Here is a 237,662-nt window from a genome sequence, read left to right on the forward strand (position 1 = left end):
TTTGAAAAAATTAAATTGTTTATTATATTTTATATTGAGATTTGAAAAAGTTGTAATGATGAGTTGGGATGAGTTGAATTGAGTTTGGTAATCAAACGTGTTTAAAATATTATGTTTTAATATTAGTATTGTTTTAGGATTTGAAAAAAATGAATTGAGATTTGAAAAAGTTGAATTGTTTATTATATTTTGTATAGGGATTTGAAAAATGTGTAATGATGAGATGAGATGAAAATTTTGTATCTCATCTCACTCTCATAACCTGCCCTAAATATAGAAATGATAGAATTATGTAATAAAAGAATATTATTTTAAATTTTATTTTGACTTTTACTTTTAATATGAAGGGTTTAAACACAATAAAAATATAAGTCGTGCTACTCATAAGCTTCGCACTCCCTGCACACTCACTTAAAAATATATCATTTTATTCTTTTATCCTATTTTACCTATAAACATGTCTGGAATCATTTTTATTATGTGGGTAAAAAAGTAAAATGACATGTTTTTAAATGATTATGTAGAGTATGAGGTTTATATTTAAAATTTTTCTAAAAATATTATTATATTTAAAGTTGTATATAAATTGTGAATAGGTTATCATTACTCATAAAAATGGATATGTATTGAAAAAAATAATAAAAATTAAAAAAAGTGTGGTGTGTGGAAGTTGTGTGAATAATATGAGGTTGTGTAGATTTTTTGATTAATAAAATAAATAATTCATAAAACTGCCTTACAAATTTGATCGAATTCATACTGAAGTTTATTCTTTTTCTTTTATGCAATTTTCATAATTTTTTCGCTTTTTCATTTTGTATAACGAAATTTTTATTCATATAAAAAAAAAAATTGGATATGTATTAGGTGCATATCCAAAGTTGTATTAGGTGCGGGCTTCATATGGGAAAGCTTCTGATCAGTTGGTAAATCAGCCAAAAACATTCCCATTTTTTAGTTCAAACATGGATGCAACAGATAAGGCTCAGAGATTCTACAAGTAGCTAGCTCAGTAGCATAAGGAAGCTATGAAAAGTACTTAGATTTGCTTGCTATTGTAGGTAAATCAAAGTATAAAACTTTTAGATGCATCAAAGAGAGAATCTGGCAGAAACTGAAGAATTGGAAGAATATGTTCTTATCTCAAGCTGGGAATGAGGTTCTTATCAAGGTCGTTCTACAAGCAGTCCTTACCTATTCAATGAGTGTTTTCAAGATGCCAAAAAATCTCTGCAAGGAAATCACCCAAATAATGCAAAGATTTTGGTGGTGCCATAAACAGAATGATAGAAAGATGTGATCATGTTGGAGAAGAATGGGGAAATCAAAAGAGGAGGGTGGAATGAGATTTAGAGACATGGAAGTTTTTAACAACTCACTGTTAGCAAAACAGTGTTGGAGGCTAATGATGAACCAAAACTCCCTAGCTGCAAAAATCATGAAGCAAAAATACTATAGAGATGGGGATTTTTTAAGGTCGAAACTTGGCCAATCACCCTCACTAGTGTGGAAAAAGTATTCACGATTCTCTTATTTTGTTTAAAGCAGGACTGAAATGGAGGGTGGGAAATGGAAAGAAGATAAAAATGTGGGGTGAAAAATGGCTGCCAAGCCTATCATTTGTATGCTCCCAACCCCAAACAACAACTCTAGTTCCAGATTCATTAGTTGCAGATTTAATTGATGAGGCTGAAAAGGGTTGGAAAGAAGATCTAATAGTCGAGAATTTCTCAACTGAGGAAGCTGTTGAGATTTGTAATATCCCTATCAGTAAATTTGGAGCTGCAGATAGATTGATATGTGAGTTTTCAAAGAATGAAATATTTAATGTCAAAAGTGTCTATCACGCAGAAATGAATAGGATAAAAGCTGCAAAGGGGGAAACATCTTCTTGCTAACATGAGAGAGAGAGAGAGAGAGAGAGAGAGAGAGAGAGAGAGTATGGACATCAATATGGGCCTTAAAATGCTCCAGGTGTGGTAAAGATTTTTCTTTGGAAGGCATGTAATAATATACTTTCAACAAGAAAAAACCTATATCAGAAAAAGGCCATTGAAGATCCAATGTGTCCTATTTGCAAAATAGAATGAGGAATCCATATTACATGTGCTTTAGGACTGCCCAACTGCTAGTGATGTATGAGGAGGGGAGATCAATCCTATTCAGAGAATCAGAAGTGGAAGCCATATGAGGCTGATTTAATGGATCTATGGGAAAGATGTGTGAGCTGCCTAAAGCAAGAGGAAGTGGAATGGGTAGCAATGACAATGAGAAAGCTATGGCCACGGAGAAATGGGTTGATCTTTGAAGATAAATTCATAGGGCCGAAAGAGTTAGGTAGAGCAGTAAAAGCAAAGTTAGAAGAGTTCTATGAAGCCCAACAGCTAGTCAAGAAATTCCTAAACCAAAATATAACAGCTGAAGGAAGTGAAACTAGATGGAGAAAGCGAACTGGAAATTATGTTAAAGTGAATTGGGATGCAGCTATGGATATGAATGCCATGAGAACAGGTCTTGGGGTGGTGATAAGAGACTCTAAAGGTGATCTGTTACTATTTCTTAGTGCAAATAAGAGATTCTCTACAAATCCACTAATTGCAGAAAGTATGGCTTTATGGAGGGCAATGGAAGTTTGCCAAGACATGGGTTTCTCAGCAGCTATATTTGAAGGTGATGCACAGACAAAAGTAAGGGATGTTTATAATTACTCAGAAAATTGGACTAGCTATGGGAAATTTCAAAAGGAATTAAGAGACATGCTGAAAAAATGGCCTTTATGAAAAATACAGTTTATTCATAGGGATGGAAACATAGTTGCTCATCAACTTAGCAGGATTGGACTTCAAGTGGATAATGAACAAATCTGGATAGAGGAGGGTCTTGTTTCGATATTGAATTATGTATTAAAGGAGAAATTCTGTAACGATGATTGTCAATGAATGAAATTTATATTTGTTTTCAAAAAAACAAAACTAATCGAACAACGAGTTCGAACAAGTTAAGCATTCTATTCATTTTACATTTCTTGACTAATAAAACTAAAATACACCATATTTTATAAAATATTCAAATAGTAGTGCTAAGAAATTGATGATGCACCTACACAATTTTTTTAAGACTAATTTTACAACCAAACCATACAATTTTGTCATTGTATTATAACTTGGAATTTGCATAGCTACCATCTATTTGAAATATAATTGTAAGAGAATTTATCAATTTTCGTGATAAAAAATAGTAATGTTAGATATAGTTTTAAGATATGCAAATCCTGTTAAATTTCTTTGAAAATAAATTGGGCCCACTACAAAATATTGAGATTTCTCATGTGGATCCTAGGTGCGCTTTACCTTTTTCTAAAAAGAATTATGCAGAACTTGCATGATCTAGAATTGTACAAATCATTTTATTATAATACCATCTTTGTAGCATATGTTTTTTTTTTAAATAAAGATTGTTTTATTAATCAAATCCTTCTCAATAAGGATTGAATACAAGGAGGGTCAACCTCCATATCCACAATTACATCAGAAATATTCAAAGTGTTTCTTGCCAAAACATGGGTTATCTCATTAGCCTATCTTCTTACATGATTGGCTAACCAATGAGCAAAACTAAGAAGTTGACATTTGATATCACTCACTAACATTCAAGTACTAGTCCAAGATTCTCCAGAATCTGTTATGGCTTTAAAAACTTGAAGAGAGTCTCCCTCAAGTATAATATTTGTTAGCCCCAAATATGCTTCGAAAATGGTTGCTTAAAAAGGAACAGACTTCTGTTCATTCTCATAGTAGCTATGACTCTTTCTTTCCAATCTCGAGCTATCACCCCAATTCCAACCTTATATAGAGGTTTGTCAATAACAGCATCCCAACTGATCTTTATAGCATTCTTTGGAGGAGGTTTCCAGCACTGAGTTAGATTGCTACTTACTTTTGAGGAGCTTTTCCTTTGTGTCGAATTCATTTTCAACTCTTGCAAAGTTTGCTTAGAGTGCATCACCACAGAGTTAGGATGGGTTAAACCATCATTAAACACAAGCTCATTTCATCTCTGCCAAATTCATTTTGCTATTACTGCAAACTCCTCTAGTTTATCTTTCTAAAAACATCACACATGGCCTCTATCGGCTCCATAAAACCCTTGTTAGGAAAGTAGCTTTTCCGTAATTTCATGGAACAATGACTTCAAACATCTCAAACTACAATACATCCTTACAAGGCATGTGCCACTGACTCTTCCTCCTTAAGGCATATCGGGCAATTGGGGCTCTCCACTACTTTCTTTTTTAATAGATTCAAATTTGTTGGTAAAGCCTTTAGACATGCTCTCCACAAAAAGACTTTTTCTGCAATAGGAACATTCAGCTTCCACACTAATGGTCATATTTTCCTCTTTATGTTACCACTTGAAGCCTCCCTACAAATCTCTCTTGTATTTCTTTTTCCAGGTGATAAGCACTCCTCATAGAGAATTGGTCATTTGTAGTGCATCTCCATATTAATTTGTCTTAATTGTTACAGAAGCTTAGAAGGATTTTCTTTATGGTTTTAGCTTCTGTTTTTGAAAAATCTAATCAATCGAAGTTTGTTTCCAGTGATGAGTGTGTTTCAATCAGATCTTTCACTTTGGAATTTTCATCTAATCTCCTGACAGCACTATGGAATTTGAATGACATTGGGTGGGGAATCAATCTTTCCTTCCAAATATGAACATGCTCACCATTGCCAATTCTCCACATAGTTCTTTCTTGTATTAGATGTCTTGCTGAAATGATGTTTCTCCATATGAAAGAAGGTTTGCCTCCAAGTTTGGCCTAAAAGAAGGAATGCTCAACATAATATTTGGACTTCATAACTTTAGAAGCTAAGGAATTAGGGTTCTGGATAAGCCTCCACCCTTGCTTTGCAAGCATTGCAAGGTTAAAATTTTTCAAATCTGTAAGTCCTAGTCCTCCTATAGATTTTGCCTTTCTCATCATATTCCAAGAGACCCAATATATCTTCTTTTCATTCTCTTGTTGTTCTCACCAGTATTGTTGCATAACTCGATTTATACTGCTGAGTATGGATTTGGGAAGTTTAAAAACCCATATATAGGTGGGCAGTGCTTGAATCATTAACTTGAGAATAACTTATTTTCCTACATATGAAAGAAACTGCATTTTTTAATTGTTGATTATTTGTCTAACCCTGTCTAGAATGCTTCTAAATGAATTGGATCGTGATCTTCCAATGAGTGCTGGCAGCCCCAGATACTTTTCATATAACAGAGTTGATATAATGTCTGCTATATTGAGAATTATATCTTGAGATTCTTTGGAAGTATTCCTACTGAAATAAATGGAGGTCTTATCTTTGATTAACATTTGGCCAGATGCCCTCTCATACATCTTCAGAATGTGTATTAACTTGCTCCACTTTAAAGAGTTAGCTTTACAAAATAGGAGGCTATCATCTGCAAAGAACATGTGGTTGATGTGGATCCCTCCCTCGAGCTATGGAATGCCTGAGATAGCACTAGTGTGTTCTGCACAACTTAGAAGGTTGCTCAAAGCTTCAGCACATAAAATGAATAGAAAATGTGATTGTGGGTCACCTTGTTTAATTCCTCTTATTGGTTTGAAAGAGCCTTTAGGTGTACCATTGATGAGTATTGAGTAGGAAACAACTTCAATGTACCTCATCACCAAGTTAGTCCATCTTTTTGCAAATCCCAACTTCATCAATACTACTCTCAGAAATACTCATCCTATTTGATCGTATGCCTTGTTCATATCTTGCTTTAAAGCCATATAGCCTGATTTTCTTACTAGCCTGTTATTCATTGTGTGCATTACCTCATATGCCACAATAATATTATTTGAAATTAACCTTCCTGGCACAAAAGTAGACTGAGGGGGGGAGATAATATCATTTAGGATAGATTTCAACCTGTTAGCCACAACCTTTAGAACAATTATATAAATTACACTTCAAAGGCTAATTGGTATAAAAATCATAGACTTTATTAGGAGACTTTAATTTTTTAATAAGAGCAATGTAAGTCTCATTTATTTCATCAACCAAACCATTCAGATTTAGCACATGAAGGACAACAGCACATACCTCTTTCCAACTGGGGTCCAGTGATTTTGGTAGAAGGCTGCTGGGAAGCCATCTGAACTTGGGGAGCTAAGAGCATTCATTTGAAAAATAACCTCCTCAACTTCTTAGACAATAAACTCTTAAAGGATGGAAGAATTAATTTCTACATTTACTTTTGAAGCCATGGACAACAAGCAGTCTTCAATTTCTTGTAGATTGGAGGATGTGTAAAGCTTCTGAAAGAACTTTTGGAATTGGTGACTAATCTCCTCATGTGTTGTAACCATTCTTCCTTCCTTATGTGAGATTCTGTGAATTGAATTGGTCTTCGTTCTCTAATTTGCACACATGTGATGGAACTTAGTATTTCTATTTCCTCCATTCAACCATCTATGTTTAGCTCTTTGCTTCCATTTGAGATTGTCTTATTCTAGAATTAAGTCTACTTCCTTATATAACTATTTGATGCTACTTTTTAAATCACCCTGGTTTGATTGTTGAAGCTTCTGTATCTGAATGAGCTTAAAAGAGATGATGCCCTTTTGATTTCCAAATGTCCTTTTACTCCAGCTAGTTAGCTTATCTTTGTACCTTTGCAACCTAGCAGTAGTGACCCTCAGCTTATTAGTGGACATTGTTGGTTTATTCCACTCTTTCTTTATTAACAAATGACAATCCTCCTTTTGTGCCTAGCTTGTTTCATATCAGAAAATCTTTTTATTTGTATTACCTGCATTCCAACTATTATGAAAAGTGATCAGTAAAGGATAATGATTAGAACTTTGTGCATTCAAGGCCCCTCACTGATGTTTCTTTGAACATCTCATGCCAAGCAATGTTTTCAAAAGCTTTGTCAAGTCTTTCTTTGGTAAAAAATTGGCCTTCTAAGGCTTCAAGTGTACTTATCACCAATGTAACCTAGGTCACACAGACGCAATCATCAGCTGCTTCTCTAAATGCTTCCAGTTGTCCATTAGGTCTAACAACTGCTCCATATTTTTTCAGTGTGGTGAAGAATCTCATTAAAATCACTTATACAAAGTCATGCCACACAACTGCTAGGTTCTAATGCCCGAATTAGATTCCAACTATTCATCCTTTCAGCAGTCAAAGGATTTCCATAAAAACCTGTTAAGAGAAATTGCTTCCAACTTCCTGGTTATGTAACTCTTAGGGAGATATAGCTAAGTATAAAAGTCTAAAGTAACATTCATCTGACCTTTCCACAAGAAAGCAATTCCTCCACTTAGACCCTTACTGTCAACTACAAAGTTGTGCTCAAAACCTAATCAATTCCTCACTTTCTCCACTTTCATTCTATTGCATTTTGTTTCAATAAGAAAGACAAAATTTAAGAACTAATTCTCCACCATTTGATGAAGGTCTCTAACTATCCAGGGGTTTCCAAGCCTCCGACAATTCCAACTTAAGCAAATCAAAGCTATTGGTGGAGCTGTTTAACAGTATTCACGATTTCTTCCTAGTTTAAGCTCATTTCAGGAAAGAGCATTTGTTTACACTTTTTAATAGACATACTGCCCAATTCATCTTCAGCATTATTATCACCATCCCTTTTCTTAGAACCATAATTACCATACTGATCAATAATATCTTGAGAAGCAGTTTGAGTTATAAAAGAATTATCTCTTTCTCTTCTTTTCTTGCTGACTTCTTTTTTTGTTTTAGCTAGAATTTGAATTTGATCAAAAATAAATTGATCCAGAGAACTTACTTAATTAGACAGTGATTCCTCTAATTGTGGGATTTGATCAATTTGCTCAGCTTCTTTTATTCATGCAACCTTCATATCTTCCATTAATGCCTCCTGCATTGGATTCCTACCTATGAGTATGGGAGGAGATTCTTCTTCTACCCCATTTCCATATTTAGAAGATCCTGCAGAAATTTTCAAAGGTGGAGACAAATCTTCTTTCCCACCACTCTTTTGATTTAAATGATTCTCCAAAATCACAGGGTCAGTTGATCGAGTAAACTGCTCTTGCTTTTCAGGAATCTCATCAATGGTCCCATCTTGTTGTGCCTGAGATCTGGGTCTTACCATTTTCAGTGTCCTAGTTGAGCCCCTCGCCATAAATCATTTGTTCTTGGTCAGGTTGTGCCTGTGCTAGCAGGTCACCATCAATCTTTTTGGATTCACTGTTATGAGTTTTTGGTGTTGCCCTTAACCATGATTCCATACTGTCATTGAACCTCAGCAGTCGTGTACTCTCTCTAATTGGCCTTAGGACAATTCTTCTTCATATGTTTAATCACACCACATTGAAAGCAGAAAATTAGGAGTCGTTCATACTTGAATAGAATCCACATTTGTTTTTCATCAATTTTCAAAAATCTTACTCTAACTAAAAGTTTTGTGATATCAATCTCCACTCAAACTCTTAAGAGCTTTTCCCACCCAAAGTCTTTTCCATCGGCTTTAACTCTCATCACTTTTCCCAAAACAAATCCAATTTGAGAGCCAATCTCCTCTGTCATACTTGCCAGAGGCATATTATGAAGCCGAACCCATAAATGTTCTTTGGAAAAGAGATTTCTTTTGGAGGGGTGTTACCTTCAAACTCTTGGAGGCAGACAAGCAGCTTATCAAAATACCATGGCCTCCCCCACATTACCTTCTACCTTCTCTTTATCACATTCATATTGGAACTCCAGTAGAAATTTATTTTCTCCTACTTCTCTTAATTGTATCCCTCCATCTGGTCTCCATACATTTATCATGGTTGTTTGGAATGCTTCTTTGTTAATTCTTTTGTCAATCATGATCAATGCAAGAAGACAATATTTTCCTTTTGACAACGACTCGTTCAATGCTGAAGTTGGTAGTATCAATTCCTATCTCTCTTGATCAGTGAGATTGAAACCTTTCCATAGTTCTTCTAAGTTCTAACTCTTCCTTCATACTAAGACTCTTTAGAATTGTGTCTAAGAGATAGACCTTTGCCTAGGCAAAGCGAGAAATCTCACCCTTCAAGAAGGAGAGGATCATCTGTAGCATATGTTGTTATTGCATGAAATTGAATAGAACCGTCTAAACTTTGTTTTGCGATATCCTCCTAAATTTGGATAAAAATGGTTTTTATTATTTTGTCTATTATCAACTACATTGTTAATCAATTAATATAACACTAGATAGGACTGTTCTCCGACCCGAAAACAACCATTTCCTACCCGACCCAATAGTGAACTGTTCCATTCAGTTGATACCCGATTGGCCGACCCGAAAATAGTTTTAGAAGAAACGGATATTTCGACCTGACTTTTTTATTTTTATTTTTATTTTTTTTTTCTTCTTCTTCTTTTGGAAATAATTTATATATATACTACAAAAACTCTGGGACCAAATAGATAAGTGGATTTCATTTCCAATACCTATCTGGAACTCTACAGTACCCAACAACCTGAAGAAACCCAATTTAGGATTACATCATATCATATATTCATTTGATTTTACAAGTACATACTAGTGTTATGTGATTGGTAGGGACTAGAGTGAATAAAAATCTCAAATCCAATTATTTTGCATGCAAAACATCCTTTATTTATTTATTTATTTATTAAGAATTAAGAACGAGACGTGCGAGTGAAATAGTATTATACAATTGGTATGTTGACTCCGTTTCATTTGAGAGCTCTGCTTATCGGAATCCCTCTCTTAAAGCATTTCCATTGGGTTTTCTATTACCTTTTTTTTCTTATAATTTGAGAAAAAATTTAAGGATTGCTCTCAAAACCTCTCTCTATCCGAATCCCTATTTTAGGAAAAAGATTTAGGAAATGAATATTCATTTTCTAAATTACGTTTATCAATATTTTATTTTTTTCAATTAAATTAATTTTTCTTCTAATTATCTATACTTTCTCTCATATTCATATTTATTATAGTTTTAAATAATAGTTATAAAAATAATTTAAATAACTACGAAAATATAAAAAAATAATAATTTTAAAAATATTAAAAATAATTTAAATTTTTATTTAAAATATTCACTAGAGTAATAGTTCAAAACATAAGAAAAAAATATTAAGTAGTTAAATTTGTAAATGAAAGTGAAAGAAAAAAGTAATAGAAAAAGAATAGAAAAATATTATTTTAATAGAATAGAGAATGAATAGGGAATGAGATATAAAAAATTTTTAAAAAATGAGTAAAATTTAAAAAAAAATTAAAAATTATACTTTTTAATTAAATTATAAAAAATTTTATAAAGAATCTAACGTGAATGCTCTTACTTGCATGTGTCATCCCATCCTAAATAGTTTTGTATTTTTTCAAAAACTAAAAAAAAGGGCTGGCTGTACTAATTATGAACCGCATGGTACAAAGATGGATGTCCAATACCGCCAGTGTCGGCCAGTAAGAGTCGTCGACCCAAAGCAAAGCTCTAGCATTTGAGTTCCGCCCAGCCCGCACCACCAAATTTCCCTCTGCCAGTGGAGTTCCACCTGCAGCTCCGTCCACCGGCACCAAGTTACTAATCTCATCCACCAACGTTGGCCAGTAAGCTTTCATTCGAAGCAGACTGCATTTGAGTGCTCTCAAAATATATCTGTATCAGCCCCAGAGCAAAGCTTTGCTGCCGCACCACCATCACGACGCCACCACCAATCAGGTAAGAGCATTGGCAATGGTGACCATTGCCAAGTCTAAAATTTGGCTAGAATCTTAATTTTTAGCTATAATATCAATTTTTGACTAGATGAGTCTACATTGGACTAGCCATTATAAAGTTAAAATAATAATATTATATTATATATATATATTTTTTTACAAATACAATTTATATATTTTTTAGATCTTCATACTTTATAGAAATAATGTGTCTACTCTATCAATCAATAGAAATAATGTGCATGTCATGCATGTTTTACCATTCAAAGAAAGAGGGAAGTGATTAAATAATTAAATATTACTTTTCATTGTGAATAGTAGCTAGTCATATTTAGAGAGGATTTAAGATTTACTATTCATCAAGTCTTAAGTTTTGGACCATTGGCTAGTCCAATGTGGAGGCTTTTTCTCACATCTAGTTAAAGTTTGGACTTACATTGACATTTGGCTAGTTCATTGCCAATGCTCTAAGGAACCGTTGCTCTGCTCTCACGTTAGTGGAGAGTGTGCCCTTTCGATGTTGTTTCGGGTAAAAACAGGTATCGGTTATAATCGGTTCCTTTTTACACCTAAAACGGGTCGTGTTTTCGGTCAAGTTGGCTGTGCAGTTTTTTTGAACAGTCTTAAAGCTATATATAGTTTTTGAATATACAAATCTCATACATTCGTTTTGAAAATAAAATTTCTATACAGTTGTCGTTGCCCATCAATCTTTAAATTTTTTTTAAAAAAAAAAAATAAATAATCATCTAAGGATAATAAAAGTATCATATTATACATAGTAGAATGAGAATGTGGTGTATAAAGTTTTTTAAAAAAAATAGAATTTACTATTAAAAAATAATTTTTTCATATATATTTCACATTTAATCAAATTTTTTTAAAACAATGTACGAGATTTATATATTTAAAAATTACAAATATCATTTCTGAATGGATAGTAATCACTCAGCGGCATTGTCAATCAGTTGACTAAGATGTAATTCTATGTCATCTTATTTTGGCTTGTCGGGGTTATTAGTTTAAGCCGAATAACTGTTTGGCATTCCATTTATACGTTAGTTTCAACATTTGTTATATAAAGGATAGTTTAGATTCTAAGGAATTATCACGTATTCTTAAATATTTTTAAATATTTTCTTTCTAAATATCATTTAAATATAAAATATTTTTCAATTTAAAATCTTTAATCTTTTTATCTAATAATTACCTAATCATTGTCTAAATACAAAACCTAATATAACTTTCTAAAATTTTCAAATAAAATATAAAAGAATATAACTTTTTTAAATTTTAAAATAAAAATAAATTTTAAATAATTTTATAATTTTTTTATTCAATTTTTTTCTTAATTTTTAAAATTTAATAAAATATTTTAATTCAAATTATTTTACTATAATTTGTAAATGTTATCGGTGTCCAAACGATCATAGGTTTGTTTTTTCACTTGCTTCGTAAGGCCCCAGCCCAAGGACCAATCATAAGGCCTGAGCCACGCTCTGAAATTAGGCTTTAATGCAATGATTAGCTATCATTGCAAACAGAAAGCAGCCCAGCTAAAAACAAGCTCTTTCTGATTCCCAAAAGAGATGACTTGCCATGGTAGTGTGCTGAACCTGACAACCACAAACAGAAAGTTTATGCAGGTTACTCTGAAATTGCAAGTTGCAGTATCTTCAAGTAATATATATCCTGGAGTCTGGACCTGTCTCCAAAGAAATGGTGTCAGTAGCTTAAATCCAAGCTTACGGCTTGATATTGAAGAAAACCTGAGAACAGGCTCTATTTTCAGGAGACAGGTTCCTTTTTTCTTTGAAGAAGAAGAACAAGAAAAGAATGAAACAGTAAAAAGAGCTTGTTGCAGGCCCTATAGATTAGTGATAATCAAACAGCTCACAGTTGCTATCTCACAAAAGCAAGCAGAAAAGGTAAAGAAGATGGTGTTTGATATGTGGCTCATATTGAGTGAAACACGTATATAGAAAAAGCAGGTTGATACTGATAGTGAAACAGAGCGGAATGAGGGAAGCGGAGCGGAACGATATGAATATAACTTTAATTTGATACTTAATAAAAATTCAACCTCCACTCTTGTGGATGTAGATATATTGTCGAACCACGTTAAATTTATGTATTTTTGTTAATTTCTCTTTTTCGTATTCTTAATCATAATTGCCGCACGTAGCATAACAGAAGGACTGCTTGAAGAAAGGAGGACAAATTGGTTCCAAAACTAACTTTTAGAAGGGAAAAAAAAAACATCAAATCTATAATCTGCATATTTGTAAGACATACTGTGAATCTGCTAATAATACATGAACCATGTCCAAGTTTTCCAGAATGTAAGAGCGTATTCATGCCATATATTACAGTTGATGCACCTCGTGAATATTCAATAGAATTGATTTCTATTTCCCCCTTGAACATAGGCAGATTCAAGCAGACACAAGGGGCAAAAACAGAGGAATGGGATCGGGATCTTTACTGTAATAGAATCGATTCAAAGAAAAGGAATTTGAGCTGCCCACAAAATGATTTTTCTGCACTAATGCATGATAAACAATTTAATGTTTTCAAATTTCAAAATCAACAATAATATTAAAAAATAATATTCTAACGATATTTTATTCAACTTTCATATAAAATCATCTCATCTCATCTCACTATCTAAACGAGACTTTAATCTTCTTAGACCTGCTTATGTATTCTCATAGTTGTAGCACAGAGAGTGGGAGAGGGAGAGAGACCTCGGGCATGAAACAGAGAGGCAATTATTGAAGGTTTGTAATGCATTTGACTAGCTTCTTTCAGTAAGTTTCCATTTGATTTGTGGCCACTCAATACGCAGATAAAGATTGAATCCTTTTACTTTTACCAACAAGCTCACTAAATAAAATGATGAGGGATTGAATCTTGCAAAGCCATTCCTTTGAGTACGGGAGGTTGCTCATAACTTTGCAGTTGCCTTCAGAAACTCTCACTTTCCAACCCCACTTGCACTTCCATGTGAAAGAAGAATCAATGCACGCATTAAGTAAAAGCAAGAACTTTCCAGCGACAGCAACCTCCTTAGTCCAAAAGCATGATATTTAGATAATTTTTAAAATATCACACTATTATTTATTATTTTATTATTTTTTTTATAAATTTTTTACTATAATTTATTATTATTTAATATTCTAACATTATTTTTTTATTATTATTTATAAAATAATTAAAAATATCTCACTATCCAAACATAACTTACGAAGCATTAATAGGTAATTCTGAATTGATTTAGAAGACAACTTTTATTTTTCAGTGAAACCAAGTAGTGCCACCAGTAAGGATCCACCCCAGTTGGAAAAAGCTTTCAAGTTTCGAGGGATTCTGATAGATTCAGATGAGCAGACGCACACAACACATAACATTAATGTATGCATATAGCAGCATTCCCGAGGAGTGTGCACATGCTCATATCTATCTTTAAAGCCCAAGAGAAGCCTATCAAAAACAAAAAGAAAACAAAAAAAAGTGGTCATAACTCTTTTAAGGGAAGCTTTCTGCACTAACTTTAGTCAGATTTGCTTTTTCATCTTTCTTTTTCCTAATCAGTAACATGTTGAATTCTTTAATCCACTTTTATCTTTAGAATCTAATTGTTAAGCACAATTAGACCCTTTGATATGATGCATCTTAGATGGCAGAAGGGGAGTAATCCAATTATGTTTAGTGCCAATGAAAATGCTTGGGATTTGAAATACTGGCTCTAAAGATAACATTCAAAAAGACATTTGAATCTTAAACTACTTCTCAGCTTGATAATGAGATAATGATGGAAACAAAACCACATTATCCACCGTACACAAAGTTTCGTATATTGAGAAATACTTTTGTCACAAAACAATGAGTAATATTAGAAAAAAGTTATTATAGTAATGCATACTTTACGCTCACTACGTGACTACTTCTAATTGATTGTTTCTAACACTCACTTAAGAAAATATGTAATCTACAAGATGCCACATCATATGTACAAAATAGATATTTTTAATAATATCTTCTATCTATATTTATTCTTTATATATTTAGTTGTCCATCTCGATTTCCTCTCTGGAAGCCACGTGAAGGCACCCCACATAGCACAGCAACCAATGACGATAGCGCCAATCATGCAGGGGAAGGTGGTGCGGAATTACGTGGTGTTTGGGGGCAATAAGTTCAGAAAAGAAAACCGAATCTTCCCACACACACTCCTTTTCCTCTTTTCATATTTGGTTGGTTCTTTTTGCTTTTGTGCTTTCCAACCGCGCGCGTCATCCTCTCACCGCTCGGTCAAAAGGAACGTTCAAATTGCTTTAGATTGCACTAGAATGACTACTGTGGCTGGGAAAACATCAAAGGATATTAAAGAATTTATCATCCTTGAATTATATTGGTTGATGTCACTTTCCAAACTCCTTTATATATGAGTGATTGACTACAAAATCAATACGCCCAAAAAATATTACATCAGCTTTCGTAGTAATATTTTTAGAATAATGATTTTGGAACTTTTATCGAAGGTTTCGTGAATCAGTAGGATGCTATGTGGAGCAAAAGAAAGGAAAGGGCCGAAAAGTACAATTCTTCGGCAAGAGAAAAGCATATGAAATGGACGAGTCCAAGTGGGAAACAAAGGTTTGAGAATTCAGAAGTTGGCACCGTGTTCAACAACAGACCAAGTACTAGAAAGTGCCTGTCTTTATCAGAGAGTGATATATTGAAGATCCCGCATCCAGATTTTAGGTAGAATTTTGAATATCAAACCCATGAGTCATGACTACGGAAAGGTCAGCCGCCACTGAAACAACCCGTCCAAGGGGGAACAGAATGGTCAAGGTTGGTAGCTTAATACACAAAATTCATATTCCTCTTGGGAAGAATTTGTTTAGTGGTGGATACAACCTTGAACCTTCTGATTGGTGGACAACAATCCAAAATTAGAGTCAAAACCCGTTTGGATACAGTTCACATCATCTAATTTCAACTAATAATCTCACTACTATTCACAAACTATCTCAACTCAACTCATCTCATCTCATCTCATCTTATCTCACTATCCAAAGAGAAATAAAGCAGAGAAATAAAGTAAGAAAAGAAGATCTTAATAAGCAAAGCAGAGAAAAATTATGTACATGTTAGATCTGAGAGTTCCATGGCATTATACAATTTAGTTGGACTTTCCTTTCTTTGATTTCAAGAATCCAATGTCACTTTGGATTCGTAGCAACAAATACAAAGGTTAAAGCAGGACACATGGGTGGAATTTACAAGGAATTTGACTCTCACTATGGCTTTCCTGGACTCTTTTCAGAATATATATACATGTTTCTAATTTAAGTCACACCTCCTTTAAAATGGTTTTAGATTTGTAGTGGAGTATGCAGCCGAGGGTTTTTAATGTACACGGGGGAGGGGAGTGAGTTTCTCATGAATAGGACCTAACCAAACCAAAGTTAACAAAGGATCTAGACTTGAAGAGACCACCAAAGAGGAACTTAGTTGCAGACCCCTGAGGAACAGGTTTTAAGTCTTCAGGGTTGCCTTTCACTTTAAGTATAGCCTGGCCGATTTCTTGCCGGATGGAATCTATAGTCTTAGAATCAATAGGATACCCAGATGCATCACGAACATAAAACGTATTAACAGCTTGACCCGCTTTAGTTGTAACTTCGGCTCTGGTGACAGTGAGGCTATTTTCACGAAAGATGCGAGTGACATCAGATAGCAGCCCAACCCTGTCGGTAGTGCAGAGTTCTAGCTTCAAGCCCTGAATGAGGAAGAAACATAGTTAAGCGTATAAATGATGAAGAGATCCTATAAAAGGAACAAAGCAACAACAGAATTCAAGGCAATGAAAGACAAGCATGTACATACACAATAAAGATAAAATTTATTGGCAGAGAGTGCTTTTAATTTGAAAATCAATCATTCATAAGGTTACAACTTCCTGTTAGTTATAGGCCCCATAAATATCAAAACACCCAAACTTGTAAATAACTAGCACATAGTAATCTAAGTACAAACAGTGGCATTTTGCAGACCAACACTATGACCTCATATAACTTCTCCAAGATATTAGAGACAGACTGCCTTCGTCTAATTTCATATAGACGCCACAAAAGCTAAGTAAAAATCAGGGGCTCGGGGTTTCTGGAGAAAAACCCAAGATTAAAAACATGAATATGTTCTACAGCAGAATGACCCTAAGTTGTAATTATCCATGCGTCAACTGCATAATTATTGGCAAACCATTGGCAATTTCCTCAACAAAAATCAAGATGAAAATTTTTATTTATTAAGCAAAAATCAAGATGAAAGTTACAGCTTCCCAGTCATATTGTAGATAACTCACCTCAGACACTCTCCTCTCAATAGCTGCTTCAAGACATTGTATCACTCTTTCTCTCTCCGCATCTGATTTCACAGGGCAACCATCTACATGCCTAATATAGTATTCCTGCAAATACATTCACAAAACAAATAAGTCAGAATGCTACAACCAAAGCAAAAGCAATAAAAGTACCCCACCAACAACGTGGCAAGGGCACATAAGCAGACGAGAGAAATGGCATGCCTGATAAGCTTCTGGACCCTCAGCGTCAATATTTGCATGAAAAACCACATATTGCATGTCTGTCAATGTGCAAACTGTATCAAAGAGAAGCTTGGGCCGATCTTTACTCCGGATTGTAACCACAGAGTAGTCTTTATCATACCAATTGACAACATTCACCTTAGGTCTTTGCTTCTCATCTGAGGCATCATCAGCTCGTTCATAATCCCTATCAGCAAACATCATCTGGTGAAGCCTTCTCTCGGTGTGTGTAATCCCATGAGAGACCACAGTCTTAGCTGCACTGGATTTGTTGCTGCCCTTAAGTAAATTACAGAGAAGTTCCTTAATCCTAGATAGCCTCTCTGGATTAGTAACTGCACACCCTGTTTCCTCATCAGTCACATGCATGACAGCTGCAGCCCGGGCGTTGTGTGTCCAGACCTCTGCGCTCACTACATTGCATTTAAGATGCGTGAGGACAGCACACACTTCAGAAAGAAGTCCTGGTCGGTCACTTCCAGTTAGCTCAATTGCAGTGTGGTCCAATGATGGTATAACCCCAACAGATCTCATACAGGATGAGAAGCATGCGTCTGGTCCAAGAGACTGAAGATGAACATAAGAAATCAGATGGATATGTACAGAAAATCAGAGAAACATAGATAAATACCAGCAGGACTCACCTTTTGAATATAGTCCAAAATTCCTTCATCTGTAACCTTATTTCCATTTTGATCGGTGACATTAAAAACTGATGGAAGGAGAAAAAAAAAAGTTCACACAATCAGATTTGAATTCCAAAGACGTACAAGACATACCATAGAACAAGTTCCAAAAATCCTTAAAAAAACCTTACCATCCATAAACCATCCACCATCAGAAGATATGTAAGCTTTAGTTATGATAAGGTTAAGGTCGGTAAGGACTTGTACTACTTCAAGAAGTATTCCGTGCTTGTTTGCACTGTCAGCCTGCATCATCCAATGGAATAAGTCCCAAAAGAGAAAAAAAGAATCCAATAAAGTCCAACAAAAAAATATGGAAATCAGCATACCCGTATCACTGTTGCATTCTTGCAGGCCTCATTATCAATCACAACCCTGAAAAAAAAAAGTGGGCACGAAGGTGTAAATCTCAGCCTGGTCTGGGTCAAATATAAAGGCCACTTTCAGAGACATTAAAGAAGATAGAAATTTAGATACCTGGGTGGATTCAATCTCCGAAAAAGTTTCTCATATTCATCATCCATGTCATGTGAAAAGCGCGCGTTGGCCTCCGAAATGTAAGCTGTGGAAACAAGAATTAACAAGTCAGAGAAGAAAGGACATGAATAGAGAACCACATGCAATCAAAACAAGACACTGTTATTCATTAAGTTTTCCGAAAGAAAAATCCATCAACCGATCCTTTCAAGGAGTACTTAAGAACCTCATTTAAGAAAAGGGGAGACAGGAGAGAAAGTGGTTTGGATTTTAAGACCAAACTGACCAATCGCGAAGAGTTAAACAAATGATAGAATTACCCAGAATACAGAGAAAGCCAACTAAGCCAAGGCACCGCCACCTAAATTTTGTCCGGGCGTCTGTTAGTAAGCTCAGAGACTAATGTGTGGGGAAAAAAATCTGTAACCCACCAAGCCAATGAATCACAAAAGCTTAATCAACACGAGAGAGAGAGAGAGAGATTCCACCCGCCTGGAGCTCAATTAAGATTGAAGAGAACACATAACTAAGAAAATCCAGACCCGCCCGGGGAAAAGAAGCAAAACACAAATTATGAGAGAGAGAGAGAGAGAGAGAAGAAAAAAGAAGAATAAAGCAGAGAAGCAGAACAAATCTCCCAAAACAACAGATTAACTTCAGTGAACACCCAAGTTTTAACGAATATTTTCTGAAACTAAAACGTAAAGACAAACATAACTCATTGATCTCCACGAAACCTCCCGAAACGATAAAACAAAACCCACACAAAACGCACTCATATGCCTGTGTTTCCTACTTGGGAACAAGTACAAATCCAAAAGCAAATCAGAATTAACAACCACAGAGAAACACAAGATGATGAGAATACCCAGAATAGTAGACACAAATACAAGAAGAGGACACGAGAAACAGAGGAAGCAAGGGGGTGGGAGCACCTACCCATTACAAATCGTGAGTATTGGTGATCCGCTACACCGTACTTTTCTTGGTTCTGTGAGCAAGGAGGCTTGTGTGTCTGCGTACAACGAAGCACAGTACGTACATATATATAATATACACACTCGGAGATCTTAACCTATCTCTGCACCCTCTTATCTCTTGTCAAAGAAACGAACTATCTTTATGCAAGCCTCTACCTTCAAAGAAAAATAAAATCCTCTCAAAAGATCACCCCTCCCCGACACGATGCTCCAAAACCCTCAAGACCAAAAAAGTAAGGCATAACACACGCCCCTAAATACACCCCTTCACAGTCCTTTCCTCCCTGACTCTCTCTCTCTCTCTCTCTCTCTCTAGCATGCTCCGTTTCCAATTTCAGGTTCTTTCGCAGTACTTCACTAAGAAAGTTCCCAAAACAAAAAAAAAAAACAGAGCATCGAATGTGAAACACCCCTAGTGCATTTTAGAAGCAAGACGAGATTTGCACTATATTGCGCTGGAAGATTGATTTTCCCTTATAAATATTTAGAAAAAAGGAAAAAAAAAACACGTGCTAACAAATAGTGTGAATGAATAATAGCTCCAAGGTTCGTGGACCCATGCTTATATTACTTGTTTCCTTCTATTAAAAGCAAAAATCGGTATAATGTGAAGTGTTGCTGTCAATCGCTATATCATATATGTAAAAAGAAATAAAAAGTGAAATACTTTAGTTATAAAATAGGAAAAGTAGTGTTGCAAGAGAGATCGCGCACACTAATATTGATATGGAAGATATTTGTTTAATAAAATGGTACGAATTAAAGATAAAAATAATTTTTATAAGATGAAAAATCTTCTTCTTTTTTTTAATTTTTTTTTTTAGTTTCTTTTTAATAAAAAACCTATATAAGCATTGGTATACGGTTTGGTGTGCAAAATCGTTTGTACCTAACAAGGCTCTAAAAAATATTTATAAAAATAAATTTATAAATGATATAATTTTACGTAATATGTCAGATTATAAAATTATTTTTATTATAAAATATATATAATGTACTATGTTAAGTCATATCAATTTTTATTAAAATATATAATTTTACATAATATGTCAGATTATAAAATTATTTTTATTATAAAATATATATAATGTACTATGTTAAGTCATATCAATTTATAAATTTATTTTTATACAATCTCTTTGTGGCTGTAGTATTACGAAAACAAACATATATTGTGACTTTTTTTTAGTTACATATATCAATTTATAAATTTGTTTTTATAAAATATTTATATAAATTAAGCATTTATATTTTAATTATATTAAATTCGTAAATATTAAATCCTAAAAATTCGTTATTTCAGGAGTAAAAAGTCGTAAATCTAGTAAAAAAAAAAATATTACAATATATAATATGACGTTACAATGACATTATGGACAAATTCAAAAAAGGAAAAGAAAAGTAAGTTTTTTTGCACACATTTGTTCCATATGAGGAGGGCCTGCTTTTATTTCCGAATCCACACGTGATGTATGCAGGATTTGGAGCACTTGATATACGACCATCACTATCTGAGTGGGAACACATGATTCTCCGTAATATTCCTTCAAAATTATAGTTTTATAAGGAAATTCTTCCCTCATGTTTGGACTATAGTTTTTACCCAAACCTCTTCTCAACTTTGAGAGTTTTGTGGACAAGAGAGATAAACAAGTTAAATGAATTTTTAGGTAAGAAATTAAAAAAATCTTCACCCAATTTGAAAAGATATTTTTTAAAAATAAATTTATAAATTGACGTGAATTCATATCATTATATATATTTTACAATAAAAAATTATTTTACAACCTGACGTATCATATTAAATCATATTAGTTTATAAGTTACATTTGTATAATTTTTTTATAGTTAAAATATTTTTCTTATAAATAAAATTATCATTTATTCCGAAGTTTCCAAGTCACTTGTTTTGAAAATCTTAGAAAATATTTTTTCTGGTTTGTGTACATAATCGGTTGACCATTTCGTGCATGATTAATTTCTTCTTATAAAATTAAAAAAAAAAAATTAAAAAAAATAGAAATGAATGATGTCATGGTCATGTCGTGATGGCTTTCTTGTAATCAAGCCCAAAAAACCAAAACTTTGGGTTTTGCCTTTTGACTTTTGTCTGTCTACTATCTAGGGGTCAATTTGCAGTTTCACATTATAATTATATGGAAAATTCCATAAGGTTCAGTAGAATTTGAATTGGTAATTACAATGACATGTACTTGCCAAATAAGTCATAATACAATTTATAGCAATTTTTTTTTTAATTTCATAGTTTATTTAATTTTTTACAAATAGATGTGTTACAGTCACAAAAATATTTTATAAAAATAAATTCATAAATTAACATAATTTTATATGATACGTTAGATCTACTTTATAATCTAATATACCATATTAAATCATGTTAATTTAGAGATTTATTTTTATAAAAAAAAAATTTGACTAAAATATTTCTCTTTTATAAACATTTATCTTTGATATCATTGATCTTGTTTTTCTATTATGTTAATTCCTTGTTTAAGTTCTTTGAAAAAAGGCTGGAAATTGAGTGCAGTTTTCCTCCCCCTCTCCATGGTTTTTTATCAAAACAGATTGCAAAAATCTTCCTGCAAAAGATAAGTAAGGTTAATTTCGCAGGATTAATTGGGTTTTTTAACAGAAATGAATTTTCATGCATCCAGATCGATTACTTTTCGTTTGTTTTTCGGTTTCGTTTGTTTTATAAATAAGATGAGATGAATATTTAAAATTAAAATTAAAAATTAAATAAAATATTATTAGAATATATTTTTTTTAATATTATTTTTATTTTAAAATTTGAAAATTTTGAATTTTGAATTTTATTTTATATAAAAATTAAAAAAATGAAATGAAATGATATAAAAAATTATAAAAACAAATTAAATTTAATAATAAATAAATAAATAATTTATATATATATATATATGTGCTGACTTTTATGGTGAGGTGATTTCCTGGTCAGATTTAGGCCTCCAGCTACCTCCACCAACTCCAACATATAGATATATAGAGAAATAATAATCAAAGAAAGGCATCTATCACATCCCAATAATATTTTCCTTTTATTCACAAATATGCACGCAATATGTCTTTTATAACTCGATTATAAATCTCAAACTCCCATAATTTGTCAAGAATGATCTAAATCATCAACTGTAATTCGCTGATGAGGCATGGCTTTCAAAGATTAATTACATACTCAACAATTAATCAAGCCTTAAATAGAAAATTTTTGAACAAAATTTTTTATAAAAAAGTTAATCTCATTTTAGAAAAGCGTAAAAAAAAATTATTTTTTATTAGTGAGATTTATTTTTTTACAAAATACTTGTATGAAACATTTGACATGAGAAAGTATATTCCGAAGACTGACCAAGGCCAAGGCCACAATACAAACAACAACTATATTCATCATATTTTTTCCATCATCATTTCATCATCTCATGACGTGGTATTAGATGATTGATTTATAAATAAAATATAATAAATAGTTTTTAATAATCTAATATTACATTATAGAATGATAAGAGAATGATAAAAATTAAGATGATGAATAGATTACTCCAATGCAAATAGTTTTTTTATTTTATATAGGAAATAGATTTCATTTCATCTATAAATAAAGTTACATATGTGACTAGTCAATACAAAGAAAACTCTAAATATAAGTCAAACTACACATTTATTGTACGCCTCTCCACACACAAATTACTTTACGACGGATATTATCTAAACTTCTAAAAATTCTCGTAAAAGAATATCATTCTCTGTATAAAACTAAAAAGGTTTTTTTTTTTTTTCCTATTTTTTTCCAATCTAATAGGATAAAATTAATAATATTGGTGGATGCAGAGTAGTACTGACTCCTGAGCCCACGTGATGGTTTTGGTGCGCGCACACACGCATGTCTTGCGGTCGCATGCCGGCCTAATGTTGCTCTCGCGTGGCCCCCCATCTGCTGCCTCTTCCTGCACTACAATGCCTCTCTTCCTACGCATTTTAATTTAATTTCAACTCCATCGACACATAGATATGTATAATATGGTCCCTAGTACTACTGCATGCAGTCTCTACTGCAAGTTGCAGCATGTACTATTTGCATAATAAAATAAAATAAAATAAAAAATCAGCATTAGTTCTATATATATTAGCAGTCAGCACGGCCTCTTCCATGCATTACCCTATAATATTAATGCACTACTCTTTGCTTGCTGGGTCATGCAAGAAAGTAGTTTCTCGAAGAAAATGCCAATATCTGCTTTCCAAATCACCGCAAGTTGTTGGCGGAGTACTGTAGGGATGAAATGGGGCTAGCTGGTGTTTTTCCATTACAGAGAGAATTTTGCTGATCTGGGTCGTTCATGTAGTGATCCAGAATCTGTGCTAGCTAGCTAGCTAGCTTCCAAATCTTCCACCGACAACAGAAATGGGTGCGAAGTTGGTGTTTTCCACAAGAGGAGTGGTCATTAAAAGTGGCTAGATTTAAGTGTAAACATGCAATTGTAGACTGAGTGTGCTGCATTAGTGGTGGTGGTGGCGGTGGATGCGACGGCCACTCGAACTTTTGATCACACCATGAGGTCCTAAAGGGGAGCCAGCTAGTACTGTTTGTTGACATATTCATGGAATTGTCCCATCTAACTGGCATTTCCTAGGAGGGAGAAAGATCAAGGCCAGTTGCGGTTCTAATAATCCAAAGTCATGTCCCAAAAGTAGTAGTAGCTACTTCAGTAGTCCCGTTGAAACTTGATAGCTAGCTATATATATCTAGTCTTAATTATCTCCGCCATATTGCAACGACCAGCTTATTATAATGATCTATCTTCTACAAGTAATTGGTATTGCAAGTGTATGAATGCTTGCACATTTTTCTGCACCAAGTTGGTTTACTTTTGGCACCGATCGTTCAAACCGTGCCTTTTTAGTTTTCGTCTCTCTTTGGTCTCAATTCCGTATATCTTCAACAAATGAGGTACTCGATCGTAGAGTACTTGGGTAGTGCTTTCCTTGATCGTCAGTACTCCTTGAGTGTGAAAAACGGCAAGATCATGATTATCTTGAACCGATGAATGGTTCAGGTACTTCAGTACCTCTTCGGCAGAAAAGGCAACCAAATCATATGGTTGTCGATCGACAGTTCAACAAAAACAAAATTTCCAATCAGATGGTGGTGGTGAATTTGCCATCACCCAACTCAAAAATCATTTTCAACAATAAGCTAAGGTATCCTCCATGCATCAATTTTCTTGTCCCTACACACCTAAACATAATGGTTATGTGGAGCAATAACATCGCACCATTCGTGAATTAGGCATAGCTATGCTTTTTCATAGTGGTGTCCCCACATGCTTCTAGGTTGAAGCTTTTTCCACAACGGCCTTTTTAATAAACCGCCTTCCTTCCACATCCCTAGAATTTAGTTAAGTACTCTCATTTTTCACTACTTTATGGTCCCTATCTTGACTATGCCTCATTTTGAGTCTTTGACTCTAAATGTTTGTTTCCCTTACATTTGGGATACCAAGCTAATAAATTTGACCCCAAAAATGTCCCTTGCATTTTTATGGGCTATAGTACTATCAGTACTCTCCCGCTCGTCGAACGTGTATTTCTCGTCATGATGTATTTGATGAATGTACCTAGCTGTCAAGGACTCTAAACATGGACGTCATTGGATGCAAATAGGTTTTTAAGACCAAACTTAATGCTAATAAAGGGACTCTTGATCGTCTCAAGGCTCACCTAGTTGTCAAGGATTTTTACCAAATTGATGGCGTCATCAACTATAATAAGACATTTTCTCTCATCATCAAACTTGGCACCATTCGCATTGTCCTCAGTCTTGCCCTTCACAATCATTGTGACATTCGGCAACTCGACGTCATGAATACATTTTTTCATGGTGATCTACAAGAACCGATATTCATGGAACAACTTCCAAGTTTTATCTACTCCTCTCTATCCTCCCATGTTTGTAAATTAAATAAAACGTTATATGATTTAAAACAAACTCTTTGTGCATGATTTGATAAATTTAGCAACTTTATCATCTCTTATGGTTTCATTTGCAATATTGTTGATCCATCTCTTTTTATTTTTAACTCTTCCCATAGCATGCTTGTTTAATTGTTATATGTTGATGATATCCTTTTAATTGGTCCCACTCCCTCCTACCTTAGTGGGTTCATTCATACCCTTGGAACACTATTTCTTAGGGATACAAGTTCGCCACACTACTGATGGCCTTATTTTATCCCAATTCAAATATGCACTTGACATTTTAGACCATGCCCAAATGCAAGACTCTTAAGCATATGGGTACCCCCATGATGTCCAAAACAAGAGGCCTTACCAATGATGTTTCTTTTCCCAATCTGCACATTATTGTTGATGCACTTCAGTATCTTACCCTCACCCATCCCAATCTATCCTATAGTGTCAATTTTGTCTCTCAATCTATGCATTTCCCAACCATGGATCATTACAAAATGGTAAAACCTATTCTTCGTTATTTACATGGTACTGTTGACCTTGATATTCATTTTAGCTCTCAATCTACACTTAATTTTTATGCTTTTTTAGATGCCAACTAGGCTGGATGTCTTCAAACAAGGCATTCCATCACTAGATTATGTATTTTTTTGGGAAGCAACTGCATTTTTTGGTCGGCTAAGAAACAACATACTGTCTCTCGCTCTAGCTCTGAAGCTGAGTATCGTACCATGGCTCAAACCGTTGCTAAATTGACCTGGATTTCCTTTCTCTTACGTGATCTTGGTGTTCATCTTCCATCTCCACCAATTATTTTCTGCGGCAATCTTAGCGCACTATATATGACTATAAACCTAACTTTTCATGCTAGTAACAAACATATTAAGATTGATTATCACTATGTTCGTGAACGCATCACTCTTGGCCTATTACCTCGGCAAAATTTGTGGGTGGAGTATTGACGATACCTTTATGACAGAAAAGGCAACCAAATCACATTAAACCACCAAATCACACCCAACAATTACGTAAGTATCTATGGAAACTACCGACCTAGCCTCGGCTCCTTTCCGTTTTTACTTGTATTGAATCCCAAATCACATCCCATATATATCTCTCCTTTGTAACGGTACACACCGCTGTAAATATCAATCATGATACTGTAAACCACAAGTATGTATATAAATGTACAATAGACTCTTTTTCACAAACACCCCATGTGCGTTTGTCTTTAGCATGGCGATAACGTCGGGTTTGAATTAATGTTAATCGAAATATTGACCATTGGATTTATTATTATTATTATGACATATATATATATATATATATATAAAAGTTTCTTTCAATGAAGCAGGCAATAATTTATTACTTTATCAACAGGAGCAAAGTGGGCTACGACGCTAGTGGCTAGCTAGCTTTAGACATATGCTGCTTATGTCATCATGTACACGACGATCTCAAGCAAAAGAACCCCCAAAAAAAACATTTCTTTTAAGATGAACCTGGATTTATATTTATTGGATTTCAATTATTTTTTTTAAAAATACGATTTACTAGAAGTAAAAATACGATTTAATATATATATATATATATGTATGTATATATATAGTGGAATTTCATATTGCACTTCAAGTATTAGCCTACTTATCACGTATCCGTATTATTAAAAAATTTACAAATTGGTACGATTTCATATGATACGTTAAATTTAATTTATAATAAAAATAATTTTATAATTTAATATATTATATTAAGTTATGTCAATTTATAAATTTATTTTTATGTGATCTCTTTATGACTAATACGCAATCTCGTAAGGGTAGTATATTGTATTTTTTACATCGTCGCATTTTTTTTACATTAAGTTAGAAAATGGTCTTTTGCAGCGATTTTTTCACTTTTTACGACAGAGAAATTCGCCACAAATACTAAATTGGTCTTTTGCAGCGACTTGAGACTTTTTGCGCCGCACAATTCGCCGGAAAAAGTAACTAATTTTTTGCGACAGTTAGTTAATCGCTATGATTGTGGAAGTGGTCATTTGCAGCGATTTTTTATGCTTAAAAATAGCCAAAATAGATTATTTCCAGCGTTTTTTAAAATTGCTGCAAAAAATACTAGAAATACTACTTATTTGCGCCGAATTTAAAATTCGCCGCAGAATTCAGCATTAAAACTGAATCTGCCGAATGCACTATAAGTGTATTTTCGGTGATTTTTTGTCGCTGCAAATGAGTATTTAGAGCAATATTATTTTTGTTGCTAATGACTTTTTTATTTGCGGCGAGGATTTCGACATTTGGGCGAGATTAAGACGCCGAAAAAAGTTAGTTAAATTAAACTGCCCGCCTCTTCTCCATTCATTTCCCTCCAGCCCTTCCCCCCTCCCTCCCCTTCTCTCTCCCACGGTCTTCCTTCTCGAGCACAACCCATGCCGGCCACACCACCGCCACCACGCCACCTCACCTCGACGGCCACCCCCTCCTTCTCCCCCACCCCCCTGATCTTTTTCCTCCTCGAATCTGGCCTCAGCTCTCTCTCTCTCGGATTTCTCTATATCGCCGCCACTAGGGGCGCCGTTCGCCAGCACCCACATGTCGACGCCGTCGCCAGTTCTCTGTCGGAGCTCCCTTCTCCTCCACGCCCAGCCCAAGGCCCTCCCTCTCTCCCCAGCTCTGTTCGCAACCCACGGTCACCAGCTCTCCCCAGCGCCATCGTGCTCCTCCCGAGCCACCACTCCACGCCAAGCAACCACCACGACCACCCTTCTCGGTATGCTACTTTTTAAACCTTTTAGAAATGCATCTTATTTTGTCATATTTCCTAATTTTTCTGAGTGATGTGTGGAGGACCAAGAAAAAGAGACCCTGGGAAATGGTTTTGTGCATCTATTGTTGTTGTTGTTCTTTTTTCTTTTGGTATTGAGTTTCTGTACGGATTGTAGTACTGTGCTGTTTACAGTTTGCAATTTTTATGCTGCTATGAAGCATCCAACGTTGGTGCTGCAGTTTCCCTTTACATTGTTTATCACTTGAATCTGCTTAGGGACAGATTCTGTAATTTCTTGTTTCAATTTTATGTTCATCTAAAGGTACAACATCTATGTCCTTTTCTTCTTAATTCAAATTTTTATTTGTTTTTTTTACCATATGTTTGAATTACAACTCGAGAACACTTTGTAAAAAGAATTTAGATTTTTTTGGGTGTGTTTTGAGGGTTTTTTCTTGGGGGGTGGGGTTGTCATATATATTTAGATTTTTCAATTATGGAATTCCCGATTACCCATTTGGTTTTGCAGGCTGAAGCTCACACAGATGAGGTGTTTGCTCAAATTACTTTGATTCCAGAGGCAGAGGTTAGCTAATAAGTGCTGACATATTTTATCTGCCTGACACTTCATTTGTGCATAAATGAATGGTGTCTTATCTTATTCTACTTGGGGAGCATTTAAAGTCAATGGAACCTGAGATTAATAGATGTTTAAAGCCATTCAAATTGTGAACTCAGGAGTTCCGTTATCTTTACAGGATTTGTAGTGAATTTAGTATGTTCGTGCTCATGTGCATGCAAGGAGTCTTTGGTTTTCATTGAGTGTCTGGAAAAGAGAAAACTAATATTTTTCCTTTCTTCAATGTTCCTTCCACAGGATCTTTGTGATTTAGATTATGAAATTGAGATGCTAACTAAATTTTACTTATGATATAAAGGTTGTAAAGGAAGTTCTCAGAATTAACGTTAATTGTGGTAATTTTGTAGTACTTAAAAAAATCTCTTTTCTCCTAGGCCATTCATAAGTTTGATCTTGATCATTACATCTTCAAGTAGTTCCATCTTCTACTATTACTTCTTTGGGTTGCAAAATGTTTTTATTGCTCTGGCTTCTCCCAGCAAGACAAGCCAAGTTTGGAGGATGAAAATGATGTGTCTTTGCCTCAAAGAACCAGTCTATGCTCCTATGTCAAGAAACTCACTGCCTCTGACACGAGCACGCATGGTGGATTCTCTGTTCCCAAGCGACAAGCTCAAGAGTGCTTCCCCCCTCTGGTTAGTATCTCCTTTACCACATCAATTTCACTGAGTCACTGACCACAAATTGCTGGGATTATAGTTTATTTAGGTTAAAACGTTGTATTTTCTGAAGCCCTTAGAATAGTTGATTTTGGCTTCTCTGGACTAGGTAGCTTGCAACAGGATTAACTATTAAGTACTAGAATGTGGCCAATCCCATTCTTTCTTCTTCCTACTCAGCGTATTTGCAAGTAATAAAATTAGCATATTATGTGAGTCCTTTGATTATGCCACTGTTTATACCTGTGGAATTGCTTTTCACATTCTATTCCCTGTGGAATTGCAAGTAATGTTTTTATTGCTCTAGCATTATCAGTGCTACGATTAATCACATTCTGAGCATTGATATTTGGGATGTTCCTTAAACTTGGGTTCAAACTATGATTTATATATCATTTAAACTTGCACATCAGAAGCATTGCTGTGATTACTACGTGCATAGAAGTAGGGTTGTTTTTTGAAAAGTTAAGTTCATGATAAAGTTAAAATGACTGCATGTGTGGCAACATCAAATCTTGGAAATCAACCAATCCAGAGTGATGTTTGATTAATGATACTTTAGTACCATAACTAGACACAACCATCTTGTACACAGCCAGTGTGTAAATTAAGGCAGTTAATATGCTATGGGAAATATTATGTGGTCAAGCTGGTAACTACCCTTCCGCAGACTGGTTTTGTAACTTTCCAGGCAGGGCTGGAATGAAGTCTCTCTATCCCTAGATATTATGGACGTGCCAATTTTTACTTGTTTCACTGTTTTGGATGGTCTGGCATGAGTTGGGTTCTATCGGTTCATTTTCTTGCTAAAATCTCGAGGGGTTGAGGTTCTGGAGGTTAAATTCTATGATTGTGCATATGATATTGATGCTACAAGAGAAACTGACAGATTGATGTTGGCTGGAATGGCAGAAGCCTCTTCTCACTTGGATGCATCTTGAGGATGATAGAATTCTAGTAACTCTATATTATCAGATGAGGTTCAAGGTTTAAACTTTAACCTGATACTAGTTTACACAAGCTAAAAGTTAATGCTCTAGGACTGCAGGTCTAGTAGCATGAACTATCTTGTACTTACACTCTGTAGGCTTGAGTCCTCGTCCCAAGTGTTCAATGGTTTGTGCATAGAAAAAGGAAGAAATGGTTATATGGTTGTGGAACTTACAGCTCAATTTCTAAGCTGAAGTATCACTTGTCGGGTTCCGTTCCGCAAATGTTTAATTATTTAATCGGGTAGAACTTTGATTGCATAATCTGCATCTCCATGTTTTAAGATGCCCCTGTTTATTTGAGACACTCAATTTTTACCCTGTTTCTATGTTGATTGTGGATTGGAAATAAGCGGTTATCGGTGGCTGTTTCTTATCTATCAATTAAGGCCATTGCATGTTGTATGACTGGTTTTGTAACTTTATGTCAAGCATATTATAGTGCTGTACATTGTTTGTCTTTTCTGTATATATATATATATATATATATTTAGTAAGCGGTTGTCTTCACCTATCTTATAAATATATATATATATATATATATATATATTTAGTGTTCCATACTTGCTGAACAACCATAAGCATGAAGTTGTTGGACTAATTAAACTTAATGATTAGGACTGGATCCCACTCAATTGACTTTGTTGCTCGAAAAATGTTGTTGGTTCACGGGTGTATTGTTTTAATGGCAATTATCACTTGACATTTAGTGACTTTTCTTTCTTTCTTGAGCAGACCAACTGCAACGAATTTATTTTGTGACTTCTTTATCAATTTATTTATCTATTTTTTACTTCCACATTTTATTTTGGAGTTGGCTATTGTTTGTAGGCATAAGAATAGAGGAAAAACTTCAGGATCAGGTTTCTATTATAGAGTAAATGAATTGACACTTGGGTATGGAGTAAAAGAAATGATTGTTCTTCTTGAAAGAATATCATCTCCATTTACTATTGAGAAATTAATGGTTTATTGTTTATTGGTTAATATTTCAGTTATTGAGTTAGGCTAGGATCATATTGTGGAATGGTGAGTTTCATTCTCAAGCATGGTTTATTTACTACTTTTTGGTTTTAGTTTTTTTATTCTTAAGCATATATTATAATCCTTTCATTTGAGTTAAGGAGATCATAATATGGTCATATTAGGGGCAGGGATCTTTCCAGAGAATGTCAAAAGAATTTTACCTTACAGATCTGTAAGGTAAAATTATGCTGGCGTGGATTTTTTTTTTTAATTTTCGGAAACACTATTTACGGTGAGTAAATTTCGCCGCAAATAATTATTTGTCAAAGGACATTATTTGCGGCGACTAAATATCGCCACAAAATATCCTTTTACAGCAACTATTACTCTACGCAAAAGAGACAATCTTTTTTGCAGCGATTTTAACCGCTGCAAAAAATAGTATACAAGGCGATTTTTTAGCACGTTGCAAATAATATCAAGGTATTTCCAGCGATTTTTTGTGTACTAGCGACGATATAAAACGCTGCAAATACTTTTTCGCAACGAAATGAGACTGAAATCCCAACGTTATTTGCGGCGAAATTAATAATATTAGCAGCGAAAAAAATCGCTGTAAATAAAAATTTTTGTCGACGAATTTTGTATTTCGCTGGCGAATCTTTTAAAAGACTCTACAATTGCGACGAAAGTCTGGCGTAGCATAAATCGCTGTAAAAAAATTTTTTGCAGCGATTTATGGTGTTATTTGCGGCGAATTTAAACGCTGGAAAAGACCCTGTTTCTTGTAGTGGTACATCATTAAAAACTTTACCGCATGCTTCATGAATCAATATTTTAATAATAATAATAATAACTTCCAACTACCATTCTAACTGTCTCTCAAAGTAGTGCTACGTCTAATAATAGTTAACTTGTCGATCATCATGGTCAAATGGGTTGATTCTAACCTAAGCTAGACACGACAGTCCACTTTTTATTTTTATTTTTTTGGAGTACTGCTAGAGTTGTACACTCCATCCTAATATTCATCGCTTTCATTAATTAATTAATTTCCTTTGAAAACCTTTAATTTATACCTTTTAATGATATAATATACTAATTAAATGCCTTTTGGAGTATCCAAGGGACGTCCTGATACGTTGCCAAAATGGTTTTCAGATCATCGTACCCCTAATATTTTGTCATGATATTGTGAGACTCATCTCTCAATTCAAACCGACTCTAATCTAAATCGACCTCTTATAAAAATAAATAGATTCAAAATTTATGAATATAAGTGAAAATATGAAATTTGGTGTTGAAATCACTTCACAAAATAGAGAAAGCAATAACACTAACCACAAGATCAGGAGGAGAATATGATTAGATCCGTACGTCACAATGGCCTATATATCAACCAACCCATCTGTGGAATATTGGTGATCCATGCAGCATGCATTTGGTGTCACCTAACTAATTAAGTAACTATCAGACAGCTAACTACCAACTTTTATAAACTCATGTTTTGTGGTCCTAAATGTTTGCTTGGAACTCACGGCGGGAGCTGCCAATATTGCCGACACGAAAATCGTGCTTAATTAAAAATCCAACCCACCCCCCTCTTTTTCAAGTTGATCAGAGAGTTTCCTTAGCTCATGTACTTGTAATTATTGTTCTTCAAAAAAAAAAATCTGACCAACAACTGTGGCAGGCATCCATCAACACCAACATGTGACATGTCGATCATCGATCCTTTTGTATGTAATGTTTCTTTTTGAAGCAGCATGTTTTCATGACCCATCTCATTTGCCAATATATTTCTTTCTTTCATGCAGCATGTGATGATCAGCCAATTGTATGTCATTGATTAGGATTTCGTACCACAGTGCTGCGCATTAATCTAAAGCAATTTAGATTGGGCCCAGAAATAGTTGCTTTGCTTCTTAATAACATCAAAAACTGCTGTCATTTTCTGTCAATCTTTATGCATGTAAGCTCTCATGTAAAGGGGTTGACGCGGACCTCAGACCACCAAAGATATTGAAAGGTCGGTCGACGGACGGACATGTTTTACACGTTTGCATGCATATCCTCATCTTCCCCAATATCCATTCATCCCGGCCAGGTTTGATTGTCGTGACAGATTTTGCCGAATTAATTGATCTCGTGATCCTGTGCCAAATTAAAGGAACAATAATGCTAGCTTCTCACGTCATGCATGGCTGAAAGAAAGACTCTATATTAAGGCTCTTATCGTATTGAATGAAAGAATTCACTTTTGTACGTAAGTGTCTTTACTTCGCGTTGGCTTTATTGATTGTATTAAAGTACTCATTTTTATTGGATGTGTTGAGAAACACTGAAAGTGAAGACTCATGATATATAGAAATCAATCAAGAAAAGCACTACGTACAGACAATGGCTATAGCAAGGAGACAAACAGGTAATGGTTGTGTTGAATCATGAGAGAAACTACTCGAGACTTACACAATGCTTTCCTTGGAAAAACAGGGAAAAAAAAAAAAAAAAGAGGGTGTGTGTATTGTGAAAGCAAGCAAAAACCCTACAGATATGTTGACGTTTGGATAGTGAGAAGTGTTGAAAAGTGTTGAAAATGTTTGTGAATAGTTATGAGTAGAGATTGGAGTGAGTTTGTGGATCCCATTGAATGTGTGAAGTATGTTGAGTTGTTGACTTTTGAGTAGGTAGTTGAAAAATGTGTGGGTCCTATAAATATTATAGTGATTTTATTCTTAGTAATAAATATTATAATAATTTTATTATAGTGATTTTTTAATATTAATAAATATTGTAGTGATTTTATTTTACTTTTATATATAATAATGATAAATATTATAATGATTTTATTTTTAATTTATATATAATAGTGATAAATATTATAATGATTTTATTTATATATATATAATAGTGATAAATATTATAGTAATGTTATTTTTTATTTATATATTATAGTGATTTTATTTTTAATTTATATATAATAGTGATAAATTTTTTTATTTATATATAATAGTGATTTAATTTTTTATTTATATATTTTAGTGATTTAATTTTTTATTTATATATAATAGAGATAAATATTATAGTGCTTTTATTTTTTATTTATATATAATAGTGATAAATATCTTTTATTTATATATTATAGTGATTTTATTTTTTATTCATATATTATATTGATTTTATTTTTTATTTATATATTATAGCGATTTTATTTTTTATTTATATATTATAGCGATTTTATTTTTTATTTATATATAATAGTGATAAATATTTTTTATTTATATATTATAGTGATTTTATTTTTTATTTATATATTATAATGATTTTATTTTTTATTTATATATTATAGTGATTTTATTTTTTATTTATATATAATAGTGATAAATATTTTTTATTTATATATTATAGTGATTTTATTTTTTATTTATATATTATAGCGATTTTATTTTTTATTTATATATTATAGCGATTTTATTTTTTATTTATATATAATAGTTATAAATATTTCTTATTTATATATTATATCGATTTTATTTTTTATTTATATATTATAACGATTTTATTTTTTATTTATATATTATAGTGATTTTATTTTTTATTTATATATTATAGTGATTTTATTTTTTATTTATATATTATAGCGATTTTATTTTTTAATATTATATATAATAGTGATAAATATTTTTTATTTATATATTATAGTGATTTTATTTTTTATTTATATATTATAGCGATTTTATTTTTTATTTATATATTATAGCGATTTTATTTTTTATTTATATATTATAGCAATTTTATATTTTAATATTATATATAATAGTGATAAATATTTTTTATTTATATATTATAGTGATTTTATTTTTTATTTATATATAATAGTGATAAGTATTATAGAATATTTGTGAATAGTTATAAGTAGAGATTGAAGTGAGTTTGTGGGTCCCATTGAGAGTATTTTAAGTTGTTTGGCATGTGAAGTATTTTCAAAAGTACGAGAATACTTGAAAAGTGTTGAGAATAGTTTGGTACCCAAACATACCCTAAGGGTCTTGCACTTGAGTAACTGAAGTTGTGCTAACTTCAGTTGATCTTTTAGCATGATGATGTGTGCTATGAGCTACCGGGATAGAAACTTTAGTTTTGGAGGTAGGTGGTTGATACTTGTGATTGTGGCAATCTTCAAGTAGGAGAATTATTAACTCTATGTGTAGAGCCTAATTATGTTCGTGGCGGTCGGTTTGATGATCCAAACCCAACAATGATCCGTTGTGACTTTTTGGTAGATTTTCAACGAGGCTTTTTACCCATTTTGACTCTTAAACCCCCTATGCAATCATGACACTGTATCTAGGGTTAATAAACGGTCCAATCGGACCGACTTTTTGGTCCGGACCGGACCGGACCGAGACTTAGACCGGTCCGGTCCGATCCACATTTTAGAGGACCAAAAGTTTCAATCCGGTCCACAGTCTAGGGTTTTTTCGAACCGGATCGAATGAAAAATAAAATATATTTTATATATAATAATTGTACAATTAACAATATAAAATTTTAAATATATTATTCATACTTGTTAATATTCTATAAATTAACAATATTTTATATATATCTTCATTTAACCTATCTCTATTAACAATATAAAATTTTAAATATGTTATTAACACTTGTAATATTCTATGAATTAACTAATATATAATATCAATTAGTTAATTATATAGTAATTATATAAATTAATAATATAATTTTCATCAAATTTATTATCATTGACCATATAAAATATTTTTATTGAATTTGTTACATAATCTACATTAATAAGTGACTTAATTTAATTTAATATTTTAAATAAATTTTTTTATTAATTATTTAAAAAAATAAAAAATTAAGTCGAACCGAACTGGACCGATAGCTATCGGTCCAATCCAATCCCTTTGGGTGTTCGGTCCGGTCCGGTCCGGAAAAATGATGGACCGAAACATCACCGGACCGGACCATTTGCAACCCTAACTATATCTTTGATTATCATCTTAATAAAATCTTTTACAGCTCTATAGACATAAACACATTGTCAAACCACATCAATGTTGTGTGTGATTGATGTCACGTTTTGCTTTACTTTTTATTTTATCGTTCCTAACATAAAGTTATATGTCTCTCAAGCTCTGTTGAAGATAATAAGTTATATGTCGTGTGTGGTGGACTCAAATTCGCATACACCATCAAATAGATTCCCTGGTAATCAAAGGTCCTTCCTACATATTCATCTATGGAATTACAAAGGAAATCTGCAACTGTGACGTGTGATAATATTTTTCAAAGTTGGGCCTTCACTCATGGGTCGGTTTCTGATGGCAAGAAACAGTTTGGATCAATTAGGCCACCTTCTACTTTCTTGGTTTTTTCTTTGATTGTATGGCTTCTGAGCAAAATTGGTCATTACAGATGCAGATGTTATCATGAAGAGACCGCACAATAGAGACAGAGCTTATCCAAAGAATAGAGGCCCCAGCCACTGCCGGCCATGCAGATGAGCTTGGTGATCAGTGAGTCTCTACTAATTAAATCGTCCTGTCATGGGAATAATAAGACATGTTGCAATGAGATTTACATTGGGGAAAGCTCACTCTTTTCAGAAAGAGAGAAAAAAAAAAAAAAAAATCAAAAAATCTTTTAAGCACGAGAGAAGGGGAAGATGTAAGAGTGTAAATAACATGGGGTTGGGCATTGTTCATTAGTAGTGCATAAGCACTTCTACTAGACTATAAACTGGACAGATGAAGGCATCAAGACTTCAGAACAAAAACTTAAGAACACACCACGAATTGGCAAAATCCTCAATCACTAGAAAGGAGGATATCAACAATCTCATCTGGGCCTCATGTCAAGAAGTTTCAAGAACTCGTTTAGAAGCGTTAGTCATATGAGCTGAACAAGTACTTTCGATCGCAGTTCACATTAATAGCACAACATATTCTTTGAACCTCAGATGCTCACCAAAGAAACCGTACATAAACTTTTCCCACCCCAAAATGTCGCCTAGTCTTTGCAAGGTTGTCTAAACATGAGCACCTTTTCCAAAACAATTGCCAAAAATAAACCAGAAGAAGATGAAGTATCGACCTCCAAACCTTTCAGCAGGCAGATCCACATGTAGTCATAGATTCCATGAAGCATTCCAAAAAAATTTCTGGTTGAAAAAATAATTGAATTTTCCTATGAGACAGGAAAGAAGTACAGTAAAAAGAAATATTAACTGAAAATATCATATACCAAAAGTGTGGTACGCAAAGAGACTAGGAGTAGCAGAAATTACTTCATGGTTCATTATCAGGCATGTCCAACAAGAATGAACTTGAGTCGGTGGATCCAGTGAGTGGAATGTATTCCGATCCTCTCACATGAACACTAAAGCAAGCTACAAAAACAACGCAGATTAAATGAGAAAATCAGTAAATTGTGAATTTTATTCATCAGAGAAAGTGTGATCAATTAATTACACATGCAAAACTTTTTTTTTTTTTTATTGGCACCGGGTGTCCGGGAACAACATCCCGACTAATCCCGGGGGTGCACAGGCCCTTGGCAAAGAGTTTCCCGCAAGTGCACAATTACACATACAAAACTTTAAAGCTGACATGATAATTTTTATGAACAAAATAGTGCATCAAAACTTCTGAAATGTTGTTAAGCATTCGCAATATTCCCACAATGCAAGTTCAAAGATAGACTATTAAAATTAATAAGGAAAAAAAGGAATTGAGACAAAGGAACATAATCGACTTCAGTCATTTCTTGTCAACGGTCTAAAGTCACAGGTTCAGTCTTCTTGTTCACCCATAAAAAAGAATCATGCTAATCTTTTCTAATTTAGATGAGATGAAGACAACTGCCTTAACACCCAAAATACAAGATTACCAAAGCTTTCATTTAGCCCTCTAATGCGAAACATAAGTTGCAATTTTCCTTGTAGTTAACAGTTAACCATTAGATGGATGAAAAATAGGTTATGTAGCCAGATCTTAAAGGAGGAGACAAATTGTAAAATGAGTAGAGGTTTGAAGGGTAAAGTGACAACTTTGATAGTTTTATGATCATATTACAAAATAGTGGAAGCTAGAGTAGCTTAAGTGTAAGTTTTCCAAATTTCTTAATGAGTAAAAGGATCAATATGGTCAGTTTTCCAAACTAAACAGTTTATGCATGTATATTATTATCATCTAGGTCTGGCTCACCAGTACTACTCTAGAAAATGAACTAACATGATTTCGTTTGTATGACAGAAACTTGGTCATGACTCATGCTCATAACTTTGAACAGGAAGTTTGTCAGCCAATACCATTCTCTATTTTCATTACGCTTTGGAGCATCGTATCCATCTTTGTCTTCATATCAGAACTATCATCCATATGTGGAACAAGAAGAGTCAGCTCCCTGTAGATATCACGTGCAAACCTGCATATCTTCTCAGCAAACTCAAGTTCACCTTCTGATATCCTACCAATAGCCAACCGCATCAGCTCTCCAGTCAAGTCTGCAAGCTGTACAAGAACATTAAGCACCACTTTTGCAAAAAGAAAAACAAAAAGGACGAATAAAGAAAAACTATGAGTGCAATTTTTTTTATTGTTAACCATGTTAGTTTACTTATTCAGAAATCAAATAAATAAATCAACTTGACCCCATAATTTATCTCAAGAGACTGATTACATCTACAAAGAATACATGATACTTTATCTCTACATATGTCCCATTGTGCCAGAGATGTCTCATTCAGAGACAGGACTCTTTTCTTTATTATTAATACTGCAATAAGCATAGCCCAAGTACACAGGAAGCATACAAGAGAAAATTTTGGCTGGCATCAGCCTCTGATTTACAAAACAAAATAATAGTTAAAATAGCACAAAATAAATGGCATTACCCCCAAGAGATAGTCGAGGACATTAATCTGCAACGGCTCAAAAGATGGATCACTAAGTGGCAATAAAGTTGCATTTATCTCATCAAGATTCAAAAGAGTCCCAGTCTTGCAGAATTTACAAAATGTTGCAGCTTCAACATACTCTTGTACCTGTAACCAGCCATGCATAAAGGAGTCAAATGGCTGTATATTTTGGGCCTTCAAAGGTTAGGAGATGAAAGGCTACCCCAGGTGAGTACGCTCGTCTTAGCTTCCAAAAATCAGTCCCTTGTAGTTCTCTCACTAGTCGAGACATATATTGCTCTGTCACGGTCACCAAATCCTTTTCTGCCTTCTCCAAAACTTCTTCTCTGTTGTGCTTACCAACCCTGTTCAATATGAAAGTTGGTGTGAGCATTCAACCAAGCATAGAGATTGTTAAACACAGTGGATTTTAATTCTATCCCCACCCTTAACACAATTTTCAAAGGATTTGGCCTTACATTCTTGCAAAATATATCACACCACGGGGACTAACGGCCAGATTTTCTTTATTGGTGAATGGCACTCCGGTTGGTTTTTTTAATAGCTCCCATGGACTAAGGCAAGGAGATCCTCTATCTCCTTACCTATTTGTAATAGTTATAGATGCTTTGAGTCGTATGATTGAAGCGGCTGTGGAAGGGAGTTTTTTGTCGGGATTTATGGTGGGAGATGGCTCATGGGGCAGCATTACAGTTTCACACTTACTATTCGCAGATGACACTTTAATCCTTAGTGATTCAAATCAGGATCGTATCCGAGCTTTGAGAGCCTTATTGTTATGTTTTGAAGCTGTTTCAGAACTTATCTAAGTCTGAAATTGTTCCAGCGGGTACGGTCAGGAATATTTTTTATTTGGCTAATATTTTGGGTTGTACGGTAGCTTCTTTACCTTTGAGATATCTTGGTCTCCCTTTGGGTGCTCCTCACAAATCTATTTCTATTTGGGATGGGGTTATTGAGAAGATTGGGAGGAGGTTAGCTGGTTGGAAAAAGCTTTATTTGTCAAAAGGGGGAAGAGTTACCTTGATAAAAAAAGTACATTGTCTAATCTCCCTACATATTTCCTTTCTCTTTTTCCTTTACCTAAGGGGGTGGCAAAAAGATTAGAGAGGATCTTTTGGAATTTCTTGTGGGATGGTAATGGGGAGGAAAGAAAATTTCATTTGGTGAGCTGGAATAAAGTTTGTCAACCGGTTTCATGCGGAAGTTTGGGTGTGAGAAATTTAAAGCTTTTCAACAAAGCTTAACTTGGGAAATGGCTTTGGACATACCATAACAAGAGTAACGCATTATGGAGACAAATTGTGGATGTTAAATATGGGAGGATGTGGGGGAGTTGGTGTACAAATGAAGTAGAAGGGGTGCATGGGGTGGGTTTGTGGAAGTCCATTTGGTTAGAATGGGGGGATTTTGTCAAAAGCATAAAATTCAAAGTGGGGATGGGACAAAAATTTATTTTTGGCAAGATACTTGGTGCGGGGATTCAGCTCTTAAGTATGTATATCCTAATCTTCTTAGGATTGATAGAGATAAAGGGGGCTGCAGTGGCTGATTCTTATCAGTTTTCTAATAACATGTTACATTGGATTCTGGAATTCAACAGAGATGTGCAGGACTGGGAAGTGGGTGACGTATCTGATTTTTTTGGAAGATTATATGATATGAAGATTGATCAGAATAGGGAGGATAGTCTGCTGTGGGTGCAAGCTAATAACTCCAGATTTTCAGTGAAATCTTTTTACAAGGTGTTAATTAGTCAGGGAGCTAAAGACTATCCTTGGAAATGTATTTGGAGGGCCAAGGTGACTAGCAAGGTTGCTTTCTTTAGTTGGCTGGTGTCCCTTGGGCAAATGTTAATCACGGATAATTTGAGGAAGAGAGGTTTACTGCTGGTTGATTGGTGTTATATTGTAAGGATGGTGAATCATTCTAGCTTCCATTACTTGGACCTAGATAGATCTTATCTCTTGTATATCATCTTGTGTACTTGGATTTTGCCTATCTCTATTAATAAAATTATCGATTACTTATTTAAAAAAAAAAAAAAAAAAATGATGGTGAATCTGTTAACTAGGGGTGTGCATGTGACCCAAACACCTGCTGGATCCGATTAGGATGACCCGAGCCGACCCAAATTTTATCGGGTTATTATTTGAGTGGGTCTCCAGACCAACTAATAACGGGTTTGTATAATTTGTGCCAACTGTCCGAGAGTATAAAAGCATACTCAGTCCTCAAACCCTAGCTAGTAGCTACCCACTTAGCCTTCTTCGCTCACTCAGCCTCCGACTAGCTCCACGTCCTTCTGGCCAACATGGACTCCGACGATAACGACACCGTCGAGTTCAACAAACTCGTCCAGGCCGTCTTGCCCAATATGAGCACTAAATTCCCTATTTTGCTAATTGCTGGCGCGCGACGTTAGCAAGCTTGAACAAAAAGAAGAAATTCACAAAAAGGAAAACGCAACGAAATAGAAAATAGTCTAACAAAAAGTTTTGGGTTTTCTTTTTCAATGTGAGTAATTCACCATGAAGGACTGAATTGAGGCGTAGACTAGACTTCTTACGATAACAGAGTGACAAAAAACACTCGGAGAGAGAGGGAAATAGAGGGAAGAAGGAAGGCGGAAAAAGTTGTGTTGGTAGCGCAAGATCAGAGCCAGATCTGAGCCCCCGAGCCGAGAGAGAAGCAAAAAATGATGAGCTTTTTTGAGTTTGCTATGCACATAAGAGAAGAGAAGAGGCTATTTTCCAGTCAAGAGGCTTATAGATCTGTTAGCTCAACTCACCACACACTCTGCCTTTAGCGTAGCATTGCTCTAGCTATCAATAGGAGTCTCTTGATCCGGTTCCAATGCTCTCGTTTGCGCTTGCGGGGCAACAACAAGTGTCAATCGTGACGACGTAAGCTGTGAGGAGCCATGACACCTTGCCATCGGAGAAACTTGCAATGGTGGGTCTGGCCTTGGCCGCAGGGCAACGATCCGGTTAACACCAAGAAAAGGGTGTCTTTCTGGCAGCACTTTGTAGAGGCATGCGGTTTCTTCTATGTTGCCTTCTTCTCGAGGAAGACTCCTCTTTAAACAGGTCATACGGGTTCGACCCGATTTTATTTTGTCCAGGTTAGGTTGGGTTGGTTCAATTTGGCACCTTAAATGATGCCATCCGGGTCGGGTCAAGCACAAACCCGACTGTGCCAGACCAGGTTGCAGGCCTACTAGTAACCATCTCTTTCTTCATTGCGAGGTGGTGACGAAGTTGTGGAATGAGATTTTTGCAAGGGTAGGCATTGCTTGGGTGATGCCTATGCATGTGGTGGATTTCTCGGCTAGTTGGCAAGATATTGTGGGGAGTAGAGGCAGTGCAGCAGTGTGGAGGATGATCCCCTTGTGTTTATTTTGGTGCCTATGGTTGGAGAGGAATGGGAGATGTTGTGAAGATTGTGAACGTTCTATGGGGGAACTTAGGGAGTTTTTCTTTAGCACTTTTAAGTTTTTGGGTGAAGAATCTTGTAAGGGATGGGAACATTTGTAATGTTTTGTTCTAGTTGTGTTTTGTTTTAGTTTGTATTTAGGTGTATTCACTTGCATACATCCTGTGTACTTGGGCTATGCCTATTTACTTGGAATAAAATTCTCTTATTAACTATAAAAAAAAATATATATATCACATCACATTTAAAAAGGGGCCATCCTCGACACCTCACCATGACCACCACAAGGTAGTTGCCAGCATGCCAACAACTCCACCACATGTTGGGGGGCATAACCCATTCAAACCCAAATGAGTTAGATGTCGCTGTCCATAAGCTCCTAGCCAACTCACAATGCAGCATAAGATGATATGCGTTTTCCCTATTTTGCCTTTTGCTTGCACATTAAACACTACTCTAACACAAAAGATGTTTCTTTCTCAAGTTATCTATCGTTCAAATCTTCCCTAATGAAGCAGTCTAAAAAAAGTAGCCTAGAAGGCGCTTTGTTTCACCAAATACACTTCCATGAAAATGAGGAGCCAGCTGGAGTGGTGAGCACAATGAAATAGGAGTTGACCTTGAAGAGCCATCTCTTGGATGGCATCCAACATTTTTGTTTATCTGTAAACGAGTACAGTTTCATGGATGGTGTCCAGCATTTTTATTCTTCTCTGCCACTTCTCAATCCAACATGTTGCTTGAATGTTATCGTGTAAGAGTTGTTTTTTGTACTCGTAGAACTCTCTCATTGTTATATCCTATGTTCTGGTTCTACGCTAAGTAAATACATACTCATAAGTTGGAACAAACTGTAAGTAAGTACAAGCCACATCCATAAAAAGTAAGAAGTAAAACAACAGATCCCTTTATTTCCCAGGCTAAGCAATACAATCTATTGTAGTGTCAATTCCAAAGAAAAGAAAGCATGCAAGTAATCAATCAGATTAGGTATTGCAAAGAAATTAGGATTTAAAGCATGTAACATGAAGGAAAAGTAATTAGGATTAAAACACCCTCCCCCCCTCCCGAAAAAAGAACAATAAATAAAAGAATAAATAGAAAGAAGGGAAGAAAGGCATTAAGTCATTACCTATGCACTTGAAATATGACCTTTTTGCTGTTAATGGTGACATCACGACTTGCTTTCACCACTCTTTCACGTTTGTCATTCTACAAACAGAATTTGGTTTCATTGGATAACACAGACGGGCAGTACCAATAAATGAATAAAAATATTTAGCAAACCACATGATCTTAATAATTTCTATCACGCAGGACTCTAGAATGTATAAACATTTTGCAAAATGTATCCATGATGACATGTTGTATAAATAGTTTTCATCAAACACCCAATTAAAGCAAAAATCCAATCCTTTTTTCAAATTATAGAAAGTACATTGGAAACCAAAATCTGCCATGAGTAGACAACAGGTGAACTGACAGACTTTCTTGTTCAAAGCACTAAACCAAGATCTTTGCAAAATCTCGGCAACCAAGGATGAAAGAACAAACTCAATCATTGTAAGGATAAATGGGGAAATAAAAAAGACTGGCAAGAGGGCAATGCAATATAAAACGGCCTGCTAACTCGTAGCATGTTATGTACACCCATCCTCTATTAATCAAGTATCTTCTTTTCCATTGCAAGCTTATCTAAAAGTACAATATACTCTTTAAAAAAATCTAAAAATTTAAACCAAGCAGTAACCCAACATCCCCCTCCCTTCCTCAATCAAAGGCAGTGCCCCGGGCCCTTTGGCAACTTGAACACAATAATGAGATACAAGTTCAACCACGGCCACCACTAAACCTTGCAATCAAACCCAACGTCATAAAAGTTTTAGCCAATAGACCAATTCAGGTAGAACAAATGAACCCATATTTCTGTAACCGAGAATTTGTTCCTTTCAAGCAACAACCCTGCATTTCAGAGCATGCTGCACTAACAACGACAGTGAGAGCTTCCAACTCCCAGCTTCCGACTACTTTTAACGGGAAAAATTCTTCCGGAAAGAATTTAAAAAAAATAATGGGGACCACTTTCGCTAGGTCAAGTTTGATGTTTAACGCACTCATGAGCAACATCAGAAACCGGAAAAGAGCTATGAGACTGTAAGTATTAGTAGTAATTGAAAGATTCTAGATGACTGAAATCGAGGTAGGGAAAGGAGGGGAACGAGATAAAAGCGGAATTACCAGGTTATTGAGGTATTCAGCGTATCTTCCGAAAGCATCTTTCATGGAGGATTCAGTGGTCATTGTCCTCGCTCTTTTTGCCGAGTTTTGCAATGAACAAGTCCCTGAAACTGTAGCCAAGAAAGTGAAGAGTAACTATATTGCACTGTCAATTAAAATACGGAACAGAGGATATCTGCAACGGGTTTCTGTAAGCCGAGTTCCAAAAAACCCCAGGCAGATTTATAGGGGAGCGAGAGATACATGAATGTAGGCAGTGGGGTTTGGTGGCCATGAGAGAAATCCGGTGGAGTACGGACGAAAAGAACATATGTCGCTCCGGGACACAGCTGAACTGAACTGAGCGCCTTCTCCGTTCTCGGTTAGTATCTTATGGTTTACCACTGCGGGCCACCAATGCTTGAAAGGGTAAATTTTAACTTCGATTTTTTTTTTTAATTATTCGGAGTTACTTTATCTTGAAATCAAACACAATATCAATATCATTTAAATAATAAAATTTAACTTTTTAAATTTAATTATATCATTTAAACTTTATTAATTTAAATTTTTAAATTTAATTTTTAAACTAAATCATATCATTTAAACTTTATTAAAAGCCAATTTGAGATTACGTTAAAGCACTGATATTAGACTAATCAAATGCCAATGAAATTTAAAATATAGATCATTTTTGTCAAAATGACTTCCATTGGACTCATAAAAAATATTTAATTTAAATTTTGAGTTACAATAATTTTAAAGTCTTCTCTAAATTTGGAGAGGCACTGTATATCCATCAATCCATATTTTATTTCAAAATAATCAATAAAAATTAAGAATTATGTATATACTATGTGTATCTACTGTATTGTGAATTTGTAAGGAATTATGTTGCCTTTTTGTATTGTAAAATATAATAAACATTAGGGAATAAAAAATTTATTAAAAAATTTATTATTAAAATATATAATATTATATTATTATTTTGACTTTAGATTAGCTAGTCTAATGTAGACTAGTTTCTTCAATGGCTTTGGCTTTATCCAAAACCTTAATTTTTAGCCTAATTTTATACTTAACTTTGGCTAGACCAATGCCAATACTCAAGAAGGGTTCTTAAATAGTCTTAAAGAGCAATGCTACACAACCTTTCTAACCTCCACACACCATCTTTTTTTTAAATCTTTATATTTTTTAATATTTTTTTTTGAGTTTATTCTTTTTAAAATAATTTTATTTTTCTATTCATTATTCATATATTAAAAATTTGATGAAAGAAAAAAATAATAAAATTTAAAAAATATGTAGTGTGTGGAGGATGTGAGGTTGTGTAGATTTTTTCTAGTTGTATTGTTATTTCACTTATACACTATTGAAGGAATTTTTTTTATCATACTCGCTGAAAATTCTATTAGATTACTTTCGTTATCTTTTTATTATAAAATTTGATTTTTATCAAGGATATAGTCATGATTTTTAAAAACTCAAATGACCTTTTATGTCATTTCTATCTCAAAAATTATTTTTTAAATTTGTTTGTAAGCAAATATAACTTGTTTAAAAATACTTAAGACATATATTTCCAAATAATAAATGACTTTTTAAGCTCTATAATTATAAACCTTACGCTAAAAATTAAGGATTAATTACACTTTGTCCCCTCAACTTTTATTAAATTTATAATGTACCTTCAAAATTAATAATTGCATTAAAGTAGACCCGCATACTTTCAAAACTTATCAATCCTCTCATTCCGTCTACTAGCAGCGTTAAGGAGTAGTTTGGATTCAGAGATGAGTTGAGATGTGTTGAGATGGTTTGTGAATAGTAGAATAAAAGTTGAATTATTTATTATATTTTGTGTAGAAATTTGAGAAAATTGTTTTGAAATTTGAAAAAGTTGAATTGTTTATTATATTTTATGTGAGAATTTGAAAAAGTTGTAATGATGAGATGAGATGAGTTGAAGTGAGTTGAGATAAGTTAAGAATACAAACGAGCCTAAATGTAACAAAAATTTAATGTAAAAATATAATTTTTATCTAATTTATTATCATTAACCATATAAAATATAAAATAATATATACTATCAATTAATAATAAATCATAAATCATTAACCATATATAATTTCCTGAAATTATATACGTTGAATAAAACACTCATGGCCTGGGAGCACATGCTGAACTATGGGCCTTAGCGATGGGCTCTTGGATGCGGAAAGGCCACCGACTATGGGCCTTAGCGATGGGCTCTTAGAAGCGTAAAAGTCAGGCTCACAAGTTCTTCACACTCCCTGCCGGTGCCTAAAACCTCTTTCATTAAGAGATTCTATCTAGCTGCACATTCATTTTTTTAAAAATAAATAAATATAAAATTCATATAAAAAATTAAATTTTTTAAAAGTAGATCCAATTATTTTTTCAAAAGAATTGCGCTAAGCGACAGCACTTATATAACTTATGACTGTATTTAGCATTACTATTAATATTATGCTCGTCTCTTTTGATATTAAACTATCCAATTCGATCAAACAATTAAAAAGGATCTAAATTGAAATACTTGTAATGTATAAACTCCAAGATTAATTTATTAGGAACACATTCTTTTATCAATGATCTTAGAATTTGACTATAAAAAATTCTATGTGCAGCGTACTCATTTGCGCATTCCATTAATATAATTGGCTGCATCATTTTTTTTTAATATAAAATAACTAATTTGACCAATCACATCAGTAGAATACGTAAGGAGTATATAAAAGGGACTGTATGTAACAGAACTCTTTGACAATATTTACCCCGCTCTTTGACAATAGATGTCAAGCCTAAAATATACAAAAGGAATGCACTGCATGCTCTATCATAAACCCAATTAAAGCTCATTTTTCTTGCACAATCTCCCAACTTTCCTAGAGTTAATTAAGATGTCAACACCAATGCGGTGGGGGAGGAGGCTGATATCCATCGTATTCATTGAAAATGTCCCTTGAATATGCATATGGCCAAATGAAGTTGATAATTTTAATGCTGCATGTTGGGCTTTGACAGCAACTTTTTCATGGGATGGGCATTGAGGGGGCAAAAAGAACTAAAAATTAAACGATCCCACATCTGCATTGGCCGACCACATTCAAGAATTTGAGAGAGACCCCCCAAGAAATAAAATAATGGCAGCAGTCAGGAGTGGAGCGTGCAAGAGGTGGCAAAGCTTGTCACCAAGCTGGGAACGTGTGTTTGGCTGCTTATGATGCTCTGTTATATGTTGACATCATGGTAGCTGGATCATTAAAACTAGTCATTTTGTACAATGAATTATCTAACTTTTATTATTTCTTTATTCATTTTGTTAGTTTGTTGGTCGGTATATGATGCCAAATGCTTTTCTTGTCTTGGTCTCACAACTTATCCTCATCTTCTTTTTTCTTTGACACCAAATATTTAAGAAGAGTTTTATTATAAATCAGCAACTATTCACATCACACATTTCATATTTATAATTTTTTATAAAATGTGGAGGCAATTTTCATATAATATATGTGTGTTTTTTATATAGTACGGGGTGTGAGATAGTAAATAGTGACTGGTGAGAATAATTTTTTATTCAAGAATAAAGTCTAGATTAATCTTAGATAATTTAAAGGAAATTCTCTTAGGGCTCGTTTCGGATTTAGAAATCATCTCACCTCATCTCGTCTTATCTCATCATTATAATTTTTTCAAATTTTCACATAAAATATAGGAAACAATTCTACTTTTTAAAATTTTAAAATAATAATAATATAAAAAATATTATTCTAATAATATTTTTTCAACTCATCTAAAATTATCTTATCTCATTTCACTATTCAAACGAGCCTTGACGATTTGAAGAGTGTAAATACAAAATTTTGAACTAAAGATGTATGTTATACGACTCACTCCAAGATCTCTATGTCATCCCTTGAGATTGTCCGACTCCAATGTTCACCTAGAATTAGTTGGTGGCTTTTTGAAAATATAAACTGTGGAAGGTTTAGATAGTGTGTTGAGATGAGATGAGTTGAGTTTAGAGGCTTCTTGTATTCAAACAACCCCGAAACAAAGCAATTCATTGATCTTTTGTTTGTTGGTTTTTGGTCAAATTATGTGTATTATAACATAAAAATATGAAAAGAAATGAAACAATTTCATAAAATACTCGACTTTGTTTCTCCTCACCCATATATTATTATTTAAGAAGGATAATCCCCATGCAGATTAATTTACCTTTGTCCCCCTTGAGAATCCAATTAAACGAACTGCACTAATTAAAACGACCCATCAGTTTCATTTATTTCAATACCAACCAATCCAAGTGTTGGTATAACTGTTTATACATTCTCATAATAAATGCTAAATATCGCATATAATTTGCAAATGTTATATATTATGAGAATAACGACACATAGTAAATCTTGAAGAGAAATGTTTTCGCCACGAAAAAATCACATAAAAATAAATTCATAAACTAACGTGATTTGATTTAATACGTTAGATTGTAATATTAATTTTATTATAAACTAGATCTAACATATTATATGAAATCACGTCAATTTATAAATTTATTTTTATAAAATTTTTTTATGGTTATAACAATTCTTTTTTAAATAATTTTGTAAATCAATTGTTTAAATACTTTCATTTTTAACTTGTCATTGCTTTATTTGCTTGTTGCCAATTTTTGAAATCAAGTAAAGATTTATAATTTGGAAAAATCAATATGGCTTCCTTTTTATCAACATCATTATTCATTTATGTTCTTGTCAAGTCATGTCATCTCCATGTTCATGAGAAATACTACCTCCGCCTCAACCGCTTCTAAGATTGGGATTTTTTAGAGTATTAGTATTGATTTCATCAAAATTAAAAATATAATTGATCTGTTTCAATTCAATTTTAAATATATTTTAAAATCAAAATGATATATATCTATTTAAATATATACCGATTCGATTCTAAAATATAAAAAAATAGCACATAGAGCCACATAAAATCTCCTTAAAACCGAACTAGTTTCATGTGGAACAAAGCTGGCTGGCAGTTTGAGCACCGACGTTTCCCTGTTTTTTGTTTTTTTGTTTTTTATCTTTTTTTAATGTAAATTGATGATGTTTGTACTTTGTACTCAACAAAATATGGACCATGTGAACGACAACAACAACATCATCATCATCATCACGAGTGTGTCGATCATTAATTTTGTCTTTTTCTTGCTTTTGGGAGTTGAACAATTTTCTTGTCATAAAACCAGTCGTGCAAGGTTAGCCTCAGTTCTATGGGAATTTCAGTTCAGTTCAGGCTCCTTCCTTGCCCTTTGCCTTGCTTGCACTTGCAGAGCGATGGCCCAACACAACTCAAGCAATAAGCTAACACGGAAATGCAAAAAAGTATTTCGTGACTTACACCTTACTTCTGCGGTGGCATGCGCGTTGACATTGTATCGTGCCTCTGCCGGTGGACGTGTTTTCATTTTGGCTGGCGTGCGGCGTGCTTATGAACAGAACAAGAAAGAAAAACAAGTTAATTCACACTCCTTTTTATTTTTCTTTAAAAAATATTTATTAGACGGGATCCGAGGAGAGGACTACTAACTTAAGATATTATTCACTATGTATGAAATTTTTATGATTATAACATCGTATGATAGGATGAAATATCTGTATTTTGATACTTCTAAATAAATAGTCTGTAATTGTATTCTTATTTCTTATATTTATCTTATCAATTAGGTCTTTTTTATTATACAAATCATCTCATCTATTCATTATAATTTTTTTAAATTTTTATATAAAATATAATAAATAATTTAATTTTTTTTAAATCTTAAAATAAAAATTATATTCTAATAATATTTTATTCAACTTTTAACTTTAATTTTATCTTATCTTATCTGCATAATCAAATGAAAGCCTTAAAGTCTATATGGATGAATATTTATAGATATTTGATATGTTTAACTCAATATTTGTAAGAGCTCAAGAAATGCAAGATATACGTAAGAGTAATACTAAATATAATTTTAAAGTGTACAAAATTTATGTATTATTTTTAAAAAAAAGTAGAGTCCGTGGTTTAAAAAATACTTTTGCATTGATATTCAAATTAATTCATTTTTTAAAAAAGAATATACTAGACTTAGCCGCCATATAATTGTAAATATCGTTTTTCTATACACAAAGTCTCCTAAATTGAGATTAGTACGTACTTGGGTAAGTGGATAGGTCGAGATCATGCGATTGGTATAATTGTTTTGTGACTTTTACACGTTGAAATACACAAGTCCAATTTCTCGCCTGACAATTTAATTAAAATAGTCTTTATAAAATTATAAGCTTTCAGAAGGTGCCCCATTTTGATTCGATCACATTTTGCACGAAAAAGTAACAATGTTGGATTTTTGAAAAGAGACATATTTGGATTTATTTCCTTTATGCAACCTTCTGTGTCTCGTGTTAACATCTTATTTTACATGTATTTAGATTAAATTTCAACAAAGTTGGTTTTTTGAAAAGAGACATCTTTGGACTTATTTCCTTTGTGCAACCCTTACGTGCCCCGTATTAACGTCGTATTTTGTACACTTTTAAGTCAGGTTCTAGTAATTCAGGTCTTCCAAACTAAGGATAAAGTTATAATAACTTGCTTATATTTCAATCAGAAATTAAATACACAATAACAACAGGCAGGAGCGGGCCTAATCCCAAACTGCCAGACAACCTACCTCCCCGCAGAACAAGAGGACGGGTCGAGCCATAGGCCATTTTGTTTCCCCGAGGCGGAGAGCAGAATCAACCCCACAGCTACCCAAATAACCTACCCCGGTCCCCATTGCATCAAATAGCAACCCGGATTATTTTATTCGATTCCACGGCCACGGTGCTACTCAGAGGGACATAGAGGCGGGTTAGCAAAACGCTTCATAGTCTCTCCCTACCCCGAGGAGGTAACCAGAATTTTACTGATGTGGCTTAACTCTTAAGGGGGATAGATATCCCCCCAAGCCGTCGGCACGAGGGCTGACATGTGATGATGATCTTTTTTTTTTTTCAGTTACATATCAAAATAAAGCACGACAACACAAAATGGAAGAACTAAAAAAGGGTAAAGCGTATCCGAGAGATTAAAAAAAAAAGGCTCAAACAAAATGTGGAGAGACATCGACCTCGCCAACGACATTGCTAAAGGCACCAAGAAGATAACTGACTAACGAAGCCAAATAAAGATAGTATAAGCAGGGAGTCGTCGGTTGGTAGGGTCGCCAAGGATGGGTTTGGTACTGGCGGGGTGAACCGTAAAACTCTGGATGGCGGCAATCCCCCCGCCCGATGCAGACCCATAATTCCTTGAGTCAAAACCCCCAGGGTGGCCATAAAAAATATGAGAGAGAGAGAGAGAGAGAGAGAGAGAGAGGAGACCCCGAAAGCGAACGGACACAAAAGATAAACAGGAAGCAGAAAGGATAATGTTATTGACAACATGAAGCCGCAAGCTTATAATCAACAAGTTACAACATCAACAAGTTACAACATGAAGCCACAAGTTTACAATGAATAAATTACAATGTGGAGCAGCAAGTTACAAGCTTACAATGATATACAACATAAGTCAACTAGATACAACAGAAAGTTATGGAGGCACAAGCAAAATGAAGCCTAATCAGATCATATTCTAGTAAAAGTGACAGACAGGGATCTCTATCATTGCGATGTGCCAATAATGCCAAAGGTTACTTTGAGGAAAATCAACAAGGGATATAAGGAGGCAACTAATTGGGCCGTGTGGTGACAGCAACTGCCAAGATGCTGCTAAGAGTGGCCCACCTGCTATGGAGAGGTGCGACAAACTATTAGAGGGGGTGGAGACAGGAGGGCAAGATGCAATAGGAGGGTAATTTCAAAACTTAAGACGAAGCGTCGCGTGCTGGAGTGTGCGAAGATGAAGGCTGAAAGTGAGGTTGAGCTTTGGAAGAGGAGGTTTGGAACTGGGACTTCGAACAACAGAGAATAGCAAGACCCATTAGAAGAGCCGATCAAATTGCAGCCGAGGAGAATCAACCATCAGCAAGCAGGATTTAGTCTGGCAGAATCACCCCTAAGGGCGCTTAGAATTAGATCCCTATCGAGGAGAGCAGCCTATTCCATGAAAACTTCGCCTAGGGGAAGCTCCCGCACACTCAGAGCCTTAAGATTGCATCAGTGATTCCGGAAGATATGAGTCTTCATCCTTTCCAAGCCACCAGTGTAACTGAAGTGCCAGGCATCATTGCGGACACCTCGGGCATATGACATCTCCTCCTGCAGACCCCGGATGGTAGCGTCACAGGCCTCCAAAGGGCACCTAGCTTCGGCCTAATCGGTCTCTAGGTCCTTCTTTAGTTTCCTTTCATTTTCCAGGGCTTTTCTCTTGTCCATCAAAGACTGGGAAACCTTCTCGTACTCCCCTGACAACCACTTGTACGACCGATCGTTAGAGCCTTGCTGCTTGAGCAGCTCCAAGTTTTCAGCGTACAACCGCTCATGCTCCTGCTAACAATTGTCAAGTGACCTTTGTAGCCCATCCTTCACCTCGGAGGCAAGCGCCACCTCAAGACGAAGAAGGCCAGCCTCATCCCAGGACTTCGACAAGTTAATGAGGGCCTCCTCAATCTCTACCTTCTTCTTCTGCTCCTCCACTGCATAGCCTAAAGCAAGCTGGACGAGCGAGTGAAGTGCTCTATTCTCCCTCGTCACCACTTCTCGGCCGTCCACGATGAACGCTGCCAAACACTCCAAGCCCTGCTATAAAAGTTTGGGTCAAAATCAAAGAAGGAAACGAATAAGAGACACATAGAGCTTACAAGAAAAGATCTTACCCCAATGAAGAGCCTTGTGCTTGCTATCTGCCTTGCAGATACGGTCGACAAGACTCTCTGCAGCCACAGACCGAAAGTTTGTCGGGACCTCATCAATAGCCTCCTCATCCGCGCCAAGGATCGCAGACGTCGTAGCTACCTCGGCAAGAGGAACGCCCGCCACGGCGCCACCATCTCCTCGGCCTAAACAATGGCCTCTGCCACTTCATATCCAGCTAAGGCAACCTCGACCTCAAGAGAGTGTAGTAGAGGGGACTATAGGATGGAAACTCGCTCAGGGGACTCCCCATCCTCGACAAAATGCTCTGCGAGCAAGGGTGAAGGAACATGCTCAAAGGCAGTGTCGAGGGGAGATGAGACTACTGAAGACCTTCTCACAACCAAAAGGTTCGGTGGGGTCGTAGGGACAGACGATTTTAGCAGCAGACCCAAGAACTAGCGGCACAGGTTGAACACCTGCAACTACTCCTTGAGCCAGTAGCACAGCATGAGGAAGGTTCGCGATCGACATTGCTTTTCTCTGTGATGAAGACTCTGGCCGCATAACGAGCACCTCTATAGAAGAACCTCCGGGAGGAATGGGAAGGTTGTTAAAGTCAACTCTGGTGGAAGAAATCCTCCAGGGCTTTTTCCCTTTCCCCTCCACCGGCAGGCTTGGAGAGCGGCTGCAGACTTGGGATGTGACCTCCCTTAGCGGGAAGGCTACATCAGAGCATAAATTGGCCAGAGGGGTCAGATGCCGACGAAGGCTGTCCTCAGCTAGCAGAGCCTCTAAAAGAACTTCGTAAGGATGGGTCTTCGCCCAAGCACAAACGACCTCGATCCTGAGTGCCTCGATCGGGGTTGCAGTAGGCCGACGACCCTTGTCATCGCCCACACCCCCCATATGGTGCAAACAGGGAATGCGCGCTGATTAGCCTAGCCAACAGGGAACTCCCACCCCTTGCCAGATAGAAAGAAGAATATACAACTCCACCCCCTCGTTGTGGTATACTGCAACTCCAACCAAACCAATGCCTGAACCGGTTTGAAGCCGTAAGTATTACGACCTCGCCTAAAAAAGGTTGTGGGTAAAGAACAACTCAGGTGTCGTGAGGTCTGGGTAGTCAGCCCTGGCCTCCTCCAACTTGTGGCACCAAATGATGCAGCAAGGCACAAGGATCCTTAACGCGCTAAGAGGGAGCTATGCAAGCGCCAACTCAAAATAAGCCAAAATTCTCGCACTGAACGACAAAAAGGCAATATGTGGCCGCTAGATAATATGGCAGGGGACACCGCCACTTTGGTGGCAAAATCTTCGAAATCTACTAGCCCTTCGATATGGGGAGGCACCTCGAGTTCCACAATTCGAGGAATCTTGTAGGTATCCCTCAACGACTCCAACTCGAGGGGAGTCACCTCTGAACTCCACAAGAAGTTAGCAAACTTCTCTAGAACAATGTCGCCCTACCCGTCTGCGGCATGGGCAGCATCAGAAGATCTAGCTAGCCTGAAAGGGCGCAAGAATTTCTTGGGAGCCATTAGCAACCAGGGAGAAAGAAGAAGAATCAGAAAGAACAATGCAAGGAGAAGGCCTTGAAAGAGGAAGGGGAACACAGGATATTTGGCAGAAGAAAGAATAGACAAAGTAACCCATTACTGAGAAAGAAGGGAACCTTATTTGGGCAAGCTCGACAGTTGACATCCAGAGGCAGCAGGATCCCACGATCGCCGCAATTCCAGCAAAGCGTATCCAATTATGTGACGTAGGAAATAAGTAACCACCTGACTCGAGTAATGACAAAGGGACTAAAGGGGCGCCATTTAATGTGGAACAGAACCGTTGAAGTACAGCCATGCAACCGCCCTGCCCGTCTGCGGCATGGGCAGCATCAGAAGATCTAGCTAGCCTGAAAGGGCGCAAGAATTTCTTGGGAGCCATTAGCAACCAGGGAGAAAGAAGAAGAATCAGAAAGAACAATGCAAGGAGAAGGCCTTGAAAGAGGAAGGGGAACACAGGATATTTGGCAGAAGAAAGAATAGACAAAGTAACCCATTACTGAGAAAGAAGGGGACCTTATTTGGGCAAGATCGACAGTTGACATCCAGAGGCAACAGGATCCCACGATCGCCGCAATTCCAGCAAAGCGTATCCAATTATGTGACGTGGGAAATAAGTAACCACCCGACCCGAGTAATGACAAAGGGACTAAAGGGGCGCCATTTAATGTGGAACAGAACCGTTGAAGTACAGCCATGCAAGCTGAAGGCGAACCATTGCCAGATATTGTGTAAAGACGAAAAGGTCACTAGGATATATCTGGAAGTATAAGTGCAACACATGAGCACCAAGAAATCCACAACCCCCTGTCTTGGGAAAGAAAAGGTCATATAGCCACAATTGTAAAAGTTGATTTGTCAAGGAAGGAAAGGCAAAATTCCCATAGGACCTGTACGATAGGAATTAGGGGTGCTACTCGGCCCCTACAGGGCGGGGGGTGGGGGTGGGGTGCGGGGCGGATTCCCAATCCGCCCTGCCTCCATCGACTTAAAAAAATACTACATTTTACTTGGTTTAAAAATTATTCCGAAGTGCAAAAGTAATTAAAAATGCATTTTTAGACCCAAATTATAAATTTAAATTTTGTAAATATGACTATAATTTAAAAATTATGTACTTTTTAAATTTGCTAGTGTATATTTTGTGTAAATTGTAGTGTATTAATTTTTAAACTATGTAGTTTTTAAATTTGTCAATGTATATTTTGTGAACAAGTCTAACAAATTGTAATATATATTTATATATACACAATTTGTAAAATATAAATATATATTTATGTTTATATATATATAAATGTAGGCGGGGGTGGGGTTGGGCCCTCCCCGCCACTCGCCCCCGCATGGGCGGAGCGGGGTTGCATGCCCCGCCATGCGGAGTCGGGGCGAACGGGGGTGGGGCCCTACTGCCCACCCCTAATAGGAATTGGTGGGGTAACTATAAGAGGATTTTCCCTTCACTTCATATGCCCACTAGGCGCTCGACTGAGAGTAATAGGTTTTGCTCCGATACTCTGCTTTAGGGCCCAAACTTACCCTAGAAGTAAGTCGTTTGCAAGGAAAATTAAACAATGATGGTTGATGGGATGGACAAGCCTGACACCACTCAACCACACCTCGCTCATGGGGAATCGTACAGGGCAGAACAAGAAAGACTGAGAACATTTGATCTTCTGACATGGGAACATCGACAGACCGCCAAAGGCACCAGCAGAGTAAAGCAAATCGGGAAACCACGCTGCATTAATGACACCACTACCCGAGTTACACTCCACATTAATGATGCCGTTGCAAAGGCATGTCACATTAAAAGACTCTGACAAAATTAATAGTAAAAAGGACATGGACTCCAAGGAGGCATGTGCACAATTTGTCTCCTCCAGACTCCCGATATAAATAACAATTTCCAAATACAAAAAAACTTTCTGGTTTCTAGACTCTTTCATTATTGACAAACTTTCAAAATACTCTACTAACTTTGGCATCAGAGACTCCCCGGCCCCAAAACTGCCCTCTTCTAGTTTTTTTTCTCCTTCGTTTTTGCAAGCCCGGTTTGGAAGGCCTGAGTTGCTGGAATTTGACTTAAAGGCATACAAAACACGATATTAACACCCCGTTTGGATATAAGAAGTGTTTCATCTCATGATTACAACTTTTTTAAATTCTCACACAAATTATAATAAATAAATTTTTTCAATTCTTAAAAAAATAATAATATTAAAAAATAATATTCTAACATTATTTTATTCAACTTTCAATTTTTATTTTAACTCATCTCATTTTAACTCACTTTCCAAACCACACATCCTATTTGAATCTAAATACTTTTTTTTTTATATTAATTAATATGACTGCTATCCATACTAATAATGTATTAGGTATGTTAATAAATAAATTTGTGAATATTTTTTTTCTTTATTTTAAAGTAGGAAAGATTTACAATTTGTTCTAAAACATGGACATCAAGAAAAAAAAGTCAAGGAATTAATTTGTCTAATCCGTGCATGTATATTTTTCTATATTAAATTATTACTTATCTCAAAAATTTAAATTGATAAAAAAAATTATTTAATTAAACTATTATCCTAACAATTCTCACGAGATTGTCATTGTCATCGGCCCAATGAACAAGACGGGCGCGACGTACATGATGTGCATGTAAATACACACAACACTTGTGCAAACCAGCTTTTACGAGAAACTGTCATCATTTATTTATCAAAGAAACGTATATCCATTACCCGATACATTCTATAATGTCCTCATATCAAACATGATATCATAAACCAAAATAATGCATTTGGAGCTCCACCAGTACACTATTTCCTTTTTTGACTGGTCTGGTCTTCATTATTGCTGATACTATCTACAAACAAATGTCTAAGAAACAATATTTTCTGCCTAAACAAAAATTCAACCTCACCCTTCATAGAAAGAGATGACTCAATTTCTACAGACAAACATCCAAGAGATGAACTATTTTCTTATTTTAATTAACAATAAATAAACCAAAAGGAAAGCAGTATGATATATGCAAAGAATGACAGATTACAATTTTGACCAACTCCAATAGACTTTGGAATTTGTGACGGCACGTGAAGGCAACACACTTATCTCTTTTCAGCCACAAAGATTAGATTTGAAAGGTCTAGTGGTGGCGAGTTCAATGATCTAACAAGTGTGTTGAGAGGAGCTGCTGGAAGGGTGACACAAACCATTGTTTCGTGTTGTTGGTACATAATAAAGGATTTAAACATTAACGTCACTTGGAAAATAAAGTGGTAGTAGAATCGAAAGCAAGAACTCGATATTAAATTGTACGTCCCATGACATTATCATTGGTTCCATTAAATGTATTATTTATTTTTCAAACTCATAAAAAATAGATATACGTGCGGTCCATATATAAAGGCAAACCAACATTATTAGAGTCAAGGTCATGACCTTCGTTTAATTGGAAAGTAGTGATATTTGAAAGCGTTTATACTACACATCATCTATATAGCATAATTTGATTTGTAAGATTTAAATTTTAAAATTTATCTTTTAAATTAAATTATGTCACGCAATTAGTGTGTGGTGTAAAAGATTTCAAATAAAATTTCATCTAGTTCATTATGGTGGGGATGAAATATCACAATATCAAAGTGGCTTTCCAAACCCAGTTCAAGGTTAGAGGACTTATGAGGAGGGACGAAAGAGATAGAGAAGGAGAAGATAAAAGGCTAAGAAGTAAAAAGGTGTCAAGAGGAAAAAATGGGAGGAGACATAAATGAGAGGTGATGTGACACAAATGAAGGATGGCCATAGGATAAAAGAAAATTTCCAAACTACTTCAAGAGGGCTTTCGATTTTGGGACTTATTCCAAATTGCGACTTCGACTTCTCCTTTAGCTTCTTCAAACTCGTGACCATAGCACCAACAACACGATCTCATTCAGAAAATAGATCTCTAATCCTCATTGTGCATCGAGGATTAGAGACCATTAGAGGCTGTAAAACCATTATATTATAGTGGATTCTCCATTCTCTAAAGCCTTGTGGACGTAGCCTATATGCATTATGCCGAATTACGTAAATTTAGATATCTCAGTCTCTTTTATTTTTCCTTAATTTATTTTTTGTTCACTGTTATGGATGTACGCATGGATACCGGACAGCCACACAGGATCACTGCCGGGGGCTCCACATTATACTAATCGAGACCCAAATTGCCATTACGAGTCGAGAATGACTTTTTTATCTCATTCTGACCTGTTATCTATTTTTAAACATTAACACATACATAACTCAAATTAGAGATAAAAATATCCAAATTAAATCCATCAAAGTCAATCAAGGTCCAATGTCCATGTCATGAGCTATTCCATTTCCACTTGAAAAAAAATTATTATATATTCTAAAAACAATTATGTGATTTATGGTTATCATTAATTTATCAGTAAAAATTAATGTGACCATTGTGCCAAAAAAAATTTATAATTTATTTTAAAAAAATATATATTTACAATTATAGAATTTGTAAATCTCGTATTTCTTTTAAAAAATAAATAAATATAAAATCTAAGTAAGTATTTTTAATAATATATTCCACTTTTTTTCTATCATTACTTTTGTAAAAATGGACTAAAGGTTAGGCCATTTAAAAATGAAACAGAATTGAAAATAATAATATTTTTCATTTGAGATTTTGCCATTTCATTCGTATCTTTTACTAAAATATATTTCAAATAGCATTATATGTCTACCATTTAAGAAAAAATGTGATAAAATTTAAAGATGAATTGTAATATTTTTTAAAATAAATAAATCAATTAAGATTTTTGTACAACTAATTCCTATTAAACTATCCAAGAGATAAAGTTTATTGACTAATCATTAGTTAGTCTTTAAAGTTTAAATATATGATATTTCGTATTTATATCACTTTTTTTTTTGTCATTTTTAATTTGATGAAAAAGTAAATTATATAAGATGTAGAGTAAATGAGATATATAAAACAGGTATTACAGCATTTTTATAGCATTCGGATAATTATAAATATTCAACAAATATTATAAAATTTGTTTTATATATTCTATTTTTTTTTAATCCGAATAAATAAAATCGTTTATCTTTTAACTTCTAGGCAGTAGGCAGGTCAAAAGTCAGATATCGTTAATGAGCTGCTCTGGGATCCTCAGAATCTGACACAGCAGCCTTATAAAACAAGGAGGCTCTACATTTCTCTCTGTTTCGCAGTCCTGTTTTCCCGGCCAACCGTGTCGCAGCAAGCAAACAAACAAGCAGGCAGTCCCTCCCTCCGAGTCCGACGATTACACTTGAGGTTTGACTTCTGGGAGACAGAGCTCAGGTTCTCCGACATCAATGTCAGACTCACTTCGAAAAATATTTTAAGGGTCAAAGCCTCTCCTCAGAAGGGATTTTTACAGCGCGGAAGTTGAGTTAGTCTGGAAGATCTTGTACGGATTATATAAGTTGAAGAACTATTGGAGTGGGGGAGAGAGAATGATTCTTTTTTCTTTCTTAGAATGATTTTCCGGGAAACAGGACGGAAAAGAAAAAGTGGGTGCGCAGTGGTAAATGATAAATTTTGTAAAGAGCGGTGGAAGCGGGAGCGAGTAATATGTGTGCGAAATTAAATGCCATAGCTAACAATATTAATTAGGGGACCATTGTTGCACATCTCTCTGTTCTATCAGATAGTATTAATTGCAGAGAGGGCATCTCCCCTCCCCTTGCCTTGCCTTCTCTTATCTTCTCCTCTCCTCCTCTCCCAGTTGTGAGTTGACCATTTATCAGGCTTTCCTAGATAAAAATAAATAAATATACGCTTCTTTATAACTAAAATCTTTCTCTCGAAGCTGGCTACATGCGTGCATACTCTTCTTCTCCTTCCTCTCGCCGGCTTGGGCTTTGATTGATTTCCAGTTCAATTAAAAGCATGGGATGTCTTTCTCTCGGCTTCTCATCCACCTCAGGTTCTCTCTCTCTCTCTCTCTTTCTGTTTACGATCTGAGAGAGTGATTATTTGTTCAGTTTCTATTTTTTTAATTTGTTGCTATTTTTTTTATCATTTTGTTTTTCATTCTCGTGGGTCTGTGAGTTGGGTGGCACCGATTCAAATCTTTGATATTCTGCCATTTGATTTTTATTGATTTTTGGCATGAGAAGAAGTGAAACCCATCTGGGATTTTCTCTGTTAGTTTTTGGATTTCGCGTCTTCTTTTTTTTATCCTATTATGGCTTGTGTCCAATCAGCGATTCAGAGGTATCAGACAAAACGAAGGTGGGAATTTGAACTTTGAAGTTCATACTAATATTTAATTTTTTTGGAGGGTTATGATATCGCTGTTGAAAATTCACGGAAGTTCAACTTTTTCCGTCTTTATGTACATTGAGAACCGGCTCTAGATTCCACATAATCGACCTAGAGTTTCCCTCTCCGACTATAGGAAAATTAAAAAATAAAAATAAAAATCCATGGAGTCATTTCCTTGGATTCTATTGCTGTACACTGTTCCTGTTGCATTAAACAGAGACATGCTTTTTTAAAAAACTAAAATCAGAAGTTTCATTGAGGCTTGGTTTGCTTTTAAATTCAGTATTGTTTAATGTTATTTCTGCTGGAAACTCAGCAAGTTGCATATGTCTTCTTGTCTTTACTTACAATCATGACTGTTTAATTGAAAATTGGATATTCTAGATAAAAGTTTTTAAATTTAGCAACAACCAGTGATAGAAAGCTATGATTTCTCCTTTTTCTTTAAGTTAAAGTGTTAATTGGTGGCATTTTGTTATATATAATGGATTTGGATTGGTGGTTACATCCAGGATCGTGTAACTTTTTAATGATAATGTGAGCGTAGCTTTAATCTTTCCATTGCTGTGCGTTTCCGACCCATGTTTTACATTCTTGGTTTTACCTGTTCTGTTGCATCGCTAGATTCACGCAGTTTTTCCAGTTTCTGAGACTTTTGATGAGACCTTTTTCATCAGTTGATGTAGAATATATGAAACCAGGATTTGGTTATGGTTTGTTATAGTGCAGTGAACCAGTGAGATCTTGTTGTTCTTTCTTTAAACTTGAACATCATTATGTCAATTATTTCTTTCTTTATGGATTTTTAATTGAAGAAGGTTATCTTACTTAATTTGGCTTGCATTTTGATGGGCAGGGTCGCTTAGTTGCTTACACTTATCAGAGCTATTGTAAGCTTGAAGTCTCACACACAGTTGCTTCAGGAATTTATTCCATCTTTCCCTTCCCTGTAGGCATGAAACTTGGTAATAACATAGTTTTCCCTCTCATTGGAGTCTATTTTTTGTATGTAAGTCCTGGATCTGGCACATACTTTTTCTTTCTCCACATTACAATTAGCAGCCCTATGTTGTACAAGAGTGGGGGAGAGTATCTTGTCTCAGCATTGGTAGCGTAAGCAAGTTTGATATAGGTCATCTATATGCTTAAATTCTCTCCCTTGATGAATGGAGTATTCACTTGAGAATCCGACTTCTTCGAGGTGGGTTTATTTCGTGCACTGTTAGATGAATTTTGGTGAACTAATGATGCTAACATGGCTGTAAAACTAATTCTGTTAAACCATGCACTGTATATGCCCCTGTTCGTTTTCCTTTGCCATTACTAATCGTCTCAGAATGAGCTAGTATAACTTTCTGTTAGGCCAAGGCACTTTTGGTCTTAATTTTCCATGAAGTACATTTCAAACTCCAAAAGTCACCGGATTCATTTTTGTGAGTCCTTAACATGATACAGAACCTGAATGATATATCTTCCTGGTTTCATTTGCATTGGCATTCCAACATTTAATTTATTTGCAGATAGTGAGCCAGTGCTTTCCCAGTCAACTCTTGGCCATAAGACTGATTCAAAATCTTTTGAATACGATAACAATGTCTTGGCTTCTGCTATGAAGTCTCAAAATCTGATCATAACTGAAAATCAGGAGAGGCTTTCAAAGGGCACTGAGAGAAATGCAGTGCAATTACCATATGCCATAAATGACAGAGATGGTTGGACAGCTATAAAATTTGATTGTTCCATGATCATGGATGATTTGAAAAATGAAAGTGAAGATGAGGTCAGAGATTTTGTTGCATCACATACCCATTCTTCAAGAAAAACAGGATTTTTTGACAAGGACTCGGATTTTGTCATGGACAAAGGTGTTATGGAATGTGAATTGCCAGAGTTGACAGTTTGCTACAAAGAGAATGGTTATCATGTTGTCAAAGACATCTGCATTGACGAGGGAGTGCCTTCCCAGGAGAAGATCTTGTTTGGGAGTGGCAGAGATACGAAGACTGTGCTCATTGTTCATCCTCCAGAGAAGGATCAAAACAAAGTATTGTTGAAAGAAAAAGAAGACACTGAGATTTACAGTCCAGATGAATTAATGTTTTCGTCAGAAAATGATTCGAAGAAGAATTCAGCTAATCAATTCGATTCCAAGGATTTGATACAGACAGAGGAAGATGCCACTGAGAGTATTCTGAATGATGCCACTGAAGAAAGGCTTTTACCTGGAAATAAGCTTCCAATGCTGGAGAGGGACAAGTGTGCTTTCCACTTAAATTGTTTGAACATTGACAGCAAAGACGTGGAACAACATCCCTCTCAGGTATGCATCTCAGAGTTGAAACTATTGTGTGATATACCATAACAACTAATGATAAATTCATTTCCACCTTTGTATGAGATCAACTATTTTGGCACTGTTTTTCATGTTTTCATGTTAGTAAATAAGTTCCCTTTCATTGGAGGCTTTTTTCTTCCCCAACTGGGAACCATACTACTTTCATGAAACTATTACTGGGGGATATGAGGTTCCCCTAATTGCCATACATCCGAAGAGGAGAAAAAACCGGTTAAAAAAATAAAAAAACACTTCATTTGAATGATCAGAAGTTGATTAGTTGGAGTTGTGATCATCGAGTCTCCAAACAATAACAGTACAAATTGTTCATGTCTGAAATTCAGTTTGATGTTGAGTGAAATCCTGCTTATGCTTGGGAGAGTTGTGTTTGAGGATGCATTGTAGATTCTAATGGTTTAAATGCAGGTGATCTCTGGTGAAAATGTAATCTTGGCTAGCCCTGCTTTGGTGTCTGGAGTCGAAGAATCAAACAATAGTGGCAGGATTTCAATGTTGGCAAGCTCAACTTCGGTTTATGCAGCGAAAGAATCTAACAATAGTGCTGTGGATTCTATGTTGGCAGGCCCTGCTCTGGTTTCTTCAGCTGAAGAAACAAACCACAGTACTGGGGCTCAAATCTTGGCAACCCCTAATCTGGTTTCTGCAGCTGAAGAATCAAACAATAGCAGTCCTGTCAATGAGTTCTTTTACAATAGCAAGGAGGAAAGAGGAGGCATCACTTTCGATTCTGACTCTTTAGCACCTGCAGCTAGTGCCAGACAGGAGGGTCCTGAAACTCAAAATACGTCCAAGTTTGAAAATTTAATTTCTGATGCTCATGATACAGATTCGAGGCAACTTCATCATTCTCAGGGAGAGACAAGTTTTTCTGCGGCAGGTCAGGGAGAGGAGGTTTTTCCCGTGGTGGGTACCTTTTCAAGTCTTATAAATTACTCTGGTCCAATAGCTTACTCTGGCAATGTCTCTCTTCGCTCAGATAGCAGCGCCACCAGCACGCGTTCCTTTGCCTTTCCCATGTAATTTATTGTACACTTCTTGTTTCTCCTTGTGTATGCTTTCCATATAATCAGATTTACCAACACATTGAAATTGGTTGATCATGTCTACAGATTACAGTCTGAATGGAATAGCAGTCCAGTGAGAATGGCAAAAGCTGACCGGAGACATTTGCGGAAGCATAAATGTTGGAGGAAGGGCTTTCTTTGCTGTAGATTCTGAATGCTTTGTTTCCATCCATAGGTTGAGAATCTGATTTTATTTGTACATCACCAACAAAAGTTTTGTTTATTGAATATATATATGATAAATTTATACATCCTTTTCTCCAGTTTAGTAATTCATTCAAAAGCATTAGAAGTGTACATGTTTGAGAAATACTTTATAAATCTTCTGCAGAAATCCTCGTACATTAACCATTTTGTGAAGTTTGCTGGACTGAATGGGGTCTATGCAGACACAAATCATCATTAGTCTTTTCATCAATGACCAACATGCATCTACTAATTCCTATCTGTGGAATTGCATGCATTCCTCTCATTTCTTTATATTGACTTGAAAAATTAAAGATCTCTTTGAAGTTTGAAGACTATAGTTTGTTTTTACAACTTCTTTCAACTCATCTTATCTCATCTCATCTAATCATTATAATTTTTTCAAAGTTTTACATAAAATAAAATAAACAATTCAACGTTTTCAAATCTCAAAACAAAAAGAATATTAAAAAAATATCTTTTAATAATATTTTATTCAATTTTTAATTTTAATTTCAACTCATCTTATCTTATCTGCGAAAACAAATTTTTAGTTCCATTTCATTAAGTAAAAAGGGAAAAAAAGTGGATAAGTTACACATTTAAAACCTTAAATATCCCCCCTAAATTAGCATACTTGTTTGCAATCTATTCACTATAGGCCCTCAAAATCTTCATTTTACCACCTCAAAATTATTATATATCCATTAAGATCATGTTGCAAAATCGCTTATTTTTCGTCTAAATTAATGACCCTGGAGTAGTGAATGTCAACTTGTAATTTGAAATTGGGGGTAAGTGATTGAAGAGGTGGAGTACTGGATCGAATTTCCCATTAAAACACCAAATTAAAGAAGAAAAACAAAAAACAAAGAAAACTTGTTGCCGCGCGAGCACAAATTTTCATGGCGTTGCGTCATTGCCCCTTGGAAGCGTGAAGGAGACTTTAAACACTTCAACACCCTAACGAAGCTAGAAGGATATAACAGCCTATTTTAAGGAGATATTTGGATTTAAAAATGATTTGAGATGAATTGAGATGATTTGAAATGGATTGTAAATAGTAATGAGATGAGTTGTGAATAGTAGTAAGATTTGTGAGTTAAAGTTGTTGAATAGTAATGAATAATAATGAAATGAGTTGAGATGAGTTGAGATGAATTGCGAATCTAAACGTCTCCTAAATGTTTCAATATATGGTACGTGAACTGGCCTGCATCCCTTGAGTTGTGGAAAAGTAGAGGGGGACCATGATAATTATTTTGAGGCACGTCACCCATGAAATTAGGAGTAGTTTGGATTTAGAAATGAGTTAAAATGAATTAAAAAAATTTATAAATAATAGAATAAAAATTAAATTATTTATTATATTTTATGAAAAAATTTAAAAAAATTATTTTAAAATTTAAAAAAATTAAATTATTTATTATATTTTATATAAAAATTTAAAAAAATTATAATAATAAAATGAAATGAATTAAAGTGAATTGAGATGATTACTAATAAAAAGCCTTATCAAATATTCTCATTCACCGTTGATCTGTTCCTCGTCCTTTTCAAGATCAATTAGGATGAGAGAAACTGAGGCCGGTCCCACTGTATTAGGTTAGGTGATAAAACCAACGACCCCAAGGGCGTGAAGCTCCTTAACAGGGACGAGATTTCCACGGATCACTTGTACTTGTTTTGGAACTCTGTATTTTGTGCTTTGTGTACTCTCTCTCTCTCTCTCTCTCTCGTGGGGGGTTTCCTCCCTTGGTGATTATAAATCAAACCCATTTCCTCCTTTTGCTGATATAGAATCAATTCCACACCCTTAAGGCAAGTCTTACATGCAAGCGCGAGCGGCCTCCTAGCTAGCTAATATAGTAATGGAGCTGATAGTTTTGACTACGCTGTGTGTTCTCCTCTTGGCTTTGCTTACACCATCTGCTTCTCTGCAAATTCGGGCGCAATCATCAGATGACAACGGTAAACTCTCTCTCTCTCTCTCTCTCTCTCTTCAAATGTTTACGATCTCATTACTTTGTATTACGAGCAGCCAATGAAGTTCAGCATGATTCTCTCCCTGCACTGCCAAGGAAGATCAGACTCTTTGAGGTAAACATATATAGGAATCGGCCATTTGAGATAATATAAGAATCTTGTCAGGTAAAAAACTTTTCTAAACATCTCTGCACTGCCATTAACTTCATTCTTCTTTATTTCCTGAACATCAGGATAAAGTATATCGAAGTCAAGATCATTTCCAAACATACAATGGACAAAAGGAATATGTTGCAGGTGATTAACTATATATAATTTCTTGTAGTTCTCTTTCGTTAGATTCGCCAACCACATTCTCAGCAGAATACTCTCGGGTGTCGTGCGTGACCATGACATGAACATCATTCTTCCCATATTTCTACTTAGGTCAATTTATAGCATATCTTGGCTTTATATATGCGTTATGAACAGTATAAAACATGTCCTTATACTGATGATCTGGTGTGCCTTTTTCAGGGCTCCAGGACACACAAACGAAACTAACATTTCCTCACTTGCATGCACAATTTTACCTTTCTTTTCTTTTATAGATTTGAGTACTTTTTCCTTTTTTTTTTTCTTTTTTTATCCCTATAATCATCAAATTTGAAGCAGCAGTACGTGTGTGTATTTCAGATAATTAACAGTAATTTATTTCGTAGCTCATAGCTAGCTAGAGAAAAGGCGATCCTCTTTATAAATGCTGCTCAACACATGAGTACGTACGTAGTATCATTAGTAATATTATAATGACAGAAGTAGTACTTGATCATTGCGAAAAATCTCTGAACATCCCCAATATATATATGTAATGTTGTCTTAAACTTGCTTCGGGACAGATGCGTATTACAGATCAAAAAGTAGGTTTTAGTTATGTTTAATTATGACTCATTTTTTTTATTAAATGTGACATGATGCACAGGCAAGTCGTACGACAAAGATGAGCAAGTGATGGTGCATGGGCATGGGAGGCAAGGGACACGGCAGGAATGGGTGGATCAGGGGGCAGAAACTTCCCCATTTTACACAATGGATTATACCCATGTCAGAAGACGACGCCACATTCATAACAAGTCCATGCCAGTTGCTCCATGAAACATGGGAGAAGATGTCGGATTTCCTTCCCGGAGCAGATCAGAACACACACTTCTAGCTTGTTTGGATACAGTTTTGCAAAACTAAACATCATCATCGTGTTTATTATAATTAGGGAAATGAGGAATGTTTTGTCTTCTTCTATATATTCTTGAGGTTTGTGGCCGACATGAAGGAGCAAAACCCTAGGAGTTGTTAGAAACAAGAGGTTCTTTGTCTGATCTCCTACTTTTTCTTGCTAGCTGGTCAAATGTGGGGTTAGAAACCCAAGTATATCAGGACGCTGTCACGACTCACGATCGATCGCGTTGCATGCAAATTACGATCATCTTTGAACTAGATGGAGGGAAACCGAAATTCAAAGGGAGCTTGATTTAGTAAACAAGTTTTGTTTATGTTGTGAAAGTGGGTATGACACGCCATGCAACCGGCCTTTCGATGGCGCGAAATAAATAAATAAATAAATATAGAAATCGCATAAAAAAATTAAATTTTTAACGGTGAACATAACTATTTTTAAAAAAAAGTGCGGGACGTTTGTATAATTCATAACTGTATCTAGTATTACTCTTTGAGCATTAGTTTTAAAGTTACTATATATATATATATATTCTTAAATCGATATGTAAATCATATCATTCACGTTACCTAACTTGTAATATTTAATTTGTAAGATTCAGATTAATTTTAAATTTATCTTTCACATCAATTATGACATGTAAACATTTTATTAAATAAATGCTCTATGATTTGATAATAAATTTTTTCTTAATTCTATAATACACGTGTATGTATGAGTTCTTCTATTTATAATGTGGTACTTGACACACTATGAATCTACGGTGTTTGGAGTTGATCACATGTAAGAAAAGCTTAAAAACTTTGATTATAATTATTTTTAATTCAATTTGTGATGTAAGCAATACTATAGATCGAGCGGGACATACATGCATAAGATTATAATAGTATATATTTAAGAAACTCGAGAGAGAGAACTCCAAAATTCAATATGGTTGCGGACTTTGCTCGTTCAGAAGCGTTGTTTCTATTTCTACGTCTATTTCTTCGTGATTTTCTCCCGTTTTCTTTCGTTTTGCAGTGACAAAGAACAATATAAAGGACTAGATGATCTAACTCCTGATAATTACACGATATAAAATAAATAATAAAATTTATATCTTTTCGTTAACTTAAACTTTTAAAAAAATTAGTGATTTCAAGTGATATCAAAACATAATTCTTTAATTCAAATTCTGACTTTACATTCCATTCAATTTAATTAAATATTCTATTTATTGGATGACTTATTGAGAAAGATAATTAGTCTAATTCACACGTAAGGAAGAGTGTTAAGGTATAAAATGAATAATAAAATTTATAAATTCTCATCAACTTAAATTTTTAGGATAAATAATGATTTCACATACTTACGACCTACCAAGCGGATTTTGACAATGTAAAAGAATAAGAAGAAGATTGTTAAAGGCAAATGTTACCCCTAAATATTTTTCAAGCAATGAGTAAACCAATATTTTTGAAGGGTTTAACCCTTTTTCTTTTTTTTCTTTTTTTTCAAAAAACAAGGATCAGTATATTATCAGCAAGATAATGTTAAGAAGTCATGATATATTGTACCATTTTATTATTTATTAAGAAGTCATGCATGTTAAGTTCATGCACAAATTTTACACAATAAAACCTACGTACTAACGTGGAGGATTAATATAATAGTAATACTTTATAATAAAAAGAAATTTATAATATTATGAATCACATTTAAACCAAGTTAATGTATAAGATTTGTGTGTGACAACAAATATTTCTATTTATTCTTATCTTATTATATTACATGATATTATTTAGCAATTGTTAAGTTTATTATTTTTAAAAACTAATAATTAATAGAATCCTTGTGATATGATAAGGTTTTACGTATATTGTATAGATAAGTGTTAAAATCACATAAATTTTATAAAAGTAAATTTATAAGTTGACGTGATTTTATATAAAATATAAAATATATTTAATAATAAAAGTAATTTATATGATATATCAATTCAAATAATTATTTTGTGAGTTTATTTTTACTGAGTTGTATAATATAAGTATTTTTAATCTCTTTAGAAAAAAAAAAAAAGTATTTTTTAAGTTATTATCATTGCTGTAAATCATGGATATTCAGAGGAACGCGGAGGGCCATGGAAGACATGGAAGAGGGCAAAGAGCTTCGCAGAAGAAGCAGCGAAGAGATCCCAGACCCTTACGAACTCCGTCACCATATCCGACCTTGTCTCCGAGACCGCCAAGAAATCCAAGGAGCTATCCGCCGAGGCCTCCAAGAGGGCCGTTCAGATTAAGACCGCCGCGCTCAAGCAGGCCGATGAGATCCAGTTCAAATCCCTTTCCCTCCCCGACATCATCCCCTCTCAGCTCTCCTCACTCTCCGTCTCCGCTTCCTCGGTTTCCGCCGTGTACTCCCAGTCGGAGCTCCGGAAGTTCGGGGTCACTGACGATGTGCACGAGTTCGTCAAGGGACTCACTTCTACTACATTCCAGAATTTTCCAATCCAAGGTAATCTGTGAATGCCATTTTGATTATTTTTGTTTCTTTCCTCCCGCTTGGATTTTTGTAATTGATGAGTTGGTGGTTGAAAATCCAGAGGAAGCAGAGGCGTCTGATGTGGCTACGACGGCGTCGAACGTGAGGAAAGATCTGACGGAGTGGCAGGAGAAGCATGCTACTATGGTTCTCAGTACTGTTAAGGTGAATTTTATTGCCGAGATTTGGTTAGTTATTTGTTCTTGGTTTTCAAGATTGGTGATTTGGCTTTTGGGTTTGGAGTACTTCTAATTTGTGTTGATGAGGAGATGCTATGTTTGGTACAAGCAAGATTGTAAATATGCGTTAAAAATTTTCTTTTTACAGGAAATTTCAAGATTAAGGTATGAATTATGCCCGCGAGTTATGAAAGAGAGAAGATTCTGGAGAATATATTTCACACTTGTGAGCAGCCATGTGGCTCCGTAAGTAGCAGCTTATTTGAGTGAAGCACTTTTGCTTTTGTTGATGGATTCTCGCAAGATTTTACATGTTGCATTGAGCTCTATCGAGATTCCAAATTTGTTATAAATATGTTAATATTGCTGTGGGTGGTGAGATATCAATTTAACCTGTGAAAGAATTTCATTTGATAAAAATAATTTTACACGACATAAGATATTCTTTTTCTGAGTCGACAATTTTATACCTATGGACAAGTGCAAGAAGTACGATGGAATATTACTTCGAGTTTGGGAGCTTCTGCCAAGATTCAGCTCTGCCCATTTAACAGTTACTCTGGAAAATAATAAAAATTCGTTAGGTAACTTACTAGATACTTACATCCTGCTCGATGTATCGTATTTATTTATTTTATTTATAAGTGTTTGTATCTTATTATCTTTGAAGGATTTGACTTCTTACATAAATAGCAAATTATTTTGGAAATTACACTCGAACACCCTCAACGTAGGGGTGAGTTGTACCGAGATGTAATTTGATGGTTGTCTGAGATTGGAATGGTAGTTTAGGATCGTAATGTGTCTTTCAGCTTTCGGAAATTGGTAGAAGAGTGATCTGCAACTGATATTTAACATATGCAATCTCATCTGGTACCATTGTTTAGTGTGCTGCGCATGAAGTATTATCCATTTTATATAAATCTGTAAAATTTTATTAGAACATAATAAAATATCCAAATATACTTTTTAATTATTTTCATTTTTTTTTTGAAAAGTACTTCTTTTGGTGATTGTTCTTATTTTGCACATCATTTTATTCTATCATGACTGAGCTGGTTTGGTTTTAATGTGAAGATACTTGAACTGTTCTTAACTAACATATATTCTCTCAATGCTTACAAACCTACTGTCAGGTTTGAGAAGCAATACATAGAGGAGGCTCAGCTCAAAGCAGCAGAGGACATAAAAGATGATAAAATGAATAAAAATTCTGTAGAAAATGTGAAAGCTGAAGGGATGGAGAAGAACTCAAAGGGTAAAGCTACCAATTCATCATCAGCTGAGCAGGACTTGGACACGTTTCTCTTGGGTGATCTTGATGACAATGATGGGGGTCCAGGCATGTTTGCTTCATCTGTTTATCATATGGCTCACAATATCCAATCTTCAAAATGCCTGGTCCAAGGAGCATCAAACTAACTGCATTCTAGTCACAGCATAATTTTGCATGTGTTCTGTATGTGCATGATATCAAATTTTGCATATCACTGTATATGGCTTGTCACTTGGCATTCTGCAGGACTTGCTTATTTAAAGTTTTACGGTCTTCCACTTGATCAATCATTCTTTTGGTGACAAAAGTGATCTTCTGTAAAAAAGAACGGGAATGCCAAAATAGAATGTTTTCCCGTCCCACTTCCATTGTTGTTGTTGTCATCGTCGTTGTAGTAGTTGTTGTTGTTGTTAATATATAAAGAAACAATGTGGCGGCATAATAGCAAGACGGTACCATAATAATCACAATGGTGTTTGATCGGGTGAGTTCATTTGTTGAAATCCTATGGTGTTTAATTTTTTAAATGCTTGGTAAAATAGTTGGTGGAGAATGGAGATATTTAGTATTGTCACATAGAATATGTTATATATAGAAATTTTATTTTATGAAAGGGAGTCTCAAGTGCATGGGAACCCCTAACTTCTTCTGGTTATTTCTGATGCCCCCATGAACTAGACTGGCAGATAATCTGTGCATGCTTAATTGTTTCTTTTGGTGTCCTTCTGTTTGTTGATTATCTTATATGGTCTTTCAGACGAGGAGGGTGAGGGGAACTTGGATGATGATTTTGACAAGATTGACAATTCAGTAAGTTTTACTTATCACATGAGTCACCTTTCCTTGTTACATTCTCAAATTTATTGCCTTAATGCTTCACCCCTGATTTCACTTCTTTCATATATTGAGGGGAAAAAAAATCTTTGTACTTGATTTGACAACTGATAAAAAAAGAACTTATTTGTCGGATAAGCGTTGAATATCAGCTACACCAAATGATTGTTACCTTGGGTTCGTTGGAAAGTTCATTTGAAATGGGCAATTGCAGGACATTGAAGATGAGAAGCAGGTGAAGAAAAATGTAGATGTGAAAGTTTAGAACACTGCCAATTCCGAGGGCAATATGGAGTAAATGCCAAGAGTTGCTTTTGTAACTAAAAGTAATGCCTCGTAGCCTGCCACGTATGAAATTTAATATTGTGATCTCATGGGGATGCAGTTTCTATATCATATTCGGGATGGCAAATTTGAATTAGAAGTTAGTTAGTATATTGGTTAGCTATGATGCCTATTTGGCCATTGGAAAACAACTGAGGGAGTTGCCTTGTACAGATGACTTGATTCCGCTCATTCGCATAAGAGGTAAAGGTTTTTAGCCGTGATCTCCATAAGGTTACTCTGAACGTCTCATTTCAATAAATAAAGAAATATTCAGAGTATTTTAATACGATCTGTGTGGGTGTTATCTATCTGATACGTTTGTGCATGGTGTATGTGAAACACACTTCGTAATCTCAAATTATAAGGATTCGTTATATCTACCTATCATAGTTTATGGGAATGATTTATCTGCAAAGTGCAAACCATACTCAGAGGTCTCGGCTACGATCTGCTCCTCTCTTTTGTTTTTGTAATGTCTCAATGGAATGTCCAAATCACATGGTCTATACTCCAAAAAGAATAGTCAATGATACAATTGGAGCCTCATTGGAACCTTATAAAGAGCAAAAACTTCTCATTTCCAAGCAATGTGGGATCCTATATACTACCTACCATTATCCATATCATATGGGGTATCACAATCTACCTCCCTTAAATTCCTGACGTCCTCTTCGAGCCTGTCCATTGTAGGTGGCATAGCTCAAGTCCAATATTTCTGGTTGGGATAGTCTCTGATACCATTTGTAACGCCCCAATGGAATGTTCAAACCAAATGGCCTATACTCCAAAAGGACTAGTCAATGATACAATTGGAGCCTCGTTGGAACCTTATAAAGAGCAAGAACTTCTCATTCCTAAACAATATGAGATCTCATACATTACCTACCCTTATCCATATCATATGGGGTATCACAGTTTTCTTGGCATTAGGATATATGAAGCCTCGAGTGTGCTTAAGACAGGACGATGTGCCTCATCAATGCAAAACTTTGTCGGTTTTGAAATCAAATTTTGATTTGGCTTCTTTTAAGTAGGACTGTTATTTGACCCGACCCGAAAGAAACCATTTATGATCCGATCTGACCCGAAAGTGAAGCATTCCGCTTGGACGATTACCCGACCTGAAAATAGTTTTGGAAGAAATAGGTATTCAGACCTGACCCTTTTTTTTTATTTGTGGGAAATAATCTATATATATACTAGAAATTTTTTTTATCATTCTATACAAGAAATTTGAAATGGTCCATTCCAATGCTCTTGTGATTTTATACAGGAGGTTGTAATTGGCACTAATTTGCTTGCTGATTGGTAGGACCAAAATGAGTTTTATTTTTACTTTGGGAAGCACCAAATAACAAAGGTCATTACTTATAAAAAAAAAAAAAAAGGTAACAAAGGTTATCAAAATTCTCCAGTTTGTTCTTTATCCTCCCTCAGATAAGGTGGTATTGGTACCTCAAGGTCCATTGCTTGATGGCAAAACAACACTTGAAAGATAACACCCACTCTATGCACTTTGAATAGTTGCAGACAAAAATAGTCTGTTTGTTTTTGCATGAGTAATACTTTTTTGCATTCTAGATTTTTTCATCCTCTATCATGCCTACTATGTAGCACATTTTTAGTGATTTTCATTTAAGTAATACATAAAGGCAGCCACTTGAAATGTATCATGTTAACATATGTGAGTGATGATGATCAAATGTAAGATGGAGTAGTATTCCTCTTTTTGCATAGACCTTTAACAATTGGTTAGGACTGGGCAATTTGGTTGTCATTTCACCTCAAATGCAAGAGGTTTATGCACAAAACCTTCCTTGAAATGGGTCCTCTTTTGCATTGAAAGCTGCTCCCGAGCATAAGAGCATAGGTTCATAGTCCATTATAAATAATATACCTCGTGAAATAAAAAAAGAAAACTAATGGTCCAATAAAATATGATCTCTTATTCAAAAGAAAAAGTATGAATGACGAAAGAAATTATTTTAACTTTGGATAAGTAAAGGATTCTCCAATCCCATTATTGTGGACTACTACAAAGTAGCTATCCACGTAGCAAATGCAAAAAAAGATGGAACAAATTAATTTAAACAGTTAATTTGTACCAAGTTGGAAACTTCATGCATGCATGAGAACATCCACTTTCTATAAGTTATGTTATATAAACACTTGTGAAGCTAACTTGTGTCAACAATTCTCTTGATCCACACAGCTTACTCAAGCAAGAATGTTGTAGAAATCGTTAGAGTAAAAAGCTTCCAGCAGATCATAGGATCTGATTGTATCTCATTTTAGTCGGCATCTAATTATCAAATGTTTTGAGAAAACAGAAAGAAAGGTTCAAAAAATGAAAATAAAGAGGGAACGCGTTGCAAGCAACTTACCGAGTGAAATGTAGCTCCAAGAGATGTTCTCAGAGATTCGAGAATATGGCAAGAGTGGACGTGCTACTCGAGATACATAATGAAGATCCCAAATTAGGGTTCTCTAAAGAGGGACTTGGGGACTGGGAAAGAGTGAGAGCTGTGAGGAATCAAGAGAGTGTGCCTCTTTCAATGCCGTTTTCGGCTAAAAAGGGGAATCGGCTATTCCCCATTTAAAAGGCAAACGGGTATCAGTTATAACCAGTTCCGTTTTTACACCTAAAACGGGTCAGATTTACGTGTCGGGTTGGAAATTAGTCCTACTTTTAAGGGTATATTTTGAACTTGAATCCAATCCTTTCAGCTTTATTAGGAGAGAGTCCAGGAGGGATTCACTTATAACTGTCTGTGTCAACAGAAGACTTAATAACGGAAAACGAAGCTGTTGATGAAAGTTAGATGGGGGCTAAATATACCAGCTGAGTTGTGGCCAATGACAGTAGGCTAGGTAAATGCAACATTTGCACCAAAGAAATGCACAAGACAGGAATAACCAACCTATGTACCAGAAAATTGGCCTGCGTATGCCTCCATTCCGACACATTTGAGATTAAATATGATAACAGAGTACAGGCAATGGCATCACTCGGACTGATTCATATAAGGAACACCAGAACAAATTTATAACTCATGGAGCAATTCTGGATAGAGACCACGAAATAGTGTTAAAAGTTTAAAATCCGCATGCACAATAACCAGGAGATGAAACAGTAGAAAGTAAGCAAGTAAAATCTTGGATAAATCAGAGATCCAAGGAATACACATATTAGTTTTATGTTTTTAGCCGCTTTTGATCTTGATCCGAGTCCTCTCTGCGGCCTGCATCTTTTAGATGTGCCATTGCTTGATGGCTAGAGGGGGGAATCTCGTGATCCTGGAAAATGAAAGCATGGTACCATTATCTATATTTACTTATACAACAAACTGTGACTTCTTGAAGTCCAGAACTTGGCTGAAAAAAATGAGAAAAGAAAACAATCTACTTTCAGCAGAGAGGAAAATAAGAGGGAAGGAAAGGCCAGCAGGAAGAAGGGCTTTGTTTCTGCAGGTGTTAGAAAAATGGATTTTACTAGCAACTCCGGTTCCTTGAGAAAAAGACAAAGAACCATTAAAATATTCGAGCTTGTCTAATTTGTATTTTCAATTTTCTTATACCGTCTTTGTGGCAACAAGGAGTAGGGGTGTAAATCGGTTGGTCCGGTCCGGGAGGTGATAGACCGAAATTTTTGGTCCGTCATTTTCCCCGAACTGGATCAGACCGAAAATCCATAGGGATTGGACTAGACTAGTAGCTATTGGTCCTTTTGGTCCGGCCCAATTATTTTTTTTTCCAGATAAATTAATAAAAATTGTTTTATTTAACTTACTAAATTAAAATTAAGTGAACATCAATGTGGATTAATTAATTACATTAATATTAATTTGTAATTATAATTTACATATTTAAAATTTTATATTGTAAATGGTGATAGGTTAGATAAAAATTACATAATTAATTATACAATTATTATATAAATAATATATATTTTAATTTTACTATTCGGTCGGTCTGGGGTGGAAAAACCCTACCCCGGGACCGGACCGAAAACTTTTGGTCTTCTATTTCATGGACTGGTCTTGGTCTCGGTTCGGTCCAGTCCGGTCTGGTCGGTTTCTCCAGTCCGGACCGACCAACTTTCAGCCCTAACCAGGAGAGGAAGGGATAAGACTGAAATGTTCCAACAATAGGAAGACAAAGTTGACAGACCTAAAGCCAGCTTAGCCAACTCTCCAGGAAAAACCAATTGTCTGATTTATACCTTTGGGGTGGATGTTCCTGAAGTCATCCCTCTATTTCGTCTCTTCCCAAGATCAATCTGCACTGAGACGCTGGCCTGTGACAGATTCACCCCTGCACTCTGCAATGCTTGTGCCAAAGCATTCAAAAGCCTGGCCAGCACCAAAACCAATCCATCAACAGCTAATACATTAGCACCTGAACCTATTAGGCTTTGTAAAAAATGATGTAAGTACATGCCATTAGCAAAATATGGTGTGCATTTCAGTTAGCAACAAAATATTTTAAATAGGGCAACTTGCTCTTTAAGAAAAAAAAAAACTTGCTGGCGCAGCCGGATCATTACTCTAACCTGTCAGCAATGCCTGGCCAAATTCCATAGTGGGCCAAATAATTTGAGCAGTCTATGAATCGCTTACAGGATGGTAACAGAGTTGTGATGGTTTCACAAATATCAAGAAAGAAAGCCATGGAATATGAGAACATAAAAAAAGTTCTAAATTTTGTATGCATTTAGTCCAATATTACTGCATATAAAGGAGCTGATTCAACAAGAATGGGGGGACACGAAAAAATCCTCCGCCTGCCAACAATTTGCTTGTCGAGGCAGTTTGTCTAATTCAAATAATCACAACCAATAATCTAAATAAGCTAGCAAAGGAAATGCATGATTTATATGCCTCAATTAAACTGTAACATAGCTTCCTTAGAACAATGAGTCCAAAGCAGATTGTCAAGGAACAGGCAGTCATGCATCATAACTGAGACAAGAATAAGGGGACAAGAACTCACTAGATGAAAGCAAAGATAATAGGACTCCATATTTAATGGTATTAAACCATAACATGCCAAATATTTTTAAATCTTAAAAAGCCTCATAGCTATAGGGAAAAACAGAACAAGAAATACAATAATTTTTATAATTACCCACCCATCAGAGTAAACGCTTGAGATGCTAATTGTTCCCCCTTCAACTATCAACTCCTCCTGTTGGTTCAGTGTTTCACTGGTCATTGGACACTCAGTTGATTGTGCATCAGAATACGGCCCCTGAAGGTGATGGGCTTGTACACCATCACTTCTGACAGAAGCAAGCACGTTGGCTTGTTGAGGTATGGGCACAGTTGATCCTTTGTTCACTAACTCAGGTTGCAGATCAATCGGTTTGCAGGCGATATCCCTGCTAGGATCAGATTCTACACGTCTCTGTGTGCTTGTAAGCATGGTTGGGGTTATAGAGACATTATTCTCATCAAACTTCCCAGGAAACGTCGACCCCATACCAGAACTATTTTCTATGGCTTGAGGGTGGCCAACGAAATTCTGAGCACGCCAGTGACTATTTCTCTGTTTCATGCAAGCAGGTGAACAAGCTAACAGTGACAAGAATTCCAAAAGGCAGACAAGCTTCCTATTCTAAAGAACTCCTTGATCCCTTGATCCCTCTTCACCACCCTTTAAAATTCAATTAAAAAAACTGCTCATTTGCTAGGACAAACTCATCACTTAAATCATTCAGTAAATGAGTATGTTGTTCAATATTACAGCAACAAAGAAACAAGGTCTCCATTTGAACTGTTGAGACTCAAGCTTTGGCATTACACTTATGATCAACTTTGACAAGGCCTAGTCAAGGCTCAAGAAAATATATGAATGCCAGATAAATTCAAGATATCTTGCGTATAAACAATGATTATAATGATATAAGATATAGATCGACCACGATAATTACTATGCTACACATGCAAACAAAAAACAGAGCAAATTGAAAAATTTCGTGCAAATAAGATTTTTCAAAACTTTTTTTGATTAGTAATTAAGATTTTATTGATCATAGAGATAGTGACACAAGAAATTCATGTAAGTTCATACCACTAAAAAATCAATTATAAACGTCCAATGGAATTGAAAATCTCATGCAAATAAGGTTTTTTTAATTACACTAATTTTAAAGTTTAACTACCTTTTTAGAGGATTATGAAGCTTTGCAAAATAAATTAATTTGGATTATGAGTTTCTAGCCACAAAATTACAGATATTTTATGAGTCAATACGTTCAAAAAATGAAAAGCATATGTCTAACTACAGTGAGAAGTTCACTCAAGCATAACATCATCCTTCATTAAAGGGTCCACGTGATTAAATGCCCTTATACCTCAGCCCCAGTACCAAAAGCTTATTTGAACTTGATTAATTCATTGATCAATTCCATTTCAAAAGTAGCAAAGACTGTATCTCAAGTATGTCTACTCAACGTTACATGTGAGAACTCAGTTAAATACAAGCATTCAGGTTGACCTTAAACATAAACATTGCACGAAGCCAAGTAGAAGAAATTTACCCATGGCATCAACTTTGTAGGCTCGGAACTCCATCCCTGGTAAGAACCCTCATTTTTTTGTACTTTTTCTTGTAAATATTGAACATACTCAATCACCTGCAATGAAACATTGATCTCCGTCAATTAATCACAATAAGTAACAACTAATTTTAAAAAGTGAGTGATAGGTCATTCACTAATGATCTACCTCCAGTAGGAATGATGCTGTATCTCTCTTTTGATCACTATGGGGTATGAGATCTCTCAATATCTGGAATCTGAAAGAAAAATACAAAATGTCAACAAGCTCTATTGACTTCAGAAGATGTAATATAGAAGTAAACTAAACATTCAAACATCTGAAAATCAATCAAAGAGCATGCAATAATGAAGCTAATGGCATCAAGAAAAAAAAATCATATTGCACCATAAAGCCTTGTGGAGAGAAAATGTTTGTGTATTTTATTGAGTCTGCATCACACACTCCACTATCAGTCCTAGACTACCTGTGGTGAAAAAATTCTAGTGGTGCGCTCATTAAATATTAGATATTCATGATGGTATTCATGTATGGACACACAGAAACACTTCATAAGAGGGTAAGGCAGATAATTCCATTAATGAAAAAATCTACTAACATTCAAAAAATATATTTATAGTAACTGTTATCAAAACTGTTAGCTCTTAAATCCATTGTTATCAAACCATTATGGAACAAACGTCGTTGAGAGATTGAGGCTATACTGCAATGATATCAGTTAATGCTACCAAAGTTGAACGGTAGCATTCAAACATACCTCTCGTTAATTTTGCTCCTCCTTCGCTGCTCTGTGACTGAGTGTTTTGACCGTATCGCACTTGCCTTATCATTGTTCTTAGGATCTAGTTTCATAATCAACATCCCAATGTAAGGACTCCAAATATCAAAGGAAAAAATAAATCAATAAATAAAATGCAGTCATTACTCCTTAGTCAAATCCAAAATTTCCAAAAATCAAAATATACGCCTAATTGATAATGATGCATAACCAAAAGAAAACGAAAAGGTTTAACTTCACCCTTTTCCGAAAGAATCAAGAGCAAATATCGTCTGGACCACTCAAATATAAAATCCAAATTTTGAGACAGAGAGAGAGTGAGAAACGCCTAGAAATACACAAAAGCTCAAAAAAGAGTTCATTGTGGTTGGCTTCAAAACAAAGTTACAAAGCAAATATTAAAACGAAAGCATCGATTTATTACATAGCCTCGTATACTGGGGAAAAGGGGTCTTCCAGAATTGGATCTAGCATAACACATACCATGTCAAGGCCCAAAAATGTGAAAAAACAGAAGGATTTGTCTGAATATGAAAGAAACCTTTGCTGCTGGCGTTGTTGTTGTTAGCAGTGGAAGAAGTGCCGTATTTCTTGGTGCTGAACTCTTCTTCCTCGTACCCTTCGTCTTCGTGATTACCCTTCCCAGTTCTCATCTCTCTTTATCACGAGGGAAAAAGATAAAAAAAAAAAAAAAAAAACTAATTCTTTTCTGCTCGAATTTTCTCTCTGAATCCGCAAAATACCCACAACGAAAAAGGAAAATATAAAACCGTAAGATGCGTTGCGAACGATGAGGAAAAGGAAGAAGAAAGAGAAATTGGAGAAACAGTTTATGAACTGAAAAGAGCTTAAGTAAGAGTGACTGAACGGCAGATATTTTGAGAAATTGATGAGAGTGGGCCGTTTACTTTTAGTTTAGGCTTTTCTCCGGCCGCCGGCGGTAGTGGTTAAACGAAACCTCCGGCTCGCTCAATGCCTGCCTAATTGCTCGCTGCGACGCCGATGCCTTCCAGTTGGAGAGGAGTGGATGACAGCAAGAGTCAGCTCACGTGCTTCTCATGAGCTCACTTAATTAGTCCTTCCCTCATTTTTGAACGAGAACTGATAATTGTAGTGGTGACGTAAGAATTGTATAATTATTTAAAAAAATAAATAAATATAAAATTTATATAAAATAATAATAATTTATTAATAATAGATTCTACTATTTTTTCAAGTGACTGTACAATACTTACACACTCTATAACTGTATGTAGTATTATTATTTTTTAATTAGTATTTCTCATGAGCTCACTTAATTATCAATGTTGAAAAAAGTTGAAAAAGGAGAAAAATAAATTGTTGATAGAGGAAAACTATCAATGTTAAAGTTTAAAGTATAATATTTCGATTTGTGGCTATAAGCAATAGAAGACGAGATTAGGATACTTTTGATAAATGGGACTAGATGATAAATTTTTTAAAAATGACTCAAATATAAAATATTATTTTTTAATTTTAAATATTTATCTTTTTAATCTAATTATTACATAATCATTACAATTTTTATAAATCTCAAAACAAAACATACAAAAATTAATATAACTTTTTCAAACTTCAAAATAAAAATTATAATAAAAAATTATATTCAATCAATTTTTTAATTTTATAATATTTTTATTTAATTTTTTTCTCACATTTCTCAAAATTCAATAAATATATATATGAGGAATTAAAGAAATAAAAAAATTAACGAGAATATTAATACAAAAGACATAAATCATAATTATAAATGGTTTTTAAAATTAAATATATTTTCAATAAAGTTATGTTGAAGTTTATAGAGTAATAATAATCTAATCAATGGATATCTTCTTTTACCTCAAAAAATAAAAGATGGGTAACTTCTTTGCCCATAAAATAAAAGGGGAAAAATAAATAAAAACAAAGTGTCCAATGTTTGTATAGAAGGACAGGATTGACAGGCTGGGAACATCCAAATTCAGACAAAATAGTTGGTTCACATGTTACATATATATTGGAGGAATATAAGAATTAATGACTTAGGTTGGTATGTGGGGGAAACAATGAACAAAGGCAAAGGATGTTCCTCTATTATTTGTGGGGTCGTTGGTGGCAATGTCTTGTTCCTTCTTACTCAGTACTCTTACCTTTTTCTTAGGCCACCTCATTCTCTCTTTTGTTTCTTTGTCATAACCTCATGATCTTAGCATCTATCTCATTAAGCACTCGTGACTAAGATTATCACTTATCCATTCTGTTGATGTCGTGTTTCATATCCTGGACAACGGGATGCTCCGCTAGAATGCACCTACAATATTCAAAGGGGATATATATACCCGATTGGGTGGTCCCTAACGTCTGTCAGTAGTTTGCGTGTAGGTGTATTAAACATTGTCCTGACGGCATGCGTTCTCTTGCCTTATTGGTTATGGCCTTGCCATTTTGTACAAGGGTTGTACTAGTGTCCTCTTTGTTCCTTTTGTCAGTTGGCAAACAGATTGCGCCTGGTTGAGATTATCTGAGTGGGTTGGGGACCATCCCTGTTGTTGCATGTTGGCCTTGTCGGCCATTAAATGCGACGTGTCTATGATCTATCATGACCTTCCATGTCCTTCCCGCCATTGGCTACTTGGGAGAGGTGACATCTATCTCTGATGTTGCGTGCGAGGCTTGTCGGACATTCCTCTCCTTGTGGAGCTTCCCACGTTCTGATAGGGAACGTGCATGTCGTCTTGCCCCCTCTTCTTGGACCCTCATGGGCTAGCCCATTCCTCTTCCTAGTCGTTCCATAGTCAGGCCATGTCTTGGGCCTGTCTCAGTTTTAAGGGCGGTGAGGGGCCGTGATGGGTCCGTTGGGGAACATGACTTGCCCAGCCTGCTAGGGAGGTAACCTCCCCTAGTCACACACACTATATGAATTATTCATATTTCAATATGAATCAACGTGTTTGTAATCTCTTTTAAGAGAAAAATGCAAGAGAAACATCTAAAATGAGATGAACAATAAATAGCCTACTTCACTATATTATATGATGCAAAATTCATGGAATTGTAAGGAATTTTGAGGGTCGAAAACTTTGTGATTTTCATCAATGATAGAATGCATGCATGCATGCATGCAGCTCGATCTCAATGGCCACTAATTGATAATTGGCCGGTCTCAATGGCTTGAATGATCAGTACTGTTTGAGCATCATTCTGAGGCCAGTCCCAAATCAGACTTGCAAAAAAGAATCAGATCAAATTCAAAACGTACGTACGTACCACCTTCTATATCAAGACCAAATTTGCACTCCAGTTTAAGATGTGGAATGTTTGGAATTAAGATGAACCGGATATATATGAACAGTTTTCATGAATAATTTATTAATCCTGCATGCATCTACTTGATTGTGACATGCAGGAACAAGGGTACGTAGCTCTTAATTAGTCAGCTGGGATCGATATTATTGCTATATATTCAACATTGATCGATGTAATTGCAGTTTAATTAAGAACAGATGTTCCATATACAATATTAACGATTCCACGAGTAGTATTGATCAATATTACAAAGTTGGTCTTGTTTCGCCTTCTCATGACAAAAGAAATTTATAAATTAGACTTTATAAAATACATTAAATTAAGATTCAACCTTTGAAACAAAAGTATATATATTAATAAAGAATAGAATTACATGATCATGATGATAAAGCTGCTAATTAATTGAGTTTGACCAACATATATATATATATAGAGAGAGAGAAAAATTAGCTAAAACTACTATATATTATATTATATTATATCAAGCGGACTTTATGAGCAGTAGAGAAATGCTTAGCCGCAGCGACCATGGTCGCCTCTGGTCCAGTAGTACTGCTACTGGCCGGCGTCGACATAGCTGTTGTTATTGTAGAGGAGGACTTCATGATGTTTTCGTGGCCTTCACCGGAGCCCGCACATGATGATGATGATGAGAAGCAGGAAGCCAATGATCTTAAGACCGACGAGCACCGGCCATCTCGAATCCTCTTGATGATCTTATCCTTCATGCTCATCATGATCTTGCAATACTACCACTAGTCTTCGTTCAGATTATATAATAATTACAATCATGATCTAGAAAGTACTAACTAATGTTGAAGTCCATGCCCTGAGCAGTCATTGTTGACTGCTCAGCGCTTAACCCTCAACCCCCAACGCCCAACCACCTAATGAATGCAATAATAAATGCGTTCATACGTGAAGTAATGCGTGTAACGCCCCAAACTCGGGTGGCTTGGAGAATTACTACTTGTCACTCATAATCATGTCTCCCAACACATTCGAAGAATAATCTTCAAAAAAACTTCATAAATGAAATTAATCTCAAATCTTCTCAATAATCTCATTATAAACTCCACAAAATCTTTAATGCAATAATAATAAATCAAAGGGGTCCATAACCTCCCGGTAGTCATAACAACCCAACCAATAATTTCATAAATCTCGCTGAAACCCAAGATATTACTAAAACTCAAAGAGATTAAAACTAGGAACACCAGAAGTCCTTCTTCTACCAACATCTCCTCAGCTTAAACACAAACAGCAATCTAATCCAGGTCCTCATTTGGACTCTCCACATCATCTGAAAAATATTATAATGATAGGGGATGAGTTATCAACAACTCAGTAAGCAGAAATCATATGCTAGTGTGCAAACATGAGCATTTACAAAGTATAGCATGCAGAACAAAATATTTTTCAGAATTATCATGTAGAACATAACATATTTTCAAAAGTAACAGAGCGATGGTTTTAAGACACGTACAACCCATAATACTTTGGCATAACATAAACTGAGTATCATCATCAGATCAAAACATAGCATCAAACAGAGCAGAGACCATGTTTCACCCCCGTGGTAGGGTTATGCTAACCCCGGTGGCCAAACCAGGCAGAGACAGAGGTGAAATATTTCCTTTATTCTTCTCGGAGCCCCGAGTGTGCACACAGGAAAAACCACAATAAAACCACTATGTTTCCAAAGTGGGTGCACTCAGAGACAGAGAAGTTGGTACCAACCCAAACAGAGCAGAGCATAACAGAGCAGAGCAAAGCAGAGACAGAGTCAGATACGAAAACCAGTACACCATGCCAAAGGTTTTCAAATGTTATATAAAAAAAAACATAGTACCAAAACAGAATCAGACAGTTTACACACGCTGGACACAAAAGTCAGAACATCTTTCTAAATAAATGCACAATTTTTCATATTCTCAATATCGCTCTTTTTCCAGATTTCAGAAACCACATGACAAAATTTAGCTCATGTCTACACAATGCATGTCAGAACATATTTTTCTCTTTTTCGTACAGATTTCATGAGTATGCAAATAAACGACCGAGGTTGGTTTTGTTTTTCCCAAGTTCTCATTTCACTACAAAAATATGCAAAGTTTTTAGAAAATCAACCTCAATCTCAAATAATTCGTGTAAGGCCTAGCATAGGAACCCCGCTTACCTGACTCCTGCAGCGCATTAACTATGACTTGAATACGGTCTCTATCCGTCTCGTCACCTATTCATAAAAATAATATAAACTAAATATTAAAGTCCAACACAAAATTGGTCTTAGACAACTTAAGACCCAATTTCTAGACCATAATTCAGCAAGTTTAATCCAACTCAAATAACCAAATAACAATCTGGACAGCCCACACTTCGACCCAAAATATTCTATACCAATCTCAGTATTGTCCAATACAAGCATCAGGACCAATGCCAATTTAAATTTCAATAACTCACACTTATTCCAACAGTTCGCAGTCCCAAACAATTACTAACAATTTAACCAACAATACTACACAAAGCACACTTCTTCCCATTCACAACTCCATAACAGAAAATATAAACTAATACCTCCAAAAATTAAACTGTACCAGACAAAGAAAATTAAATTCCCTTCTAAAATAATTTCTCAACCACCAATCCAAACGACCCCTTCTTACCCCTCGGACTCGGTCCGACACAATCAACAAAAACACAGTAAATAAGAATTAGAGTAGAAATACATTTAAATCTCAAAAGTACTTTGGAAAAATACTTACAATGCTATAATATAATTTTTGAAGATCGCGGAGGTGCTAGAAGCGGCACCGCAGCAACAAAACAGTGCCAAATGCACTGGGCCGTGGGTCTCAAAAATCTACTTTTGAACGGGTGCAAACGAAGACCCGAGATTGATAGGGTATGGCTTAGGGATGTCAGTGAAGCTAATGGTGGTGGTGGTTGGCCGTGGGTGGCGGCGCAATAGGCGGTTGAAGTGCAAAAACACCCAAAACGGAAATGTTGATGGTGGGGCTTCACCGGTGACAGATCGGAGGTGGGGTTGGGTCCATTGGGTTGCTAGAAGGTCGATGATGATGTGGTGAGAAGATGGTGGCCGGAGGTGGCGCGATGGCGGCGCAGCGGCGCAAGGAATACCGCGGCTTCGTGTGGTGCGTGGAGGCTAACGGCGGCGCGGCTGGGGCTGGAAATCGGAGGGGGAGGTCGCCGGTGGGTGGGGGTGCTGGGAAGCCGGGCGGTGTCGACCACCGCCGGCGCACGGCGGCGGGTCGAGGGCAAACGGCGGACGCACGGGAGAGAGAGAAAGAGAGAGAGGCGCGGGAGGGAGAAGAAAGAAAGAAGAAAAAAAAAAGAAAAAGAAAAAAGAAGGAAAAGAAGAAAAGAAAAAGAAAAGGAAAAGAAAAATAGAGAAAAAAGAAATGAGGTACAATCCTCATAACTTGGGTCACGAAAATGATCCAACTGAAACGATTTTAAAACAACTAGTGAAATAAAATATTTCAAACACAGTGATTAACATGAAAATAATTAATTAAACCCAACAACAAGTTAATTTAATTTGAGAAGAAATTTAAACGCATAAAATAATTAATTTAGAGAAAGCACTTCAAAAATAATTTTTACAAAAATAAAATCATAAAAATAACACAACTAAAAATCCAACAATTTTAAAATAAGAAAATAAATTTTAAATTAATAACAAATAATCTTTCAGTTAAAAAAAAAAAATACACTAAAAATACGGGGTGTTACAATGCGCCTATAAATTGAAGCTTCAGACGAGAGCATCAAACACACCCAAAGAGAAAAGAAAAGAGAGAGAACCGAGAGAGCTCTGAGAGAAAAGAAGAGAGTTGAGTTGAGTGGAGTGTGATCCTCCTCCTCTGTAATATTTTCTTGTGTGCCACTATTTATTAGTGAAGCTCTTTTCTGTGGATGTAGGCAGTTGCCGAACCACGTTAAATTCTTGGTGTCACTGAGTGCGTGAGTGTACTCTTTTATTACCGCTTTTATCCCTTCCGCTGTGTTGATTTTCCCCAACAAGTGGTATCAAAGCGTTTGTTGGAAGGAGTTTTTATTTCAGAAAACTCGGTTTTAGTGTGTTGCTCAGTATCCAGATTTGAGCATACCATTGTGTTCGTCTCATCGAGACAAGAAAAGCGGTGAAAACCAGACGCCAAACGGAGGCAGCACGCGCTCCCACGCGCCGTCTGAAGATCGGAGAGTGAGACCCACTCTCGACACGCGTCCCACGCGCCACGTAGAGTATCTAGCGCGTGAGTCCCACGCTCATACACGCGCCACACGCGCTCCAGGGAAGACTTGCGCCTGAAGTTCACGCGCCCTGACGTGTTCCTGACTCCATAAAGCGCGTGAGGGACACACGCCTACGCGTTTTGTTCGTGCCACGCACTGCACGCGCGACAGAGTTCCTGTTTTGATTCTTTTGCTCATTCCTTGTGCTATCTGAGTCCGATTTTGACGAAACAAGACTCGTTTCCAACAAAATCAGACGTTCCGGACACAACGGTGCTGTCCATTTTTTGATATTCCACCTCGAAGATCCTGTACTTACATTTTGTATTTAGAACAGTCTAAATCCATGGAGGATTCAGCATCAGGCGCCATGATAAAGCTGACTGCCTCAAACTACAGTCTTTGGAGACCTCGAATGGAGGATCTCTTGAACTGTAAAGATCTGTTTGACCCTTTGGAAGATGAAGGGAAGAAGCCAGATGAAGTTACGGATCAAGTATGGAGAAAGATGCACAAGAAGACTATTGGTCAGATCAGGCAATGGATTGACCATAGTGTTTTTCACCACGTGGCCCAGGAGACGGATGCATATAACCTCTGAAAAAAGTTAGAGGATATGTATCAGGCTAAAACTGCTCGAAACAAGGCCCTCTTGATGAGACGGCTTGTTAACTTGAAGTTGAAAAGCGATACCTCTGTTGCCGAGCATGCTAGCGAGTTTCAAAACCTAGTTAACCAGCTCGGGTCCGTCAACCTGAATCTTGGCGATGAAGAACAAGCCCTGCTACTTCTCAGTTCATTACCAGACAGTTGGGAGACGCTGGTGGTCTCCCTAAGTAACTCTACTCCAGATGGCAAACTTACCATGACGATGGTTAAGGATGCCCTATTTAATGAGGAGGCCAGACGAAAAGAGACAAGCATGAATCAAACTCATGCCCTTGTCACCGAGAGTAGAGAAAGGCCTCAAGGTAATGATAGAGGGAGAAGTGGAGGCAGAAACAGAGGGAAGCCTCAACCACGTGGAAGGTCCAGCAGCAACAGGAACCAGCAGACGGGTAACATAAAATGTTACCATTGTGGCAAAGAAGGCCACATGAGGAAACACTGCCGCAAGTTTTTAAGGGAGCAAGGTCAAAGCAGTAAGCTGAAGAAAGAAGATGGTGAAACCCTTGTCACTCTTTCGGGAGATGTGGCAATACTCTCCACCAGTGACGAGACGTGTCTGCACGTTGCAAGCCATGTTGAGTGGGTGGTAGACACAGCAGCATCATACCACGCCACTTCCCACAGTGAATTTTTCACTACGTACAAAGCAAGAGACTTTGGTACGGTAAGGATGGGGAACGCTAGTTCCTCGAAGATCGTGGGAGTTGGCGAAGTGCAGATAAAAACCAACGTTGGTTGCACCATGGTGTTGAAAGATGTTCGACACATTTCTGACCTTCGGCTCAACCTGATTTCCGGGACAGCCCTTGATCGACAGGGCTATGACAGCTACTTCAGCAAAGGCACTTGGAAGCTGTCACAAGGTGCCATGGTTGTCGCCAGAGGACATATTTGCGGTACGTTGTACAAGACCCATGTGAAGATCGGTTCTGATAGCCTCAATGCAGTGGAAGACGAGGCATCACCGAATCTGTGGCACAAGAGACTCGGACACATGGGTGAGAAAGGGTTGGATACGCTTGCGAAGAAGGCACTCATCAAAGTTGCCAAAGGAACAGCGTTAAACCCTTGTGAGTACTGTTTGTTTGGCAAACAATGCAGAGTCTCATTTAAATCCTCTACGAAGAGAAGATCAGAGTTGTTGAGTCTGGTACACTCTGATGTATGTGGTCCCATGGAAGAAGAGTCATTGGGAGGTAACAGATATTTCGTGACATTCATTGATGATGCTTCACGAAAGGTCTGGGTATATGTTTTGAAGTCAAAGGATCAGGTCTTCGAGCACTTCACGAATTTCCACACTCTAGTGGAAAGAGAGACGGGAAAGAAGTTGAAATGCCTGCGAACGGACAATGGAGGAGAATATGTCTCCAAAAGGTTCGCTGCATACTGCGCTGATTGCGGTATTCGACATGAGAAGACGGTCCCATATACCCCTCAGCACAATGGTGTAGCCGAAAGAATGAACCGGACCATCATTGAAAGAACAAGATGCATGCTCAGTATGGCCAAGTTACCAAAGCCATTCTGGGGTGAAGCTGTTCTAGCTGCCTGTTACCTGATCAACAGATCACCTTCTGCACCACTGGAATTTGAAATTCCTGAGAAGGTTTGGTCTGGAAAAGATGTCTCTTACTCTCACCTGAGAGTGTTTGGGTGCAAAGCCTTTGCACACGTATCCAAGGAGCTGAGACAGAAGCTCGATGTCAAGTCAACTCCATGTATCTTTGTTGGATATGGAGATGAAGAATTCGGATACAAGTTATGGGATCCAGTGACAAAGAAAATTGTCAGAAGTAGGGACGTTGTGTTCCATGAAAACCAGAACATAGGAACTGAAGCTTCATCAAGAGAGCTTAGTTCCGATACTCCAAATCCTGCACCATTACAGTCCGCCACAGATAATGAGGATATGCAGGATCGAGATCCAGAAGCAGAAGAAGAAGCTCAGGGTGTCGAGCAGGGGGAGCAAGAATCCTCTCCACCAGCAGCTGGTGTACCACCACAAGGGTTAGATGGTGACGAACCTCCTTTGGTTGATGAACCAAGAAGATCGGCAAGAGGCCGCCTACTGATTCCGTCGAGGAGATATCCAGAATCAGACTATATTCTGCTTACTGATGAGGGGGAGCCTGAGAGCTTCCAGGAAGTTTAAACTCATGCTGATAGAAGCCTATGGGTGCAGGCAATGCAAGAAGAGATGAGTTCTTTGCAGAAAAATCAGACCTATGAGTTGGTAAAACTTCCTGAAGGAAAGAAAGCCCTAAAGAACAAATGGGTGTTCAAGCTGAAGAAAGATGGCCAAGGAAAGCTGATGAAGCACAAGGCCAGATTGGTTGTCAAAGGATTCCAGCAGAAGAAGGGAATCGATTTTGACGAGATATTTTCTCCAGTGGTGAAAATGATGTCAATTCGAGTCATACTCGGATTGATAGCCAGCTTGAATTTGGAACTCGAACAGATGGATGTGAAGACAGCCTTTCTCCATGGAGATTTGGAGGAGGAGATATATATGGAGCAACCAGAAGGGTTTGCAGCTCCAGGGAAAGATCACTTAGTCTGCAGGCTAAAGAAGAGTCTCTATGGCCTCAAGCAAGCGCCGAGGCAATGGTACAAGAAGTTCGACTCATTCATGATGAGTCATGGTTACAAGAGACTTGTTGCAGATCAGTGTGTCTATGTTCGAAGGTTCCAGAATGACAAGTTTGTCATACTCATTCTTTACGTTGATGATATGTTAATCGTTGGTGAGGATAGGTCCATGATTAACAAACTAAAGAAGGAACTATCCAAGTCCTTTGACATGAAGGACTTAGGCCCAGCACAGCAAATTTTGGGCATGAAGATTGTTCGTGATAGGAAAGTCAAAAGGGTGTGGCTATCACAACAAAAATATGTTGAACAGGTCATTAGACGTTTCAACATGGGAGATGCTAAGCCAGTCAAAACTCCACTTGCAAACCACTTCAAATTGAGCAAGAGCTCGTGTCCTTCTTCAAAGAAAGAGATTGAAGAAATGGAAGCAATCCCCTACTCTTCAGCAGTAGGAAGCATGATGTATGCAATGGTTTGTACCAGACCAGATATTGCTCATGCTGTAGGCATGGTGAGCAGATTCCTTTCAAATCCAGGAAATGATCATTGGGAAGCAGTCAAGTGGATTCTCAGGTACCTGAAAGGTACATCGAATATGTGCTTGTGTTTTGGGGGAGCTAAACCAGTTTTGGAAGGCTATACAGATTCAGATATGGCAGGAGATCTGGATAGCAGGAAATCTACTTCGGGATTTCTCTTCACCTTTGCAGGAGGAGCTGTCTCTTGGCAGTCCAAGTTGCAAAAGTGTGTTGCTTTATCCACAACAGAGGCAGAGTACATTGCCGCAGCGGAAGCTGGGAAAGAGATGCTGTGGATGAAGCGTTTTCTCCAAGAACTAGGAGTTAGTCAAGAGGACTACAAGGTACATTGTGATAGTCAAAGTGCTCTAGACTTGAGCAAGAATTCAATGTACCACTCCCGCACCAAGCATATTGACATCCGCTATCATTGGATACGCGAAGCGATGGAACAACAGCTGTTGAAGCTTGTGAAGATCCATACGAAAGAGAATCCAGCAGACATGCTGACGAAGGTGGTTACAAGTGAGAAGTTTGAGCTATGCAGAGACATAGCTGGGATGGAGAACATATAGGTAAATGGGCATAGAGGGGGAGAATTGTTGAAGTCCATGCCCTGAGCAGTCATTGTTGACTGCTCAGCTCTTAACCCTCAACCCCCAGCGCCCAACCACCTAATGAATGCAACAATAAATGCGTTCATACGTGAAGTAATGCGCCTATAAATTGAAGCTTCAGACGAGAGCATCAAACACACCCAAAGAGAAAAGAAAAGAGAGAGCCGGGAGAGCTCTGAGAGAAAAGAAGAGAGTTGAGTTGAGTGGAGTGTGATCCTCCTCCTCTGTAATATTTTCTTGTGTGCCACTATTTATTAGTGAAGCTCTTTTCTGTGGATGTAGGCAGTTGCCGAACCACGTTAAATTCTTGGTGTCACTGAGTGCGTGAGTGTACTCTTTTATTACCGCTTTTATCCCTTCCGCTGTGTTGATTTTCCCCAACAACTAATGGAGACAATTGAATTAATAAAAACCCTAAAGAAAGAAGCTGCTAATTGCAGGGCGAGCTCTCTATATATTCAATCAATAATCGATGAGATTTGCTTGTATACGTTCGTAATTATGATCTGTGAATTCCATGAATCATGTGCCATTTTATAAGGCAGCCTGCATGCAGGTTCCTTGGTGATTAAGCTAAGGAGGGAAACATCCCAGCAATAATTAATTTCTACCTTTCAATTCATGACCGCGTTTGATGATGATCTCTGAGCCCAACTAATTAACTTGACCCTGTCTAATTCGATCCTTCGCAGTGGTATGAATGATTGTGATTCATGAATTATATATATATCTACCTATATATATAAAGTGTGTGTGAGACGGAATTTCTTGTTTTAACGATTATTATTATTTTTTCGTTAAAGTTAACGGCAATATATATAACTCTATTAATGGCTTGTTGTGCATTAATATATATTGTGCGTGCGTGTGCATAATATTAATGGCTCTCCAACTTCTTGTGCGTGCGTGTGCATAATGGCTTTGTAGGGAAAGCATAAAAAATAAAAATATATATATATATAAATCTATTAAAAAAAATCATAATCCCAAAGTGCAGAATGTATTTCTTTAGACATTTAAAATGAAATACTATTAATTAAAACTTTTAAACATTTTAATATATATTTATATCTTTTCAAATTTTTTAATACCATTTTGAAGATCGTTTGGTTAAAGCACTGCAATAAAATAAAATGAGATAAAATTATTGGAATATCTGACTATCTAAATCATAAATTTCACAATTTAGTAATCATAAGTGCCAAAATTTTATAAACAGAACCACAACAGTGAAATATCCTCAACGAGGTTATATAGTTATTCAGCAAAATATTATACAAAGCCAAAATATATAGGAAAAAAGAGAAATAAATCTCATTTGACCCAAAACATGCCATTAAATACCATCATCTTGATGATGCAAACTCAATCGTCTTGTTAAAGTCTGATTGTAGTAGTTAATTTGTTTGTTAAAGTTCATTTGTAATATTCTATTAATTATATTACTTGTATAAAAGTTGAAACAATGTCTTTTAAGCTATATATGTCATCAACTATTTTTACAAATTTTATAAAAAAAATATATTATTTTTATAAAATAAATGTTTAATCTAATTAGATAAACGTGTTTTGCACGTTATTTTGACCTAGTATATATATATATATAAATATATGAAAGAAAATGATTTTTATATAATATTTTTCACAACACATTTCACAACAATATGTTAAATGAGGGATAATTTTATAAAAGTAACAGTACTTTACAAAAATACTCTTACAATATTATTGTGAAATGTGTTGTATATATCAATACTCATATATAATGAGATTTACGTTGTGTTTGGTTGTTAGACAGCTGGACAGCTGAAGACACCTTTTAAGTTGTGTTTGATTGTTGGAGTAAGTTGAACTCATTCCAAACTAATCATTGATGAGATTTACTATTTTTTCAATTTTTCATAAAAAAAGTTAAACTCATACTAACCTATTTTATACATTCAAACACATATTTCAATCTATTTATATTTAAATACGTCTTAATGGAACCAATAAAATATTATTATTAATAAATCAATTTAAATCATCTAAAATTACTTCAACATCCAGACGCAGCCTAAACGCCACGTGCATGATTCATATTGTTTGATTATTCAACTTATCACATAATTCTCAGCGCACTGTACATGTTTATTGTATATAATATTGACACAACCGATCAAAAAATTAAATCCTTCATACAAACAGTACTACTATACAATATTGGTAAATTGGATTATGCACGTTTATTTGACAGCTGATCATATAAATTATGTCTATTGCTTTGCCTTGAAGCTAAAGCTACCCGCCGTCCAATTGACTGCATGGTATGAGCAAGTCATCTTGGTTGAGGACTGGTTTGATTATACAAAATCATCTCATATAATCAATACAACTTTTTCAAACTCCTATACAAAATATAATAAACAATTCAATTTTTTCAAATCTCAAAATAAAAATAATATTAAAAATTTATATTATAATAATATTTTATTCAACTTTCAACAAAATATGTTATCTCATCTTATATGAACTATATAATCAAATAAGGTCTTATGCTTTGTTCGGCAACAAAGATCATGATTTGATCTTCTCGTCTCAAAATTTTCTTACATTTTTTTTTTCAAAACATTACTTACACACAATATTTTTCAATTTTAAATATTCAATTTTTTCATCTAATTATTAATTAATCATTACAATTTTTTTAAACTTTCAAAATAAAACACAAAAAATAATACAATTTTTTCAAATTTCAAAACATTCGCTCCCTTGTCCCCCTAAGGATCAAATCTAGATGGCAAGTGCATGTAGATCCTCTTCATGTAAGTTCCCATAAAGAAAAACGTTCTTAACATCTAACTGATAGAGAGGTCAATGGCCAATAGCAACAATCAAGAGGACTCGTAAGGAGTTGGTTTTGGCAACTGGAACAAATGTCTCAAAATAATCCAACAAGACGAGTCTATGTCTCATATGTTTCTCTCAATTCTTTGATTCATATGAGAGGGAGGCCGGCTGACAAGCAATCATCCCCACACACATCCCAAAACAGTCAAGTAATCATAGCTACTTTTAGGTGAGACGAGAAAGAGGAAACACTCTCGACCGTAAGTAGAGGGGACTGAAGTATAATATTAAAAAATTATATTATAATAATATTTTAACTTTATAGTATTTTTATTCAACTTTTTCTCTCATTTCCTAACATTTATTAATAAAATATTTTAATACAAATAATTTTACTACTATTCATATCATTTTCATCTCAATTTATTATCTAAACATGCCCTTACTTATTTAGGTTAGAAAAGTAGAAATTTAATTTATATATTTATTAATTTTTATTCTTTCATTATCTATATTAAATGATTGAAAAATTATTTATAAGTTTATAATTATTTTTTTGTCAGGTGCACGACGTTTCAATAACATCAGTCGGTTAAGGGCTGGAAATCCAAAACTGAAAGTGGGGTGGAATTGAAAAGCCCAGCCGACTGGGCTATAATTAAAAGCACGTGGTTTAATTACAAAGATGGACTTGGGGCTGTTCTAAATTGCTATAAAGCCCATGTTGATGTTGTAGTGAAGTCGTTGGTGTCTGGTCGACCATGATCAAGGTGCGTGCGCATGTACACTCGAACCGCATACTATATATATATATATGATTCCTTCCGACCGCCATATATAGCAGAAAGAAAGAGAGAGCGCAGGATGCAGGCGCACCTGATCTCCGACTGGGTCTGTCTCAGTGACCCATTCCGATTCCATGAATAAAGAGTAGAATCCTATGTGCGGGACACCGGACAATTTAGCTTTGAAAGAGTTAAAAAGGGGCCATGAAGAACCCATAAAAGAGACGACGAATTGATAAGGATGTGTTTTTTGGTTCCATTCTCCAGGCTTCAGCTTCGAAACTTCCTGCCTGCATAAAATGATATGATTATAGCGGGTGGTGAGGACCCATGCATCATCATTTGATCTGGGAGTCCCAATATTCCTTTGCCTTTTTATCCAAAAAGAGGAAGGAGCGAATTACCCAGAGAGTACGGATCAGTAACAGTCACCAACCCAGGTTGTCTTTTTTTTTTTTAATAATAATTATTATTATAAAAAAGTAAAATTGTGACAATAACACGTGTCCGGATAATACCGACATGTCAGATTTTTAATTAAGATATATGTTTTTTCATTTAAAGAATTTTGATTTTCATCATCTCTATATATATTATTTTTTTTTATTAATTTATTTTTTAAATTAATTAAATTATTTTACTTATTATCTATATATCACATATTTAACAAAAAAAAATATTATGTAATGTGTGATTTGTAAAATCATTACTTATCATAAAAGTTTAAATTAATAAAAAAATATAAATTTTATTATTTATTTTATATTTTAATATTATTTTTCACATGTGAGTCAATTCTATTTTAATAGGTGATCTAACACGTGAAATATTTTTTTTTTTTATATTACGTGAAATTATTATTTATTTAAAAAATTTAAATTAATAAAAATTATTATTATTTATTTTATATATGAATATAATTTTTCTTATTTAAATCATGGTCCACGAGTCACATGCAGTATCGTACAGAACTTTAAAAGTTTATTTATTTGACTGCATATTTTACTGGGGATCTTGACCGATCATAGCCGTCCAATCAATTCAAAATCGGATAGAGATGTAAGAATCTTGCAGATCTGAAGGAGGATTTGAATTTTTTAGTTAATCCGGCCGTTAATGGACGGCCCTCCACGTCCTATGCCGGCTTGCACGATCTCACTTCTGTAATCGTCTAAACTCTAGCTGAATCTAAGACTAAGACCACCAATATTATATTAAGAGTAACATTAAATATAATTAAATATCGTGTATTTTCTTTTAAAAAAGAGTATAATTTATTATTAAAAAAATAAATTTTTTTATTTAAATTTTAAATATTTATATTTTTTAAAATAAATATACGACGCTTGTACATTTTATAATTATAAATATTATTATTTTTATATTAATGACAATTACATCAATCAAGCATTTCGTCTTAATAAGATTGTACGATCTTCTTAATTAGAAAAATGATATTTATCATGGATTCATGATTGAGGAGTTATTTAATTTTTTTAGTATTTTTTTTCTAATAACTTGATGTTACATTAGGGAAAATAAAGAAATAATAATTAATTATGTAAAATGATGATGAATATATTTTTTTTCTCTTTTACCAAATGAAAGAGAGGAAATATATAGGTACATTAGGTCACAGCTGGAAATAAGCCAAAAAAAGTTGGACAATTGGTTTACAATTAGTTTGGATAATGAGTGTGATTTCCATTGAGTGCAAATTAAATGTAATTAGCTCAAAATTAGGATGTTTTATTTCATTAATCGTGGATAGAATTGCATGCATGCATGCATGCATTTGATGTCCCATTTATTGTGGGTAGCTGTAGTTAGTGTGCACCCACAAGTAAGTAGCTGGTTAATGCATTTTCAACTTGTCATGTTTAGTGTAATATTAAGCTGATTATTTTAGGACACGTTTGAATAGCGAGATAAGATGAAATGAAATAAAATGAGATAGATTTAGATGAGTTGAATAAAATATTATTAGAATATTATTTTTTAATATTATTATTATTTTGAGACTTGAAAAATTAAATTATTTATTATATTTTATATGAAAAATTGATAAAATTGTAATGATGAGATGAGATAGATTGAGAATATTTCTGTATCTAAACGGAATCTTAATGTCTTTTTAAGAAACATAATCAATTATTTGTGGGGGTATTGTTCTATCCCTAATTGAAAATTGCTTACATTGGATATTATATATGGAAAATAATCAACTCACACTTCTTTTACCACTGTTTTATAACTTTATATTATAGAGTCTTTCTATAAAATTGATCGAACTTATTTTAATGAAATAATATGATTTTCATGTTAGTTCCTCCCATTATTTGAACTCATTATCAGGTAATAAAAATGTATCATCAATTTCTTTATTTTTTAGGGATTACAAGTAATGCTAGATATAAGTTTAGAAAAATTATATTTATAAGCTAGTGTAAATAATATATCTAATAAAATGTTTACAGGATATAATTTAATTTTAAAAATGTTATTTAAGTTATGTGAATTATATATTTTATTTTATACATGACTTGAGAATAGAAGAAAAAAAAAGATTTTTATTCATCCTCATGTTAATAGCATTTTTCATTCAAATTGAAGTTTTTGTTAATCAATTAAATTCTACATGAGTTGGAATTATAATGTGTTTGAGATGAGATGAATTAAGATGAAAATTAAATAAAATATTATTAGAATATTATTATTATTATTATTATTTTAAAATTTAAAATAAATAAATAATTATTATATTTTATATAAAAATTTAGAAAAATTGTAATTATAGAAAATAATAAAAACGGGGCTAAAGCTTGGGTATTTGAAACGTGAGGTAAGGGGTAAAAGAGGAATATAAATACAGTTTACTAGTTTAGGTCCTTAGGACAATCGGTTCGGTACAGAAATTCAAACAATTTGCTAAGACTACCAGTTTGACGGTGACATCGCCACGTCATTATCCAATCCCTTATCTCCACGTCACCACTCAATCTCTGCCTCTCTCCTGTCCCCACACAGTCTCCCCCCCTTCATCCGACGTTCCAGATCAAGCGGTTTCGATTACGTGTTCTTGAGCCTATGAATCTCGCCCTAGTCCCTGGGGTAGGACCGTATGGGAGTTACAGGGAGAGAGAGAGAGAGAGAGAGAGAGAGACTAGAGTGGTCAGCTTTTTAACCAGGGTTGGGTTAGTTTTTAACCAGGTTTTACGCGCTGAGTTAAAGAACATTCGGACTCCCGAGACTGAACGAGTTGCAGAGAGCGCGAGCGAGAGAGAGCTTGAGAAGGAAGAAGGGAAGAACAAGCTCTTGGCTTGGAGGACTGAACTGTACAGAATTCTTCCGATTTAACCAATTCTTCTGTTTCCTCTGGCTCGGTGTGTTTAGCCTTTTTCTTGGTTTGAGACTCCCGCCGCTTCTTCTAGATCTTGCATTTCGGTGCGTCTCTTCCTCCATTTTCTTAAGCCTAGCTTCCATTTCTCTAATCCTCTGTCTCTTCAGATATTATCTTTGAGATATCCTCAAACGGTGTCTGCAAAATTGATCAATGATGTGATGGTATTGGGATAATGTGATCAATAGTTGTATTTAGGGTCCCTTGAGAATTCCTGTTTTCCGTGCTTCGCTTCTGAATCTCATTCCCCATTTCTTTACATTTTTCTCTGTTACCAAATGTATCTTTCACGCTTTTTACGGAAACATTCGCAGTCGCCCATGCTTTATTATTATTATTATTATTTTTAATTTTTGCAGTTTCTTGAAGTTTATTCGAGTTATGGCGAATTTAATCCATCTTTTTCTTTCCCAGAAATTTCTAACCGAAAAAATGCTCCAAGTTTTTTCCGAGAGAGGTCATTTATCTTGCGGTTCCGAGTTCCGATGCTAGTCAATACTCAAGAGTCTTGTTATGAGGTGGTCATTTATGTACTATTTGATGCAGTTTGTATGTATTTTTAATTCAGTTATGGTCCCTTGTGCAGAATCTCTCATCATCTGGGCACGATGGCTCGCTCGGTGTAGCATTGGGCTACATCTCATTCCTCCGTCTTGTTGCTGTTATATGTCGCTCGTTTCTTTGTGAATCTTTTGTGGGATTTGAAGTTGTTTTTTATTGATTGATGATTTTTGGGGGGGGGGGACATACTTTGATCTCAAACAATCGCTGTTGGCTTTGGAGTTTGGTGTTTCCTTGGGAGGGAATAAACTCTCTTCCACCACCGCCTCTGTTGCCGGCTGCAAAAATAATCAGTTGTTCTATCTATTTAATGTCTCTTGAATTGGACGGCCCTATTCAGACTCAGATGGCAGTGGCAATCTTTAAGAGCCCACTTAGCGGGGAATACCATGGAAGCCGGAGAATGGAAGGGAACCAGCCTGCAGGGAGGAGACGGGTATTTGTGCAAACTGAAACTGGATGTGTTTTGGGGATGGAATTAGATCGAGGTGATAATGTCCATACCGTGAAGAGGAGGCTGCAGCTTGCTCTAAATTTCCCTACCGAGGAGAGCTCACTCACTTTTGGGGATATAGTGTTGGAGAATGATCTTAGTGCTGTTCGAAACGATTCCCCTCTTCTTCTTACACGGAACCTTATGCATAGGAGCTCCTCAACCCCGTGTCTGTCACCCACTGGGAGGGATATCCAGCAGAGAGATCGGAGCGGTCCTATTGAGATATTAGGGCAGTCGACTCACTTTGCTAAAATGAAACAGGTGGTCAAGGAAATTGTGAAGGCGATTAAGATCGGGGTTGATCCGGTTACTGTTCATGGTGGACTTGGTGGTGCGTACTATTTTAGGAATAGCAGAGGTGAGAATGTTGCGATTGTGAAGCCTACAGATGAAGAACCCTTTGCGCCAAACAACCCAAAAGGCTTTGTTGGCAAAGCTCTTGGGCAACCGGGTTTGAAACGTTCAGTGAGGGTGGGGGAGACGGGGTTCAGAGAAGTTGCAGCTTACCTTCTCGACTATGATCACTTTGCAAATGTGCCTCCCACTGCTCTTGTGAAGATCACTCACTCAATCTTCAATGTAAATGATGGGGTGAACGGTTATAAGCCTCACAAAAGAAAGCTGGTCAGCAAGATTGCATCTTTCCAACAGTTCATCTCGCATGATTTTGATGCCAGTGATCATGGGACCTCTAGTTTCCCAGTTGCAGCTGTGCATCGAATAGGAATTTTAGACATTAGGATTTTTAACACAGATAGGCATGCAGGAAACCTTTTAGTCAGAAAACTTGATGGTGTTGGGAGTTTTGGTCAGGTGGAGCTTATTCCTATTGATCATGGCCTTTGCTTGCCAGAAACGTTGGAGGACCCATACTTCGAGTGGATTCATTGGCCTCAAGCATCAATTTCATTTTCAGAGGATGAGCTTGACTATATAGAAAATCTTGACCCAGTTCAGGACTGTGAGATGCTGCGGAGGGAGCTTCCCATGATTCGAGATGGTTGTCTGAGGGTTTTGGTTCTCTGCACCATTTTCCTCAAGGAGGCTGCTGCTTTCGGTCTCTGCCTTGCTGAAATTGGCGAGATGATGAGTAGGGAATTCCGTAGCGGTGAGGAGGAACCCAGTGAACTTGAGGTTGTTTGCATAGAGGCAAGGAGGATGCTAGCAGAGGAGGTGTTATCCCCCAAAGATGAATCTATAGATGAGAACTTCCAATTTGATATAGACTGTGAGGAACTAGAGTTGGACGTGATCCCAAATATGGTAGTAGAAGATGGTATGGCCAGAGCATCATTCCAATCTGGAATGGGTGGCAGTTCTTTTCGCTGTCCACTTTCTAAACTGGAGGAAAGCATCGAGGAGGAGGATGAGGAAAGTCGAGGAGAAGAAGAGCAAAAGGGAATTGCAACTCTGCCAGCTCCTGAAAGGATCTCAGCTATTTCAAAGCTTTCCATGTCGTTGAAGAATACTGTTTTATGGGAGAAGAATCGAAAACACCAGAAACATACTGGAACAAAACTTGAGAATGTCTATTCAGCAAATACGTCCTCAGTGCATAGGAGTGCAAACGAGCAGCTTCCGGTAAGCATGAGCTTTGTGAAGCTGGTAGACATGAGGGAGGATGAATGGACTATGTTTCTGGAGAAGTTTCAAGAGTTGCTGTACCCAGCATTTGCCAAACGGAAGTCTGTGACCCTAGGTCAGAAGCAGAGACAGAGACTTGGTACTTCGTGCCAGTTTTGAGTCTGAGATACCTATAGTTTCTTGACAGAGAGAAGACTAAAGAAGAACAATAAAGCTCGTAGGCTTGTGAGGATAGATAGGTTCGGTTTATGGGTTTTCTTCCTCGCAAGAGTTGTAACTAGTTGGGAGCAACGGTAGTAGGGACTGCTGTAAATATTCTTGGCATCAGCTAAAGTGGTGCGCTGAGTAGGAATTGGTTGTATTCCTTTGCTAGGTTTCTTTCTTTTTTCTTTCACTCCTTGTGGACGGACATGTTTGATAAATAACCTGTAGACTTAAAATCCAAAAGAGAAAATTATGCATATGTAGTACTTTGTTTCTCCAACTCGATATGATTTATTTTGCCTGTCATAAGGGGAATGCTTTATTGGTGTTGGTAGTGGTACCGATCAAGGCATTGGTTGGCACTTCTATGTTCATTGTTTGGGTAAACTTGGTGAGCGTGGTCGGACTTTTGCAGGTTAGATCAAGCAATTTTTTTATTCAGTAAATAAGAATTTTATCGTTGAGAATTAGGTATAGCACAAGTACACGGGATATACAAGAACAACACCTAAGCATGATTGATTAGGGATACAAGAAAATCATGAAAAATAAACCATTGAAGTCTAATACAATCGACCAATGCAACAACGCTTTAAAAAAAGAAGAATAAAAGATAAAATAAAAGAGAGTTTGTAAAATTATAAACATTAATTTTTATAAGATGATATATCTTACTTGTGAGTGAGAGAGTAGTGCGTATCCATGTTTGAGATTTACCTAAGAACTGTTGAACCACGAAGAAAGGCACGAGAATAAAGACAGCCATTAATTTGTGGCTGGTGGTGAATGAAATGAAGGTGTCGTGACAAGTGGGGTTGTAGATTTGATGGATGGTGGGGAAGATCGTGGAAGTTTGTGTAGGCGTGTGTAGATAATCAATCAAAATGTATAACATGAATTCATGAACTTTGAATGAAGATTATAGTGCTTGCTTCTGTTTCCAGCTGCACTTTCTTATCAACAAGACCTGACATGATTTCTACATAGACTGCTAAATTCATGCTCTTTGTATCCGTGCGGGGTAAATAAAAGGAGAATGACACGACTGCCATGTAAAATCACAGAACAGGGGACTCTGCGGCTGCTGTAGATACAGTTCAAACAACAAAATGATTTTATTGTTCCAGAAGACCTGTGGGCTGTCTTCCATTTTCTGCGGCTTCTCTCCAACGTTTTCCATCACTTTCCCATCGTCTGTAAAATCAGGTTTTATAACTCGTAATGTCATTGCGAAAAAAGGACGGACGGGGGTCTTGTTTATCTCATGGTGGTTCAAAGGACTGACGTTGAAGGCAAGAAAGCCAAAAAAGGAACGTCCCTCAAACAACTTGAAGGAAATAATTCCAGGGATTGGCCCTTCAACCTGTTGGTGAGTATATATGTACATATACATATACTTTGTAAGGATTTCCAGTACTTTATGCTTTAAACATCTCAAAATATTAGGTGATCTACACAATTGCATCCATAAAATTATAGGCTGAAAGTCATCCACTATATATGGTCTTGCTTTTCATAAACCATGAATTTTTTCTATTTTGGTGAGGTCTCTAAAGTTGCTGGTAAAATATGAGCTAGTACTGCTGCTTGAGCACAGCCAATAAATTTAGAAAGGTTAATTTCTACTCATGCAGAGGAGTAATATCCAAGTGTTCTGCAGAAAGAAGTGAAAATTGAGTGAGTGTGTTTCAGAAGCTTGCTTGGAGATAGGTGGTAAGGGTTGCTTTCAGTGGTGGGATTTTAATATCTGTCTCTGTAACAAACAACTTCTTATTCAGAGTACCAACCTAACATATCCACGTTCAGGATAGACTCAGATCGGGAGTTGCTATATATTTAGGTAAGAAGGAGAGTCCCTAGCTATATTATATTTAGGTAAACAAGCAGTTGCTTAAACTTGACTAGAGCTGACGTGAAAGAATTAGAAAAGTTGATAAGATTCTGTTTGGTATTGGCAGAGAAAATTAGCCTGCACAGTGACTGAGGTGAAAGTGGCTGCCTTGCCTTATCTTTGATTTGATCTATTTTGTTTCATATTCATTGCAACTTGGTCGTTGGGTATGCTTTCAAGATTTGTAATGCAAGATAAGTTGATGCCAACACAGGCTTAGCAGAATAGAAATGATCCCCACAGAGAAGCAAAGACAGACATAGGTGGGGACTTAGAAGAGGATGGTACACAATATTTTATTAGAAACTTTCACTTGTGACTGGAGAATGCAGCAGTAACAATCTCAATCACCATGGGGCCGGGTTTATAGATAATGTTAGGAAAATCCAAAACCGATCAGGTGCAAAAATATCACTTGGGTCAAATTGCTTTACATTATCCATTAACCTTTTGGTATCACCAGCCCAACCCACATGATTGGTAAATACATCAAATGGATATGATCAGAAATAAGTAAGATAAAGTCAAAAAGAAGAGTACTGTTGTATTGATCAGAATAAATAGGCATACAACGTAACAAATGAGAGTAAAACAATTAGAATAATAAGGAGCTAAACAAGTAGTAAAGTGTTTTAAAGAAAATGGTTATCAAATCCATATGAAATAATTATGTTATTGAGTATTGGAATTGATTAAATTAATTACTATTTGAAAAATCGAAACTTGAAGAATGATTTATCTAAATTAAACTGAAGAAAAGAATATTAAAATTAAGATTTTAAAAATAATAAAAATAGATCTAGAGTATTTGACTTCATCTAGTAAATCCCACACAAATTATTCTTCCTTGTTATAGAATTCCAATTATCTTAAGTTGATAAAAATCTCTTAACTATTCAATATTTTCTCTCGAATAATACAAAAATATATATCCTCAAACTAATAACTCCATATCTCTATATGAATTTAACGAATTGGAGACTCATTAAATTCTTTAAATTTTTCTTACAAATCATACTAGTCGCGGTAAAGCATCTCTGCTTTCGCTCAACTAATAGTATTTAATTCTAGAGCTTTAATCACAAATCATCTCTCGGTCTCATTGCAATCTAAAAGATGGAACAATGACTTGGGATATAACCTGTGCGTTCAATGCTAGGCTACATCAAAGTTCTAGAAAATAAAATTAGTTCATAATGAAATTAAAAAGAAAAAGAAATAAAGCTGGTGTTCTTTGTTGGAGTCGGTTGATAAAATATACGGCTCTTGCCTCTACTCTCCCAGATCTGCCTCCTTGAAAAAAACTCAAATAATAATCTCTGAACTATCGAAACTTAAACTCAGACTCTATAAAACTCAAAACTAAAACTAAGATTAAGAACCAAGACTCCCTATTTATCCCACAAGACGAGATTAAATAGATGTCAAAACTCAAACCCGGAAACAAAATAAATGCTGCTACAATCTAGCCTAAAAATCTAGAAAATAGTTTCTAAATATAGATGTTAACATAATATGAAATTATGCCAAGAATATCAGAATTATCTAAAATTGAAGATTCAGTGATATGCAGCTTGAATTGTGGAGTTCGGGAGGATTTGGTAGTCAGTAAATTACTTACGGAACTCGGTAAAATCTCATCGAGTAGATGCTGTGTGCGTTGAATATAACTGGCGGACGTGGAGGTTACAAATGAACGGGCGTGGAGGTCACAAAGACCACACGACCCTCGTCTTGCCTACCTAGTGGAAAGACTCCTCTTGCCAATCTACCGAGCGATAAAGCTGCTTGCCTTTGCTGGTTGTCACCCACGATGTTGGTCTTTGATCGGTTAGACTGGTCGCCAAGTCTTCGTGCCTATTTTGATCACCATTGAGTCTCCTCGCTTACCGAGAGGAACGATTATTCTCTTTGCTTCCCGCAGTACAAGGCTCATCGCCTACGAGAGGTAAGTCTTCTCGCTTTTGGCCAAAGAAATTTCTTTGCTGCACATAGGACAAGGTTCCTCCCCCAAATCTCATCAGCTCTCTTTGGATCTCGCTGCCTCTCATCGGTCTGGATCCGGAGTCTCTTATTTTGTACCAAAATGCTTTCCTTTTACACTACATCTTCTCATTTCTTCAAATCCAAGAAAATAAGTAAAAATATATAGAAATAAAATAAAATCAATAGTATTGATGAGAAAATGATATTTTTTATAAGAGAAATGCTAGGTACAGTCCCTATTTGGGGACTACAATGCAAGCCTAGGCTATTTTGACTTTAAATTTTTTTAAAATTACAAAATTATCCATCCTAAAATGATGTTTTCTCTCATTTAATAATGTGCTTGCACATACAGTCCCCACTTAAGGACTGCACATAGAATTTCTCTTTTCATAAATAAAACAGTGATAAAAATCACATAAAAATAATACTTATCAACTATCGTTCTTTTGTTACGTGTTGATGATATTCTCTTAATCGGCTTCGATCCTATTCGTCTCAACACTTTCATCACTACTCTTGGCCAACAATTTACCATGAAAGACCTTAGTTCGTTTTATTAATTTTTAGGGATTCAAGTCACTCGCACCTCTGGTGGGTTCATCTTGTCTCAGGCCAAATATGCTTAAGATATTTTAGAACGTGCCCAAATGCAATACTGCAAACCCATGCGTACCCCAATGATGCCCAAAACAAAGGGTCTCACTAATGACATTCCCTACCCTGACCCTGGTTATTATTGTAGCATTGTTGGTGCCCTTTAATATTTTACTCTCACTCGCCCTGACTTAACCTTCTGTGTCAACTTTGTCTCACAATTTATGCACTCACCCACCATTGCTCATTACAAAATGGTGAAACACATTCTTCGGTATTTACATAGTACAGTTGATCTTGGTATGCATTTTACTTCACAATCTATACTTGATCTTTATGCCTTTTCTAATGCAGAATAAGTTGGCTGTTCTTAAACTCGTTGCTCTACAACCGGCTATTGTGTGTTCTTGAGCTGCATTTGCATCTCTTGGTCCAATAGGAAACAACACACTGTCTCTCGCTCCAGCTCCAAAGCCAAGTATCGTGCTAGGGCCCACACCACTGCAAAAATTACATGGGTTTCCTTTTTGCTCTGTGATCTGTGTGTTTAACTCTCGTCACCACCTGTCCTCTTCTGTGATAATTTAAGTTCTCTTCATATGACTGTCAATCCTGTTTTTCATGCTCGTAGCAAATATATTGAGATTGACTACCACTATGTACTAGAATGCGTTGCTCTTAGTCTTCTTCAAACAAGGCAAGTCCTAGTCTCTCTTTAACTTGCGGATATTTTTACCAAGAGCAATGCTAGGGAGCCCGTTTTGGGCTCCCTTTTTTTTTCCCGATTGTATTTTTTATTTTTTTTGACTTAGTGATTGAGAAAATATTGTTTAATAATATTGTAAATTTTTATATCAAACAAAAAAAATAATATTGTAAATTTTATTCTTTTTTTAAAAAATATTTAAAAGTATTAAAACAATGATGTGAAAAAAAAAACAAAAAATCTTTAAACATTTTTTTAACATCATTTTTTAAACACTTTTAGATATTTTGAAAAAAGGAAAAAAATTCACAATATTATCAAACAATATTTTCTTAATCACTAAGTTAAAAAAACAAATGCAATCGGGAAAAAAAGCCCGTTAGCATTTTTCTTTTACCAAACCTCTTGGATGTCTTGCTCTTTATTTACTATGTTCTAAATTTGGCCTTCTACCTCGACACAGTTTGCAGGAGTGTATTGAAGATAATCCCACAGATCAGAAAGACCTAATGGCTACAAGTCCCTCTATGGAAACTTAGACTTAAATCACCCCAGTAGCTACAATTTCCTCTATGGATACTAAGACCCATTTCACCCCAACAGCTCCAACTCTCCCTATGGAAACCAAGACCCACATCCACAAAATAACTGTTGCAAATCCCTCTATGGAAACCGAGACTCAAGTCAACCAGATTCACTGTGAACCTCTTACCATGTCAAGAGAGCTTGAGTTTTCTTCTTTGTAACTTGGGTCAAATTGCTTTGTATTATCCATTTCCTTTTGGTATCACTAGCCCGACCCACGTGATTGGTAAATACATCAAATGGATATGATAAAAAATATAAACTGAAAAAAGAAAGCAAAAGGACAGAAAGCTAAGGAAAAGCCATATATCTAAATTTACACCAAGCATATTGGGGAAGATGAAGATTATTAAAAAAGAACATTAGCACATAATTATGGTAAAGATGCTCTTAACCACGAAAGTGGGTTGTGGCAGATTTGGTGAACCAAACAAAAGATGGTTGGAATGTGGAACTTCTGATCCAACTCTTGGGAAATGAGATTAGCAGACATATCCTAGAAAAACAACCCCCAATGAGAATGGGACCAAACCTCCCTATATGGAAACTAGAGACTAAAGGGATATTCTCAACTAAATCGGCCTGGCGGCTAATTAGAAATAGAGGTCAGCAGACTTGGTGGGGCAAATGGATTTGGCATAAGCTGTTACCGTGAGAAATGACGATTTTTGTGTGAGCTTCCATAAAGGTCTCCCTTTAGACTCTAACATTAAAAAAATGCAGATTGCAATGGCCTTTAAATGTGATTGTTGCTCTTCTCCTTCTGTAGAGAGTCTGGACCATGTCTTGCTTAAGGGTGAAGTGGCTAGATATATGTGGAGTTTCTTTGAGAAGGCTGTGGGGATGCATAGGGGCCGTACCAGAAGTGGACATAGAATATTGCATGGTGGTTTCGAAAGGCTAAGTTGACATCTCAAATTACCTTGCTCATTGGCCTCTTGTTATTAGTTGGTTTCTTTGGATCAGAAGATGTAGTGCACACATAGAGGGTGTAAGGGGATTGTCCCCTCACTTATAAGCCCACTAGGCACTCGGCCGAGAGTAATGGGTTTTGTCCCAATACCCGGCCCTAGGGTCCAAATTTTCCCACGATGCCGCTATACCGCATCTCGCTCATGGGGACTTGTATAGAGCAGAACGGAAAAGACAGAGAACCTTTGATCTTCTGACAAGGGAACATTGACGGACGACTAACAGGGCCTGCAGAATAAGGCAAATTGGAAAACCACGGCGTATTAATGGCAACACTACTCGACCAACATGCCACATTAATGGTGTCGTCAGAGAGACACGTAGCATTTAAAGGACTGTAACAAAAGGAACAATAAAAAGGAGATGGGCTCCACGAGGGCAGGCACGATATGCCACCCTTAAACTCCCGGTATAAATATTGATCCCTATGTATGAGAAAAGCTCTCTAGACTCTCTGATTATTTACAAACTTTCAAAATACTCTATTGACTTAAGCATCGGAGACTCCCTGGCCCCAAGGTCACCCTTTCCCAACTTCTTTCTTCTTCATTTTCGCAGGCCCAACTTTGAAGACCCGAATTGCTGGAACCTAGCCCAAAAACTTACGAAACACGACGTTAACAGAGGGTAAAGCGGATTCCAGTAAGGTTGTTTGCATTAAAATTAAGTATTTCTTGGCAGAGAGGCTGATGGATGAACCGAATTTGAAGTTTCTAAAACTTTTTGACACATTGATCTTAAACAAACTGGGTATTGCACACAGCCCAATCAAGAGACCAAGGTGTCAAGTGCTGAGATGGTGCCCCCCCCAAGAGAGAGCTATGTGAAGCTGAATATCGATGGGAGCAACTTAGGTAATCCAGGTGAAAGTAGAAGGGGAGGGGTCCTTAGAAACCTAGAAGGAAAATTTGTGGCTGCCTTTCACAAGTACTATGACAAGGGTTCGAATGCCATGGCAGAGGCTTTGGCTCTTGTAGACGGGCTTAAGCTGTGCACCAAAATGCAAATAACTCATGTGGAAGTGGAATCCGACTCAAGGATGATTTGTGGGTGGTGGCAACATGGAAATGAGGTAAGTTGGATGGTTAAGGAAGCATGGGAACAAGCAAGGGAGATAGCGTTGAGGATGGAAGTACAAGTTCTGCACATCTACAATGAAGTGAATCAAGCCGCGGACTACCTGGCTAAGATAAGGGCTTGGGGATTTAGAATGGAGATACTACAAAAGCAAGACTTGACACATGAGGTGAGAGGAGCATTTAGGCTAGACAAGGCAGGATTGCCTTGTTTACGTTGTAAATGATTTTTGACAACATAGTCTAGTGTGTGTATATGCACATTTTCCTTTTCAAGATTTTTCTTTCACTGTAACCACGATTTTCCTATGCAAAAGTGGGGTTTTTAATACATACTTTCTTTAAAAATAATAAATGGGTTGTGTACTTTGGAAATATACATCAAACAAAGAATAACCACTTGGGAATGTAATGAATGAAGATGAAGCAAGTTTAGTTTTTCTATTTATGTGTGAAATCACCACTTATCCCAATAGTTTAAATATATAGAAAAAATGTAGATTTAATCTTTTATATTTTATTTTAAAGAAGTACTGTAACCACAAAAATATCACACAAAAGTAAATCTACAAACTGACATGATTTCATATGATGCGTTAGATCTATTTTACAATAAAATTATAATATTTAATTAAATGGAATGGGCTGTAGAGTTATGGTTTGAACTCAAGACCTTTGTTCTGATATCATGTGAAATCACCACTTATTCCAAAAACTTAAACTTATAGGAAGAAATGGATTTAATCTTTTATATTTTATCTTAACATTATGTTCATCTACTATGTGGAACTCTCTTCAGACTCAAAACTGCATAACCATTTATTTGAGGAAAAAAACTATTAATTTGAGAAGATTAATGCTACGCACCATCCCTTTTAAATCACAATTCCATTATCCCATTAATATTAAATGAATGGAAACTATTTGTTATGTCCAACTTGTAGGTCCATTATCTGATATCACATTATGAAATGTTGAGAGGATGATGCTAAAATAGATGATAATTAAAAGGTTTGATTTGAGAATTATGTGAACATCTTAATAAAAAATATTAAATGAACAAAAATTGATGGATTAATTATTAGAGTAATTCTACATACAACTATGTAGTGCGTAAATGTCGCGTAATCGTTTTGAAAAATAGTGAGATCTACTATTAAAAAATTAATCTTTTTCATATGGGTCCCATGTCTTATTCACTTTTTTCAAAGCAATTACGCGACGGTTGTACAATTTACAGTTGCAAATATATTTTTTCTAATAATTAATCATTCAAGCTTTAGTTGTTGTTATTATTGTTGTTATTGTTGTTATTATTATTATTATTATTATTATTGAGAAGGGGATTTACTTCCCCATTTGGGTCGAGTGGGGTTTGGTCTCCCTCAGAGCCCAAACCAGCCAGTAGATGGTCCAGTATAGAATCAATGAAGGAAAGACCAGGTTGGGCCCTAGGAGGCCCTTCAGATACAGTGACTGGTCACGTCACCTGCTTAGACCGCAGTCCACACCGCGGGACAACAAACACGCTGCATTAAATGATCTGGGAAACCAGCACACAACGATAAAGCTGAATGTCCACTCACCTCTGTGGCCAAGGTAGTACGCGCACCTCCCACCCTTACTTGCCGCAGGGGACAGACTGGTGACCCACGCACAATATGGCACGTTGATGACTGACATGATAGGTGGAAACCTGCCACCAGTACAGTGTCCCGTACACCCTTGCACAATCTGCTAGTAGTGGGTAGGAACCACCACGACTGGGTATATAAACACGTCTTAGGCTCAAGTAGAGCTCTCTAAACACTTTCTCTTTACATTCTCACATAAAGAGATAATTCTAATTTAGACATCGGAGGTATCCCTTATTACTCTGAGCTCTCATCTCCTTGGATATTGCAGGTCGAATGGAATGATCGTCAAGTTGCCTAGGCTACTAAACAGGACATCAACAATTATTATCATTATGATTAAATTGGTATGCAATGCACTACACTTTGAGCCCACTATAGTGATTTGATCCAATCTAATCTCTATGTTAGTTCCTATTTTTCAAACAAATATATATCTATATATATATATATATAATTGATGAATAATACTATTTTAATACAATTGAATAAAAACTTGGTTAAAAACGTGGTATATAAAACTTTTCTTAAACAAAGCCAAAAAAAGAAAAAGAAAACGTTTATTAAAAGTTAAAACGAGGCTGTTTTACACTTGACTAATGATTAGCCAATAGCCACATGTTAGAGTTGAGAACTCAAGAAGGCCATACCACTCACCGCCACAACAAAAATCTGTGTCGTCTCTTTTTCCTTCTTTATCACTGAACCTTCAAAATTGCCGCGAAATCAACGGCTCTCTAAAACCCTAATCTCTCTCTCTCTCTCGCCTATTGAACCTAAAAGCTTCTTCAAATCCCAAGCCCCCTCTTAACACCTTGCAACTTCTGCGTCCCTCTCCACTCAATTGTCCCAACTTTTCCCGAGAAACAAACAAACGAGCGAACTGCTCCTTTTCCTAAAACCCTAGCCCCCAGTCCATGCTCCACCACCTACGCCAATGGAAGAACTCTCTCCATTTCCCAGCAAGATTCCGAACCCTTCTTCCCCTCTCTTCCATCCTCTTCACCAAACCCTCGGTCTCCGCCGCAAAGCTTGAAGACGAGCCCGCCAGTTCCTCCGCCATTCCAAACACTAGCGACACGGTTGGAGAAATTCTCGCCGGTTTAAGGAGCTTCGGCTTGAGAAGATTTTTCCGTGGGGATTATTTTCGGACCGTCGTTCTAACGCTGAATTGGACTCAGGTGGATCAGATTATCGATGTTCTGAGGGTTGAGAGTCCCGACTTTGCTGTGGATTTTTTCCATCTGTTAAAGGATAGGTATCAGTTTCGGCATTCGAGGGCTTCGCGGTTCATTGTTTCGCATGTTCTGGCGGAGAAAACGCGGTTCAAGGAGATGCAGTTGATTATAAAGCAAATGGTGGAAGAGGAAGGTATGGTATTCCATCGTTTCTATTAGGATTAAGGGTCATTTGATGGATAATAGTTAATAGCCAAGGAAAAGGAATTGAAATTATTTTCTTTTGGTTTCCCTAAATTCAAAACCTTTTATCAACTAATGATTAATGTTTAATTTGCACTGGTCTGGGCTGGGCTGAGCTGAGCTGAGAAAATTATTGGATTTTGCAGTTTTTTTCCCTTTGAATTTGTGTTGGATTGTACAGCATCAGTTACATTGAGAAGGGACTGAATTTATTATTGATAGACTTCTCGTGATTTCTGGTAGGCTCTGGTTCCGCACCTTCACTTTGTGAACTGCTTCTCAATAGCTTCAGGGGCTGGGATTCGAATACTGTGATTTGGGATATGCTAGCATTTGGTTATTCGAGATTTGAGATGGTTCAAGATGCTCTCTTTGTTCTTGCCAAGATGAAAGATCTGAACATGCATGCATCAATACAAACATATAACAGTCTGTTGCACAACTTGAGGCGGACTGAAACCATGTGGGATATGCATACTGACATCAAAGTTAGTGGAACTTTTCAGAACGAGTACACTCATTCCATAATTGTAGATGGCCTCTGTGAGCAATCCAGGCTACAAGATGCAGTTTCGTATTTGCAGGATGTCGAAGGGAAGGATACCGGACTTTCCATTGTTTCTTTCAATACCATCATGTCAAGGTTCTGTACATTGGGTTTTGTAGATGTTGCAAAGTCATTTTTTTGTGTGATGCTCAAGTATGGAATTTTTCCGGATTCATACAGTTACAATATTCTCATTCATGGGCTATGTGTAGCAGGTTCCATGGAAGAAGCCTTAGAGTTCAAAAATGACATGGAGAAGCATGGTGTAGTGCCTGATATAGTAACCTACAAAATTCTTGCTAAGGGGTTTCAACTACTTGGTTTGATGAGTGGGGCCTGGAAGGTCATTCAAGACATGCTGCTTAAAGGGTTTAATCCAGATCTAGTTACATATACAATACTGATATGTGGGCATTGCCAGATAGGTAATATTGATGAAGGCCTTAAGTTGCGGGAAGAGATGCTTACTCGGGGTTTTCAGTTGAGCGTAATATCATACAGTATATTACTTAGCAGTTTGTGTAAAAGTCAGCGGGTTGAAGAAGCGTTAAGATTGCTTTATGAGATGGAAACTTTTGGCTTGAAACCAGATACTATAACCTATTCTATCCTCATTCATGGCCTCTGCAAGAAAGGAGAAGTCCAGAGGGCTATCCATCTATATGAGGAAATGTGCTCGAGGAGAATATTTCCAAATTATTTTACCCATGGAGCCATTTTGTTGGGTCTGTGTGAGAAAGGAAATATATCAGAGGCAAAGAACTATTTTGATAATCTGATAGCAAATGACTTGGTGGATGATATAGCGCTGTATAATATCATGATGAACGGGTTTATGAAACATGGTAATATTGAAAAAGCCGTGTTATTATACAAAAGATTAGTTAAAAAAGGGATTACTCCTAGTATTGTCACTTTCAATACTCTTATTCATGGATTCTGCAAAAACAATAAGTTAGGTGAGGCTCGAAGCCTTTTGGACGTCATCAGGCTTCATGGATTGGTTCCAAGTGTGGTTACCTATACCACTCTCATGAATGCATACTGTGAGGAAGGGAATATGCATGGCATGCTTGAATTGCTTTGGGAGATGGAAGCAAAAGCTGTTATGCCTACTCTTATCACTTACACCATACTTATTAAGGGACTATGCAAACAGAGGAGGTTGCAAGAATCTGTTCAATTACTTGAGGATATGCGTGCTGTGGGTCTGTCTCCAGATCAAATAACATATAATACAATTATCCAGTGTTTTTGTAAAGCTGGTGACACAAGAAAAGCTTTTCAGTTACACAATGAGATGCTACTGCATAATTTGGAGCCTACTTCTGTCACATATAATGTCCTCATTGATGGTCTTTGTATTTATGGAGACCTGAGGGATGCTGACAGGCTACTGGTTTCTCTTGAGAATCAAAAGCTCAATTTGACAAAAGTTGCTTATACCACGATGGTTAAAGCACATTGTGCAAAGGGGGATGTGCGTAGGGCAGTAGTATTCTTTCGTAAAATGGTGGAGAAGGGGTTTAAAGCATCAATCAGAGATTACAGTGCTGTGATCAATAGATTGTGCAAAAGGTGCCTAATAAATGAAACAAAATATTTTTTCTGTATGATGTTATCGGATGGTATTTCGCCTGATGAAGATATTTGTACAGTGATGCTTAATGCTTTCCATCAGGAAGGTGATCTAGATTCAATTTCTGAACTACTTGGTGAGATGATCAAATTTGGATTGCTTCCTGATTAATCCATGGGACATGATGATTTTCATGCATCCAACTGTTAGATAGAACCTTTCTTGGCCGATAGGGAAGTCAGTATGTGAGGTATAACACAACACTACTTGCATACCTCTCATAGTCATTTTTTAAATACTCTATTAAATTAGGTTTGCTTATTCATCCCTTAATTCTTTTCTTGTTTCATTTCTCTTTTGATAAGTGAAAGCTATATATACCAAGCACCAAATTTTTAAGCAATTTAGGTTGGTGAGGAGTTTGAAAATTCTTTCTATCACCAATTTTTGTTCACGCTTGATATGTTTATGACATTGTAAGAAACTAATATAACCCTGCCACGTAACTCATCCAATGGTATCTAAACATCCAGAAGACTGTCAAATAAAATGTGATCCAAGACAAACATTGCCAGATATCATCTTGTCCTAGATCATGCCAAAGAAAGTTATAACCATCATCTTGTTTATCCTTTCACAACTAATGAATACTTTGGTGATTTAGCTTGTGCTTGTAGATGGTTGTCATTACCACAAACAACCAGGATATCACCAAAGGCAGATAGTGCTAAATAGGTATTTTACATCAATTTGATTACATGCCTGCTTTGTAGGGCGATGTCCGTCTATGTCCTGTTGCAGGCCCTTGCGCACAGGCTTCAAAGGCAATCCCACCACACCAGTTTGCAAATGAAAAAACTTGCTGAATTTATCTTCTGGACAGTGCACTATACGAGAAGTCATTGATAATATCTTTCATCTCTGATTCTTAAGTGAGACTAGTATATCCTATATTTTCATACTACGCATTTAATTCTGTATGCATCTGTAATTGTTGGTTACCTTGGTCCCTTCTCATCGTGATCTCTTTTCTCTTAAGAGTTTGGAAGGAAGAGCATCACAACTATCATATACTTTGAACCTGCGCGCCTAATGACATACTTCCTGAAACCAGACCTGATGTGGTAAGACATATAGCTTTTCATATATAGCTTACCAGTTGCTTGTTAATTAATATCTTGTTGGGAAGCATCTTGAATTTTGTCTCCAGGGTTCCATGGTTGGGTCCTCAGGGACTCTCTCTCTTCGAATCTATGGATTTTTCATTTTAGTCGCTGAAGCTTTGATCGGTTTCTTTTTTTTTTAATTAATGTTTTATGTTTGCAGGTCTGGCACCCACTTTGGATGGACTAACTGGAATGGCGAAGCTAATTAATTAGTAGTTCACTATATGTGAGGTATAAATGCAATAGGAGTTTATTCTTTTCTTTTCAAACCAAACATGATATTTATATTTATATCATCACTACTTGTATGGCATGCAGTAATGGTATGTGCTGCTTCTAATTTTAAGCAGCTCGTAAGAGTCTGAAATGACAAATTTACCCCTTTTCCTTGTCCATTATTATATATTATCAAATACTGGAAGTAAACCACGATAAGCTAGGCATGCGAAGTTCCAACCCTATTAATTCAGGCAACTTGCTAAAAGTCCTCAATTACCAAATTATATAGACAGTCTCACTTCTCATCATTTGATCAAACTCCCTTGATCACTTACGAACCTGTGATCGAAGTACTTACTGCTCAGCTGCATGCCGCCTCCAATCTTCAAGGAAACAGAGTACTGTACCCCCACAAAGTTTCTTCAGAAAATAAAGAAAATCTCTCCACTACCCATGACTTCGATCGATATTCTGACGGTGGTTAATAGCAGAAACTCTTAAAGTATATATTGAGATCAAGGACAAAGAGAATTTAGGAAGAGTGAAAATTACGAAAAGAACAGAGGAAGAACTCTGAAATTAATTACGTAGAAAATAATCAAAAATTCGAATTATCTCATTTTAAGTCCTCAAACTTGACCTATAATTAAATAGCTTAGAAAAATCGATCAATAATATGAAAACTTTGCCCAGAAAGGATAATCCTCATGCAAGGCTGCAATAATTAATCTAGCCCTATTCGGAAAATAAGATCACCACCAAAATTAAGAGAACAAATATATAATTAATGCTTCATAATTATATATGCGTATAATAACAAGGAAATTATATCATGTGTAATAATATACACACAATACATTTTCACAATATATTTTACAATAATATTATAAGATGATGGTATTTTTGTAAAATGATATTACTTTTATAAGATGTTTTATAAAAATATCTCTCGTTTAAAATATAATTGTGTAAAATGTTGTGAAAAATATTATGAGTAAATTATTTTTCTTATATAAAGTTAATACACCAATCACATGCGCGCTTGCTTTGCTTATAAATTAGCTCTAATATTATTGCATCTCGTACGTACGACGTTCGTGCGGTATTCTTCACTGCTACCGGCTCTAATATAAAACCTTATCTCGTCAATAGTACGAAGGATATGCTCTGATCTGCACGGCCAGTTTGTAAAGAAAATTTTTCTAGCACACAGCTTATATGCGTAATTAATGCTAGCTGCTTTAATTAATTTGGATGTAATTATCTGTTATGTATTTAGTTGATAGTGTGCATGCAAGGGGCAAAGCCAAGCTGTCTTGTTAATTTAGAGCTTTAAATATTAGATCAATCATTAAAAAAATAAAAAATGAAATTACTGATCATGATCTCTTGCCCACATTTAAAAAAAAGAAAAGGAATTAAAGACTAGTGAAGTGAAGTACTACTACGTAGCTAGCTAGGTTATAAGGCAGAAAGTTTTATAATTAATTAATTAAGAAGCTAATTTAATTTATTGATTTTCTTCAGTTATTCTTAGGTGGATGGTGCCTTGGTGGATGGTAGTCAGCATTGAAAGGTATAAAACCTGCCTCATCAATGTTCTTAACTTCAGAATAACGAGTAAAGCTGCTTCCCTTACGAGGTTCTACGTTAGAGCCACTCCTCTTCCCTTTAATCCCTTGATCTTCAGTACTAGTTTCGTACTTCCCAGCAACTTGGTTTGATCTTGAGATATTTGACGTTGTCGTCCCTGCAACTGCACCATCCTCTTTCTTCTTCTTCTTCTTCTTCTTCTTCTTCTTCTCTTGCGTCATGATGCTGTCTATGGCCAGTTTCCTTTCTTTTATCCTCTTGCTTGTATCTGTTGCAAGTCTTTCATCTTCCATAAGTGCCTAATAAAATAACATGAAAAATCTTCAAATCTAACCTAAAATATAGAACATGATCTCTTACTAGGCAGAAAAACGAACAGAAATATCTAATTACCTTTGCACTTGAATCAACATCAACATCTATGGAAAATGTAAACAGAAGATCAATGTTACGTACCCTCAATGGATAAATCTTAATTCACTACATTAAGTCTGTAACACTAATATTGGATAAAAACGTATATACATGTATGTAAGAGAAATACCTTGGCCTTGGGAATAATGTGCCAAGGAAAGCCATGCGGAACAAATAAATACTAGCAGAAGGCATATTACAAACAGCTTTATATGCGCCATTAATCCTAGCTGCCCTAGACGTTTTCTTCTGTGGGTATGTCGGTTTCTTAGATTTCAAAATGCAGAGGATGTTGAGCCTTATATGAAAGAAGATTTTGAGGTTTATATATAGAGATCTCAAAATTTAGATGATGATGATCTGACCCTAGTCTAATAGGAGTAAGAGTACTTCTGACACGCATGATCATGTCCTCGTGTAATCCATGTGTCAGTTGGATTGCCAGTACGAGAATCTCGACGTAATTAACCTAAATCAAACATTATAATAAACTATAAGTTGATCTTCTGCATGAAAAATGGTACTTCTAGAGAGATCTTACTACATATTATGCTTGTTATGTGTGACTGCAGGGTGGTGCATTCGATAACGTGGGATGGAAGATACGTGTGTTTTGCGCCTGTCTGCCGCCATGCAATCAACCGCTAGAGGAGCTTTTCTTGTTTTTTTTTTTTTTTACGGCCTAGGTCTTGGCAACTGATCAGGAAAGTCGAAACCTATCTAGGTTTTCTATGCGTATTTAATTCATAAGCTACTTTTCCACATCTCGAAGAAGAGTTAGTGCAGTTATATAACTTCTATGCCTTCGTAATTCTCAAAGAGACATATAAAAGTTGCTTGATGCGGTTGCAGCACTAAAACTAGGGGCGGACATAGAAAATTGATCAGGTTGGGGGCAAAGTTAAAAAGAAAAAATATTTGAGGAGCTTATGCCGGACATAATTTAGATTAATTCTGACAGGTAGTTTTAGCAGATGATCAATACAGAGAAGACAAGAGATTCGCTCAAAATACAGAGAAAACTCTAAATAATATTGATTAATAGTAAAATTCAAAATTCTGATATTTTTTTCCAAAATGGGAAAATTTAAATTATTGTATGAGAAATAAATACATAAATAAACAATAATCATACAAAAAATTTGGCCAAAATCGAAATTAGAATAACTTCCATGGAGACCTACAACTTAGAATCTAAATTTTGTTTGTGCAATGCCGGTCCATTTTGGACCTACAACTTATGATGATCTCATGGAGACCCTCACCCGTCTTAAGCAAACGAAAATAGTGGCAGCTTATAAAGCTCAAATCAAAGCCCTCTCCAATAGATTAATAGGCCTTCTAGGTCATCACAAGCTAAGATGTTTTCTAAGCGGGCTCAAAGACAAGATCAAGTTACATATTCGCATGTTTAATCCTCTTATCTTAAATGTTGTTTTTGGGTTGGCTCGAATTCAGGAGGAGTATTTGGGTAGCACAAAAAAAAATCCTTTAAAAACAATATTGAAAAAGGAGGGGGCTCAACAGAGTTATTTTAATACATTTGGCTAGAGTGAGGAAGGCAACATTAGAAACTAAAAGTATAATTCTACTAATAGGCATATAGCATCTACTACAATGGATGCAAAGAGGAGAAAAGACCTATGCTATCTCTATGAAGAAAAATGGAATCCAGCCCATGTGTGTAAGGCCCATAGAATCTATCTATTACAAGGCTAAGATGAGGTACATAACACTTTGGGGGAAGGGGATACAGTTATTGAGTTAACCACTTTGGAGGAGAGTAGGTGGTAATTTTAGTTGATTTGTGCAGTACGCATAACTTTCTCGATCATTCGATTGCTAAGAAGACTAGGCTAATGGTGGGTGAAACACAAATGAGCTGTGAAAATAGAAAGTGGATAGATTATCCATAGTGAAGAGTATTGCAGTGCAGTCCAAGCAAAAATACAAGGTACTTCTTTCCAGTCAACTTGTTATATATTAGTCCTTAGGGGATGTGATGTAGTATTGGGTGTGAAATAGCTGGAAACCCTTGGTTCGAATATTTGAGATTTCACTCAGCTCACAATGAAATTTATGTATGGTGGTACGAGAATTGAGTTAGTAGGGTTGAGTTTGAAGGAGCTCACTCTTGAAGGGAGTAATAAGTCCTTGTTGAAGTCTGTTAACAAAAGGAATGGGTTGTTCCTGCACTTGTTGATAGGAAAGGAAGAGGTGAAAGTCTGTTAGTGGGGGGAGGAGGTGCAAAAAGTCCTCACTAAGTTTCAAGGGGTTTTTGGAATTCTAAAGGGGTTGCTCCTTGCACGTGCACATGACCACAAAATCACCTTTAAGAAGGGTACTCAATCCATCACAGCAAGGCCATCTCGATGTCCTCATTATCAAAAAGAGGAGATCGAAAAAATTGTGACTGACTTGTTAGAGTCAGGAGTTGTAAGGCCCAGTTCCAGCCTTTTTTCTTCACCATTGTTGTTGGTGTGCAAGGCGGATAAGAGTTGACGTATGTGTATTGATTATAGGGCGCTTAATCAAGAAACGACAAGGGATAAATTTCCAATTCCAGTTATTGACTAGCTATTGGATGAGTTACATGGATCAATCGTATTTTCCAAGTTGGATCTAAGACCCAAATACCACCACATAAGGGTAGTACTTGAAGATGTGGAGAAGACATCTTTTAGGACTCATGATGGACACTATGAGTTCCTTATGATGCCCTTTGGGCTGACAAATGCGCCATCGACTTTTCAAGGGTTAATGAACGATGTGTTCTAGCCCTATTTGAGAAGATTTGTACTAGTATTCTTCGATGACATACTAGTTTACAGTAAATGTTGGGATGAACACCTGGAACATTTGGAGAAGGTGCTGGAAGAGTTACAAAAATATCAGTTGTATACTAAACTATCCAAAAGTTAGTTTAGAGTTTCTGAAATTGATTATCTAGGGCATGTGATCAGTGAAAAGGAGGTGGCAGCAGATGCTAAGAAGGTTGCAGCGATGTTAGATTGGCCTAAACCAGTGAATGTGAAATTCTTGAGGGGGATTTTGGGGTTGACAGGCTATTATCGTAAGTTTATTAGACATTATGGGGTCATTGCAGCCACTCTTACAGATTTACTCTAAAAAAATTCGTTTGTATAGACTGTGGAAGCTATGGAGGCCTTTAATAAGCTGAAGTTAGCAGTTACACAACCCCCAATTCTCAAACTTCCAGATTTTTCTTAGCCATTCATTATTGAATGTGACGCTAGTGGAAGAGGAATTGGTGCAGTTTTAATACAAGCTGGACAACCACTAGCCTATATGAGTAAGGCCCTCAAGGGAAAGACACTTCTCTCCACTTACGAGAATGAGCTCCTAGCCTCGGTAACTGGTGTGAAGAAGTGGTGGTCTTACCTTTTAGGCCAATCATTTATTGTGAAAACTGACTAGCAGACCTTAAAATTGTTGCTGGAACAAAGGGTGGGTATGGTAGCCCAATAGAAGTAGATCAATAAATTATTAGGGTACAACTTTGTGATTCATTATAAAAAAAGGGAAGGAAAACAAAGTGGCAGCTGCGTTATCTAAGGAGTAGCAAGGGGCAATGTGGAATGATACTTGGATTTAATCTCATTTCCCACTCCAGAATGGGTAAATGAGCTTAAGGCTAGTTATGGGGATTCAATAGAGGTACATGAGCTGATTACTAAACTGCAAGACCCTGGTAATGAGTTAAAGGGGTACCAATTACAATAAGGTTTGATTCTTAAAAAAGGAAGAATTGTATTGGTGGTTGGGTCATCCTTTATAGGAAAATCCTGCAATATATTCATGGTAATCCAGTGAGTGGACATTCGGGATATTTGAAAACGTAACAAAGGGAAAAAAATGGAATTCTATTGGAAGGGAATGAAAAGAGATATTAAAAGGTTGGTGCGGGAATGTGACACATGTCAGGCTGTGAAATATGAGACAATACTCCCTGCAGAACTGTTACAGCCTTTACCTGTGCCCTAGCAAGCTTGGACCGACATCTCTATGGATTTCATAGTGGGGTTGCCTACATCTCAGGGTTACAATGTATTACTTGTCGTGGTCGACAGGTCCACCAAAATAGGTCATTTCTTACCCTTACCACACCCCTATATAGCTTTTATAGTGGCTAAACTATTCATGGATCACATGTTTAAATTGCATGGATTACCTAGATCTATTGTTTCAGACAGATATCCAGTGTTTGTAAACTCTTTTTAGAAGTCTTTTTTCTCATTGCAAGGAAATGATCTCAACCACTGTACTGCTTACTATCCCCAATTCGAAACCCTAAATAAATGTTTAGAGACATACTTGAGGTGTTACACATGGGAGAAACCTCATAAATGGGCTTAGTGGCTTGCATTGGCTGAATGGTGGTACAACGCTTCAGACCACTCATCTACCAAGCTCACCCCCTTTGAGGCCTTATATGGCTACCCTCCACCCAAATTCATATCATATGTACCAGGAACGACAACTAAGAACACAGTGAGGACAATCAAGAAAATTGGGGTCCCGTCCTCTTTTTTTTTTTTTTAAAAAAAAAAAAAAACTAAGAACACAGTGGATCTTACCCAAAGGTCTAGAGAACAAATCTCAATGATGCTCAAGGAAAACCTAGAATCTGCTAGAAACCGTATGAAGATGCAGGCTGATAAACATATAACTGAGCGACATTTTGAAAAAGGGGGTTGGGTATACCTTTGTTTATAACCGTACCGATAGAAATCACTAGCCTTCTGACGTAATATGAAGCTATCACCATGCTTCTATGGGCCATTTCAAGTGGTGAGGTAGGTTGGGGAGGTGGCTTATCACTTGAATCTACCTAGCACATCACGACTTCATCCCATTTTTCACATGTCTTGTTTGAAAAGAAAGTTGGGAAATTGGATCCAACCTTTAGCCACTCTTCCTCTCGTGGACGATCGAGGAGAAATTTGTCTAGAACCTGAGATACTGATAAAGTGGATGGGAACATCGTAAGAAGACAATAGTTGAGAGAAATTATGGGAGATTCAATAGTGTTATCCCACCTTGTGGGTAAGGTATTGTGAAGAAGAGGAGAATTGTTATGGATATGAGGGTTCGAGGGACTTGAAGATTGAAGATGGGAACTGAAGCTATCTGGAAGAGAGTTCGTGAAGTATGATTAAGAATATCTTTAAACGGCTCCGTTGTGAGATGATGAGAAGGGGATATGTCATGGAAGCAAGGGATATATCATGGAAGCAAAGAGACGTCAATTGGGGTGTTTTTATTAGAAGTTCAACGCTACGCTTTGGGCCTTGTCCCATACATTGCGTTTTGAGTCAGTTATTTTAATCTAGTGTTAAATGTTTCGTTTTGTGGTTGTGAGCCTTATTTTCTTTTGTAGCTGTTAAGATAGAATTTCTACTTTCTGTTAGGGGTAGTGGGCATCATTCTGTTAGGGAAGAGTCTCTAGTAAATGAAAGAAGAAGAGGGTAAGGGAAGATTATCTTGGAAGTTAAATCTAGAATGTTCTGAAGGTTGGAGCTACCTTGAATAGCTCTATCGTCCTTGAATTAAGAAATACAATTGAAGTTCTATCCATTTCTATTGTCTATTGCCATTCTATCTAGGTGAATTTTTAGCAGCTTAACAACGCAACAACATCCTTCCACGAAAAACTAGCAAATTTGCAACCTCAACCCAAAAAGGCCTCTTACATGACCAGTGACGGCAGCACAATGATCACTGTTTTATGCACCTCCAACCCAAGCATGTCGTTGCACCATGGTTGCTCTGAGGAATTGTCGACGTCGTCTAGCCACCACGAGTCAATGGAAAGCCACCTCTTTTCCACCCCATGCCAACTTGCATGCCAAGAACTACACCGTCATTCACCATCCCAATAACCCGCATCTCCTCCCTCACACCAACGTCCTTCTGACGCCCATATCACCACTCAGAATCCAGTGTGGCCACTGCAACCCAGACCACGTGGACGTCCTGCCACCGCTAGTAGCCTATGGTTGCACCACACCAACTGACTCTGTTCTCCAACCTTCTAACAGAGCAATCTTTTCACGAATAAGCTTCCGTTGTAAACCACCATTGAAACCAAAGTACCCTAAGCCATGCACAACCCTTTCCCTCTCCACCCCACGCATGATAGTAAGGCCTAAGTACCTCCACCACTTCCCTTTGTCACACCAACGTTGAACATAAAACCATCGCCATGCATAGGAGAAGCCGAGCCTACCCAGCCACTGTGAGCCATCAAACACCGAAAGAACCTATGCCCGTGGACCCAAGGTAACAACCCCCCTATCGTTAGAAACCACCCAGACAACCCTCAGATCTACTAGACATAGCTTTCCCTTGGTGAGTCTCCATTGCAAATCATCATCTCCTTTTCCCATCGCTTTTCTTTCCTAACGGCATAAAAGCCATCTTTCTCTTAGAAGTTCTGCCATCGTCGACCCAAGCCGCGCCGCCGTAGATCTTCACCCAGACCTGCCACCGCACGTTGCTCTCTCGGTGAGTTGAATCCTTCCCTGTCGCACAATGCCCTCTCCCGTAAGCCTCTATGCTTCTTTTTATTGTTTTGTTTTCAGCCTTCCCAAAAATTGCATGCTTGTTTTTAGTTATTATAAAAACACCCTTCCATTGCCTTTAAATTTATGTAAAGCCTTGGATACTTTTAAGCATAATTTACACTTCTACCCTCATTTGGAAGTCATAGTAGGATCAAGGATGTATATATATTGGGCTTGGGCTGTGTATATATGTTGGGCTTGGGCTGGGTGTAATTCTCACGTTGGGTTTAATCTCTTATTGGTTTTATTGGAATCCAAAACTAGCATATTATTTTAAATGGGTTGATTTCTCACGTGGGTTTGATGTTTAAATTGGGCTGGTTGTATTTTACAGAAAAAGTTATACTTTATATGGGCTTAGTTTTTAATTAAATAAATATATTAGCCATAGACTTATTTTTATTAAAAAATATTTAAGAGATTTAATATATATTACTAACCAATAAATTATGACTAGACCTGTTTTATAAATTGAGTTTCATAGACTTATCTAACTAATTTTTATTAAGCCTAAATTACGCTTCTTGGTATATTTCAAAGATTAAATATGATATTAGTATTTAAATAATTGTATGATATTAGTATTTATTAATAATAGTATATAATCAAATATTTTATTAGATTAATTTTCCTAGTATGTATTTAATTACGTAAAATATTACGACACGCTTTTTAGAAACGTTAGTGATGATTTGTATTTCGTATAGGTGAAGAACTACGAAATAAGATTCAGGAAGCAGTACAAAGAGGTAAGTAACTTGATCATAAATCAGGATTAGTACATGTTAGTTTGTTTAGATAGATTATTATTATAAACTAATTTTTTTATAGCCATTTTTTATGTATCACGCATGTCATGATATATGCAAACATGTCATGCAGCAAAGCACTCGATCATGTTCAAATTCAGCAATTATAATTATTTATGTATTATGTTATGCATCTCATGTCGCATAAGACATGTAAGTTTTCTTAAGTTCAAGTGCAAAATAAAATTAGATCAGTTTAATCAGATGACCATTCAGATGCATGGTACCAATGTAGTTTCAAAGTGAATGTGCAAGTCACAGACTCAAGCGTGGTCCACCGTAGTATGTCAGAATACCACCCAGTGGCTCCCCTTACGGTTGCATGATGTGGGGTTGTATACAGTCTTACACACAAGGTTAAGTATGTTGGCCAATCATATCAATTAGATAAGTCAGAAGAGTCAGATCAATCAATTAATTCAGATAAATCAAGACATGTCATTCATAGGATAAGCATGAGTATAAACAATCGTGATTTTAAATTATCAGCATGAAAACTTTTATAAAAATCTTACGTTTATTATGTTCACGCTTCTAACCACCCAGGTAAGGATGATGATTATTATGAGCAGGTAAGTCAGGCTTATAATGAGCAGACCAGTGAACTTTATTGGATTTTATTTTATGGCAGTCAATTTATTTAGTGGTTTAAGACACGAGTTATTATAATAACTCTTTTATGAATTTCATATAAAGTTATTAATTATGCAAGTATCTTATCTGACTTTATTTATATAAGCGCGTGACATTCCTAACCTAAAGGAATGAGGTGTTACAATGTTACATGTTTGGAAGTGGGAGGGGCACTCCTTCCGCCCCAACAAGCACGTTAAGTAGAAGTTTTTGTCCTATAGAGAAGCAACTAAGAGAAAGCCTGCATGGAACTTCTCTTTAATTTTATATTTTATATATGTACATAACAAATGAACTTTGACATGGTAGATGTAACACTTAATGGAAGGTCTAAATCATATGGCCTATAATTAGAGTCCCATTAGAAAATTATAAAGAGTAAAAACTTCTCGTTTTCAAACAATATGATATCCCCTATATACACCACCAGCTATTGGTCTTATCACTTATCAGAATGGGTCATCATAGTAGAAATTGAAGCTTTCATTTTCTCTTAAATATGTTCACTTTTTTCACATAAATGAGAACAAAAAGCTTTATTCTTCCCCTATAAAAGGGAAACGAGAGAAGAATAACCTCAATATCACATGTTAGTTTCAAAAGTACTATATGAATTCATCATATATTTGAGTCTTTTATTTTCCCTTACGTTATAGCTAGGGACCATCATGATAGAGATGATCATATTACACCACACAGTCAGAATTAAAGGGGAAGAAGTAAGCTATCCCATTTAGGGTAAATATACTCATCAATAGAAGGAAGACCAAAATAAAAAAAAGAAACAACAAGAGAGATATATAAACATGAGATGCATCACTAATTTAAGTATGGTTTGGTTATACAGTTTAAACTATCTCATCTCATATAATCATTATAACTTTTTTAAATTCTTATACAAAATAAATCAATTCATTCTTTTCAAATTCCAAAATAAAAATAATATTATAACAATATTTAATTCAACTTTTAACTTTTATCTCATATCATCTCATATATATAACCAAACGAGGTGGATGCAACAACCAACAAGATATCATATCGCTAGCTTGGAGTTACAAATCCTGGCAAAGGAGTTAATTAACGTGTGAACATGAAGCATATATGTAAATGATGATGACAGCCATAAAGTAAATTATTGTTGCTTTCCTTTAAGTGAATTAGCGTTATAATTAATTCATGACCATTAATGTTAATATGAAGATCAAGACAAGTCATTCAAGCTGTTTGAATTATCATGTGTACTAATCATTATATGCAATAATTGGGTGTTCCCTCTCCTCCTAATTCCCAGTCCCACCCATTCCTTTTACTTCATCTTCTTAATCCCCTCAGCCCCCACCATCCATCACTCCTTTTGCTTTTGTTGGCATAATCCCTTTTTCTCTATCAATTCATGTTTTAGCTGCTAGATGTTGACCGATCGATTATTTGAAATTTTGGGCAGTTAAACTAGCATCATATATACATATATATACATATACATACATACATATATATATATAGTAATGAGGATTGAGGAGTTCGGCTCATTCCATGGTCGATCGACAACTTAATTGATGGAACTTTCAAAAATCTAAAAGATAAGTGGTGTGAATTCCAAAATATGTGCTGTTCAATTAATTTGGCTTGCTCGTATAATAAACTTGTGAAAATGCCCCTTCTAATGGAGATTAATTAAAGTACATCCATGCATCACCATTATAAACACTAGTTGTCGACCGATGTAGCTAGAGAACTGAGAAAGTAAAAGAATATTATAGTCCATTAATAATTAATCATATGTTGGCCTTTGTTAATAAATTTCTTCGTTAAAGAATATACTTATAATAATTGTAAAAACTTTACAACTTATTTTGTAATTATGCCCATTTCATTATAGCTAGAGAACTTATTTTGTATTTTGTAATTAGCTGCCTTCCAGGAAAGCTAGGCGCTCCCTTCCCCCCTCCAAAAACCAATGGCTTGATCTAATTTTCTTCGGAGGGGGAGGAGGCATTGGCTTCCTTCTCATTCCCCCTTCCTCCATTCACCCCACCTTGTCTATCAAGATTTCTTTTGTTTAGTTTTATTTTTCTTTTTTCAAGGTAGAAAAAGAAAGATTTACAGCTTTTCGACAACTCTCGAGAGACATGTGCGGCATAAACAGATTTATAGGTTGAAAATCGTTCAGAGGAAAGTGGTGGTTTTACAAAAGTCACCACGCGTGGTTCTCACACGCCACCCATATCTGCGTGTGGTCCTCACACGCCACCCATTTCAGTAGCTCTTCTGGGCACATGCGCCAGATCACCGGACTCGCCACCACCAAACCTTTTAGATTTGACATTTGTGGCTGAAAAGAGATAAGTGTGTTGCCTTCATGGGCTGTAACAGATTACGAAGTCTACCGGAGTTTGTCCAAACTGTAATTCGTCTTTTTTCACATCTATCTTACTGTTTTCCTTTTTAGTTTCCTTATTGTTAATTAAAATAAAAGAAGAGTTCGTCTCTCGGACTTTTGTCTGTAGAGACAGGGTTGAATCATCTCTTTCTATGAAGGGTGAGGTTGAATCTCTATTTAGATAAATAGTGTTGTCTCTTGGACGTTTGTCTGTAGAGAGTATCAACAATAGTGAAGATCAGACCAATCACAAAAGGAAATAGTGTACTAGTGGAGCTCCAAATGCATTATTTTGATTTATAGTGTCATGTTTGATATGGAGACATCTTAAAATGTATCCGGTTATGAATGTAAGTTTCTTTGATGAATGAATGATGGTAATTTCCCTTCAAAAAAAGCTAGATACCTTCCATTTAAAATAGTCCTAAAACAATTATAAATTCATCATTTCTTTTTCTTTCACAAGTTCTATATATAGTACTGATCATGGAACTAAAGAAAAAAAAAATAAAAACAAAGTAACACACAATTAATAGACAAGATATTTTAGAATTCTTGACTGAATTTTAAAATCTATAATATGAGAGCTAGATAAAACATATAAAATAAATCTCGTAACATTTATTGAGTAATTTATATGTATTCAAGCAATATTAATAAATATTGTGGGGGCAGTTGATCTTTTAGTTATAACTATCCGATATCTTCTATTCTAAATCTTAGATTTCGGCAAAAAGGGCATCCAAATCCGTTTCACACTGCATGCCTCGTACTCAGTTGGTAAGTTTCAAGCATTTAATTAGATGCCCGCGAATCACTGTCTCTTTAGCGGAAAATTCGAAACAAATTTCCTTCCCATGTTTTTGTCCTTTCTATATTTGCTGTCTCTCACCCGCACTCATATACCAAAGAAAGCTCCATTCAGTTTCTTGACATCCAAACAAAAATCATGATCAGGCTACAGATTTCTGAATTCTCACATAATCATTCGTCCTCCTCTCTCGTTCCTTTTCTCAAACATCATCATCATCATCACCTCTCTCTCTGATCTCTCAAGTTAACCTACTTCAAAGCTCAGCAAAGGCCAAACTAGTCTACCATGCACTTCTCACCAACTGTTGTCATCCAAGCCAGTTAAACTATCCTTTAACCGTACCGTACCATTATTTTGGATCAAGATGGGTTCTGCGACATCTTCTATGGCTGCCAAATTGGCATTCTTCCCACCGGACCCGCCATCTTATGGCATATATGTCGAAGCGTCCAGTGGGAGACTGAGAATGTCGAATATTGTTCATCAGAGAGAGGACGTGGACGTGTTGAAGCTGAGCACCAAGAGAGGGAATGAGATCGTTGCTATGTACGTCAAGAACACCTCTGCATCTTTGACTTTGCTCTACTCTCATGGCAATGCTGCTGATCTTGGCCAGATGTATCACATTTTCACCGAGCTTAGCCTTCACCTTGGTGTTAATCTTATGGGGTCAGTTTTAATTATAAGTTTTCTTTTTTTCCTTCTAATCACGTACTACTATTTATTTTGAATGATGAATCCGTGCCGTCCTCAATTGCTTGACCGATTGAATGGTTCAATTCTAAAGAGAGATCATAAAGTTCCTACAACACTTGATTCTGCCTGTGAAGTATTTTCAGGATGGACTTACATGAACAATTAATAGTACTAGTCATTCTCTGATCTCTATAGTAGATCATCCAATTTAGTTTAGCAATTGGAGGCCAGGGATATGAATTGATGAATAATTAGTATCATGTGGTGTTTCTGTGCGCTGCAGGTATGACTATTCTGGATATGGACAGTCGTCTGGAAAGGTATACTCTCTCTATTCATACCTCTGAGATGATATCTGGATAATCGTTGATAGTACAAGAATTGGCTTTTAACACTTGGAGCATGCCCTATTGTATTATTTTGCAAGCAATGTGCAGAACCACCTTCTGCATATATAGATGGGCACAAAGTCTCATCCTTACCTTGAATTGCTAAGGAATGAGCAGTAATATTATATTGTGAGCAAGCTTAGAAAAAATTGAGATTTTAGAACTATAAACTGCATTAACACTTCATGTAGCTTTGAGTAAATATGATTCATCGAATTAAGTAGGGTCAGTAAAATGGTGATTATGATTCATTTAGCATGAATATTACAGTGCCAGTCATGTTTCTAGCATTTGCTAATTTCCAGCCATTTCATAGTTTCTTGACCAATATACATTCTGCCTGTAAACCATTGTTATATATGACAAAGAAGCAGATTACTGAATTATCTGGTGTATCTGAACTAAATTAGGCGAGTGAGCAGGACACATACGCGGATATAGAGGCTGCTTATCAATGCCTGGAAGAGACATATGGATTGAAGGAGGAAGACATTATATTGTACGGCCAGTCAGTTGGAAGCGGACCAACTCTGGAGCTGGCTACCCGTTTGCCCATGTTGAGAGCTGTGGTTCTTCACAGTCCCATCCTGTCTGGCCTGCGTGTCATGTACCCGGTTAAGCGAACATTCTGGTTTGACATATATAAGGTTTTTGGTATTGCCTTTACTGAATATTTTCAAACTATAGCTTTGCTCTTTTGTAAGAGATATTGTCCTTCAATTAATGAAAAGGAACCCTTTGTTTTTGTTGCAGAACATTGATAAGATTCCACAAGTCAATTGCCCCATTCTTGTAATTCATGTGAGTGTACCTTCTATCTGATCCTTCCATCCCAGTTGAATCACATGCTAAAGGTATCTTGAGCTTGTCCATTGCTTCCATATATAGCATGATTAGTGATCCTTTATATCTATGATGCACAAAGCTTAGATTTTACTCTTGTGATACCCCCCATATGATAAGGATAAGAGTATGTGGTATATGAGATCCCACATTGTTTGAGAATGAGAAGTTTTTGCTTTTTATAAGATTTCAATAGAGCTCCAATTGTATCATTGATTAGTCATTTTGGAGTATAGACCATCTGATTTGAGCCTTCTACTGGGGCGTTACAACTCTGGTCTAATATATATATATATATTACAGTTCTTGCCTTCTCATAGATAGGAATTTAGACGAGTTATTGTAATACAAATAATTAATGATTCTTAAAATGAGACATACCTGCATAAATTTTGGTTTTTTCCCTCGAAGCAGTCTCCATTGATAATAACAGGTATGACTATGGACAACCCTGCTGGGTCTATGCATGGAGCGGGGATATAGAGCCTTAAAAAGCCTATGAATCTAAGTTAGTTTTCTAGATTCTAAGTTTTTATGATTGTAATTTGTGACTCTGTAATGGCATGTGATGGATTTTATTCAAGCATTTTGTGATCAATGAATTTAAAAAAACATTGTGAGAAAGGCAAGAAATCAGGCAGTTCATGCTAGTTAGTATGAAATTCATGGGAAACTTGACACCCCCTTGTGGCTTTTAGCCACAAACTAGTTTAGGACTTTTACAGGCCATAGCATAAAGTTCTAAAAACCAACCACTTCATGTCGGTTACTGAGTGTCGTTTGATTTGACACTCGTATTAATGATAATTGCAGGGAACGGAAGATGAAGTTGTGGATGTCTCCCATGGCAAGCAGCTCTGGGAGCTTTGCAAGGAGAAGTACGAACCTTTGTGGCTTATTGGAGGAAACCACTGCAATCTGGAACTCTTCCCAGAGTACTTAAGGCATCTGAGGAAGTTCATAACAGCCGTAGAGAAACTACCACCTCTCCAAATTATTGAGTCTGAAGAAAGTAGAGAACAATCAGAGAACTCACTGATTGCCACAGACCAAAAGTCCAGAGCAAGCACAGAGCAACGAGAGAAGTCTAGGCCTAGTACTGGACAGAGAGAGAAATCTAGACTGAGCATGGACAATAGGGAAAAATCAAGAACCAGCATCGACAAGAGGGAGAAGTCGAGAAGGAGCATGGATCGGTCTGGAAAGCCAAGGAACAGCACAGATCAGTCAGAGAGAGCAAGAAATAGCTTCGACCGGTCAGTTGAATTTTTATAAGAATTTCCAACCCAGTTCTTGTACTTGTTTGATTAAACCAATGTGACTGACTGTTGTAATCTTGATCATGGCAGCTTGGGAGACATGGTGAGATCAGTTGGATTCTGTAATGTTGATTGTTTGAAGCAGACGGCTTTGGAGGCCTGAGGTTGAAGGATTCAGTTATTGGAATTGGATTGTGAATTCTCTTACAAATTCCATGTTTGGTTGTGATTGGAAAACTTACCGATAGTGTTAACTGACTTCCCAAGTCTTGGTGCTGAAGGAAGGGCTGGTCATTCTGGCACAAGTGAAATTTCAAAGTCTTTCAGATATCGTAAATTCATTTAGAAGAAACTGTGTATTTTGGCAAAATGAGACTCCCCATTACAAACAATAATCAACACATGCTTACCTTCTGATCTATGTTCACTTGGATTATAAAGATTTACTAATTATACTATGAGTAAGATTGAGATACTCTTTCATTTTCTATTTCAATTAAATACTAAGGTTCCTTTGGATCATGCACATATATTATGAGATTATCTCATATAATTTCGTAGGGTAGAGTATACTCTCATCCCAAAAACACAATATATTTCATAAGAGTCGTGCTACACTCAACGAGAGTGTAGCCCAAGAAAATGTCCCGATAAGGCTAAACACTTTTTTTAATATATATTTTTTATATCCTTAAAACATTTAAAAAAAATTTAAAAATATTATTAAAAAATATTTAATTACTAAATAGAAAAAAGGTACGGTAAAAATATTTGAGATCCAAAATGGAGAACCCAAACATTTATCTTCATCTAAATGATCTCAGTTTTTTCATTTCGTTTCATTAATATTCAATTACAAAAAATTTCACTGCAGCAGAGCAGAGGGAAGAGAAAATCTTTTCGTTGATTCCAGACCCCACCCTTTCTCCCTTTCCATCACACAGCCCTTCCCAAACCATTTGTACGCTCTTCCCCAAAAATTAACTCACACAGCTCTCTAACACAAGCTAGTGCTTTGGTACTCTGAAACATCATCCCTATCAAAATAAGGATCCGCACAATTGTCCCTTAACTTGAATCAATAGAATGTTTACTGTGCAACCAAGCTAAAAAAACTTTGCTACATCTTTTCGTAGAGTGCCCAATAAACTGAATACTATGGCAACAAAGCAACTGACTATTAAATCTAGCAAACTTGCCCATCAACTTCATCTCAGACTGGATAAATATGATCATATATCCTGAACAGACATTAGGACTACGGGACAAGGAAAAACACCACTTTCAATTATTTGCAGTAATTATCATGGATTTTATCTAGAGACAGCAAAATGATATTGTCCATAATCACACTACACTATTACTGGGAAAAACAAATAGTCAACTGAGTCAAATTTATGAAGAATACAAAGAAGCATGAGAAAAGAAACAAAACAGGCAAGAAGAAACTTGGAAGCCTCCTCCAAATTTTCACAATTTCTCCTTTGACGCAACGGTCATAAATAATTTCTTAGTGGCATCAATGGTTCGAATTCGAACCATGAAAGGGATATCCTGGAAATAAAAACAGAAAAAATTTCAAATTTCAAACCCACTAGTAGTTGAAGCTTCAGCGGCATTGCTAGGTTAAAAAATGGCAACTCATCAGAATCTAGCAATTATTGAAGGCGACGCCCAAAACATCATCACAACCGTAGCAAGTCTTGACTCCTCACTATTCTGGCAAGTCTCCCCTATCATTGCAAACATTCAACAAATCCTCTATCATCATCAAGGATGGAAACTACCAAAAATTCATCGATCTCAAAATCGATGTGTGCACTCAGTGGCACAATAGACAACAACCAATCTCGCTTTTAGATGCCTACCCCTAGATAAATTCCCTAGATGTTTTCTGTTTATTGACAGTGGGAAAGACCCACCTTAAATTCTTGTAATTCTGTTTTTATTCTATAATATGCTTGATTAAAAAAAAAAAAGTATAAATTATTATTTTACTTATTTTGAACTGTTGCAAGTACAAAAATTTTAAATTAAAGTAAAGAATATTAATATTTTAATATGTAGTGATAGATGAGTTGTAATATGGTTGGTGGTGTATCATTATCTTTATTCCATCATTTACAAAAACAAACTATTGATGGGATCCATCATTTTTTCAAATTCCCATAAAAATTTAAAACTATCTTAACTTACTTTACACATCCAAACATATCTCAATGGGACCCGCACTCTTAACACAAGCAAAAAATCTACACAACCTCCTACTATTCACACAACCTCTACACACCACACTTTTTTTAATTTTTTTTTTTTTTATCAAATATTTAATATATGAATAATGAATAGAAAAATTGAATTAGTTTAAAAAGAATAAACTCAAAAAAAATTAAAAAAAATATTAAAAAATTTAAAAATTTTAAAAAAATGTGATGTGTGGAGGATGAGAAGTTGTGTATCATTGCTCATAGCTGAAATCCCTTAATAACAACAGCCTTCATTGCTGGAAAAGTGCAATGAAGTCTGTTGGAAAAATATATGATTGCTCGCTCAACTGGGGCAAATCAAAGATCATCACGTAGGTTCTTAATTGGTCGACAAAACAGAGACCAATCAACGATCCAAAATATGCATTTATACTGGAAGATTGCTTCAACAGAGAGTATGAGGGATTTCATGGTTCTAATCTCAACTCCATATTCCTATTTTGTTATGGTTTACACAACCACCCAGATCTCTGACCAAATTTCATGGCTAAAGTTTATTTCTAGCATCAATTAAGAAAACATGGCATGAACACAAACAGAGTTTTATTACAAATTTTGATGATTTCTAGTATCAAAAAGATCAAACTCCAAATTGGAGTCTGGATTTTTATGCGTAGACAGACTCCATATAGTCAAAAGTAGATACATGAACAAAAGCAGGAGCTGTAGCTCTTAACACTGTAAGGACATGCATTCAGATTCACGGTGTCAAAAATTATATAATAGACTGTTTCAAATTTATGACCAACATTCACTTGAAAAGGATTAATCGTTTTCAAGTGACGAGATTCTGTTTCAAGCTTTTACATTTTTGACAAGAATAAGAATGGGTATATTGAGTTTGATGAATTAAGAGAGAGTATGGTAGAGGATAACTTTCATCCATTAACAATGATAAGGTCATCCAAGACATCAAGTTCAATGACAAGTGGGATAAGGTAATCGAAACAAACATATTACTTTACAACACATTAATTGTCACAAATTTCTCAATTTTTTGAACTAATTATTATTTCATTCCATTTGTTTATATTCACAAATATTATGGTAGAATCAGCTATGATGAATTTAAGGCAATGATGAAAACAGGCATGGACACAAAAAATGGCATCTCCGCAATATCCTAGACCGTTTCTAACTGCACTAAGCCTCAAAATGTTCAAGGACAAATCTAGGGAACTAAGGCTTGAGTAATCACTTAGCTACCCAAATATTGAACATCGTCGTAACTATTTTCCTTCCTCAAAACAATGAAAACTCCCAAGAAAGGCCAAATGTTTGCAAAAACCATTCATCGATAGACATCATTAATAGATCTATTTCAGCTTTAAGGGGAAAAAAAAAAAGAAGGAATTTTTTTCATTTTCCTGTTGGGAGAAACAACAGGTCTGATAATGATGAGTTCCCTATTAATTAGATCTCCTTTAACATTGAGGATGTGAGTCATGTAATTATAAATTGAAATTACCAAGTTGGCTAAAGCAAAGGACATAGTGGTGGCCTCCTGCTTCTAACTTTATGTAAATACCTCAAAAAGATTAATACTTGGGAAAACTAACAAATTACATCCATAAGCTTTGTCGTATATATTTATCAATTATTTATAAGTAAGACATGTTTATTGAAGCATAGAGAAATCACTTACTTACAGATTAGAAGGTTAAAAAAAGGGCCATAAATTCTACAAGAAAAAGGCTCTGTTTCAGCAAAAATATCACCCAAGAATTAAAATTAACTAATACCCACAACTTAGAGCACCACGTACAAAAAACGGCAGATATACAAAAATTAAACCGCAAGAAAGAACATGTTTTCAGATTCACAGTGTAAAAAAATTATTGTAAAAACAAAAAGCCAGTATTTTTGGAAAGCAACGTACCAGTGATTTTGTAGGGGAAGGAAACGTAGGGCCCAGCTTCCGCGGAAGGACAATCAAGTGGAGAGAAAGCCGTGTGCAAACTGTGGTAACCGATGGGTGGATTTGCAGGTAGCCGAAAATGGAGAAACACGAACGAAGGGGAGAAGGGTAAAATGGGACTCGAAAAATGGGCCAGTAAGAACGAGGGAGGAGTTGACGCAGCGTAGCCGAAAATGGAGATCAAGTCGTGCGCAAACAGGGGTGGATGGATTCGCAGGTAGACAAAAATGGAGTCTGATGGGTTCGTCGAAGTGGAGAAGGGTGTTTTGGGGGAAAATAAAACGGGATTGCGTTTTGGCGCCCCCGCACTGCACACCGACGTGAATTCCACCGTCGCAACAAGTGTTTCATATTGCGACGGAAGAAATCGTCGCACTATCAACATAAATCGCTGCAACAAACAAATTAATGGAAGCCAATTAATTTGATGTTAAAAGCCAGCGGCGAGAACGACTTTTTGCGGTGATTTTTTTGTCCTTTTTTGCAACGATTTTCATCTCGCCGCAATATATTTTATTTATTGTAAAGTTACATACATTAAAAGTTAAAGGAATTCTTGGCATCAGCCCGTAGCCGCAGCACATCTGCATGGTTTTTTTTTTTTACACTCAATACAGTAGAGTGTGCTGCGATTGTAGTGCACAATAGGCTACAATTTTATATTTTCTTAAAAGTTATTGGATGCGGTAGAATATCAGAAAGAACCTCTATCTACCGTGAATATATTGATTGTATATTTAATAGATAAATGTTTTAGATACAAAAATATCACACAAAAATAAATTCATAAACTGATATACATTGATATGATATGTTATATTGATAAATTATTTTTATTGTAAAATAGATCTTGTTAAACTAACATATCATACAAACATATATCACTTTATAAATTTATTTTTATGAAATCTTTTTATAGCCGTGATCATTCACCATTGGGTCATGCGAATTATCCATAATAATTATAATCCCATTAGGCAATCTAGCTCTTAATACATGATTATTCCAGTTAGGGTTTTTTTATTATTATTTTGGGATAGGTTACTTTATAAATCCATTCCCAATTGAACCAAACAGGATTATTTTTCATCATGCGGCTCGAGCACAAATCAAAACAAACGCAAATAATTCAGTCCTTACATGTAAGATTATTAGATTCCATGCAAAGTTACATTTATACATGCTTATCAAGTAAAATTAGATTCCATAACTAAGGCCGTAATGAGACTGTCTCCATGTATTGAGAAAAAAATATTTTATTAGTAGTTTCTTATAAATTTAATTTAATGATATATTGGATCTCTAATAAAACATATGAAAAACAATGATATTATTAATTACATTAATAATTATTTGACAATAATATAATAAGATAAATAATAATGCGGGTTGACAAAAAATAAAATTTTAAAAAAATTTATTTATAAATCTTATTTTTTTATACAATACTGAATTCCACATCAATTATTATATTAAAAATTGATTGATATTTTAATTTTTTTTAAATTATAATAGGTCTTATCTTATATATAGAAAAACTCATAAAATTTATGTTCTTAAAATTACTCATATAGATAAGGATGTGGATAATGATAGGTTTATTACTTTCGACCACTTATTTATTATTTTATTTAATAGTTAAGGAACTATTAGTAAAATTGTATAATTTTTTATTTTTTTTAATAATTAAAGATATTAAAAAAATATTTAAAAAAAAAAAGAAATACACTGTAAAGTAGAATATGAATAATAAGAGATAGTAAGCTATCATAATAATGATACAGAATAAATCTATAATCAATCATTAAAAGGGTCATTTGATTAAAATAAGAAAGCGAATCATTGGTAGGGACAGACATTGTGAGTCAGTCAGATGATGAATGAGTTAATTACATACGAATTATGAGCAATACGGCACAATCGAAGTTGTCGAGAGCCAACCAAACACGCGTGATTGTCGTGCGAATTTTTTATTATTCTATTTTTCAATTTCCATCTCTCCAACTCCCTCAATCATACACCTTTTGGATTGGATAAGAACGCAGACACAGAACGTTGGCAATTACTGTAACACTTTTCGTTCTTTTGTTTGGTTTTTTTTCCCCTACTGGAAAAGTAGCATTAACACCAAGAACCATGACCACTGACAAGAAGGAAACAAAGAATACAAGAAAATCAAAGCAACCCATCAACGAGAAGTCACCCTTGTTGCCAGAGAAGCATGCAAGCGAGGAGTTCAAGGGGGCACCATTTGCTGGCGCAGTGTTCAATCTTTCTACTTCTATTATTGGGGCTGGAATTATGGCACTGCCCACTACCATGAAGGTGCTGGGTCTTGGGCTGGGGCTCGGTATGATAGTTTTTGTTGCTGTACTGACAGAGGCCTCGTTGGCGATGCTGCTGAGGTTCAGTAGGGTGGGGAAGTCAGAGTCTTATGGGGAGGTGATGGGGGATGCTTTCGGAGTTGTTGGGAGGAGGCTGCTTCAGATTTGTATCTTGCTTAACAATGTTGGCACGCTCATTGTTTACATGATCATCATTGGTAAAGATATGTTCTCCATGATTCATTGTCCGTACTCTTTTAAGTAGTGCTAGTTTGGATAGAGAAACTTTATCATTACAATTTTTTGTAAATTTTTAGATTAAAATATAATAAATAATTAACTTTTTAAAATTTTAAAATAATAATAATATAAAAAAATAATATTTTAATAATATTTTATTTAATTCATCTTATCTTATCTCATCACACTATCCAAACCAGCCTTAATTTATAGAGAATATTCTTTTCGATCATTGTCTAGTATATTTTTGTTCTATTTTTAATTTTATGCTTTATTTAAGACCAAAAGCGGAAGCATTATGTGATTATAGAAAGTAAACATTAACCTGATAATTCAGCCAAAGAAGGAAAATGGGGGCAATCTGACGTTTAGAATATTAGAAACATCCATCTAAGAAAGAAGAATGACTTCTCTATCTATCTTTTTAGCTAGTTTTCTAGCTTTACAATGCGGTGGTATGTACGTATATGTCTACTCTTATGCTTTTATATTGATAATTTCAATCAGGTGATGTGCTTTCTGGGACATCTTCAAGTGGAGTTCACCATGCTGGTGTATTGGAAGGATGGTTTGGTGAGCAGTGGTGGAACAGTCGTACCTTCGTTCTTCTTGTTACAACCATTGTTGTATTTGCTCCATTGGCATGCTTTAAGCGCATAGGTAAATGTCTACCCTGTTAATCTAGAATGAATAAACAAACACCAGTTTAACACCTTATATGTATGAGGACTATGTGATAGTCTCTCCATCTCATTCTGTACTTGCAGGTTGATAGTATATGGTTTGTAATCTTCGATGACTACCAAATTGCTTGACCAAATGATATTTTCTGTCTATTTTAAACCATCTTATTCTTTACTTTTGTTAATCTCTTTGTGGCTAAATTATTTCTCTTTTTAATTATAGAATTTCTCGTGTAAGTACTTATAAAGCAAATGATTGATATAGCAGAGAAGCTTAATTTGTTTTGTCCCTTGTTATTATGAGTGCGTCAGAGAATTCTGTCTTTCTCCATGTACTAGTACATATGCATCTCATATTATTGGTTGTTTTTATACTCTAAACGAACGAGCTGAAAATCAACATGTCCCGCTCTCTCTCACAATCAGTCTGGCAGACCTGAAATTGTGTCTTTTTAGGCCAGTGATACTGGAAATGACACAATATAGCATTTTTATTCAATCTGCATTATAGACTTGTTTGTTATGAATGACTCAGGCTTCTTGTGTTTGCAGATTCATTGAGACACACCTCTGCTTTAGCAGTTGCACTGGCAATCGTTTTTCTAATTATAACTGCAGGAATCACTATTCTCAAATTGTTTAACGGAAGCGTTGCCATGCCCAGGTTGCTGCCTAAAGTTACTGATATTACATCCATCTGGGGTCTATTCACGGCTGTCCCCGTTCTTGTGACAGCATTTATCTGCCACTTTAATGGTATGTTAGCTGATCATATAGCATGTGGAGTCTGTAATATACGCATCCGCCTACATAGTGAATGAAGCACCACTTTTGTAGATCAGTGATGCATTTTATTTTTGGTGCACTTTGTGAAACTGGTGAAGAAAGGATACTGCTCGGTATATAAAGCTATTCTTCCTGCTAAGTTAAAAAAATAAACTTTTCCAATTCAGTTCTAAACATGGAGAAAGGAATCGCCTTTTCTTTACAAGACCCTTTTACAGAGTTAAATGTTGGGAATATAGGGTTTATCAAATGTTGTATTCCTTAGAGGAAAAACAGATACAAACCAAGACCATCCTTAACAATTTTGTAATTCTGGTTATAAACTTCTGTTCTATATTTTATCACGTAACCATTCTGTTAAAAGCTTATAATACATAAAGCATAAAAAACTATGTACAACAGGAACTATGAAATCATCTTCTTCAACTATGTACAACAGGATCTATGAAATCATCTTCTTCTTGTCCTGTCACATGAATTAGTAACAAGGCCTTTTGTCCAATCTTGTCTTGGTGCATGACATGTTTTCTTGGTACTGAACACTTCTGCCGTAATTTTTTTTAGAAGGCTTCACTTGTTTGACATCTATGGAGCCAAAAAATTAAAATCACATCCACTTCTTGACAAGTTATAGATTTTTAGAATTTTTTTTAGATTCCCAAATGTAAAGGGTCGGTCTTGGATGTTATCTGTTCATCATTAAGTGGAAAGACTTCAGCCCCTTGCTTTGGGGGCAAAAATAATATAGATGCAGGATATAGAAGGGGAATGAATGCTTTCCAAAGCTATTGATATTTTGTTGATTTGATGGTCCATAACTTGACTATGGTGTTGAGAACTCTGTGGGAGTTGGTGATAGAGTTTCCCCCACAAACGCAGGTGCTTATGAGGTCTTAAAAATATCACAAGTTCGTGCATTTCTTTTTCTGTTGTTGGTTTTTTTTTTTTTCTTTTATCAATATGCATCCAGAGAAGTTAGGAAGTTCACTTTTCTAGTAGTGCATGCTGGATTAGCCAAATACCCTTGTCAGATTGACTAAATCCTGGGTTATAAGGATAATTGTGCTCTTATTGCAAGGGCAAAATGGAAATACTTTTGTGACAGATTTCTGTTTTTGGCAGTGCATACGATAGACAATGAACTTGAAGACTCTTCCCTAATACAACCAGTTGTGAAGACATCATTGGCTCTGTGTTCTTTTATCTACATACTGACGAGCTTCTTTGGTTTCCTCCTTTTTGGTGACTCGACTCTTGATGATATATTGGCCAACTTCGACACCAACCTTGGCATCCCATACAGCTTTCTGCTCAATGATGTTGTTCGCATCAGCTATGCCCTCCACCTCATGCTTGTTTTCCCGATTCTCTTCTATCCATTGCGCCTCAATTTAGATGGCCTCTTCTTTCCTGCTGCCAGGTCTTTGGTTGCAAATAACGTAAGGTTTGGGTTGATCAGCATTGGGCTCCTTTTGCTTGTCTTCTTGGGTGCAAATTTTATACCCAACATTTGGTATGCTTTCCAGTTCACTGGAGCAACTGCTACGGTTTGCATTGGATTTATCTTTCCTGCAGCCATTGCTCTCAGGTTAGCCTTCTTGATTTTCGCTATAACACAGAAATGGTGTTCGTTATCATTTTCAATTATAGAGATTTTTTTTTTTTGGGTAAGAGATCCCCAAACATGTCAAGGGTCACATGATGTTTGAGCTGTTGGCCAGATGAAGAAGAATAAAAATCTTCCCTCCATTTGAGGAGTTAACATAGCCTCCCTTTTAGCTCGCAAGCCTTCTGCTATAAACATTTTTCCCACCATTGATTCGAGGCAAATTATCTAATCTAATTCAGATGCTAGCGGTTGAATGTGCTGAATTATGGTGTGAAATGCATGAATTGTGAGTGAGTAATGGGTTATATATGAAGCTTCGGCTTAACAAGCACCATAAGCTGATATTATGCTTTGATTTGCTCCAAGAGAATATAAGTTCCATAAATTAATAAACCAAACACCTGTTGAATTGGATCAAATCTATATAATCCATTGGAGTCATCTTTATCCACTTTCTGACTTCTGTTTCTGCTGCTTCAGGGATCCTCATGCAATAGCGACAAAGAAAGACAAGATCTTATCTGTTTTCATGGTTGCTCTGGCTGTGTTTTCGAATTTGGTGGCCATATATAGTGATGCCTATACAATATTCAAAAAGAATGTGAACACAAACGCATGATTTCTCTTGGTTTCTCATAGTGACATGGAGGACGAACAGGGGTTTTTCCGATCATTTTTAGAAGAACCACACTGCTAGGCCTCCCGCATCGAATGAGTTGAACAAGTGGAAGAACAACATTCTACAAATCGATCCAATTGACCAGTTTTGTGTTCTTGGTGTAGTGGTGTCCCTATATACTCATGTCACTGTCACTTGCATTTGTATTCCTTAATTTATCTCATACCTGTTACAATATATAACTTGGGAAATGTGTAATTTTGCTCCAAGAAAATCACATTATCCTCTCTTCCATTATCCTATAAAATTAAAATTAAATAAAACATGTTGTTGAATCCCCATTATGCTTCTACGACAACTTCAAAAATAGGCATTTGAAGTTCAATGTTGAAAGCATAAAAGATTTAAGTGTGTCTCCATAATACCAACAAATTTTAGGTGGATTAGGGCTCTGATGATATGAGAAATGATATCAAAACCCAGGATCATGTCGGGTTTGAGCTCCGGGAGTATTCTCGTGAGGGATGTTTCTCCTAACACCAATTAATTAAGTTAATTAGCCTCTCACAATTCGACATATGCTATTAAGTTAAAGTTATTGAATGATATCTAATTAAGTTTGTAAAGTTCTTAGTTTATCTAAAGCATGTTTTTTTTGTTTTTTTCCAACTTGTACCTATTTTTTTGTTTTCTAACTGATAGGTTCATTAATATTATTGAACTTTGTAAGAACTTAAACGAGTCTGAGTTACAATTATTGATGATGGGAAGGGTTACTTTGGCACACACTCTATATGAAGAGTTTCTTTTTCTTTTTAATCTTTGTCTCCACTCAAACAAAATTTATGAAATTTCTCATTACTAACATATAAATAAAGGAGATAAAAGAGATACAAGGCTAAGGTATTCAAGCATTGACAGCTCTAAGGGCCAAACCCAAAGCCCTTTTTGGACTTCCGTCAATTTGTAGCATGTTCACCGATTACTTTTCTTTTTTGAAGAGATAAACTTGTTGATCTTTCTGGAAGCCATTTTAGCATTCAAACGACTTTCAGACATAAACATGCAAGAACTAACCGACAGAGCTGAGAAGAGGAGACAACAAACAAGGTACATGGGAGTTTTGGCCTGCCAATAGAGCTTGTGTGAATTATTCAACAAACACGCTTTTGGCAAGTTGGCAAAAGATATTGTTGGCATCCTTCACAGCAGAAATATTAATTTTTGTTCTAAATTTGATCATCGTTCCTCAGTCACATCATCTACCACTTGAATAAAAAAATGGCAAGTAAGATAGGCCGGCACCAGGCAACCCCAGAACATAGTTTACTCCTAAACATTCCTAAAGTTGGCAAAAATTCACCTGCGATCCATTTGTTGGAGTATGCTTCAGGTCTACCTGTCTGACCAATTCTTTAGTCCAACCTTTTTGTTGTTTCCATGAGTTAGCCCCACATTTTTTTAATCTATAGATGAAGTTATAGGCATCTTGTGACTGTCAAATGTTGTGGTTCCAGTCTACCTTTTGTATTCTAGTATCCATTGTGTCCCTACTACGGCTTTATCTATCTGTAGTTGGATAACTACAAGAAAGGATATAATATCATTCCTTATCTACATTGTTTGGAGTTGTTTTATACAATTTTCAATCTCTTTTTTCCCTGGAAAATAACGTCTTTCCGAACTTGATCTTCATACTTAAACATATTGTTGGAACAAAGGGGCTGCAAAACAGACAATAGTGAGAGAAAGTTTGCTTCAAGGCGCGTTATAATGTCGCTTTCCTTAAGACAATATTCGCCCCCACCAATAACGGTATGCACACGAGTTACAAGCAAATTTGCCTCCAAGATACAATGAAGCCCAGAACAAGTCTGTTTGTCTAACTGCGTTATGCACACACGAAATTAGACCCCGAATACCCTCAGATTTTGCTATTCAACCAAGAAATTAGAAATCTGTTCTCTCGAGAACAAACAGATTCTAACAAGTTCTAATAATATGAAGAAGTGAAGAACTTGGGAGAGAGAGAATTCGAAATTATATTCTGTTCTCTTCAAATGGCAGGCCAATGGGTCTATTTATAGATAACCAAAGGTTGTGAACGAAAAGTTATAACGCTTCGTATTTCTGAAAACTGTTCAGAACAAGTACATATATTATGCCTGTTGCCAAATGACACAACAGTTGGACTCAGTCCAATGGTCGCCTGGCTTCTGTTTCAACTGGTTGGCACCAGTTCGAATCACCGTGTGCGCGCTTGGGAAATTAAATTTGTTTTTATCTAGGCATCGCAACGCCTTGCGCAAGGAGCCCCTCCTGATGCGTTGCTACGCCTCACATGCCCCGCATGCAGTGCGTCGCGCCCTTGAGCGTGCTTCACGCCTTGGAGCTCTAGCCGCATAGCCATCTTCACAAATCATTTAAAAATGATTCTTGCTATGGGGATGACTCGAACTCTAGTCCTTTGGTTAAACCAGATCCATAATTACCACTCAACCAACGGGTGGCTTGTGTTGCATCTGAAGAGATGCAAAGTTTTATAACTCTCATAAACATTCCACATCTTCTCTCTTTCCAAAGTAACTTACAACTTCCAAAATCAACCCAAAAATATTATTAATAATAAATATTATATATATATATATTATTTTGAAAATATTTCCAACACATATATTTGAGTGGATTAGTTCAACCTTTCCATAAAGAAAAAAATCATAAAAAGATCCCAGCTACCACCAAAATAAACATATCCAGACAAGTTTTAGTAAATCTTTTTGAACTGTTCTCTGTTTCTGAAGAGAATGGCTTCTTTTTCATTGGTGGAGTTTGTCGGAAATGGCGTCCTCAAAGGATTGCTCCCAAAGCTATTGGCAGAAGGCTGGGATGATGTACCGACGTTGAAGATTATGAATTCTGAAGATATGAATGCATTAAACATGACGCAACAGCAAAAGGTTTGTTAGCACATGTACAGACTTAGCTTCGTACCATATACAGACAAATTCTCTTGTAACTTACACTTTTATTTGAAAGAAAACCCCTAAATGTCTTAAAATCATATATGAAACTGTGATGCATATGTCTTGCTAACAGATTGATTCCACTAGTCACAAATAGAATCATCGTTCGTTCCCAATCTGTTTAAGGCATGTATTTCTCTTCACTTTCAGCATGCACTGGAAATCAGATGTTACCTGCATGACCGCTCCCTGATGCAATATGGAGACAAGCTAGAGTCAGATGGGAGATGTCTGCCTGAGCTTCTTGGCATGAGCATGGAAGATCTTTCTTCTCACTTTCATATGAGGAGAGGCCATATTGCCCGTTTCATGGGGAGAACTAGTGCATGTATAGATCCACTTCCCACCCCATCTGCTCTTTCTACAACAAAAATAATCAGCAGTACACCTTCCAGAAATGATAGCCTTCAGAAGAGTTTTCAGTCTATCAACTTGAAAAAAGTGCAGACCATGACAAAAGGCCCTGTGAAACGTACAACTTCTGATATGTCACTAGAACAATCAGTGGCTGATTTGAAGATTAAAGATGGATATATATTCAAAGGAATTGTTGCTGCACAACCAGCTGAATCTAGACTGTGCGGTTGCATACAACCACCTCCTGTAGTTGACCAAGTTGCTCCTTACCCTGCTATTGAAGGTATCTCCATTCAAAAACTGACCCCTGAATACAAGTATGGAATGGAGGGCTTGGTGAGAACCAAGGCACCGCCTATGAAGGCTTCAGACTTGTGGCGAGATAGACCAGCTGTGCTTCTCTGCATCCGACGTCCTGGGTAAATTCCTGTATTCTAGTGAAGTGTTTGTCTCTCAACTCAACCTTTGAGTACGAGTATCTATGCTTTAAACTTAAAGCTGATATGGTTTTTTCCCTCACATATCTTGACATTGGAAACAGGTGCATCATGTGCAGAGCTGAAGCTCACCAGCTATATGCCAAGAAACCATTATTCGATGCACTGGGAGTCCAGCTATTTGCAGTTCTTCATGAGCACATAGAGTCGGAGGTATCTAGCAAACACATTTTTCAACTTTTGCTCATTAATCAAAGTTCCAATCAACTCCTCTTTAGTCTCCTGTTTGATCTATCCACTTGGATGTGCAGGTAAAGGACTTTTGGCCCAGATACTGGGGTGGTGCCGTACTCTTTGATCAAGGTATGCAATTCTTCAAAGCTCTGGGTGGTGGGAAACTTCTCAAGGACAAGTTCATATCAGGATTTATTTTCAACCCCCGAGCTATTGCAAATTACAAGCGGGCAAAAGCAATGGGGATAAAGCAAAACTTGAAAGGGGAAGGTGAAATCAAAGGTGGACTCTTCATAATTGGCAGTGGAAAGAGTGGGATTGCATATCAGTTTATTGAGAGGAATTTTGGTGACTGGGCACCTCTAGCTGAAGCCATCCAGATCTGCACAAACTTGCAGGTAAGTCTTGTTGGCTTCTATAGTCTTATCATATGGCCGCTCTCTGGCATGTGTCCTGTTTCTAACCAGATATTCCTTCACCTTCTGCAGAACCAGCAGCCAAGTCAAGGGGAGTCCTCCATGGGAACATTTAAGTGACTATGAATATAACTTTCTTCTTGTCTTACCATTTCTGTCTACAAGTTTCTATTCCTTGCATTTCAAACACAAAGGATCGTGTGGCTTGGTTTGGCTCGACTAGACTTCAACTTCATTTGATCCTTTTCATATTATTACCATGCTTGCTTAGTTTATATCCTTCTGTTTTAATGTATATTTAGTACTTCCTACTTGAAATACAATCAATATATCTACTTACTCCGAATCATACAAATTCTAACCATTTTTAGAGTACTTTTCATTTCATTTAGAGGTGTTACAACTTTGTTAGACACCAGGTTATATTTTTTTTCTTTTTATTTTTATTTTTATTTTTTTAAAAAGAGGACAACACCTTTATATTTTATTAAAAAACCCTCACTAACGCGGAGGAATCACCATAATTACAACAAAAAAATCATCAAAATTCCTAATGCTTGACATAAAGTAAACCCAATCTATCCGTACGTATAAGCCCTTTAAGGACCCCCTCCTCACCAACAAAATCCTAAGTTACGCCACTAGTCTCGTGTTTTGATAAAAAAATCAGTAATCATATTCGCTTCTCTAAACACATGTTTAAACAGAACATTAAAAAAAGAAATAATAGATTGCACGGGCCTTGGGGACTCTATGAAAATTATCGAGAATCTTAATACAAATTATTTTCTAGTTTATCTCTTCTTCTTGGAGGTAAGGTCATTCCTGAATTTGACCCCATTCCTGAAATAGGAGCACATGGTATTGTTTGGAGCGTTTGGTGCCATTAAGTATCAACTGTTTGATGATCGGAAAATACCATAAAAGTAATTTGAACGGCTTCCATGTCATCATCCCGAGCTTGAACTATAAGTTTGACCAACCAGTTTTGAGCTTCCTGGATTAAAGGTTGTACGGTGAACTTATTGTACTTCTTCATAAATATCTTATACCATTGATGGACTGACCCTTTTATCTCTGTCTCTCTCATGTCATTATTAGGGGATATTTAGAAAATTGGATAAAATGAAAAATTTGAATTATAAAATAATTTATGAATAATAATAAAATAATTTGAGTCATAATATTTTATGAAATTTTAAAAAATAAGAAAAAAAATTATAAATATAATATTTATTTTAAAATTTAAAAAATTTGAATTATTTTTTTATTATGTTTGAAAGTTTAAAAGAATTATAATAATTAATTTAAAAGTATTTTTATTTGAATGCCATTTGAGAAGTGGATGAGAATCATGAGATGAAAAATATTATCAAACATCCATAATTGCCATTGGGACTTGCAATCACAAAGATTCAAAAGCTTTAAAATATTAAAATCTTCTGCATTTAATTTATAAACATAAATGTTTAGCTACAAGTTGAACTCACGGATTAACATTATTGAATGTAATATATTGTATTGTAAAATTATTTTTATTATAAAATAGATTTAATTATTACACAAAATAAATTCTCGTTTATAAAAATTATATTTAGGTTTAGAAAAATGGGCAATATTGTAAGAGGCAAAAATGATTTGGTAGTGGGTGTTGTTTTCTTTAGATATTCTACAATATTAATGGATGGTAATCGTGTAGAAGTTTGAATAGTACGTATGGAACTTTTATGTATATGTAATGCTAAATAAAGAAAAAAAAAATAACACATATCTCTTCCTTATAATTGAATATTAAAAACCATATATTAATTCCTATACATTGAATAATAAACCTCGAACAAAATTGTACTGGGACGTTGTCCGAACAAAAGACAATAAGAACAAAACCTACCACTATTAAATAAAGAATAATGCTACATACAGTCGTGGAATGCGCAAGCGCCGTGCAGTTGCTTTGAAAAAGAGTAAGATCCACTATTAAAAAATTAATTTCTTTTTTGTGGATCCTATATTTATTCACTTTTTTCAAAGCGATTGCACGGCACTTGCACACTCACGACTGCAAGTATCATTTCTCTTAAATAAAATGGTATTGTAAATAGATTACCTACTACCATTTATTCCTGTTAAATTATTAGAAGGGATTTGCTAGGTTCAAGCAGTTTGGCATACCAAACCGCATATCAACACTCACATAATTTTTTTTTATTATAAAAATAAATAAAAGAATGTCTTACATTTAACATTAGTATGTAGTTTGGTAAACGAAATCGCTTATAAGAAGATTTTTCCTTATTTGGAAAGCCAAGAACTTGGCAAATTGGGTTTTGCCACGTGCAAAAGTATGTCCTTTCTAGTGTTATTAAGCGGTGTCATGCATGTAAACGACAAAAATAGCAATTAAACTAACTATAAAAGCATAAATATGATTATATATATATATATATATATCTATACTATATATAATAAGTGCAGATATCCATGAATAGCAATTTTGTCGTCCTCCATGTAACTATCTATTTTTTGTGTATTTTCTCTTTTTTATTCTTCTGTTTTAATGTTTTTGTCCATTTAATTGGGGCTATTTTGGTCTTTTGGGATATTTTATTCTTTTTATCTTTTCCTTTTCTGAGATATATATCTCGGTTTTAACTTAAAACCGTCTCTCTGCCTTTATTGTTCGATTTTAATTCTCTCTACCTTTTCACTTCTTGAAAGCTCCCTCTTCTCTCTTTTTCAAAAGTGATGATCTGTCTTCTCTCTCTATCTGCATCTGGGTCGTCTTCTCGCGGCTTCTCTCTTCTTCGAAAGTGACGCTCTCTCTCTCTGGTTTGTTTTTTTCAATTTTTTTTCTTTTTCGGTGTTGTTGGTTTGGAGATTTTATAACGGTTTGTTGGTTTTTTTTTTTGTTTTTTTATGTCGTTCGTTTGGGGATTTCACATGGGTTTGCATGTTGGGTATTGTTTGTTTGCGAGGAAATAAAGTTTTCTTTTCGCATTTGCATGTTGTAGGTTTGGATGTTGTGGCTTTTTTATATTTTTTGGGTTTTTATGGAAAATTAACTTTTTTCTTCAAATTTGCATGTTGCGGGCTTGCATGTTGTAGGTTTTTGTGTTTTTTGCAGAAACAATATATTTTTTCGTGGGTTTGTTAGGGTTTTTTTTTTTTTTTAATGTTGTTTGCTATTTATTTTTTCGTGTTTTTGGTTTCGTTGATGTTTTTTTTTTTTTGTGATTTTGTTATCAAAGATATAATTTTTTTGGTTGTTTGATGGATTTTTTTTTCTTTTTTTGTGTATTTGCATGTTGTGAGTTCTCTATTTTGGGTTTTCTCTCTTTGGATTTGTTATTTGTAGCATTGGGTTTGTCTTCATTGATTTTTTTTTTTTTTTTCTGTGGATGTGCATGTTGTGAGTTATTTTTGTCTCTTCGTTGATGGTTTGTCTTTGGTTTTTTTTTTTTTTTTGGATTTGCTTTATAGCATTGGGTTTGTCTTCGTTGATTTTCTTTTTGGTTTTTTTTTTTTTTTTTTTTTTTTTTTTTTTTTTTTTTTTGTGGATTTGCATTTTGTGAGTTCTCTGAGTTTGGGTTTTCTCTCTTCGCGTTTGTTATTCGCAGCGTTGGGTTTGTCTTTGTTGATTTTTTTCCTGTAGATTTGCATGTTGTGAGTTACTTTCTATTCTTTGTTTTTGTTATTCAAATGTTTTTGAAAAAATATATTTTTTTTTTTAATGTTTGATGGGGTTTTTTCCTGTAGATTTGCATGTTATGTGTCGGAGGTTTTTTTTTGTTGTGTAGTTAGATGGAAGTCAGTTTATGTTTGGTTATTTGCTTTCCTTTTGTATGTTATTTGCTTGCATGTTGTGGTTTTTGTGACTTTTCTGCACTCCATATGCACTATTAATTTTTTATTTGCTTTCCTTTTGTATGTTATTTGCTTGTACGTTGTGGTTTTTCTGGCTTTTTCTGCATTGCATGTGCGTTATTAATTTTTTACACTACATGTAAATTTCTTGGGCTATTTAGTTTAGGGATTGTGTTTGTTAATTTTTTTCATTTTTGTTTATTTTATATTCTTTGTTTTTGTTATTCAAATGTTTTTGAAAATATATATATTTCTTTTTTATGTTTGATTTGGTTTTTTTCCCTGTAAATTTGCATGTTGTGTGTTGGAGGTTTTTTTTGGTTGTATAGTTAGGTGGAAGTCAGTTTATATTTAGTTATTTGCTTTCCTTTTGTATGTTACTTGCTTGCATGTTGTGATTTTTCTAGATTTTTCTGCACTGCATGTGCGTTATTAAGTTTTTGCACTACATGTAAATTTCTTGGGCTATTTAGTTTGGAGATTGTGTTTGTAAATTTTGTTTCATTTCTGTATAAATCTTTGGTGATTTTTTGTTATAATTTTATAACTGCATTTATAAAAATAATATATAGTATGGAACTGATTTTAATAAATGGATTTCCTGTATATAACTGTTTTATATTATTTTTGTTTTATTAAATTGTTGTCTTTTTCATTTGATGTTATGATGATTAACTGGTTTTGACCTTTCGACTAACTAGTTTTGGTCTTTATTTCAGGTTGGTATCCATTTTTTTACAACTTTTTGTAATTTGTTTGCATTATTTTATTATTTTTTATTGTGAATATAATCATTGTGTGATTTTTTGTTATAATTTTATACTTGCATTTATAAAATTAATATATAGTATTGAACTGATTTTAATAAATGGATTTTCTGTATATAACTGTTTTATATTATTTTTGTTTTATTAAATTGTTGTCTTTTTCATTTGATGTTATGATGACTAACTAGTTTTGGCCTTTCGATTGGTTTTGGCTTTTATTTCAGGTTGATATCCCATTTTTTTACAACCTTTCGTAACTTGTTTGCATTATTTTATTATTTTTTATTGTGAATATATTCATTGTGTGACATTAACTTTTTTTTTATTTTTTTGTAGAGGGTTTCTAACACTAGTATTCACATTGGAGTTTTATTTTGAGGTTTGTTTTTCTCAACTATTTCGTTATAACATGTGATTATTAATTTATCTATATCTATACTATATATAATAAGTGCGGATAGCAATAAATAGTGATTTTGTTGTCCTCAGTGTAACTGTTCATTTTTTGTGTGTTGTCTCATTTTTATCCCTCTGTTTTAGCATTTTTATCCGTTTAATTGGAGGTATTTTGGTATTTTTTTTCCTTTCCTGAGATATATGCCTCGGTTTTAACTTAAAACCGTCTCTCTCTGCTTTTATTCTTCGGTTTTAACTCTCTCTCTATCTTCCTTTTCCTTTCATGCATTTTTTAAGTTCTGCTTCATTTATTTATTTTTATTCAGTTGTTCATACTTTTTTTCCCCTCTTTGAATTTATGCACTTGATTGTTTAGTTCTTTGAAGGAATTTGGGTTGTGTGTGTTGTGGATTTGGATATTATGGGTTTATGTGTTTAGTTTTTTGTTTCATGCATTTTTTAACTTCTTCATTTTTGGAGGATTTACAAAATATGGGAATAACGCAATAGAAAAAGCCATTGTTGGATGCTAACTTGTATTATAAAAATATTTTCCTGTAGTAACTATAGAAAATGTAATTGTTAACTATGGACCAGAAAAGACATATTCTATATTTTTATTTGTTAATAAAAATACTTTTATAAATTGTGATTCCATTGTTGGTTTTTACTTATCTTTGAATTTATGTACTTGATTGGTTTAATTCTTCGAAGGAATTTATTTTCAACTTTGATTCATTTTGTTTTGTAGAGTTTGAGTTATGTGAAGTTATTTTTTCAGGTACAAAGTAGTGTTGTGTTTTTCTGTTTATATAGGGATAGTTTGGTTTTTTTAGAAGGGTTGTAGGTTTTGCTTTAATAGGACCCCATCGATATGGCAGGTAATCCTCACTTGGATGGCCATATTGCAGTCTGTGGTACTTTCTGCAGAAGGCAATTGGGGTTTGGGTGGGGTTTTGTAATCATTCGATGCGAATGGTTCCTTACAACTACAAAATACTTTTATTTAACATTATTGTGATTTGGATTCTATTTGCCGTGTTTGAAGATTTGATTTGATTTGCTTTTTATGGTGGTTTTGTTTCATTTCGTTTTGTTTTGTTTTGGTTTTGTTTTTGTTTTTTTTTAATGGCATTTTTTACGTTGTTTTAAGACTTGCATTTTTTTTTTTGTTATTTTTTCATTGTCGATGATGCATTTCGTTCTTTTAAAAAGAGGTAAGTGGATTTTTGTCCGGCCGTCCCATGTTTGTAGTGTTATTATTTTATTTTATTTTTTGTAGAAGTTTTGATGAAATGTATGATTTCTTGTTTTTTAAAAGACTGTGATCTTTAATAATTTAATAGATAGTATTTGTTTGTTTGTGGAATAAATATATGGATTCTTTTCGTTTGCTATACCGTGAAAGATAATTCCACTTTGTTTTTTAAAGATTTAAAGCTTTTTTTTTATATATATATAAGGCCGGTTTAAGTGAGTGTTTTGATGCACTTCACTTGTTGCAATAAGCTCTGATGACAGCATCATGTCTGAGACACTAGAATTTTTTTTGTATTTTATTGCTCATTATTATTATATTGGTTATGTGATGTCTTTTGTTTTCCTTATTTGTATATTTTTTCATTTGTGTATTTTTTGTTGCAATGTTGGGTTTTTTCCCCTGTGATTTTTTGCTGTCTTTCTTTTTGAAGTTTTTTTTTTTTTTTTTATCTGTAATTTGTAACAATTCAAAGTTTTTATATCTTGACCTATCATTCTGTTTGCTCCAAAATAAAAGAATTTAAAAGATGAGGGTTTTAAAAAAAATGATGAAATTTTTTACCATAGTTGTCTGTAGTAATCATCTTCAAATAAAAGAGGAAATTGTTATGGTGTTATTTCATGATTTGATGAAAATCCTCCTTATTTATGTTCTTTGTATTGGGATTAACAGTTTGATGAGTTGGATGGTGCATAGTGTATGCTTTGGTTTGTATGTTATGGTTGTTGTGTGATATATTCTTGCAATCAAATAAAGGATAGCATTTGTTATTCTATTTGTTCTAAAAAAAAGAATTTAGACGATGAGGGTTTTCATTAGATGATGAAGTTTTTTAGTATAATTGCCTGCAGTGATAATCTTCTTTTATATGTCTTGTATTGGATGTAATAAAGGAACAGACTATGATTACAATGAAGAATTCTCATGTTTCCATTGCAAGCAAATGAGCATTGCACAACCACGGTATGTACATTTCTTCTAAACCTTCAGTTCACATCGCTTGCTTGAAAAGTTTAACATATTTTTTCTATACATTATAACAGATAATTATATCTTTGTTGATAATAGTTGTTGAGCCTATGTTGAAGTTGATGATGGTACAGGACATCTAGCTGCAGTAGTATTTGGTGAAATTGCAGAAAAAGCATTAGATTATTCACCAATTCATTTCATGAATCATACTGGCAAGGTAACATAATACAATATTTTTAAAACTTTTTCAATTCAAATAATACAATTATAAATTAAAACATAATTTTTATAATAAATTATGTATTTTTTTGCAGAAGTATTTACCATTCTTAGAAAGTATGGCCAAATAAATCTTATCTATTGTGTTGTCTTTCATCATTTACTTCATACTTTCTTAATCTTGTTAAACTCTTGTTTCAAATGGTGCCACCCCAATTGTAAAGAATCTCAAAGACCGTGTCTGTAAGGCTCCTTTTGCTACAAAAAGCGTTTAGGGCATGAGTGGGTAGATAGTTTACCCTAGGATATGTGTTACGAAATGCAACATCTACATGAGTGAAGATAAGATCAATGAGTATTAAGTCTAGTTTTGGTTGATTTCATGATAAATAAAATGTTTAGATCTAATTCGTCTATTAATTCTAGATCTAGTATACCCACTGATATCATTAATGAGAAGGACTTTTCTATTGAAAAAAATTAATAATGTTAATTTTAATAAATGGAGTATCCAAAGATTGATGCTTAATCTATTTACAAAATCAGTTGGTTTCTGTTTGCTTTTAAGACTGAGTTCAATGTTAAAATTATTGAACAAACCTATGTTATTTATAAAACTCATGAGAAATGTTACCTGTTTATTCAAGATGTTATGGTAAAAAGTTACAAATTTCTATATATTGATTCTGTTCAAGTTACAAATTTATACATATTGGTTCTGTTCAATGTTTCATTCAAGAAATTTGAAACCAACATACTTGGTATGATTCAATCTTCTCTATTTAGTGGTTCTGTCTACTTTGATTGTTTTCCTGATTTAACTTTTGCTTTAGATGATCCTAATATTCTTAAAACTTTGACTTTAAATATTTTGAAATCTGGCTATGATATGGAAGAAGGTAACAAACTTGTTGCCATAGTTTACCGTATTTATTATCGGATATTAAAAACTAATTTAAATCCTAAAGCTATTTTAATAACTTTAAGAAATAAAACTTTGTTAATTCAGATTTCTACTTCTGATGCTAATATTCAAGTTCCAAAAATGATTCATTGGAAATATATTATTACTCTTCCTGATGAATGGACTTTGGAACATGAAGTTTCTCCTGCTAAGGCTATTTCTAATGAACTTAACCTTGATTATATTCAGCAATATTTAAATAGTACTGTTAAAATTAGTTTTGATCAACCTATAGTAAACAACGAGATGAGAAATTCTTTTACTGGGCTAGAAGTTCTTTTGTTGGATCTTTTGCTGATAACCTGAAAAGAAGAGACCAAAATCTCATAAATTTTCTGGAAGATTCAGTAAAAATCAATGTTTTGAATACCGTACCAGAAGCCATACCGGTCAAGGCACTGGAAAGAAATATTTCGATACCGGTACCGTTTCGTGTACCATTTCGAAATAGTCGATATATGAATAAATTATATATATAAATTATATTCCAAAATAATAGTCTATATATGAATAAATTATATATAAATACATATATATAAATTATAAATAGCCTAGTCTGAATTGGGGGTCAAAAAATAAGTTTATAGTTTGAAAAAATGAAAAAAAAAATGGAAGGCCGAAATATCGGCCAGTACCAGCCGGTACGGTACGAAATTTAAAACAGTGGTAAAAATTGCTAAACCTGATTAAAAACTGAAACAAGTTTCTACCTTCTCTCCGGTTATTTTTGCTTATTATACTACCAAGGATACTGACGTATTTAAAGGTAAAGCTATAAAGAAAGAAGCTGATAAAGAAGAAGAAGATGCTTCATTTTTATCACCAACAGCCTCGGATATGGTTGCTCTTATTCATCACAATCAGTTTACTGTGATTAATAGAGCTTTCGAAATTGATTTAATTGTTTTATATAATGAATATAGTTTTGCTAAAAATAATGATAAGAAAAAATCTTATCATGCTACTTTTTTTTATTATGAAAATTTACTTGTTAAAAGGAAATGAAAAGAAAAAATGAAAGCCATACATAAGCACATACTTTTCTTTGATTTCCTTGAAAATTATTATATTTCTAAGCTCAGTTTAAATGTTATAAAAATTAATTTTGTCAATGAAGAAGGAAAGACAATGGTTAAATCAAGCCACCCTCTTTTAGATAAAATTATTATTTTTCATAAGGAAGCAGAGATAAATGCTTCTCCCTTTAAAGTACCCAATACTGATCCTAAAGCTACAACTTTTACTGAAACAAAAAATATTATTGAACAAAATAATTTTGTCAATCAAACACTTCATGTTATAAGCCAGCAATTAGACCGTATTGAAGAAAATGTCAAAAGTCCTATTTATAGTTCGACTTCCAAAATTGAAAAACTTTTAATATTTTACCAGAGAATAAGCAAGGTCCCAAGACCAAACAAACCAACACTCTAGATAAATTTAATCAAATTCTTGCTGATTTGAAATAAAGAACAACCATCTACCAGTGCTTTAAATAGCAATGGCAAGAAAGTTGTTTCTGATTTTTCTGTAGAAGAATCATCTAATAAAGATATTGTTTTACTTTAAACAAATTTTCAAGATATTGATTTAGGAAAACCTGGGATTAAAATGATTTTCTTCAAAAAGGCCCAATCCAATGAGTCTAACGAAAAATTGTTATCCCAGACCTACTCCACCTGATTTACTGTTTGAAGAAATATTTTTTCAAACACAGTTATTTGTTTCTTTTGATAAACTTTATAAATGAAATATTGATGGATTATCTGAACAAGAAATTCTTAATACCATGAATAAAATCTTCATGGTTGCAAATGCTTATGTTAATAACAATAATCTTAGTCAAACTGAGACAGTTGATTTATTAATAGCAGAATTTTCTGGTATGCTTAAATATTGGTGGGATAAGCATCTATCAAATGAAGCAAAGGAAACCATTCGAAATGCAGTTAAGCATGATGATGAAAATTTACCTATTTTTTACACAATCATAGGAAGAGACATCCATGATGGTGTTAATACTTTGATTTATATTATTCTTAAATATTTTGTTGGAATTTCCTCTAACATTACTAATCGTATTAGCAATTATTTAAATAATTTGAGATGTTGTCAAATGTCTAATTATGCTTAGAGAAGATAGTCATAAGCCTTATTGGAAAGAAAAATTTATTGATAGATTATCTCATTTATTTGCTCATAAAGTTAAAAATGAACTTACTGATATCTTAGGATTCCTTAATTATGATAATTACACTTATGATGATATTATTAGTACAATTAAGAAGTTTGGTATTAGTATATGTAATGATAAAAAATTGATTCGTCAACAATTGAAGAATAATAAGAAAACCAAATATAAAATGGAAAATTTTTATAAATAATTTGGCATTCCTCCTATTGCTTCTTCTAGACAGAAGTACAAATACTCTTCTTTTTGGAAAGCTAAATCCAAGAAACCAAATCTCATTCAAAGCAAGATGCATGGGATATATAGGAGTTGGGGATTCGAGATCTCTTCACCAAAGCTTAATTAAGAACTCTTAAACCTAAACCAAAGTATGTTCCATTGATGATTAATACTCTGATATGCCTTGGCGTTTGGATGTAAGAAGTGTTTTACTTCATCTCATTTTTACAATTTTTTTAAATTTTTACACAAAATATAATAAAAAATTCAACTTTTTCATATCTTAAAATAATAATAATATTATTAAAAAATAATATTTTAACATTATTTTATTCAACTTTCATCTTAACTCACTATCCAAACCGCACAGTCTTTCCCCTCTCTGATCATTCCATTATTTCCACGTTTGATAAGTATATAAATTAGGCTCTAGCCGTGAGCTTTCATCAACCGAATGATGCACTTTTAAGGGTGCGTTTGGATGTTGAAGTGAGTTGAGTTGAATTGAGTTGAGATGAGATAATAAAATATTATTAGAATATTATTTATTATTATTATTATTATTTTGGAATTTGAAAAAGTTGAATTGTTTATTATATTTTATATTGAGATTTGAAAAAATTGTAATGATGAGTTGAGATGAATTGAGATGAATTTTGATTCCAAACGAAGCCTAAGACTTTAAAATTGTATCAATCTGTTTCTGTACTTACACATGGTTTATAAAAAAATATGCACTGATACATGTGGTGTAGATCTCTAATTCTTCTGTTTTACTTAAAAGTGTGAAAAGTTATGGGACTAGGGACCTCTTTATGGTTCAAGCAAGGAGATTTATATATCCTTACTAAGTTGTGCGGAGAAATAAACAACAATTGAATGAGAAACACATGGTTTTAGATGCACAATGTATTGTAGTTGTTTTTTGGGGAATTAAAGAGGTTTATGGTGTTCTATCGTAGCTTAAACTTCAGAGCTCATTGGTTTGACTTGGACATGTTTGCTTAAACTATTCTTGGTACAGATTCAAGTTTTTAAACTTGTGATGCAGAGATCTTTTGATCAAGGGTAGAGAGGAAGAATGTCAGTTGGATCTACAAAAGCGCATGATGATAAATCTCCTTAAAGTTGTGTGAATTACTAGCAAACATCATTGCCGCTGCATGATGAGTTGCTGTTGAATGATTATTTCAGAACTTTTTGGTCCCTTTTGCTCACTTTTTTCAAACTCAAATTCCATGAATCCACCTTTTTTTTTTCTAAATGGAAGATGCATCTGGTAAAAGTGGGGAGCTTTTCTGCAGTTGTTTTGCCCAAATTTCTTTCTTTTCTCTCTCATGGGATATTGTGAAAGTTAATGTACGATATGAGACCCCTTATTGGGAAATTGCCATCATGATAGAGCCTGTGATTCCCCCCAACTTCTTGTCCAAATAGGCCTTCAAGTTGAGGAGGAGATCTATAGGGTATCACCAAGAGGATAACTCTTAAAAAACCAGACATCTGTCGACTATGGGTCAATTTTTTCCATTGCATAAGCCCTAAAGAATTAAAAATCTATCTTATGGTGTTTGGCACGAATGAAAAATGACGGTAAATAATGTTCAGGTTCAATATAAAACACATCCTATAAGAATGGCAAGGCATGTCAACTTTTGACATTGAATGACAAAATGAATAGACATTAACTTCCAACCAGCCGTGACATTTTTCCATGAATATTTTTCTTTCCAGCTGCTTTGATTCATAAATTTATGTTTTCACTGATATAGCTGCTTATTTAAAGTACCAATCCCAGCTGTTTTAACAATCTGGATTTGTAGCTCATGTGTTGACAAATCTGCAGTTTCTCCTAACTTCTCCACTGACAAAACTATCCGGGTTTGTGATATTTCCCATTTTCACCATTGAATCCGAGAATTGCTGGAAGAAAGCAATTGGGTCTGCTGCATACTTCTTCACAAGCTCCTTTGTTTCGAGACCAAACACGCTTGAATACATTTCCTGGTCTGAATTTAGCAGCCCCTCCCCTTTCAACAGTAAATGGTAGAATGAATTGTCGAAGAGGTTAGGAGTAACATAGTCCATGGCTGTTATGTTATTGTCTGATCCTCCAATAGGTGGGCAGACAGATTTCAAGTTGCTGAGGTGTGACTCAGAGATTGGATCGTATCCTGGAGTTGTTGCTTCCCAGTCTCCATAGATCCTTGCTCGAAAACTGGCACAGCGTGCCATTCCTATTGTGTGTGACCCTTTTGATCACAAGCACACAAAACAACCATAGCCATATGAGAGTGTGATATGAGCATCGATTCGAAGGGCTCTATATCTCCTTTTGCAACAATTAAAAAAGAACTTGAAACTGATTTTTTAGCAAAATTTCTTTAAGAAATCTTTTTGAACTTATTATGAAAACTTTCCACAAACAAACTACTTTAGGATACACGTATGGATACGCACACATAAATTAGCATATTAACTCAAGCAAGAAAAGAATGAAGAAAAAGTAATCTGCACTCTCTTTTTATCATCACTGTTTTCCCAATTCTTCCTATATATTCATTTGCTTGATCTCAGTTTGGAAATAAAACTATTCAAAAAATCATAATGGTTAATAAGCCACCACAAGCATGATTAGTCTCATGATTTAGAAGAATTCTATTGGCAAAACTATTTATTGACATGTCAAGCGCACTACTGATATGGAAGCTTGTCGAACCTGCTAGTATAAAAACGTACTCGTATTTGATTATTTTTTTAAGTGTAACGAGAACCACAATAAAGCACAACTCGAGGTTCCTATATATAAGAGCTCTGTCCCATTAAAGGGCCAAACCTGCAAGAGCAACCATGTCTGTGACTGAGAGGCCTTGGTAAAGAAACTTGGAAATGATAGACAGCAGGCCTTCATCTGCTTTAGGAAGATTCGTGTTTGCCTGCTCAAAACTTGCGGTGACAGAATCCTTTCTTCCTAGAGGAACATCCCAATAGGGTCCACCAACCTGCAAATTAACAATGAAAAATAGAGAAAGGAATGTTATCGCAAAATATCCTTCAACCCCAGCATTCCGCAAGAGATTTTGCATTTTGACATGGTTTCGGCAATCTATATTTACTATTATTCTTCGTACCAGGAGCACAGCATCTCTTGCAGCAATGGTGAGTATATCTGCACAAGAGACAATCCCAGGGCAGTCTGATTCAAGCGTGTTCTTGATCTTATCAATAATTCTGAAACCTTTTAAAGAGTGTATGTTGTTGGAGGCTTTCTTCTCTCCTTTTAACGTAATTGTGTCATCGAGCAAAACTGATCCATCGCATCCCTGTGCCAGTTAATTGAACTCAAAGCTCAAACTTCATAAACTTGAGTTTTCTTAGTATCTTTCTCTACCCGGCAATTAATCAGCTTATGCATGTTAGCCATGCATGCAATTTTGACCATTTGGAATAGCTTTTAGAAAGAGAACTATTTACACCAATCAAGTTTGGAAACATGTCACTTCGTGTAAAACAATGCCAAGAAAAAATATACATATTTTTTTTAAAAAAAATTAATAAAGATGTGGACCTGAACGAAACAGTCATGGAAATGTAATCGCACAACCAAGGCCGCGTTACGTGGGTCAGACAGCACTGCGCATTCCATTTCTTTCTTGACAGTCTCAAGCACAACCGGACAAGTAGATGCATAATAATCTAACGTTAGAGAAGGTGGTTCAACTGCATGCAATCTGGTTCCAAGAAGGAAGAGAATCAGAAGCATGAATTGCAGAACAAGGGGCTTTGAATGAAAGGAAAACGCCATTTTTGCCATTCTCGTGTTCTTGGGATACTTTGGAGAGAGTGGGAGAGATGGGTGAGACGGATGAGAGATATATATAAGTGCAAGGAAAGTGGGAATTTGTAGCTTGTTTGTGAGTTTTTTGCATGGCTGGCCACTTTGAGTATTCTGAATATATGGGGGAAGTCGAGAGTCAAGAGAGGATGCAACTAATATTGGGCTGGTTGGTGGGTACTCCAAAAACCAAAAGTAGAGACAAAGTATAACGTTGAAAGATGTGACAAAATAACGTAAAAGATTGTGGGCAAGTCACCAAACCGATAACAGCTAATGTTTTACTGATTCAGCTCATGAATTGAATGGAAAATCAGCCATTGTGGACAAACCATCTGCAAATGAAAAAGCTGGTTGGATGGTCTAATTTTAACAGATTTGGTTTGACCATAATTATATACAGCAATTTAGTACTCATGAGTTTTATATTTTTTTTTTGGGGGAAATAATTGAGGCTGATATATAGAATGAAATTCAGGTCATGTACAATATCTGGCTCAAGAAACCAATATGCTTTTGACAAGAATCAATTCTTTTCCTGATATAGGAGAGACTCTAATGGCTTAGAGAACAATGATCACCTGTAAATGATCAATAGCACATTTTTGTATCCCTACAGACCCTAAAACCCTTGATTTTGTCAAGTTCCCATTTGGATTCAGAGATAAATTGAGATGGTTTTAGATGAATTGAATAAAATATTATTAGAATATTAATTTTTAATATTATTATTATTGTTTTGAAATTTAAAAAAGTTGAATTGTTTATTATATTTTTTGTAGAAATTCGAAAAAGTTATAATGATGAGATGAGATGAATTTCCAATCCAAACCAAGGCTATGATCATAGAAAGTTTCGAGATTTCAACTCCCACTCCCACTTACTTTGTATAAATCATGGAGTTTCCATAGCATCGCTTAACAAACCGAGAGACTTGTAGTTTGGGAGTGCGAAGTGTAAAATCCCTGGTGCAACGTATTTTTTTCATTGAACCGTTTTTGGAACTTCAGAAACTAAAGTAAAACAAACAATAGTTTAAGAAGGAAATTAAACTCAGACACAGTTCAGGAATCAAAATTAGTTGGCAAAAAGGTTATTGTTTGAGTTAAATGGCAAATAAGCAATTTAAAGCTTGCACTGCTGAGGAGGAGGAGGAGGAGGAGGAGCCATGTACAGTCAGACAGTCGGGACAATAGCATGCCCAAAAGAAATATGGCGTGCATATGGCGAGCGAGCAAATAATGGTATGCTATTTGAAAATGAGGATCGAGGTTCAGCTTAAGAGAGGGATCTAAAACAGCAAAAAAAAGCCAACAGATCTTACTGTCAAAGCCACGTTACTCTGCAAACAGAACAACGCGTAGTAAGTGATCTTGAAATTTGATGGGTCATTTCCACACCACAGGACAAGGTCTGTGGCTCTGTATAGGATTCGCACTGAGGAATTCAGGAGGAATCACAAATTCAAATCGTAATGGTGGCCAATAAAACTACTGGTATATATGCAACTCAGAGCCTTTACAGCCATAAGCACCAAGGCACACATCAGGGGTTGAAGCCATAATCAGATACTAGTGGGTGTTAGCAATACCTTTTTTTTTTTTTTTTATAAGTAAAATAAGTATTATTAACAAAGATGGGCAACAATTGCCAATTACAAAAAAGTATGCCCTATTTACGAAGGCATGTTAGAAATTAAGAAATCATGAAGTTCCATACCATTAAAGTCCACAGCAATGACCCAAGTACAAAGAGTCATAAAAAAAAAAAACTTTTAGCTCCTCCATCTATCTCTCATTGTCTTTAAACGTCCTCTCATTTCGCTCCTGTCACAAGCACTACATGATACAAATAAGAATCATCTTCCAAATCACTTTGATCTGGTGCACACCTCAGATAGATGTCTAACACGCTAATATATCCACCATGGATTCCGGCATAACCCATGCTAGATCCATCCTTTTGAACACCTCATTCCAGAGCATCCTGGCTACCTCACAATGTAAGAGTAAATGGTTCACCAACTCACTCCTTCCTTTACACATACAACACCAGTCTACGATGATTATCCTTCTCTTTCTCAAATTATCTGTCGTAAGAATCTTGCCTAATGCAACTGTCCATACAAAGAAAGAAGCTTTGGAAGGGGCCTTATGTCGCCAGAGCCTTCTCCAGGAAAACTGTGCCTTTGACACTTGTGCAAGGACCTTATAAAAGGAACGAATAGTGAAAACCTCTTTTCTTGCAGGAATCCACCATAGACTATCTTCATGCTGGATATTTGGACGATAAGAATATAAAAAACTATAAAAATCTGCAAAAACCTCCGTCTCCCAATCTTGTGCCACTCGGTTGAAATTGATATTCCAGTGAATACCTCCACCTGAGATTCCCATAACCTCCGCCCCTGTAGCATCTTTGGCACTTGCTATCAGGATTAGAATAGGAAACAACTCTTGGAGAGCACTATTACCACACTATGCATCCTTCCAAAATCTGATCCTAACACCTGAACCCACCTGAAACCTAGTGTGTCGATGAAATACCTCCCACCCTTTTCTAATGTACTTCCATAGCCCCCTTCCATAGGCCCCTCTAACTTCTCTAGTACACCAACCCTCCCCTAAACTACCATATTTATTTTCGATCACAATTCTCCATAGGACTTTTGGTTCCTTGATATATCGCCATAGCCATTTACCAAGTAATACCCGATTAAACATCCACAAATTTCTGATGCCCAAACCACCACTAGAGATAGGACGGCACACCTTCTTTCATTTGACAAGATGAAATTTAAACTCTTCTCCTATTCCACCCCACAGAAAATCTCTCTGTAACTTCTCGAGACGACCTGCCACACTTGCCGAAATAGGGAATAAGGATAAGAAATAAGTTGGTAGATTATAAAGTGTGCTTTTAATCAAAGTTGCTGCTCTGCCACTCTACCTAGGTGTAAGGGTAGTTAATACAGTGGAAGCTAGGAATACTTCTCATTGATGAAGCTACCAAACGACAGATTCATGGGGTACAATTCGTCAAAAACATGTAAGGGTTGATCTATCAAAATTTCTGCTCTGCCACTCTACCTAGGTGTAAGGGATTTACAGTGGAAGCTAGGAATACTTCTCATTGATGAAGCTACCAAACGACAGATTCATGGGGTAAAATTCGTCAAAAACATGTAATTTTAACTTCTTTTTTTTTGCCAAGTACATGCTATTTAATAGAACTTATCATAAATCGAAGGCATCAAGAGCATTCTGCAAAGATTGAATAAAAATTACAGCTTGGCATCATAAGGGCAATAAAGTGGTCCTTGATCACAAACTCTTTCCAAAATCTTGGTAACAGCACAAGAAAATTAAACTAATTAAATAAAGCAAGAAGAAAACTATAGAGTTCAGATAAAAGAGATATGAAAGAGCATCTCAAACGCAGTTAATCAGGTATAAAACTCCGAATAAACAGGACGGTCCTTGGTCCAGCTGAACCTTGAATATTCATCCCCAATGCCACCATTTATGCTCAAGTTCAAGCCAGGCAACACACTCTTGTGAAGTATTGATTTAAGCAGGGACACCACAGGCCCACCAAATTCAGGCCATGAAAGACAAAGAGTTCCCTTGATATTCTTCATCTGGCATCGGCCCAGCAAGGCAGCTGCCAAGCCATCTACAAGACTTCCTGATGGAAAATAGTCGATACCCTTTAACAATGATGAACCACCATTACCCTCACCTAACCCTTCTCTTTTTTCTGATGATGTCTCCAGCTTGTAAACAAATGTCTCATCTGGCGACAGCTTACCACGGAAGTTTCGACTCTGAATTGAATCCAATATCAGAACCCTCTCAGGAATAATTTGATCTGCAATCAACAACTTTGCAACAATGTGTGATCTCTCTGCAGCAATGAGGCACTGAACAGAGACGAGGATAATTGAATCATCAGCAACATTGAAGGTATAGATATTGCAAGATTTATCTCCAAGAGAGGGTTCAGTAGAGCTTCCAGAGAAAGTGATTTCAGGAAGGATGACACTCCCAATTAGGGTTTTGGAGGACAGATGGTGGAAAATATGGATAGATGGTGAAGATACGGCAATGATGAGGAGAGAGGGACGAAGAGGTTTATCAGGTTTAGGATTGGAAAAAATGAGGGACGGAGATGGAAGAGGCGGTGCTGGAGGGGTAAAGTTATTGAGATCTTCCTCAAAGAACCTTGAAGGTGGGGGAAGCTCTGTTAGGACGTCTTCCATGTGTCAACTTGGTCCAAGTTCGCCACCCTGAAAAAATAGGCAAGTAGATGCAGTATAAGTAGCAGACTTTCTGATAATGTAGTTACTGCCACAACGACACTCCAACTAATTAACAAAACAATCACATTAAATGGATAATTCAATCTATTACTTAACCATTAATTCTTTCTTGTTGGAAAATTAAGCAATGATTGTCCCATTATTTTTTTTTTATAAGTATGATTGTCCCATTATTTGAGAGTGACAAGTCAAAAAAGGGACCCAATCCATACTCTAAGAACAAGGAGGAATTAGAGCATTAAGACTGTACATATTCCCTCCACAACTCACTCAAAGAGACTGGATATAACTGGCGAGTTGTGTAAACTTCTAGAAACAAGGATGGTGGTCAAATTATTGCAAACAATAGAAGCTGCAATTTGCAATTTGCATTGTAGTAAGGCCCTATATATCCCCCCCTCTCCCTCTTGAGATCACTCTAATCAATAAAAAGTGAAAACTGCATGGAAATTATGAATCAGAATCAACGCTGAAAGACGAGTTGCTATCCATGAACCCTAGCCATTTTGATTGGCCGCCAGCAAGAATTAGGAAACGAAATCATATAGCTCCATGATGATTTCTCTTATTATACAATAAAAAATTATTCTGAAAACCTGCGGAGGCTAATTCTATGCACAAAAATAAAATAAAAAAATTGAAAGAAAGAAATTTACAGAAGATCAGCTCAATAAAAAATAAAATAAAATAAAATGCAATTTCCCTGGAAAACGAAAAGGAAAAGAGAAATGCATACCCGGGTAACGAGAGAACAAGGCCGACGAGGTTAGGTAGAGCGGGAAGCTTAAGGGCTTTCACTCTGTGTATTTCTTGCCTCTCAATCAAGGTAGAAGGAGCTCTGAACTCTGAGAAAGTCTGGAGGCAATTTAAGGTGTTAGGGTGTGTTTGGTTTTCACTTTACCAAAAAGGCATTTTGACCATTGGGTTTTAGCCGGCCCACCATATAAGCCCCAAGTTTGGCATTAGGCCCGTCAATGGAATCTGTATTCTGTTGTTCTGTTCTTTCGTTTAGGAAAACGCTAGAATGTCGCGGAGCTTTGTCCTCTTATTTATTTTAATCGTTTATGTATTTAATTTTTTTTTAAAAAAATATTTACTTAATAATTAAAAAAATAATTTTTAGTGTATTAGTATATTTTTTTATTTTTTAAAAATATTTAAAAATATTTAAAAAATATGAAAAGGAAAATAACAAAAGAATAAAATATAAAATTTGTACTAGTAGACATGTCCGGCAGTTAAAGTTGGCTAGCACACTAGCATCACTCTTTCATTTATATGCTATATACAGAAGGAAAGGAAATGTGGCAAATTATCCAAACATTTAATACAAAATTCTCAAGAGTGATATTAGATACAATTTTAGTATGTGCAAGTCTCGTATACTTTTTGTTAAAAAAAAAAAAAATATGATTCATCATTAGAAAAATATTTTTTTATATATAGATCCAATATTTACCTACCTTTTACAAATGAGTATACAAAACTTACATACCATAAAACTGTAAATCTCATTTATCAAATTCTCAATTATTTTCTTCATCTCTCACCTCCAAGTGAGTTTATTCCTTACAATTTCCCTTCAATTCATTAAGAGTCACACATATTCTGTTTGAGAAGAAGACTTTTCTTTTGTCAAGAAAATTGAGCCTCTCATTCGACCACTCCAAAATAGCGAACTACAGTGTATCCTAATTTATTAGGATCATCAATCATAACATTAAGGTCCGCTAAAAGAAATGATAGAATGTGTAAAAATGGTAGATGTTCTTTCCTTGATTGGATCATTATTTTTCTTGTCCTATCATATACTATATATTTGTTGTTAAGCGGAGGACCAAGAAATTATCTGACTTGTACGTACATCTATGACAGTCACAATGGTATTGTTGAAACTTGCTCGAACATGAATAACTCTTTTTGGTATTTTATGCGCACTCTCGCATAAACCAATACATCCATTCCTAGGAGAACCAATTCTTAGTACAGGGACTTCATACCGACTTGTAAATAGAATTTTGAGATTTGAAACTTGGCTAACAATAACAGAAGTATAACCGTCGACTAGCTGAGATGATTTCAAGGAAACCTAGTAAGTGAAAGTGATATGTTCCAGGAGAAACTGGGAATTTAGGATTGATGATACTTGGATGATAAATGCATTATGATCAAACTGGTTTAAGTTTATTGAGCCAGTGAACAGGGTCACGTTCTGATTCCTTTATCAACAACTTTGATACTAAATGATATTGGAACTTTTTAATTCTAGTACTCTATCCCCAAGAAACTTTTAAGACAGCTTACACCATCTGCCAAGCAACTCATAGATCTCACACACAGACTACAGTATAGGCAAAAGAACCATATCAACGACATTGTTCATCGAAAAAAGATTGGAGGCCTTAATTGAATTTCTTAAACTGCCAGCAGGATCAAGTCTTTTCAGTACAAAGTATGATAATCTCAAGGTACTGTTAAAATTCTGTATAGTACATCATTTCTAAGCCAGTGAACTTGAACTTAAGGTGTCAAGTTGCATGGGCCAGAGTCTCAGATAAAAGAATGAGATTTTTCACCAATTGCTACCCTCTAACCTGCTTAGATATACAACCCTTTCAAAGCTAAAGCTGTAGTTATCTGCAGGATAAATGGCAGGAAGAATCTTTCGCAATATAAGTAAGATGGGAACTAAAATCTTAAATATATGACGCACATATAACCACCCCTACTGAAGTAATACCATGCCCTCCCAATGATCACCACATGGCGTCCTTAGATTTTGGTTTTTGCTCAATCTTCATGTTCATCTTCCCCTTCAGAATCTGATAGGAGCCACAATTAAAAAATTCCAATCATTTTTTTAGTTGGTAAACTATAGTATTTATAAATAATAAGGTGCATGCTTTTAATTTACATAACCCCTAAGTGAACATATATTTCACTCACCAGATCGAACATCATCACCGAGCTGGCCTCTTGCTTGGATTTGCTTAACAAGCATCCGGTACATCAACACCCACCAATAAATATGAAGAACAAGCAAGCAGAATAGAAGAGTATTAAACACATAATAATAAATTGGTCCATCCCCTGGATGTTTTTCCTGGTCCAAAGTCAGGAGAACTTCGTAGCTGCATCAAAGAAGAAAAATAACCAAAAACATAAAGGGACAGTATTTAAATAAACTATCAATCTCAAAGCATTATTCGATAGAAACAGCATAATTTTTCTTTTTCTTTTTTGAGAAATCAAGATTAATTTTTTTCTCTTTCTGAATGGGTGATCGTCTGGTGTAATGGTGAATGTCTCCGCCTATCATTTCATTAAGAATGAGTGCATAAGTCCAATTCTAGGTAGCCATCCATTCTTTGGCATGCTATCAACGTTTGTGGTTAGGAATATATAATTAATGGGTTAACCACAACCACTAGATCTTAAGATCCTGGCAGAAGAGTAGAAGCCAGGGAAAAGTACACAATTTAATGCATAATCTAAAGTAGGCATTAGAATTGTACAAACCTTGTACTCCATAGGACCCAGAATGGATAGTATATGAGGCGCAGTAATATCCAGGACAAAACAAATAGAATAAACGCAAAGCTAGCTATCCTTTCAGCACCACTATATTTGGACATCTTCCCTAACTCCAGAAATACATCACTAGCATCATGAAGAGCCAAAACAACCGAACCAACACGGGAAAACCTACAAGAAATAGGAGAGAATCAGGTATTGGTAATATGGTATTGCTTCCAGTATTTTTTTTTTTTTTTATCATTGCATACACTTGAAGCCAAATGGTTTTCTTCATATGCAATAGGAATGACACATGTATGACTCCAAATAATGCCAATCCTTATGATTTCAGTTTATAAATTGGAAGTGATATTGCTTCCTTGGTATTGTGATCAACAGACCACGCCCAAGCTACAAACAGAACTCCATCAAAACATACCTAAAAATGTAAGATAGCACAATGAGAATGAGGGTTGCAAAATGATGGCCCATAGACACTCCAAAGTCAGAACGCCTTGTTTCCCAGAAAATCAAAGCAAATATGGAGTACGTGTAAAATCCAGCAGCAAACATATACAATCCCTTCAATTTCAACCTGAAAATCACTAATTAGCCACTGTTTGCTAAATAAATACTGGGTTAGAGCTAGCCAATGTGAATGATGCATTGAAAACAACCAAAGACTTTGTATATATAATCAAGGAAGTCTTACTTAATTCTTTGGTCAGGCCAAACCTGATCTCCCGGACCTACCCAAAAGTATCTTGTGGTAGTAAACCAAGGTTCATCATAAGTTACATATAAAGCGAGAAGCTCTGCTGAAAGATAGTAAATACATTTCCAGGCTGACTCCTTAAATTTTCTTATCTTCTTTTTTCTCTCACTCGCCTCAGCATCCAGCATCTCATGTCCCTTTCTGAAAATCCATCCATTTGCCACTTTCTAAAATATATAATTCATTTCAGAAACCAAAAAGAAATCTCAGATAACATGAATGTAAAGAAAATATCTGTAAGAGTTAAACAAGCAAACTACTAACAGAGAAAAAGCAGTCCAATTCAAAATTCCTAGATATGATAATATCTGTATGGTTTGGAGAAAGAATATAAAGAAATTTAAACCAATGAGACAATGGAATATGGAGCTGTGCACCCACAGTATCACTACAAAGAAAGTAGTACACTTTCAATAACAAGAAATACACGAACAAAACAAATTGAAGATAAACAAGCCAACTTTAACCGGGAAACTGTGGAATCACCAAAAAAATCACCAGACATGCTTCTACAACTACCAAAGAAGAACTAATAATCATAACACGTCACAGAATCCAACTCATATTAAAAAAAAACAACGTCTACATATCTAAAACAAAAGAAAACTAAACACAGCTTAATCGAATAAATTGAAACACCCCCCCTCATATGGGTCAATTATAACTATTTGATTGATAGTATGCTCAATCATCAAAAAGAATTGTAAAGAGAGCTAACAACCTGATAAACCCGAAGACTTAAACCACAAAATGATGAGCTCAAATGAAATTGTTATATAAAAAAAAAGTTTTGAATATAAGAGAGTACCTCGAAGATGAATCTATCGAGGAAAAATCGAACAGAGGGGAAAAACAGAGCAAAGAAGGGGAGCATAGCAAAATCCTCGTACGCTGGGTATGATTCCTGCTCCCAGTCGAAGGAAGTCAAGATTTCCGTCAAAACCATATCGGATTATCCTTCCAAATGATCCGAAATTTCCTGAAAAACAAACGGCGACTTCCTGTGGATCACGTAAGCAAGAAGAGACATTCGTCCCTGTAGCATAGTAGTTTTGTAACTTTGTTTAGGCACAAAGAGTGTGCAAAACGGTCAATCCGGGGTTGGTTGGGACTCTGCTTAATCGCTTATTAATACCCTTAAAGTTTTGTTTTAATTTCGACGTTGCCACTTCGATTGGGCTCAGGAATCAGGACTTGTTTCTGAGACCCCACGTGGCAGTTCGATGGGGACTAGGGAGACTACAGATGCATTATGCCTGGCCCAAAATGCATCTGTTTCACAAATTGTTATACACCACACAATATTAATTATCATGTTTAAATGTTGAGTTGATCTATAATTTTATCTCATCTCAATATTTAAATATTATTTAAACATAAATAATTTTTAATTTCAAATCATTACATTTTTATCTAATCATTACAATTTTTTCAAATTTCTAAAAAATACACAAAAAACAATTCAACTTTTTCAAATCTTTAAAATAAAAATAATATTTTAACTTTTTAATATTTATTTTCAGTTTTTTCTCTCTCATTTTTTAAAACTCCATAAAATATATTAAATCAAACTATTTTAATATTCACATATTTTATTACTATTTACATATTTCTCATCTTATTTCAACGTTCAAACGAGATTTTACCTAAATTTATAGGACAACTTAAATGGTTAGATCTAAAACTCTTTTTTATAAACTTTTGGAACAATGGATAATAGTTTAGGATACAATGAGTACTGTTATTTATAAGCCATTGTAAAAACACACTATTTATTGTAGACCTAATACAATTCTAAAAAATTCAAAATACTAATACTTTATTATTCTAATTGTGGTAGAAAACTTCCACATTAATAGTATATTGACTGTGTCAGTAAGCGAGTTTATCAGGAGGGAATGCGTTGGCAGATGGTTTGGCTAAGATGGGTGTTGTGGGTTCTTGTTGTTGTTGGATGAACACTGTCGAGCTACCAGCTCCCTTAAAAGGAATATATCGTGTTGATAAAACGGGTTTGCCTTCTTTAAGATTATAGAATTTTTTTAAGGGTTATAAGTAAGAGTTTTTAAAGTGTCCTTTTGATGTTTTAGTCTTGTTTTATTGGACTTTTTGTAACCACGATTTTCCTCCGCCATAAGTAAGGGGTTTCCAATAAAGAATCGAAGGTGCCGCCCTTCTTATATAAAAAAAATAAAAATAAAAATAAAAAGTTTATAAATAGATTTTTCTGATCCAATATTGTGAGGCCTCGTCCTCCCATCACAAAATGAAGACAGTTCTTGTCGTTTGTTGCTATATGCTCATTAATGACACCATTGATCACGGAAAAACTTTGAAGAAAGGTTTGGGGAGATTATTCCAATGTATCTATATATTCAAAGGGCATGAAGAAAGTCTTCATATGATTTATACATACATCAATAAATGTTATAGGGCTCTCTTTGTGTCGCTTTCTCTCTTTCACTTGAGATTCTATATATGGCAATAAAGGAAATGTGTTCAATTATTGTTGTGGTGGGTGGGTGATCTTACCGAGAGCTGTAAGACTTCTCACCAGTTGAAAACTCTTTATAGTTTACCTCATGTTTGTCTCTTATCTTTATCAGAATTTTATTCATCCACCCAACTTACTTCCTTTTAGGACTCTTCACTTGATGATTATCTCGCTGGTTTACTTGATCTGGCTTCTGGTTCATGTTTGTTTAAGCTGATGGGAAGACATAGACTTAATTATTTATAGTATATCCTCAATGCAATCTAGGCAGAAAATAGTAGTGAGCATTTGGTTATTTTGTTTGTTTTCTGCTTTTACTATACTTTCCCTACATAAGTGATCAATTGAAAGAAAGTTTTAAATTCAGGCTAGGGCCAGTGGTAAGGTAGAATCCTTGAGTATGCTTGTACAATGTATGAAGGTTCATACTGTTGTAGGGCAAGTATAAAAAGAAAAGAGTATAAAACAACCAAAATAACCAAGATTTCCTCCTCAACATGTTTTTTAACCTTCCATTCAAGTTATGTTAAAACTGACAGCTAAAAGTAAATAGTTATGCAAATAATGATGAATGTGCAAGTCAATTATGCAAATAGTTACCCAATTAAAAAAGAACTGAATTGATTTCCACTCACATGTAGCATAGAGCCAAGAAGACAAATTGGTGCAACACCAAAAGGACAACCAACCTGAAAAGAAAGAATCTAGTGGAGAGGCCTCAAGTGTGTAGTGTGGGGGCTGATAAAACATTAGAAATGCATAATTAAGTAGCTTAAGTGAGTGATTTATCTTATCAAAAGAGTTGAGCACTTAATTATACATCAAATTCTAGTACTGGATGCCAAATTAATTGATGCCAATATTTTGCACACATAAGTGCCATATTTGCCATTCAAATGATAAACACTTATATTATTCTTTGGAGGCTACAGGGCAATTTTGGAAAAAAAAAAAAAAAAAAGAAAGAAAATTGAAGCTGAAATGAAGTGGTCCCAGTGAGCAACAAACCCGATTTGCTGCAGAGAGTATTTGGCTGAAGGCCACAGGGAGAACAAATAAATATTTAGAGAGAAGAGATGAAAATAAAAAATGGATGGAATTAGAGTGAGGCTCTTGGGTGTAATATGGATATTGGGGCTAGAATGAAAAAGTGAGAGAGGTGCGCCCAAGGAATAAAACAAAGATAGAAATGGAAGAAAAAGAAATTGAGGTTGAAGTGGAAGGAAGTGGTCCCTAGGCAGAAAACGATGGATTGAAGTGGAAGTGAAATTGGGTTTTGCTGGGAGCTTGTGGGCGCGAGACGATCAGGGGTGTGTTTTGGGAGAAAAAGATTCTCACGGTTCAAATGCATGAAGGGGGGATCCTGGGATATATACAGCGTTTTTGCTTCCTGTGGAGGAGAGTTTTTATTTTTTTTTTTCAAATTTCGGAGTTTTCCTGCAGCTCTGTTCTCTGAGTAGAACAGGGGGAGATTTTCTTCTTGACAATTTTTATTATTGAATAGCAATGTGTTTCATTTCTTAATATTTTCGTGTGTTTTTACATTGAGGATGGAAAGCTAGTTTTATAACTTAAGCTGATGGAATAGCTTGAATTGGTTGTGGTTTCTTGCAATGGAAATCTTCTTTGCTCTTATTTATTTTCATTTACTGATTGTGGATGGATTTATTTCAGAAATGGCTTGAATTTCTTGCTCAAGATTTGTTGTTGACGGAAGGCACATCAGATGCTTGAAAGAATGCAAGGATTCAATGCTAACTTGAATTTTTATTTCCATTTATGAATTTCAAAAAATATGTTGAAGAACTTTGCAAATGAACTTCCAAAGTCAAATCCTCCGATTATAAATACCTTGACTAGATTAATAATCGATAAAACTAAAAGAGATTGAGATTGCAAGAATCATAACTAACTAAAGTTAGACCTAAAGCTTAGGTGTTTGTTTGTTTGATTAAATCATAATTTTTCTACTACAAACTTTGTTCCCTTTCTTTTGTTGCAAAATTTCAATTTTCATTTTACATTTCACACTAGCAAACACCATCTTAGAATGACACCTCTCATTTACAAATCACAAACCCTTTTCTACCTTTGTACATAATCAATTTTACATTTTATTTTCAGTAGTATTAAAAATACAAAAACAATGTTCATGATAATCCTCATTTGTTCATATGCTAGAACTTCATCCCACCAACACTTGACATAAACCCTTTGTCCCTGTGGAATACGATCTTGGACTTATCCTTGATACAACCGACTCTTCTACACTTGGAAGAACACATTTGGAACCACTCAAGCTTTTTGGCGCCGTTATCGGGAACATCGGTGTCTATTAGAGTGATTTTCTTTTGCGGGTATGAAGTTTCTGGTGTTGTGAACCTCTTCACAACTTTGGTGACCTCTAAACTCTCATTTCTTTTGTTTGTTTTATTTTCTCTTTCATTTTCACTTTCTGCACTTAAGTTTATAACCCTACTACTGTATCTCTGTTTCACAAATTTGCGGCTGCAACTTCATTTGTTTTACTGTTGTAATACATTTAGAGAGCAGTAGAATTCATATGTCTAATTAGATTCATGATCCTACGGATAGATTGGTCAAGATTGAGTTACTCACATATTCTGATTTTGTAACCACTTCCATTAGTTCCATTTCTAAAACACAAAGCACAATGGCTAAAGAAGAGCATGAAGAAATGATGGTTTTTAATCAAAACAGGACACTTAAAAAAGTATCTTCAACTTGTTAGGACTAGCACACCTACTTGCATCATTTTTCCTTTTAATGCAAATGTTTTTAACTTCAAACCTGGAACGATACCTTTAATACCTTATTTTCATGGCATGGAGTCTGAAAATCCATATTTGCATATAAAAGAGTTTGAGGAAGTTAGCTCAACTTTCATAAATCAAACTTGCATTGAGGAAGTGATTAGACTGAAATTGTTTCCATTTTCTATAAAGGACAAAGTTAAAACGGGGCTGAACTCTTTAAGGCCTAAAACTATAGAAACTTGGCAAGAAATGCAAATTAAGTTCCTGAAAAAGTTTTTTTCTAATGCATAGAGTTAATGCCTTAAAGAGACAGATCATGAATTTTGCTCAAAAAGATGTTAAAACCTTCTATCAGTGTTGTGAGAGATTCAAGAACTTGTTAAATGCATGTCCTCACCAAAGTTATGAAAATTGGTGTGTTATTAGCTTTTTCTATTAGGGTTTGCAATAAAAAATAAGGCAATTTGTGGAAACCATATGTAATGGAGAATTTTTTTAATAAAGAATCTGAGGAAGCTTTTGAATATTTTGATTATCTAGCTGAAAATGCACAATCATGGGATACATCTAATACTTATGATAGGTCTGAAAATTCAAGGACCATCTCCGGGGTGGGAAATATAATTTGAAGGAGGTAGATAATTTAAATGCTAGGTTAGCTATAATTTCTATGAAGTTAGAAGCCATAGAACTGAAGAAGGTGAATGAGGTACAAATTGTACCTCAGATTACCAATAGTTGTAGTATTTGTGAGGACCAAGGGCATTCAACTAACGATTGTCCAACCATCCCAGCCTTTAAGAAAGTTCTCTTGGATCAATTTTCAATATGATTTCTAAACATTTTTTAGGTCCTTATTGGAACACCTACAACCTGGGATGGAGAAATCACCCTAACTTCAGTTGGAGGGGTGAACAAGTTGATGTGCATGTGCCCAACACAGCTGGACCTTCAAAATTTGCACCACACATAGCCCCAGGGGGGTCGAGACCATCTCAATATGTCAACCACACGCTTCCAACTCAGAAAAAGAACCTTGAAGACACTGTCTAACAGTTGGCCACCAATTTTCAGCAATTCATGCAAAGCCAAGCTGCCATCAATAGTCATGATTCACAAGCAATCACTGACATCTGAGGTTCAATCACTAGGTTGACCACAACCTTGAGTGCTCAAGAAAAAGGAAAGTTCCCTACACAACCTCAATCTAAGCCCCAAGGCCAAAACCAGCAAATTCAAAGTGTAGCTGGAGATTCTAATGTCAAGCAAGTCAAGACTATTACAACTTTGAGAAATGGTAGAGTGATTGACATACCAGCCCAAGGGGCAGAAAATGATGGTAAAATTTCTAGACTTCTCCTTAAAAATGATGTATAAGACCCCTTAGAATCTAAAAATGTTTCAAGCACTAGACCCGCACATTTTCCTCAAAGGCTAGCCCCTTTGCACAAAGACAAGCATCAAGCTAAAATCCTTGGGATTTTCAAGCAAGTTAGGATTAATATTCTTCTGTTAGATGTTATTCAACAAGTTTCTACCTATGCTAAATTCTTAAAGTATTTATGCTATTCCACAACCTTGTGCTCAAGAGAAAAGGAAGTTCCCTGCACAACCTCAATCTAACCCCCAAGGCCAAAACCAACAAATTCAAAATGTAGCTGGAGGTTCCAATGTCAAGTAAGTCAAGACTATTACAACTTTGAAAAATGGTAGGGTGATTGACATACCAGTCGAAAGGGGCAGAAAAAAATGGTAAAACTTATAGACTTCCTCTTGAAAATGATGTACAAGACCCCTTAGAACCTGAAAAAGTTCCAAGTACCATACCCGCACATTTTCCTCAAAGGCTAGACCCTTTGCACAAAGACAAGCATCAAGCTGAAATCCTTGAGATTTTCAAGCAAGTTAGGATTAATATTCTTCTGTTAGATGCTATTCAACAAGTTCTTACCTATGATAAATTCTTAAAGGATTTATGCACCGTAAAAAGAAAATTGAAAAATTGAATGTGCAAAAGAAAGTTTTTCTTATTGAGCAAGTTAGTGCCATTATCCAAACTAACACCCCTCCCAAATACAAAGACTCAGGATCCCCTACTATAGCTTGTATGATAGGGAGTTCAAAAATTGGCCAAACATTGTTAGACTTAGGTTCAAGTATGAACTTATTGCCTTATAATATTTATGTTTAGCTTGGGTTGGGTGAGTTGAAATTTATTTCTATCACTTTGCAGTTGGTTGATCGGTTTATTAAGATTCCTAGAGGTGTTGTGGAAGATGTTTTAGTTCAAGTAGACAAATTCTACTATCTAGTAGACTTTGTTGTACTTGACATGCAATTGACTACTCATTCTACCTTATAAGCACCTATTATCTTAGGAAGACTTTTCTTAACCACTTTTAATGCTCTTATAAATTGTAGAAGTTGAGTTTTAAAGTTGATTTTTGAAAATATGACTTTGGAACTAAATATCTCCAATCTTTGTAGGCAACCACAAGAAGTTGAGGAAATTCATGAAGCAAATTTGCTGGAAACGTTCATTGATGAGAATTTTGCATCTTACCTTCAATTTATTGATTCTTTAGAGGAATTAGAAGATGATTTGAAATTATATGATAAAGTTTATGACTCATCTCATGTTTCCTCAACAGGTCAGCAAGTTGTATCACCATGTAGATTAAAATTTGAGCAACTCCCACTCTTGACAGCAACTCTCAAGCCTTCGAAGGAGCAATCTCCAACTTTGGACCTCAAACCTCTTTCATTGGAGCTGAAGTATGCTTTCTTAGGACCACAAAGCACCTTCCATGTGGTAATTTCTTCTCACTTAACTAGTGAATAAGAGGATAGGTTGCTAAATGTCCTTAAGAAGCATAAAAAGTCCATTAGATGGACAATAGCTGATATAAAAGGTATATGTCCCTTGGTGTGTACCCATATGATTTATTTAGAAGATGATGCAAAGCCTTCTAAATAAATGCAAAGAAGGTTGAATCCCACAATGAAGGAGGTAGTTAAAAATGAGGTGTTGAAATTGCTTGATGTGGATATTATTTACCCCATCTTGTATAGCAAATAGGTTAGTCCTATTCATGTAATGCCAAATAAATATGGGGTGACCGTGGTGAAAAATGAGAAATATGAGCTAGTGTCTACACATGTAACCACGGTTGGAGGATGTGCATAGACTATAAGAAACTCAACTCAGCCACATGAAAAATACCATTTTTCATTGCCTTTTCTTAATCAAATTTTAGAAAAAGTTGTTGGACATGCTTTTTATTGTTTCTTGGATGGATTCTCTGGTTACTATCAACTGGAAATAGCACCAAAGGATCTAGAAAAGACTACATTTACTTGTCTTTTTGGTGCCTTTGCCTTTAGGAGAATGTCTTTTAATTGATGCAACGCATCAGCAACTTTTTAAAGATGCATGCTTAGCATTTTTAGTGACATGATTGAGAACATCCTAGAAGTATTTATGGATAATTTTTCTGTATTTGGTGATTCATTTGAAAGTTGTTTAACTAACTTACAAGTTGTTTTGGCCAGGTGTGAAAAGAAGCAATTGTTGCTTAATTGGGAGAAGTGTCATTTCATGGTTCAACAAGGCATTGTTCTTGGGCATATTGTTTCAACTAGAGGAATTGAAGTAGATAGAGCAAAAATTGAGTCGATTTCTAAACTTCCTACACCTAAGACAATAAAAGACATTAGATCTTTTATTGGTCATGTTGGTTTTTATAGGAGGTTTATTAAGGACTTTAACTCTATTTCTAAGCCTATATGTCATTTGTTGATGCATGATGTAGATTTTGATTGGACATTCGAATGTCAAGAAGCTTTTTTTGACTTAAAACTTTGCTAACTATTGCCCCTATTCTTCAACCTCCTAATTAGTCACTTTCTTTTAAAATTATGTGTGACGCTAGTGATTTTGCTATAGGGGTTATGCTTTGACAGCGTAGGGACAAACTTTCTTATGTCATTTACTATGCAAGTAAAACTTTAAATGCTACTCAAAAGAATTATTTCTGCTGAAGCTTAGGTGTTTGTTTCTTGTATTAAATCATAATTTTTCTACTACAAACTTTGTTCCCTTTCTTTTGTTGCAAAATTTTAGTTTTCATTTTACATTTCATACTAGCAAACTCCATCTTAGAATGACACCTCTTATTTACACCTTTTATTAAGGACTTTAACTCTATTTCTAAGCCATGTCATTTATTGATGCATGATGTAGATTTTGATTGGACATCCGAATGTCAAGAAGTTTTTTTTGACTTAAAACTTTGCTAACTATTGCCCCTATTCTTCAACCTCCTAATTAGTCACTTTCTTTTAAAATTATGTGTGATGCTAATGATTTTGCTATAGGAATTATGCTTGGACAGCGTAGGGACAAACTTCCTTATGTCATTTACTATGTAAGTAAAACTTTAAATGCTGCTCGAAAGAATTATTTCTGCTGAAGCTTAGGTGTCTGGTCTTTGATTAAATCATAACTTTTCTACTACAAACTTTGTTCCATTTCTTTTGTTGCAAAATTTCAGTTTTCATTTTACATTTCATACTAGCAAACTCCATCTTAAAATGACACCTCTTATTTATACCTCTTATTAAGGACTTTAACTCTATTTCTAAGCCTATATGTCATTTATTGATGCATGATGTAGATTTTGATTGGACATCCGAATGTCAAGAAGATTTTTTTGACTTAAAACTTTGCTAACTATTGTCCCTATTCTTCAACCTCCTAATTAGTCACTTTCTTTTAAAATTATGTGACGCTAGTGATTTTGCTATAGGGGTTATGCTTGGACAGCGTAGGGACAAACTTCCTTATGTCATTTACTATACAAGTAAAACTTTAAATACCGCTCAAAAGAATTATTTCTGCTGAAGCTTAGGTGTTTGTTTCTTTGATTAAATCATAATTTTTCTACTACAAACTTTGTTCCATTTCTTTTGTTGCAAAATTTCAGTTTTCATTTTACATTTCATACTAGCAAACTCCATCTTAGAATGACACCTCTTATTTACAAATCACAAACCCTTTTCTACTTTTGTAAATAATCCATTTTACATTTTATTTTCAGTAGTATTAAAAATATAAAAACAATGTTCATGACAATCCTCATTTGTTCATATACTATAACTTCATCCCACTAACACTTGATATTCTCTGTCCCTGTGGAATACGATCCTAGACTCATCCTTGATACAACTTAACTCTTCTACACTTGGAAAAACACATTTGGAACCACGTCAGGGGCACCGTCAAAATGCTATTCAATGATGAAAGCCTACTAAACAATGCATTTAACTAGATTCCCAGAAGGAGGTGGACAAGTCATTGCACAGAGTGGAAGGTGATCCATGGAAAATCACATGAAAGTCACAGACCAAGCAGCAGTACTAGTATTACTCCCTTCTTTTGATGTAAGAATTGAGTATTAAAATATCGAGGAAGGTTAAAATGCAGTTTCCACGATTTATTAGTTGCAACACAAAAGACGTTAATTTGCGTTTTGGGAAGAAGATAGCAGTTAGGAGGGAAGATGGGAGCAAAATGACTTTGGACAAACTGTATCCCATTCATCTGATACAAAATGCCAAAACCCAACTATTTTCTCTGCAATTTTTCACAATACGAGGCTGCTTTTTATCGATGACAAGTAGAGTTTTAAAGATCCGACAAGTCAATACTAGAAATAATAGAGGGCGAGGTACGATAGCAACCCATTCAAGAAAATGACTCAAACTCATTCCCAATTCAGTGGGGCTGATTCGTTTCCAATTTTTATCTTCAAAGCTGCTTAGTTTACGCAAGCAACATACATGGAATTAAAGACGTTGGCTTTTCAGGTGAAGCCATCAAACGATCAAATGAAACCAGCCCTAGTCTAAGTAAATTTTATTCCCATAATTTGATATGGTTCTCTTTTCATGAGAGAATGCTTTTCTTTTAGTGACTGGAGTCATACAATTTAAGGTGACAGGATCGTCAGGGGGACATGTTCATTGTCAATCTAATAATGAGGGTTTAATGTGCGCTGTTGAGATTGGTCTCTGTCCTCTATGTGGAAAGCAGCATTTGAACAGCCAGATAAAACAAATATTTAACTGTAATCTCAGGTGATGAAAACTGCATATTTCAGGCAATTTAGAAACATCTTTACCTAATACGTTATTCTCTTTCTTGGATTATGTTTCTTCCTCACATATATTTCATTCCTAAAGCTACAGTAATGGAGAATCACTTGGATATTGGAAGTGCGGAAGAACACAAGTGCAGTGACTCTGGGTGGACAATTTATTTCGACTCCACCACACAAAATGAAAATGAAAACAACAGCAAAGAAAAATATACTCGTGGCGAAGACGATGATGAGAGTGAAGACTCTATGGCTTCAGACGCCTCGTCTGGACTGAGTCACCATGAACTTCCAAATGGAGGAAGTTGGAGCTTGGATCATATCAGGCATGCAAAAGATGCAGCCAACATCAAATTCTCCTAAAAAAAGATGAAATGAGAGTAAAAGAACAAAACCAACATTCTTCATACAGGGCAAAAACCGCAGCCAGTCAAGTTTCAAGTGGAGCCAAGGTAAGAAAAACCAAGATGATGATCAAAGAAGAATAGAATTTTCATTCTCATTCAGTTCTCTTTTGAGGACTGCAGTATTTTGTACCCCTTAAATAATTTCTTGGGTAGCTGAAGACAGAGGGCACAATTCATTTATTTGGCTCTCAAGTTGCCACTTTTTACCGTTCATGGTGGTTACAAGTAGGTTAGCTGGACAATGCGCAACTCTTCACCAGTGCATGTATGATTGTGTTCAGTATGTGTCCTATTTGACATGTGTGCATGAATATGTCATCTTTTCTATTTGTTTCCATTGTCTTTGCAGCATGAACAAAAAACAAAAACAAAGAGAGATTCATTGTAGTTACAATTGTGCTTCAACTTAAAAGAAATACATTCAGAGATTAGTAGCTGACTCTTCCTATTTTTCTATTATGATATTAAACTATTTATGGGTTTTTTCAAGGCTCAAGCAAGTAGCTTTACTGCTTAATCTTTTGCAAAATTTGCATCCCAAACTACTGCATTTCCTCAATTTGCACTCCACATATAATAGTGTAAAGTGAAAGCTTTGATAATTAATATGGGGTGCAAATGAAATCTCTCATTTGTATTTCTTTTAGCAGATTTCATCCAGAGTTGATGCATTTGGAATAAGGAGGGACAAATAAAATATAGCCCTTGTCACCTGTCAGCAGTCTGATAAACAGTAACAACTAGAGAAGTTAGGGTGTTCCCGGATTTGCAGAACTAGCTAGCGCCTAGTAATAGACATTAATCCTCAGTGACAGCAGCAAATTCAAAAGTACTTTGTCGTCTGCCTCATGTCTAAGCCCATTGAATTCTGTCATTGAGTTAAACTTCGTTAAAAGTAACATCTTATCAAAACAGTGCTTTAAGATCACTGCTCTTCTGAACACCAAGACTTCGATAATTTCTTGTATTATTGCTGCAAGAAGAGGCACAGAGCATGAAGACATTTGTTTCCTGCATAATTAACATCAACCGTCTGATTCCAATGCAGCATGGCTTAAAAGTGAAACTGAAGTTGACAAACCAACCATGGGCATTTGAATAAGTTCCTGCATCTAAAATGTTATCCTTTACTGAGAACTGATGTGAATTCAAGCAAGTTGCGTAACTTACAGAACTGTTAAAACATTTGAGACAAAATTATAAGTTTCTCCACTCCATTACAGACAGGTCAGACTTATACATGCTCCACTAATTACAAATCCACTTCGTGCATCAAGAATCCAGATCAAGGAACTTCCTCAGACCCATATAATCAATGAGAAGGTTTAGTTTTAAACCCTCGCCATCTGCTTGCAGTTCCAATATCAACAAAAAGAAAGTTTAGTTTATTTATGACCCTCGTCACATCATTAAATCTATATAGCGCCTGCCCAGAGCCATGAAGCATTTATTCTGACGACTCTAGTGCAAGAAATTCACCGTTTCTTTGGAAGTAAAGGTGGATAGAGTTTGTGAGTTACTATATTCAATGACAACTGGAACAAAAGGAGGGAAGAAGCATCACGACAATGAGCATACGTTATTCTAGGAAATAATCCTTTTAACATAAACTAGATGGAACAGTGTTTAGCTCCCTGAAAATTATCAACAGAAGGATCATAGGATTGAATAATTAAATTGCCCAATTTAGTCTTTCAAGAACGATCTTGAATATGATATAACAGATCAACCTACAATGAACAGATGATGTCTCCACAAGTTGACAGGATGTTATCCCAATTTACCGCTCTCTCAATAACATCATTGCATTACTGCCAACATTCCATTAGACGGCTCAAATCAGATGTTCATGTCTTCGACCGTTTAGATTCAATTGCTGCTCGTGCAGGTGCTTCACCCTAAGGTGGAATGCTCCCCCTAGATGAACTGGGTTGTATCTGTTCCTATTGAAAATGACAAAAGAACCGGGCAGCAGTAGGAGCCCTAAAGAGGAAAGGGGCAGGAGCACTCGATGGAAGCATCCTAGTATGTCAATATCTCTCAATGGTATGAGCTCCAAAGTAAGCTCCGCCAATTTCAAGTCCCAACTTTTTTCAATGCTCTTTGCAAGTATCAAGTTCATTACCTGGGCAAAGCTATAGATTTGGGATGCATAAAGTGCTTGCCTCACATCATCAATCAATTTTGCCTTATCCGCTGCTTGATCAAGACTGTTGCCAGGACCGCTTGACCTATAAACTTTGGCTAATTAAACCCTTTCCTCCTTCAAACCACTGGGGAACCTGGCATCCAGGAACAATGCTACAATGGGTTTGGCAATTGACAACTCAGCAGCTTGCTGGACTGTCCATTTACCAGTACCCCTCAAGCCAGATTTATCCAAAACCTTGTCCACCAGATAACCTTCTCCCTTATCCTTAATTCCAAATATATCTGAAGTGATCTCAACCGAGAAGCTCAAAACCTCTCTCTTGTTCTGTTATGAGAAAACACATCTTAGCTCCTCATTAGAGAGCTTTCCAACTGATTTAAGAACATCATGGGTCTCTGTGATTAGCTGCATATCGCCATAGTCAATCCTGTTGAGAATCATCTAAACAAAATTTCTTGATTATCACTGGCCACTATCAGGAACCTGCGCACCACCTTAAGAAGGATTTCTTCAATGTGGTTGGATGTCTCAAGGGAACCTCTCCAGGCATCAAAGATGGCCCACGCAGAGCTCCCTCTTTTCTTCCAAAAACTTCCGTTCCAAGATTATGTAGACCCAGTTCTAAGAAAACGGGACTTTAATTCATTTTATTCACAATAATTGGTGTGTAGTAGAAAGATATATCAGCTGAGAAAAAAGTCGAGCTGAATGATTAAATAGAACAATATAGTTATCAACTTACAGTACTTAAAAAATCAACTAAATTATTTTATTCACAATAATTGGTGTGTAGTAGAAAGATATATCAGCTGAGAAAAAAGTCGAGCTGAATGATTAAATAGAACAATATAGTTATCAACTTACAGTACTTAAAAAATCAACTAAATTGAGCTTGCATGCCCCATGATCCTCAGCTTGGTTTGGTCGTGTTCCTCTACACACTTTGAACTAAAGCACTCAGAGATTCATAAGAACATTGAAGGAGAAAACAAGAAAAAGGAAAAAAGAAAACCAAAGGCGGAAAAAACTCTAATGCATGTCAAAATTGCCAAGCGATTTTATTGCTTCGTTCGAGGAGAAATGGTACAATCTTTGGGTGGACACAGGCTAGTCCAGCATACAGTGCTCAATGTCACTTCCACAACAGTTAAAAAAGAAATTCCAGAGGAACCAACAACCTGCATTTTCGAACTTTCTTCTGTTCCTAGAGGAACACGTAAAACAAATTAATCCAATAAACAAGGTTATACTTGACCATTTTTTTATGAAAGCACAAAAACCACGGTTAAAACAGGTAGAAAAAACACTTTGGTGGAATTTATTTTCCCTGTAAATTCAAAATTTAAATGTTGAGCGTACGAGTGACTGAGTGCTTTTGACAATGTTTACACGAAGGTGAACAGCCTCAAAGGAAGTCTGCTGAGTGCTGACCATTAAAGTCAGTGCAAATCACGTTCTAGTAAAACATGTTTACAATCTACCCAAGGAAAAATATTCTTATATTCACCTTACATCCATCTCATAGCTTCTTAATCCTTTCCAGAATGAGAAATACTTTAGTCACAAAGAGATTACACAAAAGTAATCCCACAAAATGACGTGACTTGATTTGGTTCGTTAGATTATAAAATTACTTTTATTGTAAAATAAATTTAACGAATCAGATGAAGTCATATCAATTTGTGATATTGTTTTAATGTAATTTCTTTGAAAATGTAACAGTACTCTTCCAGAATTAAGTCAACATATAGAAGGCCTAACCTTCAGAAAAGCAAAGATGTATCATGCCACACTTTAAACGAGTGTATCTAAAGAGACTTGGAGTTTGCAAAAAGGTAAAGAGCAGCTCAATGAACTGATCTAAGCAAGCAGCACAAGAGATTTTGGACCATGCCAAAGAAGATTCAGCACCCAGATTGAAGGTGAATTTCTTCCCAACCGGACTTGAGCCATGGAATCTACAATGGACAGGTCCAATGAAGATGTCGAGAATTTAAGAGTGGTAGATTGTGTATCCCATATGATATAAATAAGTGTAGGAGGTGTATGAGATCCTATGTTGCTTGAGAATAAGAAATTCTCTCTTTATAAGATTTCAATGGGCTCCTGTTGTATTATTGACTAGTCCTTTTAAAGTATAGGCTATGTAGTTTGAGCTTTTTATTGGGACATTACAAATATTGTGTACCTATATGATATAAATAAAGGTAGGTAATATATAGGATCTCACATTACTTGAAAATGAAAAGTTCTTACTTTTTATAAACTTTCAATGAAATTCTAATTATATCATTGATTAGTATTTTTAGAGAATAGGCAACGTGGCTTGACACTTCCATTCGGGCATTACTAATGAATTTTATCATATCAAGTTCGAGTATTTTGTATACAGATTTGCCAGTTGATCATTTAACGAGCCCTAATAACAGCTTAAAGTAATTTCATGAAGACGAAGCCGAATCTGGGTTTTTGAAAGGAGAGGAGAATAATTAATTACCCTTTGAATTCGATGGAGGGGTGGGATCAAGAGGCGTGCTTGGCATTGTGCAAGAAGGCAGCAGAGCAAAGAATGGAGGCAATGAAGGCGAAAATTCCCAGCCCAAAAATCAAAGAGATCCCAGCAACCACCAGGTCTAACACACACTGCAAACTTTGCAAACTTAATAAATTCATCATCTTCTTGTTTCCGCTTACTGGGTTATGGGTACAGCTCAGAATTTGGAAAGACAAGGGTTCCAAAGAATTCTGCGGGAGACTTGAGAGCGAGAGAGAATCCAAAAGAGAGGAGCATAAGGGAGAGCCCAAAGAAAAGGTCCTTTTAAGAAATTCAATGATAAACCAATAAATTACAGGAAATCAGTACATTCTCAAATATTCAAAATAAATTATAATATATATTATATTCCATTGTTAACTACATAATTTATTATTTATTTATTTTTTAAAATACCCATTTACAAATATACGTATTTTTTCAGATTAAAATCCATATTGGTGATCCAAAAAAAAAAAAAAAAAAGAGGAGAAATTTAGATTCAGCTCTAGAAAAAGGAATTAAAAATTGGGAGAGGATGGCTCTACTCGCTTTCGCTAGTTAAATTTTTTTTTAAATTTTTTTAATATGTATTTTTTTAATATTTTTTAATTTTTTTTTTAGAAAGTTACAATGCACAATATTATTAAAAAATATTTACTTAATCATATAATTAAAAAAAAAACAGCGGGAGCAATATATATTTATTTTAGAAACTTTGGCTGAGAGTGTCCGTTGGTTCCCACTTGCCGGTGGTGATAACTGGGTGGCATCTCAAGTCTTCAAACAGATAATATATATTTATTTTAACAGATAATAGCTGACTGAGTAATAAACTCCACGGAAGCACAGCAAGTGCTCGAAAGAATGCCTCAAAGTGCTTGAAATTTCTAAGGCAGGTTTGAGGTATAAGATAAAATATAAAATTTTCATATCATCTTATCTCATCATTACATCTTTTTCAAATCTTCATACAAAATATAATAAATAATTCAATTTTTTCAAATCTCAATACACATTTTTTAAATTCCAAAACAATAATAATATTAAAATATAATATTTTAAACACTAAAACAAAACACAAAATTCTCATTTTACCCCCCAAACCTGCCCTAAATAATTGTTTTCATCCTTACTGTTCAAAGAGGCCAGAGGCCATATTTATACAACTCAATACACTTAACCAAAAGTTCTTTTATCAATACATTTAAGACAAATTTCATTTGAGTTTAGTAACCAACAGGGACCACACTATTCAGTTGTGGTAAGGTACGTCCAGGAGCACGTCTAGTATCTTCTAGAGTATTTCCTTCTTTGAGCGTTTGTTGTGGCAGCTCAGCTATGGCCTTAATACTCCCCCGCCATCCAAGCATCAATGGAGCAATTGTAAGACTGGATCGAAGTTGAGCAAACCGAGAGGAAGAGAGTGGCTTAGTGAACACGTCTGCGATTTGATCTTTAGAAGAAACAAAAGAGACTTGAAGAGACTTGTTAGCTACACGTTCTCTAACAAAGTGATAATCAAGTTCAATATATTTTGTTCTAGCATGCATGACAGGATTATGAGAGAGATATATTGCACCCAAATTATCACACCAGAGTGTGGAGGCAACCTTAAGGTTGACACCAAGCTCTTTTAAAAGAGATTGAAGCCAAATGATTTCAAACGCTGTATTAGCAACAGCTTTATATTCTGCCTCAGTTGAGGAGCAGGCAATGGTTGGCTGTTTCTTAGAGCTCCAAGAAATGAGATGGGCACCAAAGAAAATGCAAAAACCTCCTGTGGATCTACGGTCATCAGGGCAACCAGCCCAGTTAGCATCGGAGAAAGCATTTAAGTGAAAGGAAGACTTGGGACTGAAATGAATACCATAATGTGGAGTATGACCAAGATAGCGCAAAATGTGTTTGACAGCTTGCCAGTGAGGCAGCCGTGGATAATGCATATATTGACATACTCAATTAACAGCAAAGGATATATCTGGCCTAGTAAAAGAAATATATTGAAAACTACCTACCATACTGCGATAAAAATGAGGATCCTCAATAGAGGGCCCATCCAGTGCATTAAGCTTGGTCGTTGGGCACATAGGAGTGGATACAGGCTTAGCTTGATGCATATTGGTTCGAACAAGCAGATCAGCAATATACTTAGACTAGGTAAGGTATAAGCCAGATGGCTTATGAGTGACCTCAATGCCTAGAAAATAGTGCAACGGGCTAAGGTCTTTAACAGGAAATGTAGTACCGAGTTCTGAAATGAATTTAGTGACCAAATGATCATTTGAGCAAGTTACTACAATATCGTCTACGTAAACTAGGACATACATAGAGACAGAGGCAGTACACCGAATAAACAATGAGGAATCAGACTTCGAACAGTAAAAACCAAGAGAAAATAACCGATCGGCAAGTTTGGAGAACCAAGCCCTAGGGGCTTGTTTCAACCCATAGATGGATTTAGTCAACTTACAGATATGAGTGGGAAGATTTGGATTCACGAACCTGGATGGTTGTTGCATGTAAACATCTTCTTCGAGGTCACCGTGCAAGAATGCGTTCTGAATGTCCAGTTGATGCAGCACCCAGTTGGAAGTCAAGACCAAAGAAAGAAGCAACCGAATAGTAACAAGCTTTACTACGGGACTAAAGGTCTCCAAGTAATCGATCCCAGGTTGTTGATGAAAACCTTTGGCAACCAAACGAGCCTTTCAACGTTCTAAGATACCATCAGCCCTTCGTTTGGTCTTTCTTGAGGACCCATTTAGACCCAAGAACATTTGTAGAGGCAGAAGGTGGAACTAGGACCCATGTATTGTTGGTAAGAAGAGCATGAAATTCGGCAGCCATCGCAGCTCGTCATTCCGGATATTTGGAGGCTTTAGTGAAAGAGGAGGGTTCTTCTCGAATGGAAGAAGATGAGACCATGGTGAGAGAGGCCGATGGCTTTTTGGGTGGCCAAGGAATAGTGCCATCCGTTCGGATGAGTGGGCAATGAGTGGAGACTTTCAATCGTGTGACCATAGGATGTAAAGAGGAGGTTGGAGCAAGAGAGGAAGGCACAAAGGGCACCGAAACTTGAGGGGAATGGTGAGAGATGGACGGTGAAAGCTGTGTGAGTGAGGGAGGCTGTGTGAGAGAGAGAGGCTGCGTGGGAGAGAAAGGCAGCGTGGTAGTGGTAAGGAGATTAGGGTTAGAAGGCAAGGAAGATTGGGAGACTCGGGTCTGAGTTGGTGATGGGCTAGAGCTTTGAGTAGAAGATGGTGTGAGGGCAGATTGAGACTGTGGAGAAGATGGGCTGGACGGGTGAGAAGAAAAGGAAGGGGTTGAGCCAATGGGTTGGGTAGGATGTGGATTTGTGAGGGGGGTAGAGGTGAAAGAATTATGATATGGTAAATGGAAGGAAGAGGGATGCGGACTAGGCAATATTGACGTGGAAGGGACCGAAGGTGAACTTTGTGTTGCAAAGGGAAAATCAGTTTCAGAGAAAACGACGTCACGCGAGATATATGTTTTGCATGTAGGCAGATGAAAACAAATATACCCTTTATGATCTGGGCTATAGCCCATGAAAACACAACGTTGAGAACGAAGATCAATTTTATGCTTATTGAAGGGCCTTAAATTGGGTCAGCATGCTATTCCAAAAACTTTTAAAAACTTGTAATCAGGAGTTTTTTCAAATAATTTTTGAAATGGAGAGGAGTTTTTAAGAATGGGTGTTGGCATGCGATTAATCAAATAAACTGCAGCTTGAAAAGCTTCAACCCAATATTTTGGTGGAATGGAAGCATGGGCCATAAGAGATAATCCCGTCTCAACAATATGACAGTGACATCTCTCGACAGTACCATTTTGGGCGTGAGAATAGGGACATGTGACCCTATGAGAAATGCCAAGGGAGTGAAGAGCAGATTTGAGGGGATGAAATTCACCCCCCCAATCTGATTGAACAGCACATATATTAGTGGAGAAGGAATTGGTAACAAATTTATGAAATGCAAGAAAAATAGATGAAGCACTTGATTTGGTTTGAAGAGGAAAAATCCAAATATATTTGGTAAAATCATCAACTATTGAAAAATAAAAGCAACACCCTAAGGAGGAAAGCACAGGCGCAGACCCCCATAAATCTAAGAACAATAATTGAAAAGGTTTGGTAGAGACAAATGGTGATGGGGGGTGGGGAAGATTATGACACTTTGCTTGAATACATGAGGGACACGGGGAGATGAGGGGACTGGGAGTAAAAGGAAGATTAAATTGTCTTAGAGTAAACTGGGTAGTCTTGTAGTTGGGATGGCCAAGCCGTGCATGCCAAATGGAGGAGGTAGTGCGTTCACCCAAGTAGGCCACAGGAGCAGCAGAAACTTCCAACTGAGGTGACGGCACCGGTAGAACATAGAGCCCATTATCCACGTTGCCCCGAAGAAGTTCCACCCGAGTGCGAGAATCCTTCACAACAAAAAATTGAGCATGTAATTCAAAGAAAATAGGATTGTCAGTACAAAATTGACGAACCAAAAGCAAATTTCTGGTAATAGAAGGGACATGGAGAATTTTATTAAGTAAATAACTACCAGTAGGAGTAGAGAATTGACTAGAACCAATGTTATGAATTGGAAGCAAGGAGCCATCACCAATGCTGACACTATCTGGGCCACTGTATGGAGTAGATTCCAAGGAGAGATTTGCAAAATCTGAGGTGAAGTGGTTTGTGGCAGCTGTATCTGGGAACCAAGAATTTGGAGAAGGTGCGTAGTTGGGGATAGTTGTGGTGAGGTTGGCTGTATAATTGGAGGAGGGAGGTGGGGATGGCTGATATTCATCATAACGATGATAGCACATTGCAGCAGTGTGTCCTTGCTTGTGGCAAACCTGACAAGTTGGCCTAGAGGAGTTCGAGTATTGGCTACCCCGTCCTCGACCACGTCGCCCACCTCTATTTAAAAATGAGTTGCGACCTCTGTTGAATGAGAGGGGTGGACGAGTTATTGTGGCATGAGTAGCAATAGAAGAACCAGAGAGCAGAGTATTGTGTTGATGAGCAAGACGGGCTTCATGATTTAAAAGGTAGTTGTATATTTGTTGTGGAGAGAGAGGATCTGGCCAAGTGGTTATAGCAGAGACTATGGACTCATAATCTGAGCCAAGTCCTGCAAGAAGATATAAAGCAAACTGAGAAGGAGCGAGAGGGTGACCTGCAGCTCCAAGGGAGGCTACCATAGAGGTAGCTCGATTGTAATAATCAATCAAGGATTCGGAGTCCTTCTTAAGAGTGGCTAGTTGAAATTGAGTTTGGATAACATGAGCATTGGACTGGACAGCATATAAATCCCGAAGTGTAGTCCAAATATGGTGCGAGGAAGGACATTCCAGTACGTGAGAGAGTACGGAATCTGTAAGGGAAGAATAAAGGGCCGAAACTATAAGCTGATCATGGAGGAGCCAACTAGTATGATTTGGATTGGGGACATCTTTAACAATAGTTGGTGGAGGAGGAACCGAGCCATCAATATGGCCATAAAGCTAATGAGCTTTGAGGAAGGCGATCACCTGCGCACGCCAGAGAAGGTAATTTTGATTTAATAATTTGATGGTTATGAAATGAGAGGCAGAGGAGACGATAGAGGGAGTAGGATCGGTGGTTGTTTTGGTGGTCATGTTGTAAAAAAAAATTTGACGTTTGTCCTAAGAGGCTCTAGATACCATAATAAACTTCACGGAAGCACAGCAAGTGCTCGAAAGAATGTCTCAAAGGGCTTGAAATTTCTAAATAATTGTTTTCATCCTTAGTGTTCAAAGAGGCCAGAGGCCATATTTATACAACTCAATACACTTAACCAAAAGTTCATTTATCAATACATTTAAAACAAATTTCATTTGAGTTTAGTAACCAACAGGGACCACACTAGCAGGGACCACACTATTCAGTTGTGGTGAGGTACGTCCAGTAGCACGTCCAGTATCTTCTAGAGTATTTCCTTCTTTGAGCGTTTGTTGTGGAAGCTCAGCTATGGCCTTAATACTAGAAAGCATCAGAAACAGCAGCATCTCTCCTAGTTACTACAGCAAATTTCATATTATCTTGTTCATTTTCTTTGGCATATAAATATATATATATATATATATATATATATATATATATATATATATATATATACACAAACACATACATATATGTTTCATTTCAATGTTTGGCTACGGAGTCTGCATGCTTCAAACAAAATCGAACTGCCTTTTCCAGTATTTGATAGGAAGATGATTTTATCAGCTAAAGTTTCTCGGAGTTGGTAAAATGAGAGAGATTCTGGAAGTACATTGCAAAGTACTATTTCTTATATTCCTGCAAGTTTCCTTGGTGACAAAAAGGGTGGAATAGCAACGCAATAGAAATGCATATATTAAAAACCTCGGAGAATGATGTAGTGTTGCTCGAGGAAATATTCAAATAATGCCAAACAGAGTCTGTTTCTCTATGGATAATTTGCAAACAAATCTAAATATAAATGCATGTCAGCAGACAAAACGCTGCTTCGATGAACTAAATTTACATTTCCAATACCAATACCAAGCATTGAAATCTAGGTGTAGTTTGGACATTGAATTGAGATGAGATAAGATGAGTTGAGATGAAAATTGAAAATTAAATAATATATTATTATAACATTATTTTTTGATATTATTATTGTTTTGTGATTTGAAAAAATTGAATTGTTTATTATATTTTGTGTGAAAATTTAAAAAAATTATAATGATGAGATGAGATAAGTTGAGTTGAGATCGTTTCTCAATCCAAACGAGACCTTAATCTTTATCATAGATGTATCTCCAGCTATACCAAATTCGAATCCTAGAAAATCAAGCCATTCTCAGGTCAACTTGCCAAAATGGTCAAAACAAAAAAGCCTCGATAACACAAATATATATATATATATATATATATACATATATGTATGTGCATTAAAATGAGGTACAATCAGTAAATGATTTAGTTATTAGTTTGAACAAGCTTGAATGATGTCTTCCTCCTAAAAAAGCTCTTAAATTTATGGCCTTTAAATGCCTATTTCTTAGTTATGTTATGGGGTTTCACATCAGAGAGCCTGATTCAAACTTGGCTTCATAAATTGCACAGACATTTAAATATTTTAACATCAACAGATCATGTCTACCACATGCAACTGAACATCGGATCCCAGTTGTGTCTTCCAGTCCTATACCGCTATACGAACTGGGTATATACAGTATAGCCCTTTATCTGATATAAACACCTGCACTAACAATGAGCTAGCTTCCCATTACACAGAAATTGCATTGTCATCAAGGAAGAAAGGGGATGATAAAAGTGGTTCTCGATGATCCATGTCCCTAAATGTGGTGATGTTTCCTAGGAAGAAGGATATAGCACTGAGCCACTGACCTGTTAAATGGGTATTGCCAATGTTGACTTTTTTTCTGGTGTTGCATAATTTCAATGCTCATTCAGGGTAACCTTAATTCCTGCCCACTGCTACTGCCCTGCTGCCCACTTCCTTCTATCTTTCTCCATTTATAGCTCCCCGTTTGTCCATAGATCTTACTCACTCAATCACTCACTCACTCTGAGTCACACTCACTCACTGTATATGCTGAATCCAATCTTGGCATTGAAGAGTACTGAAAAAAAAAATGGCAAGCAACATCACTTCCTTCCTCTTGGTTTTACTTCTTCTATCAAGTGCAACAGCTAGACCACTCTCAACATTCCTAACAACTACTTGGGCAGAATCTGATCAGTTGCACAAGCCCCCATCTCCCAATCCCACGTTATTATCACCAGTAAGTTGATTATTTCTTTCTCAAACAATAAATGCTTACAAATACATGATGTATAGATTAATGGATTTTTTGAATCAAAAAAATATATTTGGTGGTAGGAGGAATCGGGCATGGATACTGATGATGGCTGCAGGGGTTTAGAAAGGGAAGAGTGTTTGATTAGAAGGTCCATGGTTGCCCATACGGACTATATCTACACTCAAGACATCAGTGAACCATGATTTTGTGTTCTTTTTTCCCACTTTAAAAGTGTGCAAGTTTTGATATCTTCTGTGGAAAGAATTAGACAAAAGATTTAGATTTCATATGAAACTGGGATACTGCCATCCGGTTTCTCTCTATTTTTCTTTAATGTGTATTATTATTCTATCAGCCTAAACACAGTGCTCAAATGAAAAGACACAAAAGAAACTGCGTATAGCTCATAAACAAGATATCCCACTGCAATAGGTAAACCAAAGATAAGACTGACATGCAATTGCATCTACCTTGTGTTTGGTATAAAAAGATTAAATAGAATCTGCAAAATGGCTATAAACTTAATAACTAGAAAATTGAGACATATGGATAGTTTTATTTGTTTTTGGTTGAGTAATTTTAAGGAAAGGATCAAATTAAGACAGACTTAAGTAAAAGAAATTTCAAGCTGATCCCACAATAGCACTTTATTCGCATTAAACAGATTCTATCTGCATCAGTCTAATTACGTTATATCATTTATTGCTCAGACTCAAAAAAGATTTTGGATAAGATGACCAAGTATTCTCAAAGATATTTGTCTGACATTATCTGTGCTTGCTCGCTGAGATAGAAACAAAATGCCGAGTGACAGAAAGTTTTGTCAAATACAGTGTAATTTTCTCACCCAAATAATTATGACGTCCCTAACAAGTCAATCATAGTTAAAATACATTTATCCAACCTTCCACAGAAACTGGCTTCCAAGTTAAGAGTACTATAATGCGCATGAAAACACAAATTACGAAAATGGGGGGGTGGGAAAGGGGGAGGCATTGTGGGAGTTGCTGACGCAGTGCAGCAGTAGCTTAATAGAATTGCGACAAAAGCTACTGTTCTAGAACACCTGAAACGTACATAGGCTTTACATGAGATGACCCAAGTTGAAGAAACAGTACTAGAGGCTTGGCTGAACCACGTCAGGCAATGGCAGGCATTGTTGCCCACACAAAAAGATAAAAAAAGACAGTTCTTGGGTGTTCATGTAGTGGATAGCCCTTTGAAACGTTTTGCCCGTTATAGTAGTTATTTGTGTGATGAACCACTAACACCAGCACCCTCCACCACCTTTTGTCTCTTATTCTCTGCAACACACTGAATTGGCCATGGGGCCTCCTTTCAGTGTAGCTCAAGCTTGCTTCCTTGCTTGCTCATCTATGTAATTAGGAAAGGAAAATGACAAACTTATGACATTTTAACAACTATTTTACAATCCTATTTCAAATGGTTTAATGAAATGGGAAAATTGCATTGGTCGATTATAAAATAATAAGTTGTAAACGTAACATTAACCATCACGAAAATATTACTGCCTCTTGTAGTATGGATTAAAGATTTTTGTGTTACCCAATAACCTTTATCTTTCAGTTTAGTTTCCCCCAATTACCGTACTGTTTCATGTTCCATGCCTGATTCATGAGTCAGGTGGAAATATACTATCAAAGTTGGTTGTTTCTCGATATGATGGGAAGATAAAGTTACCAAGTCTTTGATAAGTACTGGGATGTACTTACCAAAAAAATGCAAGGGTCTGGTTGGACTTTCATGAAAAATATCATTGTCAGGAGTTCTTCTCCTCAAGTTGCATGACACATATGCGGCGAGGGGAACTAAATTAAACAGTTGCCTTAAAGTATTTGATTATAATGGGACGGAATTGAACCTTGCAAAGATAAAAGAAGGTCCAAAGATGTTATTCTCTGTTTTGGAACAACCATAGTAGACATGAGGAACATAGATAGACTAGTTATTATGGAAAAAAAAAAAAAGTCTTGATTCCTGTGTCTAATCATAATAAAGCAAGTCTTCGGGATTGGAGATGGATTGGTCGGAGGATTCAGCTCCGAGATCAGCAGTGTTGGAAGGAATAACCTCTTCCAAATCTCTTAACGTAGTAGAGTAAGGACTGTCAATTTGCAGGTGTGTGAGCATTTGGCGAAGATCAGAAGCCTCTTCCTTGAGTCTTGTATTCTCCTGAAGAACCTCGTCATGGCTCTCAGTAACATGATGCAACCTGTCTATCAGATGGTGGTTCTCTGTTCGAAGCCTTACCACCTGTGACCAGAGTTCATCTAGGTGCTTTTGTTTCCTCATCCGTGATCTGCGTGCAGATTCTCTGTTAGAAATCATTCTTCTCTGCTTCCTTTCATCGATGATGCCGAGTTGATGCTCCTCAGCTTCATCAGAAGTGCTGGAGTTATTGCTTATGCAGGAGTATTGTGGAGTAAACTCATGGCCTTGAGGATTAGGGAAGTGAAAGTTGGGTAAGCTGGTTAAGAATCTATTGAAATAAAGGTCTGGTGTGTTTGTGTTGCTCTGCATCATGTCATAGCTAACGGGAGTTGGAATCTGGGTTTCTTGTGCTAGATAGTGGATTCCAGTAACCTCAGTTGGAAGCATGGTTCAAACTTTGAAGATGATATCTGAGGGTTGTATTGAAGAGATCAAGGATAGGGAAGGACAGCACAAGGGACTGGAGGGTTTTTATAGGAGGAAAAATGCCAAGAGAAGTGGGCCAGTGTTACAGCTTCAGAGGCTTACACGAAAAGAACTTGAAAACATTGTCAGAATGCCACTCTAGATGTCTATCTAATGATGCATTAGGTGCCTACCAAATTACATCTGCGGCTACATTTTTAAGTGGTTTCATATGCTTGTACTCAAATAAACAGTCATTTAAAATTGTGCCATACTAACAAATATGATTATGGATGACAAAGTCTAAGATGAAGAATAGATTTTCCCTAAAATTCATTCACCTTACATCGTATTGGTACTGTTTTGAGTTCATACCATATGTCAGAGACAAACAAATCCTCTGTTCATTAAACTCTTTTAATGACATATATATATATAGACATCACTTGTTGCGGAGGAAAATCGTGTTAATAATAAATATCACTTAAGGGTTATATCTTATCCAAACCTATAAAAACTTATTACCTGCCAACTAATCATTTACAACGAAGATAGGGTGGGCTTATTTTGTCTAGTTTTATTACCCCTCGCGCTTTCAGCGGGATATCCGACCAACAACTATAAATCTGTATCTCCCCTGTAGCTCCCAACTTGGCTAAATGGTTTCCAACTTGGTTCACCTTGTGGAATACATGGTGGTATGAAATAGTCAGATTTCTTTTAACCTCTGCGATCTTATCCCACAATTCCCGATGAAACCATGGAAAGCACCCTTCCCCCTTGCATTCATCGTACCACAACCATAGAATTTGATTCTACTTCAACATCTAGAAAACCCTTCTGATATACATATCATTAATCCCTCTAGCAGTGCTCTCATATCTGTTTCAGTGTTTGTGCCCTGCTATTAAAGGTTGAAAAAACCACTATGCTTGAGGAATGAGATGAGATAGAAATATGTGAATAGTAGTGAAATGGTTTGAGTTGTGATATTTTATGGGATTGTGGAAAATGAGAGAGAAAAAGTTGAAAAAAAATATTATAAAGTTAAAATATTGTTAGAATATAATTTTTTAATATAATTTTTATTTTGGGATTTAAAAGTTTTGAATTATTTTTTGTGCTTTGTTTAGAAGTTTGGGAAAGTTGTAATGATTAGATGAATAATTTAAAAATTTGAAATTGAAAATGTATGTTTGAGTGGTGTTTGGATGTTGAGATGTAAAGAGATGAGATGAGATGGGATGAGATAAAACCATCTCAACATCCAAACAACCCCTTAGGTTGTCCAAGATCCTTCCTAGCTCACTATACCGCCACCTCCACAATTTCCAAGATTTCCCATAGAGCAACCATCTACATTGAGTTTAACCTTTCCAGCTTGTGGCTTAGTCCAAATCAAGGTTTGTGTGATCTGTCTCTTTAATGACATTTATATATACATGTATGTACGAATGTATGGATGAAGGCATGTATCTATAGAAATCTAATATATTTGGAAAACCATTTGGCATTGGGTATGATGGTTGATTACAAGAGATCAAAGAACTTCAAGATGTGGGTTTGCAATAATTTAGATAAGGAACTGCTTGGAAGAAGAATGAAAAATGCATAAAAGAATTGGAAGTTAAAGCCCAATTCCAGGAGATCAGTTATTTTCCTGAGAAAGTTAGCAAAAATTCAGAGCCATATCAGTACTCAAACATCTTATGATTCATGTTGATGAAATGGCTAAAAAGGCAAATTAACTAATAAATAATATGCAGGTTTGATGATACTTTTTTTCTACAGTTCTGATGACTCACCAAGCACTTGATCATTCTGGACTTAATTGGAGGGACCATCAATTTGTCTACATATTGTGTATATTGAACTGACCAGACAATAAAAGTTGACAAATTTTTTTTTTCAAGATCCATATGTCAACAGAGAGAATTTCCTGTTCACACACAAAACAAAACAAAAAAGCCTTGACCTAAACGTTTTCCATGAAAATATGGCCTGATCTTTTACAAAAGACAGCTTGAGGTAGTGGAACTCTGTAAATTAACATTATTTATTGAAGTATATAATAATTAATCAACTTTAAATTATTCAATATCTTTAAAGTGAAGTTCACTAGCAGCTTGCATCATCCTGATAGGAATGTTCATGAGTACTGCATCAGCAATTCCCTTCAGCTTTCTCCATCTCTGAACAATATATATATATATATATATAGAAATAATGGGTGGAAGCTCTTCTAATATTCTAATGGCATGAACTACCTTATGTAGTCTTTATTAATATTATTGGATCACCTGAATGTGGCAGCTTCTCACTGGGAGCTTTTAAGTGATGATCTGCATAATCAATAATATTTATATATACTGGTTTTGGTTTCCTTGCATGCCTTTAAGTCATTCTTGTAATTAATTGGACTTGATCTGCTTTGAGGCCCACATGCATTAATATTATAATAAATTAACAGGCAGTAGCCATAAAAAGAGATTAGATCAGAAAAAGTAGTCTTGGCAACTGGCAAATCCCTGATCCAGGAGGCATATTGCATTCAGCAACTAGCAAACGCAAGCTAGCTCCACCTTGTTCTTTACATTTCAATCTTTCTCGTTTTAGAATTGAAAATACCCAGTTTAATTAGGTGATTCCCCACTACCATATATATATATATATATAAAAAAGATGCGTATGCATATATGCATGCATGCATGCATGAAACTTATCCACTATGACTAGGCAACATTCATTATTTGTATCTGTATCATTTTCCTATTTGTAATTATAAGTTCTATATATGCTCGGGATCTGATCTCTCTGTTTGCAGCCAATGCATCACGCTCCATGAATTTGGAGGGTGATTGATTAGGAGCATAACATGATCATAAATGTTTCATAAATCTCCTCCTTTCCGCCATTTCTGATCTGGGGGGTTTCTAGAGAGAACGAAGAGTCTCAACCTAAGAAACTGGGGCCGGCTACGGTCCCATGCAAATATTCTAATGTTAAGTATAATAAATGCAATGGTATATATATTATGTACACTGTTGCATGACTTGCTTTTGCTTATACAGTTCTAGGAAAATAAAAATATCGAGAGAATGGAGAAAAAAATTGTTAGTCACAATTAATATTTATATATAGGAGAAACTATATATGCATGCAAAGACGCATCTCCCACGAAGCATTTGTCCTTCGTACGGACTGAAAATATAAAATTCAGTGGATAATGTAAATGATTAGGAAAAAACAGTAGTACTGGATATTTTAAATGATTTAGAGATTAGCCACTACAAGGGGATTGGACTAATTAAGAACATTATTCAATCTGATCGAATACTCATATAATATCCACATATATATAATGCCTTATATATAAAATTATTTATCCACAAGTCTTCTGAAGTATTACTACTAGACGATGGGCCCAAACCGAATTTATATATACATGTAAAAATAATACAAAATAAATAATGTAACAGTGGCAATTAAGTTCATGTATAATATAAAAAAATGCTTTTAATATTATTAATGTAAACAGAAAAAAAGAAATTAAAACAAAATAACCAAAGAAACATGTGTAGATTAATAAATCCAACCAAAAAACAAATAAGGTGTAATGCCTGGTACCCGGATGGGTCGGAGAATTATTATTTGTCACTTATAGTCATGTCTCCCAATACAAATATAATCTCCAAATGTTTCAAAATAAAACATAAATTCATCTATTTCAACTTAATACATTAATTTCCTCCACAAGGTCATCAATGCAATAAATCAAATAACATAATTCAACGTTTCAAACTTGAACCGTAGATATAATTGGTGGGTGTAACCTCACTTTCGACCCCGCAAACTGAAATTCATCTCTTTTAGAGAGTCTAGATACCACTTTCTTTTTAAAACAATCAATACTATCGTGGTAGAAAGCCAGCTAGTTCATACCCAATATTACATCAAACCTGACCATGCAAAATACTATCAGGTTAGCTGGTATTAGTCTCCCTTCAATGGATAATGGACACTCCGGTAGAATCTCATCACAGATTACCGAATTTCCTATTGGGGTCGAGACAACTAACTTGTACTTCAACTTTTCAGTTTTTAAAGTGTAAAATTTAGAATAATCCATAGAAATAAATGAATGTGTAGTTCCAGAATCAAACAACACAGTAGTGTTATTGGAAAACAAAGAAATGGTACATGTGATCACATTCAGCATCATTCATGAATTAAATAACCATAGACTTATCAACGAACAACATGTTAATTTTGAAAAAAAGAAAATGAAAGAATTCGTACCAGTGATCATGTCATTTCTATTCTCAGTCTCTCTAGGTGTCAGTGCAAAAATCTGTGCAGGCACAGTTGTGCGCTGTGTTGCCTCGCGATGTCCCTTCGGTTTTGGGTGGTGGTGGTATGACGGTCTTGTTGTTGTCCAATTGCAACGAGCAGTCCCTGAGATAGTGACTCAGCTTGCCACAACAGAAACATAGTCCTGCCTCCTTCCTGCACTCTACAGCATGTACTTAGTTGCATGTCTTACAATGATATGCTTGTTGGTTGCCCTAAATCGACTTCTTACCAGAGCTACTACCTCTGTTCCTCTTTTTCCATGAGCCTTGTTCCATACTAGAATATGACCCAGGTGGAGTAGTCATCTTCCTCTGATCTTGGGACACGACACTTCTTTGAAGACTTCATTTAAATACAGTGGCCTTATTCAATAATTTTGAGAAACTCCGAATCCAAAAGCTCACCACTCGTTCATAAATCTTATTGTTCAGCCTCTGCTCGAACTTTCGAGCCTTCTTCTCCTCTTCAAGAATCAGGTATGCCACAAAATGTGACAACTTCATAAACCTGGCCGCGTACTGGTGTACTATCATAGCTCCCTACACCAAATTGGTAAACTCCATGGCCTTATTGTCTCTGTCCGAGTTTGGAAAGAAGCGTTCTAGAAAAATTTTCTTGAACTGGGGCCAATTGATTACTTCCGTCCCTTCAGCTTCCCTTATAGTTCTCTAAAAAATCCACCATCTTTCTGCCTCTCTTGTCAACTTGAAGGTGGAGTATAGTACTTTATGTTCATCAGTACAACTTAGAATATGGAGTATCTCCTCAATGTCCTAAATCCAGTCCTCTGCTTAGATTGGGTAGCCCCACCCATCAAAAAAGGGTGCATCTGATTCAACTGTTTTACGATACATCCACCCTCACCACTTGTTGCATTCAAGTCTGATATGTTTCGTACAGGGCGGCGAGCTGCCATCCTGGAAGATCCACACTTGATTAAACGTCTCACACAAGTATAAACATAATAATAATAGTAATGATAATTTAAACATAATGGCATCTATTAAAAATGAATATATATATATATACACACACACACACAACAATTCAACAATTCTTGATAAGAATCTAAACCTCATAATCAATCAATTCTTACTTTAAAGTTTACCAATTATGAAACCTCATTGTTGATGAATGAAAAATCGCTCAACTGGCCGGAATGGGAGAAAGAGTCATTCCCGGCCCGTTGAGATGATTCGGGTCTTGATCGGTGTTATTTAGAGCCCCCAACAGTGATCTAGTACGGTTGTACGGTATCGATGCGTACATCCATAGCGGTGAATGGAAAACTAGTGCAGAAAAAATAGAGAGAAAGGGACACACCAATTTACGTGGTTCAACATGTTGTCTATGTCTATGGACGTTTGGGGAGGAAAAATCTACTATAATATGCTTGTTTACTGTCTCTCATAGCTCTCATTTCTCACAGTATAATAGGAGTTGGAGATTTACTTGCTGAAGAAACTGTTCTCTCTGGAGCTCTCCCTCCAGAGGTTGAAGAAGAAGTTGAAGAAAAAGCCCCTTTAAGTCGTCTGGATGTCCCCTTTTATCTGATCATCTTCTCACTTACGCCTCGGTAGTGGTGAGAGATGTCCACTTTGCGTGTTTGACCCCCTCTCCCTTTCCCATTTTCTCCTGACATGCCCCTAACCCCTGCCATCCCTCTGCCTTACCTCCTTGCTTCCCTTCTTGTCCCCTAGTGGTGGCCTGGTGGGTTGGGCCTAGATATTTTACCCCCTCACACTAGTACTTTACAAGACTAAGTACAACTATAACATCAGACCCTAAATCTTTACCTGATACCTTGAATACAATGAAATAGTTCTCCAATCTTTCAAAGTCCTCAAATATCATATGATTAAATTTCTATAATTTGTAATTGTGGAAACTGTAAACAGTAACGTAATCATCTTCTCCAATTCTAAAAATTGCTTTCTAAAATCCTCAAATATCCAACACTACATATAATATAGTTTGCAGAACCACAAACATGTCTCTAATACTAGTGTAACGCCCCATACTCGGATGGGTCGGAGAATTACTATTTATCACCTATAGTCATGTCTCCTAATACAAATATAATCTCCAAAAGCTCCAAAATAAAACATAAATTCATATATTCAACTTAATACATTAATTTCCTCCACAAAGTCATCAATGCAATAAATCAAATAACATAATTCAACGTTTCCAACCTGAACATTAGATATAATTGGTGAGTGTAACTGCACTTTCGACCCCACAAACCGAAATCCATCTCCTTCAGAGGGTCTAAATACCACTTCCTTTTTAAAACAATCAATACTAGCATTGTAGGAAGCCAGCCAGTCCATATCCAATATTACATCAAACCTGACCATGCGAAATACTATCAGGTTAGCTGGCATTAGTCTCCTTTCAATGGATAATGGACACCTCGATAGAATCTCATCACAGATTACCGAATTTCCTGTTGAGGTCGAGACAACTAACTTGTACTTTAGATTTTCAATTTCTGAAGTGCAAGACTTAGAATAATCCATAGAAGCAAATGAACGTATAGCTCCAAAATCAAATAACACAGTAGCGTTGTTGGAAAACAAAGAAGGAATACATGTGATCATGTTCAACATCACTAATGAATTATATGAACCTTAGTGATGTTGGATGGTTTGGGATTGTTGTGGCTGGTTGGGGTTGATGCGACTGTCTGAGTTATGGTGCTTGGCTGAAGGAGCTATTATGCATGTTGTATAGGTTGGTATAAGCGACTGGTTGAGTTGTGTTTATTGATGGAAAATGGAGTTGTTTTGTTGGCCGTGAGGGTGATTAATTAATTACTAAATATTGGCTTGTGTTAATATGTTGTAGAGTTGGGTAGTTGCTGGATGACTTAGCGGTGGCTATTTGTGACATGTAGGGAGTGGTTATTGTAGTACTATGGATTGGTTTTGAAGTGCTTGATAAGTCAATTTGTGAAATGTTAAATAGTATCAGAGTCTATCCCAACTAGAAATGTGGGACTTGAGTCATGTCACCTACAACAGACAGGCCCGACGAGGACGTCGGGAATTTAAGGAAATAAGATTGTGATATCCCATATGATAAAGATAAGGGTAGATGGTGTATGTGATCTCACATTGCTTGAGAATAAGAAGTTCTTGCTTTTTATAAGGTTCCAATGGGGCTCCAATTGTATTATTGACTAATCCTTTTAGAGTATAAGTCATGTGGTTTAGGTCTTCTATTGGAGCATTACATAAGTTGTGGTTTGGATAGTGAGTTAAGATGAGATTAATTGAGATGAAAGTTTAAAGTTATATTTCAATGTGCTTTTTTAGATAATGTGGAACGTAATTTGAATTTAAAAAAAAAATTGTCAATAGTAAAAAATATCTATACAACTTTAAGATGATTACAACTTTCAAACTTTTAAGGACATGATCATAATTTTTAAAAATTTAAATAATCATTATTTTTACTTTAGAAAGTACTTTTTTAATTTGTTTCCAAACAGAGGTAACATATTTAAAAGTATTTTAAACATATGGTTACCAAGCAATAAATAATTTTTTAATAGTAAAACTTATTACTTAAGTTATAAGTTATAAGCCCTAAAATTATATGTTATATTTCTCACCACAATCCCAAACATGCACGTAATATTATGACTTATAACTTTAATCATAACTCGAGAATTTATCCTTTGAGTCAGAGTTATCCATCGTGAAAATAAACAGTATAACTCGTGAAATAAACAATTTTGGAATACAGACATATGCATGCATGTACTTTAATCATATCTCAGAAGGACACAAAAAGAAACTGTTTAATTATATGATAAGAAATAGAGATAGTCACAAAAGAGATCAATGATCCTATGACTAAAGGTAGCCACAAATTCAAGTTAGCATTTGCATGCGACGGACTTCATGTTGTCTTCACAAATATTGGTGGTGATGAAGAATATGGTTTCACCTTTTCCCCGACAGTCATCCCTGCCATGCATATGCATTTGTCTCTGCAGCAATTCCTCTTTAGTGTCGACCTTGTCCGTATATATCCTCCATGATCTAATTGCTCAAAGCTCAATTGCTAACACTAAAATAACCCTTCATGTTCTGTGTTATCTCGACACTTTCTATTGCATATCTGATAATTCTAGCTAATATATACAAAAATAGCCAGAAAAAACATGTATATATGGGCATACGCCATTCACCCACTAGTACTTCTCAAGCATGAAATTATCACTATGCTTGCATGATTAACCCTGAGAAAGTTTAGTCCTCTATGAGCCCCATACTGATTACAATCATCTACAAAAATCAAAGAAAGAGAGATTGATAATAAAAAAAAAAAAAAAAAAAACCATGAAAAACTAGGGTTTGATTAAATGAGTAGAATTTCTCATAGCTAGTAGGTCGGGAATTTTCGAGAAAATTCATAATCTAACACGAAATTAACAGATTAGATCAGCTAATTCGAATCAGATTTAGGTAAGTACTTAATTAGAAAAAAAAAAGTAATTGAAATCATGTCAATTATGTAGTGTAATAATCAATATATTAACAATTCTTTGTTTATATTTTTATAATGTTAGTTTTTAGACTGTGATTTTTATTTTATATTGTTGATCACTAGAAATTAGTAGCCCCACCATAAAAAAACAAAATCCCAATTATAATTCAATCAATTAATATCATTTATTTATTGTATTTATATTCTTTTTTTAGTCTCATTTACCTATAAACAGAGACAGAAATTATGTATTCAAGAATAATTGAAAATAAACAAAAATGTAACTCTCAAATCTCTCACATTTAGGTATCGTTTAGATTCAAAGATGAGTTGAGATGAATTATGAATAGTAATGAGATGAGTTGTGAATAATAATAAAATTTATGAGTTAAAATTGATGAATAATAATAAATAATAGTGAAATGAATTGAGATAAACTGTGAATACAAACAAACTTTATTCTCTCTTTTCCCATCTCCTTTTCTATTATAGTAATACTCTAGAGGAAAATACAACTAAGATCAAATGTTTTGTGCCGGCTTTCATGGAAAACTCGAACTTTCTTTCTGACGCTGCAATGCAATCACCTAAAAACGTGAATTTTGAGGCTCAAACACGACCCACCCATAAACCCAGAAAAGGAAAATGCTACATGCCCCGCTGGGCCTGTAGCATTTTTTTATGTTTTTTTTTTAATTTATTTTTATATAGATATTTTTAATAATTTTAAATATTTTAAAAAATAAAATAAAAATTATAATATTATTTAAAAATATTTTCTTAATTACGAAGTAGAATAAAAATTAATATTTAATAATTTTTTTTTTTACTTTCTGATTAAGGAAGCGTTTTTTAATGATATTTTAAATTTATTTTATTTTTTAAAAATATTTATAAGTGTAAAAAAAATCTATATAAAAAATAAATTAAAAAATTACACATAAAAAAGTACATGTTAAGCTCAACAGGAGCCCCCAACAGGGGCTGTAGTATGACTATTTTTAATATTTTTAAAAAAAATCATAATATTATTAAAAAATATTCTCTTAATCATGAAGTAAAATAAAAAATTATAAAAAAATATTTTTTATAATTTTTTATTTTACTTCGTTATTAAGAAAATATTTTTTAATATATTTTTTTTACTTTTGAATTAAAACAATATTTTTTTAATAATATTTTAAATTTATTTTATTTTTTAAAAATATTTAAAAATATTAAAAAATTTATACAAAAATTATTTAAATAAAATATATATTAAATAATACTACAACCCAGCAACAGCTCAGCGGGGCTGTAGCACCACCCCCCAGAAAAATACACCTAAATTATTGTAGGCCGGCTAGAAATGACCCATAAACGTCATTTTTCATGCTTTCTGCATGCACTTTAGGACCAGATAAAATGCAGACAAACCAGGGGAGAAAGGACCCCAAAAAGAGCAATACGAGTGCTGCGTACGTACGGAGGGGGACTCGATTTAACGGCTACTGATCGTTTTCGAACAAACGCGTGGGGATGCCTTTACCGGCTACACCCCCACCCAACACCCTCCCACTTTCATAAAGATAACGATGGATTTATTATTTCTTTATTACCAATTTTTTATTTTTCTTTTACATATTAATAAAATTTTATATTTTTTTAATTTTTTTTAATGATTAAGCTGCATATTAAAAAAATGCAAAAACTAAAATAATAACAAAATAAAAATTCAAATATATTATAAAATAATAAACCTATCATTATTTATTTCTTAATTAAAACAATAACATGAGAATCTACTCAGACGTCATGATTGCAATCCTATATCATATTATATTTTGTCTATATTTTTTTATTTTATTTTTAATATATAGTATAAGATTATTGAGTAGAAAAATTCACTGCATGTTATTGACGCGATAAAATTTGATTTATAAAATATTATAAATTTAAATCTTATAAATATATAATTATAATTTATAGAAATTATATATAATATAAAAAATATTTTATATAATATTAAAAATTAATTATAAATATATAAATATGCAAACCGGTTCGGTCTGGTCCCGGACCGAACCAACCGGTCCGGGCCAGTTCTCCGGTTTATTTTTACAGCCCTAATTTATGCCACCAACCAACTAGTTCCTTGCCAATTTCGGCCAGTTCCGTACTCCGGCGGCTGGTTTAACTCAGTTACGGCCGGTTTGGCCGGTTTCTATACACCCCTAATCGGATTGGGTTCTGCAAAGTGAAAAATAAACTATTTCCTCCCTCTAGTCCTTCCTCGGCTTGGACTCCTCCCTTTGCATCGTAGTTGATTTCTCAAGTAAGATGCTTTAACTCTCTATTCTTCTTCGAGCCCCATTTTGGTACATGGAGGGCTGAACCAGTTTTATTATGAAGCCCAATATTTTATCTTGAAATGTGTAGGGGTTGAACGAGTTTAATAAACATCTCCAAATAAAAAATCTGCTCCGCTCATGGAAAGCTGATATTGTTTGCTTGTGAAAATGGAAGGTATTTGTAGAACAATTTTTACAAATTTTAAAAAGAAATAATATTAAAAAATTATATTCAAATAAATTTTTAATTTAATATATCTATTAATCTCACATACTCTAATACAATATTTATTTTAAAAAATATTTTTATTCAACTTTTCTCTTTCATTTTTCAATACCTAATCTAAAACAAATTAATGATCATCACAATTAATTCTTAAATATATACAAACATTCTTAATTGGTATCCAAACAAACCCTAATTATAGTACTGTCTAGAATAAAAAAAGAAAAAAGACAACGACCCAAATAAATTAGTCTAATTTGTGTGTAGTTTTCAACTTTATTTTCCTGATCTATATAAGATAGCCTTAGTAAGAGAAAACGAATCTATATATATATATATATATATATAGATGGGTTAGGTTCAAATTCATCATGACTTGGTGCGATTTGAAAAGGAAATTACTTTTTATTGTAATTAACTATTATTATGATATTCTAGCTAACAAAGACACATGCATATTAATTTATTCACTTTGCCTCTCCCCACTAAATAATAATTACAAACTTACAACCCACCTTTAATTTTCTTTGTTCCTCTTCCAAATTCGATCCTCATGAAGTCATGATCGATCGCATGACATGAGGCCGTGATCGATCTCTTCTGCTTAAAATCATGCATCATGATCATCTCCTTATTTTATTACAAATATATATATATGTATATATATATGTATATGTATATCAATTCGCTTAGAATAAGTAACTTGCACGCATCTAATTACTAATTAATTTAGTATTAATTTGTTCCTGCTAATTACGTGATTTGATTAATTAAGGTCGTTGTAATCCACTAACGAGGTGGATTATTGATGTTTAAGACTACGATTAATTAATTAGGTTCATTTTCTTTAAAGAAAAATAAGTTTTACTATTAAAAAATAATTTTTTTATATAAATTTTAAATTTATTCACTTTTTTTTTTCAAAAAAAGTGCTCGAGACAATTACAATGTTAATTCACGTATTCATTAGTACTTATCCTCCTATCTTCATGATGCCAAGTATCGATCGAACTGCCCCATATATAAATATATATATATCTTCACGAGTAATTTATAAAATATTAACAGCCATGATCTAATATTGATTAAAGTGGATATATTAATGGCCAGAATTAGATCGAGGATATGTTACAAATCAAAACCATATCATGCTTATATATATATATATTTGCTGCTAGCTAGCTTCGGCCTCATGGTACTTAATTACGTACGTACGTACTCTCCTAAAGCGCCAGCATTAATGCCAAACTCGCAACCTCAGTGAACGTGCCACACGAGTTGATGATCAATCGATCCCTATCACTTTGTGTATATATATATATATATATATATATATATATTTATATATATGAACGTTCACTTCTTCTTCGATATTCTGTGAATTTGTGGTGGAAAACATGACTTCTTTTCGATCTATTAATAATAATAATAATAATAATCATCGACCAATGATCAGTCTTTTCACCTTTAGTACTGACCCACGATTAATGTTGTACGCATGTTACTCGAAGCTGTATGGAGCTCAAAACATTATGGAGCTCAAAACATTAAAAATGAATAAATCTGCATATGATCATCATGTTGGATCGCGTATATATATGTTGTTCGGATTTCCACACGAATTACTATTGATCATTAAAATGACTGTCCAAGTAAAGAGAACCACAAACGCTAGCTTTATTAATTCCCACCAAACCCTAGATCATCATCATCATCATATATATATATAAATATATATATATATATATAATTAATGGCTCCAAATACGTAAGCATATTATATATAGACTCGACACCGGCAGGCATCATGCATGTATATGTGATGTGGAAGATATAATTATCGATCATGCCGTGTTTATATCAACGTCAACTTTCAACCTAACTTGAAAATGGCCGCACATCATGAAGAGCATATATACATACATCCCTGATCCCTACTTCAAAACATATGTTATAATTTAAGGCTCAAAATTGAATACTATTTTCCTCGATCTCGTAGTCATGAACGTACATTTTTAAGTTTTTATTTTTTATTTTTTACAATTTTAATAAATATTTTGTAGTCATTATAAAAAAATTAATTATTTGTTACCAGTTATTTTTTACTAAAATGAGTCTATTTTCATCGTAAATATATAGTTATTATTGTCACAAATAATCCGTCACATGAAATGTTCGTTTTTCTTGTAAGTGATTTTAATACTTATTTGGATTGTCCGATCGATTTGTAGTATGATCTTTTTTTCTCTATTCACAAAATACTTTTCCTCTTTAATTCGTGAGCTCCTATATATACATGATATATAAGCACAAGACGCTAGCTAGCTATGATCTGAACATGCAGTCTAATTAATAGAAATTGTCCTGATCCCGACGTCTATAAGACCTAAAAATGGGGCCCTGATTAATTTGAGTCCCCTAACTTCTTTAAAAATTAATGTCATAAGATGAGGAAAGTAGTGCTAATGGCAAAGCAAAGCAACAAGCTCAATATTAAAGCCAAGCTTTTCAAGGTCTTCGGAGGCAATCATGATGAGCGTGTCGGTTTTAATGCATGCATATGGAGACACCTGAGACTGGCCTACTGATCAAATCTTCTCATTTTTTAGTGGGACAATTACTTATTGAACGAAGTATCACCGGTTGACCTATATCGGTTGTAAAAGGAGTTGGTGGTCAATTTATAATTAAGTATGAGAAAAAGTCTCACCCCTTGAGCTAGTTTTTGAGGTTGAGAGAGGTCCAAGCTAGACCACCCAACATTCGTATAAGAGCTCAAGTTTACCAATAGTCCGTGGGAGAAACGGGTTAATGTTGTTACTCAAACCCAGGATCCCGATGTGTGAGTAGGAGATTGTTAGGGTTGTTTCACATCGGTTGTGAAAGAGGCTGGTGGTCAGTTTATAAGTGTGAGGGCCGGAAATGCTACCCATGCAACACATAATGAAGTTTGTCCATAGTTATAGTACTATATATCAAGGGTTTTATTAACTTGTAGCCTTGTGACATATGGTCAGTTGTGTTAATTGACCGCCTAGCCTACATCCACAACTTTGCAGAATGGGATATATAGAGATCAAGATTAATTGAGAGTGTACATGACTATCAAGTTGGATTGTTACGGAGTTGTACTACTAATTACAAGTTGATCTGTAAATTACATACTGCATGTTTATTGTGATCAGTTACATAATATGGCAAAATTTATTTTAGTAATGTGTTTTATGTCATGTGCTCAATCAATATTCTAATGTGATCGAGTTAGCTAATGTTATTCGTCATGCCAGTGTGTGCTCCATCAATCCAATGATCACCTGCTATTTATGTGTCTTTAGTCTATGGCCTTTTGAGTCATAGATTAGTTGAGTAAGTCTTAAAGGTAACAATAATGCACTCCTAACACTGTCCAACTATCCAAGAAATTGTGTAGATTTTAAGAAAATAAAGGTTCTTTGAATACTTTTTCATATAAAAATTTATTAATCTGCATAATTATGCATATATAGCTCAAATACACAAGAAATATGAAAGAGAAAAACATTTAATTAAAAACTAAGAGTTGAAAAGATATGCATAAATATGTCATTAAACTAGTCATATGCGATACAATAGTCAAGTAACGCGGTATGGAAGAAAAAATCTCGGATCCCTCCTACCGAACGTTATGATCTATTGTCAGAATAAGGATCATTCCTCTCATTTCAAATGCACCACATAAGATATAATGGTGTCATCTTCCAAACAGTCGCAATTTGTCGATTGGCCTCAATTCCTCTCTAACAAACCAAAATATTCATCACCCTCCTAGACATCATCTAAGCATTAATACTGGCAAGTCTTCTTTATGTGCAAAAGGAATGGAGAATCGTGATCGACCACGCAGATCTTCTTCTCCATTGTGATGTGGTTAAGGTTTTATAGGATGAGATCATTAAAGAACATTATTATTGTCACACCTACAATTATGTGACAGAAAATAAGGCAAGTAGTGGAAATTTTATTGACAGAAAATAATTTCCTTGCACAAAATCAGAGATTACCTTAATTTTAGGACTCAATCCATTTAGTCTACTTACCTTATGTATAACTTTCTATACTTAGACTTTTGTACATCTATTTATTTGTAAAAAGTTGAATACACAGATATCAAATTATTGAGCAAATACGTCTCCCTCTTTTTTCTTAACAGATTTCTTTGAATTTTAATGCAACCAGTACTACATATATCCCTATACCAGCGAGAGCACTGCATTGGCTAGAAGGAGATGCCTCCTCAGTGGGACAAGATGAATAAAGTATTTTGTACAAAATACTGATTCCTGCAAAAGGATGCTAGCACATCAATCTCAAAAAACACAAAATGATTTATTAGAGCTTGGAGGACATAATATCCTAAGCAGTAGGGAGAGAATCTCCTCGTGACTGCCTCTCGGACATTAACATGTTCATCAACTTGTCATACTCTTGTTGTCTCTCCAAAAGGACCCTCACATCTCCATGTAATTCTACAACCTCATTCTTATAGTATGCAGCCTCCTTTACTACTTCAACATATTGTTTATCACGTTCGCAATCTTGTTTTTGGGTAGACTCTGGCATTATCATCTCTCCTAAACCTTTAGCATACCCAGATTTATGTCCCAAAACATCTCTAAAAACCCCAAATTTATGTCCCAAAACTCTGGCATTATCATCTCTCCTAAACCTTTAGCATACCTAGATTTATGTCCCAAAACATCACTAAAAACCCCTGTTGCTGCCTCTGTTGTACAAACTTCGGGTTCCAAATCAGCAACTTTCCAACCATTTTGTGCTACACCAACAAATTTTACATGACTTGTAAGCCAATGTACTTAATTAACTGAAATATAAACTGAAACAAATAATTCAAAGAACTTGACTAGGAAAATGAATACAAAGCAACCTCCAAGGAAATTGCTCACATAAAGTTCTTCTGTTGTGGGCGACCCAAACTAGTCCTTCTTCTTAGACCAACGAACTTCCTTGTAAAAATCCACTAGGTTGCTTGTAGGTGATTGTTATATGTCAATTAAAATATACAGTTCATGCTCATTTTGTGTTAAAAGTACAGATAAAAGCTCACTTATCAAATAAAGGCTGATACAATTTATATACCTGCTCCTCTAGTATTCTCACAAACGATTTTCTTCCAACTGTGTGATTAGTTGTCAGCCTCTTTCTATTCTCTGTATTTTGCATTGAAACTTTCTGCCATATGAACAAATAGAAGTCAGTTATTATTTTAAACTAAGTCAATAATGAACATAAAAAAAAAAAAAACTGATGCAATAAACTTGTGTCCAATACCTTGAATACGTGGCTTCCCCACCTCCAGCATAACTTAACCCACACCAAGGGGTCCAGCAAGACACACCCATTGGCCAACGCCTCTTCTTGACTTGAATAATCCAAATATTTTTTGTAGAGTTGATGGTGAAAAGCGTTAAATCGCTTGCGAAGTTGTTTCGAAACAGTTTTTCAATGGTTATCCAAATCCCAATCGAGAACAAAATCAGCCTAACATGGACATGGACATTACAGTTTAATGTCAACCATTAGAAAATAAATTTAACAAATGGATACATAGGACTTATTTAGTTGTTACCCGCACACGGTCAATGAGCTCATCTTTATCGGGAGCGGGGACATCAATCCAACGAGCATGACTCATGTCTGCATGGTGCTTTAATATCCATGTTACTCTTGTGGTAAACATGGTTGCATTCTCGTAACATGGGGCTGTTTGGCCAGCCTTGATTTTCAAAGAAATCTTACCATGCTTCCTTAGCTTATCAAACTCTGTGCATTTTGCAGGTCCACGGCCACGTTTCTTTGGGGGTAGCACTGTTGGAGCTTCCACTGATTCGACTTCAACCTATGTGAGAAGGAGACAATATCAATGTTTTGAATACCGTACCAGATGGCGTACCGGTCAAGACACTGGAACGAAATATTTCGGTACCGGTACCGTTTCGTGTACCGTTTCGGGATAGTCGATATATGAATAAATTATATATATAAATATATATAACAATTATATTCTAAAATAATAGTTTATATATGAATAAATTATATATAAATACATACATACATATAAATTATAAATAGTCTAATCTAAATTGGGGGTCAAAAAATAAACTTGTAGTTTGAAAAAACGAAAAAAAAAAAAAAAAAACACAGGCCGAAATATCGGCCGGTACCGGCCGAAATATAGGCCGGTACAGGCCGAAATTTAGGCCGAAACGGCCGGTACCGGCCGAAACGGCCGGTATTTTGGCCGGTACGGTATATATCTAGTACCTGTACCGGCCGGACGGCCGAAACGAAAAATTTCGGCCGTACCGGCCGGTACGGTACGAAATTAAAAACAATGGACAATATCTCTAAGTATGCATTCATATAACCGAAATAATGTGACAGCCATAAAGTACATTCAGACTTACCATCATCATTTTTATTATGTTGTGCATCCACTTGCAAATTATCTAAACCAGCATCCGGTACTCTGTCTGGTTGTGGCTGCATCGAGTCATCAGAGCTAACTTCTAGATCTCTAAGGCTCCACAAGGCAAGTTCTGGATGATGCTCTGGTTGTCTAATTGTTGCAGCCCCAACACGTCTATTACCTAGACCTCGTCCTTTCCCTCTTCCTCGTCCACTTGGGGCCATCTTTTGATTGCCTCAAGTGCCTTTGATATTAACTTAACTGTCTTGGTGATAGTAACTTAATAAGAAAATAAGAATGGTTGAAACAAGTATAAGCAGCTTAAAGTAATATATTAACAGGAAATTATTATGTCATACTAGTTCATATATGCATGAAAAGGCTTATATCCACAGAAGGTAACATCATGGAGATACCTAAGCATGGAAGCACTATTTAATTACCAATATAAGAGATACATGGAAATGATCTCTTAAAAGATTTTCCCTTTAAAGATGACCAAGATACTAAGGTACTAAGCAGTAGGAAACTTTCAATCCATTTCTGTTATTTTGTCGATACCTTAAGCCCATGGATATCCCTGCCAAAAGCCATGGGCTTCAACCAGAGTTCATTTACAAAATACACTATATTGAAAAATACACTCACATCAGGAGACAAATTATTTCATGCTTTACTTAAACAATTGGTCGAGGTTAACACGATGTACCCTAAAGCTTTCTCTTTGTTAAAATACAAGTAATCATCTGAGAGAAAGAAAAATGCATATGTTTTTGTAGTAGAAATAAAGGAGATAAAGAGAAAGCAAAAGTTGACACTAATTGCCCAAGAAACTCACAACTGTAGTCACAAAACACTGTGAAAAGTTCATATCAAATGTCATACTATACTCTCAACTCACTATGATCAGAAGAAAGAAATTAAAACCTTAAGTTAGCAAATTTAACCTACCCCCTCGAAGTTGGTCGCAGAACTGTTGGATTCCTGCCCTTCTTGTTATCACACAACTAGCTTAGGGGTCCAGAAGCTTAGTTTTTATAACAACTATGTTCTATCTCGAGGAAATGAGTGCGAGAGAGGTCATTTCTCTCTCAGGAATGGAACGAGGGTGCTTCTCAGCTTTGTGTCTACAATGAAGACAGTGAAATGACACATGCAAGCTGTAAAAAGGGTCTCTCTTAATCTGCCAGCCATTTCATCATTTCCCTTTGTACTAACCTCTCAATCTGAGTTGAAAATGAGGGTTAAATTACAATATCAGCCCTAACTTTCCCTCCAAGGCGCCAAGCTCTCAAGCCCATGCTTTTTGGTTACATTTAAAGCCCAATAGCCGTACCCAACATTTTCTTTTATCCTATATTAAACTATTAAAATATTATCACAAATTAAGGCCTATTAAATGAATAGAAAAAGTATGGAACAATATTGCATATGCATCATATAATTGGCTGGAAGGAATAGATTAATCCATTAATTATTTCCTTCCTTGTTGGCATAATTATCTGTATTTAATATTTAATACCTATTAAATGAATACTTATTTGCAAAGAAAGAAATGAATATTCATTATAAGTATTAAATTAATACTTATTGGCACATTTAGAAATATTTAATAGGCATAACTGCAAGATGTAAATAATATTGCCAACGCTTTTTTCCAATACTTATCTGTTTAATAATTAAGCACTTTCAAGCTTCTAAAAGTTCTTCTTCCATGTCCAATTTAGCAGGTAGTGTTTCATAGGCCTTCAAATTTCTCTTCCTAAAGGCGTCAAATCATGAATAACATTAATTATTAAGTGAATCCATATAGCAACTTCTTCACTGTTCAAATTAATCACAACTTTTATGTTAACTTATGTAAAATGACTTTTGTATATATTTTGAGATATCATTTTCCAAACTTCAAAGCTTATTGGCATGTAGGACTCATCTTGGCAATGTATGCTCTTCGTGGAGGATTTGTAAATACCAACGCACACAATGGACATCGATGATAAAATGTAATATGTAATATAATTTATAGCTATGCAAATGTTCAATTTTTATTAAAAGGAAGTTGCCTCCTGCAGTAACATCACAAAATTGTGAATGGCTAGAAAGAAATGAATACTCATTATTTAATTAAATTAATACTTATTGGCATATTTAGAAGTATTTAATAGGCATAACTGCAAGGCGTAAATAATATTGCCAACGCTTTTCTCCAATACTTATCTGTATAATTAAGCACTTTCAAACTTCTAAAAGTTCTTCTTCCATGTCCCATTTAGCAGGTAGTGTTTCAGAGGCCTTCGAATTTCTCTTCCTAAAGGCATCAAATCATGAATAACATTAATTATTGACCAAATCCATATACCAGGATACTTCTTCACTGTTCAGATTAATCATAACTTTTATGTTAACTTGCCTAAAATGACTTTTGTATGTGTTTTGAGATGTCTTTTTCAAAAATTCAAAGCTTATTGGCATGTGGGACTCATCTTGGAAATGTATGCTCTTCGTGGAGGATTTGTGAATACCAACGCACACAATGGACATCGACGATAAAATGTAATATGTAATACAATTTACAGCTATGCAATTTTCAACAAATGTTCCATTTTTATCAAAAGGAAGTTGCCTCTTGTAGTAGCATCACCAACTTGAATGGCTTTTGAAGGGAAGAAAATGCTAGCCCAGTTGAAACTGTTACTTCCAAGTTGTTAACAAAAAACTATGCAATAAAACCATCCATTTCCAAGTTATCCCACCAGCAACTTCACTTGATGTGGAACTTGATGAGATACACGGTCAAGACAACTAATATTGGAAATTGTTACAAATCTCATATGATTGAACTCAATGTACCATGAATATCAACACTAACACTTAAGTTTATATTATACCATGAATACATCATCAGATAATATCGCCATTGGGGACAACCACTGAAAATACACCTGAGGAATATATATATATATATATTTATGTCAAAAAGTATACATTCATGTACGCTTTATGAATAAAAGTGCTCATCTAGAATAGGATAAGATAACATTATAGAACCTTTTAGACTTGTTTAGTCTGATGGTATATCTTCATCGGTTGATACATCCTCATTATTAGTTTCATCATGACTTTCATCTCCATCCTCTGATTCAGTCTCCAGCTCAGCATCGTTGATAAAGTCTCCAATTGGCGGAGCATGATTAATTTCAGCAATGTTTGCGGAGTTATCAATTGGGCTTGGTTCTAAGTCACTTCTGTGCAGTGGAGCCACCAAAAGGGATTCACCACATTCGACAGTTGTGTAAAGATTAGAGAACTCATCCTCCTTATATGCTTCAGTACTATCCCTTGCTTCTGCATCGTGGTCTTCTACTGGAGACCCCTGCTGGAATGTCATATACATTTATGTCTATGAACTTTTGTACAACATACCAATTACCTTTCACCCTTGTATCCTTTATGTAAAAACATTGTGAAGCTTGGCACGCCAATACAAAAGGTTCATCCTTATACCATGTTCGGTTCATATTGACACTACACGTGGTTATCCACTCTTATTCCTCGTCTATGATCACCGACGTCATACCATTGACATTTAAATAAATAGACATGGCGTCATCCCATATAGTGTAATTCTAAAACATCATCTATAGAACTGTAAAAGTCTAAACTGTTAGATTGATGTTCACCAGTCACGAATACACCAAAATTTTGAGTACAACGAAGTTCTTCAAGTGCTTTTGTATGGAACCTTTTTTCATTTACTATGCAACCAACATATGATGCGACCCAAGGGTCAGGGCCGCACACTATAGCATATAGATCAGCAGAGATGTCACTAGGGTTGACTGCACGCTGATCTTGAACCTGGCAAGATCAATATTGTAACTCACTATAGTTAGTTAGATTTCAGTATATTGGTTTACACCCTATGAGTAAGTGTGGGAACTAAGTTAACATACACGTTCTTTCAACCATCTTGGAAACTGTTTTTCGTGAGTACGATCAACTGAATGTGAGTAATTCAACTTACAATGGTTGTAGTGTTTACTGCACAATAATAATATAGAAATTAGAAATGTGATGTTAGTGCAGACTTACATTAAGAAATGCCCTTCTATATGGATTTACACAACCATGGAGTTAAGTGGGGGAGTATGAGGGTGCTTACTCAATGTAGGGTGTAATTTATGTACAGTTGTTAAGGATGTACCAGCTGGCTGATTTGAAGAGCTTATCATCTAATTGAAGACGAGTTGACATACCCAAGGGATGAACTTTTTGGGTGAAAATTGAGAAGCCATCTGCTTCATCATCATCTAACCGATCAACGTTGCAGTCCGCTCGATTGAATTTTGTCTCAACATCATGGAGATACATTGAGCAAAATGTCAAACATTCTACGTGAATGTAGTCTTCCGCTATTGATCCTTCTGGGTGGGCTTTATTTTTGACATACCACTTGAATTTGCAGAGATACATTTCAAAATGGTACATCCACCTATATTGAACTGGGCCCTCAAGCAAGGCCTCACGAGGTAAATGAACTGCTAGGTGGACCATAACATCAAAAAATGAAGAGGGAAATATCATCTCCAACTTGCATAGAATGACAACGATATCACTCTCAAGCTGAGTCAACAGGTTCACATCAAGTGTTCTTGCACATAGTTCTTTGAAAAAATTGCTAAGCTCAATCAAAGTCATGCTAACATCATTTTTTAAGTACCCCCCAACTGCAACAGGAAGTAGTCTTTGGATGAAAACATGATAGTTATGGCTTTTGAAACCTGATATTTTACAATCATGTGTAGAAATGCATCGTGAAACATTTGCAGCGAATCCATCTGGAAATTTCACAGCTGACAGCCACTCACAAAAACTTTTCCTCTCATCTCCATACAATGTGAAACATGCATGTGGCATTGTACACCACTGACCATCTTGGATCAAATGTAACTCATTTCTTATACCCAAATTGGAAACGTCGCGCCGAGAATTGATATTATCTTTTGTCTTCCCAGGAATGTTCATGAAGGTTCCCAAGATGTTGTCGCATATGTTCTTCTTAATATGTATAACATCTAGATTATGTTTGAGCTTAAGTGTCGACCAATATGGCAAATTGAAGAATATGCTCCGTTTCGTCCAATTAAATTCATCGGGAGTACGTTTTTGCTTCTTCAAACCCTTACCAAAGTGTACATCTCCAACAAAACTTAGTTGATTGATAATATCAAGTCCTGTTAACAAATTTGGTAGGGTGCGATGATCACACTTACCATTGAAAACACTTTTTTTTGTTCTCAATATGTGATTTGCTGGTAAGAATCGACGATGTCCCATATATGCATGTTTTCGACCACATGTTAACCACATAGAATCTGTACCCAAGTTGCAAGTAGGACATTCTAGTTTGCCTTTAGTTGACCACCCTGAAAGGTTACCATATGCTGGAAAGTCATTAATTGTCCACAATAAAGCAGCATGTAGCAAGAATGTTTCCTTCACAGAGGCATCGTATGTAGCAACCCCATTTGTCCAAAGATCATTCAATTCATCTACAAGGGGTTGCAAGTATACATCGATCTCATTTTCCGGTGATTTTGATCCAGGAATAATGAGAGACGTCATAAAGAACGCCTCTTTCATGCATAACCATGGAGGCAAGTTATATGGAACAAGGATAACTGGCCATATACTTTAAGGTTTGGCCATATTATTGAAATGGTTAAACCCATCACTTGATAGACCCAGTCGAACATTGCGAGCATCCGCTGCAAACCAATTATGATCTTTATCAAATTGGTTCCAAACCTCAAAATCAGCAGGATGTCTCATATTGATGCCATAATTTGCTCGTTGCTCTTTATGTTATCTCATATCAACGGCTGTCTTTCTTGACATATATAGTCGTTGCAACCTCGGCTTCAAAGGAAAATGACGTAAGACCTTCTGAGGGATTAGACGGCTTTTGTGTGTAGTTGACAACCACCTAGAAGTCTTACATTTAGGGCATTCATTTAGCTTGGAATGTTGCTTCCAAAATAATATGCAATCGTTAGGGCAAGCATGAATTTTGGTGTAACTAAAGCCCAAACCCAGCTGCAATGATCCTGACTCTTCGTATGATTGTGGCAAGAGGGCATCTGGAAATGCAGACCTCAAAAGCTCAAGCAGCATGTCAAATGATCTTATTGACCAACCCCCAATTGTTTTAATATGTAGCAATTTCACAATGAACGAGAGTTTTCGAAAACTGTGTGCAGCCATCAAAAAGTGGTTGTCTGGCATCATTTAAAAGTTTTTCGTAGGCTGAGTATTGTGTAGATCCTGTAATAGGAGCCCCAGTATCACAGCTAGGGCTGCCTAAGGCTACATCAGCGAACCTCCCCCCTGATGTCATCTAACATCTCATCCATGTCATCAATGTATCCTTCTTCATCACTAACATGGCCATCTTCCTCATCATCAGTGACATTCCATGTTTCCTCCTCCCTATGAAATATCCATTCCGTGTAGTTAGGATTGATCCCTGTAAGGAATAAGTGAATTTCCACCTCACTTATAGGTAGGCAAATATTATTAGAACATATATGGCATGGACACTGGATGTGGTCACTCCCCACTGCGTGGTTTCGTGCCTGTGTGAGGAACTCCTTAACCCCTTCATCATATTCCGTTGATCGAAGTCTATCCTTAGAATTCATCCAACTTTTGTCCATATTGAAAAAAGGAATGGACAACGATTATTAGTTGGCATGAAATAAGTAAAATATATTGGCTGCTGAGAGAAGAAATAAGTAGCCCCAACTGTGAGTCATAAATACTACATGGGCATACTACCAAAGCCAATGTAAATTTCTCAATAGTATTTAATATATGAAACTGTATTCTTGGTGTACAATAGGGAAGATATATATATATATATATATATATAATCACTTTAATGAACCTGATATATGTGCAAATGAATGGGGCATCAAGCAAAAGGTATGCTAAGTCAATAGGAATCAAAGTTTTAAATTGCTATAATTGACATAGTATTACTTAAGAGGCAAAAACAATTGTAGTGGCATTGATGTTGTAAGGAAAAATGGTGGAACATACATAAAAGGGTTTGATGGTTTTTGGTTGGAATTAAATATTTTTGGATAAAGCTTGGTTTTGGCAATTTCATATGGTGGTGGTTGAGCAGTTAGGGGAGAGTAACAACCTCTACGAGGGAAATTTAGGTCTTTATGATCAGTTTGGAAGATTCTTCTTTCCAAGCATTTAGGTCTCTTTGCAATTATGCCACTTCTTTAAAAATAAATTTCAATTTTACAAAGCTACCCTCCTTTCATATAGAGTTGTAAAATAGTTAGAAAAGTGTGGTAAGTTAGTCATTTTCCATATTGAATAATCAGATGGTTAACTTCTCCCTTAATTAAGCTATTTTTTGTGGAGCCTACCTTGTCATATTGTCTTCTCTTTTGCCTCCATATTTGTTTCAATTTATGAATTTCTTTTACATTTGTTGTAGAGAAAGAAGCTGTTGAAAGCTCTCAAACACTAAGTGCAGCAGTATATGGTGCTGATCAATCCAATTTTGGCTTGGTTGATGCTTCTCAATCTTATTATCAGTTGCTCTAGGAAACTAGAACGGGCTAAAAGCAAATCATGAAGATGATCTCCATTCAATATAAGAGCTAGATTCTCAGTAGTTTGCTGATTCATAAATACCAAATGCTATATTGATTAGAATTTCTAATCCTAGATTCTTTTTCCTTCTCTTTTATTTTTTATTATTCTGGAAAGCATAGGATGGTGCTGCTTTCTGGTTCTATTTTCAATAGCATGTGTTCACAATGCTGTGCATTTTAGGTCATATCATGGTGATCCTGTTTTGAATCCACTTAAACCTTGCGACAGACCACCTATAAAAAATGTTTTGTGTCTATGGAATAGATTCGAAGACTGAGGTAAAATTGTGTTCTTCATAGTACATATTTATATTTTTCTTAAAAGAGAAACATGTAATCCTTAAAGTTTTGTTTTAGTCAAAAGGACACCTTCAATTTTAAAGAGTGCTACTTAAACCATTAGTTAAATTTGTTCATTTTCCTTTGATATCCTAAGGTCAATAGTGGGTATTATACTGACTTAGAAACAATAGATTTTAGTTTCTTGATGAGTTCTAGTAAACATGTGTGTATATTCCTGAAATCATATGGGTTCATGTGTGTTTGCCTCTTTAGCTTAGACAATTAGAGATTTTGTATTACATCATAATTTTTTTCTTTGCTAAGTTGTATTGGATCATAATTTGTCTAGTAAATTCTTGTATTCAGTGGTTGTTGAAACTCTACATTTTTAGATCAGTTTTAGTGACTTTCTGGACAGCTAATTAGGTTATATGCATCCAAAGCTATATCTTTCTTATGGCTAAGGGTTTGTCATTACCTGTTCTATCTTCTAGTTGGTTACCATGGTGAATGATAGTTTTGGTATCTTGCCAATGATTTAACAGGTTGGTTATTATTTTGCACATGAACGTTATGGTTTTAATGATATTTTGGTTTTCAATACAATTAAAAAGAAAATTTCATATTTTGTCTTCATCATGAAAGAAAATTCTACGATATTAATCTCTTCATTTTTCTTTTATGTCTTCACTCTCATCAACTTACCTTATCACTTTTATGCTCAATGTCAGTATTATGATCACAGACTCACAGATGTCATCTTTGGGCTTGAAGGATCTTTATTCTCAAGGTAAGTGTCATTCATGCTAAGACTATAATCCTATCAAAAAACTTATTTTGTGGCAAGTGGTAAACTTATCATGGATTATATTTGCTGAAAATTGTTGTTGTATTTAACTATATCTTAAAAAGAATAAGCTTCTTGGGAAATCTCTGTGTGTGTTGGTGATTTTTTGTTGGTTAAAAGTTACTTTTAGTTACTAGATTTTTTTAGACTGGTGAGATGAGATATTGAGAGTAATTGCAGTGCATGTTTTTTAATGGTGATTCTCCACAACAAGTGGTTATTAACTACCTTTGCCTGGAAAATAGAAGTGCCTATCAACTCTTGAAACCTCAATTAACATTTTTTTTATAAGTAAGAAATTTTATTGGTTATTTTTTCCTAGGAGTGAAAAAAACTTTAGCAAATTACTAACATTAGTTTGCTACATAATGTTGTGTTTATATGCATCACATAGCAAAGTGTGTGGAAAAAGACTTTTCAGATTTGACATATCGAAACTTGAGTTTATGCATGTGAAAAACTGCATTTTTCATAGAAGTTAGCAACTATCTACACTCAGGTATATGTATATTAATATGTAAATGAGTTGAGAAGAATTTCATAGAAGATAACCATGACTTCCATGATAAATAAAGTATCCTGTAAAATGCCATCACCTCAATTGAGATAAGTATGATTAGTACTTGCCTAGTTAGTTTGTTGATATATATATTAACTGTAATTTCTTTTTAACTTACTATTAATCAGTTTTGGAATTAATTTTGAGATCCTTTTCTTTATTTAAAAGGAGAACAAAAATAAAGTTTGTCGGTATTAATAGCTCTAACCACCTATTTGTTTCATAGAGCAGAGGATAGCTTAGCTGGTAGAGCAGAAGACTGAAAATCCTCGTGTCACCATTTCAAATCTGGTTCCTGGCACATGATTCAATTTGTATGAGTATCAATTAATGGATATGGGTCGATATACATATTCATTAAATCTATTTCATTAAATATATCATGATACATACGTGTCTTAAGATATATTCTTTACTTTAAAGCATAGATGAATAAAGATTATATGTATATAAAGTATGTAAAATAAAAAAGAAAAAGAAATAGATTTAGTTTCCTCTTCTATTTTATTTGTTCATACTGTGTCTCTTATCATTCAAAACAAATGTTAATAGTTCATACATAACATTTAATACTTCATACATATTAAATGGGTAAGGATTTGAAAGAAGTAATGGGTTTCTTGGGTTTGTTATTGAGTGTCATTTTGAGGAGTCTTCAATCTGAACTGAAAGGTAAGGATGAATATTGGGTTCCTCTCTTTGAATGGCTCTAAACTTCAAATTTGACCAAAGACTTGAAGAAAAATGCAAGAAACTGGTTTTGTGGGGGAGTTGGGCACGCACCAAAGAAAACTTAGGAATGGATGGAGTTCACTTTAAGTGTGTTTCTCACGCCTCTTTTCATCAAAAAAAGTGGATTCACATGTGGCAAAAATTATGAGATTTTCCTTTGACAGGGATAGGATTTTATTGAGAATGAATGAATATTAGGTGAAGCCCATGTAAATGGCTTAAAGCAAAACATTGATGCTACATAACATTTAGTCAAAAGCATATCAACTTGTAAATGTTAAGATGCCCACTTCTTCTATTATCAGCCAGGAAGTAAAAAGCCAACTATGAAATGCCATAACGGAAACATAACATTTTTGTTTCCAAGAAACAACCAAATAATCTAAACACTTATATTTTTTCAAGCTTTTCACAATTGTACACAAATTAATAATTCTATATAATCCACAAACATCACTTTATCAGGGGAAACAATTACCTTGATAAAAGCCAAAATTTGTTAAAAATCGACCTCTGGTTTTCGATTATGCCAGATTTTGGATCATTCCCCATCATACAAAGTCCCAAAAATTGCCATTTACATTACTGTTAAGGGATGGAATGGCTTACGAAGAGAAATCACAAAAACCTGCAACCCAAAAAATAGAGAAATCATCATCGCACGCTCAAAGGAATCTCAAAATCAAATATGGGATGCAAGTTCATTACTCATGAATGGTGCTTGAAATTTAGTCGGCAAGTGGTATGGGATGATGATTTCTATATATACAAAATTATATATGAAAAACCTGCAACCCAAAAAAAAGAGAAATCATCATTATCCTACTGTTGAAATCGAAACCTTGCCGGAACGAGGAGCTCATGTAAGAATTTAAAGCTTTTGTTGGGGGAAATCGAAACAACAGGAACGGCTGTAGATGACCCTCGAAAAGGAGATGGGGGATTTCTGGAAAAAAAAAAAGAACCAAATGTCGACGGAAGATTGTAGAATAAGAACTTTATTTTTTGCGTCGGTTGATTAGTATCGCTGCAATATGTTTATTTCGTGGATGACTAGTCGATGCAGTAAAGCTATGGTTATTGCGACGGTAAAAGCGTCGCAAATGATGAATAATCGCCGTAATAGATTGAATCACTGCTCCTTGATTGCCGATCCCGTAATTGTCGACGAAAACTTGCAGCGACATTTTAACCGTTGCAATTAGGTACCATTTCCGATGATTTTGTTTGCGACAATGCCAAATTCGACGCAATAAGTGGTTTTCCTTGTAGTGTGTTGGGGTTGTTCCACATCGGTTGTGGAAGGGGCTGGTGGTCAATTTATAAGTGTGAGGGAAATGCTACCCATGTAACACATACTGAAATTTGTCCATAGTTATAGTACTATATATCAAGGGTTTTATTAACTTGTAGCCTTGTGACATATGGTCAGTTGTGTCCATTGACCGCCTAGCCTACATCGATCCACAACTTTGTAGAATAGGATATATAGAGATCAAGATTAATTGAGAGTGTACATGACTATCAAGTTGGATTGTTACAGAGTTGTACTACTTACAAGTTGATCTCTAAATTACATACTGCATGTTTATTGCGATCAGTTACATAATATGGCAAAATTTATTTTAGTAATGTGTTTTATGTCATGTGCTCAATCAATATTCTAATGTGATCGAGTTAGCTAATGTTATTCGTCATGCCAGTGTGTGCTCCATCAATCCAATGATCACCTGTTATTTATGTGTCTTTAGTCTATGGCCTTTTGAGTCATAGATTAGTTGAGTAAGTCTTACAGGTAACAGTAATGCACTCCTAACATTGTCCAACTATCCAAGAAATTGTGTAGTTTTTAAGAAAATAAAGGTTTTTTGAATATTTTTTCAAATAAAAATTTATTAATTTGCATAATTATGCATATATAGTCCAAATACACATGAAATATAAAAAAGAAAAACATTTAATTAAAAACTAAGAGTTGAAAAGACATGCATAAATCTGTCATTAAACTAGTCATATCCAATACAATAGTCAAATAACAAGGTATGGACGGAAAAACCTCGGATCCCTCCTACCGAATGTTCTGATCTATTGTCAGAATAGGGATCATTCATCTCATTTCAAATGCACCACATAAGATATAATGGTGCCATCTTCCAAACAGTCGCAATTTGTCAATTGGCCTCAATTCCTGATCTCTAACAAACTAAAATATTCATCACCCTCCTAGACATCATCTAAGCATTAATACCGACAAGTCTTCTTTATGTGCAAAAGGAATGGAGAATCGTGAACCATGCAGATCTTCTTCTCCATTGTGATGTGGTTAAGGTTTTATAAGATGAGATCATTAAAGAACATGATTATTGTCACACCTATAATTATGTGACAGAAAATAAGGCAAGTAGTGGAAATTTTATTGACAGAAAATAATTTCCTTGCACAAAATCAGAGATTACCTTAGTTTTAGGACTCAATCCATTTAGTCTACTTATCTTATGTATAACTTTCTATACTTAGACTTTTGTACATCTATTTATTTGTAAAAAGTTGAATACACATATATCAAATTATTGAGCAAAACGTCTCCCTCTTTTTTCTTAACAGATTTCTTTGAATTTTAATGCAACCAGTACTACATATATCCCTATACCAGCGAGAGCACCGCATTGGCTAGAAGGAGATGCCTCCTCAGTGGGACAAGATGAATAAAGCTCCCCTTACTAGTAAAGGGGTCCAGGCTACCCACTTAACTCATCACTAGAGGAAGAAGAGAGTGCATCTAATCTAATCTTGAATTTTTTATTTCTTTCTTTATTTTCTTTCTTTTAGTAGCTGTTATATTCTCGTTATAGCAGAACGAATGAAACTTTTTATGTTGAAAGCATGTTATGTTTCGCTTGTGTATCAATCATTTAAAGTCACATAAAAAAAATTTATAAAATGATGATGATATACAATTAAATGATGGTAAATAAATGAACGATGAGTAATATTTTTATTTATTGTATTGATGAGAGCATTGAAAGCTCTGATTATGCAGGCCGCATGAATGGTCACAGCATGCCCCTTTTGATTATGTTTATTTGGATTGCCCATAAGATCTGTTAGGGGGACAATTGATCCAGCCCTTTCTTATTCGGCACACTAGCTGAAACATGAACTCGTGGAAAAATCTATAAATGTCTTGTGAGAGGTCTAGCAAAGTTGCTGGAATTTTGGCTAGATGTTAAAGAATCTGATAGCCTGATGATATATAATCGGTTCTTCAAATAAAAAAATTTGGGTTCAAAACCCCCCACCCCTTATATCAAAAAAGAATTTTGGCTAGACTAATAACGTGTCATACCTATCTCGCAATATCTATCGAGGATCTAATGATGTGAAGCGTTCAAGAAAAAGTTAAGCCACAATTATTTATAATTTATATGAAAAATGATATTTACAGCCATAAAATGTACAAATACTACATATTTCTTTTTAAAAAAGTGAGTAAGATCTATATGAAAAAATTAATTTTTTAATAGTAAACCATACCTTTTTTTTTTTCAAAATGGGTGCGCAACGTTTGTACAATCCATTATTGCATTTAACATTACTCTTTTTTTTTAAAAAAAATGATAGACATGCAACTATAAATCTCTGATTATAACTTTTTATATAATTATGTTGTAAATAATGGACATTTTTGTGAAATAACTTATAAAAAAAATATCGCTTTACATAAATATTTTCATTTTAAAAATTATTGTAAAAACGATTGTGCATCTATCATTACTCTTTAAAAAACTAATCGTTTTACAAAACTTTGCATATGAAGAGTGGCTGTACAAAGATCAATTGCAGGACACTTTGAATAAACTCTTTTATCCTTAATCAAATCTTCGAGTTCAATGAATTCAAGTTCATGAGGTAATTGATCAGAATTAGAGACATGAAGAGTGAGTAAACTTTGTTTAAGGAGTACATGAAATTTGCACACCTTAAAACTGTCAATTATTCTATTTTGAAGCAGGTGTATAGAACATACCATTTATATTACTTGAATGGTAAACTTTGTTTTGTAAAATTCAATTTTTAATATTCATATTCTAAATCAAATTATGTCATATAAACAATTTACTATGTCTGTTATCCACACCAATTTATAATAGAATTTTATTTTATTTTTTTTATAAAGAATCTTAATCCCTCAACATGGCTACATTTGTCGTTTAGGTATCAAACATATCTCAAACTAATTATTGATTAAATTCACCATTTTTCAAATTTTTCATAAAAAATTAAATTTATCTCAATCTATTTTATATATTTAAATACATATTAATGAGACTCGTAAAATATTACTATTTATCAATCAATTCAAATCATCTAAAATCATCTCAACACCCAGATGTAGCCTAATATTACACATGAAAAAAGATAAAGACACAATTTTTATTATTTTATAACTCTATTTTAAATAGAATGTGTTTTTATAATATATTTGAAAAATAAATATATGAGTAATAAACAAACCACATACAAGCTATTTATAAAAAAATAAATTTCACTAATAAATAATAGTTTTTTTTATAATTTTTTTAGGTGAGATTTATTTTTTTATAAAGATTTGTATAAGATTTATTTATTTAAAATTTTTATAAATCAATTTTTTAATTATAATATTAACCCTCAATTCGATCGATAAACTCAAACCTCTCGACCGACAAAAACGAAAATATATCTACTAAACAATTGAACTGGTCATGACTCATGGCTGGTTTTACCTACCCCAATTCCAGTTTAAAAAAAAAAAAGGATTTATAAAAAAATTAATTGTTTCAAGTTTTTGAATGGGTCACGCAAAGAGAGATCTAGAAGGAGCAATTGGCAGTATATATAATAAGAAATAAAATTAATTTGTTAATGATAGAGTTTACTCTTCTTTTTTTTTTATAAAAATATACAATCTATAATTATATTTAATATTATTCTAACCTAATTAGCTTATCTGACTCGCTCACTCACGTTTAGATTGAAATATGAGATGAGATGATTTATAAATAGTAGTGAGATTCGTGAATTGATATTTATGAATAGTAATAAATAATAGTAAGATAATCTCAGTTCATCTCTCAATCCAAACCGAATAATCTGATTCAATTAAAGACCAGATAACTATATATAATATAATTATAGGAAATTAGTCAATTTATTGTTGGTTTGACCACTCTTTTTCTTTTCTTTTCTATTTTTAAATGCTTTCAATAATTTTTTTCCCATTTATATTATATTTATAGCACATATCCTTTTCATGTTCTTGACTTGCCACTTTTTATATGTACGGCTATGTCGTGTTAGACTACACATAAATCATTAATTTCGGCCCCAAAAACTTTATTTTATTTGGACCGTTGTTTTTTTTTTTTTTTAACTTTATTACATTTCTTATTTGAATTGATGAATTTTTATTTTTTAAAAAAATATTATGGCGTCTTTTATAATCCGAAAATATGTGCCACGTGTTGCAGTTCACGCAAGATTTGTTATATTGTTGATAAGAGATCAAAGAAATTTTCCATGTTTTAAATTAAACAGATTTAGCGAGAGTATTACTATTTGCAAAAATAACAACCATTTAAAAAATAACAACTATATGATAAAATATTACTTTTTTAAAATAAATTTGTTAATTATTAGTTTGACTTTGGTGTATTTGAGTTTGAAAAAAATTAGGATTTTATTGTGAAGTTATAAAATAATTATAAGAGATCTGTTTCTATTTAAAAAAAAAATTTACTATACATCAGTCACTATTTATTTTCACATCTCATATCTGACATTTTTTTTCATAGAGTATAGGGTGATTTTCATAAGATGTGGGGTGTGTGGTAATGAATAGTAACTGGTGAGAATAATTATTCAAGAGTAATGCTAGAGAGAAGCCACTATAGCAGTGCACATTTTGCACTCACTGCGTGACTGCTTCTAGTTGATTGTTCCCAACACTCATTTGAAGAGATATATGGTTTACATAATATCACATCATGTGTGCAAAATGGATGCTCTCAATAGTGACTTCTATCTATATTTATTCATTATTCAAAAGAAAAAAAAAATCTACACAATTTCTTACTATTCACACAACCTCCACATACCACACTTTTTTTTATTTTTTTTATTTTATCAAATATTTAATATATGAATAATGAATAGAAGAATTGAATTAATTTAAAAAGAATAAACTCAAAATTTTTTTTTTAAAAATATGGTGTGTGAGAGGTTGGGTAACATTGCTAAAAAAAAATTATGTCTACCAATTCTCATTATTTCATTCCTTAAAATTAAATAATATCTTTTCTAAAAAATTCAAATTTTATAATTTTTAGATAAAATTTGTCATATGATATTTAAATATGAGAAGTGATAAAGTTACAAAAAAATTCAAATTCAAATTCATTATAAGATAATATTTTTTTGAATTTAAATATCAAGTAAATTGGCTTGTCCGACGTGGACTTTCCTTAAGAAAAATAGCATTAAAATAATAAATTGGGAAAAAACTGCGCCATTAAATACTCTCTCTCTCATGGCGCCCCGGCTTCCCCTCTGTGTTGGGAGTGCTGAAGCAGATTCTATAGAATTCCCGCTTCCTGAAGTATCCCGGAAAATCACATTCCTTTCTAGACCCAGAAATATAACGACAAGGAGCGGTAATATATATATATATATAGGAAGGAGACAACGACCTTTTAGACTGGCCTGCCTTTCTTGGATTTTTTTTTTTTTTCCTTCATGAATTCATCGTGACTCGTTGCGGTATAAGAAACAACTCTCTCTGCGACTCGCTCACTGCTTCCGTCGTCACCAATATTGCACATTGGTTTTGTTTCGATCCATTTTGGTTTATGGACTTTTATTTGTTGTGCTATTATTAGGCAAGCGTAATCGTTATTTTTCCCATTTTACTCTGTGCTTTGTTTAAGCGGTTTACTTGGGGGGCACGTGGAGTTAGATAGTAGAGGAGACTCAACCTTGTTTTTTAGTTTTTCTTTTGTGTGTATATGTTTTTTATGGTTTTGTTTTCTGGGTTTGTTGTTACTGTGACACTATTGACCGGATGATCGTTAATTTATCTTCTTTTTTTTTTTTAATATAATAGAGGATGTTGTAGCATTCAATATTTGTATTGTTATCTTCTCATTTTTTAGTGGGACAATTACTTATTGAACGAAGTATCACCGGTTGACCTATATCGGTTGTAAAAGGAGTTGGTGGTCAGTTAATAATTAAGTATGAGAAAAAGTCTCACCCCTTGAGCTAGTTTTTAAGGTTGTGAGAGGTCCAAGCTAGACCACCCAACATTCGTATAAGAGCTCAAGTTTACCAATAGTCCGTGGGAGAAACGGGTTAATGTTGTTACTCAGACCCAGGACCTCGATGTGTGAGTAGGAGATTGTTAGGGTTGTTCCACATCGGTTGTGAAAGAGGCTGGTGGTCAGTTTATAAGTGTGAGGGCCGGGAAATGCTACCCATGCAACACATAATGAAGTTTGTCCATAGTTATAGTACTATATATCAAGGGTTTTATTAACTTGTAGCCTTGTGACATATGGTCAGTTGTGTTAATTGACCGCCTAGCCTACATCCACAACTTTGCAGAATGGGATATATAGAGATCAAGATTAATTGAGAGTGTACATGACTATCAAGTTGGATTGTTACGGAGTTGTACTACTAATTACAAGTTGATCTGTAAATTACATACTGCATGTTTATTGTGATCAGTTACATAATATGGCAAAATTTATTTTAGTAATGTGTTTTATGTCATGTGCTCAATCAATATTCTAATGTGATCGAGTTAGCTAATGTTATTCGTCATGCCAGTGTGTGCTCCATCATTCCAATGATCACCTGCTATTTATGTGTCTTTAGTCTATGGCCTTTTGAGTCATAGATTAGTTGAGTAAGTCTTAAAGGTAACAGTAATACACTCCTAACACTGTCCAACTATCCAAGAAATTGTATAGATTTTAAGAAAATAAAGGTTCTTTGAATACTTTTTCATATAAAAATTTATTAATCTGCATAATTATGCATATATAGCTCAAATACACAGGAAATATGAAAGAGAAAAACATTTAATTAAAAACTAAGAGTTGAAAAGATATGCATAAATATGTCATTAAACTAGTCATATGCAATACAATAGTCAAGTAATGCGGTATGGAAGAAAAAATCTCGGATCCCTCCTACCGAACGTTATGATCTATTGTCAGAATAAGGATCATTCCTCTCATTTCAAATGCACCGCATAAGATATAATGGTGCCATCTTCCAAACAGTCGCAATTTGTCGATTGGCCTCAATTCCTCTCTAACAAACCAAAATATTCATCACCCTCCTAGACATCATCTAAGCATTAATACCGGCAAGTCTTCTTTATGTGCAAAAGGAATGGAGAATCGTGATCGACCACGCAGATCTTCTTCTCCATTGTGATGTGGTTAAGGTTTTATAGGATGAGATCATTAAAGAACATTATTATTGTCACACCTACAATTATGTGACAAAAAATAAGGCAAGTAGTGGAAATTTTATTGACAGAAAATAATTTCCTTGCACAAAATCAGAATTACCTTAATTTTAGGACCCTAATTTTAGGACTCAATCCATTTAGTCTACTTACCTTATGTATAACTTTCTATACTTAGACTTTTGTACATCAATTTATTTGTAAAAAGTTGAATACACAGATATCAAATTATTGAGCAAATATGTCTCCCTCTTGTTTCTTAACATGGTATCAGCCTAATACAGATCCTCCAACACGCTGCCCATGGCCACCCTGTCCAACCCTTCTCTTCCCTCCCCTTATCTCCTTCACCCTTCAAATTCACCAAGTTTAATCCTTGTCAATGGTCTTCTCACCGGCGACAACTACCCAAAATGGCAAAAAGCCATAACAAGAGCTTTCAATGCCAAAAACAAACTCAGTTTTGTAGATGGCACTTTCGAGCCTCCTGATTCTACCCAACCCGAATACACACAATGGAACCAAACCAAAGACATGGTTCTCACCTAGATTTTTAACTCCATCAATCCTTCTTTTGCCAATTCCCTCGAGTATCATACCGACCCCCGTGATGTTTGGGTCGATCTTTTCTCACTCTGTCATGGTAATAATGCACGTATTTACCAACTCAAACATACCCTTTCCTCCCTACAACAAACCACAAATTCAGTTCATGACTATTACAACCAAATCAAACAGATTTGGGATGAACTTGGACATCTACAAAATAACACTGACCTCAAAGCTCTACAACAGCAAGCTAACGATGAGCACGTGTTCCAGTTCCTACTTGGCCTCAATGATTCCTTTGCACCTCTTCCCACCCAAATCTTGGCCATGGATCCCCTCCCACCCATAAGCAAAGTTTTCTCTATTTTATTTCAGGAAGAACAACAAAGATTGTTGAACATACGGACCCCTTCATCAGAAACACTTGCCATTGTTGTCCGCAACAGTGGGCGTCCGAAAGCCCCTTTCAAGTGCACGGCTTGTGGGAAGGAGGGGCATACCAACGATCGATGCTAGACAGTGGTGGGTTACCCACCTGGTCGTGACTTCCACACAAAGCCGCGGACCTCCATTCTCGGTCCACCTTCACCAAGTGCGAATCAGACCACCATCACACCTTCGGATTCCAGTCCAGTCCCTGGGTTATCATCGGAGCTGTACCAAAAGCTTCTTCATCTGCTCAGTCCATCGCCCCCTCCACTTGCTTCCTCTTCCAATTTTGTCGGTAACCTCTTCTCCCCTCAATCTTCTTTCTCCTTCAATCGGCAACTCCATTGGGTGGTGGACAATGGCGCAAGCCACCGCATTTGCCATTACTGAGAAGCTTTCACCCATCTACAAACCCTAGTCGCTCCTCACTCCGTTCGATTACCCACGGGCCAAGAAGTCCCAGCCCTTCGGCTGGGCACTTGTGTCCTTTCTCCCTTTTTAATCTTAACTAATGTTTATTTCATTCCTCTTTTCTCCTTCAATTTATTATCTGTTTCCCAAATTGCCCTCCACAATTCTTGTGTTATTACTTTTTTTTTCTAACACTTGTTTATTTCAGGACCCACAATCGATGAAGCCAATTAGAGCGGGTGATTTATGCAATGGGCTCTACCTATACCGTCCCGAAGCCCCTGTGGTGTTTGCTGCTCGATCTACTGCTAATAAGATCTTATGACATCAACGTCTAGGTCATCCTTTTAGTTTTATCATTCCCAATATTTTTGACCCTCTTTGTATTCTTTCTAATTGTGATGTTTGTGCTTGCTCTAAGCACACAAAACTACCTTTTTCTCATCAAGCTAATAAAAGTGTTTCTCGCTTTAATTGTATTTTCTGTGATATTTAGGGTGGATATCATACTTATTCTTTATGTGAAGCTCATTATTTTCTCACAATTGTTGATGATTTTTCTCGAACAACTTGGATATATCTTATGTGTTTTAAATCTGAAACTTATACTCATTTAATGCATTTTTTTGCTCTCGTCCAAAATCACTTTAACGCCACCGTTAAAATCATTAGAACTAATAATGGATAAGAATTTCTTTATCATCAATTTCAAACATACCTACATGATCATGGCGTCATTCATGAACGCACGTGTCGAAACTCCCCAACAAAAGGGAGTTGCGGAATGTAAACACAGGCACCTTCTAAATGTTGCTCATAGTCTTCATTTCCAAACCCAT

At 35.3% G+C, this 237,662-nt stretch overlaps 16 protein-coding genes, 2 long non-coding RNA genes, 1 other non-coding gene and 1 pseudogene across 30 annotated transcripts; 10 read left to right on the forward strand and 10 right to left on the reverse strand.

The window, feature by feature from the left end:
• Positions 1–2,138: 2,138 nt before the first annotated feature.
• LOC109019887 lies at positions 2,139–2,780 on the forward strand. Its single transcript, XM_019002265.1, has one exon. The coding sequence runs from the start codon at positions 2,139–2,141 to the stop codon at positions 2,778–2,780; it is 642 nt and encodes a 213-aa protein (XP_018857810.1).
• Positions 2,781–15,848: 13,068 nt separating this feature from the next.
• Positions 15,849–19,928, reverse strand: LOC109019885 (ACT domain-containing protein ACR4-like). 2 transcript variants are annotated; one of them, XM_019002262.2, is made up of 8 exons: positions 19,441–19,928; positions 18,502–18,586; positions 18,354–18,399; positions 18,156–18,270; positions 17,983–18,050; positions 17,318–17,905; positions 17,096–17,200; positions 15,849–16,510 (listed from the first exon to the last, which is right to left on the reverse strand). In XM_019002262.2, exons 1-8 carry the CDS (start codon positions 19,442–19,444, stop codon positions 16,169–16,171), a joined length of 1,353 nt encoding a protein of 450 aa, XP_018857807.1. In that variant the 5' UTR covers positions 19,445–19,928; the 3' UTR covers positions 15,849–16,168. The 2 variants fall into 2 exon arrangements, with proteins under 2 accessions (XP_018857807.1, XP_018857808.1); XM_019002263.2 differs by lacking the exon at positions 19,441–19,928 and adding an exon at positions 18,822–19,387.
• Positions 19,929–28,047: 8,119 nt separating this feature from the next.
• Positions 28,048–29,580, forward strand: LOC118344898. Its single transcript, XR_004798626.1, has 3 exons — positions 28,048–28,259; positions 28,786–28,842; positions 29,376–29,580. It is a non-coding gene; the product is annotated as an uncharacterized LOC118344898 (long non-coding RNA).
• A 7,068-nt stretch (positions 29,581–36,648) lies between these two features.
• LOC108997965 (translin-associated protein X-like) lies at positions 36,649–45,507 on the reverse strand. 4 transcript variants are annotated; one of them, XR_004798532.1, is made up of 9 exons: positions 45,369–45,507; positions 45,126–45,235; positions 44,020–44,099; positions 39,655–39,796; positions 39,429–39,578; positions 38,844–39,045; positions 37,821–37,922; positions 37,628–37,694; positions 36,649–37,075 (listed from the first exon to the last, which is right to left on the reverse strand). XR_004798532.1 is itself a non-coding variant. In XM_035686282.1 (8 exons), the coding sequence occupies exons 1-7, from the start codon at positions 45,433–45,435 to the stop codon at positions 37,822–37,824; spliced, it is 852 nt and encodes a 283-aa protein (XP_035542175.1). In that variant the 5' UTR covers positions 45,436–45,507; the 3' UTR covers positions 37,298–37,694; position 37,821. The 4 variants fall into 4 exon arrangements, 3 of the variants coding, with proteins under 3 accessions (XP_035542175.1, XP_035542176.1, XP_035542177.1); XM_035686282.1 differs by lacking the exon at positions 36,649–37,075 and having other exon boundaries at positions 37,298–37,694; XM_035686283.1 differs by lacking the exon at positions 36,649–37,075 and having other exon boundaries at positions 37,298–37,720.
• Positions 45,508–60,680: 15,173 nt separating this feature from the next.
• LOC108983598 lies at positions 60,681–65,540 on the forward strand. Of its 5 annotated transcripts, none has more exons than XM_035686766.1 (5): positions 60,681–61,493; positions 62,691–63,267; positions 63,355–64,154; positions 64,596–65,206; positions 65,300–65,540. In XM_035686766.1, exons 2-5 carry the CDS (start codon positions 63,225–63,227, stop codon positions 65,406–65,408), a joined length of 1,563 nt encoding a protein of 520 aa, XP_035542659.1. In that variant the 5' UTR covers positions 60,681–61,493; positions 62,691–63,224; the 3' UTR covers positions 65,409–65,540. The 5 variants fall into 5 exon arrangements, with proteins under 5 accessions (XP_035542659.1, XP_018810844.2, XP_035542658.1 ...); XM_018955299.2 differs by having other exon boundaries at positions 62,691–62,799; positions 65,300–65,539; XM_035686768.1 differs by having other exon boundaries at positions 60,682–61,493; positions 62,691–63,035; positions 65,300–65,539.
• Positions 65,541–67,133: 1,593 nt separating this feature from the next.
• Positions 67,134–68,917, forward strand: LOC108983599 (probable root meristem growth factor 8). Its single transcript, XM_018955300.2, has 4 exons — positions 67,134–67,411; positions 67,482–67,540; positions 67,660–67,723; positions 68,388–68,917. The coding sequence occupies exons 1-4, from the start codon at positions 67,312–67,314 to the stop codon at positions 68,558–68,560; spliced, it is 396 nt and encodes a 131-aa protein (XP_018810845.2). The 5' UTR covers positions 67,134–67,311; the 3' UTR covers positions 68,561–68,917.
• Positions 68,918–69,569: 652 nt separating this feature from the next.
• On the forward strand, positions 69,570–74,096 carry LOC108983596. The gene is made up of 7 exons (XM_018955296.2): positions 69,570–69,627; positions 70,710–71,132; positions 71,221–71,324; positions 71,487–71,584; positions 72,475–72,680; positions 73,372–73,424; positions 73,663–74,096. Exons 1-7 carry the CDS (start codon positions 69,570–69,572, stop codon positions 73,711–73,713), a joined length of 993 nt encoding a protein of 330 aa, XP_018810841.1. The 3' UTR covers positions 73,714–74,096.
• A 2,657-nt stretch (positions 74,097–76,753) lies between these two features.
• On the reverse strand, positions 76,754–82,173 carry LOC108983600 (transcription factor BIM2-like). The gene is made up of 8 exons (XM_018955301.2): positions 82,022–82,173; positions 81,655–81,839; positions 81,093–81,177; positions 80,504–80,573; positions 80,317–80,412; positions 78,907–79,322; positions 77,998–78,127; positions 76,754–77,072 (listed from the first exon to the last, which is right to left on the reverse strand). The coding sequence occupies exons 2-8, from the start codon at positions 81,764–81,766 to the stop codon at positions 76,971–76,973; spliced, it is 1,011 nt and encodes a 336-aa protein (XP_018810846.2). The 5' UTR covers positions 81,767–81,839; positions 82,022–82,173; the 3' UTR covers positions 76,754–76,970.
• A 17,730-nt stretch (positions 82,174–99,903) lies between these two features.
• LOC108984476 (phosphatidylinositol 4-kinase gamma 5-like) lies at positions 99,904–103,217 on the forward strand. Its single transcript, XM_018956449.2, has 2 exons — positions 99,904–100,136; positions 100,679–103,217. The coding sequence occupies exon 2, from the start codon at positions 100,817–100,819 to the stop codon at positions 102,890–102,892; it is 2,076 nt and encodes a 691-aa protein (XP_018811994.2). The 5' UTR covers positions 99,904–100,136; positions 100,679–100,816; the 3' UTR covers positions 102,893–103,217.
• Positions 103,218–113,042: 9,825 nt separating this feature from the next.
• Positions 113,043–117,490, forward strand: LOC108984477 (putative pentatricopeptide repeat-containing protein At1g13630). Of its 4 annotated transcripts, XM_018956457.2 has the most exons (5): positions 113,043–113,755; positions 114,049–116,181; positions 116,705–116,863; positions 116,971–117,055; positions 117,258–117,490. In XM_018956457.2, the coding sequence occupies exons 1-2, from the start codon at positions 113,302–113,304 to the stop codon at positions 116,100–116,102; spliced, it is 2,508 nt and encodes an 835-aa protein (XP_018812002.2). In that variant the 5' UTR covers positions 113,043–113,301; the 3' UTR covers positions 116,103–116,181; positions 116,705–116,863; positions 116,971–117,055; positions 117,258–117,490. The 4 variants fall into 4 exon arrangements, with proteins under 4 accessions (XP_018812002.2, XP_035542042.1, XP_018812004.2 ...); XM_035686149.1 differs by having other exon boundaries at positions 116,705–117,055; XM_018956459.2 differs by lacking the exon at positions 116,705–116,863.
• A 13,174-nt stretch (positions 117,491–130,664) lies between these two features.
• LOC108984473 (alpha/beta hydrolase domain-containing protein 17C-like) lies at positions 130,665–134,211 on the forward strand. Its single transcript, XM_035686351.1, has 6 exons — positions 130,665–131,218; positions 131,529–131,565; positions 132,045–132,281; positions 132,388–132,435; positions 133,291–133,733; positions 133,827–134,211. The coding sequence occupies exons 1-6, from the start codon at positions 130,914–130,916 to the stop codon at positions 133,897–133,899; spliced, it is 1,143 nt and encodes a 380-aa protein (XP_035542244.1). The 5' UTR covers positions 130,665–130,913; the 3' UTR covers positions 133,900–134,211.
• Positions 133,023–138,183, reverse strand: LOC108984474. Its single transcript, XR_001995024.2, has 4 exons — positions 137,883–138,183; positions 135,186–135,290; positions 133,979–134,032; positions 133,023–133,895 (listed from the first exon to the last, which is right to left on the reverse strand). It is a non-coding gene; the product is annotated as an uncharacterized LOC108984474 (long non-coding RNA).
• Positions 138,184–139,910: 1,727 nt separating this feature from the next.
• Positions 139,911–144,535, forward strand: LOC108982445 (amino acid transporter AVT6A-like). The gene is made up of 5 exons (XM_018953815.2): positions 139,911–140,463; positions 140,993–141,145; positions 141,721–141,924; positions 143,077–143,542; positions 144,044–144,535. Exons 1-5 carry the CDS (start codon positions 140,058–140,060, stop codon positions 144,180–144,182), a joined length of 1,368 nt encoding a protein of 455 aa, XP_018809360.1. The 5' UTR covers positions 139,911–140,057; the 3' UTR covers positions 144,183–144,535.
• A 2,316-nt stretch (positions 144,536–146,851) lies between these two features.
• LOC108984475 lies at positions 146,852–148,995 on the forward strand. The gene is made up of 5 exons (XM_018956448.2): positions 146,852–147,139; positions 147,356–147,981; positions 148,104–148,212; positions 148,311–148,631; positions 148,722–148,995. Exons 1-5 carry the CDS (start codon positions 146,987–146,989, stop codon positions 148,767–148,769), a joined length of 1,257 nt encoding a protein of 418 aa, XP_018811993.2. The 5' UTR covers positions 146,852–146,986; the 3' UTR covers positions 148,770–148,995.
• Positions 148,996–161,077: 12,082 nt separating this feature from the next.
• Positions 161,078–163,425, reverse strand: LOC109007603 (peroxidase 11-like). Its single transcript, XM_018987349.2, has 4 exons — positions 163,071–163,425; positions 162,634–162,825; positions 162,339–162,504; positions 161,078–161,754 (listed from the first exon to the last, which is right to left on the reverse strand). Exons 1-4 carry the CDS (start codon positions 163,314–163,316, stop codon positions 161,327–161,329), a joined length of 1,032 nt encoding a protein of 343 aa, XP_018842894.1. The 5' UTR covers positions 163,317–163,425; the 3' UTR covers positions 161,078–161,326.
• Positions 163,426–166,554: 3,129 nt separating this feature from the next.
• On the reverse strand, positions 166,555–168,541 carry LOC109007602. Its single transcript, XM_018987348.2, has 2 exons — positions 168,395–168,541; positions 166,555–167,625 (listed from the first exon to the last, which is right to left on the reverse strand). The coding sequence occupies exon 2, from the start codon at positions 167,596–167,598 to the stop codon at positions 166,783–166,785; it is 816 nt and encodes a 271-aa protein (XP_018842893.1). The 5' UTR covers positions 167,599–167,625; positions 168,395–168,541; the 3' UTR covers positions 166,555–166,782.
• Positions 168,542–170,040: 1,499 nt separating this feature from the next.
• LOC109007601 (LAG1 longevity assurance homolog 3-like) lies at positions 170,041–173,037 on the reverse strand. The gene is made up of 6 exons (XM_018987346.2): positions 172,758–173,037; positions 171,887–172,116; positions 171,614–171,769; positions 171,178–171,363; positions 170,605–170,789; positions 170,041–170,480 (listed from the first exon to the last, which is right to left on the reverse strand). Exons 1-6 carry the CDS (start codon positions 172,893–172,895, stop codon positions 170,449–170,451), a joined length of 927 nt encoding a protein of 308 aa, XP_018842891.1. The 5' UTR covers positions 172,896–173,037; the 3' UTR covers positions 170,041–170,448.
• Positions 173,038–177,517: 4,480 nt separating this feature from the next.
• LOC118344955 lies at positions 177,518–177,625 on the reverse strand. The gene has a single exon (XR_004798682.1). It is a non-coding gene; the product is annotated as a small nucleolar RNA R71 (small nucleolar RNA).
• Positions 177,626–184,291: 6,666 nt separating this feature from the next.
• Positions 184,292–186,574, reverse strand: LOC109015706 (annotated as a pseudogene).
• An 11,565-nt stretch (positions 186,575–198,139) lies between these two features.
• LOC109007599 (basic leucine zipper 43-like) lies at positions 198,140–199,207 on the reverse strand. Its single transcript, XM_018987344.2, has one exon. It carries the CDS (start codon positions 198,926–198,928, stop codon positions 198,314–198,316), a length of 615 nt encoding a protein of 204 aa, XP_018842889.1. The 5' UTR covers positions 198,929–199,207; the 3' UTR covers positions 198,140–198,313.
• Positions 199,208–237,662: the final 38,455 nt, after the last annotated feature.

This window comes from Juglans regia, chromosome 16 (assembly GCF_001411555.2).
Source record: "Juglans regia cultivar Chandler chromosome 16, Walnut 2.0, whole genome shotgun sequence".
NCBI classification, from domain to species: domain Eukaryota; kingdom Viridiplantae; phylum Streptophyta; class Magnoliopsida; order Fagales; family Juglandaceae; genus Juglans; species Juglans regia.

What these genes read in the sequence shown, in the direction of transcription:
- LOC108984473 (XM_035686351.1), top strand. Translation starts at nt 130,914, where the DNA reads ATGGGTTCTGCGACATCTTCTATGGCTGCCAAATTGGCATTCTTCCCA. An exon ending in CTTGGTGTTAATCTTATGGG is followed by an intron (nt 131,219 to 131,528) that starts GTCAGTTTTAAT and finishes TGTGCGCTGCAG; the next exon opens with GTATGACTATTCTGGATATG. An exon ending in GCCCCATTCTTGTAATTCAT is followed by an intron (nt 132,436 to 133,290) that starts GTGAGTGTACCT and finishes TGATAATTGCAG; the next exon opens with GGAACGGAAGATGAAGTTGT.
- LOC108984475 (XM_018956448.2), top strand. Translation starts at nt 146,987, where the DNA reads ATGGCTTCTTTTTCATTGGTGGAGTTTGTCGGAAATGGCGTCCTCAAA. An exon ending in ACATGACGCAACAGCAAAAG is followed by an intron (nt 147,140 to 147,355) that starts GTTTGTTAGCAC and finishes CTTCACTTTCAG; the next exon opens with CATGCACTGGAAATCAGATG. An exon ending in CTCTGCATCCGACGTCCTGG is followed by an intron (nt 147,982 to 148,103) that starts GTAAATTCCTGT and finishes CATTGGAAACAG; the next exon opens with GTGCATCATGTGCAGAGCTG.
- LOC108983600 (XM_018955301.2), bottom strand. Translation starts at nt 81,766, where the DNA reads ATGAGAACTGGGAAGGGTAATCACGAAGACGAAGGGTACGAGGAAGAA. An exon ending in CAACAACGCCAGCAGCAAAG is followed by an intron (nt 81,178 to 81,654) that starts GTTTCTTTCATA and finishes TTATGAAACTAG; the next exon opens with ATCCTAAGAACAATGATAAG. An exon ending in CTACAAAGTTGATGCCATGG is followed by an intron (nt 79,323 to 80,316) that starts GTAAATTTCTTC and finishes TGCATGAAACAG; the next exon opens with AGAAATAGTCACTGGCGTGC.
- LOC109007601 (XM_018987346.2), bottom strand. Translation starts at nt 172,895, where the DNA reads ATGGTTTTGACGGAAATCTTGACTTCCTTCGACTGGGAGCAGGAATCA. An exon ending in TCGATAGATTCATCTTCGAG is followed by an intron (nt 172,117 to 172,757) that starts GTACTCTCTTAT and finishes TATATATTTTAG; the next exon opens with AAAGTGGCAAATGGATGGAT. An exon ending in CGGTGATGATGTTCGATCTG is followed by an intron (nt 170,481 to 170,604) that starts GTGAGTGAAATA and finishes GGCTCCTATCAG; the next exon opens with ATTCTGAAGGGGAAGATGAA.
- LOC108983599 (XM_018955300.2), top strand. Translation starts at nt 67,312, where the DNA reads ATGGAGCTGATAGTTTTGACTACGCTGTGTGTTCTCCTCTTGGCTTTG. An exon ending in GCAATCATCAGATGACAACG is followed by an intron (nt 67,412 to 67,481) that starts GTAAACTCTCTC and finishes TATTACGAGCAG; the next exon opens with CCAATGAAGTTCAGCATGAT. An exon ending in GGAAGATCAGACTCTTTGAG is followed by an intron (nt 67,541 to 67,659) that starts GTAAACATATAT and finishes CCTGAACATCAG; the next exon opens with GATAAAGTATATCGAAGTCA.
- LOC108983596 (XM_018955296.2), top strand. Translation starts at nt 69,570, where the DNA reads ATGGTTGCGGACTTTGCTCGTTCAGAAGCGTTGTTTCTATTTCTACGT. An exon ending in TGACAATGATGGGGGTCCAG is followed by an intron (nt 72,681 to 73,371) that starts GCATGTTTGCTT and finishes ATGGTCTTTCAG; the next exon opens with ACGAGGAGGGTGAGGGGAAC. An exon ending in TTGACAAGATTGACAATTCA is followed by an intron (nt 73,425 to 73,662) that starts GTAAGTTTTACT and finishes GGGCAATTGCAG; the next exon opens with GACATTGAAGATGAGAAGCA.
- LOC108984477 (XM_035686149.1), top strand. Translation starts at nt 113,302, where the DNA reads ATGCTCCACCACCTACGCCAATGGAAGAACTCTCTCCATTTCCCAGCA. An exon ending in GCAAATGGTGGAAGAGGAAG is followed by an intron (nt 113,756 to 114,048) that starts GTATGGTATTCC and finishes GATTTCTGGTAG; the next exon opens with GCTCTGGTTCCGCACCTTCA.
- LOC108997965 (XM_035686282.1), bottom strand. Translation starts at nt 45,435, where the DNA reads ATGTTCTTTTCGTCCGTACTCCACCGGATTTCTCTCATGGCCACCAAA. An exon ending in CTGAATACCTCAATAACCTG is followed by an intron (nt 44,100 to 45,125) that starts GTAATTCCGCTT and finishes TTCTGTTTGTAG; the next exon opens with AATGACAAACGTGAAAGAGT. An exon ending in GACGAGCGTACTCACCTGGG is followed by an intron (nt 39,579 to 39,654) that starts GTAGCCTTTCAT and finishes GGCTGGTTACAG; the next exon opens with GTACAAGAGTATGTTGAAGC.
- LOC109007603 (XM_018987349.2), bottom strand. Translation starts at nt 163,316, where the DNA reads ATGGCAAAAATGGCGTTTTCCTTTCATTCAAAGCCCCTTGTTCTGCAA. An exon ending in TCCATGACTGTTTCGTTCAG is followed by an intron (nt 162,826 to 163,070) that starts GTCCACATCTTT and finishes TAACTGGCACAG; the next exon opens with GGATGCGATGGATCAGTTTT. An exon ending in AGACATGGTTGCTCTTGCAG is followed by an intron (nt 161,755 to 162,338) that starts GTTTGGCCCTTT and finishes TGTGATCAAAAG; the next exon opens with GGTCACACACAATAGGAATG.
- LOC108982445 (XM_018953815.2), top strand. Translation starts at nt 140,058, where the DNA reads ATGACCACTGACAAGAAGGAAACAAAGAATACAAGAAAATCAAAGCAA. An exon ending in TGTTTACATGATCATCATTG is followed by an intron (nt 140,464 to 140,992) that starts GTAAAGATATGT and finishes AATTTCAATCAG; the next exon opens with GTGATGTGCTTTCTGGGACA. An exon ending in CCTGCAGCCATTGCTCTCAG is followed by an intron (nt 143,543 to 144,043) that starts GTTAGCCTTCTT and finishes CTGCTGCTTCAG; the next exon opens with GGATCCTCATGCAATAGCGA.
- LOC109007602 (XM_018987348.2), bottom strand. Translation starts at nt 167,598, where the DNA reads ATGGAAGACGTCCTAACAGAGCTTCCCCCACCTTCAAGGTTCTTTGAG.
- LOC108983598 (XM_035686765.1), top strand. Translation starts at nt 63,297, where the DNA reads ATGATATATCTTCCTGGTTTCATTTGCATTGGCATTCCAACATTTAAT. An exon ending in TGGAACAACATCCCTCTCAG is followed by an intron (nt 64,155 to 64,595) that starts GTATGCATCTCA and finishes GTTTAAATGCAG; the next exon opens with GTGATCTCTGGTGAAAATGT. An exon ending in CGTTCCTTTGCCTTTCCCAT is followed by an intron (nt 65,207 to 65,299) that starts GTAATTTATTGT and finishes TCATGTCTACAG; the next exon opens with ATTACAGTCTGAATGGAATA.
- LOC109007599 (XM_018987344.2), bottom strand. Translation starts at nt 198,928, where the DNA reads ATGCTTCCAACTGAGGTTACTGGAATCCACTATCTAGCACAAGAAACC.
- LOC109019885 (XM_019002262.2), bottom strand. An exon ending in CGGAGATTGAATCCACCCAG is followed by an intron (nt 18,400 to 18,501) that starts GTATCTAAATTT and finishes TTTTTTTTTCAG; the next exon opens with GGTTGTGATTGATAATGAGG. An exon ending in AGGGTCCAGAAGCTTATCAG is followed by an intron (nt 17,201 to 17,317) that starts GCATGCCATTTC and finishes ATGTATTTGCAG; the next exon opens with GAATACTATATTAGGCATGT.
- LOC109019887 (XM_019002265.1), top strand. Translation starts at nt 2,139, where the DNA reads ATGAGGAGGGGAGATCAATCCTATTCAGAGAATCAGAAGTGGAAGCCA.
- LOC108984476 (XM_018956449.2), top strand. Translation starts at nt 100,817, where the DNA reads ATGATTTTTGGGGGGGGGGGACATACTTTGATCTCAAACAATCGCTGT.